This window comes from Pleurodeles waltl, chromosome 4_2, assembly GCF_031143425.1.
Source record: "Pleurodeles waltl isolate 20211129_DDA chromosome 4_2, aPleWal1.hap1.20221129, whole genome shotgun sequence".
Lineage (NCBI taxonomy): Eukaryota > Metazoa > Chordata > Amphibia > Caudata > Salamandridae > Pleurodeles > Pleurodeles waltl.
The window spans coordinates 78,680,403-78,968,760 of NC_090443.1; the positions used below are offsets into that span (position 1 = coordinate 78,680,403).

The 288,358-nt window shown below is 44.8% G+C and overlaps 1 protein-coding gene across 2 annotated transcripts; it reads left to right on the forward strand.

The window, feature by feature from the left end:
• The first annotated feature begins 90,799 nt into the window (after positions 1 to 90,799).
• NAB2 (NGFI-A binding protein 2) lies at positions 90,800 to 225,616 on the forward strand. Of its 2 annotated transcripts, none has more exons than XM_069230776.1 (7): positions 90,800 to 91,204; positions 114,762 to 115,569; positions 168,835 to 168,968; positions 177,533 to 177,590; positions 203,209 to 203,338; positions 220,849 to 221,049; positions 222,722 to 225,616. In XM_069230776.1, the coding sequence occupies exons 1-7, from the start codon at positions 91,131 to 91,133 to the stop codon at positions 222,829 to 222,831; spliced, it is 1,515 nt and encodes a 504-aa protein (XP_069086877.1). In that variant the 5' UTR covers positions 90,800 to 91,130; the 3' UTR covers positions 222,832 to 225,616. The 2 variants fall into 2 exon arrangements, with proteins under 2 accessions (XP_069086877.1, XP_069086876.1); XM_069230775.1 differs by lacking the exon at positions 90,800 to 91,204 and adding an exon at positions 94,048 to 94,169.
• Positions 225,617 to 288,358: the final 62,742 nt, after the last annotated feature.

Consider the following 288,358-nt stretch of genomic DNA (forward strand, 5'->3'; position numbering starts at 1 on the left):
AGGTCCAGCAGATCAACAGCAATCAAATACCATGACAAGCACCCTGGAGGCAATGCAACCACCCAAGGTGTCCCTTTGCTTCTACAGTTTTCTCCTTCCACTGCCTACACCCTTTAAAACACCAAGGCATAATCAGTTCAAATCACCATGAGAAGAGACATTCCGAAGGGTGCCCAGAGAAGGACAAATGCTGCAGAAAGGAGTCCCCCAGGGCTGAGCATCACAGATGGATTAAGTCCAATCACTGCGGACCCCCAATGTATTTGCCTGCAGTTAGGACTGCCTCACACAGTGTCATCCAAAAAGATGAAAATCCACACACTCAAAGATACTTCACAAAAGGTATCCACCCACTATAGAGCCCAAACAATGGGCACCTTTTAATTTGGGAGAGTATTCCTTTAGATTGCAGATTCACTTGTTGTTTAAACTTGTTTTTATTAGTATGTACAGAAACGTAAGAAACAAAAAGATAGCACAGCATTACATAATTGGCAGCCACCCGTTGTTGGGGAGAGTATAGCGCGTTGTGGTTGGATGGAGTATAGCGTGTTGTCCATTAAAAGCCCATAATTATCAGGGGCTGCTCCCCACACCAGCGATTTTTTTTTTTACCTGTTTTCTGGAGCAGGCTCTGCGTTCATAGATTTTTCGGTTAGCATACACCAATGCATGACTGTTCTAATCTTCCACCTTTGACATCTCTTCCCCTCCCCATATCCCGGATATGTTGCTTTGGTCCACCACTAGACCAAGTGCTATCAAAGTCTTTTGTGAGACTTGGTGGACTCCTCGCTTATTATGTTGAATAAGATTAGTTTTGGTGAGTTGTCAATCTGGGTCCCTATTGTTTGTTAGATGCTACCCAGAATGGATTGTTAATACCATTGTATTGCCTGACTTTCCCATGTGATTTGGTAGAAAGATCCGCTCGTTCCACACTTTCTTAGGCGGGTTGTGGCTGGTGTTCTCCCCATCTTGTGTAGAGCAGTCGAGGTTTGTGAGGGTCACAGGGGGCGGGGCGGTGCCCAGGGCAGAGGATGGGGGACATTAAAAACATTTAAAAATTGTTTAAAAAACTTACCTCCGCTCTGCACGCCGCTCCGCTCCGCTCCTCCGTCACCGCAGGTAGGCACAGGCTCCCAGCCTGCCCTGCAGCCAATCCTGAAGCTGCTCAGAGCAGCACCTGGATTGGCTGGGAGTGCCCAGCCAGGGAGCTGCCAGGCAGACTGGGAACCTGTGCAGACTTTCTCCAGGCCGTCAACTGTATTGCCGGGCTGGAGAGAGCCTACTGCGCATGTGTGTTTGGCCAGCCCGAGATGGCCGGCCAAACACACATGCACTCTGAGGGGAGTGCACACTGCACTCCCCTCATACACTCTCCTCACTGCTCGTCACCCCACATGACCCGCCCTTTATCAAGGAAAGGATAATAAATTAGTTTATTAACCTTTCCTTGTTAAAGGATTTGCAGTGGTTGCTGCTGCGGAGGCGCACTCCTCCGCCCTAGCGGGGGAGCCGCCACTGGTGTAGAGTAGTTCTTCCATAGTACGCTCTATGCAGCACATGAAGTTGCACCAGGTGAAACCCTGTCTGTATCCCCACCTCTCTAGGGCCCTGCAATGCCACCTCCCACTCCTCCTCGTCGAATGATTCCACATTTGTCTCCCAGCTCTCTCAGCGGAGGAAGACGTCCCAGGGAGTTATTTGCTATTTTCCAGTACAGGAAGGAGGTAGCTCCCCTGTGGAAGGGCTCCATCAGCACTGCCTCTTCCAGCGATGTGGCATCTGGGATCTCCGTCCTTGTGGTAATATGAGTAAGGAGTGCAAATCTCACTTGGAGGTAATGGTATGTTTCTGTCTTGGACAGGTAATAGATGTCCTGTAGCTTCTCAAGGAGTGGACATTGTTATTTCATCTCCCGAGATTACCAACAGAGTAGATAAGAGCATAAACATCAAAGCTCCTCCACCATCTATGAGACCTGTGTTATGTTTGAGAGCATTAATTCCCAAATGCAAGAAAGCGGTACTGTTGGTATTGGGGGTTGCTTTATGAGCCACTGTACAGTGGCAAGAGAAGAAGTGACATGTACTCTGGATTAGGCAGGTCTCTCATCTCCGACTACTGTGCGTGGCCCCAGGCCCTCACACCCGATTGACGTTGCGCATCTCTCTATCCCCAAATATTTTTCCCATTGTTTTGGATTAGTAACTTGGAAACATACTTTATTCTTTCCACAAGCTAATTCCTACAGTAGCAACAGAGGCACTCTAAATTGCCCGCCGTCAAGGGACACGCACCATGGGCTGGACAGATCATGTGCGTCTGTTTCCTCTGCACGGTCCCTGATTTGCACAGCCGATTGACTGCAGCAAACTCACTGTCCCCACACCTGAACTCGATCTGGTAATCTGCCATACTTTAAAAGCAGACCCTGCCCTGGATAGGTCGGTCACACTACTCTTGCATTGACTATGTGAGTACTACCACTGGGCTATGTAGCTTTTACATATGTTTTGCTATTCTTGATCTCTCCTGATTTGAGTGCAATTATTGTTGTTTCAGTTAGCAGCTGCTCGCTGACCTCTGGGGCATACGTGCTTGTCCTAAAAGGTAAGATCCCACACTCATACCTAAATGTACTCTGGTCATTTGTGACCAACTGTGTGACACCCACATAGATCTGATTGTGTGCTATCTATTACACGCTTGTCCATTTTGTCTGTAATTGTTGTGTATTGTCTCCATCACGTTACCTTTGGCGACTGATTTTGTGCCTTTCCGCAGCATGAATACGTCTACTGTTGGAAACACTACCACACCATTTATTGGAAAAGCAATTCAGCTGATGTAATGAATCAGTGCTTTGTATCTAATGATATAAACATATGTGTTATCTCTCTTACCCATCATTCTTTCTAGGTTGGACAACCATTTTTCTTTACATACATCAGGTATTATCTTTTAGGTGAATACCAGAACTACTTTTGAGCATTTTGGTGTGGGGTAGGGTTGAACCCCCACATTGCTTTTGGTCCTCAAGTAACGCTGTGGATCCTTTTTTTGACCATAAGACACGAAACATGTCGACCCGATCTTAACTACACCTTTTTGTGCTGCTTGAGTACATTAGATCCCCTTAGCAGGCATGCACACCCTTTTCTTTCAATCCTGTCAAGATAGCCATCATAGTAAAAGACTTAAGTGGCATTTCTTAGGCAGTTTTATTTTTCCCTTACTTGTACATACAGTATCACACCACCCCACCCACTTAGGATACCCTTACACTTACATTACTCACCAAACTGCATAAACAACAAAAGAACACCACTAAAGAGACCCTTCAAGGGGCCCGTAGGACATTGAAGTGCCGATTCTATGAGGAGCACGACCTATGATGAAGCATGGCATCCCTATGGAATGTGTGAGGGCGCCATAAAACTGTCCCTGGGATTCCCCCTTCTGGTTTCGTCCTCCATTCTGCTTTCTCTTATGACGGGAACAGTGCCTTCTTTTTGGGTTGATTCAAGGACAAGCTACCCCACTCTAAATAAGGCACGCTAGAGAAGTTTGTACAGGCTGCTAAGAAACTAGCGAACTTCGAGATGGTGGGGGGCTCTGATCACCCGGGGCCTCACACAAATGTAGTCCTAGCGGTTACTGCTCAATCCTGCAATGCTCTGGAGGCAAAAATTTGGGGTAGTAGGTACACTGCTCATGCAAGATCTATACAAGGCTGAAGACAGGTTAGCGGCAGCCAAAGTCCACATCTCAGATGTGGAGAACAGTGTCACTAAAATGTACTGAACAATCACAACACTAGTCTCCACGCCTAAAGAGCTGGCTGTGAGGGTGGAGGAGATGAAAGGAGAGCAAGGAGGAACAATCTCTGTTTTATTTGGGTTTCTTGAGGGCTGTGAGGGGCCCACCCCCAGAAAAGTTCCTAAATCAAAGTCTGAGATCACTTGCTCAGTGCATTCCTTGTTACCTTGCTTCATCATTGAGCGAGAGAGTGCATTGGGCCTTGATTTGATATCCCCCTCCAGGGGTCCCCCCTTATCCAATGACAGCCCAAATAATAAACTATGTAGACCAAGATGTGATCCTACGATATTTTTGTAGAAGTGATGTTATCATGTTTTAGTCCCAGAAAAGATGAATTTTCCCTGATTATGCCAATCTCGTCCAAGACCAGTTGCAAGCTTTTCTTGCTGCCAGAAAATGACTGAGTGACTTGGGGGATTCAATGCATGCTGCTTATCTGGCAATACTAAACGTGATCTATCAAGAAAAGACCAATTTCTTATATACTCTAGAGAAGGTGTTCCAGACGAAAAGGTCACAGACCCTCACACCCTGTCAGCCAGAGATGCAGCCTCGTCGGGCTGGATGGCAAGGTGGTGCCCTCTGTGGCACCCCGACTTAATCAAAAGTTTTAATCATAAGGTAATAAATGACAAAACAGAAAAAAACAGGCATATACAAAAAATATGCGCAAATCATATTGTTGGGTAATGTTCAAAGAAATGACATGAAGGGTACGCAGAAACACAAACAAAACCTTACATACATTAATCTTGTCACTCAAATCATAGATTAATGCATGTGAAGTCCACTTTCCTGATAACTGAGAACTATCCTCAATTTGTATCCAATTGTTTAAGGATCCAGTCTGTAGCAAATGAGAGGTGGAGCAGCGTTGATGTTTTGGTCTCATAAGTCGTAAGTATGCATGACCATCCCCAAGACCATAGATATTAAAAGGGTTTTTGGATGACCCAATGAAATAAAATAATATAGTAGTTATAAACCAATTTAAATCATGATTTTAAAGATAGGCAAAATGAACGCATCAGTTATGGCCTTGTTATGTAAAGCGTCACTTGGGAAATTAGTGATAATGAAAAATCAAGTGTGAGTGTAAGCATCATAAGGGACCGGCTACCTGTTGGCACAGCTGGGCATCTGGGTCTGCAACAGATGCTTGACGGGTTTGAAGTATGGGGAGAGTTTAGGATTGCTGGTTGGTTCCTGTCTTTGTTTTGAGCTGTTGTGGGGCGTGCTGTATGCTTGGGGCAGCTGGGGCTGCTAATTCCTCCCCTGCCTACCTGTGCCCCTTAGATGGCCCTGACTGACGGTGCTTCCGTAGGGCAGGGGAGTCACCTAATTACTGCTGCAGCCCTTCCTTACAGCATTGGGCCTGGCGGCTGCACCATCCAGGAGCACAAGGTTGCAAATTTCACACTGGGGCACACAAAACCTCCTCCCGCATGGACTATATCTTTGTCACTAAGACACACATGACTTCATAGATGCGTAACTTCTTTGTAGATGCCTTGCTGATCACTCACCGTTCTCACTCACACTACAACTTGGCCGACGCCTGACCCCCTTGCACCGGCGCCTTTTGACATGGTCTCTTTGAAACACTGAGCTTATCTCCCACATTGGGGACTCTTTGGGATGTTATCTCGAGGAGAACCAAGGTACAGCGTCCTCTCCGGGCACCCTCTGGGAGGTAACGCTGGCGACCTTTAGAGGTGAGATCAATACTTATCTGATTGCCAAGGAACTCAGGAAACTTCAAGAAATATAGGGGCTCGAAGCGCAGGTCTTTCAACTAGCCAACTAGAGGGATTGTTTGCTGCCAGACCAGGACGCGCCCAAGGGAGAGACATTAACCTAGTGCGGGAGCAACTGCGCAGCATTATGATGGAGGAGGCTAAATTGTGTGGCTTGTGGTGCAGTCGCGCCTGAACCAATGAGGAGACAAAGCTTGCAAACTCCTACACCACCTCTGCTCAGCTGTCACATACTGTGACCCAGTCATATATATTTACGACATACTCAGAAATAAAATTACCAGGGATGCGGTGATCAAGCAACAATTTGTGCAACACTATGCAGTGCTCTATGGGCACAGTGATACCCTGCCAGAACCTCTGATCTCCTAATTTGTTGCTGACCTGCCCTTTCAGGCACTCTCTACAATTGAGAGACAATCGCCGGAAGGAGAGCTGACCGGTCAGGAGTTTACGGCGGCCCTGGCTTGCCTTTGAACCGGTAAAACGGCAGGCCCATGGATTTCCCAAGTGAGTTGTATGAATCCTTCATGCATAAGCTGGATGTCATGGCCAGGTTAAGGAAGCAGCTGACTTTGGCATACTGTCCACTGCCTTTTGATGGGATGAAACAGTTGTGATTCCAAAGGCCGGGAAGGCTCTGGAACATGCTAAATGTGGAGGTGAAGATCCTGGCCAAGACCCTGGTGGATGGTTTGACCGGGGCCATTCCCACCTTGGTACACCCGACACAACATTCACTGGGTTTACAACGCTATAGCCATGGTGGCTTGGCCTGGCTCGACTCACCTGCCCTGCGGCCATACTTTTGGCCAACTAAAAGGTTTTGAGTCTGTTAGCTGGGCCTATCTGTTCGCTCTCTTGCAGCGGCTTAACATTGGCATCAGGTTCATCTCATACGTCGTCTGTCTTCTCTACACTGACTTGACAGGCCATGTCTGAATGGGCGCAGCGGTATCTGAATTGTTCCCTAGCAGACGGAGTACGCAGCAGAGATGTCCTCTGTCACCCTTGCTGTTTGCGATAGTAATAGAGCCTCTGGCTGAATGGCTGCACATTGACACACAGGTGTCGGGATTTGATTGGAGCCCGGAATCAACAGACCAAATTGCTCTTCCGTGGAAGATTTGGCAATCTTTTTCACACACCATGAGACTTAGGGCCCACGAATACTACGCATACTGCAGATCTTCGGGGAGACGTCTGGCCTGGTACTCCACCAGCCCAAATCTACTATTTTTCCCTACCCTGTCACCAGATTTACGCTGAGTGGCCTGGCGAAACTTACATGCACACTAGGCTCTCCCTAACCCGGCACTGTGTTGCCAGGTTAGAGACAGCAGGCAGAGACTCCCACTCTGCTTTGAGTGCCTTGGCAGACGCTCCGACCAATCTGATCAATCCTAGCAGCATGACAGCAGCGTTTAGAGTGGCCACAGGGCAGACTGGGAGCCATTGCCTGCAGCCTGCAACTGCACCGAAGGCAAGAGGAGCGGCGTGGTAGTTGCGGCGGTGACGGCGATTCAGGTATGTTTTATTTTTCTTTCTTAAATTAATTTTTCTCAAACCCCCCCACCACCGCCTAGCACCATGAGCCACTCCTGCATTTCACTAAAGACTTAGAACTGACTGTATGGCATGACTTTTCTTTGGATGAGTCTCACTGCGGCTAAGTGGGATGTTGCATGCCACTGGAAGGCGGAATCTCCGCCATCAGTAGCTGCATGGAAGAAGGGAGTGGAATGGTGCATGGTCAGAGAACAGTTGGTTTATGCGGCTAAGAGATGCCCTCAGAAGCATGGCAAGGTTTGGGTTGAGTGTGGCACAATACAGAGGCATATTATTTGAAGGTGAATGCTCTATCGTTCCTAGCATTGGGAGTGCGATCATGTGATATACGGGGTGGAAGCGCTGATCTATACAGGGTGCACAATTACGCTGCTTCTGTAGGGGGCTGGGGTTGGGAACAGGGTGTTTAGGAACCAGGCACACAGCACTTCTGTTCTTGCAATTTTTTTTCTTCTATGTTATGGCATAATGCAAAATCTAATAAAAGTGTTAAAAAATATACATAAATGAAATACAAAGTATAATAATAAATACAATACAATGAAACACAATTAATCTGCAGAACAGTTAAAAAGCATTCAGACTTGGTAGTGATAAACAGCCCTATTCTTGGCCACAAATCCTATTTCTTAAGCACCAAGCAGAATACAAGAAATTAGACAGCTCAAATACTGTTTGAAAAAAATCCCCAGTGCAGTGTAACATTGTTGGATACCCAAATTGTGACAAATAGAAACAATCCATTTCCTCCTTAGGGGATAGTGTGCAGTACAAAAGAAAAAAAACAGCACCTGGGCCTCAGTTTCTGCAGTAACCTTGCAGGCGGGACATGTACCAAACTTAGGTTTAAGAGAAGAATGGGTAAAATCCCAAGTGTGAATTTAAAATATAAATGTTGAGCTTTCAGAGGCACAATATCATCCAACATGACTAAAAGATTAAACTCAAGAACATTTTCAATCAAGCCCCAACATCTTGGATCACATTGCCAAAGACCAATGTTTGTTTTTCAATAATTTCACAGTTTTTCTAGAAATGCATTTTGGATCATCTCAATCCTAGGTGATGAAACCAAGATTTTATATAATTGCACCAGGGTAGATTATGAACATTGTTCAGGAGAGAATTCCTGAAGGGTTCCAATTTCACACTAGACTAAATGCTCATCCAGTATTAGAGTGGTTTTAAGTTAGCAACATGAGGAGTACTTTTGAAACCTACGTGAAATAGAGGGGGATCATTGAGGCACCTTGTGGTAAATTCAGCAAAGATCTAGTAAATTAATTCTCTGTTCGAGCTAAACAGTTGATGTTGCTATTGCCCCAAAACTCTGCGCCATCCAGTGCAGCACTCAAATCTCTGGGCCGATAAAGTTGTGGGACAGGAAGTACTGGGTGAAACGTGGTTAACTTTGACACGTTGTAGAACTGCATCAGCTCTATGCTGTAAAATTAATTGCTCTTTAAAAATCTGTAGTGTCTAAAATTGCGGATTTGCCAGTCTAATACCAGGTAATCGAAATTCTTGACCAGCTCCAAAACTGTACTGCCCATCTCCAGTTTACCCCGCAAATATCTACGAGGGTCCATTGGCATATATTTGGTCTCAGTGTTTTTTTTTTCCAGACAGTGATAGTTGTAAAAAATGGAAAACTTGTTAAGCAAAGTCTGAAACCCATAGGCGTTTTGGAAATCAGCAATGTATGATCTTCAGATAGCAAGTAGCACATGAATCTTTTAGCTGGCAAGTGTAGAGGAATCATTGATTCAGTCACAGAGACTTTGATTACCTCATTGATGTAAATAATCAACGTGGTGGGGCAAGAACAGAATCCCGATGGGCACTTCTTTCTAAATTAATATAGTTTGTGAGTTCTCCTTTCCTTCCCCATGTAACCTGAGGATATTTATTGGTATACAAGTTCAGTATTAGTGTAATCAGGTTGTCCGGGACTCCCATGTGTTAGCACTTGCCACAACGTGGCTCTAGGGAACGGTTCAAAAGGTGCCACTAAAACTACAACAGCAAAATGCATAGGACAAGGTGAGAGATGCTAGTTGCAGACCAGCTTTTATGGTTGGGGGCAGATAGAGTTGGAATACCTCACTCCTGATCCTCTTGCTCTCTAAGAATACTAGTAAGGCACAAGGGCTTGGAAGTCACATTAAAATCCTCAGCTAATTGGAGAGGACAGTTATCAGTGCAGCACTCTATATATCCCTCCCACAGATGTAAAATAGGTGATTCCTGGTTCTTAAGGGTATTTCCATTGTACAAATTTAATCATTTTACAAAATGATCATTGGAGGAGCTTATAAATAGGCTCAATACATCAGAAGACCTTTTATCTGGCAGCTTGATTCGAAAGCAAAATGAGATCTGTATCCAGACGATAAGACCTAGAGATGGACAAATAGCATCGGAGGAGGTGGCCCCCACACTATAGTTAAGGTAACCTGACCTGAAGACAAGAGATGTTGCCCAGGTTTTTTGGAAGACACATATATGTAATCTATGAACTTCATCCAACCCCCAATTAGAATCACTTAACTTTGCATTTCATCCGGCAACATTCTGCGACAGTAAATAAAGCTTAGGAGGCTCCAAATGATCTTACCTTCTATAACTACTACAATTGTCATTCTGATTTACATTATGGAGGAGTATGACGGGATGAAAAAGCAGAGCAGTTTAATGTATCATCTATCACAGCAATATCACAATCAACTTTATTACACTGGTAGTAGTATGATCAGCCCAACCCCCTAGTAGGTGTATTTTAGATCTGTCAATCAATCTCACTGAGATCTGAGCTGCAAGAGATGAAGAATATAATATCAAAAAGACCGAATCATAGACTCTGATGTCAACCAGATTTTTAACAAATATATCAAAGGGCCATGGGAGGCATCAATAGCGGGTCATAAACCCTAATGAAATAGGCAGCTGCAGCAGCAGTATCAGTCTCAAGACTTGCAGAAGAAACTATGGCCCGTATTTATACTCCGTTTGCGCCGAATTTGCGTCGTTTTTTTCGACGCAAATTCGACGCTAAACTAACGCCAACTAACGCCATATTTATACTATGGCGTTAGACGCTTCGGGCGCCAAAGTGCCCGGAGAGTGCGTCATTTTTTAGCGTGAACCCCTTCCTTGCGTTAATGATATGCAAGGGAGGCGTTCCCGTCTTAAAAAATGACTCCCAGGCCTTTACGTGGTATTTATACTCCCGGGCAAAAATGACGCCCGGGAGTGGGCGTGGCCAAAAACGGCGCTTTTGCGCCGCTTTTTAACGCCTGGGTCAGGCATGGCGTTAAGGGACAAGTGGGCTCAAAATGAGCCCAGAGTGCCCTCCCCTGCCCCCAGGGACCCCCCCTGCCACCCTTGCCCACCCCAGGAGGACACCCAAGGACGGAGGGACCCATCCCATGGACATTAAGGTAAGTTCAGGTAAGTATTTTTTTTTTTTTTTTTTGTGGCATAGGGGGGCCTGATTTGTGCCCCCCTACATGCCACTATGCCCAATGACCATGCCCAGGGGACAGAAGTCCCCTGGGCATGGCCATTGGGCAAGGGGGCATGACTCCTATCTTTACAATGATAGGAGTCATGTTGATGGGGGATGGGCGTCGAAAAAACATGGCGCAAGTCGGGTTACGACGATTTTTTCGACGTAACCTGACTTGCCCCATTTTAAGACGCCCATACGCCCATACGCCATTTTCCCCCTACGCCGGCGCTGTCTGGTGTACGTGGTTTTTTTCCACGCACACCAGGCAGCGCCGGTCCGCTTAGACGGCGCAAAATCTTTTGACGCTAAACTGCGTTAGCGCAGTTTAGCGTCAAAAAGTATAAATATGGGCCTATGTTCCCAGCAGCCAAAAAACAACGTAAAGGAAAGGACAGAGTATACAAAGAAAATGATGTGTTCTCATCATTATGCAGAATGGATGCTAGTTCTGCTGTTCTTCATCTAACATTCCAAAAAAGGTTGTTGTGACCGCCACTCCTGGAATAGAAGTTATGGAAAGTCTAACAGATCATGACAAAAAATATTCAAGTGAGTTTCATAATACCCAAGGAACAAAGGCATCTACACCTATAACTTCATAGGCAAGAGGAAAGGGCCAGCCCAGAAATATTACCCAATCATGGATCTCAAGACTGTAAACAAGGTATTGAAGAAAGAAACGTTCAAAACGTTCAGCTACTCTATATATTTATGCCAGTTCATTAAAGAAAGTGGATATGCACCATCGAATTACAAATTGCTTATTTTCACATTTCAATCGGTGATCGGACAGGATCACATCTATTACAAACACCTTCAATTTAGCATCAAACTGCCCCAATGCCATCCCAAAGTACATGTTAGTGGTATCAGATTTTTTCAATTGGAGTAAAGAGGAAAGAAAGCACTGCAAAGAAATTCTACATTTCCATCCACCCTTACCTGAAAGAATGACCATCTGGTGGCACACAATAGTTCAGGGATTACAGACAGCTTTACACCGCCCCCAGGATTTAGGTTTACAAATCAGCCGAGAGAAGTGAACCCTCCAACCCGTTCAGTTCTTTCATTAGCTAAGCACAGTGTTGGGCACAAGTGTTTCCTTCGGAGAACAACCTGTCTTCTGTGCAGAATAAGAGCCATGATCTTAAGATCATCTGTCTTCGAATAGTCAAGCAAAACTCTCTTCTGGCCTCGGAATGTATAGTTACACATGCACACACTTCAAGAATCAAAGTTCATAGATATGCAAGGGGAATACAATCAATATGTAGTTTGGATAGGGTTAACATTCATTAATTGATTAAGAAGCCATTAAGTACACTTTATTTCCTGGGACCCTCATACCTGCACTACAACTCCCAGCAGCCTCTGCCTCTGAGAGGAGAGCTGCTGACTGGTTCCTTCTGGTTTTTCCCACCCCGCCGGCTTTAAAACCACACGCCAACTCCCGTATCCCGGGACTCCCTGGGACCCTCCTGCCTGCACTAGAACTCCCGGCAGGCTCCCCCTCTGAGAGGAGAGCTGCAGATGGGTTCCTTCTGGTTTTTCCCACCCCACCGGCCTTAAAACCACACGCCGACTCCCGCATCACAGGACGCGCGCGGGTGGTGCTCAGGCCAAGGCCTTCCCATCAGAACCCAGAAGAGGCTGGGCTGGGTCACCCATCTTCCTCCTCAGCCTCCAGGTAAGATGCATCGCCTCCCCCTTTCCTGCACCCGCGCTCAGTTTCTTCCCCTCTGCCACCCCAGCTCTCCTTCCTCCCTGCCGCTCTGCAGTGGAACCCTGACCCACGCCATTTGACCCTCTAGCTGCCTGCCCTCCTCCCGGGCCATCCTCGCCTGCTGCTCCTGCCCTTTCCCTGCTGCCCCCTAGCCCTGCTGCTCCCAGCATCTCCCTCTTTGGACAGCCCAAGCAAGTAGTCATCGCTCTCCTGCATCCTGCTCCTCTCTGCCATGCCAGGTCCCTCCCCGCGGAGGCCCATCGCCTTTCCTCACGCCCGTCTCCCTCCGCCATGGGGATCGAAGCACGAACACTTGGTGGACACACGCATAGGGCATGCCGCACACGTAAAAGAAACAAGAAGGCACACCGGGATCGATCCAACAGACATGATGGTGGCATCGCCATAATCTACAAGGAGAACCTTAATTGCTCCACCACCAATAGTGACTCCACCCCCTTCATGGAACACCTCAACTTTCAACTCCGAACCAACAACAAAACCACCATCAGAGGCACCCTCGCCTACAGACCTCCAGCACCCTGCCTTGCCTTCTGCAACACCACCCCCAACTTCATTGTCCTCTTCGCCATCAACTCAAATCTGTAAATCTTCCTTGGAGACCTCAACTTGCACCTTGAGAACACCGAAGATGCCAACATGGCCGACTTCCTGGAAAGTACGGCCTACTTTGGACTCAAACAATTGGTCACTGACCCCACCCACTCCGCAGGACACACACTCGACCCTATCTTCTCTGCCAGCAACAGAGTGAAATACACCCACCCCGTGGAGCTTACCAGGACAGACCACCACTGCGTCCACTTCATCATTTTTGATCCTCTCAACGTGCCTCCACCGCCAGCCAGACACCACGCAGCTGAGCAAAGATATCAGAACAACGTTGGACCAACACCCTCAACTCCTGACTACCCACTTCCACCAGAGACACAGAAAAAGGGGCGGACAACTTCAAGAACTGGCTCATGGCACGTGGTGACAAAGTCGCACCACAGAAACCCACCAACCCCAAGAAACGAATACGGCACCCGAACTGGTTTACGGAGGAACTCAGAACCCAGACACAGCAATGCAACCTAATGAAAGAAGGTGGCGCACCAGTAAGACCCTGAGGACCAAAAATACTTCAAAGACACCTTCAACAGATACCTACACCTCTAGAAGAACAAGAATACCATCTTAGACACCCGCATCCAGGACAGCTTCAACAACAGCAAGCAAGGAACTCTTCAACTTAGTCAAGGAGTTCACCAACCCCTTGGCAACAGAAAACAACATCACACCCACGTAAGCTCTCTGTGATACCCTCGCAGACAATCTTCACAACAAAATCAACACCATCTATGAAAACTTTGCACCCCAACCCTCTTGCCGAGCACAGCATCAATTGTATCATGCCGAGTGACATACACCCACACCAGCTCACGTTATGGAACTTCCTCTCTGAGAAGGAAACAGCATCCATCATGCCATCAACTCCGGAGCCCCAGCAGACCCCTGCTCACTCCATACTTTCAACCTCGGCAATCACTCCCTCAGCAAAGAACTCTCCAAGGTCCTTAGCTCTTCAGTCACCACTACCCACTTCCCTAGAAATGGAACCATGCTGAAGTGAAGCCACTGCTGAAGAAGCCATCCGCAGACCCACAGGAACCTAAGAACTACCAACCTATCTCCCTGCTCCCTTTCCCACCTCACCAGACAGCTGGAGAAACACAACCTTCTGGACCCCTCCCAATCAGGCTTCAGAGCAAACCATGGCACAGAGACAGCCCTAATCACAGCCATGGATGAAATCAGAATGCTCTTGGACCACAGACAAACGGCAGCCCTCATCCTCCTCGACCTCTCAGCAGCCTTCAACACCATATCCCACCACACACTGCTAAACAGACTCCACCAGATCAGAATCCAAGGAGCAGCCCTCAAGTGGATCACATCCTACCTCACAGGAAGAACACAGAAGGTCATCCTCCTGCCTTGCTCCTCTCTCCATAAGAACATCATCTGCGGTGTACCTCAAGGTTCATCCCTTAGCACAACCCTTTTCAACGTATACATAACACCCCTGGCAAACATCATCAAGAGCCATGGACTCAACATAATCTCCTACGCAGATGACATCCAACTCATCCTTCCCCTGATTAACAACCCAATGACCATCAAGGACAAGTTCCAAAGATGCATGAAAGACCTGCCAGTCTGGATGAACAACAACTGTCTCAAACTGAACACCAACAAGACAGAAGTACTCCTCTTTGGGAAAGGCAAGGACACCCTCTGAAACAACAAATGGTGACCACCTGAGCTGTGCCCAACCTCCAAACCCACTGAACATGCCTGCAGCCTTGGCATCATCCTCGACACACATGGTGGTGGTAGGGGGTGCTAAGGGGTGCAGGGAAAGAGGCGCTGCACTATGTGCAGCATCACTTTCCATAAATCTGCCCCTAAATCAGCAAGGGAAGCTTCTCCCTCACACCCCCACTTTGCTTTTTAATAAGAAAATCATTCTGGTGCCTGCATCAAAAGGATTTGATTTGCTAATGAACTGTATGAAACAACTATGTCCACCCCACTACAAAACTAATGCTTTGGTTGTGAACGATTCGTCCACTGCATTGGAGCGTTTAATCAGTATTACTTTGATGTAACTTATGGTTTGGTTTCATTGTTTGCACTTAGTGAAATGTCAGAAAATGTTGCCTCCTGCATACGTTTTCCATTTTAGTTTATTTTTAAATTCAAATAGAGGTTTCAGAAATATATTCCCAGGAACGCTCAAGTAGGCTAAAATATTGTATTTTTGAGAAATTCAAAAAGAATGCTCTTATTGAGAGCTAGTTTTACAGATGTGTAGTCCTTCCTTACTTGTAATTTTAGTCATTCTATTTATAACGAAGCCACCTTTCATCCTTGCACTGTTGAAGCAGTGGCTGGTGGACGCTTACTGTGCTCCTACTAGAACATTGATAACGGCCACTGATGTATTCTGGGAACTCACTGACCTTCAACTTTAGTGTGTTATAGTGATAGTTACAGTTTTAATTCCACTTTAAACAATAAGGAATCTACCTATGTATATTTTCGTTTGGAAAGTATTTTAAAAGTTGTTCTGGGATCTAGTCCAACCACCTAGACCTTTTTAATGTTTTAAATATGATCAAAATGGGGTACTGGGCTCCAATTGCATGACTTGAGGTAATTCATTTGTGGGATCTTAGGGTCCCTGAACTATGGTCACCCCAAATCTGAAAGACGAGCACAACTCTTCAGCACTTTACTCTCAAGGTAGTGAGGCCCGACTAGTACAAGGCTTTGTCAAGGAGGTGATGTGGGGCGGGAGCTTAGAACTCAGTAACTCACATAATAATTCAATAAATCATTGTCATTTCAGTGCACACAAAGCTAAATACCATATATAAATGTATGTGCACACACATACCTATATCTATATACACACACATATATTTATATATTTATATATGTGTGTGTATATAGATATGCGTACGTGTGTGCACATACATTTATATATGGTATTTAGCTTTGTGTGCACTGAAATGACAATGATTTATTGAATTATTATGTGAATATATATATATATATATATATATATATATATATACATATAAAACCTAGTGGGGGTCGCCATTCGGTAGTTATGGTTAGGACCTAGTTTCCTTAGGAAAAATAGTTTTTTGACTTGCCTATATCTTTGCCACCCATTGATGAACCGTCACAAATTTTTCCCAAAAATTTGACGCTTACTTCAGCTGCTGTCTGGAAAGTTTGGGGGTGATCAGACAAGCCCGGGCCGAGAAGAAGAGGGGTCCCACAATGTGTTTTCCCCATGTCAATTTTCCATAGGGTTTTGAACTCAACTACAGCTTGAACTGCTGGATGGAATTACAAAAAATTTGGCAGAAAGGTAGCTTTTGATCCTTAAAGAGCCCTCTGTGTTATTTGGTGTAAATCTGTTCAGTAGTTTTTAAGATATTAAAAGAAAATCAAATTTGTATATCTAGGGACGCGGATCGTCCGAGGATCCGACAGTCCCCCTGCTGAAGTCTGATTAGCTGCCAACACTTCAACCAAAAAGTGTTGCTAGCAAGGTTCCCCCTAATGTGTTCTCTCTCTGTGCGGCCATGAAGGGTCTCTGTGCACAGCACCATGTCTACATGTGCAAAAGACATGTGACAAGTCCCTATGCAAGATTATGGGGGTCGACGGGAGCACCGCCAACAGGCTGGCAGTGCCTCCCAGCGTATTTGGACCGCAACGGTATCGCCGCGGTCGCACCGCCGGGGCCGGCGGTATACCGCCATTTCAGCCCCGGCGGTGATAATCCACCAGGGCAGCGCTGGAAGCAGCGCTGCCCTGGGGATTATGACTCCCCTACCGCCAGCCTGTTTCTGGCGGTTTGCACCGCCAGGAAGAGGCTGGCGGTAAGGGGACTCAGGGGGCCCCTGGGGGCCCCTGCACTGCCCATGCACTTGGCATGGGCAGTGCAGGGGCCCACAGGCAGAGCCCCGTTGCGCATTTCACTGCCCGAATTTCGGGCAGTGAAATGCACGACGGATGCTACTGCACCCGCTGCACATCAGCATTGCCGCCGGCTCAATTACGAGCCGGCGGCAATGTTGATGTGACTTTTACGCTGGGCCAGCGGAAAAGTCAAAATAGGGAGCCAGCCATACCGCCAGCAATGGCGGTATTCTGGTTGTAATGACCCCCAATGTGATCTATTAAATGCTACAATTAGTGATTCTGATTGATTCCCATTGCCGTATCAGACTTTCATCTATCCTGTATGTGTTGATATAATGAGTTGTTTCAAAAGCGAAAGGCTTTATAATTTTTTCTTAGATGATGCTGGATATTTTTAGCCTTCCTTTCTTGATACCTTGAAATAAGATAGTAGTATCATGTTCCTTGGACTCCAATGGAACACAACAGTATCCACCATTGATACTGCCCAATTGCCCCTTTCTACCCCAGACCCCAAAAATAAACATTCAGTTGTCATGATCCATTTATGCCTTTATTCTCTTTTTTCTGCAAACATTGAGTGCTTCGAAACAGAGTAAATTCACATGGTGAATGTTATAAAAATTAACAACAGGACCCCCCTTAACAAGGTGGGATGTTCACTGGTTTGGGTGGGCACCACTGTTAGATGTGGTCCAGTGGACATATTGCAGCTGTGGAAATGGGAACCTCAGCATCTAAATTTCAACTTTGCCGTTATCCAGGTATGCTAGTAATAAATATTATAACAGAAATGTGGGCATAGCTCCCAACAAAGTAGCATTTACCTGAGAAGGGCGGTATCTTCACCGTGCCATCAGAAACACCCAACATAGGTTGGGATCTAGTGGGCAGGGTGAAAACTGTGGAACCCTTGGAAATGGATTATAATCCAAGCCTCCCCACATGGGCAGATTATGGGGGTCATTATGAACACAGCGGGAATCCCCGCCGTGTTCATGCTGGGGGTCTTATCACAGACCGCCAGCCCCCTTGAGACCCCGCCGGCCAAATTGTGAACATTCTGCTGGGCCGGGACATTGACGACGGTTCCAAATGGAGCCGTCGTCAATGCCGCTATGCGGCGGGTGCAGCAGCACTCGTCGTGCAGATCACTGCCCGTAAATTGGGCAGTGACCTGCGCAACGGGGCACTGCACAGGGGCCCAGGAGCACCCCTTCCGCCAGCCTTTCCCTGGCGGGTGAACCCACCAGGGAATGGCTGGCGGAACAAGGGTTCTTTATCCACATGGCAGCGCTGCTTGCATGAAGAATTCCGCCATCGTCAGGCTGCCTATTGGCGGTAGCCTGGTGGTGGCGGAAGGCCGCCTGTGGCGGTCCCCACTGCCTTCATTATGTGGCAGTCGAGACCACCATGCCGGTGGCAGTAAATTCCGCCGCCACCGGCATGGCGGTCTCGACTGCCAAGTTCATAAGGAGGGCCTATGTGTTCTTTATTAAGCACTTTTTTAACTTGCTCCTCTGCTCTCATGTTTTGCAACAACAGGATAATTTATAATTAGGCAGAAGGCTCCTATAAATCTGAGATTTAAAAACCTGCACTGCAGCCTATTGGCTATAACCCTGTTGGAGACAGCACCCATTCTTGTGGTCTGTTTACCAAATATGCTTAAATGTGAAAGTTTCAGCCGTTGGAGCTAGCACTACAACTTTGCAGTTTCAGTTTGACTAGTTGGCCAAACTATTTGAACCTGAGCAAATATTATTCTCCTTGTGCCTTGTGGACGACCCAAAATTATATAATAATAAAAAAACTTACCTTTCCCACCACGCCGCTCCGATCCGCTCCGGTCTTCAACTACCAGCCCAGGCTCTGAGCCTGCTCTGCGTCCAATCCTAACGCTGTTTTCATGCTGCTGGCAAAGGTGCTCCAAGGCAGAGTGAGAGTCTTTGCCTGCTCACTCCAACCTGGCAACACAGTACCGGGTTGGAGAGAGCCTAGTGCTCATGTATGTTTGGCTGGCCTGAGACAGCCAGCCAAACATAAATGCGCACTGAGGGGGAGTGCTGTGCACTCCTCCTCTGTTCCTGTCATGCTCCGTGGCCCTGTCCCTTTTACAGTAATATCATAATAAACATAGTTTATTATGGTATTACTGTAAAATGTTTGCAGCCATAGCCATAGCGGAGGAGCCACCCCTGGTGCCTGGGTTTCCTAATCTGCCAATATTGGAGAACTGAGCTCCCCTGAAGCTGACTGTGAAGTTTGCTGCATTACCAAGAGTTTCCTGTTGCTCAACTGGTTTACCTACATCTCAGCGTAGAGGCATGCACCAAGAGGCAGACTATCTTTCCATCAGCTTGAAATTAGAAGGCAAGTGGCCATGAAGTGTCTATCATGGTGTGTAGACCAGAGAGCATGCTCCAGGAGAGAGCACCTGAAAAGATCACTAGGAGGAGGAGGGACACCAGAAGGAGAGCACAAACAGAAGGGGTAGCACAGAGCACTGGAGGAGAGCACAATGAGGAGGTGGCAGAGAAGAGCAGTGGAGTAGAACCGTATCAGAAACAGGCAGTATGGAGCACTGGAGGAGAGCACTTCAAAAAGCAGTGGAAGAGAGTGCTAGAAGAGAGCACCAAAACACGCCTCTGGCGAAGAGCACAATGAGAAGACAATAGAAAGCACCAGAGGACAGCATGAAGAGAAGGAGGAGGTGGAGAACACTAGAGGAAAGAACTGGAAAATGGCACTACAGGAGAGCAACGAAGAAGAGCTCTGAAGAAGAGCATGAAGAGGAGGGGGCAGTGGAAAGCAGTGGAGGAGATTACGAAAAGGAGGGTGTGGCGGACAGTACAGGAAGAGAGAAATAAAGAGAAGGGTGTAAAAGAAAGGGCTTCAAAAGAGGGCGAAAAGGAGTCTGCAGCACAGTCCACTGTGTAATGTCGGTGCCTCCCGACATTCATACCAGACCGGCAATAAAAACTCAGCACACACCGTTATTAGGCTTCATCAGCGGTCTTGTCTGGACTGGGTGCAGCGGCGTTGTAACTTTACGGACGCAACCACAGGATCGCCCGAAACCGCCAGCCTTTCTGTCCACGGGCAAGGACCTTTTTATTTTTATGGTCGCCCTGATGACACCAGGGCAAAACCACCACAGAACGTAATGAATGTAGAGGAATAAACACGCGGGGATTGGGAAAGACCTCCACTCGGGTCACCCCCACGGATGGTAGTGTCCCAGTACCAGTTCCGTCACTGGTACGCGACACTACATTCCTCCAAAAAAATCAAATGAAGAAACAATGTAGGTACATATACATAAATCACACATCAACGAAATGGTCTTGCAGCTTAGTAGAAGGAGTCGAGTTGCTGCGCAAATTGTACTTGGTAACATTAGACCTTCCTGGGACAGAGTTTTGGCCGGCGTCTCTGCAGGAGATGTTGTCAGAAACAGGGACCGGCCCTGCAGTTTCCGAAACAGGCACATTGGGTTCACTACTAGGAACTTCACCCTGTATGGACCCATCATCATCATCATCCAGAACTGGGGAGCCTGGACTTTGAGTATCACTGGCCGGAGAACAGAATTTCTTGAACAGGGAAATGTTACGGGTGACAACAACAGATCCACGCTGTGCCACAATAGAGGATCCCTTCCGATGAATGACAGTCCAAGGAACTGTATCAAAAGGCATTCGGAACTTGCTGCCAGATGACGTTTCTTTCAGCAGCACTTTGTCACCAGCTTTGAGGCCAGAACTTACAGCGCGCCTTTTGTGACTGGCATAGATGTTGGTGGCCAACCGTCAGTCAAAAACTTGGTTTTTCGTTTAGAGTTGGTGGGACCCAGGAACGGTGATGTGGGATGGAATCAACTATTGCTCACCCAAAAACTACATGTCCAGGAGCTCGGTTGGTAGTTGAGTGAGGAGTCTGGCAATAGTTGCGTAAAAAGGAATAAATGGCATAGTCACTGGTTTGACCACTCGTATGAGCAATGCGGATGACCTTGTTGAGAGTTCTCATGAAACGTTCGACTTCCCTATTGGCTTGTGGCCAACAGGGCGTGATCCGACTATGTCGAATGCCCATGTTTTTAAAGTATTCAGCCATTTCTCGACTATGAAAAGGCGGGCCATTGTCGGTTTTGATTTCAGCGATGAGACCATGGGTGGTTACAACTTTCTCCATCCGAGAGATCACTACTTCAGCTGTGAGAGAGGGTAATTTCCACCTTGGGGTACTTGGAGAAATCATCAATCACTACCATAGTGTGGCGACAATCTGGGAGACTGCCGAAGTCAAGACTGGCTGACACCCAAGGAGCATCAGGGTTGGGTTCAGTCTCAACTGGAACAGGATGGCTCGACTCTCCAGAGGCTTGACACCATACACATGACCTCACCACTTCCTACACTTGCTCATCAATGAGAGGAAACCAAACTTTAGACCTTAGTCTGCTCTTTGTCTTGACCATGCCTTGGTTTCCATGGTGGGCTAGCTGCACCACCCTGGCAGTGAGCGACGAAGGGACGACTAACCTGCATCCTCGTAGCAGACAACCATCACCATCTATGGTAAGTTCATCTCTAATATTATACAAACTTCCAAGAATACACTGGGAGTCAGCCTCGAGAAATGGCAGTTGTCTCTTCACCACAAACCATTGGTTGGTTCTGATAGCAGAAAGTGCCTTTTGAAAACACTCATCTTTAGCGGTAGCTTAGACTATCCCACTGACTGAAATAGGCAACGGTCTCGATCGTTCTGATACATACTTGACATATTCCTCCGTCTCCTGGACATCCTGCACTTCTTCTTCTGAAGCTGCTCGAGGGTGCCTAGATAAATCTGCTGGATTTTCAGAACCTGGGCGATACACCAACCGACACCGGTAGTCCTGTAATTGGAGCATCCATTTTACTATCCTTGGAGGGGGGTTTGCCGCCGTACCATTGAACAAAGGCAACAGAGGTTTATGATCAGTTGTTACCACGAAAGGAGGCCCATAGACATAAATATGAAAATGCCTGCAACCCGAATGCACAGCAATTGCTTCTTTTTCTATTTGAGAATATCTCTGCTCAGTTTCAGTCAACGATCTGCTGGCTTATGCTACTGGGGACCAAACTCTACTACTTTGTTCCTGAAACAGCACAGCACCTAGTCCTTTTGGACCAGCATCAACTGTGACCTTGGTCTCTTTCTTGGGGTCAAAATATCCCAGGGTGGTATCACTGGACAAGGCATCTTTAATGGTTTTGAATGCCCTCTGTTCAGCCGAACCCGAAGTCCAAGGTTCAGTTAATTTGGTCAGATTCCTGAGCGGCTGGGTGAGATTTGACAAATCCTTGATGAATCTCCAGCAGTAATTTACCATTCCCAGGAAACTTCTGACCTCTGTTATGCATGTGGGAGGAGGTGCATTTTTTATATCACGTACTTTTGCTGGGTCAGGAGTAATGCCATCTGCCGAGAACATGTATCCAAAAAACGGTATTTTGTTTTTTTTAAACTCACACTTCTGACGATGCAATGTCAAACCCGATTCTTGGATCCTCTGCAAAACACTTCTGAGACGGGAATGATGTTCTGCAACAGTAGGCATGTGTATCAGAATGTCATCGCTGACATTGAGGGTCCCAGGAAGATCCATTATCAGTTCATGGATCACATTTTGAAGAACTTCAGCAGCACTGGAGATCCCAAAATGTAAACGTTTGTACCTCCTCAACCCGACATGGGTAGAGAAAGTCGTGATGTACCGGGACTCTTTTGACAAAACCAATTGATGGTACCCTGATCGCAGGTCAAGTTTTGAGAACCAGCATGACCCACTAAGTTCGCCAATGATGTCATCAATTATGGAAGTCAGGTGTTGTTCGCGTTTAATGGCAACGTTAGGGAGCCGCATATCCACACAGATGCAGACTTCGCCAGGCTGCTTGGGTTTGCGGCAACTACAATGGGAGAGACCCATGGTGTGGGCCCTGTCACTTTCTCGATAATGCCCGCCTTCTCCCGGTGATCTAGTTCTTTTTCTACTTGGGGTCATAGATGAAATGCAACGCGTCAATTGCGCAGAGCGACAGGTTGCACAGTCTTGTCAATGTGTATTAGCACCTATTTCGTTTTCAAACAACCTACCCCTTCAAAGATTCCGTGATACTGGCTCAAACGTTCTGTTATCGACTGTTGGTGTATACTGAATGCAAAGGTGACGATTCCCAAGTCTTCAGCAGTTTTGCAAACCAGTAACATACCACGTCCTTCTTCTGCCACATAAACTTTAGCTAGAATTGTCTTGGACTCATGGGTAATGGTTGTGTTAAATACTCCTCTGAGGGCCAGTGGGGTAGTCTGTCCATAGGCAAAGACTTTTACCTTCGCTCTTAACAACATTGGAATTGGGGACATTTTGCAGTGTTCATTTGCAGCCAAAATGTTAATCGAGGCCCCTGTATCAATTACTGCCAGAACCTCATGGGTGCCTAACTGAACTTGGCATTTTGGCAACTTTGTTTTCATATGAGAAGCACTTCCAAGAGAGAATATCGAATGAACTACATGCACTTCCGCTTCATCATCGTCCATGTCGCTACCATGTTCAGACTGGCTTGTCGCCACATTGATGGAAGCGTTCCCGGTTTTGAGTTTTGCTTGACCTACAGACTTTCACAAAGTGATTCAACTTTCCCCACCCAGCACATTTTTTTTCCTCTGGCTGGGCATTCAGACGGTCGATGTGATGGTCTGCCACAATACCCACAGGGTTTAGTTGGAGGCTTGTTAGCACCGAATCTCGTCTTGCTTGCAGCTGGGGCTAATGTGTTTGTAGATTCTTCTTTTGTTGGTCTCTGTAGGGCTGCTTCCATATGGGATGCACGGACTTTGGACAACTCTTTAGTTTGTCCCATCTGGAGAATGTCGGGCAAAGACCTTCCGGACTCCTCCAGGATACGTGCTCTAAATTTCACTGATGAACACCCTTGAATAACTTGCCCTCTTATTTCCTCCACTTCGTCGGCGAATCTGCACGTGCTGGCCAGATCTGTTAGCCTCATGTGGAAAGAGTCTACTGATTCTTCCGCAAGTTGACGGGCTTGCCTAAAAACGAACCGCTCATAGTCTGTATTGGCCATGGGCTGGAAATGTCTCTTTAGAGCAGCAATTAACGTTACGCGTGTTTTTGGGTCATCTTCAACAAGGTTCTTGGATATTTTGTAGATATCTTTTCCTCCTAAATGTAAAATTAGAGAGCGTTTCTGAGCATCTTCGACTTTGGTGGCCTCAAAATATAATAAAACCCTTTCCACCCATTCTTTCTACTTACGGGCTTGGGCAGATGGGGCCCCTTCCACAATGAAATGCTCAATGGGAGGAATTGTTGACATGATGTAAGTAGCAGGTATGCTTAAAATTTGCAGATACAGTCTTGGCCTCACACTACCAAATTGTGTACTCACTGGACCATTGGTGGCATCAAGGACACTGTTGGGACTGAGCAATATGGATGTAAAAATCACTGCCAGCAGGACTCACCATGCGTCTGCAGGCACAAAACGACCAGAAAGGTGAGCAGGACCACCTTCAGACGCACTTTTCCCACAGGAAGAAATACAGTAACTGCAGGAAGACCCAGGCACCTTCACACAGTAGTCAGCAGCAACAAAGGTCCTCCACAAAGGCCAAAACAATCTCAAACAGAAATCCTCTGGCCAGCCCCAGACGACAGCAGAGGAAAAACGAGCTTCACAACAGAACTCAAGGTGGGCGGAGCCTCCTGTTTAAAGTCCACTGGCAGCAGCGTGTAAGAGTCAGAGAGACTCAGAGCAGCCACACAGCAGGAACCAGGAAACAAAGAGCCCCAGGGAACTCCTTCCGAATGAAGAGGGCGTGGCAGGCAGACAACGCGCCCACCCGTGGCACGAGCACCGCAGGACCAAGCGGCCGACACAGAAAGGAGTGGGGATTCGAGAACCACACCCCTCGTCACCAATGTCATGTCGGCACCTCCCGACATTCATACCAGACCGTCAATAAAAACTTGGCACACACCGTTATTAGGCTTCATCAGCGGTCTTGTCCGGGCCGGGTGCAGCGGCGTTGTAACTTTACGGACACGACTACAGGATCGCTCCGAAACCGCCAGTCATTCCGTCCACGGGCAACGCCCTTTTTATTTTTATAGTCACCCTGACGACACCCGGGCAAAACCACCACAGAACGTAATGAACGTAGGGGGATAAACACGTGGGGCTCGGGAAAGACCTCCACTCAGGTCAATCCCACAGATGGTAGTGTCCCAGTATCAGTTCCGTCACTGGTACGCGACACTACACACTGGATGAGGCCCCAAAGAAGAGAGGGCAACAGAGACCACTGGAACAGAGCAGAACAGCATGGAACCCTGAGAATAGGGAGACATGATGAGCACCAGAAGAGTCTAACAGAATAGAGCAGGCAGAGACGGAGCAGCAGACTGCATCAGAGGAGAGCATGATGAGGAGAGGGAAACATCCAGCAGTGGAGAAGAACACTGGTGAAACATTGGAAGCACTGCAAGCAGGGTACTAAGTGGGATGCAAAAAATGGGGGTCTCTAAAACAGGGGGTGGCCTGTGTAATTAAAGGAGTGAATTAAACAATATACGTTTCTGTGATTTTCATAGTGTGCTACTCAACCATTATTTTGGTTCCTCTGTTTGCATTCTGTTGTTGCATCCATTCATATAACATAACAACTGACATACACTTAACACCAACCAGGAATATTGGCTTTGTCAAGAGTTGTTAGCTGTTTAAGGTAAACAAGTAACCACAATGATTTTGCTGTAAATAATTATTATTGAAAATGTTTAAGCTTGGAAGCTGTGAGACTGTTAATTAAATGTTACTGCGGCCTGTGAAAGGGGTAGGGATCTTAAGTGTCTCATTCACACCCATTGTGTTTACACTGTATGCTCCATTTATTGCCAAATCTGCATATTTTACACCTCATCTTTGTTGTCTTTAGCACCCTCTTTTTACTCTCTCCTGAATCCACTTCCTCAAAACACACAACACACTTTCTCACTTGTAGTCAATGCATTTTTTTTGCTTTCACCGTCTCAGTATTTTGACAACTGTGAAACTCTTTCAGACACACATTCACACAAAATCACAATTGTGACTAGAATACAAAGCACTTGTCTGTACACTCTGCAAAGAGGCCAGGGGTTGGGTGATCATGTAACACCTCTAGTCGACTTCATTCAAAGTATGCACAATACAAGAGTAATATTCTACACTAAAATACAAAAACTCAGCATCCTGAAATAGCTAACTTACGCTTAGGAAATGTAAGCTTAAGTAAAAATGTGTGAAGTATGAAAAAGTACTGACTACGGTAATGTTTTTACATTAATTGTTCAGAAATCGATCAGTGTTATTTGCCAGTAAAGGATATAAAGGGCCCACCAGGGAGTCGTTTCAAAGTCCATTTTTTAATTACGTCTGGTTTTCAGACCGGAAGAACCAGTGACATTTAAAGCCCTGACTAGAAGAAAGCACCTGAGAAAAGCACGAAACTGAGGGTGCAGCAGTGAGCACTGTAGCAGAGCACTGAGCAAAGTATAAATAGAGAACAGCAGCAAAAAGCACTGGAGGAGAGCCCCAGAGAACCGCACGAACAACAAGCAACAGCAGAGACCATTAGAGGAATGTTTGAATTGGCGGGAGGAGCAGTTACCTGTCCAAGGCTTGCACTGATGCACCGAGGGAAGGGAAGATCTACAGGTCACACAGCAATGCACCCCATACCTAGTGCAGTTAATGTCAGCACAAGTAGTATAATGAATAGGCTGGGGGCAACAAAATGCTGCAGGGCACTCTTCTGAGCATACAGTATAGAAGCTCCAAGGCTAATTTTGATAGACTTTCTAGACCCAAATTTAAATTACATCCTGGGCACACTCTGCTCCACCATGGACTCAGGTATGCACTTGAGTTAATTGACTTTCAAAGGCAAACCTAATTAGTAATCATTACTTTTAAGTTATGCCTTGTGGGAGACTAAGCTCTCAAGGTGAACCAGCTATTCTTTCGCCCAGTTCAGTGAAATACCTCCTAAAGTGGAAAATCCAGTCGCAGTGGCTCGTGCTTTACAGTAGGAAACTGAGGGGCATATTTACAAGCCCCTAGCGCCTTCCTGTGGCACATTAGCATTGTTTTTTTACGCTAATGTGGCGTTAAGAAGGCTTTTTTTGCTGCACTCTATTTACAAAGTAAATGCGCGCATTGTTCGACTTTGGACCCCTTTTCAGCACATTATGCCTGCGCCAGGCATAATGTATGCAAGGGGGCGTTCCGGCGGTAGAAGGCCCGCGAAAATGGCGAAGTGAAATCTATAAGATTTTACTGTGCCATTTTTTGCGTCATTTTTAACGCCAGCTCAAACCAGGCATTAAAATGACACACCCATAGAAACCTATGGGCCTCCTTGCACTTTGCTGCACTAGCATCAACATTTTTGATGCTAGTGCAGCAAAGCGGCACAATAGTGTCAAAAATGTTGATGCTATTGACCGCCATGGTGCACTGTATTGTAAATACGTGCACCCATGGTGTTGTTAGGTGAGACAGGGGCGAAACAAGAAAAAAGGAGTGAAATACCTCATACAATGTAAAATCCAGTCGCAGTGGCTTGTGCTTCACAGTAGGAAACTGAGGGGCATATTTACAAGCCCCTATGTCCTTCCTACATCAAATTAGTGTCATTTTTTTACCGTAATGTGGTGTTAGGAAGGCTTTTTTGCTGCACCATGTTTACAAAGTGCCACAATGCTCACATTGAGCCACTTTGGACCCCTTTGCAGCACATTATACCTGCGCCAGGCATAATGTATGCAAGGGGGCGTTTCGGAGCTAGGAGGCCCGCAAAAATGGCGAAATGAAATCTACAAGATTTTACTATACCATTTTTGGCATCATTTTTAACGCCTGCTCAAAGCAAGCGTTAAGATGACACAGCCATAGAAACCTATGGGCCTCCTTGCACTTTGCTGCACTAGCATCAACATTTTTGATGCTAGTGCAGCAAAGCGGCACAATAGTGTCAAAAATATTGATAATATTGGCCTAACGACCTCCACGGTGCACTGTATTGTAAATACGGCACGCCCATGGTGTTGTTAGGTGAGGCAGGGACGACACAAGAAAACTGGTGAATCAGCACTGATGCACCAGTTTGTTGTAAATATGCCCCTGAATACCTTCTGTGTCCGTGGCAGGCAGTTTGTTTCAGCTTTGTCATGGAATCGTCACACCTCATAAATAGCTCTTCTCCCACAAATGAAAGCTTTGGAATGAGCCTCTGTGCAGAGAGAAATCACAGTGTGCGCGGGTGCACTGGCGTGCAGCTTAGAAGGAACATAGGTTGCCAGCCATCTTGAGACTCGGCTTCAGCCAAGTCCCTGAAAAAACATTAAAAAAAAGAAAAGGGGGCAAGTTAGAAATACACTGACCCCTTACCTCTGGCGCAGGGGTCCGAGAGGGGCACTGCCATGGCAAAAAAAGCATTTTGAAAACATCTTCACTAAAAATCACGCGGGTCTGTGTCTCCTGTGAAAATTCTAAAAAAGAAAAACAAGCGAGGGCTCCCGCTCTTGTTTTGAAAAAAGCCCCCGAGTGGGCCAGTCCCCCGGGAATTGTTTAAAAAAAGGAGGTTGGCACGTGGGGCACCCCTCATGAGGCTTTTGGAGCCCTGGGGACCATCACCTCTCAGGGGCTTTGTTTATAAAAAAGGAGAGGGGCGCACACGGCCCCCCTCCTGAGGCTCTATAAGCCCCATGGACCATCACTTCCTAGGGGTTAAAGAATCAGTAAGGGGGGGCGCGCGGACCCCTCCGACCCCCAGGGACCACCACCTTTCCTGAGCTAAATACCTTTAAAACAATAGGAGATGGACCGTGCGGCCCTCCTCTCGGGCCACATACAGCCTCAGGGACCACCACCAACCCTCAGCTGGCCCTGAAAAGTAAAGGGGGGGGACACGCGGCCCCACTTAAGGAGCCATGAATGGCCATTGGGACCACCACTCCCCCAGGGCCAGTTCCTACTATGTTCAGGGTGCCCAGCCCCAGGACATAGCTGTTTGCTTTTGCTTGGCGGAATCTGACAGCTCCCACCAAGCAAAAGCAAACACTCCGGTTCCAGCGGGTGGGAGCTGTCATAGTGCTTCTGCTTGCTGGAGGTTGAGGTTTAATTTCTTTCCCTGCCGAAGCAAAGAGATGAAACTATTGCTCTCACACACAGGTAGCTGCATCTCCAGCAGCTCCCTGTGTGCAAGAGCAATGCCGGCTGCCGCAGGAGGTGCAAAGTCTTCTGGGACCGCGGGGGCTTGAGGCTCCCTCCACAGCCCCAATCCTGCAAACTGGGTTTCAAGGGACACCCAGTAGACATGGCCAGGCCCCAGTGGATGGGGTCCCAGAGGCTGAAATCAGCCTGGAGGGGGGGGGGGGGCGTACAGCCCCCATTACATCTCAGCCTGGCCCTGGGGGATGTGGTCCCTGGGGCCGACATCAGCCCAGGGAGCGGACATGCGCGGCCCTCCTCCCCTTTTGAATATATATAACTTAAGGCCAGGCCTCGGGGATGGGGTTAATGTGATGTAAAATTGTATTTCATTAATCCTAGGTTAAAAAGAAATAATTGAAATAATTTGCTGGTGAAATGTACATTACTCTTGCAAAGTGATCCTGTGTCTGGCCCCTTCATGTCCATTTTACAGCTATTTCACAGATCAGTGTAAAACTGAGATCACATGTGGTTTTCCATACTCCAGTGGAGATGAACAAAAACAACTGAATTCATATCGATTTTGGAACTGAAAATAGTCATTGAGCTGTGAAGAGTGGTATGCCTACAGCTATTGTCTCCTGGTTTACAAGGAATCCTGAAGACCTAGTTTTCCTACATCTTTTTGCAGAGAAGAGACCAGAGAGGACTGAAGGACTTGTGACCTGAACTCACTTTACAAGCTTTCTTTGTCCATGCCACTGTGGCAGAAAAGGCAAAACCAAGGACAGAAAATTGAGCAGGAAAGGCAAAACAAAGCAGAAGAGGGCAAAAGAGAGCACAGAAAAATTAGCAGGAAAGGCAAAAGAGAGGCAGAAAAACGAGCAGGAATGGCAAAACAGAGCAGAATAGGATAAAACAGAGAGCACTCACCCACCCACATACCCACTTAGAGAATCATGCACCCACTCACAGACCCACTGAGACACTCACGCACCTACTCACAGACCCACTCAGAGACTCACACACCCCTCATGGACATGCTCAAAGACATGCATCCACTTACAGACCAACTGAGACACTCATACACCCACTCTCAAACCCACTCACACACCCACTCACAGACCCACTCAGGCACTCATGCAACCACTCACAGACCAACTCAGAGACTCAAGCACCCACTCACAGAACCACTCAGACCCCGCACCCTCTCACATACCCACTCAGATACTCACACACCCACTCACAGACTCACTCAGACACTCATGCACCCACTTACAGACCCACTCATACCCTCACGCACCCATTTACAGACACACTCAGACACTCATGCACCCAATCACAGACTCACTCAGACACTCATGCACCCACTCACAGACCCACTCAGACACTCACATACCCACTCACAGACACACTCAGAGACTCACACACTTACTCATGGACTTGCTAAAAGACTCATGCATCCACTCAAAGACCCACTGAAAGAGTCTTGCACTCCATCACAGAGCTGCTCACTCATGCACTCACTCACAGACCCACTCAGAAACTCATGCACCCACTGACAGACCCAATCAGACACTCACACATAGACTCACAGACCCACTTAGACACTCACAAACTCACTCACAGACCCAAGCACCCACTCACAGACCCACTCAGACAATCATGTCCCTAGTCACAGACCCACTCCGTCATGCATCCACTCACAGACCTACTCAGAGTCCTGCATCCATTCACACATCTACTCAGAGACCCATGCACCCACTGACAGACCCGCTGAGGTACTCATGAACACACTCACAGACCCACTTAGAGGTAGGGTTGGGTGGTTATAGGGGGTTGGCCCACGCCCAGCGCAAGGCTGGGCGTGGCCCGGGTTTGGGTAGTTATAGAGGATTGTCTACAAGGTCAGACCCTGCGGTCAACCCCGGCCATGCTCGGTGGTGTTTTGGATTAAAGTATAGTAATTAAAATTACTTTACGTTAAATAAAAACATAGAAATTCACTGAAAAAAAGAAAGGTTACAGGGACGTTATAGTTGGAAAATAGAATTTTAAAAAACATAGAATTTTACTTAAAAAATCAAACGTTATAGGGACGTTATAGTTAGGATCTGAATTTACTCGCACAAAACCATAGAAATTCAACAGTTATAGTTATTGTTAGCTCAAGTAACTATAACTCATGCCCTAACATAGCTATAACTCGCGCACTCGCCATGCACTGCTAATTACCCCACATATTACATCACTCATGATATCTTTGATAATATCATTGATAATATTAATGTAACATTTGCAGTAAAATTATTTAGGCAAAACTGTGCATGATGGGGCGCAAGTTATAGTTACCTTAGGGCACAAGTTATAGTCATATAGTTATAGATCTTGCCGTGAACGCCTTTCACTGTAGCTAACTGCAGACACTCTTATCATACTGTTTTTAGGTTGAGCCTAGGCAGCGAGTATGAGCTGTCTGCAAGACATGCTGTATTCAGTCTATGGGCTTTAACCACGCCCACTATTGCCATTTATTTTTGTTGGTCTTAAATGCCCTCTTTTTATTGGTGCATTTTTCTAAATGTCCCTCCTTTGTGTACTTGATTCCCTCCTAGGAGATTTCACTAAAAGCAGATTTTTGTTGGCCATCACACTACGTTCACGCTTCCTCCTGTTACAGCACATGATGGCCCTTCCTCCCTCCTGTCTGGGCATTGCAGCATTAGGGTTCTTTTTTGGTTGTCCATAGCAATGTGTTCACGCCACACCAGTGAAAACAAACCAAAGGTTTGAGGTTTCTTTTGTGTTGGTGCTTTGTTCTTGGATATCTCTCTCTGTCTCTACCTCTCTCTCTCTCTGTACCTCTCTATACCTCTCTGTCTCTACCTCTAACTCTCTCTCTACCTCTACATATCTCTACCTCTACATCACTACCTCTCTCTCTCTACCTCTACCTCTCTCTACCTCTACCCCTCTCTCTCTACCTCTCTCTCTCGCTCTACCCCTCTCTCTCTTCATCCCTTCTCTCTCGCTCTACCTCTCTCTCTACCTCTCTATCTCTACACCTCTACCTATACCTCTGCATCTCGGCCTCTACCCCTCCCACTCTACCTCTACCCATCTCTCTCTCTACACCTACTTCTACCTCTCTCTCTACCTCTACCTCTCCCTCTGACTCTCTACCACTACACCTCTACCTTTCCACACCTCTACCTCTCTCTACCTCTACCTCTCTCTCTACCCCTCTCTCTACCTCTACCCCCTTTCTACCTCTCTCTCTATACCTCTCTCTCTACCTTTCACTACCTCCCTCTACATCGATATACCTCCACCTCTCTACACCTCTACTTCTCTACACCTCAACCTATACCTCTGCCTCTCTCTCTCTACCTCTCTCTCTACCTCGACCTCCGTCCACCTTTATCTACCTCTACATCTCTACCTCCCTATCTCTACCTCTCTACACCTCTATCTCTCTCTCTCTGCCTCTACCCCGCTCTCTACCTTTCTACGTCTCGTACCACTCTCACAATACCTCTCTCTCTACCTCTATCCCTCTTTCTCTACCTCTCTATCTCTACACCTCTACCTCTCTACACATCTACCTGTCTCTCTATCCCTCTCTCTCTCTTCCTCTGCCCTCTACTTGCTTTGGGACTTCTTGAGGTTCTTCAATCTACCGTCCTGCTGTTCCTCGTGCCACTTCACTTATTGACCGTTCATAGCGCTTGCTCTCTCTCTCGCACTTAAATAACACTTTTTTGACGCTTGGTGAGGATGGTGTGCTCAACATTCTGCCAGAGCTCGTTAGGCAGCATCTGCTGGTTGGGAACAGTGGCTGTGCCATACCCACTCCAATCCAAGCCTGAGCCGACCGCACTATCCCGTTTCGTACTATGAGCCAGATTGACTGATTCTGATGTGCTTGTATGACGTAAGAAGAAACCTTGAAGACTATTCTTTCATGAAACAGAGGCATGTGACACTCTGTTCTGCATATGTTTGTGTTAAGTCACGACTAGAGCTTCCCTGCTTTTAATCCCTCTGATACAGAAATTACTGATACACCTGAGAGTTTTTGGAATTAAATTTGTTCATCCCGTTTACGGCTAGAAAAGCGTGGCTTCGAACTCAAGCACAATTTCAAAGTGAGATGTGGGCAAATGATGGACGCGTTGGAGTTGGGCATGAGAATTTCGGGCACCTTTCGCGATATTGAGCAGGGAAATCTTAAAAGAGATTATTAGAATTTGGGTAAGAAGCAGAACTTAATATTTCTATTTTGTACTGGTACTCTCACCTTCCAGATTGGCTCCCAGTTACAAAGCTTGGGGCCGTGGTATTGATGTCCTTCTCAAACCTGAAATGGTTATTATGTTACAGTTGCAGTATCACCAGAAAGGTACTGTTTATCTGTCTCTGGTCCAAGTTACCTAGGGGGCAGATGCGCCCCCACTCAAATTCCCCTCTGGGACTGGGCACATCCTTAAGTGTTTCTTGGGGTTGGCGTGGCTCCCTCGGTTAGCTCGAATCCAAGTGCTACATACTCTGTGCGAAAATCACATCAATTGGTAAGAGGAAAGATGCTTCTAACTGTTTGATATAGGCCTCGTCCATGCACACTTAAGTCTCTGCATACGGCCCCAAACGGTGCTTTGTATCAAAGCAAATGTGCGTTCCATGTGCAGGTGCGAGACTGCTTGTAGGAATACCGCCTTTTTTGCGTGGTCACCCCGGATATTGCGCCTTTCCTGGACCCCATATTTTTTTATTGCTTTAGAACTCTTGACACTTTACCCTAGCTAATGAGTAGTAAAGTGCTGGTGCACCCCATTTAACCACGGTTGAATTGGCATACTCTTAATTTTTATATTTAACTTAGGTGTAAGTCCCTAGCATACAGTACAAAATGTACACAGGACCTGGCAGTTAAATGCCACGTGTGGACTGCAGCAACTATGTTGGTATCCACAATAGTGACATTGCAAACATGGCTTCAGACCTACTACTACAGTCTCACTCCAAAAGTTGAAAACATGCACTACAGCCTGTCAAAATAAATCGTATTAACATGTAAAAGCTTTCAATGTAAATATCTGTAATTCACCCCTATTTGGGCATTCTAGCCCACAAGATAGAGTGCATTGTATTTAAAAGTGAGGCATGTACAAAATTAATATTACTATGTCCCAACAGTAACAAGGCCCAAAACACTATTTTCACTGTGACAGGACTAGCTGTCCTATGTAGAAAACAAGACTACATGTTAAAATACTAATGCTCTATCTGAGTAATATACCCAGCTAGAAAAATAATGAAACCACTATCTTACTAGTGATTAAAAATCAAAGTCCGAGGTGAAGCCGATTTTAATAAATTTTATGGGAAAGTAACTTTTATAAAGTTACTCATTGCCTGCCTGGACTGTCAGTAGGCTTCCCAGAGGCAAGCAATAGGCTGACCTGCATGGGCAGAGATGACTCCTCTGAATTTCACAGAATATGCAGGGCTAGGGTATGGGTATCTGTTTTGACACTACAGTTCAATTCCTGCTTGACAGGTCTGTTGAGCCACATGTAACACTTGGTGCACACTTCGAAGGGAGAGAACAGGGTGCAAGACAATAACTGTGCATCCACTGTCCGGTACTGGAGGGTCCTGCTTTTGTCCTACCAGACGTGGGTACAGTGCCTGCCTGTAACTGGATTTTAGTGTCACTAGGATTACCATTGTACAGTCCCCACACACAACCACAGCTGTCCGAGCCCAAGTTTAGTGTTGAAGCCTATTGCCATCTTGAAAATGCCCTGACACATAGCATTTTGGGGCCTGTTTGCAGGAGGGCAAACAGGAACTATTGCAAAAGTAGATAGGTCAGGGCCTGGGCAGTTTTATCTCATTGATTTGGGAGAGGACAGGAGTCACCCACACCCACTAGCTAATGCCATGCATAAATGTGGCATTCCCATTCACCCTTTTCACTGCTAGACCTGCTGAAGAACAGAACAGGACTGTACCTGATGCCTTTGACCTGGGAGGAGCCCTAAAGGATTGGACCTGTTCTCCCCTTGTTCCTAGTACTGAGAAGTGGTTAAACCTCCACATCTGACCTTGCACTTTCATATGTTTAATAGAAGATAGCAGACTGTTTAATAGAAGATAGTAGACTTTACCTACATTTCCACCTCAGTCTTTCACCATGAATCTGATGTTGCAAGGCTTTGCTTACTGGCTGGTCGATATGGATGATGAGTCACCACTTCACCGACAAATTGAAAGCATGCTAATTTATGCTTTTTTCCTTAAAATTCCGTGTAACAAAATGTTAGGTTTTTCCTAAAATATTCATCATTTTTTAGGTATCTTTTTCTGAACACCATTAAATGTGTGTTGTAATCCATGTTAAATGTTTACCTAAATCCTTCACACTTTAACAAATTCTTGTAAACAATCTTACAAATACTTTTTGTTAGACATGTGTTACTATCAGGGGCGTCGTGAACCCCTCCGCTTTAACCGCTTGGGCAGGGGTATGGTATTTTATGGGCCTCTTTTATCTGCAACTTGACAGATAAAATCTTACAATTATCGCTGAAAGGAAGAAAGAAAGGCTGATGGAAAAGGGAAAGGAGGATAGGTGAGTGGATGAATGAGTGAGTGAAATGATGGATGAGGGAGTAAAGGGGTGGATGAATGAGTGAAAAGATGGGTCGATGAAAGGATGGATGGATAATTGGGTGAAAGGATGGGTGGATGAACATATAAATGAGTGGGTGAAAGGATAGATAGATGAGAGGAAGAAAAGATGGGTGGTTGAAAGAATGGAAGGAGGAGTAAATTAAAATCTGAGAGGATGGACAAAAGGATGCAGAGTAGGTGAAAAGCAGAGAGAGGGAGTAATGGATGGATGGAAGAATGGCAAAGTAAATGGAGCTCTGAGAGGATGGATGGGTGGGTGAAAGGATGGCAGAGACAATGGAAATCTGAGAGGATGGCTGGGTGGATGAAAGGATGGCAGAGTAATTGATAATTTGAGATGATGGATGGATGGCCTACTAAATGGAAATCTGAGAGGATGGACAGCAAAGTAAATGGAAATCAGAGAAGATGGATGGTGGATGGATGAATACATGGACAAAAGGATCAATTGATGTATGGAAGGTTTTTTTAACGGATGATAAGTCAACTGATGAATGTGTGGGTGGATGGATGTCTAGTTAGATGCTCCCATAGATGATGAATGTTTGTACGGATGGATGATGGAATGGCCAATGGATGGATGGAATAGTGAAAGACTGAATGATGGATGAAAGAACAAGTAGATGAAACAATGTAACGGTGCAGATCAGTGGGTGGTTGGACGAGTGAAAGGATAAATAGATCAATTATTGGATGGAACAGACAAGGGAGCCCTTTTAGAGAGGTACGGGCTCACATGTCTCGTTTGCTTGGTGCTATCAGAGCTTAGGTTCAAAGTGAGGGGTATTTTAATTTTCTGGCTACTCCCCTGATTACTATCCATTGTAAACTGGCATATGCCTCCGTCAATATCACAAAAGTGCACATCAAAAACACAATGTATATTAACATACACCAGTTGTATGACACATTTACATGTGTATGTCAGAGTGGCCACATATTACAATTCTAAATCCATTTTATAGTATGCAACATATATTAAAAATACTTATAAGAAATATATGTTGTAATTTGAAAGCTTTCAAACATTTTCTATTGAAGGCAACTGTTCTTGTTTTCGCCCATTTCTAACCGTTTATTTTTCATTTTGGTAAGTTCTTTTTTTTTTTTTATTCAACATCCTATGAGATTTCAGAGTATGTAAAAGGATACACATGCAATTATCATTTTAACTACGTCAAATTTCTATATATTTTATCTATTACTGTAATAAAACAAAATACATTTTTACATTGTTTATGTGACAAATATAAACTAAACGTGTTTAAAAAAATGTAATTGGATTTAATTGGTGAGATAATTCTCTCACAAACTAAAAAATACCTTTAGTAGTTCTTCAAGTGTAGCATCACTGCTTCATATTCTTGCCTCTTATATCCATGAGCACTACAGAGAATTCCTCCTCCTAAAGGGGTTTGCCTCGCTTCATGGACTGGTGGAACTCAGACACCTCAAATAAGTACTGGTGTGGGGTCTTTTTAAGGGGTTTGGGAGTAGGATTGGGTGTCTATGAGGGTGGAGTATGGCAAGATTGGGTGGGTGAAGTCGACGTTTGGGAGGAAGAGGGTGCTAGGATGGCTGCTGTGTTTACTGAAGGTTGTGTGTGTGTGTGTGTGTGTGTGTGTGTGTTGTGAGGGAATGTGTCTGTTGTAGCTGGATCAGGTGTGGTGGTGGTTTCGGATGTGTGTTTTTATGTGGGTCTGGGTGATGTTTGGGTACGGCTAGGAGTGATGGTGAGGGTGTAGGTTTGGGTGATGGTTTGATGATGGTGTGGGTTTAGATGAATGTGCGTGTTTTGGTGTGGGTGTGGTTTTTGGTGAGGGTGCGGATGTCTTTTATGGTGAGGGTATTGGTGTAGGTATGTGTTGGGGTCTGAGGGTGTCAGTCTGTGTTGCTGGTGTTCTTGAGTATCAGGCTGATGGTAGTGATTACTTGTGGATGCATAGGTGTATGTGTGTCTGGTTGTGTGTTGGGTGGGTCAATGGTGGTGGAGTTTGTGGTGGTTTTATGACTGTCTGTATGTATAGTTTTGTGTTGGTGCTGAATTTTGCTTTTTTGGTGGATGATTCTGAGTCTTTTGTGTTTTTGTGTGTTTATGTGTGGATGTGAGTATATTGCTGAGGTCTGGTGTTGGGGTTGTTTGGTGAGAGGAGGTTAGTGGGGTAATAGTGGTTGCAGGAAGGGCACTGGACAGGACCCAGAGAGGAAGAGGCATGGTGGTGGATGGGGTGCAGTGATGTCTGAGGCAGCTCTGTTCGAGCCCAACCCTCTCAGTATTGCAGAAACTGTACTGTTTATGCCATCCTGAAATGCTAATTACTGGGTAAGTTGATGGCTAGTTCCTTGGATGGCACACAACAGTGCAGCCTGCCCTACTCGGGCTCCTTAACAATTCTAAAGCCTCCTCAGACATCACTACTGTGTGGACAAGGGCACGGGTGGAGGTGCTGGGGGCAAAGGCGATCACAGCCTTTTTAGGGGCTGGGTATTGGCCTACACTGAGGGGGGAGCATGAGGTAGGATGCTGATAGTTCTGGTGGAAGTGAGCAATGTAGTAAGTCCAGGAAATGGTCTGAGATCCACTGATGGGGAGGTCTCGGAATCTGAAGATGTAGTGCCCTCCTCTCCCGCCCCATCACTTCCATGCCGCTGGGTCCTTTGGTTTCTGTTGTGTCATCTTTCAACTCCCAGCAGACGTCCTGTTCTAAAACTTCTTAGCCAATGTTCCCTTTGCTAGCTCATGAGAATGCTTTTTCTTGAAAACTCATTTTATTGAAGGTCTTGCGAAGTGACCACAACAGTCAATCACAAGAACAAGTGCAATAACTTTGACTCACCCCACCCCCATTCTCCCTGAGTCTGTCCACTGTATGTTCCTGTTAGACTTGCTTCAGTCTGGGTACTTATATGTACGGAAGAAAAACTGCAAATGAATGCCTAGCATGGAAGTTGGTGGGAGGGTAAATCAGTGCATCTGCGCAAGCAGGGACGGATCACTCTCGATACTCATCCCTTCTCACTAATCTCCCTTCATTGAGCTCCTAGGGAGTGGGAATCAAAGACTGGCCTGGCGAGGACCCCTGGGATTGTGCCTCTGGTTCCTTTAAGCAGACCACTAGGGCTTCCCAGACTCTTGCCACTTCCAAGGGGCGCAAACCTCTCCTGGTTTCTCTAAGTAACACTTCCCCCTTATATCCAGTCCACCTTTCAAGTTCTCTGAGCCAAGCCCCAATGCTTGGTCCTCTCTGCACCTTCCAGTTTCGGATGCTTTCCCTTTTGGCCAGGACATATGCCAAGTCCTGGAATCGGCTAGTGACCTTGTCTTGGATGTATGGTGGAACCACCCTAGTAAGCAATACCTTGTTACACATGAGCTGTCAATCAGCTACTATTTGTTTCACTTCCTCCCAATACATCCCCAACTGGGGGCAGTCCCATAATGTATGCTTGAGTTGTCACTCTCTGCCTCACACCGCGGGCAGGATGCTCCTGTCCTCTGAAAATCTCTATGATCTGCCCCGGGGTTAGGTAGGCCCTGTGTACGATAAAATAGTTAATTTGTTTAAAAAGTGCATTTTGTGAGGCCTTTGTCATCCTGTCCAGTATTTCTGCCCACTCCTTAACAGAAAAAGGGATATCTAGATCCTCCTCCCATTTCATTCTCAAAGCCTCCAAAGGTTGTGCCATATCATCCCTCATTGCCCTATAGAGGCACATATCTGCCTTAAACGCGCCCGATGACAGGGCTAAGTATTGGCCAATGGGATGCGACTTTGGTTCGACAAAACCTGACTTCCAGTGTTCTCACAACGCTGCAGTGATGGCTCCGTGAAGCACAAAGAGGCCCTGTGGTAGGCCAAACTCCCAAACTCTGCTCGGAAGTCCTCAAGCAGTAGCATTTCACCCGTCCTGAATAAGACACCTACTTTCGTCACTCCTGCTGCCAACCAATCAGCCATTGCCTCCCAGATTTCACCGTGGGGTAATGAATGTAAGACAGTCATGGGAAATTCTGGGGAGTACGGGATGCAAGTCTTCATTTTCTGAAGGCACCTCACCCAGCAGCTGCGCGAGTTCTGCTGTGTCACCCCCGTGTGCCCCGCCCACTCCTCGCTCGTGAGGATGCTTATAAGAGAAAGAGAAAATAGTAAGCTTTTTTTCACCAGTGTTTTCAGAATACTCGCAGTGTACTATTAAAATTCCTAACAGTAGTTCATGCTAGTTTACTACAACACAAATCTTAACTTGACTGTTATCTATATAGTACAAATATTCAAAGCAATACGTTTAAAATAATGCCAGCAACTATATGTTTTTTATGATTGTGCGGCTGGTTTCCTTCATTTCAAACAACATTTCTAGTACCATCATTAACTTTCTTTAAATATAGCTAATACCTATGGTACGCACAGCAACACAGGGGGGCAGGTAGCATGTTGTTACACATTTATGAAAGGACCGTTTATTCTGTAAACTTGTGTAGTATTTTTGAAATTCTACAACCAATGGTCTTAAGTGTAGCAGTCCATCTTGCATACAAAATGATATAAAAACTTCATAAATCGTAATGATGCATGCATGCAGGTTTGGAAAAGCTTGAAGGATGCATTTGGAAATAAATAAAACCTGAATGTAAAATTTGATTTTTGTTTTGTTTTTAATATTTGTAAAACAATATGTAGCTCACCTACCTAACCAATAATTAATGTGCAGCATTAAGTAGCAGGAGCACAGCAATATGCCATTATGGTTGGGGTTGATTTTGGACTTAGCCCATTTGGCTTTCATAAGTCAATGAAAAATGACCACACCAAGTATCTAGGCACCAGGCCTGGCTTCAGGAAGGTTTCAGTGGACATGCAGGACCCGCACCTGGAAAGGAGAAGGCAAATAAGCAAAGACCGTGTCTGTGCCCAAAGGTAATCGTAATACACCCACAGGCTGCCACTATCTATATATACTATATGTTGCGACCATATAAACACCTCAATAGTGGCCCTGTGATGAGCACAGCAAAGACTTCCATGCTCTCACAACATAGATATGAAATATTGGACTTTGATTATACACTCTACTATTCTAGCATGACTGCCAAGGGTCTTCTGAAGTACTTCATGTGTGACCTCCATATACCACTACGTTGTCATATTATTGCAAAAAATAGACAATATTTGCTTTCCGTAGCTCACTTTAACACCTTCAAGGCCGTTTTGCAGTCAGGCCACCTGCTCTGTTTAACTGGTCTACACACCGGACTCTTCGTTAGTATATATCAATAATGTGCTTTATTTTTCCTACACACATTCTGACTAGGTCCTGGACAGTTGCTGGTGTTTTAAGGTCCAATTTTATAAAGATAATATAAAGTGGCAAAACACACGCATGTTTTTGTTATGTTTGACTATTTCAAGCACAGGAGAAATTGTAAAGCAGTACTATCCTTCTTTTAAAGGCTCATTGGAGATGAAATGTAATTCACAATCTCAACAATTAAGCACACATTCTGTTCTTTACAATGTGAAAAAGTGTAAAATACAATCTATGTAATTTAAATTGAGGAAAAGGTCCAGTGCATTACTTATCCAAGTTCAGATGTTACAGCTCCTTACCACATGATGCTGATGTTCACACCTTCTTAACATTTAATTATGCGTTACCTCCATTCGCTTATACATGATCACAATTGTAAAAATGGAATTATTACCACAGAGCATCGATCACATTGCAGATCAAATATTTATAAGGCTTGATTCTACATTTCTATAGTTGTACTGTTTGTAAGGATACTCCTACTTTTTTGGTGGGTCTGAAAAAAAAAGGTTGTTAGTCATACAACACCATACAAACAACATAACACTTCCTTCCTTGTTGCTGCTCTTTGATATTCAGTTCCCTCTCAGGTTGTGGATAGGCCACCACCAACATGCCGGCCATTAAGGGGGTCAGGGTGTACTGCACCTGCTTCCGCTGCCGGGAGGACTTTCCTAGCTGGACCTCTGCTGTAATCTTTGTCCAGATCGCTGGTCCTCCGACCACTTACAGCAATGCAAGCTATGTGCTTATGGAACATCAGGGCTGTAATTTCCTTGCAATGACCCGCCATATGTTTTTCTTATGATGGAGCTGACCTAAACATAGGATAAACAAAAAGCACAGTAAAATATGTGTAAAATGTAAATTACAATGCATTTTATATTGACTTTATTAATAGATACCACATACTCTTATTATGGGTAGAGTTGATAATGATTTTCCATTTCTTCCTTTTGCGTAGTAAGGCTGTGTCCGTGTGTGTGAGCGGGTGTGTGTGTGTGTGTGTGTGTGTCACACAAAACAAGATTATGCCGCACTCCAGGAACCCCAAATAGAACAATTTATTGAAAGCAAAATGTGGCAAACACCCACGTGTTTCAACCATAAAAGTCTTTGTTGTGGTGGGTGCGTCCTTGTTTACTATCATTTATATACTAATAGCTTTTGATGAAGCATTCTGGGTAATGTAGTTTAAAATCTCATTCTGTTACTACAGTTGTACAAAACCAAGTATTTACAGAAAGGCATACAATCCTTTTTTACAAAGTAAGCAGCTATTACATTGTTGCAGCTATTTGGCATCATTTTGTTACTTGTAAATACACATTTGGATATTCATAATTTTCCGGTATATTTTCATAGATAGTGTATACTTGAGTCAGAAATCACACACTATATTGTGTGATTTGTTGTTGTTGAAATATGTCCTATTGAGGGACTAAGTGCCCTGTTTCACAGTATCTGACTCGAAGTACTCTTGTTCTATATACATTTATTGCACTGAATTGCAACTTTCTCATACAAAGGAGCTTTTGATGTATATAATTTGAACATAATAGTTGAAACCACTGTACTGGTGGCTTTAGCATGTTAGCACACTTAGCATAGCTAGCAAGTGCATGTTACAAAGCATTCCTACATATCCTAAATGTTATCATAGAAAGCCATGACGTTAAAATTAATAGAAAATAACACTCGGCTTGTAATGTGCAGTGCAAGGAATTCGGGACAATCATAGAATAAGTTTTAAAATGTTTAATTTTGTCTACTTGTTTGTAAACGTTTGCACACACTCATAGTGTGAATGTTTCTCCTGTTTTTTAAACTAAATATAAATATATTTAATAGGAAAAAGGTACTATAACAAATGCCTTTTTTACCTGTTGCTCTGCAGAGACATGCAGCTGGCTGAACTGAGACGGGACATCGTCTAACATTTCGTATTCTTCTGGTGTGAAGTTTGGGGCTCAGTCTCCAGCACTACACACCATTGTAGCTTGCAGAGTTCAGAGAGCAGCATTGTTGGAGGAGGTCTACACTGTACCAAGGTTCGGAGACTAGTGAGAAATAGAGATACTTGAACACCACTACGATGTATGCATATGTCAACTGACACCTACACCAATGATGGCATTGAGTCAAATCAGTCACACAGAGTTTCTCAATCTATGGGTGTGTACGCTGTTGATGGGCAGAAGTCCTAGTTAAGTCAGGCAAATGCCATTTTAGGTGGACCACATGTACCTTTCTAGAGATTTCTACAGAGCCGCCTAAAATAGAGGTTTAGGTTCATGATGATGTCGTATGTATAGCACATATGTAATGGATGCTTAGCAAATTATATAAGTAGATAATGTTGCATTTGTTAATACCTAAATCTTATGCTGTGCAAAGGAAACCTCTGTTGACAGAAATTCAAAATTGTAATTTAAAAAGAATGGTAATAACTTTGAGCACATATACCCTTCATGTACACATATACATATATTTTCTTAAACAATGTGTTTTAGCTAACATATTTTTATTATATATACTATCATTAATTATTTATATTTTGTTTAGATAAACTTCTACAGCCATCACAAATGGCCCCGGACAGAGTCAGAAGACGCCAGCTAAGAGTCTTCCATCCCTTTCCAGACCTCTCCAATTTGCAAGGGAGACTATAAAGAAATATAGACTTAACTGACAAACAATCTTGGATTTAGCACATCAGCTGGCATCAGAACGTATACTTCAGAATCAAAATCCCTGGGCTATTACACCACTTGTAAAGACAATGACGGTTCTCCATTTCACTGCAACTGGATCCTTTCAGTACACTATTAACCCCTTCGCTGCCAGGCCTTTTCCCCCTCCTATGCCAGGCCTTTTTTTGCCTATTTGGGGCAGTTCGCGCTTAGGCCCTCATAACGTTTTGTCCACATAAGCTAGCCAAGCCAAATTTGTGTCCTTTTTTTCCAACATCCTAGGGATTCTAGAGGTACCCAGACTGTGTGGGTTCCCCTGAAGGAGGCCAAGAAATTAGCTAAAATACAGTGAAAATTTCGGTTTTTTCAAACAAATTGGAAAAAGTGGCTGCAGAAGGAGGCTTGTGGTTTTTTTCCCTGAAAATGGCATCAACAAAGGGTTTGCAGTGCTAAAATCACCAGCTTCCCAGCTTTCAGGAACAGGCAGACTTGAATCAGAAAACCCAATTTTTCAACACAAATTTGGCATTTTACTGGGACATACCCCATTTTTACAATTTTTTGTGCTTTCAGCCTCCTTCCAGTCAGTGACAGAAATGGGCATGAAACCAATGCTGGATCCCAGAAACCTAAACATTTCTGAAAAGTAGACAAAATTCTGAATTCAGCAAGGGGTCATTTGTGTAGATCCTACAAGAGTTTCCTACAGAAAATAACAACTGAAAAAGAAAAATATTGAAATTGAGGTGAAAAAAACAGCAATTTTTCTCTATTTTTTACTCTGTAACTTTTTCCTGCAATGTCAGATTTTCGAAAGCAATATACTGTTACGTCTGCTGGACTCCTCTGGTTGCGGGGATATATAGGGCTTGTAGGTTCATCAAGAACCCAAGGTACCCAGAGCCAATAAATGAGCTGCACCCTGCAGTGCGTTTTCATTCTATACCGGGTATACAGCAATTCCTTTGCTGAAATATAAAGAGTCAAAAATGGCTATCAAGAAAACCTTTGTATTTCTAAAATGGGAACAAGATAAGGTGTTGAGGAGCAGTGGTTATTTGCACATCTCTGAATTCCGGAGTGACCATACTAGCATGTGAATTACAGGGCATTTCTCAAATAGATGTCTTTTTTACACACTCTCTTATATTTGGAAGAAAAAAATGTAGAGAAAGACAAGAGGCAATAACACTTGTTTTGCTAATCTATGTTCCCCCAAGTCTCCCGATAAAAATGATACCTCACTTGTGTGGGTAGGCCTAGCGCCCGCGACAGGAAACGCCCCAAACCGCAACGTGCACACATCACATTTTTTTAAAGAAAACAGAGGTGTTTTTTGCAAAGTGCCTACCTGTAGGTTTTGGCCTCTAGCTCAGCCGGCACCTAGGGAAACCTACCAAACCTATGCATCTTTGAAAACTAGAGACCTAGGGGAATCCAAGATGGGGTGACTTGTGCGGCTCTGACCAGGTTCTGTTACCCAGAATCCTTTGCAAACCTCAAAATGTGGCTAAAAAAACAAATTTTCCTCACATTTTGGTGACAGAAAGTTCTGGAATCAGAGAGGAGCCACAAATTTTCTTCCACCCAGCGTTCCCCCAAGTCTCCTGATAAAAATGATACCTCACTTGTGTGGGTAGGCCTAGTGCCCGCAACAGGAAATGCCCCAAAACGCAACGTGGACACATCACATTTTTTGAAAGAAAACAGAGGTGTTTTTTGCAAAGTGCCTACCTGTAGATTTTGACCTCAAGCTCAGCTCAGCTTTTTTTTTTCCCTGGCGCCTAGAGGCAGAAATGGCCTAAAATAAATTTGCCCCACCAACCCCCCCCCCACCCCGGGAGCGACCCTTGCCTACGGGGTCGCTCCCCCTGCGTGACATTGGCGCCAAAAAAATAATCCCCGGTGCCTAGTGGTTTCTGCCCTCTTGGGGGCAGATTGACCTAAAATCGGCCAATCTGCCCCCAAGTGGGGGGCAGAAATGCTCTAAATACGATTTGCCCCCCAGGGGAGCGACCCTAGCCTAATGGGTCGCTCCCCATCTCTAAAAAAAAAAAAAAAAAAAAAAAAACCCTCCCCCCCCCTCCGAGCGACCCTTGCCTACGGGGTCACTCCCCCTGCGTGACATTGGCGCCAAAAATAAAATCCCCGGCGCCTAGTGGTTTCTGCCCCCCTTGGGGGCAGATTGGCGTAGCAAAAAATGGCCGATCTGCCCCCAAAGGGGGCAGAAATGGCCTAAATACAATTTTCCCCTCCAGGGGAGCGACACTTGTCCAAGGGGTCACTCCCCATCTGTAAAACAAAAAAAAAAAAAAAATCCCCGGTGCCTAGTGGTCTCTACCCTCCTTGGGGGCAGATCGGCCTAATCAAAATAGGCTGATCTACCCCCCCGGGGGGCAGAAATGGCCTAAAATAATTCCCCCCCCAGGGGAGCGACCCTTGCCTAAGGGGTCGCTCCCCTTGCGTGACATTTCCAAAAACAAAAAAAACTCCCTGGTGTCTAGTGGTTTCTGCTCCCCTTGGGCCTAAATATAATTTGCCCCCTAGGGGAGCGACCCTTGCCCAAGGGGTCGCTCCCCACCTAAAAAAAACAAAAAACTAAACAAATAGAAAAATAATAAAAAATGATCCCTGGTGCCCTAGAGGTTTCTCCCCCCCCACCCCCCCGGGGGCAGAAAAGGCCTTCCCAAAAAAATGCCCCCCCCTGGGAGCGACCCTTGCCCAAGGGGTCGCTCCCTTATGTCACTTTCAGAAAAAAAAAAATCCCTCGTGTCTAGTGGGGTTTCAAAAGCCGGATTGCAAGCAATCCGGCTTTTGAAACCCTGGGAGAGACTTCAAAGGGAAGGAAATACATTTCCTTCCCTTTGAAGCCCCTCCGGGCCTCCCCCACGTGAATGAAAGGGAAATGCTGAGCATTTCTCTTTCAATCACGCTGGAAGCAGAGCTTCCAGCGCGATGGGGGAGACCCTGTGACAAATCAGCGCGCGCTCGCGCGCTGACACCACAGGGGGGGGTGGGGGGGTTGGTGGTGGAAGGGGAAGGTCTTCCCCTTCCATCCCTGCCTTGGGGGGGGGGAGGGGGGTGCACAGTGGGGCACGCTAGCGCTCCCCCAAATTCCCGTGCCTTGGACGAGGTGACCTCGTCCAAGGCACACAGGAACTGAAGCCTTGGACGAGGTCACCTCGTCCAAGGCACAGAAGCGGTTAAGAATTGTAACCACATGTCCAGGCAACTTTCTCTAGTGCACATCAGCATTTCCTTTCTGTAATGTTGAGCCACATAAACACTTACATTCAATCCCCTCATTCTATCAAGGCAGAGATTTTTTTTACATTGGGTGGCACACCACATGTGGTTTGTGCCGTTGATGGAACACATATTGCTTTGTTTCCACCACACAACAGAGAGCAAGTGTACCAGAATAGAAAACATTTCCATTTGATCCTTGTGCAGGTTGTCCATATTCCAGATATGTACATCACAAGTGTGTGTTCCTTATTTCCTGGATCACTCATGATTCCTTTGTGCTAAGCAATAGCAGCTTAAAAAAACAGATGGCACTTCTTAAAAATGTGAGGGCCCGGCTGGTTGGTAAGTGCTATGTTCAAAAACATGAAAATCATTACATCAATTAGATACCTAAACATAATAATGTAATTTCAATGCTTATCTATGTTTTTTAAATTATTTCTGGAGATTCTGTGTATCCAAACCGTACATGGTTGTTACCACCTCTGAGAAATCCAACAACACCACAGGAAGCCCTCTTTAATGAGGTGCTTGGTTGAAGTAGGAGGTCTGCGGGCTTTTGGGTTCCTGAAAGAAATATTGACTGATAAGGTTTGTCAAATTACAATTCTGCAGCAGAACATACCTTTCTTCCCAGATGATGACTACAACAAGGGTGATGTTGGAGGTCTGCACAATTTAGATGACAGTGTTGAGGAAGAAGGAAATAACCTTAGTCAATATAAATTAAAAACAACTTGTTACTTTACTAGATATTCTAGTAGGTTTTAGAAACACATTACAGTTGTTGCCTTCTAAGATGTTAAATGAAGGTAGCTGGACACTATGATGTTATTGTGTCTTTGTGTAGCTTGATACATAGAACGCTCTTATAGTTTGTATACGAAGGATGCAGTTTCCAGACTTGTTAAGAGTTAAGGTCAGAAACATAAATGGTACATTTGATTACCAGTGATAAAAGGACCCTGATGTGCAAAAACATAATTAAAATATTAACATTTTATTTATAGGTCAACACACTGTAATCTCCTGTAGCATTAGAGTGATTCTGAATCATTGGATAGTGTACATTGTATAACTTGTCATTGATGTGGAATTCCTATTGCCTGATGCCCAAGACATATTGTTTAAGATCAATGGCAACAAGCTTTCATGTTTATTTTGTCCTTGGGACAAGTGGGCCCAAACCCTTTGACTGGTAGTTTATAGAACAGGGAACTGTCTGCAGTTGAGGTAATGAGTGTCTATATGCTAATGCTATTTGAGCTTGTATTTATGGTTCATTAATGAAAACTCTTGATTATAAGGGTGAGCGCTGTAAATACCCCTTTTAAGGCCACACTGCACTACTGACAATGGCTCAGTTAATAAAAAAAAAATTGTACATCTGTTTTGAAAAGTTAAACAATATGAGGCTAAGTATAATGCTCCCAGAATGCTCTCTGATTAGATGCAAATGTTTGCAGAAGCTTGCAAGCAAGAGTGATGATTCTTTGTTTTCAAAATAAAATGTTCAGAAAAAAATGCAAGTAGTAAAAAACGTTTCGCTACTAAGAAATTTTAGATGCTATTTCTTTGAAGCGTCATTTAGTAAAATGTATTGATGCATACTAGTATTTCAAAAAAATATTCTTAATGGAAAATCAGTGTAGCCATTTTCAACAAGATTATGGGAAGAATGAAAATAAACAAGCACTGGCAAGGCCAACCGATCCAACTTCTTTGTGAGTCTTTTGGTTTCGTCAATGCGTGTCATGGTTTTTGTGGCACTTTATTGTTGTGGGGGCTTCCAGGCCCTCACCATTGAAACAAACACTGGCAAAAAGAAAAAAAAAAGTTGTTGGTCTCAAAAACACACATTGCCAGCAGTGGTGTAACAAAGGCCACGCAGCCCCCCTCAAGGGGGCCTCCTCAGCACAGCACCTGCTCTGAGTGAGTCTGGAGGGGGCCTCCGTGTTCTTTACAGGGGAGCCCCCTCCAGTTTTGTTATGCCACTGATTGCCACAGTAGTTCCTGGCACTGAACAAAACTACTTTGTGTGCCAATATGCTCCGTGTGAAATAGCAGAAATGCGATCACTCACAGTAAAGCCAGCCGAAAGATAGAGAGAGAAATAGAAGTTTAATAAAAAACAAAATGTCTTTATTAACGCCAGACCTAATTAGGGACCCAATTCTTAAATAAAAAGTCACAAAAGTGCACCCATGGTATATGTCTTTGAATTAATGACTTTCATGAATTCACAAGCACTCACTGAAGAAGACCATGAAATCGTACTTCTAGGAAATATTTGTGAACTGTATTTTAGCACAAGCAAATATACATGTGTAGATTTGCTCATGTGGAAATATGTTGAGCATTTACAAGTTCACTTTCCAACCACTTTTTTTCCCAAACCTGGAGGAACTTCTACTTCTACTATTGTCAGGAGTAAATTTCCAACCTTTCTCATTATGGGAAAAGATTAGAGAAGAGCTGGTGAAAATCCTTAAAACATGCAAGCTAGTAGGTTTGGAGACTCAAAGGCATTTGAGCCCTGGAACTATTGCTTACTGCTTCCTCCTGCCTCACTATGTAGATCTGCGAAAAGGTGGCAAAATAAAGAAATTGCTATAGTAGGGATTGAAATTGCAAGTATTCAAGTCTTACTATAGTAGTAGCCCTGGTATAATCAGAGAAGCTATTATCAGAGGTCTTACATAGTTACATTGCTGCCATAATTTGTCGCCGCACTACATGGCACCCACAGGACAAGTAGATTTTATTGCAGGACAAGTAGATTTAAGAAGCAGCCTGTCCCATGTACAAGTAGATATTTTAATGAATTCCACACCCCTGCTTGTGATTTAGTCATTGAGTCATAGGATGTGAAATATTTGTATCTTGATATATCTGATAGCGATTCCTTTTTGCAGATTCCTTACCTTAGAATTTCCCCCGGGCGTCAATCTACACCTGGAGATTTTATTCAAGTAGTACCCCTGCGTGCCGTCAGGTGACGTTGGTGAGCTTTGTGTCCGTCGTTGGCATCGTGCATGCCTGATGTGATGTTGTGGGCCCTGTATAGGTGCCACCCTGGCAAGCAGACGTCACTTCTTTCCTTTCAGCAACAGGCACCGCAGATTCGAAGTACAGCGACCCCTCAGTCACTATTTAACTAATCTTTTTCAACTTTTTGCCAAAGATTTTTGAGTGTCTACACTCCTGGTGCATCAAGGATGTCAGCACACAGGACCAGGTTTAAGCCCTGCAGATCCTGTCATAGGGTGATGTCCGCGACGGATCCGCACTTCGTGTTTGTGGTGTTTGGAGCGCGACCACAACCTGAAGTCGTGCTCTGAGTGTCGAGCCATGAGTCTGAAAGCTTTGAAGGAGTGCTCCCTAAAGCTCATTGCGGCCAGGGACTCCGCTCTATGTCGCTACTGATCTCAGTCGAGAGGAAGGTCCAGAGAACGGTTGTGGAGCACCCATTCTTGGAATGGTCGGGTAAGTCGAGGCACAAAAAGCAAAGAAGAACACATTTTCTTCGACTTCACCCCATCTGTCGGCTGACGCAATGAGGGAAATGGAGTGCCATAGTTCCTCTATCCTCAGAGCCTGCATCTGGGTCGATTACGCACCTCCACGAGTTTCTGGAAGCCAGAGTGACTCCTGCCCAACTCCATGTGTTTTATGAGGCCCGCTCCTTTTACTTAGGCAGTCCCACTCCACTGGAGCACGTTCAGGCCTTGCAGAGTAGGCAGGGGTCCCCTTGGCTTCTGTGCTGGCGGCTTCGGCTCTGGGTGGTACCCATGGATCTGTTCCTGGATCCGATGCGGCGTAGATCATACCACCTCGACCTTTTCTGATGACATTTCCGACGTCCACGCTTCTGACGCTGTCTGTGCCCCTGGTCGGCATTAACCCCATCCGTATTGCCAATTCTGACACAGTGCCGGACAGACGTTGCTCAACGCCGATTCCGACTTTAACAGGGAACTTGCTCCCTAAGTCAGATCCTGACCCTTGTTCACTTGGGTTGGGGTGCGGTGAGGATGGGAGGGATCGCTGGACCCTTTGGAAAACCAGCTGGAAGATCCCATAGACTTGCGGATGGACTTGGTCTGGACACTTCTCCTGACACTGGCAGGCTTTCTCCCCCTAACGTGGCTACGGAAGAGTGAGTGTCCTATTCAGTGGTGGTGGGAAGAGCGGCTGAGGTCCTGGGCCCTGAGATGCCTTCAGTTGTGGTCAGGGCTAACCTCCTGACAGAGGTGCTTCAGCCTAGGGCTTCCACTTCTGAACCCCTTTTGCCCTTTATTCAAGCCCTCACTGATGTCTTGATGGGCACCTGGCCCAAACCCAGCACAGGGGCTCCTGTGAACAGGACTATTGCCCACCGTCAGGCACCCGCTCCAAATGGCCCAGTGTTCCTAACGCAACACCCAAACCCTGAGAGCTTGGTTACCAAGCCTCCATGTCCCTGGGCACATTCCCTTTCACACCCACGGGAATCCAAGAGGTTGGATCAGCTTGGGAAGAAGATGTTTCTTCTTCCAGTCTGGCATGCCGGTCTGTGAACACCACATGCCTTTTGGGACGTTACACACATACTTTATGGGACATGGTTGTGCAGGTGCTGCCACAGGTCCCGAAGAAGGCCCAGGCCATTCTCTCCCATGCTGTACCTGACGGGAGAGATGCAGCGAAGTTCATAATACGATGTGGGCTGGATACGACCAACGCCTAATGCAGATTGGTTGCATCAACGGGGGACTTGAGGCACCACACCTAGTTGAGGACATCTGGCTTTTTGGGGGATGTCCAATCCACTCTTATGCACATACCCTTTGATGGCCCCTGTCTCTTTGGAGACAAAGCGAACTCGGCGCTTGAGTGCTTTAAGGACTCCTGGGCTAGGGTCATGTCCTTGGACCTGGCAGCTGCCCCTCGCCACACTGAGTCTGCTTTTTGCCCATTTTGTGGCTACGGAAGGGGCACCCAGCCACATCTGTTCCCCTCCAGCCACCGTGCCACCCATGCTGCCCAGTCCCATTGTGGCTTGAGATATGGGATCTAGGGCCAGATGTATCAAGCGATTTTGCATTCGCAAACGGTGCGAATCGCAAAAATCGGCCGTTTGCAAGTGCAAAAACGTGGTCTGCGATGCATGAAAGGCATTCGCAGACCAAAAATAAGAAATCGCAAAAATTGCGATTTTTTGTGGTGCGACCTGGTTTTGCAAGTCGCATTTTGCGATTCGGTATTTCCAGTAGGAAATTGCGAGGTGCAAAATGCGAATCGCAAAATCCAAATCGCAAATAGATGCATCAAAAAATCGCAATTAGCGATTTTTCGCAGAATGGCATTTTACACATGCAAAATACCACTAAGTGAAAGCAGGTGGTAACCAGGTGCAACCTATATAAAGAGGCCCAGAATGCCTCAGATTCTTTTACACAATGGCTGCACACTACGTCATGGCGAGGAGGATGAGGATCCTGGCAGGTTTGAGGAGAGGGAGGAGGAGACAGGAGCGCATTTTCAGAGTGCGCATTACACTTTTTGACCTGACAGAGGAGGAAATATTTAAGAGGTATAGGTTAATCTCAGCTATGAAACTTGATCTGATAGCTGAGCTGCAACCCCTACTGCAGCGCAGAACACTAAGGACACATAGTATCCCCACCCATGTGCAGGTATTATGCTCCTTACACCTACTCGCCTCAGGGAGCTACAAAGGGGTCATATCAGCGGCTGGGGGGGTGTCACTTAGCACCCTCTCCAGATTTTTCAATGATGCATTTATCAACGCCATGCTAAGCAAACTCCAACAGTACATCCGATTCCCCCACACCCCACAGGAAATACAGCAGACAAAAATTGAGTTTTATCAGATAGCACAGTTCCCCCACGTCATAGGTGCCATAGATGGCACACATGTGGCAATATGTCCACCATCAGTCACAGAGTATGTGTACCGAAACCGTAAACACCAACATTCCATGAATATACAGGAGATATGCGATGCCTCCTATATCATAACTGATCTCGTGGCCAGGTACCCAGGGAGCACACATGATTCATACATCTTTCGTCACAGCGGCATTCACACAAGACTGGAGTTTGGTGAAGGATATCTACTAGGTAATGTCACTCTGTACACTGGCGCATAGATGACAAACCCATATCAGATGGCTGAGTTACTCATCACACCTTCTGTCCCTTCCAGGAGACAGTGCCTACGCAGTGCACACCTACATGATGACGCCCTACCTCAATCCCACAACACCAGCAGAACGGAGATACAATGCAGCACACAGGGCAACCTGCAACGTGGTTGAGCGCACATTTGGCCTTCTGAAGAGTCGCTTCCGTTGCCTCCACAAGAGTGGAGGGGCACTACAGTACAGTCCAGAAACCACATGTAGAATAGTGGCTACTTGTGCAATCCTGCACAATATAGCTACAACCAGTGGCATACCTATAGAAATCAGTGACACTGAATCAGATGAGGATGACGATCCCATACCGCCTCTACAGCCAGCAGACAGGACCAGTGCAGCAGAGGAAGGCAAAGGCGTGCCGACATCACACACAACCATTTCAGACGTGAGTATGAATGACAAAACTCCACTGACAACTGTACCTGTATGGATAGAAATTTATTACCTTACATCAGGTAATGAATGTTGATAAATGAAGTAAACAGGTGATGGCAAAAACTAAAAATAACAAAAGAACTGAGTCACGCACTATTACGTCATAGTGGGAACACCAGTGTCAATGCGGCAAGAGTCACTTCCTCCTCCCACGTACACCACTCGGGTGCCCAGTTAACTCACTGGCACCCTCAATGTCACCCTCAGTGGCAGTGCTGCGCCTGGCACTGTGCCGTCTGGTGTCTGCTGCAGGTACTGCCACACTACTGAGGCTAGAACTGTCCTCAGTGTCCCCCAAGGCTACCTCACTGGGAGTGGCAGATCTCTGTCCCATGACAAGCTCAATCACATTAGTGATTTGCACAAGGCCCTGGATCACGTCCCTGCTGGTGTGTGCAGCCTCCACTTGTGGCGCCACAACGCGACGGGCGATGAGTGCTGTGGAGTTTGCCATCCTGTTTGAGGACCTGCAGTAGCTTGCAAACATTGTCCTGAAGCGGTGTTCATGTCTGCGCCGGCTGACCCTTTCGTGGCGCAGCTCCTGACAGAGGTCACGCACTGCACTAGTAAGGTCCCTAGTGCCCTCAGAAGCCTGCACCTGTCCCTCACGCAGCTGTGTGATGTTGCTGTTCAGTGTGTCAAGTTGACGATGCAGGCCCATCATGTGTCTATTGTGGACTCTCAGGTTCCGGTCCAAACTCAGTATTCGCTTGTTTTGCAGTCACTGTTGCTGCAACATAGCAGCCTCAAGGTCCCCGAACAAGGATGGACCCTCACCTGCCTTATGAGGTTGCTGCTGGGACACTGTGGGACTCCTGCATTGTGCTGCATGTCCCCTGTCCTCCGGTATCTGGCTGCGCCTGTCTGGTACAGACGGTCTGCTTGGCCCCTCCTGCTGCACATCCGAGTCGCCACTGAGGTCTGGCAGTGGTAGTGCCCTGGGCCTGCGGCGCACAGTGGAGATGTGGAGGGACCCACTGGTGTTGGTGTCAGAGGGCTGCTGGGTGTCCGTCTCCCCTACACAAAGACTGTGTGTGGCTGCTGGGCCAGGCCCACCTGCAGCAACACAATGCAGCATGTCAGTTCTGTATGTTACATTATCTGTCTGAAAATCGCAATAAAGGTACAGGTACTGCTCTACATGGTGTTGTGTGTGTTGTGTTACCTTGGGTGTCACTATGCTTCGTTACATTGTCATGCTACTGTCTGTACTAGTTTGTGGACCGCAACTCCCATAATGCATTGTTGAGCTGCTTCTCAGATGTGGACTGGACTACTTCACACACTACTTCACATTACATGCTAATTCCTAAGGGGCTTTTGTGCATGCACATATTGGGTTCACACAACAACATTGCACTTACCTTGGCTGGTACTCGGTTGACTGGAGGTGTCGATATCTGTGACCCCTGTCACAGCTTCAGGGAGGAGTGTGGATTCCACCAGGTCCTCCGGTGGTGTGGCAGGTGGTTCGGTTGGTGGTCCGCCACCTGTGCCCCTGGCCTCTGCAAGTCTCCTTGCCACCCTCTCCATTGCCCGGGAGCGCAGGTCGTACCACCTTTTCTTAATCTCCTCAATTGAGCACTGTGCCACTCCAATGGTGCAGATTTTTCCCTGGATGTCAAGCCATAGCCTTCTTTTCTCGCTCTCAGGTACCTGGAGTGATGATTTCCCAAACAGGCGGTCATGGCTCCTCACTACCTCTTCAGTCAGTACCTCCAGCTCCTGTTCACTGAACTTGAGTTTGCGCTTCCTCTCCTGTTTCTCCTGTGATGTTCCTTGGGTCTCCATTCTGGCTCAGGTGTTGCTGCTCCTGCTGAGTGCTGCTCTATGTGGCTGGGCTGCTCTCTCTCACCGCATGCTGGTTTGGGTGTGGCACCTGAAACTGCCTGGGATGACTCATTTCCTGATGGTGATGTCATCAGGCTCCTCCAGGTGTGCATTCTCGAACTTTCTCGCATTTTGCGATGTTTTACCGAATAGCAAAAAAATCGCAAATTGCGAGAATGCAAATTGCGATTCGGTAAATGGGCCTCGCAAACCACAAATAGCGATTTTAAAGAAATCTCTAATTCCGAATCGCACTTTTGTTACATAGCCAATTGCGACTCGGAAATAGCGATTTCTTAATAATCGCTATTTGCGATTCGCAGACCCCAGTTTTCATACATATGGCCCTAATGCCCTCCTGGATCAGGCAGCCAGTGGTCTAGCGAGTCCACCACCCATTCCCCCTCAGCCGCAGACTCCCAATCTTCCTAGTCTGACGCGTCCGCACCTGGGACCAGTTGGAGTCAGGATTCGCCATCACCTGCCCCGCTTGTGGCCCATCAAGTCAGATGGTGGGTTTTGCAAATAGTCCGAAGGGGCTACTCCCTCTCCTTCGAGATTACCTCTCCCTCCATGTCACCATCCTAAGATTGGATGACGGAGAATCACCTGGCACTTCTCCACGAGAAGGTTATGGCTCTCTAGGCCCAGGGAGCCATAGAGAGGCTCCTTGTGTCAAAAGTAGGTCGTGGTTGTGACTCCCGCTACTTTCTGGTGCCCAAAAAGGACCAGAGCCTCCACCCTCTCCTAGACCTACAGTCCCTCAATCTCTTCCTCAGGAAGAAGAAGTTCACAATCTTCACTCTGGCTCAGGTTCTATCTGCCCTAGACCCAGGAGACTGGATGGTAGCGTTGAACTTGCAGGAAGCCTATTTCCATATTCCTATCCTGCCTGCCCACAGACGGTACTTGTGGTGTCACTCCTGGGATTGTGTGGCCACATGGGAGAGGCAGAGAACAGGCTTCTGGTCTCTGGCGGAGTCCGGGCTCCGCATGTCTTTTGGAGCTCAGGGTGATCAGACTGGCATTGAAAGCAGTCCTTCCTTCTCTCAAAGGGAAAGTAGTGCAGGTGTTCATGGACAACACCACTGCCATTTGGTACTGCAGCAAGCAGGCGGGTGGGGTCTGGGACCCATTGTCAGGAGGCTCTGCGCTTCTGGACATGGCTGTCACATCAGGGCATTTCCCTGCTGGTTCAACATCTGACTGGCTCTCTGAACACCACAGCAGACAAACTCAGCTGACAATGCCTAGTCGATCATGAATGGCGTCTACATCCGCAGGTGCCACAATGTCTCTTTCATTAGTGGGGAGAGCCTTGGTTAGATCTGTTCGCCTCGGCAGGGAATGCACAATGTCAGGAGTTTTGTGTGTTGGAGTTTCCAAGGTGGTACTCGCTCTGTGACACTTTTCATCTCGAGTGGAGCTCGGGCCTCCTATACGCCTTTCAGCCCATACCACTTCTGCCCAGAGTTCTCAAGAAGATCAAGAATGACCAGGCCCAAGTAATCCTTGTGGCTCCAGACTGGGCACAAAGAGTCTGGTATCTCGAGCTATTGAGCATGGCCATCTGTCCTCTGGTCAGGGTACCCCTTTGGGAGGATCTTCTATCGCAGCAGCAGGGGAGGGTTCTCCACCAGAAACTGTCCAGTCTCCGCCTTTTTGCGTGTAGATTCAGCTGCAGCAGTTGACATCTTTTGACCTTCCACCGAAATCTGTAACTTTATCTTGGCAGCCAGGTGTCCCTCCACCACAATGGTATACGCCTGTCGATGGAACAAATTTGTGGCATTGTGCACAGACAAGTCTGTTGACCCCCTCTCTGCCCCTCTTTCCGATGTCCTCTTGTTTATACTTTGGCCCAGAAAGGCCTCAAAAGTTATTTGTCTGCTATCTCTGCATTTCTGAGATTACCTGACAAACCCTCTTTAAGTCTCCTACAGTCAGAAGGATCTTACTCATATGTTTCCCCCATCACCATTTATCATGCCCCAATGGGATTTAAATTTAGTTCTTACCTTCTTAATGTGCGCTCCTTTTGAGCCACACCATTATTGTCTTCTCAGGCTTCTGACATTAAAAACAGCCTTCCTTGTAGCCATTACATCTGCCCATTGGGTGAGTGAGCTGCAGGTATTGTCATCTAAGCCACCCTACCTTTCTACCTATCCTGAAAAGTGGTGCTTCACACCAGGGCTTCCTTTTTGCCAATAGTGGTCACACCCTTTTATGTTGGTCAATCCCTCACGTTGCCTACCTTTTACACACCCCTCATCCTTCTAAGGAAGAAGAGAGACTCCACTGCCTCGACACAGAAAGAGTGTTGGTGTTCTACCTTGTTCGTACCAAAGAGTTCCGGGTAGATGATCAATTATTTGTTGGGTATGTGCATGCAAAGAAAGGTCAGGCAGCGCAGAAGAGAATGATCTCTAGATGGGTTGTTCTCTGCATTAAAAAGTGCTACGTATTGGCGAAAAAGCAACCCCCGGGGGGTTTGCGTGCTCACTGTGCCAGAGCGAAAGCTGCAACCACTGCTTTAGCACACAGAGTTCCAGTACTGGACATCTGTCAAGCAGCAACATGGGCTTCAAAGTACACATTCACTAAACACTACTGCCTGGACTGTAAGGTCCGAAGGGATGGGCACTTTGCCCGTTCAGTCCTTCAGGACTTCTTAGTATGATCTTGGTTTGCAGACCCACCTCCAGAGATGGTATTGCTTGGGTATCTATTCTAAAGTAAGGAATCTGCAACTAAAAGTCTCTATCAGATGAACAAGTTACTTACCTTCAGTAACACCTTATCTGGTAGAGACATAATCTAGTTGCAGATTCCTTACTGACCAACCCATCCTTCCCGCTCTGCGAACTGATTTCTAGGGACAGGGACTTCCCTTTCAGGGACCTATTTTTGGCACGCAAGTGGTTAGGGTTCTTCATGGCTCTGCATTTCTGCCGTGGAAAGTCATGAAAAGAAACTGATGTCAGCACACCAGGGGGGGATGTGGTGGCTTCTATATAGGTCCCGCAAAATCATATCCAATGCTTACAACACCGATGATGGACACGTAGCCGACCGAAGCAGGGGTACTGCTCGAGAAAAATCTCCAGATCCAGACTGAGACCCTGGGGAAATTCTAAGGTAAGGACTTTGCAACTAGAATATGTCTCTACCAGAAAAAACGTTACCAAAGGTAAGTAACTTGTTCTTTACTGTGAATCTTGTTCTCATAATACTTTCTCAGACTGATGGAAGGATTGCATTGTGTTTTCATTAATGACAACTACTAATATGGGTTTATGTACAAACTTACATTTATTTGCATGGTGTGTTGCAAAATTATTTTAGCTAAGCATATATTGACATACATATTGATCAAAAGACAACTAGAAATAGCCTCAAAGGGAATGTAAATTTCAACACTATAATTATTTATGTTTGTTTGTGTCATGATACAGATAAAAATCATGATAAAAATTGATCTTTTTAAAATCAAAGACCTAAAGATTTTTTATTTAGAAAAGTGAATAGTCAATATATTGAGGAGCACAAATCTGACACACATAACCATTTTTTTGCTGGAACATGTGGGAAGTACTAGGATCAAGGGTAGCAGCACATATTTGAATATAGTCCAGCTTTTATCTGTATTGAAATACCGTGTTTGACATGTTAATATTACTTTATACATTTTGACAAAGTTCAGTCTATAATTCAACATGATAATAACAACACAGAAAATAAACACAAAAGACGCTATTACATGTTTTAGCCAAATTTTGTACTTAATAATATAATCACAAAAATATTTATAATTATTTTGCCTTTCCAGGAGAATAAAATACAATAACAGAATATAATATATTTTCTGTGACAGTACTAGGTTGTATGATAAAATGAAATGGAGAAGGTAAAGTCACAGTTATTTGAAGTCCTGGTCCACAAACAGATGTTTCTCAAAGGGCAAATGTGTTAAAGAAATTGCCCCAAAAGTCTATGATCTAGACTCACAGTCGGAAATAAGTGATTCGGCCTCTTAGTGGTGGTCCTGGTGGAATCCTCTCCACTGATTCAGACAAACAATCTCTTATGAGGGGACTCTGAGGTGATGACAGGTGTTTCAAAGGTTTGCTGGGCCTCCTTTTCTGTGGAGGAGCCTAGTGGGATGTTAGATATTGATGAATGTCCACAGAATGGGGTAGCTGACTCCCTAATAGTCCTACAAATTCCCAAAAACAATCCTGCACCTCCCCAGAAAGGGAGTACATGATAAAACTTTGACCTTCCATAAAGTCATTGTGTTCCCTCTGCAATTGATTTTGCGCCCCCAGTAGGTCATTGTTTATTTTGAGGAGCTCTGTCACCTGTCCTAAGTGGTATATAGGCTGCACTAAAGATGTTCTGGCACGTAGTTTCCGAAAACTATACGGATAAGTGGCCTCAATCAGCTGTGCCAATGCAGGCCTACCCCTAACCTCATTAACAGATGACCCTGGAACATTGCGCACCGTAACAATGGATCCTGGCTCAACTACAGATGTTGTAGGTGTTAGCAGTACAGGAGCCTGGAGAGGTGTGCACACTACAGAGGTGCTGATGGCTGTTTGGTCACAGGAGCAGACAACTTTGGCCTGTTGAGGAGGTGCCTGCACTACCATTGCTATTAATGTTGTACTGATAGGCAGAGTGAGGCTCACTCTTGTAGCCTGGCCAGACAAACTTGACGGACCAGGCTATTCCAGCTCATGATCCAGACAAGCAGGAGATGTGTCCCTATTGAAGGCTTTGGTTGGAGTAAGAGTGATGGTTGGGAGATTCTCAGAGGGTTACTCGACTATACCTCTGTCTGATGGTCCTACAATATAAAATAAAATATGTATTATTATTACATCATAAAATGACTTATTTTTAGAACATTTAGATAAAAGAGGTTCGGTGTAGAATGCTTTCTCCAGACGGTAACCTGATATTCATAGTGAGATCAAGATGCACTGATAGATAACCAGATAGTGAGTTATGTTGAAAAACACATTTTAGGGTGACTGAGATGAGGTATTCTATCACAAAGAATACATGCATGCCATCCAATAAGATGCAGAGGATTGATATGTATTGATACAATGTCCAGAATGAGTTAATGAGAGTATGGTGTCTTCCAAACTCACCATATGGGTCCGTAGTCATGTTGGATACTCAAGTAGTAACTTTATTGGTATAACATAAAATGTTATTGTTAACATAGGTGTAACATAGCAGATGTATATGCAGTTACTATACTATACACACACATTGCCTGGAAAATATTTGTCCTGACTACTAATACTTACCTAACAAGTTGATGTTAGTTGCTAGTTATTTTGAATGTCTATTTAAGCCTCATTAGAGGGTTACTAGACTTGGTGTAAGAGCACAAAAGTGGGTACATCTCTTTGAACAATGTGCTGTGCTGTGTTTCAGCCCATTTACACTGAACCCACAATCACATTTTGCAAAACAATATTGGCGTAGGACCTTAAATTCTAGTGCCTTACTATGTGTATGACTGACCATGATTTAAAAGGCTTAGAGACAACATGAAAATGCAGCAGTAAGTTTAGTAATCTATAGAGACCATGGAGAAGATATTTCGTTTAAATGCTTTAGGGAATGCCAGACAATATGCTATAGTAACATTGTTTTCAATATTAGCAAATTTTCCAAAATGTGTATTTGATTTATTGAAAACAATCACATACGCAGTCTTGTTATCAGTGAAACATGTATCAAGATGAAGTCAGAAAATTCCATAAGGAAACATGGCCTACAATGTTGCAGTATGGGAGACATGGTTATTGACCCTTAACACTCTTCAAAAATGTGGCCCATAAGTAAAAGTCACATGCAATATATAAATAAATGTATATTAAAAAGAAAATATTCGAACAAATGTAAGCACAAAACAAATACCTGGTTTTGGAATAAGACCATACAAAGAAGAGGACAACAGGAGGTAGATCAATATTAATGAAGTTGCAGATTTTAAAAAATTGATATTTATTACCAAGTAGTTAGGTCCCTGTGACTATATTCTGCAGTTGTTGAGCCAATGTTCGTTTTTAACCTTCTTACCACATTCCTGGTGAGCCTACAAAATGAACACTCAGATTACAGCACAAACAAATGAATACAGATACATGGCTGTACTGATTATAGCATGAGCATGGAGAGATGATATCTCCAATTGCACACTTTATTGATAGAAAAGTAAGTTATCATTTATAAATTGGAAAGTACCATTTTATTTAGGTGTAACTAAAGATTGTTTTTTTTTTTATTTAATAAAAAGGAAATGTAACAAGCAAAGTAAGATTCTCTTAAACTAAGGCATGCATGATGATATACAGTGATTTCACTTACCAGTATCCACTCACCAGGGATTCCTTCAAAAACTTTCAGTGTGGAGGATTCCATACACCTTCTGTTCCCATGGAAAACGTTAATGGCCCTTGGAGAACCCCCTCTTGTCTGCTGGGCTTCTAGGTGGGGTTTTTAGGCCAGGGCGTGCACTCTCCCTCGCTGATCATTTCAGCACTTCCTAATTTCCACCTGCAAGCGCCTGGTGTCAGATACTGCATTCACTCTTGTAACAATTCTATCCCTCATTTGCCTTTTCTGGGTCATGGTGATATTCTGAACTAGGGCACCAAACAACTGTGGCTCTACCCTAATAATCTCATCAGTCATGACAGTTATTTCTGTCTCAGGTATCTAGGGTTCCATCTTCCAGACATGGTGAAAAACATAAAATTAAATGAAATGTAATTAGACAAATTAAGGTACAATAACTAGAAAAATGAAGTAACAAAAAGGCAAAAATTTGCCTTTGTCTTGCAGGTTCCAAATGAGAAAGACAAAGGATTGTGGTTCAGAAAGAGGTGTGTTTTTTAGTGTGGTGTGCAGGTGTGATTACTTTGCACATTAAACTCAGGTGAATGACGTACACATACTTCATTAGAACAGATGGATATGCCAAAGGAAAACACCTCCACAATGTAATAACTATGTCAGTACACCTATGCAAGGCCGCTGATATGACACATTTAAATCTGGCGGGCTGTAAACCACTACTCAAATGCCAACAGAGTATTATTTGTCACCGGATTACTGTAACGAAGGATAACGGCAGGTCAGACGGATAAGCCACTGACAAGGTTCCTCCATCACATGTACAAATCGGGTTGGAGACCCTCCACCATCATGACAGATAAATTGAAACCTCCGTCATGGAGGATGGACAACTGGACCGTCAACATATAAATCAGGCCCTAAAGCAGAAGGTAAAATCTTTGACCAGGATAACCTGCTTGTTGTATTCCACCAGCACTCTATTGAGTCCGCCTCAAATCGCACCTATGTCCCCATCTACTGCGACCATTGATTATCATTGGTTCCTTGTGCTCTTTGGTGCTATTTTTATTGTAAAAAGTAAAAATTCATATCTCCAATTACCTATTAGTTTTTTGTGATTTTTGTTTATTCAATTTGACTCTTTTTTTTCTAATTCAGTTTGGGATATTTATTGTTTGGCATTTTTACTTTATTACTATTTTTGCTTGTCTGTACCGTAGTTACCAGGGGGGTGAGCTCAGGTTAGTTAAGTAACTTGGAGGGTTCACCTTGAGAAGGAATGTAATTATTTCTCGAAGCAGACAGTCTCCCACGTCATATAATGATATACTTTCAAAAACTGCCTTGCACTGCGAATGCCGAATTAGTGAAAGACAAACCAATTGTCTGAAGATTCTGGTCCGCCTTTCACTCTGCAGGTGGTAACTGCCCTACATTTTGTGGGAGAAGGGGGGCACAGATCTTCCCATAGATGGGTCCAGCAAGGTATTGCACCCATCTGCAGGAAGATGCCTGAGTGTTCCCTGGACACCCATCACCCACTTCCAAAAGGGTGCTTTTAGTGGGCATGCCAATAGCGGATTATTTTTGTATGGCGCACAGTTAATGTGCCACCTAACTGACTCTTTGCATCTGCTCCCCATCTGCGATTTAAGCATGTTCATTCGAAACCCCGAGACCCGTCCAAATTCCTCTAAAACACCCATTAGCGCTGGTAGTGAGGTCATAGGCTCCGCCAGAGTAAGGATGATGTCGTCCGCGTATAGTGATATGAGATGTTCATCTCCCCCAAACTTCACGCCCGTGATCTGAGGGTTGTCCCGGAGCCTCTGTGCTATAGGCTCCATGTAGAGCGCAAGAAGGAGGGGTGACAGCGGACACCCCTGCCTGGTCCCTCTTTGGACGGCGAACGGCAAAGAAAGTGTCCCATTAACTCGAACCGCCGTCCGAGGCGCTCGATAAATGCAGCAAATCCATGCCATGAAGCCCGATCCCAGTCCGAAGCGTTCAAGCACCTTGAACAGGTATGGCCAGTAAACCCTATCGAACGCCTTTTCAGCGTCGATAGATAGGAAGAGCGCCACCCTACGAGAGCGTTCGGTTTTATCCAAGAGGTGAAGCAGTCGCTTGGTATTATCGCTACACTGTCTATGCGGTATAAATCCTTATTGGTCGGGATCCACAAGCCCCCGCATATAATAGTTGAGACAATGTGCCAAAATGCCAGTGAATAATTTGGCATCAATATTCAAGAGGGAGATCGGCCTATACGAGGCACATTCCTCAGGATCTTTCCCCGGTTTCGGGATAACCACGATGGTAGCGTCTCACATACTAGGCGTAAGAGCGCCCGTTTGACGAAAAGAGTTAAAGAGTCGCACCAGAACGGGAACAAGTTCCACACAGATGGATTTATAAAAAAGCGCTGAGAAACCATCGGGCCAGGTGACTTCCCGGTCTGCAGCCGGGCGATCACTGATATAACCTCCTCTGCCCTTATAGGTAGATCTAACGCGGTTGCCTCTCTCAAAGACAAGGGGGTGATTGCTATGTCCTCTAAGAAGGATTCTGGAGTTAAGGTACCGGGCTCCTCAGCCCCGTATAGATTTCGATAGAATTCTGCAAAAGCCTGCGCTATTTGGTCACTCGTGTGTGCTTCTGTTCCAGAAGGGGAGCGCACCATTTTTATCATTGATGCTGCACGCTGCGCTCTCAACCTATGTGTCAGTAACTTCCTGCACTTGTTGCTTCCTACATAGTACTTGTGTTTGAGGCGGACTACCGCATACTCTGCCCTATCCCAGTCCAACCTCCTCAGCTGCTTTCGCACCTTCTCGAGCTCTCGCCATATTCTAGGAGCACCGGTGTGTTTATGTGAGCGCTCTAAAACCCTCACTCGCTGCTCTAGGTCCCCCCTAAGTCGACTCCTTGCCTTATTGTGCCTAGAAGAAAGGGACATCACCTCACCCCTCAAAACAGCTTTCAGTGCCTCTCACAGTGTTGCAATGCTTATTATCCCATCATCGTTAAAGCTAAGGTAGTCTGTTATTGCCCTTCGGATCGCCTCTACCGTTGCAGCGCTCTGAAGCATCGAGTACCTAAATCGCCATCCCGATGCACTAACCCTCTCCATGTCCATGTGGATCTCAACTGTAATTGGGGCGTGGTCTTACAGGGCCCGCGGCTCAATCGCTGAGTCTCTAACCCTGGGGAGAAGCTCCTGGGATGCCAGAAAAAGGTCCAACCTAGCGTATGTTTTGGTTGCTGATGAGTAAAAGGAGTAGTCCCTCAGCGAGGGGTGCGCACTCCTCCACACATCCACCAGACCACACTCACTCAACCACTGCCGCCCTGCATCCGACAAAGACCCCGTCTGCCCATACCGATGACCTGAGCGATCCAGGTCCCCGTCCATCACCAAATTAAAGTCGCACCCCAGAAATACAGCACCATCAGGGGATTGGAGCAGCAGAGTCAAAGACTGTCTCAGGAAGATTTCTTATTGGGAATTAGGTGCATAAAGGGAAGCGATTGTGAAGGAAAAAAAACCCAGTCTAAGCCTCATAGCCAAAAGCCTCCCTGGGACCTCGTGCAGTTTTGATATCACTTCACCCGGAAATGAACGTGATAGAAGTATTGCCACACCTGCATGCTTTGATGGTAGCAAGGACCAGAACTGCCTGGGGAACCACTTAGAGCGCATACGGTAGGTATCTTTAAAGACAAGGTGCGTCTCCTGCAAGAGACATATAGGACTCCCCGATCTCTCTAAAGCTGATAGGATGGCTAGCCTCTTAGTAGGGTTATTGAGCCCCCTAACATTTAAACTTAAACATTTAATGGTCATAGCCTATACTGAGGGGAGCAAGCAGAGGAGGCGGGGGCACAGCAGAGGACTACCCCCTTCAGTAATATCTAGACCACCTAGAGCAATCAGGCCTGAGGGTATCTCCACAAAAAGCCAGCATTGCAGGGAAACCCAACAACAGTCAACTAATAAGCACAACAGGTGCATAGAACACAGAAGTCCTCGGTCGTCCATACGCGCGAGGTGCAGTTTCCACGGGGCTGTATATCCAACCAAATCAGGTGATCAGGTCCACTGCCCCCGCCACCTCGACCCTCTTCGACGTTCAGCATATTGTTAGCAATGCGGCCAATAGCAATCCCGGGCGCCCCCGGGTGTCCACACTAGGCTGAAGTTCCGGCGGCCAAATTGTTCAAAGCGGCTTCTCTCTCCGACCTCAACTCCGAGGCCGTCGGGCGCTGCAGCTTCCTTTTCTTCTCTTTTCTCCGCCAACAAGGAGGGCCCCCCCGCGGACAGGACCACCCCCTCGCTCGCCTCCCGGCCTATATCCTCCAGACCCAGGATGCGGCTATCCTCCAAGACGGATTTCACCTGCCGGAGCTGCTCCTCCCGGCGGAAGACCAAGCGGAACGAATGGCCCCAGGAATAGGACACATTGTGCGCTCTCAAGTGATCTGTGATCAGCCTGAACTCTCTCTGCCTCTGCAAAGTCCGCACAGATAGGTCGTGGAATAGCTGGAGTTCATGCCCTTGAAAAAGTACACTCTGGGGGTTGCGGGCCCGCTGTAGAATCTTTTCTTTAAGGACAAAATTGTGGAGACAGGCTAAAATGTCAGGGAGGCGGTCTCCAGGACCTCCGGCGCGCCCAACTCGATGTACCCGGTCCAGGACTACCTCCCGTGTCTCGTCTGTGCCAAGCAAGGAGCGAAACAGGTCCACCACGTAGCCCCCAATGTCCTCTTTTTCAGCACCAACCGGGGCCCCTCTAATACGAATATTTTGTCACCTCGAGCAATTTTCAAAGTCTTCAACCGCCATCTGGAGGAGGTCCTGCTGCTCTCGACGGCAGGCTACCTCCTATTGCAGGCCAGCCACCTCTTCACCGCAAGGGATCTCATTGTCCTCCAGCTGCGATACACGTTCAACCAAGGAGGGAACCTCTCCTCGTAACTCCTTCACCTCCTGTGAGATGTCCCTACGCAGCTCTTGGATATCTCCCCGGAGCGACTCAAACAGGGAGGTCAGAAAGCCCTTCGTAACAGGAGAACTCTCCTCTGGATCTGTCTCCACCCGACTCTCCAGGGCCCTCGTCTCAGGTAGGTCCTCCGCCACAGTCCCAGATGTCAGGCGCGTCCCTGCCAGCATGTCCCTCACTGAGCACTCGCACTTGGAATTTGATGTCGCCATGGCGCGACGGCCTGGTCACGCTTTGCCAGTTCACTCCCGCAGGGCCTCCAGAGTTTCCGTCTGGGGCCAGTCAGTATATGCCGCCCTTTCCGGGACCGCGCCCCAGGTCCGACCCCCAGCAGCCACCCCTTGCAACAGTCCGCTCCTGGCACCCTTCCAAAATGTTGCAGGACCACGCTCATCAAAAGTTCAAATGGTGGAGTAAAATAGCCCGGAGGCCGAGCTTCTGGGCCCCTACCTTCTGCTGGGGCCCTGCACTTCAAACGGCCCCACTCCAAGGCGCCAGGGTGAGGAGGCCCTGTTTGTCGCTCCCGGTCCGGTCGAACACGAGGGAGCGCCCCTCTCCCTCAGGGCGCTCAGCCCTCCAGGCGCTGGGGCCCTCGGCACAATCCAGCTGCTGTGGGGCCGAGGGAGAGCCCCCAGGCTCTCAGTCCCACAGTGCCACGCTTGTAAGGACCGCCGGGGAGAGGCCCGTCCTGCGGCCCAGGCCGCCTCCCGCACCGTTCCGCGGCCCCGCCCCGACTCCGGGGCCGAGTCCAGCTCTAATCGCGGGAGCGGCACAACCCGGACCCGGCCGCAGCCGAGCGGGACAAAACTCCCGGGGGAGCCTCACAATGCGGGTGAAGCCTCCAGGCTACCCCCCCACGGACCGCAAGGCACTTTTCAGGATCGAGGCGGCAGAGCGCTAGCAGACACGTCCTAGCGCTCCGCCATCTTGGAAACACCCCAAGAGTGGCTTTTTAAACCATCTGTATTGCCCACAAACTTCTTCACTCAGGTTGTCCAATCCCTTTGAAAAGTAGAATTGCTAGGCATGTTCCTACCGGTCACTTAGATCTTCGACTGCCAACATTCTAACCACACCTAAAATGTTTAAACCCTCATCAGGTGGCAGAAGCTTTACCCATTTCATCTCTCATTTTGAGAGCTCCAGAAGTCATCCAAATTTGAAATTTTTTAGAAAATCGCTGAAAACCTGGCTGTTTAGTCTGCCCTAGTTGCTGTCATCTGAATTATCTAGGTGTTCCATCCCTCACTTCTTTTTCTGAAGATCTCTGGCCTACCTCCTATTCCATTTTCGCTTTCTCTCCTCTACTCAATTTTTCTCTACGAGGCAGCGCGGAGACATAGTTTGGGCATTTGTTTGCACTTTATAAAGAAATAGATAAACCCAAAGTCAAGTGGGAGAGGAGTCTCACGTTGCCCTTCCAACGGTATGGCTTTGAGGCACCCAATCTGGAGCTATGTTATCTCTTTGCACAGGTGCACTTCGCGCACTATTGGTTCCATCCTGCCCCTTAACTCCAACACTTGGAAGTTGAGACAGATGAAACTCACACCATACCACTTAGAAACCCGATTGAACCCCCCATACACTGAATATGACAACCACTGCATGCACTTCCAGAGCGTAGGGTGAACTGGGCAAAGGAGCCGATGTGGAGGCCATTTACTCTCCCTCCCTGCCCCTTGGCCAGCACACACTCATGCCAGTGACGCATGAACCAAAGGCAGTTTCACAGGTGTCTGGTCGGGAGATTTGTAATCGGCGTACATAAATAACCAACATTTATAATTGGACACCTTCAGTAGGAACGAACACACAGGCACCCCTCTCGACATAGTCTCGTATAATAGACTGCAGGTGTTGCTGGTAGTTGTCACTCCTGACTTTCTCAATGAACCCACCAATCGTCATGCATTAGAAAAGCTGCTCCGAGCGATCGCCACCAAACAAATGCTTTCTACGCTGTATACCGTGCAGCTGTAGAGGATTCTCCCATTGCGGGTCACTGGGAAGAACCTGTTGGAAAACGAATTCCTTGTTTTGATGATAGGAAATGAGGGTGAAGAACATATATCTTGCACACCAAACGCACAGAACACACTACCCGAATATCACGCACTTGTCATGTTGAATATCACTTGTGACATCCCCTAGAAGCACCAAACTGTGTATATGCATATACACACGTGCCCGATCTACATGGGATGTGCTATGCCACCACATAGGCCGCATTAACTAACTGCACAACACTACTAGCACAAGAGCAGAAAAAGCAGGAAAACCTTGAAGACAAGCCTTTACAGCTTACCAGTTGCCCATTGACATGAGACGTTCACTCCATGTGTCCTTGCCCTGCTCCGGCTCCACACGCCGCTCCATACTTGCCGTGCTTCGGCATTGGAGGGGCCCGCGGAGAGAGAGACTCGCTCTAGTCTCTTCGCGTGCGCATTTAGGAGGACAGGAAGTGGCGCCGAGGGAAGGGATAGGTTCCAGGTAAGTAGGGGTGGGGTTTAAAAGCAGTGTGAGGGGAGGGATTGGCATCTTTCCGCGCCGACGATCGAGCAGGATGGAATTTGGCCACCCGGCAATTTGGCTAAGTTAGGAGGGGAGCTAGCGGCGCGGGGTACTATGACAAAGGGTTGTGTGGGGGGGCTGCTGAGCATCAGTTAGGGCAGGTGCTGATAAAAGGGTGATACAGTAGATGGGGGAGGGTGGAGAGCCAGATGCGGGCTTGGCCACCCTTCCAAGGGGAAAAACAAGCAGGTGAAGGATCAGAGTGGGGGGGATGCAAGAAGCAAGTAGGGCATGAAAGGAAAAGGGGAGTGTCCAGGGGTAGGGAACCGAAATGCGGGTTTGGAAGTGAGAAAGATGAGCAAGGAAATCTTAAAGGTTGAGGTTCTGTTAAAGTTGGGGTTTATATGTTGAAAGTTAAATGATGTAATCTGGTTAAATCCTGTCCTAAATAAATGACCTTTTACACTAAGGATTGGTGTCACTGTAAGTGTGTCCCGATAGCAAGAAGGTGCGAGGAAAGGTGTGGTGAGAGACTGGCGGACCCTACTAGTCGGTCGGGTCGCAGAAACCCCACTCACGGCAGCTGGGAGGAAGCAATGGGCCAGGAGGTGTTGGAGACGATGCAGAAGGTCTATTGCACTCATATGGATCTCCCCCAAGTAGCAGACGACACAACCGTTGCAATTTCCACATCGGGCATACTCTGTCCCCAAAATTACACAGGGGTTTAGCCTGTGGGAGGATTTAAACTGTGCGGCCAGTATAGGACAGACTTCCCACCCTTAGCATGGCCTGGGGGAGCATGCAGTCATACAGACAGGAAGTGTCTCATGACCCAAGGGTTGTAGTGCTGGGGTGGTTATGATGACATGCACTAGTGGGGCAGGTACATTCCCAATTATTTGCAGGTCTTTGTTTTTCTGAGTCTAGGTCGGACTGTGTTTTGCGGTATTTCTGATGACACTGCCTCTTTTACCCTGCTGGAACAAAAGCCAGCATTGATGAAAATCTGTGAATTTCCGGAAAGCTTGCGAGTTGTATTTCGGACTTTGTATGATTTTCAAAAATATCTCATTTTCAGAAAGAATTTTGAACATGAATCTGTAAATGCACCATCATAGGATATCAATAAAAATAAATTGGGAAAACTGACAGTTAAGAACAGGCGTTATCCTAGTAATATGAGAAAACGGTCTAGTAAGATATACATAGTTTTGTTTAATTTCAAGGTATACCCCCCTGTCTTTTACATTTATTAGGAAACTCAAGTCTGTCGAGTTAGAAGAAGAGGCTATACTAGGAAGAGACCAACCACTACGTTTGTGACACCTCCCCCCAAGGATTCTCAATATAGTGTCCATATTGGATTCAGAAGTGAATTCTGTGGACATCGTGGAAAAGGTCGTCCATGCAACACTGCAGATTATACCATGTATGTGACAGATGGGGAAGCCCAGGGTGACCTTCCGCGTGGGTATTGTGGAAGCAGAAGGACCTTCATGTGCATATTTAGATATAATATTGCAGTAAATGCATAAATAATCGTGTGTCTCAAGAATAGAAAACTTAGTGTTGCAACGATAAGCAGTGGTCCTTGCTTACTTGTTGAATTAAACCCACCAACAAATTTAACATCTGATACTATTACCAAATCCAGTGCCATCTACTAATTGTAGTACGGGTTTAAATGCATAAGCTTCTACTAGTGCCCTAGTCACTCCAATAATTTCTATACCGCTGCCTTTGGCCTCCCCTGAAAGATACACAGCAGCCTCTCAAAAAGAAAATCTTTTTTCAGCTCAGTGTAGTCTCCGTTTTTTATGCACACAAGCGGTCTCTTTTACACCACAATCGAAATTGCTTTATTTTCTCTAATATCTAACTGGATAGGCTGCTGCAAGTTCCCTGCTTTTAGTGGCACAAAATAGTCCTCTCTTAGGTGAATCTGAGGCTTTCAAGACAGGGATGTCTAGAGTACTTGATAGGAGAATTCTAACTCGGTCTGTAGATACTGGACTTTTCAATGTAAGACAAGCAAAGAATAAATTATTAAGTTATAATGCACTATTTAACAGATGGGTATTAGAAGCTGGGAGTGAAAAAGAGAAGAAACGAGCACTATTTTATAGGGGACTGATTGATGATTTAAATGGTTTATTGGCTGAGGTTCCTAAAGACCAACTGATTTTGAAGAGCCACTGGAACTATTAAAGCACTGCCACAATGAAAAAAAGGAAGTTTGATCGTAGAGTTTCTATCATACGGTCGAAGGGATGGAATTGAGCCTCTGGCCCTGAATCTATGCAAATTGGTGCCAGTGAACCCTCTTTAACCAAGGAAGAGAAAGAAAAGAGGGAACGAATTATCAGTGCTTTTATTCTGGGTCACTCAGTCAATATATAAAACACTGTTGAAAGGCAGCATCAAGATATTTGGTGGGAAATGCCCCAGCTCAGTGCAGAAAGGAGTCCCAGCATGGTGTGAGACAAGAGATTCTGAGGAATGTTGATTTAAAAAAATAATTAAGAAAGCAACAAACATTTATTGTCGGCAGTATCCATAAACAATTCAGAGTCTGAAAGTATTTTATTGAGTCAGGTGCTACAGGGGTATTGGTGGATTCAGGGTTGTGAAGAGACTACAATGATCTATCATGGAAGAGACCGAATCCTATGAAGTAAAAGCGATGAGCAGAACTTTCCTCATTTCAGGTCCAATTATGCATAACACTCGCACTTTTCATCAGATGTGTCAAGATAATCATCACACATTAATTAGTTTTGATATAACTAATACCCTGCAATATCAATTAATTTAAGTATACCTTTCGAGGATAACTGGGAAAAGAGGCTTGGTGGTGCACCAATGGAGATCACTCGCTGATGACACTGTTGAGGCATGGCTCACAAACACCACGGGAAGTGCTCTACTTCAGTGGTTCCCAACCTTTTGACTTCTGTGGACCCCCACTTTATCATTACACAAACCCAGGGACCCCCACAGAATCATTATTGGAATCAGGGGACCCCCAACTAAGTCATTACTGAAAGCTGGGGACCTAATTTGTTAATATTATTCAATTTTCTGAGCAGTCGCGGAACCCCTGAGGAGGCTTCATGGACCCCCAGTGGTCCCCAGGACCACAGGTTGGGAACCACTGCTCTAGTTGATTTGACAAGTGCCAGAGCTCTGGCAACGAGCTATCACCAGAGTCTTGAAGAGGCCCCACTTTGCTAGCAACGTTGTTTTGGGGACATTGTTGCCTTTCAGCTGCATAAGTGAATCCATGTTGACAGCTCGAAGTAGGGAGGGGGGTTGAGAGACACTGGGGGACCTCCACCCGGGTGATCAGTTTGTAAGCTTTGTAGAGGCACGTTTGCAATGGGGAATGGATAATTCCTGCAGAATCCCAAGCTGTCAAGCACGCAAGACTTGGAAAGGCTTCCCACACACTGCCCGAAAGATGGACACATTGCACCTCTTGTTGATAGCGGGATCGACAAGACATATGGTGACACACTAATATAAAGAGCTTAAAGCTGATAGAATCAGAGCGGTGCATGGGAGGAGGAGCTTGAGATGCCCCTGTCAGGCGCAGATTGGAGAAAGAGTTGTGAACTAGTGAAAGGTTTTCAAGCAATGCAGGTTTTAACTATGTATGTCGCACATACTTAGCGCCCATTCAGCTTATCTGAATGTATGAGGGTAGCAACATAGCCTGCCCAAGATGCTGGTCTAATGGCCTCTTTCCTACATGTGGCTTGGGGATACCCCAGGGTATGCAGATTCTGGGCAATGATGATTACACAATTCCAAGTGGTGACGGCATATCACTCGAGGAGTTCTCCCAAGGTGTGCCTACTCAGTTTTGTCAAACAACCCACAGTGGGTAAGATGCATTGGTGGTTTCCACAATTGCCTTTGGTGTTGGCAAAAAGGAGAGTGGCCATAGACTGGATGAGCACTAGGTCTCCTTCGCTGCGCATGCGGTATAAAGATGTTACCTAGTGGGGACTGGCAAAAGAGGTTCACATGAAGCTAAATCACTGGGATGTCGCAAGAGGACTTGCAGATTTGAGCGGTACTGCTCGAAAGCATGAACAGGGAAATTGCAGGGGAAAGCAAGCAAGTGTTGCCATCACAAGATGTGGAACATATAGCTACACAGGCGAGAGAGTGGGGAGGTCCGGGGGGGGGGGAGGTGAACTGACTGAGTTGGAACCGAACAGGGAAACAGGTATTTGAGGAGAAACACTCACACTGGTCTGGACTATGGGAACTGATGTAACCATGTTATTGGATTACTGATTACTTCATAATGATGCTGATTATGAGGGAATCTGGAGCTAAGACTAAGTAATGGGGCACGGGGCTGGATCGTCTCTGATAACTGCAACTGAAAAGAATGTGCATCTGCACTTACTGTACCACTGTTTGTTGTTACTCCTTTCATAATATAACATCTACTGTTTTGCAACCCTTTTTCTTCACTTATAACGTTGCATGTAGCCGATACAGATTTCATGCCTACTGTGGCACAGATTAAGAGCTTGTTCATATATAAATGCCAATAAAGAGAATATAAAAAATAGGAATTCCCTGGCTCCAACAAGATGACCCACAAATAAATTGTGGTAAAGGTACAGTTTGATTTACTTCAGTCTTTTTTATTTGCCACAGTAGCAGTACATCTCATCAGATTTATTCCCATTATCATGCTTATATTAATGTATTCAATGACAAGGCAGCAGAAACTGTACCCCCTCATTCAATATGTGATTGTCACATTGATTGGATACATGGGGCATATCTTCCATGCAGTAGAATACATGCTTTAACAGAGAAGGATGCAATTACTTAGTGACCATATTTAGATTAATGTTTTGACTAATGTTGTTATCATCTCTCTTAGTCTCCTGTTTCTTCGGCTCCATTTTTTATTCCTCAGGAACTAAGTGAATTAAGGTAATGTATTGATTATTGAGTATTAAACAATATCACTGTAAAGGATAGATATTCCTTGTCTCTGGTTCCACTTTTATGGGATCATACAATATATTCGAAAATGTTCTCAAAGTTGGATCTGCTAGGTCCCTATCATGTGGTTACAGTGAGACAGTGAGATGAATGGAAGACAATATTTCGTATACAATTTGGTTTAATTTGCATATATGACAATGCATTTGGCTTGTGTAATGCAATTGCAGTGTTTCAGCTTTCCATAAAGGAATCCTCGCTAGATTGTTTAGACCAATTTGCTTTCATTTATTTTGATGATATAAATGTTTTTTTACATACCCATTAGGCATGTTTGTACAGTATTAGAACAATTAGGAGCTAATCAACTATATGCAAAGGCAGAAAAATGTTCCTTCACTAAGAACCTTTATAATTCATAGACATTATTAACTCTTTTAATGGTCTACAAATGGATCCATCAAAATTGAATCAGTTCTTTCCTGGCTATCCCCCCATAATATGAAAGTGCAAAGTTTCTTGCATTTTTCTAAGTTACTATAAACTATTAATTTCAGGATTTTGTGCATTAGTATCCCGTACCTCTTGATTAATGATACAATTTCACTGTACTTTTTCATTGATGATAGGAGGCAGAATCAAACTTTTAAAGATCATCGTTCTACTCCAGCCCCAATCCTTTAACACCCTAAGACAGAATATGTATTAATTGTGGAGGCAAATGTTTTAGGGTCCACAATAGGAGCAATAATATGTAAAAAATGACATCACTTTTAGACCTAGCATCCTTGCCGTGGTTTCCCCTAATTTTTGCTTCCAGGCCTCCTGTTTTTGCTGACTTAATTTCTGTTGGCCTTAGGATTCTGTACATATTACCACAGTTTTTTTTTTTAATTCATTGATTTTGCTGTTGAACAGTAGACAGAACATAAAGCCAGCAATACAATTATAGCAATGAAAAATAGAAAGAAAATCAAATCTGTCTACAAGCATGTTCCACCTGCCCTTCAGCCCAGCAGTTAGTATTTAAGCAGTACATGGACTTGATTATGTTACTCAGTGTCCCACATTCCCTTTCGCAACACTCAGCCCATGAAGGCTCTAATTTCATCATCCAGCAAAGAAACCACTGGGCCGATAGGTTCCAGAACGATGCTTCGATAATCAGCCCACACCTGCCATATCTTGGGGTGCTTTTAAGGGCAACCTCTTGGCTTATATACTGCCACCTCCAACCCATTACAATTGTCCATACCACTCTTTCATACCGCCAAGGAGGGGTGAGGGGGTGGGATTGTAGCTTTCCACTCCTGTGCTATGTCCTGTTTCGCCAAGATGAAACCTAAGTATAAGAGGGATAAGCAATACTTATTCCTGCCCAAATCATTGGAAAGATGTAAGAGGGTGAGCTTAGGATCCATTGGGATTGACCAAGCGAGTACTTCACCCAGACAGGCTATTACCTTGTGTCAATATCACTGTTGAGCCGAGCAGCTCCACACCATATGTATGCATGTTCCGTCTTCTGTGCCATATCAAAGACACATCAGAGATGCCACCAAGCCCATGCACCAGAGCCTATGCTGTGTGAAACAGATTCTGTGTAGATATTTAAGTTGAATTAGCCACAGACAAGCTGCTATTGCAGCCTCACACGGCACCCCCAATGCCTCGGTCCAGTCTTCGTTTTCAAGGACCCCCACATCCATCTCCCATGCAGCCCTGAGAGCCTGAAATGCATTGGGTTGGTTGGATATAAGTATTTGGTATATCTGTGCAACTTTATGGTTGCCCAAGTCTCCCATCAACAGTTTACCCTCTAAGGGATTAAATTCAGGTAGGGCCTCCAAGTCCATTATACGGAGCCAGGGCTTGGTGGAGATGGATATATCTGTGAACCTGACTGCAGTGAAGCTAGTATTCCACTTGTAAATCCTGACAGGACTTTAGGACAGTTCCATTCATCACGTCCCCAAGTATGGAGATCCCTAGGAGATTCCACTGGTGGAAGCCCTCCACGGAGGTCACTTGCAACAATTGACAAGCCCTCCACAAGGGTGGTTCTGTCAGTCTGTTCCACCACCCCATCTGACAGAGGGTCAGAGCAATACGATTCTAAAGAAGTCACACAGAATATTGTCACAGACTGTTGGCCAAAAAATACCAGAACCAATACACGTGAGCGTCATTGACTTGATAATCTTCCCATAGGATTAAGCACAGCCTACACCAGACAAGTGGCCTTATCCTTAACAGTGTGTTTTGTTTGTCTTTTCTTTACAGTTATCCCACAATGTCATACAGTCCTTTGTCCTGTGGAGAACCTTAAATAATAGGGGTTCGAAACACGTCAACAATATATCCCTAGAGAATTGGGTTGATAATTGTGGATATTTAGGGTACTCATTTTAAGAAATATAAAATTTGGGCCCCTAGCATTATGAAATGTGGAACTGACAATCCTGAACCTCTGGCTTCAACATACAGAAGGAGCATGGACTAAATACAAGCTGAAATGATTTAGGACTGTGGCAGTGACCCACAATTTTCAAATAAATGTCTTTTTAATATATAATGAGTTGATGTTATATGTAAATATGTCGAATGAATTGCTTTATTTGTTTATCTTCAAAATAAGCATTGTATTGTGTGTGTTTATATGCTGCCTGTCAAAGATGCAGGCATTCCAATATTAGTACTATATGGCAGTTTTTTCTGTGTTTGTTGACAATTAAAAACATTGATCATGGTTATTGATTTGCATGACCTGTTGTTCGAATGATTTAATAGAAACAATTATGTTAGCACTGGCAATTTTATTTGTTTATACTTTATAGTGGCCTAGCCTTGCTAACTAGAAATTCCCACCCCAACAAGTCAGGATGGGAAGGAGAAGTTGGAAACAGCCTCGCTTACCTCTGAATAGGCTGCGTCCTGCCCACACATAAGGGGCTTCATACCAACCCTGTATTGAGTCTGGAGCCAGGGTGTGAGGGGCACAGCATCTGTGCACTTCAAAGGTGTCTTTTAAAAGACTCCCCACTTCAAAGGCCCCACTGGGTATAAAAACTGGAACTCAGGCACCACAAACTCAGTACACTTCTGGGCATCTGGATACTCTACCAGGGAGAAGGTCAGCTGCACTGCTGAAGGCCTGCCACTCTGTTGGACTGCTATTTGCTGGACTCCTGGTTTGCTGTGTTGAGCTGTGCCTGCTGCCCTCTTGCCTGTGAGTGAGAATGACTGGACCTGAATCTCTCCAACCCAGAACCCAGAGTGACTCCAAGGGCTAGTTGACTGGCCTCCTGATCTGAAGTCTCAGAGACATACAGACTTCCAACCACCCTACTCCTGCACCTGGACTCTGCCATCTGAGAGTCTGTCCTGCCAAGTGGTGCCATCCCACTCCTGGAGCCTTGGAAGTGGGCCTAAGGTGCTTCCTCCAGTGGAACCGACGCATTCTCTGCTGCGGAAGCAGAATCAACACACTGCTGCTGTTGTGGGGAGAAAATCGATGCATCACCTCTACTGCTTGGGTTGGACTTGGCGCAGTCAGACTCATACCACCGCTGTACCTTGCATCTTTAAACCAGAGCATTACCTTCGGAAGCAACACTGCAGCACTTTTCTGGGTGCAAGGTCCTCACATCCCCGTCGACTGCAGCCTTGACGATGACGCAAAAACTTTCCATCACACCCTATGCGCTTATTGGAACCAACGCATCACCTCAACTGCACAGAGCATCCTCAACAACAGCGTTCACATTGCAAGCCCAGGCACCTGGGTCCTCGACATCAACATATCAAGGAACTCGCACTGCAGCCTCACCCCATCCTGGAAATGATGCATCGATGCTGTTACATGGTCGGCAACACATCAGGAACTCGCATGGCAGCCTCACCACATCTCAGAACCGAGGCATCGCCACTGCTGATTTGACGCATCCCCTCTACTGCGTGGTTTAAGGAACTTTGGTTCAGCAGGCCCAACTTAGTCCCTGTAGCCGGCCCATGTCCCATCATGGTTGGCCCTGAACTTTTGACTTTGTCCCAGTCCGGCATAACCCGATATCTTTGGTTGGTGCTTCTTGCTTTTACAGCTTATTCTTTAAAAATGTATAGCTCAAATTTCAATTGTTGAATTTTTGTCGTTTTGAGCTTGTTTTATTTATTAAATGAAGTTCTATTTTTTAACCTGGTGTAGGATCTTTTTTGTCTGGTGTTTTCACTGTTTTACTGTTTGAAGTGCACAAATACTTCACACACTGACTGCTCTGTGCCAAGCTGCCAGAGGATGAGCACAGGTTAATTTGGCGTTTGCTAGTGCCTTACCCTGACATGAACTGTGGTTGTTGCTTGACCAAGGCTCACACCCCAGTTAACCAATAACCCAATTTCTTAAATCAATAACTGTTTTGCACTAAGTGGTGTATTTTTCTAAGATAGATCAAAGATTACTTATACCATGACTTAGACATAGTTGTTGACTGTCTAGTTAGCTTTTCAAGATTGGGGTCATTATTGTATGCATGCAAATTATCCGATCACTGTACACTGATCACAAGAACCTTATACATTTGAAAAACACCTTATGAAATGTGTCTACTGCACAATTAAGGTGATCCCTGTTTTTGTTGAATTAGATATAATTATACCCTGCAACCCATGAAAGTGTAATGGTAAAGCAGATATTTTCTCAATATTTACTAATGCAAAAGAGACTTAGGATACATTCTTTTTTAAAACAACTTTTATTGCTTGCAGTTGATAAACAGTAATACAGAGAAAGAAACAAAGACACTACAGCCATCCCCAAACATCTGACAAGGACAGGGTAGAAGGGAGAAGTTCTGCCTGCAACATCTGTTGCACTTCAGAGGAAAGTCCCACACATCGTCCCACATGACAGCCTTCATCACCTCCCATTCTGTCAAACCGCTCTGTGTGGAGGCCCAATTGACCTAAAAGTAGTCTGTGAGGGCACTCGCCAGTGTGTCTCTGCCCACAGGATGGGTAACACCTCTGGAGGAAACCTGACCCCAAGGGTCTCCACTTCCCACTCCAGCAGACATGTCACTGGGACAGGTGAGTCACTGCTAGCACTCTGGGTTCCATGTATTCTGTCAGTAGGATACGACCAAGCCAGCTAAAGGCACCAGGGGTCGGGGAGTAGCAAGTGAATTCCTGCTTCGTTGGATGAGCCTCCCTCAAATCGGCAAAAATTCCTAATTGCATGGTAACTGCCTTCAGTGGAGGGGGTAGGGCTATCATCAAGTGTGCCGTCCACAATGTAATATAAGTCCCCTGCCCACATCAATCTGGAGTCAATCATCAGGGATACAACATCCTGTAGTGTTAAATAAAAGGTCTCATCATCCGTGTTGGGCCCGTAGGACTTAACAAGGTCCACGTCAACCCCACCCAACCTGCCTTGCAGCAGCAGATACTTTTCCTCCACATCCGCCTCCATGTAAGTCAACACACATGGTGCCCCAGGGGCAAACCAGATGAGTAATTGGCATAGTAGACCTCCCGCCCCTCAATGTCTTTGGCAGTTTCTTAACTTCAGTGTCAGTAAGGTAGGTCTCCTGTAAGCATCCCACGTCAACACTATCCCTCTTGAGGAGCACCCTATATCACTTTTTGTAGGATCCTAGTCCCTGCACATACCAAGTGAGCAGCTTATACTTGCTTGGGGCATTCATCTTCTCTAAATACCAACTGTCTAGTCTGCGCACCCCATCCATGTCTAGATGACATTGAAACCTTAACTATACAACCAACAAACCCTGAAACGCCCACCCTGGACAAGTAGCATAAAATGAAAACCACATACATGTCCAAAGTAAACTATGTGCTAGGACACATAGTTTAATTTGGACATGTATGTGGTTTTCATTTTATGCACCATTGGTTCCCAACTCACACAAACAAGAAACCTCCTCACACAACCAAAGAGGGTAGGCCCCCCCCACCGTTCACCTGTAACAATGAAGAAATGTAAAAGGATGTCATCAAAACAACACTCTCTAAGGCACAATACTACATGAACCATCCCCAGGTTCACACTGCACCCCCTCTTTCTGTTCCCCTAGATGGAGGATGGCCCCACAAACCATTACACCAGAACTACCACGGGGCAAGTGATCAACTACCTCAATCATGCACTCTGCATTTTCGGTACCAATAACCCAGTTGCTCGCAATTGGTGGACCACGGCTTACCAGCCACTACGCTCGCATGCTCCCCCAGTCATACTCACAGCATTGCAATTCCTACAATCAGGCTTCGCATGTAAAGAGAGCTCCAAAGGAGCAGCCCACCCATTAGGTACCCACGTCAGGAACAATGTCACCAGTATGCAATGGATTGTCAGAGTCCACATCGTCCAGGAAGGGTGCTTCCCCTTCTGTCTCCAACCCCCTCTGTGGCTTCAACACCTCCGCATCCATGGTACCATCTTCCCGGATCATCATGCACCCTGTTCCATCCTCCGTAGGCAGCGGCTTCCCCCATCTCAGAGTCAACAGTGCCACCACGGCCTACCACCAGGATACATTCTTAAATCAGATTATTATTCTGACTTGAAGAATTATAGATATTTTGGAAACTGAATAATGTATGGGAAAGGTTTGAGAAGCAGCAACATCTAGTTTAATCCCAGGTTTGGATTGATTCTGACAGAGAATTGGGATGGGTTACCATATATGATAAGAAAAGACCCTAATCATATACTCCATCAGAAAAATTTGGAGGAATTGTAGGATTATTGCCTATCAGGACATTTTGGTATTAAAAAGGTTCTTTAGTTAGTATAAAGACAATATTCGTTCGAAAACATAAAAAGAAATGTATTTCAATATGTCCAAATGTAGGAAGAGCATACAAGAGCAAGACCAAATGCAGATCGATCTTGTTCTCAAGGATTATTATAGTTATTCCTGACACATTTATAGCCATTGGAAACCATCCTTTTGAAACTTACAAATACCTTTTGTATGCCATCCCAAACTGAATGTATGTAAGTTTGATTCTAGTGAAGGACTGGAAATGCATTTATTTATGTTTTTGATAAAAACATTTACTGACGAGAAACATAGGAGTTCTGTTGATATTCTGCATTCTATTTCTGAAAGATCACATGTGCAGAACGTTTTGATAGTTTAAGTTGAAAAGTAATGCCATAAAAATAAACTACAGTCTTCCCAGGTCAAAATGAATGTGTCTCTGTGTAACTAAACTGGTGCTCATGTAAAGTGCTCCAATAACTTTGGGTCCAGTTTGCGCTACATAAAACTGCAAAAAAAAGAAAGAAAAAAGAAAAACTGACTGGCTCAAAGTTGGTTGTGCAACTCATCACACCTCCAGAGCTAGAAAACACGTGCTTGCTAGGGAGAGTTAAGAACTCTGACTTTGAGGACAAAGGCCTGTCTCAGTGGGAAGGAACATTTGCAAGAGCAAACGGTAGCTTTTAGCACTACCACACTTCACTTGGAAACGGTGCAACAGGGAAAATCCTTTTTATTCCTAGGACCCTACTAGATAGCCAGCCTCCAGTCACAAAAGGGGAGATAACAAGTTTGTATCCTGCAATGTGGGAAGAGAGCTCATCCAAATGGAGGAGTGTCTAAAAAGTTGAATACAGGACTTCCTGGTGGCGGAAGTGTTCTGCAATATATTCAGACAAGGGCAATGTTACATTAAAGCATGGAGAAAGTACAGAAAACAGAGGCAGGGGCTGTGAGAAAATAGGATTAGGGGCAACATTTCTATAGTCTCTAGCTAGTGCACAGGATACATCTGGTAGGCAGCCCATAGGGATTGCTAGTTGAGGGGTGGGTAAGAGGTTGGTCCTTTGGAGGTACAAGGCTGGACAGGAGTTGCTACAGTGTCCACAGGTAAAGGGGATTGGGAAGCCACAGGTTACATGTCTGCTAATACTGATAAGCAGAGGCAGTAATCAGTGGCAAGAAGGCAGGGGCTCTGAGAGACTATTGTCAGGTGTCATCTGGTGTCTTCAGAGCAAATCATTCCCAATTTGTACCACCACATGCTGAATACTGACAACCAGGTCATCTGCCATCTTGCTGCAATCATTAATCTATAGTTGGGTAGGGTCTCTGACTCTCTGAAAGTAGCTGGTAGCCTTGCTATACCTGTTGACTGTTTGAAAATTACTTTGGGCATACTATCAAGAAAGAAGTAGAGCACAAGGTTCATGCTGGAATGTGGGAGTGTCTAAGTGGGAGCTACTGACCAAAAGGGCCAGATGAGGCCCGTCAGGGAAATCTGTGTGACCTGGAGCCTGAAAGAGTGGACCAGGTTCCTTCTAGGAAGAGAAGGGACAAGGGGTGCAGGATACCAACCCCAGAGGTTCCCACCATCTGGGTGGAGTCATGCCCTGAGGTTGAGGAACCCAGAGCCTGCAGGGGAAGAGATGTCTACTCTGGGTGACATGTTCAGACATATGTAAGTTGAGGTAAATCAAAACTATGCATATCTCTGTAGAATTATCGTGCACCTTACTAAGATGCTGTCTTTTCTTGAATGTCTGTTTCTCAATTTATATTTGATTCACTATGATCACGCAACTAAAATATGAATGTTCGAAATCCTTTCTGCACATGAGATTTTTATCAAAATGGCCGGATGGCAGGCTGCAGTAGGGCCATCTCAAGCAGAATTTGGCAAGATGCAGAAAAAAAAATGGCTCAGTTTAGAAGGCTTTAAGCAACAGGCTCAGGTCCAGATAAATTCTGATATCTCTAGAGACCACCTGATTCATCTAAGGTGCCTGGGGAGCCAGAGTGCTGGTTGTCCCAAAGTGCTTTTGAGCCTTCCTACTGGAAGTGCCTCATGAGCTACCCTTGGCAGGACACATGCGTCAGGCCAAGACCTATGGAGGGCTAGTTAACCACTTTCACAGGCCCGAGAGGAGAGCAAGGGTTGCTTCTTCTGCCATTCCTGCATGACTTGTTAGGCCAGTGGCAAATCAGGAGGAAACACACAAGGCTCCCCTCCAGACCTTCCTTGTGAGAGGCACACCCTTTGAGAGGACACTATCATGCCCTTGAACCCTAAGACTTCCCTGGGAAAAGAGTTATCCTAATGGTGGTAGGCCATGCCACCTGGTGTCCGGAGGCTATATCTCTGAGGCTGCAACTTTATTTGTGGTGTCCAGGGCCCTACTAGGTATTTTTTACCTGAGGAGGGTTCCTCAAAGAGTTGGTTTCAAACAGGACAAACTTTATGTCTGCATAGATGAAGTCCATGTGGGACGAATGTAGACCAACTACAAGTTTTCCACTCCTTATCTCCCCCAGGCCCATGTGTTTGTGGAGAGGATTCGACAACACCCTAAAGGGCATGATTATAGGTCTAGAATAGCCCTTTAGACTGAGTAAGTGGTACATTTTGGTACCATTCCTGCTATTTGCTTCCACAAAGGTTTCCCATAAGGGAGTGTGTTTCATCCCTTTAAGCTTCTATTTGTGCAAACTATTATCGGACTTTTCAGTCTTGTGAGAGCTGGGAGATACCTCTCAAGAAACCTGCACAAGATGTGCTGTACTATAAGATGAGTCAGTACATGGAGAAAGCAAATCGGAATTTGGTGGCCAATTAGGAAATGATTGAAAGGTGATTGTGGTAGAGTCCCAGCTTTGCTAAAAAAGTTGGGCTCTTAGAACCAGTATAGCCCTGGGCACTCCAAGATAGATATACAAGACCCTATGTGATGAATGAGAAGGAAAGTATTGTGCTATACCTTGTTGCTCTGAAAAAGAACCCTTTGAGAGTTTTTCATCTTAAAAGGGTGATACTCTACTTTGACAGGTCAGAAATGATATGTTCATGGTAACCGATACTGGGGAAGAGGAGGAGAGTGAGCTCCTCCTAGTTCTCCTGTCACACAGTGAGAAGGTTGAGTCAGCAGTGGAGGGAGCTGTACTCTCCCACTCTGACCGAGAAGCATCAGGACCATTGCCAGCTCCTGGGGCAGTGTGGAGCAGTGTGCCTCCCTGTTCTCACTCACACCTGGAGTCACCACTTGACATCCTGCATTACATTGACACTGGTGACAGCATGACTGTCAAGAATAAAATCTACTGGCTGTCAGACAATGTTAAGGGCAGCATTAAAGGAGAAGTAGCCAGGACATGGACTTCGGGGTGATTGACCCCACGAGCCGTTCATGATCTAGCCCAGAGGCTCTGGTATACTGAAAGCCACCCAACATAGTTGCACTGCACAGCTGAAATTTTATCGGGACTACAGGGGGCTCACTGCAGCCATCCTTGACTGATGAACACCCGATAGCTAGGGCAGATGAAGTAATTGACCGGTCAGAGGCTGCCAAGTTTCTGAATACCTTTGATTTGACTTCAGGGTAATGGCAGATTGACCAAAAAAGTGGGTGGAAGGGAAAGGTCAACATTTTGCAGTTGAGAGGGGCACTTTCAGTTCAAAGTGATGTCCTTTGGGTTGAAGTATACCTCGGCTACCTTCCAAAGTTTATCAAATGGGCCCTGACTAGACTGGTGGAATTTGGTGCCACCTACTTGGATGACATTGCTGGGAAGACCACCTGCCTCATCAGAACGAAGTACTTCAGGCCCAGCTAAAGGCAGGCCTGACTTTCAAGGCCAGGAAGTGAAACATAAAGCAGGCCTATGTGTGTACCTTGGCCAAGATCCAGACAATCATGGCCTGGTAACCTCCCAAGACCCAGATGACAGCCTTTTGGGCCTCACTGTTTACTGCAGATTTGTTATAGGATATTTGTTATAGGACATGTGAGCATTGCTGCACCTTTTGCAGAACTGACCTCAAAGAAGCAACCCAAGACATTGATTTGGACAGAATGGCAAAATGTCTTTGACATCCAGAAGCAGGGTCTTTGACACACAGAAGAAAGCACTCTGTGCTGAACCAGTCTTCAAGCATCTAACTTCAGCAAATAATTTTCTGTGCAGACTGACGCTTAAGAGCATGGCACAGGGACAGTGCTTTCCAAAGACAGCACCATCCCATACCTTTTAACAGCAGGTGGATACTACCCTGGGACCATGTGTGGGATGCCAATGAGACATGCTTTTGTGGTGCTCTTGTTCCTGAGAACAAACCTGTGTGGGCCTTATTTCTGAGTTCAGACAGACGTCTTCAATGGCTGCAGATGCAGGTGGAGATCCATAAACTGTTGAGGTTGTACATAATCCTACATGGTATGGATTTTACAGTGGAATAAAAACCTTGGGTTGACCAGGCAAATGATGATGCTCTTTCAAGGTCCTTCTGTCTCAACATGAGAATTTCCAAGAGTCTGGTTAATTCTTCCTGATTTCAACTGTTGTGGTCCCCCCCATTATTTTGTTTCTTATTGCTGCATGTAGAACTCTGTACTTTACCATTGCTAAATAGTAGTAAAAGGTACCAATAGCATGGAAGGTTAACTACTGTGTGTGGACTGTAGGGTGTATTTCCACTACCCTCATATAAGGCCAAATTATAAATATCTGCCAGGAACACTACTGTGCTGGGGCAAGCTTCTGTTTTATTGCACTGCATTGAAACAAGGCAGAGTAAAATGCCTTTAACATGTAGGAAAAGCATATTTTTTTTATATATTCACAAGTGACCTCTAAAGTATGCTTTGGAAGCCCACTGGGATATTATATAAAAATTACAGCACACTACACATTGAAGTTAGTATGCTTTCATGTTGAAATCAAACCTAAAAACTTTTTCACTGGGTAGGGTTTACTAAGCATTTTCCCAAACAGGCCTAGGGTGGTTTAAAGTCCTTAATTCCTATTTCTATCTGGAAAATGCTTGAAAATGCTTGAGACAGTTTTTTGATAACTTAAGTGTAGAAGTAGCTTTTTTAAATTTTACTATAGGGTGCATCAGTCATAAACGGCTTAAAGCCAGTTCTGCCACTCATCATAATTCCAGAGCTGGAAGATACATCCCTGTATGGGAGAGTTAACAACTCTAGCTCAGGATCAATACCCTGCCTCTGGGTCCAGGAAGAGTAGATGGTTGTTAACTATTGACCTCATAGCAGGGAATAGATATTTGGGAGTAGACAAGAATAGCTGGCAGACCAAAGGGTACCTTTGGCAATACCTGTTTCACATGAAGATGCCGGAGAGGGCTTCTGTTTATACCTTGAATATTTGGCAGAACAAAGGGCACCTTTGGCAATACCTCTTTTGACTTGGAGATGGTGGAGATGGCTTCTGTGCATACCCAGAACTCTCCTAGACTGCTAGGTTTCAGGTACAGCAGGGGAGAGAATCAGTTTAGACCTTGTGAGGTGGGAGGAAAGCTCATCTAATTAGGTGAGTTGCTAAAGAGTAGGCAACATGCCTGCCTGTTTCCAGAAGGGTTCTGCTATAGTGAAAAGGGTACTCCTGATTAATTTTACAGTACAGCAAAATGCTGCAAAAAGAAGTGTAGGGACAGGGAAAAAATAGGATAGAGTGGCAGAATGTATTTTCTAAACGGCTAGTGCTCATGTAAATCTGGCATTTTAACCATATCTGCTCAGAACAGATGTGGACTTGAAAAGACTCCACCTGAAGAAGGCCCTGCTGTAAGAAAAAGACTCCCTGCTCCTACTGGAATAGAGGGCTCACTCCTGAATCCTGCTTGTATCCAGGGCCTGGAACTGCTCTCCAAGCTTTAAGTGGTTGGCTTTCTGTTTGCATGCTTCAGAAACACAAAAACAGGCAGACTCCTGACTCCGAGAGAGCCCTGCTGACCACAAAGGACTAGATCCTGCAGGAGACCTGGCAAGAGAGAGACTTAGTGGCCATGGACCCGTCCTGTAGACCTAAGAGCTGCAGGACCTTACAGAAGGAACTTTCCCAGCAACTGGAAACTAAGTATGGAGGTTACATCTTTGACTGGGATGGACCTTGTGGTGTATCCGAACTTGGCTCCATCCTAGTTGTGAAGTTTGTTTTGATGATTTCTTGACTTAAAAATTGAGGTTCTACTTGCACTTAATACACACTTCTCCAGGGATCACCTGCTGCTTGTGCCTAGCTACTAAGGGCTAAATAATGAATCTCTCTGAATGGGGTTTTGACAGAATCAGAATGTATTTAATACGTTTGGAGGGGGTCACCCCTACTACCAAATAATAACCCATTCACATGTTCCAGCGCCCTGTTAGTCTGATTTACAGTTGAGATATGCACTTTTTGATGGAAAAAGAAACACTAACTACAAAATTTGAGAAATAGTCTTATCCCAGATACTACATTTTGCTATGATCGTTTTTTCTTCCTCGGCAGGTTGCAAACATTCTAGTCTGTATTTTTTATGGGTTTCTGATGTTTGCCTTCAGTTAGCAATCTCAAAGAGTATGTAAGAGCTACCTTGATTGTGGTGAGTGAATCAGCGTTCTCTTACAAACTTCATAGAGTGTGCAATCAACCAGTGAGCCCTGATAGTGCATATTAACTTGTAGAGCCCCACTGAGAGTAGCTCATAGCTGTAGCCCCAGTAAGGATACTGCTCCAATCAACTCCAAGTGGTCCAGTGTTGCCATGTCAGAAATAACATGACTCAGTTTTATCAGTTACAAATGCCGAACTGGAAAATCCCTTACTGGAAAAGGAGAAGAGGTCCCAGCAGGGGCACAGCCTTGACATTCCCGTCCCCACCGGCACTATCATCATTGTCACTATCAGACCATCCAGCACCTCACACCACAGCTGGTACAAAGTGTCCAAAAGCCAATAGACAGATGCTTTCAATACATCCCACCCCAACACCTCTACCAACCTTGAACAGGTTGTCAAAAACTTCACCATGGGATCTCCCACAGCGCTGACAGAGTCACCCCCTACATACCCACCAAACTCAACAGATCTCCCAAACAAGCCAGCTAGTAGACCTCAGAACTGAGGATCACAAAACGCAACTGCACACAACTAGAAAGGAAATGGCGCACCACCAAGGAGCCCACCGCCCGGACCACTTTTAAAACATCACTAATCCAGTATCACCGACTCTTGAAAGAAACAAGAAGGAACACAGCACTGAAATCAGCTCCAACCACAGCAAAGTGCTCTTCAAAATTGTCAAGTTCTCCAACCCCTCAGCAATTGAAAACATCACCCCCTCCCAAACATTTTGTGACACCCTGGCGATCTGAGTCTTCAACAAGATCTCCAACACCTAAAGAACTTCAAACCCAAAACCATCGACACCCTCATCCTTCTTGCCACCATTGACCACAGGATCAACGCTTTGAACCACCTCACCATAGAGCACCTCCAACATCATGCACTGGACACTCAGCAGCTCCCACAGACCCCTGTCCACACCACATGTTCAACCTCAGCAACAAGCTCAGAGCAAACCTCAACACATTCATCACCTTGGCCACAAACCCAGACTTATGGAAACACAGCAAAATCAAAACCATCCTCAAAAAAGAGTCTGCTGACTCCAACAAGCTCAAAAACTACAGGCTCATCTCTCTGATCCCCATTCCTGCCAAAGTAGTTCTTGAAAAGGCCATCAACCACAAACCTACCTAATACCGCTAGAGCAGCGATCTTCTGGATGCATCCCAATCCAGATTCCACTCAAATCACAGCCATGAAACAGCCCTGATCGCCGCCACAGATGACATCAGAACCCTCTTAGACATGGGAGCAGCTGCTCCCCTGATCCTCCTCGACCTCTCAGAGGATTTCAACATTATGTCCCATCATACCCGAATCAAGAGGCTCCATCAGATCAGAATACAGAAAGAAGCCCTCAAATGGATTATATCCTTCCTCACTGAAAGAACACAGAGAGGTCGCCTTCCACCATTCACCTCGGAGCCCAGGAACATCATCTTCAGCATCCCTCAAGGTTCATCCCTTAGCCCCACGCTGTTCAACGCCTACATAAATCCAGTGGCCAACCTCTTCAGAAACCACGGACATAAGTGGGTCCCCCACCCCGCGAGCCCTCGTTGCGGAGCAGTAAGGGGTTAATCCAGGCTGGCCCAATGGGGGCTAGGGAATCTTTTGAATATCCCCCCCGGTGCCCTCGGGATGCGGGGGCATAAAAAGATGCTGCCCAGGCCGGAACCCCTCTTTCTCACCTGGGTATTATGTGTGGTATTTTGGGAATGGGCCCCACTGGGGGGTTTTGACATACGCCTACAAAGCCCTGCACAACCAAGGACCAGCATACATCAATCACCGCCTGAGCTTCCACCAACGCTCCGGACTGTCTCGCTCACACACTCCTCATCTGCTGAAGCAACAGTGGAGAATGCTCCTTCTCCTCCCTCGCCATCAAATCCTGGAACAGTCTCCCCATCTACCTCCGGACTTCACCCGTCCTCCAAGAGTTTAGAAGGGGACTCGACCTGGCTTTTCAAATGAAGCCCCCCCCCCGAGCAGCCTGGATTTCAGCACCTTGATACCTTCATGGGTAATTAGTGCGCTATACAAATCCTGACTGATTGACTTGGGGAGTCCCACCAGACAGCCCACAGCCTCCCCAGATGCCCTCTTTGCTCCTCATCCTGCTCAACACCTTCTGATCGGCAAACTTTCCAGATCTGGTGAAAACCTGCAATAAAGGGCCTGGTAGTTCTGGATCAAACAGATTATTTCCCATTCTGGGGAGTTTGATTTATCTTCCCCATTAACTCATGGGGAGAAATCATACAGAATCTTTAATTATGGCGAAGTACCTCTCTGTGGAGTTAAGATGGATATTTGAATGTGACCTTTGCAGGTTCTCCCTTGGTAGTCCTTAGCGCCCCTTCTTCCAGACACATCCCCCTGCCATGAGAGCCATGATAGTTGTAAGACATCGAGAAGAATGGCCCGATGTGTAGGACGCAACCGCATATTTAAAGGGGTGGACACGTGCTCCTTGGGCATTTTTTAGTCTTTGCTTTACAAAAGGTGTCTGGTCACTTGCCTCTGTGCCTGGACATCGCATTAATCTGCAGGAGGGGGCTTAATCATTTCAGTACATCATGTGTTACTAAGATTGTTGATGTGTACTTGAGAGGACTGGTGCTCAAGTAAATGAAACAATTTATCCGACAGACACACGCTAACCATATTGGGGATCCAAATCCCTTATCCGGTTTCTCCGCCGACAACTGAACCAGAGTAGGCATTGCGTTATTCGCTGTCATGAGCAGCAGAGATTTCGCAATTCCGGTTTCGGGCATAGGTTATAGTATATATATATATATATATATATATATATATATATATATATATATATATATATATTATAAAACAAAGTTTCTGACTTTGATTGCGTTTCTGAGTTAGTGTGACTGCGCGTCTCTTCCCACACGCTCTGCTTCGCTCTCTCTCCCTCCCACGGGTCTGCCTCGGTCCGGAGATTACAACTCCCCTCGCTGTCCTCGGAGTAAGCTCCGTTCCTCCCACACCGGTCCTCCTACACAAGCTGCCAGCCAGCGCCGCGATTACGCTGCATGTGTGGGTGGAAGCCGCGCAGCCCAGCCGGAGAGCAGGCGAGAGAGCTCGGGCAGAGAGGGAGAGAACCGGGGGCCGTCAGAGTGCGGCTGCCTGCGCGAGAGAGGCCCGAAAGTGGAGCCCCGTCAGTTGGCTTTTCTTCCCCGGAGTCTTGGAGTTACCCGATACCACATGCAGAAGGCACCGACCCACACCACTGGCAGGGCAGGCGGTACGGAGGATAGCAAGCAGGCGTCAAAATCAAGGCGAGTCCGGGGCCGGGGGGTGGAGGACAGAGGCCTGCTCTGTTGTGGTGACTCTAAGGCTCTGCGGGTTGTTACGAAGCAACAGAGGGCGGCCACAGATTTACGGGGATTTGTGGGGTTGGAGGAAAAGGAATGCACACGTGCCTTTTAGCGACCACCCTCTGTGGAAGCATCATCACCTTCCCACCCAACTAAATGACCCTGACTTCTTTGGAATCACACTAGCAGGGCACATCGTGCCCAAAGTTCCCTTAGATTTACTTCAAGAGGATCGCTGTCCTTCCGCGCCCATTTCAGCTTACACTGTCCCGTGAACCGAGGGCTACGGTAACAAAGGGATGTTTTAGAAGCGTCCGTGAGGGGCGAGGCGTGTCTGAATTGAAATAAATGAGCACGTGGGTGGGTTTGCGTGGGAGGGGCAATTGGGATTTAGGGGTGTGTTTGTACACGTATACAACATGTTGTTAGTCAGTACTTTCCACCTTTCTTGTGCCCTTTCTAACGCGAGTAAATGACAAGTGTCTAACACAATTTAAGGTACTCACTTTACAGCCCTTGGATGGGGAAGGGGAACGTTGATTTGGGTTTGCCCGGAATTTTACTCTTATACTGCAGAACAAGATGCGAACATATAGCATTGTACCAATGCTTTAAATGGAAATATAAAAGTGCAGGTACTCACTGTTTAGGGAACCTGTTTGCTCACGACGAGTGCAGGTACTCTGGCAATAAATGCACTTTAGCAGGGCTAGCAAGTGCAGGTAATCTCCTTATCAAATTAAAGATGTGAAGGAACTCAGTATTTGACAGTGCCTGCTCATTCAAAGCGCTGCATTGAACTGTAGAATCTGTTCACCGCCTCATGCTGCCCACGAAGCACCAAAGCGCCTCTGGCTGTTCGTGCTTTGCTTACCTGAGGGCTGCAGGTGTGTTCAAGCCTGTCATGTATACCACACCACTCTGTACCTTCCCTCTCCAGACCTTTTAACGCCAAAACACGCCACCACGAAGAAAGGTATCCAGGAACACCGAACTCTTAATATTACTTAAAACGTTAAAAATGCAGAAGTCTATATTTAACGTAATCCGTGTAAAAATCGTTTGGGCCTCTAGGAAATGTCCTGCAAATCAAATTAGTGCAAGACAATGGACATGTCATTTTTCACGAATTTTTATTAGCCATTCGGTCGCTTCGTCCTTGGCATGAATAAGTTAAAACGGTCACTTAAATCAATAACGGTACAAGGCGAATGTGACGCTCTTCAAAGATGCTTTGCAGAGTGCAAGTTTTCATTTTTTTAACCTTTACACGTACATGAGAAAAGCTGGTCCCCCAGAGCGCTTGCAAACGCTTTTGAACACTTAGTATCCCCTGGCAGTCAAAGAAAATGTGGGAGAGTGATATCTTCGGTTGACTTTCCAAAAATCAAGTAACTTGGCCTCTTGCAGGCTCCTATGTGCATCATCTGACTCAGACTTTCCCTTGGGCAATATTAATTTTGTTACAAAGTATGTCCCCCTTCAGAGCCCTCACTGCTGACAAATCCCCCTGCCCTGTCTCTCGCATCAGCCCAGGCCACAATACTCCCACTCAGTGCTTAATTTGTAAATAAAAACGTGTCGAAAGCCCTCCTGTTAAACACGCGGCTCCTGCAATTAAATGTGGGAACACGGAATATTGAGGTGGCGTAATCCTGAAGCCATCTCGAGCCTCTTCAATCCATTTACTGCCAGTCACAGCGCCCTCAACTCACACTAGCAGCTTTCTACTTTCTCCCTTTGTGACTTTTTTTCGTTTTTCCCTTCCCCCCTCTTTCCCATATGTGTCTTTTGCTCGCGCCAAATGCCTGAGGCAAAAGAATAAACTCCGGCCCTCACAAATAAATGCCGGTGCTCAGCACCGGAACCAACAAGCACAAATTATGCACTGCTCCCATTCTGACAAGCTCCCTGACTTCCATGGATATTCAGTTTCCCACTACCCCACCGCTACACAAGGTCCCATAGTTCCACCCCAGAGGCTGTTCCCCTGTTCCATCCTCTGTCATACCCTCTCGTTCATGGCTGTTTTCCTGTCGCAGTGTTCCACTCTTCACAAGCGGGACACCTTGTGGAAGCAGAAGAACAGAGGCCCGCAGTGCCTAAATTGTTTCCGGTGCTGGACACTGGCACTTATTTTTGAGGGCCGGCGCTTAGTTTTCTGCATCAGGCATTTACTTCGAGCAAAAGACATAAGAGAAAGGTGGAGGAAGAGAAAAACGAAAAAGCGTACACAGGGAGAGAGCAGAAGGCTGCAAGAGTGAGCTGAAGAGGCAGGGAGTGGCTGTGAACGGATTAAAGAGGCCCGAGAAGGCTTTAGGATTAGGCTGCCTTGATGGTCTGTGTCTTGCACATTTAATTGTAGCAGCTGCGTGTTTCACAGGAGAGCTTTGGGCACCGGCACGTTTTTATTCACAAATTAAGCACTGAGAGGCCCACACCCAAAGGGGTCATAAGAGGCCCGGTAATGTGGACAGCCCCGAAAGGGACGACAAAAGGCAGGAAATGGCACCCCACCCCCAAGAGGCGGAGGGAAGAGGACGAAGAGGGAAACTGCTCCAAACCAGATGAAATAGTGCAAATCCTGCAGGCAATAGGAGGGCGGAGCGGAAGTCAAAATTACCCCTAGGACAAATTAAACACATTTAAGCGTCACACACCGCGGTCCCGCGCTTTCTATCGAGACGGGTGCGACATTAAGAAAACCCACCCACACCTAACCGCAGAACTGTTGCAGCAAACGGAGGTCGGCGGTAATGGAGATAAATGAGAGGAGCTTAAGGAGGGTGTGAAAGGCCACGCAGACCACGCTACTCACCTTGGGATGGCTTACAGCAGAGTAAGGGGATCAGAGATGGGTGGTACACAGAAAACGGCAGGAGCAGCCCATGTCCACCAGGCGGCGGACCACACCGAGTAGGCAAAGGTACGACTTAAACCTAAAAGAAATTGTGGGTTATCCCCCTCACCGAAAGTACTCCAGCTCTGAGACTCCATTGACATCACTAACCGTCAAAAAGCTTTACGGCATGACTTATGACTTTATGAGAAGCCAGCAATATACCTGTCTACTTGATTTATGGCCTGGTGGATGATGACTCGACTAGCCAAAGGGGCGTGATTTATGAAGCCAATTAAGTGACAGTTATTGATTTGTGATGCGTAAACAGTCTGAAACATTTATGTCCCCAAATAAAATTTGGGATGGGGTACGCTTTGCGAATCATGTGATTAACAAAGATGCACCCACATACTTCCAAACTCATATAAATAGTATAGTGCTTCATTTGAAATGGGAGTGGCCACGTGAGAGGCTAGCTTCGTTGCGTTGGGTTGTGGCCGACAGGTCAGAAAATGTCACTCAGTTGTGGTGCTGAACAGCAGCCCAATGGGTACAGTCTGGGTGCAACAAGAGGAGACTGCATGTGGAGGGAGCTGAGGTACTGCTCCCGTCTGTAAGGGGCAGCAAGGTAGTTTTTCGACTTAACTGCAAGCCAATAGAATGGAAAAACTCCAGCAACCATTTCACTTTGAGCTTCAAATCTTTCTCAAGCAAGGCGGACTGGAAACAAAAACCAGCCCCCGTAAAAATGTTCAAACCAGCACCACTGCAGTAGGCCTTGACTAGAATAGGGCCCTGGGGACATAGTTGGGTCATAGCTGCCCCTCCCGCTCTAAACACAGACCCTGAACCTGCAGCCCCCAGGGGAAATCCCGGTGTGGGAGAATTGCTGGTTTGGCCCCGTTCGTAAGGCTCTTCATTGCAGAGGATTAGATAATCATAAATATATGAGTAGCCACATTTACCACACACCAGCCTGGCTTCGATCCCCTGCCATAACACTCCACTTTAGGTTTGTTATGTGCTGGCGCTTGTGCCATTTATAGAGAAAATGTTGCAGCTCCTTCAACCGTTTGCTTCTTTGGCTCAGGAAACTTCAGCCCCTGGCTTGGAACATTGTCAATCACATCTTGGATCTGCCCACAGGAGTATATAGTCTTGACCCTGCTACAATAAAAAGCGCCCAGCCCGGTAACCCCCTGGAAAGGACCACCTGCAACTCCCTGCTTGGGTGTCATCAGTAGTGTGTAGGCTGAGTGCTATGGCACTATGAGCATGAGACCCACGTTAGGGCATATCCTTTGCCCTTAGTGTGTCAGCTGCAACTCATTGGTTGCTTGTGTTCTGGTTTAGAGAGGATCTGACCTGGCAGTTTGGGCTAAGTTGTTCCACATGAAGTAAGGTGAGGACTGATTTGCCTATTGCTGGGTCTAAATCAGTGCCTAGTTTGTAAATAAAGTGCCAGTGCCCAAATCCCTCCTCTTGAACACGCGGCTGCTGCAATTAAATATGCAAACACAGAATACTGAGGAAGAGTAATCCTGAAGCCATCTCAAGACTCTTCAATCCATTTACAGCCACTCCCTGCCCCTTCAGCGCACTTTGCAGCTTTCTGCCTTCTCCCATTGTGACACTTTTTATATTTTCTCTTCCTCCATCTTTCCCATATGTGGCTTTTGCTCGCAGTAAATGCTTGAGGCAGAAAAATAAGTGCTGGCCCTCAAAAATATTTATGATGCTCCGCACTGGAAACAACAAGCACAAATTAAGCACTGATCTAAACGGAGTTGTTTTGGATATTCCAAAAACATAACAATGGACTGGGATGCAGCCAGATTAATTAATAGTGGCGGAGATTAATGCAAGCTTTCCATCCATCACGTTTGTGTATATTTCACCTTCTTTCTATTGGCTCTTTTGTGCTTATCCTTCTGCCGCCATTATATTATCTGTCATCACACATTTCATCCAGTATCTCACCCCTTCATTGTATTCACAAAGCAATCTTTTTTTTAAATCTTTTGTTTTGACTTGCTTTGCACTTCAGCAGGCATTTCGTTTTACTGTTGTCAATGCTTAAGAACAAAAGTGAAAATTATTGGATTTACAAATACTTCTTATGTCTTTGTCCAAATGGTTCTCTTGACAGATGATGCTTCTTTGCCCATGCTGCCTCTGTGTGAAATTAGCTCTCTTAGCCCTTGGGTAAGGAATACAGGGATCTCAAGATTGAAGCACAGAAAACTCTTGCTGCTACTAACACTAGCACACGTTAAGACCCAACTAAATTTCTCTAGGTCTAAGAAGCCAGGATGTTTGTATTGCGCACACAAAAGTTTCTAAAAGTTTCCAAGTGGTCCTACATTTGAGGTCTTCAGTTTCCCATTTCAATTTCCAGTTTTGAATCCCAACCTAATGCAATTCCCTTTGCTGAGCCAGATGGACGATTTGTAGAAACCTACTGCATACTGGTGGGATGTGAGCTTCAGTCATCTAGTTCTTTTAGACATTCAGTTCTCTTCACAGCTAGTAGATATTAGTTCTTATGTTTGTGCCAAAACTTAAAACAAAATAACCCGCCTACACGTGTGGGTTGGGAATAAACCTAAAAAGTCACATAATAATTGTCTGCATTTACACTAACAACACTTCAGGTCCTAGCCTCCCCATATCTAATGCTCTGTGACACCAAGTACCTCTCTCTTGATTTTTGAAGTCCTTTATTAGCATTCATCTCAAGGCAGTACTCTCTTCAGCTCGCCCCCACTCCAGTCTCCCACAACTGTCACCCCTGGAATCCCGAGACCTAAAGATGACACCACTCTCCTAAAGGAACATAACCATTATAGATGGAAAACTACAACACTCTAGTTTCAGCATGCCTCTGTTGTTGCTTTGGACCTTTTCTGGCGGCTCCTCATCAGCAAGGTTTATAATAGACTGACATCACAGTAGGGATGCTATTGAGTTCTCACAGCAAGACACGGTTGCAATCAGCTGTAGCAACTTCAGGGCCATGTTTAGTTGTGAGCATCTTTATAATTGAAGTACTGGTGCATGTGATGAGAAAACCACATCTTAACTCTTCTAATACAAAATCTGGTGTTCAGTCGGTGAATCGGTGTTTGAGTATCTGTTTGACCTTCGAGCAAAAGAAATAGCGCTATTCTTTCACGTCTTCCAGCACATGAAATGCCAGTTTTAATAACTTAACCAATAAGCAATGTTTTACTGGTGCGTGAGGTTTTTTTTCAGTGCTACTACAGATGATCTATAGCGAGTCCAATAACATGGGGTTGTTAAGTTCAGGTTTTGGGATCAGTATCTTCAAGGAATGTGTTATTTTGCACACCTGTGACGAAGGGGAGCTTAATTCCTGAGTCTGGCCATGTCAATATAATGCCTTTGCCTGAGACTCAATACAACAATTACTTTTATCCATCTTTGGTCTATTACAGACGTCCCTTGCTTTCGGCCATTCTGATATGCACTGCTTTCCTTCTTTAGTCATCTGGGAATCTTGGTAACCGTTGTGGCAAACAATTAGGTCACCTCTTGCGTAGAAAATTGGTTTGATTGTTTAGCAAGTAGCAGATGCTGGTACGTTTTGTGTGTAGCAAAGACGGCACTGGATTGGGACTGACTTCTTCGACAAGCGCAGCAAAAATATACCAGACCTTCCCCTCACTAACTGTACCCATTTTGGATAGCACCCAAATAAAATTATGAAGACGAAAGGAAAGGCTAAAATGCTTATGGCACAAGCATGGAGAAAAGGAGGAATTTTCCCAATATCGAGTTCAAAGGATACAGTAATTACATTATCAGTATATCACAAAACCTCCCACTCAAACTGTATTCCTTCGAAGAGAAAACTCATTCAGCTATGATCCATGGCATATAACTCTAAGTGTATCAAAATAACATCTGTTTATTTCTCATACCACATGTAGTTGCACAATTGTATTAAAAACCTCAATATGAATAATACATATTTTCTATTTTTTTCTAAGTGTTTCACTGTCGCAAACCCCATAACCTAATCCCCAGCACCAGTATCTAAAAGTTACACCTCACACACACATATTACGAAAACAAGAAAAGTCCAAAACTCCTCGATTCCCAATCTTTAGGGTACACATGTGCATCACTTCCATATTACTGGGTCCAAGGTCATTGTTGAATGATTTTTATATGTAGAAGGAATACATGTAGAGTGTGAGGTTTTGTGATATATTGATCCTTCTGTTCCTTACCAGCTATTACAGGAAGCAAACAAACTAATAAAGGAAATGCATTTGAGTCTGATACAAAACTCCGGGGTAAAACGCGCATGCATTACTTGTACTCCCTAATCAACAAAGAAGGCCTAAACAAGAATTATGCCCAGCTCTGCATTTTAAAAATAGAAAACAGGTGGGTCAACCTGGTCAAATTCTTAACGTTGGTGCTTCATCTGATATTTCCTCATAAACATCATTGGTGTTCTGCATAGGCTTAAACACATACTCCCTACCCCAGTGTGTTTAAAACATAGAGATGTCTTGAGGTCTGAATTGTGAAGAATCACTAGGAGTACGAGGTCCAACTTTCTGGCTTGAAATCAGCCACTCTAGCACACTTTAAGTGTGTGGCAGTGGTAGCAGCCGTTCTTCGTCATAAGTGGATTTTCATGTACTGTTAGCTGGACGGCTGGTTTCTGAAACAGACTCTCTGCTGAGGTTTCGACAATACTGAAGGGTAAGAAAAGAACTGTATCTAGTGTTTATAACATCAATGTGGACTAATCATCCCTCACTTCAATACAGGACATTTAATAATTTGGAGCAGCACCAGAATCAAGGAAAGCAAGAGTTCCCATTCAAGGGATAGGCTGCTATCTATCGAGAGACATTGTCACAGTTTTCAGATTACTCGTCTTCTAATAATTAGTTCTTCTAACTTCTTGCCACGGTGTTGCTGTACATCTTCTTTGTGCCAAATTCCTTACTGTACATGAGATCTCTCTAAACATGTCTGGAAGGCCAGTGGAACTAGAAGCCATTGGTTTAGGAGGGCAAAATCTCCTTGCAACCCAGTCTTCATTTTTTTTGTCAGAAGAATGTGTTGAAAGAAGTCACATTGCAGCTCTCATCTATAGGACAGACCGAGGCAAATGACTTCTCAGTTAAGGGATGGGGAGCACATATGAACAATCTGGGGTTGTAAGGGAAGGGATCATGCAGGAACATCCATAAAATAACACTAGATGTACTGAGAGCAGTCTATGTAGCCCGCTTATAATTTCTGCAAGTGATCACATTATGTGATTCTTATTCAAATGGATAGCACCATCACTATGTATTAGCTAAACATTAAAGAAGTGAGAGGTTTAAAGTTCCGTCAGAGGAAGCACTGATGATATGGCACTGACTGCCAGTGAAGAACATCTTCAAAAGGGCAGTTTACCTTCTAGTAACTCAGATAGAATGCATGAACTCAGCAGATACTGACTAGAGCAACACAAACATTGCACTCTCTGAATTCTTCTGAAGGTGAGGATTTTTTTCAGAAAGTGATCTATTCACCACGAAATCAAATAAAGCACCAAAAAATGATACCATGATGTTCCCACAGCCTTTATCCAAATGCACAACAAAGGCAACTACACACCTTTCTCTAGTTTCACTGATCCTCAAAGTGATCAGCAAATAGATTCAGCACAAACAGGCCAGACTGTTCTTTTCTCTGGTGGTATCAGGGATAAGAGCTATTCCCCTCCCATTCCTGCTTTCTTTTTCTTTTATACAGACATTGCTTGGTTGGTGTTTTTCCGCTATGTATACTTTATTATGGCTGGTTTGGCTGATCGATGGATGTTTTTGCAAAAATATAAAACAGAAAATATCTGCTTGAGGCATGCTTTCTTTAGTATATTATTTTCACATTTTAAAATATTTATCTTTAAAAAGTGTGGGCATATTCTACCTTTCACGAAATCAGAGAGAGCCCAACTGATGGAAAAGTAAAATTACAAGTAACATTTCATTAGTATTTGGTCATGAAATTCTGCCCTTTAAAAAGTAAATTGATCACATTGTAAATATCCGCACAACTTAGTACCTGCAGTTTGTTTGTGTGGTGAAAAAGATTAATCTTAAACACGAAGATCAGTGCATTTAATAAAAGGTTCTAGCAAGTTTTAGTGGCTTAGATCTCTCCTACAATAGCCTGGCTCAAAGACAAAAGAGAATATAGTATGTCTACATTTACAATTGTAGCTGGTATTGGCTGACAACTTAGGACAGTGGCTTTATGTAAATATTTAATAGAAGGAAGACCATTTAGTAGTCCATTGTTTGATAAGTTGCTGCTAGGTCAAGTAGGATGATAGTTTCAGTTTGACCCATACATAGCAGGATGATGATAAGGTTTTATTTACAATGTCTGTTGTTGTGTAAGCCCTTCTCCCCTGATATATCACGCTTTTCATGTAGAGTTGGCACATTGCCTCTGCCTCCATGTTTTTACTAATAATTAGATGATTTAGAGCAGGAGTTAGGCACTGTACCCCAGTGAAATGAAACTTTCCTAATCCCTCTTATCTAGGTGTAGGACTTCTCATCTCAGGAAAGTCACCAATGCCAGTTACTGTTTCCGAGTGGAATGTTTACTCCGTCCACCCTTTCCTTCTTTTTCCCAACTTTTTATCACAATGAGCCCTTCTTTCCCTGAACTCTTCTCTTTTCAGGGAAAAGTAAGTCCCAGTCCATCAAAGGAAGCTGAAAGCTGCTGTCAGCTTATGCGCCCCAACCTCACCCTTGTATGTTGTGTAGGGAGGCTCACCCTCAGCCCGGCTTCACTTTTTTAGGGTTGATCTTTTGAGTGCATGCGCTAGCACATGTGTCTCGCTTGCAAGACACTATTGTTAACAAAAAGGGCTTGGAGCCCACCTATTGCTTACCATTTGTTGGTTTACATGGCTCTCTTCTTTACAGCCTCATAATTGGTCACTAAAGGCCTTGCATCATTTCCATTGCTTTCTGTGGAGTAAGGACCAAGCACAGATTGATTCAACTTAATGAGTGCCTGTCCACTGCTCCTGCTGTGACCTAGGTACTTCTTTTGACTTCTAGAGCCCTGAAAACAGAAAGTGTGTGACTGGGAAAAACGAGCCTAGCAGGACAAACATAATTACAAAGTTTTATTTTCTATAGTTACATTTATTCTTTTATTTTACCAAGTCTTCTTTTCTCACTTTAAACTCATGTTTTGTTTTTTTTTTTCTCGTGGGCGCTAGCTGTTGTCAAAAGATGACGATTATCTTGTTCTAAATATTGCAAAGCAACATTGTGTCTCTCTTCTGTGTAATTTCCTAAATTATGCTTTAACATATAATCATACAGTACACACCAATCCACCCTACTCCAGTCTAATCTGTCCCACTCCGGTCCACCCACACCCCACATCAATCCACTCCACCCCAGTCCACCCCCACACCAATCCAATTCACCCCACTCAAGTCCAGCCCACAATCCACCCCAGTCCAATCATCCCCATTCCAATTAGCCCCATCCAATCCACCCCACTCAATCCAATCCATCCCAATAACCCCACCCCACATTAATCCACCCCAATCCAATCCAGTCCACCCTACTGTGGTCCAATTCACCAGAACCCAATCCTCCCTACACCAATCCAATCCACCCAACTCCAATCCAAAACTGCGCACCCCGCCCCAAGCCACCCCACTCCAATCCCCACCAATCCAACATACCCCACACAAATCCAATCCACCTCACTCCACCACACTCCAGTCCAATCCAACACACTCCAATCCACCACACACCAATCTAATCCACCGCACCCAACTCCAATCCAAACTGCTCCAATCCAATCCACTGCACTTTAGTCCACCCACTTCAATCCCATCCATTATACTACAATCCATCCATTCAAATCCACTCTACCCCATTCCAATATAATCTATCCCACTCCAATTCAGTCCACCTTAATGCACCCCACTCCAGTCCAGTCCACCCCACTCCACTCCACTCCACTCCAGTGCTTCCCTCTCCACTGTAATCCACCTCACCGCAGTACAGCCACTCCAGTATACCCACTGCAGTCCACCCAACCCACCCAACTCCAGGCCAATCCACCCCATTTACTACACCCCACTCAATCTAATCATCCCACTCCAACTCATTCCACCCACCTAGCAACCCACCCCACTCCAATCCACCCAGCCCCAATCCAATCCACCTCAATCCAATCCATCCCACCCCAATCCAATCCACCCCACTCCAATCCAGTTCATCTAATCCACCTCACCCCAGTCACCCCACCCACTCCAGTCCACCCCAGCCCAATCCACCTCACTCCATTTCTGTCCAGCCTACTCCAATCCAAACCACCCACTCTAATCCACCCCATTCCACTCCTGTCCAATTCACCCCCACTCAATGCCAGTCCATGCACTCTACTCCAGTGCACCCCACTCTACAACAATCCAATTCACTCCACCTAATCTGATCCACCTCACCCAAGTCAATCCATCCTAGTCCAATCCACCTCACTCTAAAACACCAAGGGCCATATGTACGAACACTATTTCCCATAGACACAGAATGGGTAAAAATCTTTGCTACATCTGACCCCAAATTCCAGTCCACTCCATTCCAGTCCACCCCACCCCACTCCAGCCCAATCCACCCCACTACCATCCAATCCACCCCACTTTAATCCAATCCACCCCACTACAGTCCCATCCAATATACTCTAATGCAATCTGATCCACGCCATTCCACCTCACTCCAATTTACTGCACTATAAACCATCCCACTCAAATCCAGCCCACTCCACCCCAATCCAATCTATCCCACCCCAGCACTATCACTCCAATCCAGTCCACTCCAAACCAGTCCACGGTAGAAAACCAAATCACACACTTCTTGTCGGCTAGTAAAACACTAAAGAAACATAGATACAGTCGGGAAAAAACAAAAAGCACAATGATTACAGCGAAGAGCCCAGAAACAGGTCATTGATGTCCTGGAGCTGCGTCCGTGATCAAAGACAAATGATCGAAAGAGCCGTCATAGGTAGACAAGGAAAGCAATGCCAGACCATGTCTGTCAACAGTACCACCTTGGCTGTGTGGAAAACCAGATAAACCTCCTCTTTTATAGCCCTTTATGTGAGGAAACAGAGCTGCACCTATGAGGAACTTGTGTGCGGGATCACTGACCTCACTTAGAGATGAGCACACGATTCACACCGCTGGGGAAGTCCAAGGTTTTTAACAGAAAAAGCAGTCAAGTGCTTGTCAACATGCAACGCTCTCGGGGAACCTGGAATAATACCTGCGGCTCACAAGAGCGTTGGCAAAATGTGTAAACACTTTAAGGGGCCATTCGGTTAATGTTGTCACAAAACGTCTCAAAACCAGAGGAGATTTCATCAGGCAATCACACTAGGGAGCCTATCGACGATTGTAAGAGATGCACCACCCGCAGAGAGAACTGCTTTCCCTTCACTGGATGTCACCTTCAGGTCAAACCCACGCAGCATCGCTGCACTGTTATCCTGAGATGAAGGAAGTGGGGCTTAGATCCCCGACACCTGGACTGAGGAAGGGAGAGGGAGCCCGAAGTCAGGAGGGTGAACAGGGGATTAGACCAAGTGAAGAAACAAGGAACAGTGTAGGATGATAAAAGAGGTGGGAAGAAAGTATGGGGGAGAGAAAAAGCTTGCAGTGTCGAGCTTCCTCGACCCGCTCATCAACCAAACAATTTTTCAGTGTTTCACTTCCCACATAGAAGCTAAAAAAGCACGTGTCTCTTGGGATGAAGCAGCCTACGTGTTGCATGTTGGCCAGCCGGCGTTGCCCTTTCACAGAGCTGTCTCGGCCAACGAGTCAAACTCGTTCCACGTCTAACAGATGGAGAGCTAAGGGGGATCGCCTGACTGTAAGTGCTTCCCTTTACGGTTACGCACTAGTGGCCTTTCTCCACCAGAGCGGGGAGCAGCTGTCAGGAGGCTGTTGGGAGGAATGGGTGTTATGTGGACTCTGGATACCTATTTGTTGCGGCCTGTGGCCATTAAAGGGATTCTTTAGAGCTGTTTTAGTCTTTTAGGGATGGCAAACAAATTCAGCTTGTGAGGACCTTCACACCTGCAATGCAGCTTCTACTTATGTCCCCTCGTGAAAAACACACAAGACTGGTCCTAAACTGCACCCTTTCACTTGCATCTCTTGTTTCCACCTCAGGCACATTTGTGGCCAATCCGCATTGCTGTGTGAGTTTTGGAAGTTTTTTTTTTTTGTTATAGCAGATTTTACCAACTTTTGGTTGTCACTGGTGCGGTGCTCCAAGTGGTCCTGTGCACCAGACTGTGAGAAAACCGAGCTCTGATGGCTCCAAGCTAGCGACGGCGCAAGCGAGCCCAATCCTTACTAGAAGAGCTCCCTTGTCTCTTCCAGCCAAGCATCTAACCATTTATCCTTTTCCCCTTCCATCCACCCAGTAGTGTCCACTATTTCGCCTTTACCTTCTGTCATGCATTTATTCTGTCCATCATTCGATATTCCCTCCTCCATCCATCCATCCCTCCATCTATCATCCCTCCATCTATCATCTGTCCACCCACTAAGACATCCACCCTTTCACTCACTCTGCCATCCATCCATCTGTTCTGCCATCCACCCATCCTCCATCAATTCAATGATACACCCACTCTACCATCCAGTCACTTATCCATCCACTTTGTAATCCACTCACTCATCCTTTCACCCACTCACCCACCCATTACTTTGCCATATTTTCACCCATCCTTACATCTATCCATCCTTTTTTTCTAACATCCTTTCCTCTCCATCCACCTACTATTCACTCATCCCTTCACACAATCATCCATCTACCCACTCATTTATGCACCCACTCATTCTTCCACCCTCGCACCCATCTTTCCTTCCACCCTCCTTTCTGTCTCTTTTCTATTTACCAATCCTGCATTTCTCCTTGCTCCTGCTTGCTCTTCAGCTGACGATCTATTCCTTTAAAGCTCAGCCAGAAGAGGCCCACAAACAACCCCATCCCTGCTGTAGCTGCTAAAACGGGGGTTCACGACGCACCTGTTCAGTTGTTGGCTTGGTGGTCTCTGGCAGAGTGCACTGTACGGACCTGTCCCTCTGCAGCAAGGTCAGGGCATTTTATCAGTGGGGACCAGGACACGAGCCACTGAAAAGGCGTACGCAGGCTCCTTCTGTTTTTGCTTGTTTTTTACGGCAGTTGGGCATGGAGAGGCACTAACCTTCTGGTTCGTAAGAAACAGATCGCCACATTAGTTGTGGCCTCCACGCAGTCAACTGACTCTTAAAACAATATTGCGGGCACATCAAGTGTCCCGCCTGAGTGGTACTTTAAACTGCAAGCTTACACCTACTTGCGTGACACAGAGGCACGTGGCCCATTCCACATCCCAGCGAGTGGTACAGAAGGCCATTCATGGCCGAACCATAACAATAAAAACAGAAAATAGCCTAATCATGCACCGGCTGGTCGGTCTGACGGTCAGCTGCGCTGCATATTTTTCCTGAACAGCCCTCGCTTGCTGATATAATGTACCCGTTCTGTTTGAGAGTGGAGCTTGCAGTGAGATGTACTGTTGACATCCGTGCTGAACTAGCACAGTAGGTGAGATTCTTTCATTGCTGCTGCTTCGCTTTCAGGTAAGCGTGACCTGGGCCTGCTGCTGCAGAAGCTGTACCTGTTCTGTGCTTGAGAGGAAAGCGTGCTTTGCTGCTGTCACTGATGCGTACGGCTTGTAAAAAGGATACATCAGGCTACTGGCAGCTAATGGAGAGGCTGAAATGCAGAACAGATGCGCAGCCAGCTGTTGATATTCGGGATTTTTCTCGCAGCTGCATTCTGGATTCTCTTTAGTTTCTGAATTTCTTGGTCAGAAAGGAGGTTTCTATTCTAGTCTGAAGAGAGCTAGGCAGATGACATCTACCTTCTGGTGGAATCCTCCTAAGTTAGGAAATATTCATTATAGAGATCTCATCAAGAAAATGCTCCCATTGTGACTTGATTCATTTGAGGAATCAGGGAGATGTTCATATACATGATTACACATAAATGCTTAGTTACTCCATTAGAGTCCAGTGTGGTATTGAAGTTGTCCTATGTTGCAAAAAGTTCAGACTCTGTAGTCCTGTGTTGGATGAATCCTGTTTAATTATCAGAGAGAATTCTATTTTCTTCTATGTAAGCTGGTAACTGTGTGTATGTTACAAATTTAGTCAATTTGCTTAGGAAATGAAATGTCCACTACAGGTTGGGTGATAGTTAAATGAAAGCATTGGATGGGCACCCGTTTTTATTAGAATAAGTTTTATATAGAATTGATTTAGTTCTTTGTGAATGGCCTAGCCTCCAATGAGTGGTTGATAATAGCTCAAGGCGCCTATATTCTAGACAGCGATTCTCCGGAGGTCCTGAAGTGCCACAAAGCTGGTGAAATCTTTAGGGCATGGAAGTCTGGAGAAGAGTACATTGTATGGAGTGAGTAGGTGCACCAGCACCCGTCGAACAAATTAACTGTCTGCAAAGCAGACAGTGAACTTTGCGACAGGGCTGGCCAGGGGGGCCCCTGCACTGCCCAAGCCAAGATCATGGGCCTCCATGGGGCACCCTGCATCCGTCTCCGCCAGACTTTACATGCGGGGTTATCGCCATGTAACCGCTGGTGGAAAGGGGGGTTGTAATCCCCAGGGCGGCTCTGCTTGCAAGGCTGCCCTGGTGGATTAGGACTGCCAGCACTGCCCGACCCTCCTGTGGAGGAAAACTGTCTGTGCTGGTGGTCCAATCGCCGTGCTACTGCTGCGGTCGTAATGTGGCGGTCGGACCGCCACATTGGCGCTGGTACAACCGTCACCGCGACCCTGGCGACCTTAAGACCGCCAGGGTCGTAATGAGGGCCCAAATGTTCTTCCTACTGACAGTAAAAGATTGGGTTGGCTTGCAAAGGAGATTGAGTCCTCTGCTCCTTTCCAGTACTTAGTTTAAGGAGGTGGGAGAATACCCAGGACTGCAAGGATTGAGATCACCCTGCTGGTCTGGTAAAATCACATATAAGAATTATGTCTCTGAATTTAGCAGTCAACCATCATATACCATACAAAGTGGTGTCCTTTCTATACTATTATAATAAACACTACCACCTCTTTGAAGAAATAAATTCCTGCTAAGCATTTGCAGTGAACCTCACTGTGGATTCTTGAACATGGGCTCTCTTGCTGCAGATTTCCCCAAATTAATGTTTTTTCTGAACCTTGGTCTTTAATGTTAACCTCCAGTGACTCTCACTCTCCTCTCAGTCATCAATTTTGCTTGTCAAAGTTTTTTTCTTAAATAGTTTCAAGATATGACTTATTGAATCTCTCTCTCTATATATACCAAAATTAGGTCGTACAACAACAGTAAAAACAACAAGTGATGGACGGAATGCTGAACATTGTCAAACACTCACCCCCAGTCACAGATCTGGGTTTAATCCATCGTTCTTTTGCTCACCATGCCACCCCAGTTTGGACCCAGCCATATGCAAATCAGTCTTGGCCCTGTTCCTCATGGGAACAGTCCAGCCCGAACTGCCAAGCCAGGTCCTCACTGGACCGGAAACAAGCATCCTGGGACCGGTTTCGGGGTTTCACCCCTCATCAGCCAGGCTAGCTTGAATCCAGTGGCATGGGAAGCACGGGACCCACGTCTGGGCATACCCTTCCCACTTAGGGCGACAAAGCAAAAACAACAAGTGATGGACGGAATGCTGAACATTGTCAAACACTCACCCCCAGTCACAGATCTGGGTTTAATCCATCGTTCTTTTGCTCACCATGCCACCCCAGTTTGGACCCAGCCATATGCAAATCAGTCTTGACCCTGTTCCTCATGGGAACAGTCCAGCCCGAACTGCCAAGCCAGGTCCTCACTGGACCGGAAACAAGTATCCTGGGACCGGTTTCGGGGTTTCACCCCTCATCAGCCAGGCTAGCTTGAATCCAGTGCCATGGGAAGCACGGGACCCACGTCTGGGCATACCCTTCCCACTTAGGGCGACAAAGCAAAAACAACAAGGGCGACAAAGCAAAAACAACAAGTGATGGACGGAATGCTGAACATTGTCAAACACTCACCCCCAGTCACAGATCTGGGTTTAATCCATCGTTCTTTTGCTCACCATGCCACCCCAGTTTGGACCCAGCCATATGCAAATCAGTCTTGACCCTGTTCCTCATGGGAACAGTCCAGCCCGAACTGCCAAGCCAGGTCCTCACTGGACCGGAAACAAGCATCCTGGGACCGGTTTCGGGGTTTCACCCCTCATCAGCCAGGCTAGCTTGAATCCAGTGGCATGGGAAGCACGGGACCCACGTCTGGGCATACCCTTCCCACTTAGGGTGACAAAGCAAAAACAACAAGTGATGGACGGAATGCTGAACATTGTCAAACACTCACCCCCAGTCACAGATCTGGGTTTAATCCATCGTTCTTTTGCTCACCATGCCACCCCAGTTTGGACCCAGCCATATGCAAATCAGTCTTGACCCTGTTCCTCATGGGAACAGTCCAGCCCGAACTGCCAAGCCAGGTCCTCACTGGACCGGAAACAAGCATCCTGGGACCGGTTTCGGGGTTTCACCCCTCATCAGCCAGGCTAGCTTGAATCCAGTGGCATGGGAAGCACGGGACCCACGTCTGGGCATACCCTTCCCACTTAGGGCGACAAAGCAAAAACAACAAGTGATGGACGGAATGCTGAACATTGTCAAACACTCACCCCCAGTCACAGATCTGGGTTTAATCCATCGTTCTTTTGCTCACCATGCCACCCCAGTTTGGACCCAGCCATATGCAAATCAGTCTTGAACCTGTTCCTCATGGGAGCAGTCCAGCCCGAACTGCCAAGCCAGGTCCTCACTGGACCGGAAACAAGCATCCTGGGACCGGTTTCGGGGTGCGTCTGGGCATACCCTTCCCACTTAGGGCGACAAAGCAAAAACAACAAGTGATGGACGGAATGCTGAACATTGTCAAACACTCACCCCCAGTCACAGATCTGGGTTTAATCCATCGTTCTTTTGCTCACCATGCCACCCCAGTTTGGACCCAGCCATATGCAAATCAGTCTTGACCCTGTTCCTCATGGGAACAGTCCAGCCCGAACTGCCAAGCCAGGTCCTCACTGGACCGGAAACAAGCATCCTGGGACCGGTTTCGGGGTTTCACCCCTCATCAGCCAGGCTAGCTTGAATCCAGTGGCATGGGAAGCACGGGACCCACGTCTGGGCATACCCTTCCCACTTAGGGCGACAAAGCAAAAACAACAAGTGATGGACGGAATGCTGAACATTGTCAAACACTCACCCCCAGTCACAGATCAGGGTTTAATCCATCGTTCTTTTGCTCACCATGCCACCCCAGTTTGGACCCAGCCATATGCAAATCAGTCTTGACCCTGTTCCTCATGGGAACAGTCCAGCCCGAACTGCCAAGCCAGGTCCTCACTGGACCGGAAACAAGCATCCTGGGACCGGTTTCGGGGTTTCACCCCTCATCAGCCAGGCTAGCTTGAATCCAGTGGCATGGGAAGCACGGGACCCATGTCTGGGCATACCCTTCCCACTTAGGGCGACAAAGCAAAAACAACAAGTGATGGACGGAATGCTGAACATTGTCAAACACTCACCCCCAGTCACAGATCTGGGTTTAATCCATCGTTCTTTTGCTCACATGCCACCCCAGTTTGGACCCAGCCATATGCAAATCAGTCTTGACCCTGTTCCTCATGGGAACAGTCCAGCCCGAACTGCCAAGCCAGGTCCTCACTGGACCGGAAACAAGCATCCTGGGACCGGTTTCGGGGTTTCACCCCTCATCAGCCAGGCTAGCTTGAATCCAGTGGCATGGGAAGCACGGGACCCACGTCTGGGCATACCCTTCCCACTTAGGGCGACAAAGCAAAAACAACAAGTGATGGACGGAATGCTGAACATTGTCAAACACTCACCCCCAGTCACAGATCTGGGTTTAATCCATCGTTCTTTTGCTCACCATGCCACCCCAGTTTGGACCCAGCCATATGCAAATCAGTCTTGACCCTGTTCCTCATGGGAACAGTCCAGCCCGAACTGCCAAGCCAGGTCCTCACTGGACCGGAAACAAGCATCCTGGGACCGGTTTCGGGGTTTCACCCCTCATCAGCCAGGCTAGCTTGAATCCAGTGGCATGGGAAGCACGGGACCCACGTCTGGGCATACCCTTCCCACTTAGGGCGACAAAGCAAAAACAACAAGTGATGGACGGAATGCTGAACATTGTCAAACACTCACCCCCAGTCACAGATCTGGGTTTAATCCATCGTTCTTTTGCTCACCATGCCACCCCAGTTTGGACCCAGCCATATGCAAATCAGTCTTGACCGTGTTCCTCATGGGAACAGTCCAGCCCGAACTGCCAAGCCAGGTCCTCACTGGACCGGAAACAAGCATCCTGGGACCGGTTTCGGGGTTTCACCCCTCATCAGCCAGGCTAGCTTGAATCCAGTGGCATGGGAAGCACGGGACCCACGTCTGGCCTAGCAGTTCGGGCTGGACTGTTCCCATGGGGAACAGGGTCAAGACTGATTTGCATATGGCTGGGTCTAAACTGGAATGGCATGGGCAGCAAAAAAACGATGGATTAAACCCAGATCTGTGACTGGGGGTGAATGTTCGACAATGTTCAGCATTCCGTCCATCACTTGTTGTTTTTGCATTTTTCGCCCTAAGTGGGAAGGGTATGCCCAGACGTGGGTCCCGTGCTTCCCATGCCACTGGATTCAAGCTAGCCTGGCTGATGAGGGGTGAAACCCCGAAACCGGTCCCAGGATGCTTGTTTCCAGTCCAGGGATGACCTGGCTTAGCAGTTCGGGCTGGACTGTTCCCATGGGGAACAGGGTCAAGACTGATTTGCATATGGCTGGGTCCAAACTGGAATGGCATGGGCAGCAAAAAAACGATGGATCAAACCCAGATCTGTGACTGGGGGTGAATGTTATCCGTCCATCACTTGTTGTTTTTGCACGTACAACAACAGTGGCCTCTCAGTCTGTGCTTGTCTCTGTATTTGACACAGGTATCTCAAACAGTTGCAAAGTTTACTAATCCATGCAGCAAGTGTTCTTTCCCAATAGTTTCACAGCAAAGAGTCAATAACCTTCTAGAATGGTTTGTAAGCTCATTTGAGACTGGTTTAAGTTATTGCTTCCTTCCTGTATTCTCAAACACTGCCAGGTAGAGTGGGTGTGGCTCCTTTCTATAGCCTTGCCTCACCCAGTCTTGATTTACCTGACACAAAATGAAAATAGGATTCAAGGTGACTGTCTTACTCCAAAAGGAGATATGTTTTCACCAGCCCTTTCCTTGGCTGCCCAAAGTGTTTAAAGCCAAACTGCTTCCTGCGACACATCTTCTATGGGGGAAGGCACTCTTTCTGGGCCACACACACATTGGTTGTGGTTGGGGGAGCTCTGCAGTAAAGCTCTTTGTGATCCAATGTGGCAAAGGTTGCAGACCCATGACTCTCGCTGAACCCATGGAATCTCTAGCCCTGGCATCCAAGCAGCAGCACGACTTTGAGTGGAATTTTGCTTTGGTGTGATGATGATATCAACTGATGTCAGACAATGATAGAAATGTTGAGGTGAGGTTGTTTGCCAGTGACATTTTAATTCAAGCATGTATGTTGACATATTCCAGTTGCTGTTGTGGGTGTTTTGGCGCTTATAGCTTTTCGTTTGGCTGGAGACCGTATACCAACTGAACTCAAGTCAGTGATTCTGTCCTGAACAGCAAGCGTTTAGCTACGGTCCGTCAAGCTTTGTCGAAGTCCCCCATTATGCATAAAATAGGGTGTTTTTGGTGTACATCAAAGACAAAGTAGATCATTAAGACCTCAACTGGCAGCCCTGCAGCTAGACAGTGGCAACAATTCCCGTAGCAGAGAACTCCCATCACTATTATGAGATCCCCGCCTGCTTTGTCGGAGTGTTTGAGATGAAAGTTCATCCAGTGGTGGCATTGGTTTATATTCATTATTGTTTAATGCTGCGTGAGCTGCCAAAATGAGGAGGTTGTTGCTGCAAAGCAAACAAAAAATATGCCCAATGTACAGAAAGTTATCTCCAAGTATGTCAGGGACTTTTGAAAGTTTGCCATCATAAGTCCGCCATGAGGGGCATTTTTCCTTGCCTGGACCGCCACACCTCTGTTGGGGCTATCAGGAACAGTGGCTGTTGCCATGCCCTACCTACGGTGGGGCGACCCCATTTTGACCCTGCTAACCAGATGTGAATGAACCATCGGGCCAGGGGGTTCCTCAGTCAGTGCTGACTGGGACAACACTGATGGAAACGCAACTGTTCTGTCACCTCTAAAGGGGCAGGGGAGCAGCCCAATTTGGCGGGTCATGAGCACTGCCACTTTATGGAGGTGCTTCTTCTCTGCAGAACTGTGAATGACTACCTACATCTTTGAAGTGGTCAGTGAATGTTGCATTGTAAGGATGAGGTCTGTAGTTAAGGATAATCAAGGAAGTGAAGGCGGTAATAGGAATACATTGGATCAGCTGTGTTTCACATTCTAGGGTGTTGAAGTTTACAGTGGATTATAAAGGTACTGAGCTCAATGGCTGATGTCTACTCCACCAGTAGTCTTCTTTGTGGTGCAGTGTTACATAAGCATTATGTGAACAGCAGGCACTGCTTCCAGCAGGACTAACCATGGTCATCACCTAGCTCTACTTAGTAAGGAAGAGCAGGTTAATGTCCTAGTCTGGCGGACTGTATTTGTTAATTTGGTTTTATGCAGAAATCTTGACTTGAGAAAGAGTCTAGAGGGATATTGATTTGAAGTAATGATATCAAGGCAGCTGATGTGGATGGTTGAGCTTGAAGCAGGGTTATATTCATTCTGTTTATTGTGGTATTTATGTTGAGTGGACCTCCCTACGTACATAGCGGAGCACTTCACCGAAACAACAGAAAACACAGAACTGGCTAACAACATATGGAGGTACACTGCATAGGCATAATAACCAGTACATCACATCAACAAGAAGAATTGAACAATTAAATAGATACCACAGTAGCAAGGAAGGGTCCAATAATTATCTGCCTTCAGAAAGAGTTTGAATAGGTGAGTTGGAGGGCCGTCTGGACGGTCTGGAAATTTAGATTGACCACCTCGCTGCAGGACATTATGAACACTGTTTGCAGTTCTGGACCTTCATGTGATAACCTATTGCATCCTGGTTATTGTAGTCTTAGTTTTTTTCCCATTGAACTAATTAGACAAACACAACTGGCAACAGTAATTTTAGGTGAGAGGTTCAGTACAGGAAATAGTGTACATACTGACCAGGAGTGAGGTGGTGGTATTCTGGTGGAATACGTGGCTTCAGCTTCCTGGGGTGGTGGATATGGAAATAGGCAGTTGTTGCCAGATTCGATATGTGGTGTTGCAGAGTTAATTGCTATCGGATATCCCGTCCACCATATTAGGATCCCATAATAGCCTATGGATATTGTAATACGGTGGACAGGATCTCCATCGCATTTGTGACAGAGTAGCCTGTCCGCCAGACTCTAAGTCAGGCCCTAAATGTGTTCAGTTAAAAAATGGCACTTGCTCACACTGAGCGTTCTTATTTTTCTGCATTTCTTAAGCTAGGAGACTGTCTAGTATCCTTTTCCCATTTTATATTTACCTTATTTGGCCAGCTGCTGCCAGGTTCCTCATTCATAAGTCATAAGCGAGAATCTTCCAGATAAAGACAATGCGGGAGAACCGAAAACCGGGGGCTTCTGGGAATGCCAACCCTTAATGTACCTATTCTGAGTGAACCCTTTTTTGTAACATTCATTAAAAAAATCTAAAACAATTTCCTGTTTGAGTCCTGTAGTCCACCTAATTAGCATAAGATGTGATGAGGAAGAGGCAGTTGGCTTTACTGACAATTTTCAGAACAAGCATTTATGAGAGGATAGGACCTCCAAAAGAAACTATGTTCAGTCAAAAAGTGCATGTACCCTTTTTATGAAAAAAACGCAGCACTATGTCCTCTATTCCCCACTTATGTAAAACATTTACTCTTATGCTCATGTTAAGACCCTCATGAATATGCTAATTAGATTGCACGAAACGAGGTATGATGTCACATTTCACCACCCTCCACTCGACACCCATTCTACATCATCCACCTACCCCATGTGCTTATTTTCTCAGCAAAAACTGGTTGACATTCTCCATTCATTGCAAAAATGCATTATAAAAGACTGTGCATCGCCCATTCCACAGCAGAACGATGTTGCTGCACAGGGTAAAAAATAATAATACAAAATCCTGCCTATATTTTCTGTCACTTTTTTATTTGAAACAATAAGAAAAATGAATAATGTTATGAAACCCGACAAATTGTGTAACATGGATTGATACCTAAAAATACCCATCGTCTCCATTCCAGTCAGCAGGATACCACTGTTATTTGAAACAATAAGAAAAATGAATAACGTTATGAAATCCGTCCATATTATGTAACCTGGAATAATACCCGAATATTGACATCAGCTTATATCTTTCAAATTCTACAGGACCAGCCCTGAACAGATGACAATGTCATTACCCCGAACCCTTGGTGAACTCCAGCTCTACCGTGTTCTCCAGAGATCCAACCTCCTTTCCTACTATGAAACCTTCATCCAACAGGGCGGTGATGATGTGCAACAGCTTTGTGAAGCTGGTGAGGAGGAGTTCTTGGAAATAATGTCACTGGTGGGCATGGCCACCAAGCCTCTTCATGTTCGGAGACTACAAAAAGCTCTCAGGGAGTGGGCCACAAATCCCACACTCTTTAACCAACCGGTTGCCTCCATTCCAGTCAGCAGCATACCATTGTTTAAGATCTCAGAGACAGGAGGCAGAAAGTCCATCACCAATGGGCATGCTAAGCCCCTGGAAAATCCGAATAAAGGTTTTGGGATCCCTGGAGTTAGAAGTTTCAGCCCAAAAAGCCCACTCGATCAAGGGGATAAACTTTCCCCCTTTCAAGACATGAGACTCTGGCAAGGTAGGAGTCCCGAATCGGATGGGTGTCCACCTGAGGAGGAAGGGACATCACCATTCCCTCACAATTCCGAAAATGCTGACAAACTGGACCAGGAGATGGTTCAAACCATCTCGGAAAGTGTGAACCGCTTGTTGAAAAGTTTCCCAAGGAGTGACTCAGCGGAGGTCAAGGCACTGCTCAAGCTTAATAAGAAATTGGCGAAGACAGTGGGGCATATCTTTGAAATGGATGAGCAGGACCACCATAGGGAGGATGAGATCAGGAAGCACAGCATCATCTACGGCCGATTTGACTCCAAGAGGAGGGAAGGAAAACATCTCACACTGCATGAGGTCAGTTACTGTTCACGTACCTATGACATTATGTGCACGTTACATTGTACAGGAGGGATATGGGCACCCCTGTTTAGAAGTAGCTTTTGAGGACATCCTTGTTCAGTTGTCAGGCAACAATATTATTATAGTTGAAGGTGCCTGTTCATCGAGGGTTCACATTAGCCACAGAGAGTGAAGCAGTAGCCCCAAGGGAACTTACTCTTTAGGGTGGAAATACCATTCTCAGATGTTCTAACACAACATAATAGGCCACACCCAAGGGCTTTATTGGCAGTTAAACGCTGTTCAAATGTTTCAAGTCCAGGCTCCGGGCAAGAGCACTTTAATGACTTTAGAGCATTCCACTGTTTGACAATAAAATGATTTAATTACAACAAGAAAGACAGAGAAAGAACATTGGAATTTTGATGCAGAAGGCATATACCAGAAGAGGGATCTCCAAACTTTACTGTAATATGGGAGCTACTTTGGTTCAATGAAATAATTCGGCGATACTAATATTATTAATGTTGTAAAGCTGGCCACATCAGACAATATGACATTAGTGGCCACCAGATCAACATTACCAGCAGTGGCCGCCTCAGTGCATCAGGCATGTTTGCAAGCAGTAATGTAAAAAGAGGCTTTATCCATGTGGAATGTCTCTATATTTTAGTACATAGTAGCCATAGCTGGCATGCCCCAGCACAAAGGTAATGTTAATTAGAAGTCCCACCCAATGCCACACGGGTTATCACACAACTATCAGCTTTAAAAATGTTTTGGAAATGCAACTATTGTTCTATAGACATCATCTTATGAGTTCCGAATATACCGCTTTTCATCCTTGAATACAAACTTTTCAATTATAGTGTATATATTTATTAATTCAGCCAAGCAAAAGTTTCTAGGCTGCATACAGGAGAGCTACTTCCAGGTACCTGGAGAGCTACTAGTAGCTCACGAGTAACTTGTTGGAAGAGCCTGTACTGGCGATTAACCACTTGGCTGCTAAGCCTGTCCACCCTGGCGTTAGGCCCTTTTTGTGTATTTGGGGTATTTTGCGCTTAAACCTTCATATCTATTTTTTCACAGAAGGTATGTGTGCCCTTTTGTTCCAAGAATATAATCTTTTAAAGATGTCCATGGTTTGTGGTGGAATACCCGAGAGAGAGCCAAGAAGATAGCCAAAATGTAGCAGATTTTTTGTTTTTTTTCCCATAAAAATGGGGAAAAGTGCTGGGCAAGAAAGTGTTTAAATGGCATCAGCAAACGGTTTGCTGTGCTAGGATCTCCAGCTTTGAGGAACATGCAGATTTGTAAAAAAAGACATTTTACCACAGTTTTTGCATTTTTCTAAGAGCAGTCAATATTTTCTACTTTTTTTATTTTTTTAACTTAATTGCTTTTGCGGGAGAGTCAGGGGTGTAGGCCAGGGGTGATTTCAGGGAGCTATACAATTCTGAAAAGTAGACAACATTCTGAATTCAGCAAGGGGCCGTTTGTGTAGATGCCACAAGTTTTTCCAAAAGTAACTTATTGTTGAAATAAAAATAATGAAAATGAGTAGGGGAAAAGCTACTGGTGACAATGTTTTCAAATGTATTTTTTGTCATAATGTCATTTTACAAACAATATACTGTTACTTCCGATAGACCCTTCTAGTTGTGAGGATACATGGAGCTTGTAGTTTCTGCAGAAACACACAATACCCAGACTCAACAACTCAGCTGAAACAACTTTGAATGATTTTTCATTCTGTTTCAGCCATGCAGCAGTTCATATTGTAAAATATAATAAATGGAAAATGCGTATGAAAGAAGCCTGTGTATTTATGAAATGTGCAAAAAAGGGTATTTGTATACCTCTGAATATGGGGTTACCCATATTATCATTTGAGTCAAAAGATATTTTATAAAACGTCTTCTTTTTTGCACACTGGTTTGCATTTAGAATCCAAAAATGCACAGAAAGTCAGTTGTTAAAAACAAATGTTCTACTATTCTGTGTTCCCACACGTCTCCTGGTAAAAAAAACGTGCACTTGGTTTGTGGTTGGGGCGTAGCTGTCAAGACACAACACATTCTAAAACAGGACCTGGAGATATCACAGTTCATCCAGCACAATCAGTGCTTTTTTACATGGACAGCTGTGGAATTTGGGCCCTAGTTTTGCAGGTACATAGGGAAGCATAACAAACCCAGACATTTCTGAAAATAGACATCTAGAGGAGTTCACAATGGTGTGACTTACATGGATCCCAAAATTTGTTTACCTCAAAGCCCTTGCAAACCTCAAACTTTGGCTACAAATGTTCATTTTCCTCAGAGTTCTGTGAGAGAAAGTTCCAGAATCTCCAGGGATCCACACATTTCGTCCAAATCAGTATTTCAACATCTCCTGAAAAAAAAGTATCCTACTTGTCTGGGTGGACAAGCATCTGCGATACAAAAGCCCCCCAAAATGCATCATAGACAGATCAAATTTTTTCACTCAAAATTATTATTTTTTATTTTGCAGTGTGGGTCGTTGTAGATTTTGGGCCTAGGCTTTACTGCCACCCAGGGAAACCTACCAAAACTAGGCATTTCTGAAGACTAGGCACTCAGAAGAGTGCAAGGGTAGTGTGACTTGTGTGGCTCCCACAACGTTTTCTTACCCAGAGCCCCATGCAAACCTCAAACTTAGGCTGAAAACACATATTTCCTCACTTTTCTGTGAGGGAAAGTTTCAACATCTGTGAGAATTCATGCAATTCCTACCACCCAGAGTTCCTACACATCTCTCCATAAAGAAGCTAACCAACTTGTGTGGATGGGCCACTCAAATCAACACTTTCTTGTGCAGTACAGGTAGCTGTGGATTTTGGGCCTGGGAAACCTACCAAACACACACATTTCTGAAAACTAGACACCGAGGGGAGTCCAGGGTGGTGTGAGTTTTGTAGCTCTTTTGCAAATTTCAAACCTAGGTTCTAAACACACATTGGGGGTGATTCTGACCCCGGCGGTCACGGACCGCCGGGGCCAGGGTTGGCGGGAGCACCGCCAACAGGCTGGCGGTGCCCCGCAGGGCATTCTGACCGCGGCGGTTTGGCCGCGGTCAGATGCGGAAAACCGGCGGTCTCCCGCCGGTTTTCCGCTGCCCTTAAGAATCCTCCATGGCGGCGCAGCTCGCTGCGCCGCCATGGGGATTCTGACAGCCCATACCGCCATCCTGTTCCTGGCGGTTCTCCCGCCAGGAACAGGATGGCGGTATGGGTTGTCGTGGGGCCCCTGGGGGCCCCTGCAGTGCCCATGCCAATGGCATGGGCACTGCAGGGGCCCCCGTAAGAGGGCCCCACTTTGTATTTCAGTGTCTGCATTGCAGACACTGAAATACGCGACGGGTGCCACTGCACCCGTCGCACCTTCCCACTCCGCCGGCTCAATTCTGAGCCGGCGTCCTCGTGGGAAGGGTCTTTTGCACTGGGCTGGCGGGCGGCCTTTTGGCGGTCGCCCGCCAGCCCAGTGCAAAAGCCAAAATACCCTCAGCGGTCTTTCGACCGCGGAGCGGTATTTTGGAGGGGGGAAGTCTGGCGGGCGGCCTCTGCCGCCCGCCAGACTCAGAATGACCCCCATTGTCCTCTCATTTCCGTGAAAGAACGATCTGGAATCTGCAGGGATCCACCCACTTCCCATTACCCAGTGATTTCACACATCTCCCGATAAAAATGGTACCAAACTTGTATGGGTGGGCCCAGCGTCAGCAATAGGAAGGTCCCTGAATGCAACAAGGACCAATCACTTTTTTCCTCTCAAAGTCGCAGCCTTTTTGCAATGTCAGTTGCTAGTGATTTTGCACCTGGGATCAGTTGGCACCTGGGTAAATCTGCCAAATTCAGACATTTCTGAAAATTGGATACCCCAGTAGTGTAGGGTGATGTCCCTTGCTTGGATCCTACAGACGTTTTTTTACCCATAATGTCCTGCAAACCTCAAACATTGCCTATAGCTATTCATTCGTCTCACACTTCTGTGGCAGAAACTTGCAGAATCTGCAGGGATCCACACAATTCCTACCAACAAGCATTCCCACACTCTTCTCAATAAAAACGGTACCCCACTTGTGTGGCTGGTTACCTGTGAGAGGAAGTGATCATACGAGGAACAATGAGAGTTCTCGATGGAAATGCAGCTTGCGCTGTAGAAAGAAAAAAGGATCTCTACTTATGACAGCAGAGTAAATGGCATGCACCACACTGTTTTCCGGACCGGTAAGAGGACACAGTTGGCTTGTAAATAATGGCTGGAGAGTAAGACCTCAAACTTTATAAATTTTTCAACTCTGAGTCCACTAGTGCAGTGTTTTTCAACCACTGTTCCGCGGCACACTAGTGTGCCGCGAGATGTTGCCTGGTGTGCCGTGGGAAAAATTGAAAAATTCGAAAGATTAAAAAAAAAAAAAAATGTCACATTTTCGCCCACTAGGTGGGCGCCGGACTGTGTCCTGGGTATGGGGGGGGTGGGGTTTTTGACCCCACCCTCGGCCAGCAGGGGCGCCGATTGGCGCTCCTCAGGGGGACACCCTCCACTTTTCTGATGTCCGGGCTGTGATTGGTCCAGACTCCAGCCTGGACCTATCACAGTAGGACATTGTGAACGGGTCGTTACGACCACGTCCACGCCAGCGCCAACCAGCTTCTCGCCAGGAAAGCCCGATGAGTCAGTTCCGCGTTCCCATGTCTCCATGGGAACGCTCCGGGCGTCGATGACGCGTTTCCCTGTTTCCAGGGAAACGCTTGAGGACTTCTGGGGCAGCAACGGTGAAAAGGGGCCGGAGCCGAAAGACGCGGAGAGGGAGAGCGCGACGAGGTCAGGACGAGACGAAGGAGTGAAGGAGGTCAAGTCAGGAAGAACTGGAGTCGAGGAGCGGGACGAGGAGGACGAGAGAGCGGCAGTAACGAGAGACAAGGAGAAGGAGGTCTACCACGGAGAAGAGCCGGAGCAGAACAGCCGAGGAGCCAGCCACGACCCAGGAGGGTCGTGGCTTGCAAAGGTAAGGTCCCTCCTGGGGACGCGGGAACCTAGAGGGAAAAGGGCACTGGGGAAGGAAATAGGGGAGCTGGGAGAGGAGAAAGGGTAGGGGCACAATAACAGCAACCGAGGACAGTCTTGTTTTCCTGTCCACTTGGGAGCACGATGCACTAAATTAGAGACCCCTCACCATTACCCGTTCAGCCAAACAGGCCCAGGTTGCGCACTGAATAAAGTATTTTATAATTTTTCATATTTCTGTTTACTTACTATTTCATAATAAAGTAATTATAAAATACTTTCTTTGCGTTTATTTGATTCCTATTCAAGAGAATTACTTTATATATAGTCAATATAAGCACAGAGTTAAATTTTGTAACATTTTCTAATGGTGGTGTGCCTCGTGATTTTTTTTCATGAAACAAGTGTGCCTTTGCCCAAAAAAGGTTGAAAAACACTGCACTAGTGCATGCATGAACAGGGCTGAAGTCCGTCCCTTGCTGCATCAAATATTGTTTGCATAGAGGTTTGTTTGAACAACCGACTTTCAGAGAAATCCGTCATCTACAAAGAAGTTAAAGTAATTAATAGGAGTGAAGTTGTCTATGTCCACAAACACCTCCGGTTAAAAGGCGTTGAAAAGATTGCACTTCATTTGAACAACCCACATCAGCTCCTTTTCTGCCATTGCTCCAGCAGGCCCAAGTATAGGAGACTATGCGTAAGCTTGAGATGCTGTTACCCTTGGAGCTTCCACTTCCTGCTCAGCAGTCAGTTAGCTTGACTGGGCGACAACACGAGTCGCCATCAGGAGAGAAATCAAATTCCTGCAGAAATACCTCTCTGACAGAGAAATCACTGCCAGAGTCCTCTCCACCATCATTATTGATGCATTGGCTCCACTTCTAAACAGGATTTCAGAATCAGCTTCAATGCTCCAGCAGTGGGCATCCTGTGAGAAGCCATATCTACAAATTTGAAAGCAAACAAATTAAAAAGGGAAAATCCCAAATAAAAGCACACTGCACAGCTACTGAAGTGAAACACTGATATTGTTTGAACCAAAAAAATCAGAATTATCTAACAGTAGAAAAAAAAATGGAAATCATGCTGCCCAACGAAAAGCACACAATACAAGTAATATACATAAGGAGTGAAACAAAGTTATAATTTACAAAATGTACCAGTTTAACATTTTACCAACAACACAACCTCAAAAAAGGTAAAAAAACAAACAACGGACTCTATTGAAACCCACACAATACTTATTGATCCATACAAAACTTACCTCGAAAATCCAATTACAAAATCAACTTACCCCCACCAAAATTCACAATATAATTTCCTTTAAAATGTGCTTGTTAGACTTGCAAACATAATAACAACGTTGACAGTAGGAATGTCAATAGCATGAGCAACATTCTAGACATTAAAGTTAAGCTACAGTAGCTTTTCAAAAGCTGTGCCTAACTTCACACACTTTCCTACAAAATGGTAACACAATTGGCACATATGCGACCTTTGCTCAGTGTGCTCTGCAGAGATGGCAACATTGGATAAGTATGTAGTCTAGAAACATTTATGACACAGTGAAAAACATGTGCTGCGTTAAGCCTCAACTCCAACTCAAATTGTCACCCATCATGACCACCTGGCACATAGTTCACAGTATCCACAATACATGGGTCTTGGGTGACATGAACCAGAACTGAACACGCCTTTCGGAAAAAGACAACACGTTATGGAATACAGGATGATGTACAGCATGCAGTGGTGAGCACCATCATGAGCTCCCACTAACAATGTGACCATTGCAGACAAGTAATTTCACTGTATCCACTATGGACCACATGTGGCACACTCCCATGACATGTAACATACAACTATTTATGCACATCACTGATTATTGAGCCCTTCTACGTATGTTTGGAGTGGGCTCCCAATGTTTCTTAATCAAGTTGCCAGCAGGAGCAATAGTAAATCCATTGGGCATCTGTAAGTGGATGCCCCAGCTCCTGACCCCATTTGTCTCTGATATGAGGTTGAACCATCCTCCCACCCTTCCTTATGCTGTTGCATGTTGTGGTGATTAGTGGGGTACAGCTAGGGTTTGAAATGAGTAAAGTGAGCAGTTTTCGTTCATTTAGATCTTTGGCAAAGTGTGAGATGCCCCACAATTGTCTGCAATATTCTCTGATATGTCATTATGTCTAGGAGCGTGCCTTGAGTTCCGTCTAGGTACAGAGCCTTGAATTTAGATTTGATGTAAAGATCCCCTGTGTACTTAGGTGGCTTTGTTTAAGTTGCTTTATCACCCTTGCAACCTTGGTTACTTCCAAGTCTGGGTTGTTGATCAGGGGAAACACTAGAAATGCCATCTCCCCTGCAGCCATTACTGTTGCCAGTCTCGACCGTGCCTAGGTACTGCATGGTACAGTGTAAATAACTCTACCAGGTCTAGTCGGCTTCAGCATCAGACCTGTATCGAGGAGGATTGGAGCAGTGAGTCCCATTTCAAGGTCACGTTTTGGGGACTGTTTGGTGTTGTGGAACCACTGATGCACAAATTGAGCTTGGGCTACTAAATATTCGATTTCAAACCTTTGAGTTGTGAACCCCTCTCGATGTAGGACAACTGCATTTTATAACACGCTATTTCAAGCTGCCGGTTTCCCCATACTAGCCTAATCATCAGGGATTTGAGCTGCTCAAACAAGGTCTTGGGTAGCAAAATATGGGTATTCTGGAATAAGTTGAGGAAGCACTACAATGTTCACTAACACCACCTTGCCGGCCTCTGTCCATGGTAATGTAATCCATTTATCTATTTGAGATGATGTATTTGTGATGTACTTGCCCTAGGTTTTCCTAATTATCTTAATCAGATTTTCCACTTCCCATTTGCATCGAATTCCCGAGTAGTGACCTTGTACAGTTTGACACCCTACTAGAACTCATGGGTGGGTGGCGAAGTGCTTTCTGTTAGAGGGAGCATTACTGACTTTATTCATAATCCATACCATCTACCAGAGGAGAGTATTGACTAGGGCACTTATCATCACCATGATGTCTCACTCATACATATTTACCTGAAAATGTGCCCTCTCTGTCCATTGCTTCCTTACAATTGGCCAGTTTTGCTTTATTTGTAATAGATTCTCGTGGTCATTTTCACAGACATTCTCTCATTCTAATATTTTAATGTCTTTCTCTAGTTGATAAAGCCTATTTTGAAAGGACCTAGAAATCCCTTATACTTTTCAAATGCATTTACACTGTATAACTCTTTTGAATGCCTCTTATAGTACGTCATTAGTGACATTGAACCCTGCTTAAGTTTGTAGTATGAGATTTCTTTTGTGAAAAGCAGGTCTCATATTCACAGCCAAATCGAGCCCCAAACCATCCATGAATTTGCCCTTATCTATGCCTGTCCCCTTACTATAGTGCTATGAGGGCACCAGGTGGATCTTGCTCCATATTCCAACAAACACTTAGCTAATTCCTGGGGGTTGCTGTAGCATTATTTAAGTATAGGTACGGTTCATTCAAAGTTAATCATGTACTCCTGGAGGTCCGTACGCAAACTTTACATGTGCCTGTTTGAAATCTAACACAGACCTTTAAACATTGCACTGTGAAACAGGGTAATCATCATAGTACAGTTTACATTGAGATGTTAAGGCACATAAAAGAGCAGCTACAAATGTCCTGGCTTTGGCTTTCATCATGTCACAACAGAGACAGACTAAGGTATGTGGCCCCCATCTCCTCCACAGAAGTGGGGGCACCCATCGGGCCCCATCAGTGGGATCATCTCTCCAGTCACTGAGATTCTGGTTGAGTGGTGCACATGTCGCTTTGTTTTTTCCAATTTCTTGGAGCTGGCTCTGTTCAGGAAGGTGAACATTTCTCTTAGGTTAGGAAAACGTAGACTTTGCCATTCAGTGTGAATCTCAGTTTGGCAGGGTATAGTATTGCTTACAGTATTGCCAAATGTTGCAGCTTCTTCTTGGTTTGGATAAAAGTCTGCCATCCTGTACGTTCTGAGTGAAGTAAGCGAAAAACACAACAGAGAACCCATCATGCTGGATCCCATCCCTGTCTTCGACCATTTGTAGGATTTTATTCTGATCTTTGTAATTCAGTGGTTTGGCTATGATACGGCATGTCACTGTGGTCGAAATCAACTTGAAGCCAGGGCGCAATCTGTCCCCTTCACCACAAAGACCTGGGGCAGATTGTCTCTGCCAAACATGCTAATGAGCATGTGTTCTTCATAGTCCTTTGTGTGCCCCATGGCTGTGGTTCCAGGATTCTGATTATCCATAGATTGTGTATTCAAGGTTGTGCCTCCAAATCTTCATTCTAGTCTTGATCTTTGCCATTTCTGCTGATATTTCTTTTCACAGTTTGGTTTGGGTCGCAGTGTTGTCTACTATATCTGAAATCCTCCATTCAGACATACCAATCTGCGTGTGTTGTCTGTCTAGCCAAAGTTTCAGGTCATATATATGGCAAGTGAGGGAGTCAATGTTTGTGTCTGGAGAGGACAGACTAGTTTATATCTGAAGTATGGGTTCATTTACTTCTCCTGGATCTCTGTTGCTATGTTCTGGGCTTTCAGCTGACCTCGAAGTTGTGTCCTGTGTCTGTTGCAGAAAGCGGGCTCTTTTCTTGCTCTCAAAGGACAGCCTGCCTTGTTTGGTGTCTGACTTGCTCTTGTTGCGGTGCTGTATTTGATGTACTCTCTGGTACCAAGAACTCTGTATTTTGTACTGTATTGTGGATTCTCCCGAGCCACGTTATGCCCCATTCTACAGGGGGTTAAAATCCACTTGGTGTGCCTCAGGGGTACCATGCCCCGAATTTGAGTCAGTGCTCAGGGGGTCTCCTCCACCAGTCTACTCCTATCTCATGCCGCAGTACAGCCCCGCAACTCCCTCACTCATGTTTCTTCAGTGGTTGCTGCAGGTCTGCTACCTGTGTGCCTATTCCTCTGCAGCGCTTGTCTCAGTGAATGGTGGGCACCAGCTGTAGTGGGCCACACATGTGATATCCTTCACAGTGGGATAAGTGTGGTTCCTTTATGCTGCCTGGACTTGTCTTCTGCATGCGGCCGCCCAACTCTTTTCGGTCGGTGTGTGTAACCATGGAGAAAGGAGGTCTAACACCAACCGTCTCCTCCTCTGCCATCTTGCATTAAACCGAAGCAATGGAGAGGTCCACCAGGGGTTCTGTAGCTTCGGTCCAAGGCCAAGTTCAGGAGCTGGGACCTGCTCAGCATGCCAGTGCACAAGACTGAGGTGGCAGGTCTTCTTCTGGCCCTCACTCAGCATCCCTTCGGCTTGCAAAGGTTGTTTTGGTTTCCCCCCATCGCCACTGTCTTCCAGGATCCTCTATGGGATCTGCCTGGGATAGTTTTCAAGGATTTAAGCCCCAGGGCTCCCGGAGTGGTCTCTATTGGCAACCATTTTGTTTTCACACTCTAGCGCCACCCCCACCCCTCTACTCTTTACAATTTTAATATTGGTTTGGGCCAGGTCATGTTTTAAGTTGATTTCCCCCTTCATCTGATCATAGGCAGAACCCCCGGTGTCCAGTGTAAGCGTCAGGTGGTCGCATCCCATTGCTGATGCCTGTCACTGTGCAGCCCATGAGAGGTATTGTTGGAAAGTTGAGTTTCTCAGTTCCTAAATGCAGCTAGTTAATAATGTAGTTATTTAGTTTAAATAATGACAACTGCCAGCAGATAACGTCCTTACCGGTAAAGCACACAATGGTGCTGGAATAGGTGTGCAGCCCAGCGACATAAATTCGTAACATAGGGTTGTGAATCATTGTCTCCTATATCTGAAATCATTCATAAGGTACATAAGTAGCAATGTACTTAATGAGGGGTTCACTTTTAATGCAATGGAGTAGTGCAAAGTCTAGTGCATTTTGGAGCACATGTTAAAAATATATGGTTAAATGTGCAGTGTAGGTTACTGCCCTTAAATATGCTCTTGGATCAGGAATTCAACTCGTGTGAAAATACTGCACTTTTTCCCTGCATAAACATTGTCAGGTAAAACATGCCAGAATGAGTATCAAGGAATGACTCCATCTGCTTAGTTTTGCAGCTCATAGCAGAGGAAAACGTGTTATAACAAAGTTATCCTTCATTCTGAGGTGTAGAAATTGGAATGGTTAAGTAATACCACAACTAGTTGTATTTCTTGCGTGCCCAATTACCTCCTCACATACAATGGGCCTCTTAATGTGTCATGCCCTGTTTCAGTGTTGCTGCTGTTTTGACGTCACTGAAAAGTTTTATTTGTAAGCCTATCAGTTTATTTTAATTATATGTGTGAGATTAAACATTGACATACATCAGCTTTCTTCTTTCACCCACCTATTTCCAACCAAGAGCGTTACTAAGGTCAAGTTACCAAAAAGTTGTCGGACGCTGGTGAGAAGAAACCCTCTGAAAGTCTGTTTTTGAAAAAAGCATCAACTGCTGAGAGACAAAAATGCAAAGGACATTTTATTGTTAATTCTCTAAGTGGAGTTCTTCAGATTTATCTGGTGGTGGTTCAGCCTGTCACGCACTCCTTGTTCCTGTGCCACTAAATGCACCTACAGTTAAAGTAGGGCAGGGGCAGGGACTGTGAGACATATGTGCCTAAACTAGTGAAGGGACAAGAAGGGGTTATCTTACATTTAATAAATCCCAATATGATAATGAAAAGGGTAATGAGCAAAGTTAACCATCAAAAAAGTATTATAACCAGGCTAAAGGCAGAGGATGTTTACAACTCACAAAACCGAAAATACCAGTACACCATTCAGGAAGGTAAGGGGGGAAAATCAAGACAAAGTGACCTAAAAGTAAACCTTCTAGCAAGCCCAGGATTTACCATCATGTAAGGAAGCACTCCTTTGCTGTGTTTTCTTTTCAGAGACCCTCTTCTACCTCCCTCTGGCAGCACAGCTTGCGCTTGAGAGAGTTTCCTGACAATGTCCAGTGGAACTAGTTGTGTTGATAGTGGACATCTTTTGAAATCAGCCCATTGTATGCCATCCCTCCGACCTGCCTGGCTTGCATGCAAAGAAAGAGTGCTTCTATCCCAAAGGCGAGTACAGGGCCTTGGCCAAGGGCAGGCTCAAGCACCTTTTCTGTTGTTGAGGTAAGGAAGCACCTTACCTGCATCCTTTCTCATACTTTTTGGAGGTCTCTCTCTCTGACCACCAATGTAAAAGTGCTAGGGCGTATAACCATCATTTGCTGGTGACATAGAACTGGTTTTAGTCGTAACAAATTTTTATGGGCTGGGGGTGGGGGAGCTAGGCACCCAGGAGTCGTGGCTTTATGGTAAAAAAAACATTTATTGTTTCAAAGACTACCACCAAGCTTGAGCAACAGGTGTTCCAGGCGCCTTTACCACGCAGGATTGAGTATGCTCTTTTATGGTTTTCCTGGATGTGGTGCTACAATTTCATTGTATCAGAATATCAAGCTAGTCTCTCCCTCTTCAGACATGTTAGGGAATCAAGCCTGTTTGCATTGAGTTTCACTGTCTCATGGTGGGCACCATCTGTTGTAGTTCTGATATGACCAGGCACAGAGTATGTCTCAGCCCCTCCCCCCCTTCCAGCAATAACTTCAAAACCTCTTTAGTGCACCCTTAATGGCACGGCACACAACCACTCTGTAGGAGGCAGGATGCGCCACCTCACCGCAGGGGTGGCAGAGCATCACAAACAAACAAGTGGGTTCTTCAAATTATCCAATAGGGCTACGTCCTGACATTTCTTTTTGACCCTTCATCAGGACAGCTTTCGGAGGAACATCTTTCTGTTTTGCACCAGAAGGTGAAGGCTTTTTTGGCCATAGGAGTCATAGAGTGAGTACCGGCCTGGGAAGTAGAGACTGGATGTTATTCCCGCTTCTTCAGTGTACTGAAGGACACAGGCCTTCTTTCCATTTTGGATCTTCACTTTCTCAACGCATTCCTGACATAGGACAAATGAAAATGCTGGATTAAGTTCTATCTGCCCTTGATCCAGATTGCATGGTGGTTTTGGACCTACAGGATGCCTGTTTCCATATCCTTGTCCTGCAGGCCCAAGCACAACCTGTGGTTCATGGTGGGACACACACATTTTCAGTTTGCTGTGCTCCACTTCGGCATCACCAGTGCCCCTTAGGGTGTTCTCAAAGGTGATGGCTGTGGTCCTTGCCCATCTTTAGAGGTTGAGGGTACCAGTCTTCCCCTGCTCCGACAACTGACTCACCATTGTCACTTGCAGACCACTGCAAGACAACGATGAACCTCTTTACTTTGCTGGGGTTCTCAGTTTACCTGCCAAAGTCACAACCGACTCCTCTACAGAGGCTGTGTTTCATTCACGCCATCCTGAATTGGGTGTGCTTCTGGGCGTTTCCTCTGGATCAACTAGTCCAGAGCATTTGGGCTATGACCCTGATGTTTCAGCCTCTGTCCTGTGTCTCAATGAGGATGGCTCCAAGGCTTCTTAGTTTACAGCCTGCTTGCCAACCTTGCCAGATGGCCCATGCAAGTTCTGCAGTGAGATCTGAAGTAATAGTGGGCAGAGAACCAGGGGAACCTGATAGATTCCATCCACGTTTTGGAGGAGATTGTGAAACGATCTGCAGTGGTGGCCGTTCGACCACAGTTGGACCAGCAGCAGACCCCTTTCTCTACACCATCCAGAGTTGACAGGGTGACAGACATGGCACTACTGTGTTGAGAAGGTTATCTGGGAGAGAAGGAGATCAGAGGATTCTCGCCTCTGGCGGAGACTGGCTTACCCCTACATTTGATGAAGTTGCAGACAATGCACTTTGTGTTGAAGACATTCCTGCCAACCATCAAAGAGAGGCTGGTGCAGGTTCTCACAGACAACACCACTGCCATGTGGTACTGCAAAAAGAAGGGTGGGGTGAAGGCCTCAGTCCTGAGGCAGGAGGCTCTGTGCCTCTGGAACTGGCTGGGTCTTCGGGGCATCTCCCTGGTCATAAACCATCTGGTGGGAACTTTGAATGCCAGGGTGGACAAACTTAGCTGAATTTGCCTCGCAGATCATGAATGGCTGCTACATCCGGAGGTGGCACAGTTAATCTTCCAGCAGTGGGGATAACCCTGGCCCGATATGTTCGCCAACACAGTGACAACACTTTTGCATGTTGGAGTTCCCAAGAAAGCTGTCTCTCGGAGATGCATTCAAACCAGAGTGGGTCACTGGACTCCTCTGTGCTTTCCTAACTCCACCTCTCTTGCTCCAAGATCTGAAGAAGATCAGGAATGAACAGGACCTTGTGATGTTAGTGACTCTAGAATGGGTCAGGAGAGTGTGATATCTGCAAATTCTGCCCTTCGATCAGGCTGCTGCTCCTGGAGAACATTCTGTCGCAGCAGCAGGACAGAGTCTTCCACCTAGGTCTGTGGAACCTGCAACTCCATGCATGTGGATTGAGTGGTGACAGTTGAGCTCCTTTGATCTCTCTTTCAAAGTCGCAGATGTGATTTTGGCAGCTAGGCACCCTGCCATGAAATCAGTGTTTGCCACAAACTTGGATAACTTTGTGGCTTGGTGCATCACCTGCCATGTGGACCTGTTGCAAGCAAAACTGTTGCGTGTCTGGTTTGTTTTTTCTTTGGCCCAGCAAGGATTTGCAGTGCGTCCTGTTAAAGCTTACTTGTCAGCCCTCTCGGGTTTGTTCAAATAATTTGTTGCGATATGATTTCTTAAATGGTTGCAGCATAGTTTTCTGCCAAAACCCTTTGTAATGCCACAGTGGCATATACATTTGGTACTCCCTTTTCTTATTATGTACCCTTTCAAGCCAATACACAATCGTCCATTATGCCTGTTGACCTTGAAAATGATCTTTCTGGTTGCAATAACATTGGTGCATCGCATGAGTGTGATTCACGTCCTCTCTGTCCAGCTGCCTTATGCCCCAATTTTTCCAGACAAACTGCTGTTAAGAACTCGGGCTACATTCCTGCAGAAGATGGTGCCACCTTTCATGTCAGACAAGCTATTACTCTATTAAACGTTTTTACTTTGTCTTAGGAGGAGGAAAGGCTCCATAACTTTGACCCCAAAAGAGCACTGAGCTTTTACATCGATAATACCAAAGACCATTGGGTGAACAATCAGCTCTTGTGGAGTTCTCTGGAGTAAAGAAAGGCAAGGCATTACAGAGGCGGACCATATCACTATGGATAAACATCTGTATTAAGACATGCTGCATATAAGCTAAGGAGCAGCCTCCAGAAAGTCTAAAGGAGGGATCTTCAAACTGGGGGGCACCAGGCTCTGGCCAAGAGAAGTATTATGCTGATAACATGGCTTTGATTTAAGCTGAAAAAAATAGCAGCAGTAAACCGCTCTGTATTGGGCCATCACTAATATGTTTTCTCATTTATTTCCAAGCTGGGAGTATGTGTCAAAAGGGAAGGGACACCAAATACTTTTCAAAACCCCCACTTCACCTCACCCCCACTTCTAATAATCACACTGTGGATACTTTTACATGTTAGTATGGCCTGCCTGACCAGAATAGTATGTTTGGCATCACATATTTGATTGCATTTTCACAACACTAGCAGAACTTAACTGCAATGCTTAAATAAGTCTAGACATATTTAAACACAGACAATTTAATAGAATAATTGTGAAAAATTCAGGGGGGCACAATGATTTTTTTTTGTGGGGGGGGGGTCAGCATTAAAAGGTTTGAAGACCACTGTTCTAAGGGCTCATTCCACATGAGCCAAAGGAACTATCACTGCATTGAAAACATGGCTAGCCTGGCTTATAGTTGGTACCTGATGGTATTACACCTTGTGCCAGGTCCAGTTATCCCTTATTAGTAGATTAGTAGTGTTCTGGCAGCTTAGGCTGATAGAGATAGCTATAGCAGAGCAGCTTAGGCTGAACTAGGAGACATGCAAAGCTCCTACCATACCACTTATATCATATAGCACTATATAATAAGAATCACAATACTCAGAGTTACTAAAAATAAAGGTACTTTATTTTAGTGACAATGTGCCAAAAATATCTCAGAGGATATACTTCCTTAGGAGGTAAATAAAATACACAAAATATACACACAAATCAAAATCAGGTAAGTAAACAGTTAGAAAAGTAGTGCAAACACTGTAGAATACAATAGGATGCAATAGGCCTAGGGGCAACACAAACCATATACTAAGAAAGTGGAATGTGAACCACTTAGGGACCCCAGGCCTAGTGTAGTGTGTAGAAGGTCGCTGGGAGTTTAAGAAAACACTAAGGGTGTCCAATATACCCCACCCCAAGGCCTTGAGAAGTAGGAGTAAAGTGACACACTAAACTCTTGATAGGAGATTCTGCAAAGACTACAACTGACTGCAAAGCACTGAAGACGGATTCCTGGACCTGAGGACCTGTAAAGGAAGGGGACCAAGTCCAAGAGTCACGAAAGTGTCCTTAGGGGGCAGGAGCCCACTAAACCCCGGATGAAGGTGCAAAATGGCTGCCTCCGGGTGGAAGAAGCTGAAGATTCTGCAACAACGGAAGATGCCAGGAACTTGTCCTTTGCACAGAAGATGTCCCACGGAATGCTGGAGAACGCAGAGTTGTTTCTTTGAAGAAAGACCGCAAACAAGACTTGTTAGCTGCAAAGGTCGCGGTTGAAGAAAAAGGGTGCTGCCTGGGCCCAGGGAGGACCAGGAGGTCGCCACTTGGAAGAGGAGACAGAGGGGGCCCTCAGCAACACAGAGAGTCCACGCACAAGAAGGCAGCACCTGCAGAAGTACTTGAACATGGGTTCAAGAAAACTGAGCACGGCGGTCGTCTCAACACTACAAAAGAGGATCCCACGAAGCCGGTGGTCAACTCAGCGAGTTGAGCAATGCAGGACGGAGTGCTGGGGACCTGGGCTGTGCTGTGCACGAAGGATTCCTTGCAAAAGAGCACAGAAGCACTAGCAGCAGCAGTTCACGCAGTACACAGGATTACTGTCTGGCAAGGGGAAGCAAGGACTTACCGCCGCCAAATTTGGACAGATGGACCACTGGACTGTCGGGGTCACTTTGATCCACCCCTTGTGTTCCAGGGACCACGCTTGTCACGATGAGAGGGGACCCAGAGGACCGGTGAAGCTGAAGTTTGGTGCCTGCGTTAGCAGGGGGAAGATTCCGTCGACCCACGGCAGAATTCTTCTTGGCTTCCAGTGCAGGGTGAAGGCAGACAGCCCCCAGAGCATGCACCACCAGGAAACAGTTGAGAAAGCCAGCAGGATTAGGCGCTACAATGTCACTGGTAGTCTTCTTGCTACTTTGTTGCAGTTTAGTCCTGGAGCAGTCAGCGGTCGATTCTTGGCAGATGTCGAAGAGGGAGATGCAGAGGAACTCTGGTGAATTCTTGCAATTCGTTATCTGAGGAAAAGCCCACAGAAGAGACCCTAAATAGCCCTCAGAGGACGATTGGCAACCTAGTGAGGTAAGCACCTATCAGGAGGGGTCTCTGAAGTCACCTCCTGGCACTAGCACTGGCCACTCAGAGGCCTCCATTGTGCCCTCACACCTCTGGATTCAAGATGGCAGAGGTCTGGGACACACTGGAGGAGCTCTGGGCACCACCCCAGGGGTGGTGATGGACAGGGGATGGGTCACTCCCCTTTCCTTTGTCTAGTTTCGCACCAGAGCAGGGGCTGGGGGTTCCCTGAACCGATGTAGACTGGCTTATGCAAGGAGGGCGCCATCTGTGCCCTTCAAAGCATTTCCAGAGGCCTGGAGAGGCTACTCCTCTCAGGCCCTTAACACCTATTTCCAAAGGGAGAGGATGTAACACCCTCTCTCAGAGGAAATCCTTTGTTCTGCCTTTACTGGGACTGGGCCGCCCAGACTCCAGGAGGGCAGAAGCCTGTCTGTGGGTTGGCAGCAGCGGTAGCTGCAGTGAAAACCCCAGAGAGCTGGTTTGGCAGTACCCGGGATCCATGCTGGAGCCCCGGGGATGCATGAGATTGGAACCCCAATACCAGATTTGGCATGGGGGGACAATTCCATGATCTTAGACATGTTACATGGCCATATTCGGAGCTACCATTGTGAAGCTACATATAGGTATTGACCTATATGTAGTGGACGCATGTAATGGTGTCCCCGCACTTAAAAGTCCGGGGAAATTGCCCTGAACTATGTGGGGGCACCTTGGCTAGTGCCAGGGTGCCCTCACACTTAGTAACTTTGCACCTAACCTTCACTAAGTGAGGGTTAGATATATAGGTGACTTATAAGTTACTTAAGTGCAGTGTAAAATGGCTGTGAAATAACGTGGACGTTATTTCACTCAGGCTGCAGTGGCGGTCCTGTGTAAGATTTGTCTGAGCTCCCTATGGGTGGCAAAAGAAATGCTGCAGCCCATAGGGATCTCCTGGAACCCCAATACCCCGGGTACCTAGGTACCATATACTAGGGAATTATAAGGGTGTTCCAGTGTGCCAATTAGAATTGGTGAAAATGGTCACTAGCCTATAGTGACAATTTTAAAAGTAGAGAGAGCATAAGCACTGAGGTTGTGATTAGCAGAGCCTCAGTGACACAGTTAGTCACCACACAGGGATACACATACAGGCCACAACCTATGAGCACTTGGGATCTGGCTAGCAGGGTCCCAGTGAGACATATAAAACTCACTGACAAATATGGTTTTCACTATGAGCACTGGGGTCCTGGCTAGCAGGATCCCAGTGAGACAGTAAAAAAACCCTGACATATACTCACAAACAGGCCAAAAGTTGGGGTAACAATGCTAGAAAGAGGCTACCTTCCTACAGTGCCTGTTACCGATATCTGTCTGACTGCTATTTAGAAGTCAGTTCACACTTGTTCAAGAAGCACTATTGCCTTGACAGATCCATCTTGATGGGCATTTTGCCTTTTCATCCCTGCAGGACTTTTTGATCTGAGCTATTGCACAGCCCCACCACCTTGGGAAGTACTGCTTTGGAACCTTGTCACAAGGCGAGGAATCTGCAGTTGGTAATACTGTTTCTGGTGTATACTCTAACTGCAGATTCCTCACCACCCTCCCACCTTCCCCGTTCTGTGAAGTGGCCGACTTTTCCATCCATAACTATCCCAATTTAGGAATCTGCACACTAGTATTTCCAATTTGCTGATGGGCTCCACGTCTGAGGGCTGGGAGAAACTCAGGAAAGAAACTAGATGAATGGCTGGCACTTGTATGTGGTTCCGTTAGTCACTCCAGGAGTGGAACGAAGTCAGCACTGAGCAGAACACCACCAACTGCTGGTGCACACAAAGGCTACCTTGTGAGTTTCTGATACAGTCTGGTGCGTGGAGATATTTGCAAGGTGAGGAATCTGTGGTTAGATAGAGTAAATTGTTCATTACTTCTAGCCTGTAGTTTCCTGCTTTCATCGCCCTCTTGCTGACCCCTCAGTCATTGGTGCAAATCACACACCATTTAACTCTTTTTTTTAAAAAAAAGCAAGCTTAGAAGGACGATTTATTATTAAAGAGAAGTGGAAGTACCACATTTGACATATTCACACAAACCTCTGTTTGTGACAGGTGCCACATCTGACGTGTACCCTGTAACCTCTGTTTCCTGCGGATACATCTTCCTACAGATTCCATACCTGAAGAAAATCCTTCTAGATGTCATACTCATCCCGAAAAAAACTTTTCCCAGTACCAGAGCTGACACTGGCATAATAGAAACCACTGGTTGTGTCACTGTTGATAATTATCCCATCAACTATAGCACAGTCATAGGTGCATCTGTCTATGACAGCATCGTTAAACAGTTCCATCAACACCAGATTTTGGAGAAGAAAAGCAAGCAGTTACCCTAATCTCTGACAATAGTACACTAACAGTGTGCCCCTCCCCAAAGAATGTTCCCCCACAGCCACTTTCTAACCTCCTGGAGACAGAGCCCAGGAAGAATTGTCTCTGAAGGGTCCATTTAGACCCGCTTATAGTGCAGGTCAACTTACAGTCAAATGCCAAGGCCCACCCTAATTACCCACACATCAGAAATGATGAGTGGCCAGAAGACTGGTCTGATTATGGCCACCACTATGATGCTTCTGAGGCAGAACCACATGAATATCATGAGCCACCAATGCTCCAAGTACCAATCGCTGTCATCAGAACCCTTCAGCAAATTATGGCTTATTACTCAAGGTTTCCCAATGAGCACCCTTCTGAGCCATTTCACTGCCTCTTCTACCAACTCCTCAGGGTATTCCACTATCAGCCTACATGTACCCCAGCCTAAGCCTGTACAAGAGTTACCACAAGTGGTTCTACCTTTGCCTCCAACAGGACCACGACCACTGCAACATTCTCTTCTAGTGGGGCCTCTGTTTCGATGGGCACAAGCAGATACTTAGGACAGTGACCAAGACAATGATGATGCTGAAGAATGTGAACTACAGAATGGTCTTCATTTTCACAGAAGTGAATGGAACAATTACATAGCACCTGTTACAGAGCCAACCACACCTCTCCTGGCAGACATGTCTCCCGATGATATTGCCAAGTTCCATGCTCTAGTAGAAGGAGGAACAAAGAGGTTTGAGCTTCTCATAGCCGGCAAGGAAACAGACCATTTTATGTGCAACTTCCTAGGGCCCTCTAGGAAGTCTGTTAGGGCTATCATAAATAATGCTCTTGCAAGCGATCCTGGTCCTTAGTAAGTAAACTTACAAGGGGACACGTATAGGTCGATGCACCTTTTGGATCGCATGGAGTATCCTAGTCATGTAGTGACTACCGAAATCAATAATCAGCATAGACAACCATTCATTTTCTACTGACAATACCTATAACATCTATTCATGAATAACCACAACTCGGTGAAGAGTTAAACAGTTTTATTTCCCTATTGATTACAATACTAAATCATCTGTTAGATCAAACTTTATTCAATCAGCTCAATTATTAACTCGTTAATGGAAAACATCACACCATAACTGAAAGAAACATATGCGTGAATGCACCTATATACACCAAAAGAATACCAACATTAATATCAGAGTTCAGCAAATAGCTTGTCAGTCATTTGTCACTGTCAACGTCACCCCTAACAGCCTACCTAGCCAAGATTAGCATCAGCATGTGGGGCTTCATGCAAAACAATTTAGAAAAAAACATTAGTTTGGAAAAGATCTATCTAAGTGAGAATTCTATAATCAGCGCAGTGGGTACTGAGAAGAAAAGGCACAATTTGTCAGCCACATTTTCATAGCTAACTGTCCTCAGGATAGATCAGTAACAAAGTCAGTCTTCGTCTTCAGGTCATCAATTGTCAGCCACGCATCAGGCTCACAGATTATGAGCCCAACGACAGAACCTCGGACAGCGTCTCCTGACGTCATCAATTCTCCCCTCGCATCTGCCGTTTTAGCCCCTGTCATGACTTTTTATTAGGGTCTCTCAGTCCATCCCCCTAATTTCTAATTGGTCAGTCAGTCAGCAGATATGACTTTAACCTATAGTATTTGTTTACCAAATCTACCAATTTTAATATTAGTACTTTCACAAGATGCGGATTGGTCCGCTATACGATGTCCTCATCATCCGGCTCTTCAGGTATCAAAATTGTTGCATGTTCCTCTTCAGTCAGTGACTCCATCGTTCAAGTCCTGGGAAAGTACATGTAGCCTACTCTACACATAATTGTATCAAATTGTCTTCATCATCTCCTGTCTACCGGTACATTGCAGAAAATTCTAGCTAAGCAACTTTAACATCGGGCAGTTCAGGGTCATGTTATACAACCAGCTTCTTGCAAACGTGCTTATTATTACTGCTCTCTGTGTGCGAGGCCTAGAAAGACTAGGCCATGATTTCAGCTAAGTTAGCACTACAAGTTAAGGTAAAACATAGGCTTTACATTTCAATATGACATATTACTACATTATTCTTGTATATTGTTCATCATTTCATACAGTTTCAGTTATATTGCTAGAATCTCGTATAAGTGGCTGTCATGCCCCGAGGGCACATTTTCAAACGTGCACATTATTTTCTCTGCAATTAATTTCTCTACAAGCTTTTTATTGTTTGAACACATAAACATTATTAATAATTTTCTAATTAGCATATCTGCTTCAGCACTCTCAAACATATAAAGTTGCTTATCGATGTAGCCCAAACCATAGGGATGTGGCAACACCAATTCTTACAGCCTTATAGAGGCACCATGAGAAGGAGCCAGATACTTTATAGCAGTTGCTACTAGGCTTTCCACTACCAACCATATCAGCTACCACAGCCACAGTCCTACCATCGGAATTAAAATGGGTCACAACAGCAGGCTTACACAGCACCACTGGCAGCGTCATACACCCAACCGCATGAAGGAGTGAGCCAGAATCCCAATATAACTGGAATGAACTCTGACAGTAACTTCTCTTTGGCACGTACCACAACTGATTCTCACCTGCTGGGCCCTCTGTCTGTAGGAGGAAAGGTGTTGTGCTTTCTGGCAGGGTCTGAAGTTGATCCATTCTGACTCATTCTTAAGTTTGTTTAATTTGTTCAGCGTCCCCACAGATATCACCACCCAGTCTCAATCATGATCATATTCACTTGGTGAAGCTGAAATCCGTGTCATGTCAGGGAAAGGGGCTATCGAACATAGGGACAAATGTACTAACAGTTGCAAACACTCTAGTTCCGCCTTTGTAACCGTTAAAATGCCTTTTCTTATATACTAATCATATTTTAGGAGCCAGAAAGCTTTTTCCGACTCCTAAAATGGAATTCCGAATATGTACCGTTTCAGGCTTCCTTTCGAAAAACCAAATCAGTATTTTATGTATCAATATTTTGCGACTGCAATCCAGTCACATTACATTGATGCTTTACATACATCTCACAAGATGTAGTAATGCATTCACAAAGAGGAAGGGGTCCATATATGATCCCTTCCCCTTTGTAAATATTTAAAGAAAGTTTGTTGAATGATAGTCAGTGGCATGGGGACCATTGCTACCCCTTAAGCAAACAACAAAAGCAAACATTTCTTTTTGCATGTGGCCCCTTTTCCTGAAAAGAAAATGGGCTACATTAAAAAAAATGTTTACTTTATTAAAAGTCAATCGCAGACATGATAGTCTGCTAGCTTAAGAAGGCCACCATCCCTGTGATGGCCTCTAAGCATTGTGAGTTCTAATTTGAGACCTAGCTCCCTAATATTCATGATGTGATTTGAATTGCAACCCATTGCGACTTGGATTTTTAAGAACCGACTAACATAGGTTGGTTCATAAAAATCTTTACTGGTTGCAAAAATACCGTTGCAATTTCCGAACAGTATTTTGCCATTAGATATTCTTACATCTGGACCCAAATATAGATAATGAAATTAGTGTACATTTCTATTCCACAACATTTCCAATGAAGAAGAAATGAACCAGTGAATGGAGGGCCATCCCAGATCCATGCCTTCCCATGGAAACATTTGTTACCCATGATGACCCTCTAAGACATACTTACTTATGGAAGGGGAGCCATGGCATCTCTATATTTCCAAGATGTCTATTGCCTTATTCCCATTGATCCAAAGCATCGCAGAGATTTGCAGTTTAAGGTGGCAGGTTGCTATTACCAGTTCCAAGTTCCCCACTTCCACTACAAGTTGGTGCCAGTGATCTTCACAAAATATTTTGCACAAGAAGCTGAATCCCTACGAATTGTAGGCCACCAGGAATTCTCAACCCTTGAGGATTGTCTAGTCAAAGATAATTATCTCCAGACCAAGAAACACTCAACTTCTGCTTATATTTCCTGTTCAACGTACTAGCCTCACCTTCAAAGTAGGAAGATCAACACCTTGTCCATTATGCACTAGTCAGTTCGTGGGTGAAATCCTAGACATGTAAGGGAGAGCGTACCCTCCACAGAGAAAGCAAGCACGCCTTCCTTTATTAAAAAACAATTCAAAGGCAGGTAACAGTCACAATAAATTTTGTTGAAATGACTGCTAGGAATGGTGATCATTTACACCTGTTGTTCCCTTCTGCCATCACAGAATGCGGTCAATACAGGAGAAATTGAGCAGGTACTTTCAGTGACTAAGTCCAAGTCACACGGAAATGAAGAAAGCACAGCCCTTGGTGACGCCTAGAAGCCATACAGGAATGGGTTTTTCCTTCTATCACCCTCAAGCCAACTTCATAATGACAGTGAATGCATCTATGGAAGGTTTGGGTGCACACCTCCAATACGTAACTGCAGGAGGTTTGTGTCCAGGCAATAGTCATCCCTTCACATTACTGTACAGTAGCTGATGACCATCAAGCGAACCCTTCAGTGATATCTGTCCATACACATAGCTCATTCTTGTTGGACATTGCAATGTCCATGTTCTACATAAACAAATTTGGAGGCACGAGGTCCAAAACACTGACAATGAAAAGCCTAGCTTTTATGGCACAGGGCTATGTGCCACTGCATCACCCAATGAACCAACAACCTTCTGGGAACCAGCAGAGACCAAGTGGACTAGCTCAGTTGTACAGCACAAGACAGTAATGAATGGGAGCTCAACAACAATCTGCTTCATAAATTGTTAATGTGCAGACTTAACTCATTTCCTGATGACTTTTCTATGTTATACACATTTTTTATGAGATCCCCCACCCAGCCTGCTAGCATCCGACTATCATGTCTGGTGCTGTTCAAGAAATGGCTCTGCCATTCCACTCCTTCATGTGAACCAGCCGTCATTTAATCTCGATCCTGGCTTCCTCCTCCAATTTCACTTCTTCATGTATGCAAGACCCCTCCTCAACTGCTTGATCTTATACAAGGCCCAGTAATGGAGCAGGCCTGAACAAAGCAACTGATTGGAGGAGGGTAGGAGACCCACAGTCCTGTCCAGGAGGTTCAGAGACACTCTCTTGGCGTAAGAACACTATGCAATTCTTTCTTGAAGGATCCAACTAGGTGCCTGAAAGGAAGAGGGTTGCTGAAACCAAGTCCCCCAGAAAGCCAAAACCTCCATGTTCCTACTGGTTATTAAGTTATATGTTTTCAAATAACTGGAAAGCACAGTCTTTCCAAAAGCTACACTGCTCAGTCCACCTGCCCACTTAACACCTCCTGTTCCTAGCCTACAAAAATCATATTGTCCCAACAAGCAATCCTTCTGATACCTAGGGCTATCAGCCCAACAGCAACCAGTTTGTGGAACAGTCACAAATGTCTGGGGGCAGATGAATGACTGCATGCCAGAACCTTACACTTCCAAATCTGCCCCTTCCAGGAGAACTGGAGAAACCACCAGTGGCATTTGTTAAAAAGGGACCATTGAGTATAGTGTACCGTAAATCCAACCTGGCCACCTAGTCATTCTCCAATCAGGTATCGCTCAGTAGATGTATTCCTCTCCCTCTCTCCTTGAAGTGGCTGTAGACCAGTCAGGCATTGCACTTTAATAGAGTTATCACAAGGTGCTTCACTTTTCTTTCTTACTGAAAGAATGTTGCGTGACGAACCAGGGAAAGTGGGGAAAGTATCATTGAATGTTTCCATTGGTCTCATGCTGGTATTACTAGTCTTTCAATACCAGTCTTGTCTAAGAAAACTGTTTGGTTATTGGTTGTACCGAACAGCAGGGTGACTTAAGGAGATAAAGCCAGGAGAGTGTGAGCACAGCAGGGATGTTACTGATATTTCCTTTTCTTGATATCGGTTCTTAAGACAGTTTCTTGCCACTTTCTATTGAGCCAATCATGGGGTAGTGAGACTTTCTGGAAGCAGGCACAACTGAAAAGAGGGATTTCAGAATCTTGAACACTCAATGTGGTGTTGGCGGTTGCTGCTGTAAACCCAAGACTGAAAACTTCAGAGGGAGGAGTTAAGTGCACTTTACGTTATTACATATCTTAGCAAACTTAAAAAGCAAAGAATGTCAAAAGATCGTGCAAATGAGCAATTAAGTAAAGGAGAAATTACACAATTAGTGCCTAGTAACCAGTTACTATTGTGAAAGCTGAATTAATTGCTAATGATTTTGGTTATTAATAAGTAAGAATTTGCATATGTGTAACTTTAGAAAATGTGCTCACTTGAGTGGTCGCCATCAAATAAGTAAATGTTTTTAGTGAATGCATATTATTAATTATAGTGCACATGTAGAGAAAAATTTACTAGTATATCACATTAATGGATTTATGTTATGTATTTGATTGATTAACTTTAGGCCATAGGTTGGTGATGTTTGGGCCTAGTTTGCAAACCCTCATGTTAAGCTGCAGTGTTTAATAAATGAAGGGAGAAGTATTACCACACTAGAAAATTAATGCTTCATTGTTCACGCTGTGCTGACCAAACAAATTGCAGATGCCTTTAACTTTATCATAAGAACTGCTTGTAGAACTATGCTATACTAGAAAGGATACACATGTTAACTTGATGCATGAGAATGAGATGTTCCCAGGGATCAACAATGGAGGCACTGACTAGAGTATGGATTGCAACAAAGAAGATACCTGAAGAGCCTGACGATGGGAACAGGAGAAGAGGTTTAGTTATGTCTTAGATTTGGGTTTTAGTTTTCATTGAATCGACTGTAAATGTACGATTTCCTGACCAATGATGATGTAGGAAGATTCTTTAGGAAATTCTAACTTAGCCTGACTGCAGAGAGAGTTCAGTGTCATTTGTGATTTTTTTCGCCATTCTTCTTTTGCACACTGTCTTATTCTGTTTGAAGTTCCTGATGACTTTATTTTCTAACTTTGACTTTATTGCTTAAATTTCTAATGGTGAATGCTGATCCCTTAGAAATTGCTTCTTAAATGGTTCAGATAGCTTAAAGCCAACTGTGTCTGAACCATTCCCTTTTCATTGCACCGTTGCTGAAGCTGACCAGACGGACTTCCAACTGACAAAGTGAATCGCAGCTTGATGATCCATTTGAGTAGAGGTAAAATGAAATGCTATTGTTTGCTGTAGAGATTTGTTCTTTTGTTTTCTAGGTACCAACCGCTGATTTGATAGAGCCATTGCTAGATGTTTTCCAAATTAATTTTGACTAAATTGTTTTTGCATGAAGTCCAAACATGCCATTCTAATTCAAGAGTTAGTGAGAAATTCTAATGCTGATTAGTGTTATTAATTGAGAATTTATCTTGTTCACCTGCTGAAACCAAATGTATGTCATTTCTGTTGTCCAACTTTTATTATTATTGATTTGTACTGTAACTCTTGAATGCCTAATTGTGAATGATGTAGTCACATTGAGATTATTTAATAGATTTCGTCAGCCAGTGTTATTCTTCTATGTTTATCATTTGATATTGAGACTAATATACTTATCATTCGTATTGTTATTATAGGGAATACACTTTTTAACTTTTACTAAAGGTGTGGTTATTCATGGCCACATGGGTCATGGTGCGTGATGCTAACTGACTCAAGTATTGACAAATCGATTGTTTATATGCTGTGGGCCCTGGATTGTTTGATCAGAAGTAATTAAGGGTAAAGATGGTGAGATTCCTCTAAGCATAGTCAAAAGGACTATCGAACCTCTAACGCATCCCCTTATAAATAAATTATAAAGGACCAAATAAGGTCAGACGAGCTCACAGTTTTTGGTAGCAGAGGATGGTTTGTATCCTTAAGAGGACACCATCAGTATTCTCTCGGTTTGTCAGTTGACCAGTTTTTAGTCGGACAGTCGAATGGTTCATTTCCTCAAGAGGATTAGTATTTCCCAGTTTTGACAAAAGGGACAGATGGTTTGTCCCAGTGGTATGAGAAATTAGGATTATGTCTCCGTAAAAGCCTAAAATGATTTTCCCGAAACCTTGGAATATGCCAGTGCTTGTTTGAAGATGTTCTCGGTATTCTAGTGAGAGAGTGAATGAAATAGGTTTGACAACTACACAGCTTAAGTAAATTGTAGATAAATTGGGATGTTTGTGAGTGGATACATGGTTTGCGTACTCCGAATGAAGTTGTTTAGGGGGTGTGCACACTCCAAAAGTGTGTGAGTAGGGAAGTTTTTGAACTTCATATGTATGTGGGGCTTTTTGCTCAAAAATTGCCCATGTGGTTGTTGGTATAGGACCCCGCGTGGTTTCAAATTCCGGAGTATTGTTAAAGTGTATGAGACACTTGGTTTATGTTGTATTTTTGTCTGTTTAATAGGTCAGTCGGCATGGTTGACAAACTCAGAGTGCATGTTAAAGTGAGTGACAGGTTTTCGACTGAGATTTGGTGAGGTCTAGACATATTTAAACATTGCCATCTTTATAAAATAAGTGTGAAAAATTCTGAAGGGGAGCGCAATGATTTTTATTTTTCAACTGGGGGCGCAGCATTAAAAAGTTTGGAGACTACTGCTATAAGGTGATTGAATTTTTTAAAATGAGAATTTCGCCAAAGAATATTGTTGGGCAGAGAGTAGACAGAACAGCCCAGGAAGGGAAAGAGTCGATATATGTGTACTATGAGCGATTGTTGCAGGCATTCAAACATTACAGTGGGACAGAAACAATTGAGCCAAAAGATATGATTCATTTTGTGTTCAGGTTTGTTCAAGGGTTAGGACCTGAAATTAGCCAGATTAAGAGTCATTTGATTTATTGGCATGCCAACCTGATTGATGTGTTGCAATATGCACAGTACTGTAGTGACGAGATTGAGTTGAAGCAGAGAAAGTTGAAAGAAAAGGCAATGGTGATGCAGATTAAAGCGGCACAATCAGGAATCCATAGAAGTTCTCCGCAACAGGGAAATGCATAGTTACAAAACCAGATAAAAGGTAGAGGTTGTGGTGGAATTGAAAATGTAAACCGTAGTCCTGGTTTGAATACCATGGTTGTTCAGAATGATGTGCAAGGGATGAAAAGGATATTAACTTGTCACGCTTGTGGAGGCCTCGGACATTGGAAGCAGGAGTGTCCGATGGTGTGTCAGGAGGGTGTTGTTCAGCAGACAAGCAAGATCAATTCTTTCCCAAACATGAGAGGACCAAGAATGAGAGGTCAGACTTAAAATTTCCAAAGTAATGTGAACCCGATGCAAGGTTTCCAGCCTATGTAGCAGATGCAAATGCCACGTTTGCAGATATCCCAGTGAAAACAAGTGCAACCCCAAGTACAAATGGTACCTAGGCAACAAATTTAGATACCTCAATCCCCAATGGAGCAGCAGCAGGCAATGCTTCCTCAGCAGGTCACAGGTCAAAGTTTTAACCAGCGTGATTACACTATACTCCAATACCCACTACACAGTGAGGATGAAATGAATGATGACTGTGTGAGTGAGGGTTCTGATGAGGAGGAATGTGTGTTAGCCGCTTCATTAAAAGTGGATCAGAAGGGTCCCTATGTGAAGGGAAACGTAATGGGTCACAAAATCTCATTTTTAGTTGACAGAGGAGCTACACGCTCTACAGTGAGGACTGCAGAAGTTCCAAACTTACCACTTTCAGGGAAAACAGTACAGATTGTGGGAGTTGTAAATCAGTATTTGACAAATCCAATTACAGAACCAGTCCAGGTTAAGATTGGAAACTTTAAAGGCTTACACAAATTTGTAGTTTGTGATTCAAGTCCAGTGTCCTTACTAGGGAGAGACATGTTATGCAAAACAAGATGCTTGATTACTTGCTTGAACGATGGCATTGCCATCCAGACAAATAGTGATGATGAAGATGACTTGCCTGCCGAAACAGGTTGTGATACAGTGAATGAGGAGTACCCTTTGGTCAGATTTTTTCCAGTCTTTACAATACAAGATCTACCCTCTGAACTACAGGGAATAGTTACAATGAAAGTGTGGGATTTTACAGGAAAGGAGATTGGTCTAATCAAAGGTGTTGAGCCAGTGAATGTCCCAGTCAGGCCAAATGAGATTTTCCCCCCAAATACCTCAATACCACATGACATTGGATGCAATTGAATGGACTGCACCTGTAATTGCAGAATTCGTAAACCAAGCTGTTTCAAAAGAAGTACTGAGTAGCCCATGTAACTCACCGATAATGGGTTTGCGAAAACCCTATGGGAAATTTCAGATTGTTCAAGATTTGAGGAAAGTAAACAACATTGTTATTAAATGTTGTCCCGTGGTGCCAAATCCAGCAGTGACATTGTTTCACATCCCATGTGACGCTGGATGGTTCACCGTATTGGACCTGTCACAAGCATTCCTTTCTGTACCCCTTCATGAGGATAGCCAGTTTCTCTTTTGCTTTAAATTTCTGGACAGAGTCTACTCTTGATGCAGAATTCCGCAGGGGTTTTCTGAGTCACCATCCATTTTCAACAAGATACTAAAGAAGAATCTAGAGTCATTGGAATTGCCTTTCCAATCAACGTTGGTACAGTACATTGATGATCTGTTGATTGCTTAAAAAACAAGAGAGGCATGCAAGTCCGATTCTATTGCTTTGGTAAATCATTTGGGAGTGACTGGACATAAAGTGTCCCCGGCAAAATTGCAGTACTGTCAGAAAGAAGTAAAGTATTTGGGAAACCAAATTGAGAAAGGAGCTAGGAAGATTTCTAGGGAGGGGGTTACAACTATCTTACAGATGAATCCCCTGTCACACAGAGAGATGTCAGAAGGTTTCTCGGAATGGTGAGCCATTGTCGCCAGTGAATTCCCGATTTTTCAGTCATTTCAAAGCCATTGCAGAAGCTGACTCACAAAGAAGTTACTGATCCCTTAGTGTTAGACCAAGCCTGCATGAAAACCTTTACTGAATTGAGCGAGAGTCTGTGCAATGCTCCGGCTTTGGGAAATGCCTGACTACACCAAACATTTTATGTTGTTTAGTCATGAGCATGATGCATGTTCTTTGTCTGTTTTGACACAAGCCCATGGTGTGTAAACAGCCCAGTAGCATATTTTTCAGCTACTTTGGACCCTGTCGCAGCAGCAAGACCTGGCTGTTTGCGCACAGTAGCAGCGGTTGGACTGAGCCTCACTCAGAGTGAGAACATTGTGATGGGACATCCTTTAACTGTCATGGTCCCTCACTCCATTGAAGTTTTGCTTACTCGAACCAAGACTTAACATTTAACCGATGCCAGACTGACTCGATACAAGACCATAATCCCAAGGTCTCTGAATGTAACATTGAAAAGGTGTACAGTGCTTGCCCAGCAACTTTGCTTCCAAATGAAAATGTTGAAATTGATAAATTGAAGGAAGTTGGACATGATTGTCTGGAGGTAACTGATATGTGCACAAAACCGATACCTGACATTAAAGTTATTCAATTGGAAGAAAATGGCCAAATTATTTTTGTTTATGGTCCCTGTTTAAGGAATAACATGGGAACATAGAGAGCAGGAAATGCTGTGTGCACAATTTCTGGTATACTTGAAGCATCCTGGCTTCGAGGAGTGTATTCAGGTGGCTGAATTAGTGGCTCTTACTAGAGCATGCCATGTTTCTGCACAACTTAAAGTTACCATTTACACTGATTGCCAGCATGGGTTTAGAATAGTCCATTACTTTGGCCAGCTATGGTCACAGAGAGATTTTCTGACCTCTTCCGGTTCACCAGTTAGAAATGGAGAAAGAAACATGATTTGCTTCAAATTTTGCAACTTCCTGAAAAGACTGCTGTGATGAAATGCAGTGCACACCTGAAATCACAAGATTTTGTGTCAATGGGAAATGGATACGCGGGTCTTGTTGGAAGGTTTTGGGCCCTGAATTGAATATCCTTTAAAGACAAATGGGAATTTTTGCCAAAGGAAGAACCATGTGCAAATGTTGTCTTGAATGTAATTGACACTTGGGAAGAGTTGAAAGAGCTTCAGGATAATGTTGACAAAGACGAGAAAAGAACTTGGGTAAAATTGAAATGTGTGCAGCGAGAAGACGACGTATGGGTGTCAGGAGACGAACAAGTGGTTTTACCGAATAATATGTTGGCTCAAATGGCTAGATATTATCATGGTCATGCACATGGTGGAAGGGATGCCATGATTCATACATTTAAACAGATTTGGTTCAACTCAAAATTTAGACAGGTTGCCGAAGCAGTTTGCCACCGTTGCATCATCTGTCAACAGATGAACGTGGGAAAGAGAACAGTGGGCAATTTGAGCCACATTGGAAAAGCGGGAGGTCCATTTAGCAGGATGCATCTGGATTTTATTGAGATGCCAGTGTTTGGAGGATTGAGATTTGTGCTGGTGATAGTGTGCATTTTTAGTTACTGGATTGAGGCATACCCCACCTGAAGGAGTGATAGTCTTACTACTGCTTAGGGAACTGATACCTTGTTTTGGGTTACTGGTCTCTTTAGAATTAGATAGAGGAAGACACTTCAACAATGAAGTAATTAAATTGCTATGTTCAGCTTTAAATATTGAGCAGAAGTTGCATTGTTGCTACTGCCCTGAAACATCAGGATTTGTTGAGCAAATGATTGGTACCTTGAAGTCAAGACATGCCAAAATGTGTGCATGCACGTATCTGAAATGGCCAGACGCACTACTGCTAGTACTGATGAGTATGAAAAACACACCAACAGGAAGACTGGACTGTTGCTGCATGAAATCGTCATGGACAAAGCAATAATGTTGCCGGCGGTTCCTGCGAATGCGCTTGTGAATATAACAGATGATATGGTGTTGGACTACTGCAAGGGTTTGGCTGATGTGGTTCGCTCTTTCTCTCATCAGGTGGGAGCCACCACTCTGCAATCATCGCAAGATCAAAGCCACAACCTCAGAGCGGGAGATTTGGTTGTGATCTGAAAACACGTGAGGAAGACTTGCTTGGAGCCTCGGTGGAAAGGCCCGTACCAAGTGGTACTGGTTACTACTACAGCTGTGAAGTGTGCAGGAGTCCTGAATTGGATTCATGCAAGTCTCACTCTGAAAGTACCCTGTCCTCTGGACAATGAAGATTAGTTGTTAAGAGTACCAACAACTTGTGGACATACTCCAGAAAAGGATCAGAAAACGGGAGACTCAGGGACTTTAAATTTAGACCATTCACAAGAAGAGCTTTCTTTTAACGTCTTCTATTGCTTATTAAATGAGTATGTTGCGACAATGAATGCGAGGGAGTGTTATGTATGTATGCAAATTCCTTCATCAGTAGAGGGAGGGTTAGTTATCATAGTCTGCCATTAATTTACAAGATTACCTGCAGTTTTTTATTTACAAGACTCTATAACCAGGAGTATATTCAATATTTCTTTTCGAACCATGTTGTAGTGTTTTCGTTTGTTTCTATAATTAAGTATTGCAGCAGAATAGCAAAGGAAAATAATATAGAACTAGTGAGAGGGTTCATTGAGCCTACATTAACATTCGGGACAGATTACACCCACCGCAACAATTTGAAATGCTTGCTAACACCAGTAGAAAAGAGATTCTTAAATCAGACTGATGACAGGAGAAAGGCACTAAAGGAGGAGTTAGAAAAGGACTTCCAGAAAAGGACATTTAAAAATGACTATACATTTAGTGAAATCAAGAAACAAGGGAAATTAGCTTTAGATGCTCAACATGTAGGGAAGCTTCGAGTATATAGGCCTAAATCTAGAACTGACACATTGTTTGTGGGAATGAGTAAATGTAGACATGTGCTTCTTTTCCAGAGTAAATGGACGCTCATTTTAAATGGGCAAAATCCAGCAATTCCAGGAGTTTATTACATCTGTGGACCAAATGCACATTACCGTCTTCCAAGAGGATGGTATGGCACACATTACTTGGGGATAGTTTTCCCAAAGATTTATCAACTAGAGAACCTGAAAGAGTTATATCATGCTAGACCAAAGAGAGAATATTATTCTGGCACAGTTGGAGATATATTTGAAGCAATGATTCCCTCATTGGGAGCTATTTTGAATTCAGTGAAAATTCGAAAGTTGTCTACTATTGTGGATAACATGTTGTTTTTCAGGAGCCATGATCCTAATGGATACAGAAATGGCTGCGGTAAGATCTGTGACCCTTCAGAACTGCCTTGTGCCAGACATCCTTTTAGCAAAGGAGGGCGGAGTTTGCAAATTGGTGAAAGAACAACATTTTTGCACTTTCATTCCAGATAATAGTAAGAAAGTTAGAAGCCTTGTTGACAACTTAACTAACATCAGCTCTGATTTAACAGAATTGAAAGAGCCTGGAGTTTAGGAAAAGGTTGGCAAAGGTTTTGCTTCTGTGGGAAATTGGCTGGGCAACCTAGGGAAAGGTATAATTTTGAAAATAATACAGATAACATTAATTATTGTGATTTGCATATTTGGAGCATGGGAAATTTACAGATTGTATCGTGATTAAAATTAAGAAGTTGGAAAATGATCAGAGGAGGGAAGAAATTAAAATGGAGAAATATTTTTGAGAAAAATTGAAAAGGAGACGAAGAATTGAGATTTATAAAATTTTGTATAGAGTGATGTAAAGTGTGATGACATATTTAATCATCAGAGGAGGGATTGTGAAACCTGAATTAATTGCTAATGATTTTGTTTATTGATAAGTAAGAATTTGCATGGAACGGGGCTAACGTAGAACAAATAATGTGTGACCACTTAAGTGGCCACCATCAAATACTTGAAAGTTTTTAGTGAATGCATATTATTATTGATTATATTGCACGCATAGAGAAAAATGTACTGGTATATCACATTAATGGATTTATGTTATGTATTTGATTCATTAACTTTAGGCCATAAGTTGGTGAAGTTTGGAACTAGTTTGCAAACCCTCATGTTAAGCTGCAGTGTTTAATAAATAATGGGAAAAGTATTACCACACTAGAAAATTAATGCTTCATTGTTCACGCTGTGCTGACCAAACAAATTGCAGATGCCTTTAAATTCTCATGAGAACTGCTTGTAGAATTATGTTGTACTAGAAAGGATACAAATGTTAACTTGATGCATGAGAGTGAGATGTTCCCAGGAATCAACAATGGATGCACTGACTAGAGTATGGATTGCAACAAAGAAGATACCTGAAGAGCCTGACAATGGCAACACGAGAAAAGAGGAGCCAATCATCGATGTGTGAAAGACAGTTTAGTTATATCTTAGATTTGGGTTTTAATTTTCATTGGATTGACTGTAAATGTATGATGTCCTGACCACTCATGATGTGGGAAGATTCTTTAGGAAATTCTAACTTAGCCTGACTGCAGAGAGACTTCTGTGTCATTTGCCATTTTTGCGCCATTCTTCTTTTGTGCACTGTCTTATTCTGTTTGAAGAGCTGAACAGCTCCAGATGACTTTGTTTTCTAACTTAATTGCTTAAATTGCTAACGGTGAATGCTGATCCCTTAGAAATTGCTTCTTAAATGGTTCAGATAGCTTAGAGCCCACTGTGTCTGAGCCATTTCCTTTTCATGGTCCCGTTGCTGAAGCTGACCAGACGGATGTCCAACTGACAAAGAGAATCACAGCTTGCTGAAACGTTTGAGGCGAGGTATAACAAAATGCTATTGTTTTTTGTAGAGATTTGTTCTTTTGTTTTCTAGGTACCAACTGCTAATTTGATAGAACCATAGCTAGGTGTTTTCCAAATTAATTTTGACTAAATTGTTTTTGCATGAAGTCGAAACATGCTATTCTAAATTGAGGGTTAGTGAGAAATCCTAATGCTGATGAGTGTTCTTAATTGAGAATTTATCTTGTTTACCTGCTGAAACCAGATGTATGTCATTTGTATTGCACAGCTTTTGTTATTATTGATTTATACTGTAACTCTTGAATGCCTACTTGTGAATGCTGTAGTTACATTGAGATTCTTTAGAAGATTTGGTCAGCCAGTGTTATTCATCTATGTTTATCATTTGGTATTTAGACTAATATACATGCCATTACCATTGTTAATATAGGGAAATAAACTTTTTAACTTTTACTAAAGGTGTGGTTATTCATGGCCACATTGGTCATGGTGTGTGATGCTTACTGACTCAAGTATTGAGAAATCGATTGTTTATATGCTGTGGGCCCTGAATTGTTTGATCAAAAGTAATTAAGGGTAAAGATTCCTCTAAGCGTAGTCAAAAGGTTTATCGAACCTCTAACGCGTCCCCTTATAAATGAATTATAAAAGACCAACTAAGGTCAGACGCGCTCACACTATGTATCAGAAACTAAGTAAATATATAATTAAACAGGTAAAGTTTGAAGCAGAGACCAATCCACAATAGAACATCATAGTAGCATATGATCAGAAGAGCAGGCGTCACAAAGTAAAAAAAAAACACACTCAAATGTCCGACCAGGAACCAATCTTGCAACCTTTGTGTTTAAGCCGACAAAAAATCGTAAAATGAAAGACAATGTAAAACCTCAAATTGCACACAGAGCAAAATAATAAAAGTCACAAAATCAAAGCAATGTATAACACCCTCTAGAAGATATAAATCAGTTCTCTCAATAAGATGAGAAGCTCAATGTATAGCCTATAGCCACCTTTATAAACATTACACAAAGGCTAACATTATTCCACAATCTACTTTTGTTCCACAGCCCCTGACAAACCCCATACCCCACTATCCAGGACTCAATTACCTATAATAGAGACCGTTGCTCTTGTCTGTCGCAGTGCCAGAGACATTGAGGATTTATCCGTTAATAAGATATCTCAATTATCTCATCTTTGAAAGGAGTAAGAACAAGAACCATAAATACAAAATAGTTGTAATAATTTTGGCAGTTTTGTACTGAATAATTACGACATTGAACAATCGGACGGCCTGGGTGACTTGTTGCCAAATAATTTAATGCTAAGCCCAGGCACTCTAACTGGTCCACTAAACACAAACGCAAGGACCATTTGTTTTATCAGTTCCTCACTAGCCACTGCCTTAAAGACACTGAATTGACAATCTTGCAAACTAGAATTACAATTTGACCTTCTACAGTCTCTTGCCAATTGCATATCCAACTTGGATAGTAAACTCAACAATCTATAATGAAGACAAGACTCAGTCTCAATAAGCCTTTCAACGAGAATTAACACCTGCGCTTGCACCCCTGACAAGCTATGCACTCTTTCAGAAATATTAAAATCATTCATCAATAGCATAAAACCAATAAATGTTTTAAATGCAAAAATCTCAGCAAGTACAGTTGAGACTTCAGTAGAAGAGCTCAGAAGCATTGAGACAAATCTGAAAAAGACCTGCAAAACATCTATTTGTAATGCCTCAATACAAACTCTCAGCCCAAGCCATACGAACATTATGAACAGTGAATCCGCTTTATGAAACAAACCATTAAGTAGAAAGAGAAAAAGAAAAGGAAAAAAAAGTCCAATAGGCGCACAAACGTCAACAATTCAGTAACTATGAGGATTATCATAAACAGTGAAAATAAAATGTAACCAATTTTAGCTCAATCTTCCAAAGAGTCTCAAAGCCTGTTACACGCCATAGACCACAGTACTCTATCACATCAAATTACTGTAAGTAAACCAAACCAGCTGTCTTCGTGTAGTTCAATAGTGAGTACAACCTGTATCTCAAAAGAAACCTTTATAGTACACAGTCCCAACCTGATAAAGCAGTGCTTTGATTACTTCAAAGGAAAGTCAGAAAGGACAGACGCATCACTGGCATCAGCACTCCATGCAGTATACAATGAGCAGAGCCAGGCACTGAAGCACACATCGTTACATACAACACTCCTTGAATTACAAGGAGGCCTTGTTTTCAGTGCACTTGACTAGCAAAAACACTGGAGCCTAACAGTGACCACCAGCAAAATAATCCTTACATAAATAATCAAACATCCATAGATTGCTTGGCAATTTCTATAAACACCATGCCAATTTCTAAAGAACACCGAACACAAACATCCGTGAATACCGAGCCTGCACTCCCCTCGGAATTCATCCCTATAGAAATATGAAACACATTTACAACCAAAAGAGGAACAGACACAGAGCAAGGGAATGCTGTATTATCGACACAAGGCCTAAAGGTAAACAACATCTTTGGCAAAGCAGAAGATGCCTGCCCTGACCAGGTTGCAAGTGGACATCTCAAGCAAAGTAGCATACTTTGTCTTCTATCCCATGTACAAGCTTTAGGAACATTAAAATCACAAAATAACAGAAGTAATCAATTTCTACCCACCCCTCCTACACTAAATCAGAGGCACCCCAAGTTATTTGGAGATCGGCTGAAACTGCAGATCTGGTATATAGCTTTAAAGAAAAAATTGCCATCTAGGGAATTAGAGTGTGCAAAAAGCAAATAGAAAAGTACCCCGAAAAACTGGCTTCTTCATGGCAGGAGAAGTCATCAGGCAGGAAGCAACAATCCATTTTAAAAGGGTCACAATGAGCAACATCCTCTCTTTGGACCTCTAAAGATGCAATTCAAATTACATTAGGGGGTGGGCATCACCAATACCGCTGTCGTACACCTATTGCAGTGTCTGAACACAAGTCATATTGGAGTAGAATCCCATCAATCCTAGGGGGCAGGGCTAATGAGCACCCTTTAAACACTTCACGAGTCTCAATGAAAGGGCCTTCTCCACCAAATAATCCGCTAGCCATCTTACATTTGAATGCAGCAGGACTTAACAGGCTATTGCAAAAAGAGGAGCCTGCTGTATTCCATCAAAAATGGGACATTATTTGCCTCCAAGAGACCTTGTTTAGAAGCTCACTAAATTTGAACTATTATCAACGATACCCTATCCTACCAATATCGCATAGCAGCTATGGCAGACCCTCAGGTGGTATGTCAGTATATGTTTCCATAGCAATAAAAGTCAATTTATTAAAAGCAAACCTCTCAAATAACATTCTGCATGCAGTGATATTAAACCTGAAAGTGGTAACAAGTAACAGAGTATTTTTCTGATTAATGTATATTTGAATATACATAACCGAGATTGACAAATTGTGGTTAAAGACTTTCTGGAACAATTGGAGTTCTTAGTCCACATGTATCCAGCTCATGAAGTGATAATTACATGGGACCTTTAATCTTCTTGTATTTAACAATACACAAAGCTCTTTCCAAAAGACCACGTCTAATTCCAAAGTGAAAATGGAAGCACAAGATCTTACATATGTAAAACAAGACTTAAAAAGCAAAAATATGTGAGTTTCTCAGTAACTTTTCTCTAATCCCTGTAACATACTGGGGAAAGTTTCGGACAGCCAGGGGCGGCTCCTCCATAAGGGCGGAGGAGGGTTGCCCCCCTGCCAGCAGCAGCAGCTGCAAACCTATTCCCCAAAAACAAAAATAAACTTTGTTTATAATCATTTTTGGGGGAACGGGCGGGCCACAGGGGTGATGAGCAAGGAGCGCATGTGTGTATGGCCAGCCGTCTCGGGCCGGCCAAACCCACATGCGCACAGGGCTCTCTCCAGCCCAGCAACAAAGTTGCTGGACTGGAGAGGGCCTGCACAGGCTCCCAGTCTGCCTGGGAGTGCCCTGGCTGGGCGCTCCCAGCCAATCCTGACGCTGCTCTGAGCAGCGTCAGGATTGGCACAGGGAAGGCTGGAGCCTGTGCCTTCAGAGGAGCGGATGGAGTGGCGTGCGGCGGATTATTATTTTTAATTTAACCCCCCTCCCTCTCCCTGTTAGTCCCCCTTCCCTCCCCTTGCGCACCACCCCACCCCTTCTGCATCACGTGAGCACTCACCTCTCTTATGGTAGAAGAGCTATACTAGATTACACATATCTGTCAAGATTCCTTCTCCCACAATGCAGAGACTTTTTAGTTAGTGGTAGGCTTGCAATTAATCACAATCGCACAGTAACATCTTTGGATATGTCTGTTAAGCCTGCAGAATGATTAATAATTACTGTGAATGAGGTGGCCTATCTTAATGAAGGAGAATTAGATGGATTAAAACAATAGAAAACATATCAAGAAAGCCAGAGATCTATGGAAACACCTCTTACCAACACCACCGAATTATGCATTTTAACACTGGCCAGACGTGATCAGTGGGTTGCAAAATGCCATGACTTAGAAGAACTCCTATTTCAAGTCACTTTGGATCCGACATAAAGCAGGGTTCACGTTAAAATTTAAATGTTTAAAAGCTGAGATAAAAAAAAATGTAAGTGCACACAACAAACGAATAACATCTGGCTTTAAAGAGAAGTTAGCCGAACTAGAAATGAAATGTAGGAAAAGGCTGTGGGGAGAAAAAAAAGCACAATGAGACCCATTGTCAAATTGTTTACAAAATTAAGAGATAAAAGTAAATAATTCTGGAGGTACATAATCAGACTAGATAGCACTAATCGTGTCTCAGAAAATGTGGTTAGCACATCCCAATGGGAGAAACACATCCACCAAATTTATACCTACAGTTATTGTGAACAGGCGAGGACACTGGCTCAGGAACAGTAGACAATCAGCCAAATATTTCAACCAGTGATGAGAACCTCAAGAGTATCGAATCATGCTGCACAATCAGTGTATGAGACACCAAGCTAGCCTTACAATGGTGCAGATCACATAGTGCCCCAAGGCCAAATTCAATCCTGCTTGCCTATTTAGAGCAGGTATCGACTATTGGGAGACCCTTATACAGAACATCCTTCCAGCTATCACATTACTGAAACGCTTATGCCAGGATCCAATGAAAGGAATTAGACGCTTGGTCAGTAAACAAGCAAATAATCCCCTTCTTTCAAACAGGCTTCAGACCCAACTGTAGTACCATCAATAATATTGTCACAATGTTAGTATTGGTGCAACACACAATCTCGGAGTGACCCACTGTTTGCATGCTTCATTGACTATACATCTGCCTTCAGTAGTGTGGATCGTACCATCCCCTGAAAAGTATTGGCTTAGGGTGTCCTGAACCTCTGATCTAAGACAGACATCTCATTATACTCCCAAACCTGGGTAATAATATAATTTGGCAGAGGAAATTACTTTTAAAAGCAATTATACAACAACAGGGAGCACAAACAAGGATGCGTATTGACCGTCTTGCCGTTTAACCTGATTACACTACTCTGATACTCGCCCCATTAGATACCTTAAATTATACCACCACCCTCAATTAAGTGTGTTGGTTGCTACTTTAATGGCATCCTCTGCCCCTGCTTTCCCACTTTTTATGACGGGAAGAAAGCATTCACCAACTTGAAAACATTACAGCTCCGCACATGAAAATGTATCACTAAGCAGCCTTCTTTGATTGGCTTATCCGTGCTGCAACAGCGAATAATCATTTGGACTGTTTTTTATCTTTAGCAAATGCTGAATGAGGCTGACATTCGGCTCCCTGTCTTTTAAAAAGAACCCAAACTACCTAAGCGTACTAGATACAAATTAATTCACATTTTGGCTTTTAGATATGCAAATTTAGGATATGAATTCCAAATTCCCCAGTTCCATCCCTCCTTGAACTGAAGAGTTTGCCTTTGGCTAGGAGTACAATTAGAGACTGCAGTCATCAGGAGCTGGGAAGTGCAGGATTTCACAAGCTCTGTAATGTTTTACTGACCGGTGTAGTAAAGTCCTGGAAACAGTTGATTTCCAATAATCCCGCTTTCCTCTCCAAACTGGCATTCACCTACTTACAAATCAGCCATTTCTTGCAGAGTAATAGACAGGCACTTAACGCGCTTGCTGGGTACATTAGGCAAGCCTGTTTCGTGTCCTGTCTCACAGGAATTGGTAACGGGTATCACCAATTATACCCGAAGCTATGGGAGGTCATGGTTCCCCCTTTTTGAACAAAGTAGTGGCCTCCACAGAATATAGAATTGATCCGCACTTGTGGGCCTGGTATAATTAAATGGCCCATAGAGCCATTTATAGAAGAATGGCTTTTTACTACAGATGGATGCTGTTCTCTGCTCCTTATCGACTACAGAAGATGTACTCGAGTAACTCAGCAGTATGTTCTGGATGTGTCCACGGCAAGGGCGACTGGTTACACATTTCTTTTACATGTCCTACTCAGTGCCACTTTTGGCAAAAAACCTTTCAATCTAATAGCGATAAGCTGCAGGCCCTTATCAGTTCTGACCCCTTTGGGGCCTTGTTTGATGTGTGTGCTCCACATAGACAAATTAACCTTCGACAGCAGCAATTTCTCTTTATTGATTGCTAAATCTTTAATTCTACGAAATTGGCAAACCACTGTGATTCCCACTCTGGGTGGCTATCTAAAATGAAGCGGGTCAAACAGCTTGAAGAGTTGTGTGCAAAAAGAAATGGTGCTTGCAAAAAGTTCAAGGAAATTTGGTACACTATGTAAGAGGGAGCCAGAACACAAGACAATTACCACCCTCCCCCCATGAAAGCTAAATGTTACCAGTCCCTTGGGCAATTTCGACTGGGAAGGTCCTCATTTCCCTTTCAGTTGTATGGGTATATATATCTTTCCTTGTAAGTTTGATGATTAACTCCCCAAGAGTTGTTAATTTGCTTCCATGTGTATATTTGTGTTGCAGATATGGAACATCTGTTTTATATTTGAATATGTAAAGATTACACACCATTATGATGGATATTTGTAATTAACTTTTTCTACCTGAATATTAAAAAATGTTTTAAAAAAGAACTCATTTTGGTAATTAACATTTCCTAGCTTTCGTAAAGTTTCAGTTCTATTAAGGACATGGAGGCGAGGATAATGCTTTCTTTCTTTGTCTTTATTCAAATAGGCATGTCAGAACAATATAAACTACAGCTCTGATGTACATCTGGTAAAAGTTCTTCAAACAAACAACCAATCAGAGGGAGCTACAGATCATTATATGCCGCCTTCAATACACTCTCTTCCTCCTTCGAACAACGAGCAGCTGGAAGTCAACCGATATTCCTGTTTACCCATATCATTACCTATAAAGAGAAGGAAAACTGTAAGAAAAAAAACACCTCAAGAACTTAAACAGCCTGAATAGTAAAGGCAAAGTCAAGAGTTAGACTGAGTTAACCAGAAAAAAACAATATTACAACTTTTGCAAGCTAGACCTACGCCCGTAAACATGTACTTACTTAAGATGCGAAGCATCCTGGCCTGGGCGGGGGAGCACAGTTGAACTACGACCCCAGGTGGGATAATCCTCGCCTCCATATCCTTAATAGAATTGAAACTTTCTGTTATGAAAGCTAGGAAATTTTATATTTTATATCAGGACCATAGGCGAGAATTATGCTAGTTCAAAGCTCATCCACCATCAAAGATACCATAGAATGAAGCGGCTTAAAGTAAAAACTCTTAAAGACAGAGTCTGAAGACCAAGCTGCAGTATTCCTGATATCTTCCAATCGAGATCCCAAGGAAGAAGCTTTTGAGACCATAGCTCCTCTAGTAGAATGAGCCCCAAAAGCCCTAGTATCAGTGCCAGCCTCCTGCATGGCCCACTTCACCAACTTGCTATGGTAGGGGAAGAGACCGCTTTGTAAGTTTTTGTAAGGGCAATAAGTAGCTGACGTTCCCCTGGGGGACGGAACTCCCCTGTAAGAGACTCGTAGGCCTTCAAACACCTTACCACACATATCTTCAGAGAGTCTGGACAGGTCGCATATGAAATTATTTTGGAATCTATTTTGGTCCCCCTGAAGCTATAAAAAGTTACCCCTTCCAGAGTAAACACTCGGCCAGTATTGTCCAATGATCTGACATCAGAGACTCTGTGACAAGATGACAAGCACTAAAAGAGATGCTGACTTGGCTGATAACTGTTTCCCCGAAAGATGTCTATTGCTCGGCCAGGAAATGAAAAGGTTAAGCAAAACGTTCACATCCCAAAGGTTGGAGTAGCAGGAAGTCAGAGGAGTCTATAGACGAACATCCCTAAGGAGTTTCCGGGTCAAGGGATGTTCTCCCACCGGGTGACTGTCGATCGGGGCATGACCCACTGATAATGCCAAACTAAATGAATTAACTGTTCTGTAAGCCATACCTTCGGTGGCTGGGGTGGCCAGAAAATGTAGAATTTGGACAATGGAAGCCCCCACAGGATTTAAATTTTGTTGATGACATCAACCCATCCATCTGACCCAGCTGAGCGATATCGTTTAACTGTGCTACTTGCCCATGCCTTGGAGAGCAGAGCCGCAGCTTGGATCGAAAGGCCCGGGACATGCCACCAATCCCGGTAATCCTCCATGCAATGAGGCTCAAGGAACCCTCCTAGAGTAGGTGATGGGCATTGTCGGATGGATCCCGAAGGAGGTGCGGAAATAGGGGTAGATGGATTGGAGAATCACAGGAAAGTTCCATCAGACCTGGAAACCATACTTGAGATCTCAAAAGAGGTGTGGCCACCACCATTTCCGCCTGCTAGCAATGCACCTGCGTTGATAGCCTCTTGATCATTGCAATGGGGGGAGCTCAGTGCCCCGAAAACCAACGGGCCCAGTTTCCACAAACTGAGGTCCCTCAGATACCTGGACTGCCTGTTCCCCACTAGACTGTCCGAACCTGGAAGGTGTTCCGCGGTGATTGGGACTCAGTCCAGGCAGTACTCCCAAAAACCCCTGGCTTTGTCCCCCAGGGTCTTGGAACACATTTTCCCTTGGTGACTGATGTAGCGAACTTCTGCGACATTGTCCAGCTTGAGGAGAACAGAGCATTGGACCCGGTCCTTCGTCCAACATTTGACTGCAAATGAGCCAGCCAGCAATACCAGGCAATTGTTATGTAGAGAACTCTCTTGCTCTGACCATCTTCCGCCTATGGACCAGTCCCCACAGTGAGAGCCCCAGCCCACTCAGTTGGCACCTTACTCTATAACCAGGTCTGGTTGAGACCCGAAAATGGCCCAACCATTCCAGGTCTGCTAGCCACCAGCAAATTTCTGCCCATGCCTCTTCTGAAAGAGGGAAGCATTGAGAATACGCGGGCCCTACCTCAGGTGGGATATCTTGAGATTTTAAATCCAGCACATGAGCCAGTAGTTGGGCAGGAGCAGGTGAATGCCCTCCATTTTGAAATGGTGGTAAACCACCCAGTTGTTGAAGTGCTCGAGATTGATAACCAGGTGCTTTCTGCCATCCTGTTTGTCCACTAAGAACAGGTTGCTGAGGAACCCACAGGCGGAAGGGTTGATTGGACAAAGACCCCGTTCAACAGCAGCTCCCGAACCTCGCATTCAACTAAGGAGGATTGCTCTTCAGAAAATCAAAGCAGAGGAGGGGCCATGTACTGGACCGGGCAGCCGTTAAACTCTATCTGATACCCCCGCACTGTCTGCAAAACCCAGGCGTCTGACGTTAGTGACTGCCAGTTGTGGAAGAACTGCACCAGTCTGCCCCCTCAGCTGGACCGAGGTAACTGGGAATACCCTCACCGTGAGAGAGTCCTTGCTGATGTCCACTTCTGGAACCGTCTCTGGAGCCCGGTTTCCGGGATAGCTGTGGGCTGGGTAAAAAAAACAATGTCCACTGGTCCTAGAATTTCTCTGAGCTAAGTCCCTTGAGGAGGTCTGCTGTTGCCCAGGGCCGGCCCCGGCAAAAATACCGGGGGGAAAATCTTTTTTAATTGAGGACTGGCTTTGTCCAAAGATGTAAAAGTGGCCACAAACCTGCTCAGTCCTTTTATAAACAGGTCACCAAAAAGGCCCCCCTGTGCCACTGGGCTCACCTCTGACATGGCCAAGTCCCCCAGTTTAGGGTCACTTTGGATTAGGAGGACCGCCTCCGCTCTGTGTAGATGGTGCATTTGGCATTGTCAGGAAAAATTATAGCCTCTGCTCCCATTCCAAGAGGATCTCAGGTGAAATTAAGAAACCGGAGGCCCTGGCGTCCTTCGATATATATCCAGAATATTGGTCAACGGACCTACCAAATCCGTCAATTTGTCCTGGCAGGAACACCAGGAGCGGTTGATTCCTTTTTTTAGTGTTACGGGTGTACTTTGCAAGGAAAGTGGCCATACGAGGATTGATGTTCAGGGTAAGGGCAACTTTATCAGCCAACGAAGGTCGAGAGCACTCCGCTCTGAGACGGGTACAAACCTCCTTCTCAAAAGATTTTCTCAAGCCTTCAGCCTAGTAGGCGGCCACCTTGTCAGCAGGAACCCAATCGGACCAGAGTGCATGAAGGAGCTGAGCGGGATCCAACATGTCCGACTCAGGCGATGCCATGGGTGTTGCACCATCAGAGGGGAGGGGTCTCTACACGGAAGCCACGGCCAATCCAGCTCAAACCCATTATTGGAGGTTGGGGAATCGTCCGCCCCATATGACTGGGGAGGATGGGAGGCAGACTCTAGGCAGGCAGAGGGCAATTGGGTGGGCCTGCGGGTTCAAAAGAAACCTGATCCCAAAAATTTGTTTAACATTGGGCAAAGGCGTTGAGATCGACGCCTGTGCTCTTCCTGAAAGACTGAGGTGTCTCGGGTATGACAGAAGGCTGAAGGAAGGTAGCCCCTTGGGGTCTGCCCTCGGGTCGAGGGGTTTAAGGCACTGCGCTGCAAGATTCATGAGTTCGCATTCCAGCGCAGACATAGCTTCCAAGACAGCCTTGTGGGTGGAAGCATCCATTATGCCACAGAAATGTTCATCATTGGGGAGGTAAGTAATGGCCTCCTCCTGAGAGTAGGAGTCGTGAATCTCTTGCATGGTTGGGGTTGTATGACAGCAAAGCCACAATATTAGGGGGGGCAGGTGGCACCAAGATTATGGGGTAACACTGTGGTCCTCAACTCACAGCCCTTAAGCACAGACGGAAAGGTGGGAAAGCTGAACCTTAAACAATGGCTGGATAGTCTGTATTATTATGTGTTAATGATATTTGGCCTGGGTGAAATTCCCCCAACACAGCTCTAACACGCAGACACAACGAGGGCCAAGACCCTAGATACCGGCCCCGGTTGGGCATGAGGCAATTGAGATCACTGACCTCTAACAAAGACCTGAGCGGGGCATCCAAGCGCGCACCTGTGCGAGATATCAGGCAACCAAAGGGGCACCAAGCTTGCTGTACAGACCCTCACGGGGCGTCGCACTCCAGGCCAGTGGGGCAGGAACCGCACAGCGCAGGCGTCTCTCTTCGCACTGATTGGAACGTTACAAAATTCAGGGATCGCTAGGACAGGCGGCAGCCATAGACACCATGACCAAAAAACCTTGCAGAGATGTGCGGGCACCACCAAGCCATTGAAAGATCTCATTGCACAACCCCTCCATCACAAGAGACCAACGCCGAGTAGAAGCGAGGGTGCTTCCACAGGTGAAAACGACACACCTGAGAGGGAAATGCACAATACAGCGATACCAGTGCCCAGCAAAATAAGCAATGCAAACATACAGCTACAGCATAACAGAATGGGAGAGCACTTATCTGACAGCTGCATGGAGCAGCGAAGAAAGAGGAAAAGAGTGTTTTGAAGTTGACATATAATGGGCTGTGGTTATCTCTGATTGGATGTTTGATGAACTTTTCCCAGATGTTCATGGGAGCTGTAGTTTATATTGTTCCGACATGTCTGCTATTTGAATATAGGCAAAGAAAGAAAGCATAATCCTCGCCTCCGGTCCTGACATAGAATCAATCATTCACCAACTTAAGATACTGACTTTGTGATTACAAAAAAACGCAGTACATCACATACTGTCCTGCTTCTTAGAGGTTAAACAAGAACAAATAAATATAGATTAAAATTATTTTTCTTGCCAACAGAGTACTCGGATGCACTAAAATACCGTTTAAACACTGGGAATAATACAGAAATATCTGTTGCTGCTAAATGTTTTCATCCCGTTTTAAAATCTTTTATAACTTTGCAAATCAAGTGAAAGACTTTTGTAATATTTATCTTTGCGTATGTTTAAATATCAGTTTTATTAGTGAGGAATTTTTCTTAGAGTTTTTTTCTCGAATTGTAATGGCTTTAATTATTTAAATTCAATTAAGTTTACTTATTAGTTGTACCTTTAATATCGGGGACCTATAAAACTCTCTTCTGAATCCCTGGATCCAGATATCACTTGTGAAGCGCCTTTCATTCACAGACAAAAAGCGTATGTTTTTCCAACATTTGCCTAGAAAAAAAACAAGAAAAGAAGGGGAAGGGCTCACGTATAAAGGATCCTTCATAGTAATCAGCACCTTTATCAAAATGTACTCAACCGGACCTGCCACTTGTTTGGGAAAAAAGGGTTTTGAAGTTCCTCTAGTCACAGCACACACGATCTCTTCTCCACAGTGCGCTGTTTTGGGACCTCGATCCTGATCACAGCTAAAGGAGAGTCCCACATTGAGGTTTGCAGCCTGTTAAGTGTGATGAATGCCTTGAAGAACCTGTGAGTTCCTTGACAAAAGTCCCATTGAGGAGGAGGGATCCAGAACCACCCTCCGAAGATCACTCTTGTGCCATCCAGGGACAGCCTGTATCAGAATGGAGCACCTGCTTTCTGCAGAAATGGAACAGTTTAAATTTCCCGACAGACACATGGCTCTTTGCACCTTCCCTGACACTAGCCAGAAGAAGCAAACTAAAGAGCAAAGGGAGACATAGCTCTTGAGAAATGTAGCTGCGCTGAGATTTGTAGAGAGACTGCCTGAAAAGCAGGTCAGTCATTTGCAAAACATTATTTCCTACATGAAGAGTCCATGAGTGACACTGTGCTAAGCAAGGCACCTGTGTGCAGCGTTTTAAACTTGTTCATCACCAAAATGTTTTCTGTATGATTTTGGGTAACTTTCCTCCTGCTTATCATAAGCTTTTTATTCTACTCCTACGTGTATGCATATCAAGGAAGATCCCATAACGAAGAAACAAAAGTTACTAACTCATAATCCTAATTACACATGAAGGATATCTTATTTGAATACATAAACAACCCTTGTGCCTGAGAAATTTAATATGAAAATGAGTGATTTATATTTTTGCAGTCAAAATGAATTTCCATAACTGATACTGTTCCTGGATATTGGATCTCCATGGAATTCTAAATTTGTAGTGTCTAAAGTTTCTTTGTTCTACTGCCTTCATTAGTTTTAAAGAGTAAATTAAATAGTTAAATGTTTTTTAGAGTCCAGGATTTGTCCCTAAATGGATATCAATAAAAAAAATCAAAATGCTGTATGGAGATATGTCTATTCTTTGTTAGATTATCTAATTCCTAAAATAAAATAAAAAACATTTTAAATATGTTTCAGCATCCCTCACAAAGGCAGACATAATAGCGTTTTCCATAAATCTAAAATCGTGATGAAAAACTAGGATTAAGGCTCCTATAAAAGATCAGGCAGAAAGAGCTGGAGCACTTCATTTTAATATGTCCCTCCTACTAATCTCTTACTAAGCTCCAATAGAGCTTTGTCTCAACAGCTTTCTGTGAGACTCAGGAGTCAAGATTAATCAAGAACTTATGTTTAACTTCCGAGGGAGGGGGAACTGGAAAGCACAGGATGAGTTGTCACTTTCCAGAGGGTAGTAAGGAATTTTTAAAACGTCAGAAGGTGGGCAGGGGAATGACATGGTAAAACCAAAAGAGAGCTATCTCTCTGCCCCCACCGCCACCCTCTATCCCACTGAAACACACAAATATAGAGAACGAGTGAACTGTTTGGGTGATCTTGCATCCCAAATGTGTATCACCCCTCTGGGGTGATTTGGTGCTAAATAGCAAATGCTTATTGTTACTCATTTTATTGACCTTTAAAGGACGAAAGGTTGAGTGGACCCGCTGGGATTTGAACGTCTACCCATATGGTTAAGCACAGAATACTGTATCAAATGCATTAATCCACATGTAATCTCACTCTGTTATAGTGTTAGTGTATTTCTCTTTAATTCTGTCCGTTAGCATGATTACTTCATCCGAATTATGTATGATAGGAGAACGTCTGTGCTTATAAAATAACATCACTGGTTTATCTTTCAAATCAAGCAGAAAGGGCAATTCCTTCACTCCCCTCAATTTAGTGAAAAAAACTGTGGAAAGCATTGCTTTATGGCATCTCCTGCGCCCAAGTTGAAAGAATGGGCCACAGAAGCTATATGTAGATGTTGTCATCTTACTCACTTATCTATTTACCAAAGATATTTTGAAGGACTTTGTATATCTAATGGGGTCATAGATAATGATGAAGAACGTTCCTTGGCCTTCTCCTTGCCTAAATTATCCTTATAGTGAAGTGTGGCACCTCCTTCCCACATCAATAATATTTGCAATTAGCCTTTCTTATCCTACCTTAATAAAGACGCTTTTGATTCTAACATATTTGGGTATTTAAACGTATTTATATAGAACAAACCTAGCTGGAAAGTAAGGGAGCACTGAACAGTGGGCTACACCCAAAGGTATAGTTCATGATTGCTACAGAGAGGTAGGTAACTGGTGGTTTTCTCATTGTGAGGATAGTTAATGTTCCTTGAGATGAGTTTTCACCTGTTTTTCTGAGGAGACGTTCTGATGCAGTAGGTATGTTGTCTGTTTTTATTTCTTGCACATTTTCATTTGTTATATTGCATTTTCCTGGTATGGAACTATCCACTTCAGGTGGCTAGTTTTTTTTTGGCTAGGTTTGTGAGGGTGCCGTTTCTGAGGGATTTAAAGGTGATGCTGCTAGCTTTAAAGATGATGTTAGCATAGAAGACGGGCCAGTATTCTAGTGACAAGGTTGAATTTCTTCTTCAAGCACTTGATGAAATGTGCTGTGGCCTGTAGGCTGCCTTTGAATGGTGCCACTGCGGTTTAGGATGTACCACTGAACACAATGTATCCAGATATAAGAGCACCAAGGTGTGCATTTTAGCACTGACGTCATTTTCATGGAGGAAATCTTTTATTTTTTTCTGTAGAGAGACCCAGTGCCATGCTTTTATGGTTTTCCTTGGTGAATCCAAGTGATTTTGCATTGTCCGTCAAAGACTTTTACAATAATATACTACTGAATTTACAAATCTTAATGATCTTAACTTAAAACAGTCGACTGCAGGATTGAATATGTTTTTAAAGAATATTAAAGTATATTAATCATCTTCTGATTCTTTAAAGCAAAAGGCTGATGTTTGAAAGCGTTTTTGGATTGAGACCTGCGATTACAAGTCATCCAAGGTTCCTTCTTGTTGAATTTATTTTAACTTTCTGAAATTATGTACTTTTTTAAGTATTTGTTTTTAGAAGTCCCTTAACTTACTAGACTATTTTAAGGAAACATAAACGTTCTCAAGAGAGCTTAGGCAGGTTTTAAAGTTGTCAGATTATTTTATGGAAATGCGTAAACTGTTGGATGGTTTCAAGCTGGTTTGAAAGCTGTTGGCTGATTTTAAGAATGCATGAACGTATACTGTCATTAAGGTATTAAAACAACAGAGTATTTTAAGGAGTGAAAGGTCAGAATTGGTTTTAAGGGGGTTAAACAACTGTCAAAATGGGCAATTCTGTATTTATCTTCCAGTTCAGTGCAGAAACATGCCAAGTGTTGTTTTGCTATTATTGTGAACCCACCATGTTGTACCTGCATTGGTTTTATTTTTTAATTAATTATGACGTCACTACAATGCAATTTCAATCAAGTTTTCGGGCTGCATGATTTTACCACTGTGCCCCCACCTTAGAACTTGCAGGGCTCTTGAGTGTTCTCTGTAGCTGGTTCCTTTTTCCTCTCTAATTGGTTCAGTGGTTTTTGTTGTCCTCTGCTCAGAATCTCACTGGCCTGCAGGACAATGAGGCAGTGCCTGAAAGGCTGGTTTGACAGGTCAGTGTGTAAGTTTTGGCTGTTTGTGGGTATGTTTTGTGGTCTGCTGGGCCGTTTTCAGGCCTTGCGTTCATGCACTATTGCTGCAAGCTGTATTGAATATAGTAAACGACTTGGAGCTCGCCCATCACATACCATTTGCTGGCTTAATTTTCAATCTTTTTAGCTGCCTCCTGAATGATCACTATATGCCTCACATAACTTCTTTTTATGTTGCCGTAGCAGGGACCAAGTACTCACGCTGTGATACAGGTTTTTTGTTGTTTCTATAACTAATTTTCCTCACCGGCATTTTTTTTCTACTGTTGACTTTGCTCTGCATGACTTGTTTTCGTTTGATGCTTTCTTTTACCTACAAGCTTTGGTTTACCTAATTTCTTTTGCAAGTCGACACTGCCTTTTACAGGAATAAATAAACGGCGCAGACTATTGAAGCAGTCTGTGTGACTGCGTGTGTCACAGACTCTTAAAGCCGCTACCCACTCCAATCTACCCCACTCCAACCTATTCTACCTCACTTCTCTCCAGTCTACCCCAGTCTACAATACTCCACCCCAACCTACCCCACTCCAGTCTACTCCAGTTCAATCTACCCCACTCCACTCCAACCCACCCCACTCTACCTTGGTGGGCCCCACTCTAATCCGATCTACCCTATTCCAACCTACTCGATTCCAATCCAATCTACCCCACTTAAATGTACCCCATTCTCCCCTTTCTACCCCACTTCGATCTACCTCAGTCGACCTTACTTCAATCTACCCATTCCACTCTACCCCAGAAAACCCCACTCCATTCTACCCCAATCCACTCTACCCTTATCACCTCCACTGTGCCCCATTCTACCCCAATCTACCCCATCCCAATCCACCCCACTCCATCACAATCTACGTGTCTCCACCCACACCTCTCCACCCCACTCCAGGCTAGTAACTTTTAGTCATGCTGAACAACAGCCAAACTTCTGTACAACATGTCTAAAACACATTGCCAAAGCCAATAGCTCTCACATAGGCAATGCATATTGGCTTTGCCAGTGCTTGTTTATTGTTGATTTCCCTGATATTAAAACAAATATTGTCTGCGGCTAGCTCAAATCTATGTAGTCCTCCATACCTTGCAAAACACACAGCATATCTTTACAACTTCAAAACTGCTCCAATTTACAAACACTCGACTCTTGTTTTTAACTATCAAATTAACTAATGGGGGCAACTTTTATGTTGGTGCCTGGACTTATTTTCTGTCTCAGTCTGACCATTGCTCTGCCCCGTTCCTGTGACATTAATGCCTGGGTGTGTTCTTATGGCAGCTACTAAAGAAGAAGAATGAGACAGAGTGAGGCATGCATGGCAGGAGTTGACTGCAGGGAGAAACACCAACAGCTTCTCTGTGCTTGGCAGAAAATATCTAAGTGAATCGGAGGGGCCTCGCAGAGATCACACAATGTGTAGTTGTCTGCTATAGTTTGTTTGCACCCAGTGTCACATATCTACAGTGTAATTTGTTTCTGTTGTAACAAACAAATGTGGTCAGTTGGCAAAGACCAATTTCCATTGGATGGCCAGTTATTGATACAGTGCTCTTCTTCCTCCCACCCTTCCTTGCCCCTTACCAACCAGCTGACCATCAATGAAGCTGCTGCCCAGTTCTGTATGAGGGACCACTCCCTGCTTCTGCGTCGTGTGGAGCTCTTCTCGCTGTCCAGGCAAGTAGCTCGGGAGAGCACCTACCTTGCCTCAATCAAGAGTTCCAGGTAAGATCTAACTTTTTAATAATCTTTGCATTGCATTCTTTAAGCATCTACTTTTGAAATAAGTTTGATCAGCGCATACAGCCAACAGCTCAGATATCTACCAAATGGGTCTGTCATTAATAGTACTCAGGTGTGATCAGCTCTAGAAATAAGGGGAGAGAAGTATGCATTTGTGTCTTTATAGAGTCGTGCGTGCAAGCGCTCTGGCGTGTTGTAATCTCTCTGGGCTTTTAACCACGCCCACTCTTGCTATTCATTCTTTGTTGTGCTTGTCTTAAGTGCTTCATTTTTATTGGTGCATTTTTGTGAAATGTTCCTTCTTTGTGTGCTGAGTTCCCTCCCAGGCGACTTCACTAAGTGAACATTTTTGTTGGCCATCACACAACATCACGCTTCCTCCTGTTACAGCGTGTGATCGCCCCTCCTCCGGTTTCGGTTTGCCTTTCATTCCAGATGCAATCCTTTCTAGACATTCATGCAGGGGAACAGCCTTAACAACGCGGCTCAAGTCACATTGTGCCTTTACAACGTGGCCTGAACCACGAATGCGTCTTTACAATTCATTCCTTTACCACTCAAGTCATTACAACGACTTGCCTTAGGGAAAGTGTTGTTGGACTGATGCTGGACTTTAAGTCCAACCTTTCCCTACTGTGGTGCTGACTGGAGTTGGAATAGTAAACTATACTATTCCAAAGTCCAGGGCTTTCCCCAAGGCAAGTTGTTGTAATGACTTGCGTGGTAAAAGAATGTGTTGCAGAGACGCATTTGTGGTTTGGGCCACATTCTTAAGGCAGGCGTGCTAAAGACCTGCGTTGTTCTGACACACAACCATTCATGCAGGGAGCCAATACACAAGGTCAGACCGTTTTTAAAACACGGGGAGATTAAGTGATTTACCAGAATCACAGGATGTTGAGCCGCCGCTGGGACTCGAACTTGGCTCCGCAGTTCCAAAGTCGGCAGCTGTGGCCGTAACCACATCCTCTCCTCACATTTGGAAATAGTGGACCTGATTACACCAGAACTGGTTTTCTGATCAAAACAAGTCAGCTCTGTAGAGCTCCCGGGGATTGAAGCCCATCAGCTTGCGCCCGCCGTCCCCCTTTGTGATGGTAGGAAGACTGAAGCCTCTTAGTCCTTCTGCACATCCCTGAAAGAGTCTGACGTTAGTTACAAACCTACGCACGGTTCGTGTCTCCGAAGAGCGCGTGAGCCAAGGCCCCCTTCTTCTCTGTTGTGCACTTATCGAGGGTGGTTAAAGAAGGCCGACTCTATCGCGTGCACCCTGAAAGTAGATACTGTTGCATTAGGTGCAAGCATAATAAAGATGCCTTCCTTATGTAGTCTTTGGCCTCAGTGGAGGAAAGACGTCTTTCAGTAAGATCAGAGTTCAGTGCACATGGTTATGTATATCTAAGTATAACTGTTTCATGGGTCTCCCCAACAATGGGCAATTCATATTCTGTGACTTCGATGCCTGTATGGTTCACGAGGGAAGATAACGTTTGATGTTGCCGGTCATTCATTTCCTGGCCTCTTTGCAGAGAAATGACTTCTTCAATCTAGGGGTGAAAGCAAATTCTATTCCACTTTTTCGTTCAAGCTTTGGTATCTGTGGAGTCCTCTAACTAATCCTTATCCCACAACCAGTTAGATCTCATCTTGACTGGTCTCACTTGCTTCTGGTGAATTCGCTGTGCGCGATCAGTGGTGCCAGACATTAGGGACAGGGGGTAGAACATTAATCTAATGCACTCCGCTCTGAGATCTCACTTGTGGATGTGGCATCTTTGGCACGGTTTGGCAAACTGACCAAAATCATTCCAGATGACACGCCCTGTGTATCATGGCTCACTCAGCCGAGGGATTTCTATTGTCACAGGAGGACTGCTTCTGTAGTATGTTTAGATTTATCGGCATAGCAGTGCCTTTACCGGAATTGACAGAATCCCAACGAGGGTTCCAAAGAAACATAATTCTCTAGACATTATCATGATCAGGTATAGGTGCTGTACATTTTTGCCTGGCTTTATGCAAAACCTTTAATTATTTTAGCACTGGGGTTGCCATCCTATTACTATTTTAATAGTATTTTTGTCATTCCTTCTTGGACATGGCCTGCTGCTATATTCAGTGTTTATGAATACCAGTTGAGCCTCTATGATGAGGAAGAAAAGGTGACTTACCAGCAATGTAGGACTCCACAGTACTTAATTTGTAAAATAATGAATGCCGGTGTGCACGATGGCCGGCAGTATTAAATGTTGCACCCCCAATACCAAGGCTGCATAGTCCAGAATCCACCTCAGACGTTTTTAATCTAGTTCCAGATATTCCCTGCCCCTTAATCTCACTGCCGCAGGTTCCTGTTTTCTCCCTTTGTGACAGTTTTTCTGTTTTTCTTTTCCTCCTTTTTTCCCGTTTGTGTGTGTTCCCTTATCTTGCTCCGGGGAAATGTTTGATGAGGATAAAAAGTGCTGGTCAGCAAAAATGAGAGCCGGTGGCCACAGCTGGCAGTCACAGGCGAAAAATGAAAAAAGGACCTTACTGTTCCCTCACAATGAATAGAACAACTGCTAGTAACAAGAACGATAAAATCTTTACGTTACACTGTCAAATTTGGTCTTGAAGTGGACTCCCTTTCTTTCTTCATTTACTTCACTTTATTTGCTTTTGGGTGTTAAGAAAGATTTAGAGAAACCAATTTCTTATGGATACTTCGACCTTCAGGTTCCTCACTTCTTGAATCCCCCACTAGGTACCACACTGAATCCAGAAAAGTTGATATAGCTCTCATGTGCCAGTATGGTGACATGGCTCAAACTTGACCTTTGCCACTCTGTTGACATGACATCACAAAACCATATAGCGCACCACCTGGTGCTCTAAAGCCAGTTCCCTTTTAACTACACCCTTCAGTGCAGATCTGGAGTTTGCTCTCCTTGGATTTCTACTTAAACAAGCATTTGCAATGCAATGGGTCTCACGTTTGCTCGAGTTAGAGCTATTAGCATTGTAAACTAACCAGACTTTTCTTGCCACATAAATTGAAAATGAGAAGTAAAACAGTTTCACATAACTAACCAGACTTTTCTTGCCACATAAACTGAGAAGTAAGAGTTTCACATAAGCGAGCAGACGGCCGCCATCAGCACAGCAGCGCAGCAGTGCAACGTATGTAACCCGCAAAAGTGCAATTATGTATGTTACCGGCAAAAGTGCAAATATCCATGTAACAGGGTTGATGTCATGCAAAATGCTCGACTACTGCCCAGCGAGATTGCGCTGCGAAATAAAGAGAAAAAGTAGTCCAGAAAGCATACGGAAAACATCAACTCGTATGTTTTCAGTAGTTGGTCAGTGCGCTCGAGGAGGGATAAACACCGGAAAAGTCATGATGTATGCATGCCTTTTACTAATGAAATAAAGTGAATTTTAAATGGCAAGCCCATGAACCAACCAAACTGACGGGAGTGACATGGGTGTGGTTACAAGCCCATAGAGAGATTACATCAGGGACAGAGTGCTCGACCCTATAAATTATGGGCCAGATTTACTGCAGCGCCACTTTTCTTGCACCCCTCAGCGCCCCCTCTAACGCCACCATGTGTGCGCCATACTTAAGTTATGGTGCACTATGGCGGTAGTTAGGAAACTAGCATCAGAATTTTTGATGCTAGTTCAGAACTTTACAGGATTAGCGTCAAAAATGTTGACGCTAATCCTGAAAAGCCCATTGAGGCCTATTGTAAACAATGGTGTGCCTCCTTTTAACACCTGCTCTGAGCAGGCATTAAATGTGCAGAAAAAAAATGATGCAAAGAAATCTCTTAGATTTCTTTGTGCCATTTTTTTGCCCCCCCAATGGGGGAACGCCCCCTTTGCATACATTATGCTTGGCGCAGGCATAATGTGGCACAAAGGATTACAAAGTAGCGCAATGCATGCATTGTGCCACTTTGTAAATTTGGCACATCCATTTTGGCCTCGTTGGGCCACATTAGCATAAAAGAAAATGACGCTAATGTGGCATAAGGAGGCGCTAGAGGCTCTTAAATCTGCCCCTATATTTGCAGTGATTTAGGGATAATGTCACTCATAAAAGTGTCAGGCTTTAAAAGATGTCACTCTTGTTTTAAAGCAGATGTCGATTTCAGACTCCCACAGCATCTATTTCTAGTGCCTGGGCATAAGCAGGATTTCAAGGCCTGAGAGAAATGCAGCCTCACGCAGTCCAGTGCCATCAAGGAGTGAGAAGTGAACTTCTTTAGTTCTTGGGTCTGAAGCGAATGGCACTGTTGTCAATGCTCTGGGTGTCACTGCAGGTTTCCATTCCTACACAGGTATGTCCTTTGAGTGGGCTCCCTCGAAAGTGAAGTCCACCCATTAAAAGTTTAATAATCATTGTAAGAGAGATTCTTCCTCCTGTCAGCATCATTCCATTTTACAGGCGTCTTTGTGTAGTCAATGGTGCCAATCTCCGACTCTGGCCTTGTCTTAACATCCTGCCTTCATTTTTGAGGATATGCACCTGGCAGGCCTGATCCAGGTTTTATTCCTGCTGGGACTGACTTCTGCTAAGCAGTATCTTTAACAAAGGCTTTAACCATGTTTAGCTCTCCTCCAACACTCTCTGGTGAGCTTTAGGGCCCCAAGATGCCTGCTGAACTTTCTTAACTGTGCCTCTGCTTACAGACCACTTACAGACCCTTCTCTGGCACTGACAGGCCTGAATTCACTTCCAAAGGCAAAGACATTGCTTCTGATGCTGGAGTTTGTGCTGCCTTCAGATCCGCTGACCCCGACTTTACACCCAGTCTCAGAACTATCAAAAATCCCCAAAACCAAGCATCATTGTAGTCAAGGCTAAATATATGTTTCAGGCCTGCTTCAATAATGAGACTATTTGCAAGCCTCTAGAGAGCTCTATGCTTTGCACACTTGGATGAGAATTCAATATTACTTTATACAAATGTGAAATATGGCCAGCCATAAGGACAACTGTAGTGAAGCAAGTTTTCGACATCAAATGAAGATGGTGATCAGCTTCATAATAAGAAATCAGGATGGTTTTGCATTTTATTTCTTATTTACTCGCAATTCACCTGAGATTCTGTTAGTTCAGACTACCTAATTCTTTCCCTTCTTCTTCTGCAGACAGGTAGTGAACACAAATAGAAGCAATGATCAAGAAACTTTTTCACTTTGGAAATCAAGTTCCTCTAAGCCCCTGTGCTTTCTGACCTGCTACTTCCAAACTCATTAGAAGATGGTCCCACTTGTAATACAAAATCGCATGGACCATTTTCATGACCACTTTGCTAAGGTGATGCATGATTGGAAAGATGACTGATTCCAAGCAGGTTCTTTGCGTGGACCTTGACACTGTGGATTCAGTGGCCAGGGCTAATATAATTTCAGTGGCTAAACACTAGCATGTCGGAATGTGTTCCACTTGGTTCCCCAGTGGCACTCAGACTATTCAAATGGCTTTGCTCCCTTCAAATGTTCTAAATTCTTTCATGTAAAAACCTACTCTGCCTGGAGGAATTCATGCTGGGCCTTATCATGGCTCATTCACTGGGGTTGGCTCCCCTAGCCTCCCAATTTCACCAACAGTGCATGGAGTTTAGGAATTATTCTTAGGGACAGCCTTATCTGTAATGCCAAGCCTCTCATCTTTTCAAATAGTCAGACCATTTTTTCATAGCTACGGAGGGTGTGGCCTCGCCAAAGGATGCAAAAACACCAGCAGCAATCATCTTCTTTATCCTCCCCATCTCTTCCCACCAAATTGCTTTAACTTGCCCTCGAGGGGTACGTGCGTTCTATTTGGGGGTTGATGGATGAGCCAGGTGTCCTCTTTGTAGACATGCTGGCAGTTCATGACTTCAGACAATTAAGTCCTTGGTTCATCAAGAATAGATACTCTTCCATTTTTTAGGAGTTGCCTTCTTCAACCCTCCTGTTTCCTCTGCACCTTCTTAAGACAAAGCCCGTATTTACCAGCAGTAGTTTCTTCCATTCTGAACAAATTACATATACAAAAAACAGATGGCTGGGATGCCTTAACAACTCTCAGCCACTAGTAATTACTCTGGTCCGCATCCCATGCCACTTCAGTTTGGACTCAGTTGTATGCAGATCAGTGTTGGCCCTGCTTCAATAAGAACATTCTAGCCCGATCTGCCATGCCAGGTCCTCCCTGAACTGGAACACAAGCAACACAACCAACCCGGTTTCACCCTGATTGGGGCTCATTAGTCAGGTGCAGCTTGATTCCAATGGCAATGTGAGCATGAGACCACATATGGGTATACTATCGTACCTAGGGTGTCGCCACTGAAGTATACAAAAAAGTGTGGGCTCATCCCCTGTGGGAAGCTTTAGGGCTATGGCATTTGGTCCAGCCTCATGGCGTTTTTGTAATGGTTAGTCATCTGGCTGGATCACTGAATGTGTGGGTAGATGACTTCAGTTGGCTTTACCTTGTTGATCATCAGTGGCATCTTTATCTGGAGGTGGTCTGAACCATCTTCACCTCTGGAGCGCTCCTTCCATGGACCTCTTCAACACACAAAAACTCTTACTGCCTGCTGTTCTACTCCATCTATTTTCATCTGCAAGGGGCTCTGGGTGATTGCAGTGGGCTTCCAGCTTCATTATGTATTTACTTCCAATTTCTTCGACTCCTCATTGTTTGAGGAAGCTACACCAGAAGTAGGTGCAGATGAACTTCATAGTGCCATACTGGCGAAGGAGGTGAACTGCCACAACTGTCTCCTTCTGCTTCCATTATGGACAGAACCCCTGTCTCAGTGAAAGGGATAAATTCTTCATCCAAATCACCAGAGCCTCCTCCTTCATGTCTGGAATTTCAATAGGATAATTGGATTTCTGTTGACTTGCCTTCAGAGAAGATGGACATTGTCTTAGAGGCCCAGCTCCTGCCACCAAATTTGTATATTGTGGTTGGTGATCGTTTTTTTGTGTCTTATTATGCAGGGGAAGAGGTGGACTTGTCAAAGCACGTTTATTCTATGTGTTGCACATTGTGCTTTCTTTGGCATGACAAGACTGCTTTAGCAGTCTCAAAGGATATTTGTCTGCCATTTACATTTTTGCTGGATTAGCCATCTTTATTCAAGTCACATTTGATGGGTTTCATGAAAAGGGTTGTTTTACATGTTTCCTGGTTCACCTTTTGTTATGCCTGAATCTGGTGCTCACCTGAATCTGGTGCTCACTGATCTCATGGGATCACCTTTCGAACCTCTGCACAGTTGGTCCTTAAAACATCTCACACTTCAAGGAGGAAGAGAGGCTATGCAGTCTGTATCCTTGCAGAGCTCTAAATTGCTACATCAATAGCACTCAAGAACATTGCCTCAATGATCTGCTCTTCTTTGGCTATGCTGGTTCCAAGAAGGGGAAGGGAATTCTGAAGTAAACAATGTCCTGCTATAATGTCTTGTGATTTAGGAACGGCTTCACCCTTCCCAGGAAGTATCCTCTAGAAAGCAACACAGCTCACTCTTGCAGTATTAAGGCTTCTTTGGCATAGTTCAAACAGGCATCGGTTCTGTACAACTCAGTGCTGCACGTGTTGGGCTGCAACATCAGTCCACACTGTCACCTGGCTGTACAATCTTGACTCTGAAGTCCATACGGATGGCCATTTTGCCAGATACATGTAGGAGCAATTCTTGGTTTGATCATGTCTTCAGACCCAACTCCTTGTTGGGTACTACTTGATTAATGATCTAAGAAGTGAGGAATCTGCATGTAGAAGTATCCATGAAAAGAACAAGTTACTTGTGGTAATAATATTTCTGAAGGATACTCTAACTACCTGCAGATTCATCAACTGTCCACTCACTTTCCTTTTCTAACAGGTATTCCCCCTTTGTTTGGTAATCGGGTTCCAAGTTAGTTTCTGCAAAGCATTCCTACCAGTTTCAGTAGTCTCCTTTCCATCTCTTGGAGTTTGGCAAAAAGGCCAGGCAGTACAGCAGGTGGCTCCATATGTGGGTCTGTGACGTCATATCTGGAAATTGGCAGGAGTCAAGTCAGAACCATTGCACCCCTTTACTTGCGCAGGAAAGCTATTTCAAATTTCCCAAAACCAGTCGAATTACTGAAAGAGATTCAAAAGGTGAGGAGTTTGCAGATAGAGGGAGTATCCTTCAGGAAAAAACTAATTTAGTGTGTGTTTGTCTTTGTGTTTCAGTTTTCTGTATTGACTAAATAGAGAGTGTTTGTGTTAGACTACTGCAACTTTTCTTATATTTATGCACAGTGATTCAAAGCTCTCTGGGGAAAAAATGACATATTGGCACTACTTATATAATTACATATTGTTGCAAAGTATTACCTAATTAACCTTCTTTGTCTGTGCTTTGTGGTGCAATGTAACTAAATAAGCCTGGTCTATCTGTGAATGTTTCCATTACAATTGCAAAGTGTTATGTATCTGAGCAGGGTGACACTTAATTGCTATTGTATATCTCTCTGTTATTTCAAGAAAGCCCTAACATATTTACATTTTCTTTCATTTCTAGACTGCATAGTGAGGACAGTAGTGTGATGCCACCTTTGGCAAAAAAGATTAAACAAGAGGTAAAGAAATCTTCAATAGCTACAATACCTCCAAAACTGGTTTTAGTAATACTGATTGAACCCTTCTTTCCAAAAACAAATCCTGGATTCAATTGATGGAATAGGGGGAAACCATCAGCTCAATAGGTTGAAGGCACCATGTACACATGAATGATTGGAGTCCCACTCAAAAGATGAGGTTCCTCTTTGTTGTCAGTGTTCATAAAAGTCAAGCTACGTAAGCTGTTTCCACTTAAGATGAGACATGGTTGATCTGAAGCATAAGTATTATTATCTGACTACCCTCACATTTATCTTTGTTGTTTAATTAACTTCGATCTTCCTTTTCAGCTCACGCCATCCCATAGAAGACTGCCTTGATGGTTTCTATGAAGTATAATTTTGTGTTACGTTTTTGACAGCTCGTTCAAATTATTTTAGTTGGACTGTTGAGTATCCATGATAACATTTTCTCTTATATTCATATACAGTAGAATTTACCCCCTTGTCAGTCTTTCTCGACCAAGTTTTTCCATACATGATATGAGTCCGTACCTCAGGCAAATAACCCTCCATTCCATAACAGGGAAGAATGCTGCTTTCCGGTGTCCTTGAGAATTTAAGATTCTTTGTTTTCTAAGTACCATATTCCTGCTCTCTTACTCGTAAGACCCTGTGGCCTGAAAGCCTCACCCATTCTTACTGTCTCCATCTGGAGGCGGTGAGCTCTCCTGGAACTTAGCGGTGGCTTTTTGCACAGCAAGGGCCTGGAGTCTGCTCCAACCACTTGCTGTAGCTGGAAGGGCAGATTCTGCTGCGGGTCTGCATGCGCTGTAGTGACTTCACTCTAGGGAGCTTAATCTGTCTCCTGCCAGGGGTTTCCACGTTACCACTGATGGATGAAATGGCAGACACTTCATGCCAGGAATAAGCATGTTGGCATCTTGCATCCCCGACAGACATGTTCGGTTGGCTAGTTATGTGTATCGGTAAGGACCAATACTTGCAGGTCAGAGATGTGTGTTTTGTACTTCCTGGCTCGATCTGTGCCCAGTGGAGCGTGCTTCAAGGGGATTTTGTGGCAGCCTCCCTCCGTTTCCTGTAAATAGAGAGCACAATCACTGATTACAAGGAGGTTGTTCTTTTGGCTGCAGACCTGTTTGGATGGTGCCTTCCTGCGGAGGTGGACACTGCTGTTGGAGCAGGGTCTTCACGTTGCTTGGCTTTGCAGTTCACGCTCTGTCTTGCTGATGGGTACACACTTGCTTCTGGCTACGGTCCATCCACCTGATGATGCCTCATTGGGGGCTGGTGCACATATTACTGTATGCTGCTACATGCGACTCCCATCAGTGTTGCCTTTGGATTTGATCCATCCAGGTCCCCTGTAGGCATGCTGCTCCTGTGATGATGGGTCGCTCCCCTACTGGTGTTGCCCCTCTTCAAGGAGAGTACAGTACTGCAAGGGCAGAGAGAGGTAGGAAATGGTCCAGCATATACAGGTCTAGTAATTTGACAATCTCTGATTTTCTCTTGCCACACTTCACTCATCGTCTGGGTTTTCCACCTCTTTTCTAATTGCTATGGGTTATAATATCAGGATCAGTGTATTATTGCATCGGCTCTTGCATTGCTGTGAGGTGGCAGTCGTGAAATAGAAAGCGTTACCTAAATTAGGTTTATTCTTCTGTTACGTAATGTAGTCTATGACAGGGAATCACTATTAGCCTACTGGTTGATTGATATATCTACTGAGGTTGGTAGATTTATTACAAAAAGGGGTTTCAGAGACTCCTGGTTTTCTTTGTTTACTTTCAATATGGACTGCAACTGGTGTGACTGTTTTTTCACCCAGCATAACTCTCACTAATGCTGCAGGTGCAGTGGCACCGGGGTCGGTGTGCCTCTACATCCCAATTATAATTGTAAGCTACTTTTAGGAGCTTGAGATGCAGACATAGTGGTCTCTTTACAGACGCGGATTGGGTGAGAAATTGCATGCAAGTTCACGAGGTTGCAGGTAATGAGAAATTCAAATTGGCACACAAACTATTTCCACCTCACATACCTTGCACCCACTAGACTAAAGAACATATACCCAATAGAATTTCGACCTGCCTGAATTGTGACGAGCAAGACGCAACATTTCTGCATATGACATGGACGTGTGGGCTATTCTTGTCATACTGGTAAGCTCTGGAATCACGACTTAAACAAGTGGCATGCAATAGACTTGAAACATTATTACAGCACTACCCACTGAGCATTATACCTAAACCCGATCAAGGAAAAATGCAACACAGATTTGCTGGGTCTATTTTTGGCCAAGCACCGCAAGGCAATGAATTGGTTAATCAACAGAGGCCCCACAGTGTAAATATAGGGTTAAGATATAATGGAGAAGAAACACATTTTAAAGCCATCAGGACGGATGATAAGGCTGAGGAGGACATGAGTGAGAGGGCGTATATTATACATGAAGCGATAGACCATCAGGAGAATGACGATAAGTGAGGTTTGCATAGCCAAGTACCATAATTAGATACATTGGTGAGCTACAGCAGGATGCATTAAATTCATTCCGTTGCTAAAACTTGAACTCTGGTTCTCAGCTCTGGGGTTACTGCCAAGTGTACTTTGTAGCACTGCTTGCTGGTCGGTTATCCCATTTGATGTGTCTCTCTTCGCAGACTGCAGGGACCTTGCTCTACTCTTCCCATGATCTTGTATCTGTTTGAAGACCTCATGTTTTTGCAATTTGTCTGAGGTTTCCATTTCTCAGTTATGCAGATTTTGAAGGTTCTTTTTAACTCTGAACCAGTTTGATTGTACTTCGAGATATGTTTTGTGGCAATTCCAATCCCTTTATGAGTTGGATCGGATCTTCTGTTGCTCTGGTCCTCTAACTGCGTCTGTCCTTTCCATTTCAGTGGTATTGGCTTCAGCCTTAGCCCGGCGGCTGTCACAACCATCTTCGGATGTCCCACTGTTTGGTACAGTCTCTTCTGCCTTTCAGATTAGTCTGTCATGGGTGTGTGGTTCATTTGATCTCTTCTGCCTTGGTGATCCACTGTCTCTCCCTTCCAAGGTCACTAGTTAATTTGACCTGTTATGGCTTGAGTTCTGGGCCTCCAGTCCCTCCTTCCATGTACACACGTTCTCATGTCTGATCTCTGAAATTGAACAGGGCTTGGTTGGGCCTGGGGCATTGCATGTTTTCTTATGTGGGTTTGGTGTCAGTTGCGCTGAGAGCTTGTCACTCTTGCATTTCTGGCTCTCTGCTTGGTGCAGCTCTATGGGACGTATGTTATGTTATGTTAATTGAATTTGTAGAGCGCCAAAACTACCCGGAGGCCTTGTGGCGCTAATCTGGACCTCCAACCCAAGAAACAAGCAAGTCGACACAGGATCATAAGGAATTAGAAAAGCCAGGTTTTAATAGCTTTCAGAAATTTGAGTTCTTGACTGATGGATCTAATGTTATGTGGAAGAGAGTTCCAAAGTTTAGCTCCCTGATATTTCAGCATATTGCCACCCCATCTAGCTTTGCTGACTTTGGGGAGCACCACTAAGGCTTTGGCGGACGATCTAAGGGCTCTAACAGGTTCATAGAAAGATGCAAGAGTTTTCAGCTGGTGTGGGCCCCTATTATGTAGGGCTCTGTGAATAATACATAGAGATTTAAATTTAATTCTCTGTTCGACCGGGAGCCAGTGAAGTGAGGTCAGTGCTCGCTTGGCAGAAGTATACCTTCGGATGTTGAATAGCAGCCGGGCTGCCGCATTCTGTACTGTATGTAGTTTATTAATCACATATCTTGGTGAACCCAAGAAAAGACTATTGTCATAGTCAAGTCTGGATAAGACAAGTGCTTGTACCGTGATCCTTCTAGCCAGAGGGGGGAGTAGGCCAATTACCTTTTGTAGTAATCTTAATAAGCCAGAACAGGATGCCGAGACCATCCTAGCTTGGTACTCTAGGGTTAGTTTAGTATCTAGCCAGATTCCTAAGGTTTTAATATGATCCTTCGGGGTGGAAAATGCTCCAGGGAAAGAACCGGCAAGATATTATTAGCAGGATTGGAGAGCTTTCCCAAGATCATTATTTCTGTCTTTTCTCCATTGAGTTGTAACCTACTATTGGTCATCCAACTCGATACGGCCTGCAAACATGCCGGCAATCCCGAGCTGTCTGCACCCTCCATCGTGTAGAAGGAAACCACCAGCTGCATATCATCGGCATACGATATCAGGGACAGACCAAAAGGCTCCACTAGGTCTGCCAACGGGGCCATATAAATATTAAAAAGAGTGGGACTCAGGGATGATCCCTGGGGGACCCCACAGGGTAGTTTATACTTTTCCGAGAGAAAGGAACGATCCAAAACCTGAAAGGTTCTGCCTTGAAGAAATGAGTTCACCCATCTAAGAGCCAGGCCTTTAATTCCTGCCATCTTCATTCTTTGGATCAAGAGACCATGGTTAACAGTATCGAAAGCGGCACTCAGTTCCAACATTATGATAGCTGTTGGCAGCCCCTGGTCCATACGTTTTCTGGCCTCTTCTGTGACTGCTAGCATTGCCAATTCTGTGCTGTGAGCCGGTCTAAAGCCCATCTGCGTAGGATGCAGTATGTTATTTTCTTCCAAAAAACTGGAAATTTGGGAATTTACATGTTTGACAATTATTTTAGTCATAACCAGAAGTAGGGATATGGGCCTATAGTTCTTAAATTCACTCCCATCCAGGTTAGGTTTTTTCAACAGAGGTTTAACTACTGCATGCTTCCATTGTTCTGGAACACAGCCACTATGTAAGGAGGAGTTTAAAAGCTCCACTATAACCAGTGTCGTAACAGGAGCACCGAGGGCTAGAACGTATGGCGGAGCTGGGTCTAGCGGGGATCCTGATTTAAGTTTACAAAGAAGAGAGGCAGTGTCTTCCTGCGAGATAGGGGAGAATCGGTGTAAGGCGGCAGTGCTCTTACTAAGATGTCTGGTCAGATCGTGGGATCTATCCTCTTCCCCTGGGAAGTTTAAATAGATGGATTAAATCTTCTGTAGGAAGAACCTAGCCAGATTATTGCTATGTTCCTCCGATGCTTCCACTACATCCGGGGCTGTGGGTGAGTGGAGAATTTCCTTCAACACCGAAAGATTTCCTTAGGAGATCCCGAAGCCTGTTCAATCCTATCCCCATAATAAGAGGATTGGGCTAGCCTTATTTCGGCGTGATAGTGTCTGATCGATTGTCTATAATCTTCCCTCGCCTCAGGTTTTAAGGATTTCCTCCATTTTCTCTCTAAACCCCTGCACTTCCTCTTCCAAGTTGCCAGATGAGGAGTGTACCACTGGGCTTTGGATCTTCTCCGGTGCCCTGATAAGGTCTTATAGGGGAGTAGGATGTTAAGACAGTTAGTAATCCACTTATTAAAAAGAGTAGTGTCTCCATGATTATCTTTCAGAAAGCACTCCTTACGGCTATCTAAAAGTTTAGTCCACTCCTCAGGATTGAGATTGTGCCACTTTCTAACATTCTGGACCGTAGTCTGCTGGGGGCCAGTCTCCTGGGGTGTTTCCAGTTTTAGTGGGATTAAGAAATGATCGGACCATGCTAGGGGGGACGGGGGCATGGCACATAGCGAGGAAAGATTGCTAAAAACTAAATCAATAGTATGGCCCCTCTCATTTGTAGGACCTAGGACTAAGGGGGTCATTCTGACCCTGGCGGTAAAATCCGCCAGGGCCAACGACCGCGGGAGCACCGCCAACAGGCTGGCAGTGCTCCCATGGGCATTCTGACCGCGGCGGTACAGCCGCGGTCAGAAACAGAAAACCGGCGGTGTACCGCCGGTTTCCCGCTGCCCTGGGGAATCCTCCCCGCCAGGAACAGGATGGCGGTATGGGGCCCCTGCAGTGCCCATGCCAATGGCATGGGCACTGCAGGGGCCCCCGTAACAGGGCCCCACAAAGATTTTCAGTGTCTGCCATGCAGACACTGAAAATCGCGACAGGTGCAACTGCACCCGTCGCACCTGCATCCTCATGGAAGGGTGTTTCCCGCTGGGCTGGCGGGCGGCCTTCTGGCGGTCGCCCGCCAGCCCAGCGGGAAACCCAGAATACCCGCGGCGGTCTTTTGACTGCGCAGCGGTATTCTGGCGGTTCCAGCCAGGCCGGCAGCTTCCGCTGCCGGCCGGGGTCAGAATGACCCCCTAACTGTTTTAGACCCAGCGCTTTGAAATCAGTCAGCAGGCGTTTAGATGCAACATGATCTGAATTACCCATTTGCATATTAAAATCGCCTAACACTGTTAAGTTAGGTTTTTTGCAAATTATATCTGCTACCTGATCTGGAAAGGTATTAAGAAAGTCATCATAGGGCCCTGGTAGTCGATACACTAGCACTCCAGTAAATGTAAAGGTGAGATTAAGAGTTAACGAAAAACACATACCTTCACAACCCGCCAACTGCAGCGGACATGAGCTAAACATAAATTCCTGCTTATAAATCACCGCGATTCCTCCTCCCTTTGCTGTACCTCTATCTAACCTTGAAATAACATACCCTGCGGGTAGGGCTAGGGCAATATCCGGACCTGACCCCTCATGGAGCCATGTCTCCGTGAGGAAGAGAGCGGCAGGAGCTGTGTCACCTAATAAAAGATTTATGTCCAGCTTGTGTGCAGGTAAAGAGCTGCAGTTTAACAGCAGAAAAGCTAAATGAGGCCTCGGATGTGTAGGGTCAAGGCCTCCTGAATCTAGGGGAACCCACTTACAAGCGGGGCAAGACCAGACATTGTCCTCTAAATCTTGACCTACCTGGCAGGTCTCCCCCCGGCCTATTCTAAGGTCCTTCAAATCCTGCGCGGAATACATATCACCCATCTTCCTTACCAGATTAAGGGGAATGGCCCCTGGGCCTGGCCTGGCACGGACAGGCTTGCCTTAGGCACGCCCGCTGCTCGCGTCCGCTCCGCGACCGCCACATCCGGATATTTAAGAGTCCCGGTAAGGATCAACTATACCCGCAACCTCCCCAAAATGGCAGCAGGGAATGAGCCCCCCTTCATGAGTAAAAATGGATGACCCGCTCGCCTAATAAAGGCACTAGAGAGGACCCCCCCCCTCCCTAGAAGTCCAAGACAGCCGGGGAGGCCCCCGGAGTGTGCAGAAAAAGTGTCTGTTAAATCTGGCTGGCCATTGAACACAGGCACAGACCAGTAAAATATTTAAAAAGAAAACCGATTAAAATTTTAAAAAACAATTAAAACCCTATATAATATCCTTCATCTCTCCCCCCTACAATCTTGATTCAAATTCCTTCCTTTATTGCCTTCTTACTTATTTCCGGCAGTCTGCTGCGCGACCTCCACATCTGGATATTTTAGAGTCCTGGTAAGGATCAACTATACCTGCAACCTCCCCAAAATGGCAGCGGGGAATGAGCCCCCCTTCACGAGTAAATATGGGTGACCCGCTCACCTAATAAAGGCACTAGAGAGGACCCCCCCTCTTCCTAGAAGTCCAAGCCAGCCGGGGAGGCCCCCGAGTGTGCAGAAAAAATGTATGTTAAGTCTGGCTGGCCATTGAACACAGGCACAGACCAGTAAAATATTTAAAAAGAAAAACGATTAAAATGTTAAAAAACAATTAAAACCCTATATAATATCCTTCATCTCTCCCCCCTACAATCTTGATTCAAATTCCTTCCTTTATTGCCTTCTTACTTATTTCCGGCATTTTGTGTCTTTCACTTCCCTGCAAAGCAATGTTTTTTTATGACTCCTGTGCATTGTGTTCTGAACTAGGACATATCCATTTTTGTTTCTGGTGGCTGCTCTTGGTGTGTCTTTCCCAAGTCTGCAGTGACTATTTGGGTATCTTTGGAGACTTCTCTTGATTTGCTTCTGTGGTACTTCATGGGAACTCCCATGATGTCACAGCGCTTCCTGTCCTGCTGATGAGTTAAAACTCCTGCTAGTGATATTTCTGTCAATTTGTGGCACAGTGACTGGGTTGTGCCATGGTTTGGTTCAAGTTTTCCTTGTGAACGTATATTCTTCTAGCTCTCCATACTTGGCTTTGATGGTGCTGGTATGTCGTTTTTCCTGGTCCCATACCTGTTTTTTTCTAATCCCTATTCTAGCTCTTCCCCGTCTTCTTTTGAGTTGTGGGAAGAGGTTGTCTGTCTCCTGGCCTCTCTAAGCTTGTTTTCTTACAATATAAATCACTCCTCTTTGTTAACCACCGTTTTGACTAGTTTATTAGCATTCTGTGCTGCTGGTTGGTGCTCCACTGGGGTGCCACAATATTAGTACCTTCTTTGACAATCTTTTTGTTATCAGACTTCTTACCTCCAGTCAATTGGGCTACCTTTTAATTGATATCAACCCAATCACTCTTTATTATTTGGTTACCAACGGGAGCTTTGGCTTGTGCCTCGCATTCTTTCTTCTGGCTTGGTAGTTTTTTGGTAGCCAACCATGGGCCCGAGGATCCATTAGTGTATTTTGGCTCAATCTTGCTTCCTTCCTGTCCAGTGGGGGTCCGTGGGCACTCGTGGAGATCTTCCATTTACCAATGTTTTGAGGCGCTTTTCCGCCTGTGTCCACTCCACCCCTTCCTCAAGTGCACAGTGGGAGATGATGTGGTGTTCCCTGGTCATCCTATGGGTCCCCTTTTCTTCAGCTAGACTGGCCGTGAGCCATCTTTTGCATCTCTGCGCACCATTTGGGTTCTGGTGTCATGTAGACTGTGCTCTGGCTTTTCTGACCTGTTCTGTTGGTTTGATGTCTGCTTCAGCTTCTTATGTCATGTCTTTTTCATTTCCCTATTGCTGGTTCAAAGGACTCTTACCAGGAAGACAATATGCTGTTAGGGGCTCAGTGATTTACTGCTAATCTTTATTACAGGGTACTCTAATCTTCCTCGTCACCATCTTGGTTCCTCTCCATTTTACTTTTGTGGGCCACCTCTGCTGGGTTCTGCTGCTGTGGCTTATGACTGTGAGTGGTTAGAGAGAGTACCTAATATCTGACACTTGGTCCCTTTGGGCTCGTCTTAGGAGCAAGGTAGATGGGTTACGAAACTAGAAAGGAAAGAAAGCTAAATCCACACAGGAAAATTGCCTTCTTCCTATTTATGGAATAGAGGGTGAGAATTCGCTTAAGGTATGTAAGGACTGTGACGAGGAAGACTAGAACTTAGAGTTATGAAGATAATTGGTAAGTAATTCAGCTATTTGTGCACATATGGGAAATCTTGGAACCTCTAATTTCAATTCGAGAGTAAATTAAGAAAAGCATGCTTCTATGCAGCAACATTATGCTCTCTTTTTTCTTTCTTTTTCTGGTAAATCATCCATTTAAACCAAATCAATCACAATTCAGCCAAATAGACTGTAAAACACCACATCAACAAAAAGCAGAACACTGCAGTCTTCATGCGGCTTTCATTTGGGTGATCTACTTTCTTAGCAAGGTTTTTTGTATTCACTGGAATACAAGGGAATTATTTTTTCATTCTTTTTTTATCTCTCTTCTGTTGAAGTGTTTCTCTCCTCATCTTCATCCTCTGGCCAATGTGCTGGCTTTTCTTTGACTGGTATCCTTTCTGTGGTGGTATAAAATTCGGTAAGTACAATTGTGACGTCATGACGTCTGTTTCATTTGTCTTCCAGATTTTCACACTTTTGAGAATTGCTTCATCTCTTAAGCAATATTTTACAAGAGACTGTGGAAACAAGAATAGAGTCTTCCTCGTTGCTTTGTTAATTAAATAAGTAGGAGCAGGCAAAATAAACTCCTGTTGGGCCCATCTCGTCTGACAGGATATGGGAATGTAACTCCTCCTCTTCAATCCCTGGTGTGGCCAGGTTTGCCCTGCCCATAAACCCTACCCCCTCTTCTAGGGTCACCTAGCCAACCTTGGTGTCACTGCCACTTCCGCTCACAATCAACTTTGAATTGCTTTTTCAGATCTGCTTTTCATTCTAGTTAATCCTTACTAATAGTAACATATGTGTAATCTATGATAGAGAAGCAGTTGTTATTTCTGCATCACAGGATCTTCATTGATAATCATCAACATTAGAATTATTCCCCGTTATTCAGGGTGTCAAAATCCATATAAAATGGAGCACCTATTATAAGCAACGTTTTAAACAAAAACAATGTAGGAGGCACAAGGGCGAGAGAGAGAGGAACACAAGCGGGTGGAGGAGAGAAGCACACGGGGGACAGAGTGCAATGTGGAGCATAAGGTGAGAGAAGCACACAGGTGAAAGACAGCAATATGGAGCATGGGAGGGAAGCATATATTGGAGACAGCTGGAAACACGTGCACTCACCTGGAGTTCTCAACCTAAAAGAAAACAATAGCTTACTAAAAGTCAGCACTGGAAGGATGAAGGATAAACGCCAGCTTTTCAGACAGATGGTCAAAAGACTTTGCTCCAGGAGAGGAGCAAATACAAGATTGACAAGCAGCAACACAGAAGGCCATTGAATAAAAAGCAAGCAGATGAGAGTGAAAACGAACCCAACAAGTGGTAAGCAATTGTGGACTATTAGCCACTGTAGATTCTTGGTAAGCCCACAGTAGGTCTTTTGCAACCTATTAAAAAGCACAAGCTGGAGTTGGTCAGATCCTCCTCTTTGGAGACTCTCTTGACCTGAACCCTTTGATCTTGTCTTTAAGACTCTGAACCTTGGTGTATGTAGTAAGCCTTTAGAAAAGGTTAGAAACTGAAAGCCCTTATGTATTTTGCCATCATTTCCTCAGTCTTGCACTTACAAGATTCCCAAGCTTCGACAAAGTCCTTATTGGCAACTGCAGACAAGTCTTTGTCCTCAAAGAACACTCCCTGTCCTCGCCCTCCTAGAGCCTCTTATGCTTCAAGTTCCATCAGCCCTTCTAGAATCCTTGAAGTACATCATAGAATACTTTGCACAACCTTCAGATCCACACCGTTCACCACCTTGGTCAGCTTCACTGGCAGTGCCTTTTTGACAGAGCTCTTCACATCACAAGTAGTTTCTGCTGGCACCCTTCTTCCCACCTGACAGTGTTCCGCAATACGTATCTGCACATCAATCACTTGTTTAGCATGGAGCTAAACGTTCTCGCCTAGATCAGGAAGAAATGGAAGATCAACATCACAAATACTCTGTAGTTTTAGACCATGGTCCAGTTGACGATGGTGAGGAAGACAATATTGGTGGCCAGGACAGCAGCACCTGAACTGTGGTATGAGTGTCGAACCTCTGCCCTTCACAGTCTTTTAGACAGGGAATCTTTATTTTTAAAGACAAGGAAAGGAAATCAATTACTGCTATCTCCTTAGTCGATCACTTGTGAAACGAAGGACTGATGTGCTGTTAAAATTCTGCAACAGGGAGTTCATCCATGGCCCGACGACAAAAAAGTACAAACATATAGATTCTGTCCCAGCTTTCCAATGTATTAAATCTGCCTTTCTTTGGCCTATAGCTTTTTGGAAAGCACAACAATGATACACTGCAAGCCATAAAAGTGGATATGGATAGAACTTGTTTTTCTGGCTCACTGCAGCAGAAACAATGTCATCCAACTTAGGAGACACATTTACAAAGGCAACATGCATACTCATATGCTTGTAATTTCTGATCCTATCGACAGTGGAGGTAATATAACCAACTTCCATCCACCTCCTCCCAGTGTGGTAATTAGCAGCAGTCAGGTGGATGCTCCCCAAGAAAGAGAAAAGGTATTCCTTCTCTTTGTTGAGCAAATGAAAGGGTCATGTGAAACAAGCTTGGCTTCTTAGGTTGCCCAGTCCACCTGACATCCCGGCTTGTAGAGGGGAGGTACAAGCTTACTTTCCAACCAGGTACCTTTAAATGTCAGACTGCTGGGCTTTACTATTCAGCATGCTCACACCATAAACCTCAAGTCCAAGCCACCTCTAACCCTAACAAAAGAGCACTGTCTGTTAAATATGAAAGCCCTGCAGGCAAATATAACAAAAGGTCTTCAGAAATGGCAGTTTGAGCCTGTGCCCAAGTCCTAATACAATCAGGGATTCAATTGAAGGTTCTTCCTAGTGCTGAGAAAATCAGAATGATGTCTTATTATGGATCTGAGAGCACCTACCAAATTCATACAAAAACATTCTTTCAGAATGGTCTCCTGAGTGAAGTTATACCTGCAGTGGCAAGGAGCAAGGGTAATTCCCTACCTAAATGACTAGATCATCGAAAATGCATCACCTTAACTCACAAGCCAGGCAGTAAAGTCCACTATTTGTCTGATAAGGAATCTTGCTTTTGCTTAGAACTTGAAAACGTTGATGCTAACACAGAATCAACAAATCATATTTTTGAGATGGCACATCTGCATGACTGCTCTCAAAACATATCCATCATAGGTAAGGGGCAGCAAACCCTTTGATTTAACATCTCTACAAACAGACATGACTTCCAGTGTGCAAATTCAAACCATGCTAGGGATAACATCATCCTGTGTCCAACTTCTTTTTCAGTACACATATGAGAGCAAATTACATTACATTGGTGTGACATATTTTTGTTTATGTCCAAAGCCAAGCAGGTCCTGGCCTGGTGCACTGTCCCGCACAATACCTTTGCGGCTCATGACTCATACTTGGAAAATGTTCCGTTCCATCTTACTACTGATGCATCCCTGTGTGCTTATCTTCAAGTCAATGTCTTGGAGTTAAAGCTCGTGAGATTAACTATGCAAGTCTTTCTACCCCAGATTTCCAATCAGTGAGTACTCATAAGAACAGAAAATGTGAGAACCCTTTCGTATATAAAAATAGCACTGGAACAAGATCACAAGCTCTTTATCTTAAGAAGGTCAATCAACTCTCTGGCACTGATGTTCTCCACAACATTGAGCTGTAGAACAGCTACAATTAGTCATCAACAAGTAGAGGTCCCTTTTGCAACATGTTCACCAATTAAGACAATGCCAAATGCTACTTTACACCGAGGTGGTGGTATTCAGATACTCAGGGGCAAGCTGTTTTGATTCTTTGGAGAATATGCAAATTCTTTTCTTCCAGTCTCACTCTGAAAGGCCCACAAAACTAAAGAGAGAGTTGTGCAAATTGATCCCATTCGCTCCCACTTTAGCTAGGCAGGTTTGGCTTACAGATTTGTGTGGACCTGTTGAGTCAATATCCCAATTTGATTCAGAATGGACCTTTACTTACTAACCAAAGCTCATGTTCACGTTCTGCATGACTATCTTGATTGATGCACCTGGCTGCTACAGACTTGGATCCCTCAAGATAGCATCTGACTACTCAGCTGACCTAACAGCAGAAAGAACAACTTCAACAACCAAGATATACTGCTGGAAATTGAAATGGCTCCGTATGTGGATTGTGGACCAGTTTTCTTAACCTTTAATGACGCTTCTACACCAATTTATGCCTTCTTTACTGCACTTGGCACATACTTCCCCATTCATGTTCACTAGGCAGCAGCCTTAGTACATCTCAGGATTCCATCATCACTACCCCTATTCTACCCCAGAGTGATTAAGGAGATAATGAGGGATTTGTTTCAAATCTTCCCTCTGATAACCAATTTCCTGCCAGGGAATTACATATTCTTCTATGGGTGCTGGTGAAGAGTCCCTTTCAGCCTTCACATATCCACTATGCAGATGTTATCAGGGTCAATGAATACTTTATTTCCATTCACATTGACAGGAAAAGAGGAAATTCAAGCTATTTATTCAGCGAATGTATCTCAAATTTGTGAGGTCCAGAGTTACCCTCACAACAAACCCCCATTTCATGACAAAATACCATACTTTTCCCATTTGAACAAGAAAACTCATCTTACAGGTTTCTTCTCACAGCTAAACATTTCAGCTGAGAGGACCCTACAGTCATTGGTCTTAAAAACTGTTAAAAAATCTGCATTGAGAGGACAAAGGTTTCAGAAAATCAGATCAACTCTTTGTGTCATATGACAAAGCTAACAAAGCATCAGCCTTTTCTGAGCACAGCATATTCCTCAGAATTGTAGCATGTTTCGCTTTCTGCCATAGAATTGTGCCTGAGATCCCAGAAGCAGTATAGAGGCACACTCTTTGGTAACGGTTGCAGGCATCTATAAAGCAACAACTTGGTGTCAATGCTCACAACTTTATGAAACACTTGTGTCTGAAGCCCAGAAGACATCAAAGATAGGCAAGACGATGCAGCATATGCCTTTACCATGCAGATGCCTTTACCACGCATGCCTTTACCACATTAAGTATAATAAGGTAAGTAAAGCCCCTCTCCGAATATTCGTTTTTGAAGGGGGCACCATTGTTTAACTTACTCCTAATATGCATTTACCACTACCAAGCCTTTAACTCTAAAATTACCTGTATCTCCCTTTACCACTACCCAACCCTAAGCTTAATATTTAATTTCATTATTTTCTTTTTTTGGAGGAAACCCCACTATCCCCCTTTTTTATTTAATCCTAACCTTCATTTACCACTAACCACTTCTAAAATTATCTTTACCTCTCTGTACCTCCACCCACCCCTAAACCCTAAAAGTACCACTACCCACACCTAAACTCTAAAATTACCCTTACCACCTCTACCACCACCCACTCCAAAACCCTAATATTACCCTTATTACGGTTTACACAGCTAAACCCTAAAATTTCCCACCACTTTTTCAACTACCTAACTACAAACTACAAAAACACATAACGAATGAAAAAAATAAATTCTTCCACAATGCACTAGATAGAGCCAAAAACCACCCAAAGGAGCTTTTTAACATCATCAAACAACAAACTTCCAAACCACCCCAAAGCCACCCACTAACAGCCAAAGAACATTGTGGCAAGTTTGCTAACATCGTCAACGACAAAATCACTAAGATTGACCTCTCCCTGGAACCTGACATTCTGCCAGCTACGGAGATTATATCTCCCAGAAAAGACAGCAATAAATACCGCTCACTTTCCACGAACTCACCACCTTCTATCCCTCCAAAAATAAACAACGGGTATCATCCTACCCAAAAAACAACAACAACTCCCCGAAACTGGAAGACCTTCAACTCACTCTTGGAGGCAGATATCTCCAAACTACTGACCACATCCAAACCATTCTCTCACCTGGCAGACCGCCTCCCAGCCTCCCTGGCAAAAAAGCTCAACCAGACTCTTACCCACATCTGGACCAAGATCATCAACAGCTCCCTGCAAACCGGTGTGATATCAGACTGCCTCAGGCTGTGCCAAGTCACGCCAATGCTAAAGAAGCCGGGAGCAGACCCGAACGATCTCAACAACTTCAGACCAGTCTCCAATCTACCCTTCCTTGCCAAAGCTCTGGAGAGATGCGTTCTCTCTCAGCTAAACCAACACATAGACAACAACAACCTTCTTAACCCTCTCCAATCTGGATTTAGAAAAGGATGCAGCACAGAAACAGCTATTCTAAACATAGTAGATTACCTTTGCAGTTCCCTTGATTCAGACCGATGCTGCCTGCTGATTCTCCTAGATCTATCGGCGGCCTTCGACACGGTTGACCACAAGCTGCTACTGGTCTCCCTCCAAAAAAGAATTGGCATGGAAGGAGCGGTCCTACGCTGGTTCTCATCCTTTCTACAGAAACACTCTCAACAAGTAAAAATAAATAACATGACTTCTATCACAACTACAATCACCAGAGGGGTTCTCCAAGGATCTGTCCTCTCGCTCACACTCTTCAACATCTATATGGACCCCCTTACCGCCATTATCAACTGAGCTTACATCCCCTTCCACCTATACGCTGACGACACCCAACTTTACATGGAAATATCCTCAATAGAGGACTTACACCAACTAAATGCCACCCTTAAAGAAGTACAACTTTGGCTATCCTACAACCACCTGAAACTCAACCATGATAAAACTGAAATTCTTCTCATATCAAAAATGAAACAGCTACCCCGGATGCAAGAATGGCTAAAATCCATAGACGCTCTCAAATGCAATTTTACCCCAACAAACTTTGTCAAGTCACTAGGAATCACTCTGGACACCAACTTGACTATGCAGGACCACATAAAGAATAATGCGAAAAATGCTTTCCACAGCCTGAAACTGCTGAACAAAATCAAACCATTCATACCACCAGATGACCTAAAAAATGCCACACAAGCACTGGTGCTTTCCAGATTAGATTACGGGATCTCCATCCTCACCGGCACGGCTAAAACCCAGCTTGCACCCATGAGATCCACTCTCCACGCAGCGGCAAGAATGGTTACAGGAATTATAAAATATGACCACACCTTCCCTGCCCTGAAAGGACTAAAATGGCTCCCAATCGAAGCCCGCTGCAACTTCAGAACTGCCTGTCTCACAAAGCCCTGCACACTGGGAAACCAGAATACCTTGCCACTAAACTCATTAAGGCAGGACAGACAAGAACACTAAGAAGCTCAAACACCTTTCTCCTCATCCCGCCCAAAATTCATAAAGAAAAAACCCAGTCATGCTCCTTTACAAGCAATGCCCCCCAAATCTGGAACTCCATCCCAGTTCACATAAGATCAAACCCCTCCCTCCAGATCTTCAAGAAGCAACTAGGGGAATTCCTCCTCAACCAACCAACATCTCAGCCAAAGAGTCACTCACTGTTCACTCTAATTCCCATCCCCCTCCACCCCACCACTTCCCTCACTACAACTTACATGCCCATGTGAAACCATACCTGTATAAAATGAATATGTTTGATTACTTGTACTGCTGTAAAGCGCTCTGATACCCTCAGGTCTTGCCAGCACTATAGAAAACTTTCTAAATAAATAAATAAAATACCCCAAAACCCTAAATTTAGCTTTACCATTATTTGTTTATTTGTTTTACATATATATCTATATATATTATTTTCACTGAAAAAAACAAAGGTTAGGTGACATTTTCAGTGACAATGTAACATTTTAAACGTACAAAACCACTTAAATTCACCAGTAATAGTTATCTCATACGTATCTTATTACCATTTGTAAAGCCAGCCCACTGCACACATGACCTTTGGCCATGTATAGTGTGGCGTTGGCCACAAGCAGCCGTCCCACCCTTCAGAGGTATTTGGCCATGCATAGCATGGGGTTCCCCGCAGGCCCTGGCCTGTGACCAGGCCCTGCACCCAATCCCTTGCACAGCCCTCTTCCCTAATCACCTTCGGATCACGGGGACTTCATCCCCCAGGGGCTGCTTGTTTTTTTAAGGGGAGGGTGGCGCATGGCCTGCTTCCCCAGAGGCACAAAGGGCTCCGGGGACCCCATCCCTTGGGGCCTTTAAGAGAAGGCGGAATGCGGCCCCCCTCCCTAACCAATTGTGACCCTGAGGAACACATCTCTTGGGACTAAAACTTATATTTTAAAGGGGCAGGGTGAATGCCTCCCCTTCACAAGCCACTGTGGACCATTGGGACCCAATCCCCTGAGGCTTTTTTTCAAAATTAGGGAAGGGTGAAGCGTGCCCCACCCTGAGTCTAGGGTGGCCCCAGGGACCCCAGGCTCCAGGGCCTGAGGTTCTTCTAGGTGGGTGTCCCCGTGCCCAGCTGGGGCACCCACCAAACACTATCTTGGGCCCCAGTAATGTGAGTTTCCCTGCCCCCAAGAGTGTGGGAAAGAAACCATAGTCTGTTCCCACTCAGCAGAAGCATTTTTAAAGCTCCCTCAGGGTGGGAGCAAATATGCCTTCTCTGCCTCTGTTCCTGCTTTAAAGATGCTCCCTCTAGGTGGGAGCAGACATATGTTTCCCTGCCCGCGCTGTTGCGGCAGGGAAACTACTGTGTCCCTGGGGTGGGACGACTAACCAGTGACTCCAATCAATGAAGGATTTATAGAGTGCACTACTCACCCGTTAGGGTCTCAAGGCGCTTGGGGGGGGGGATAGCTACTGGTCGAAAAGCCATGTCTTGAGGCATTTCCTGAATGATAGGAGGTCTTGGGTCTGGCGGAGGTGGAGCGGTAGGGAGTTCCAGGTCTTGGCGGCTAGGTGAGAGAAGGATCTTCCTCCGGTTGTGGTGCGACGGATGCGGGGGACATAGGCGAGGGCGAGGTTGGCGGAGCGAAGGTTGCGGGTGGGGGTGTGAAAGGTGAGTCTGTCCTTGAGGTAGGCAGGACCTGTGTTGTGGAGGGCTTTGTGTGCGTGGATGAGGACTTTGAAGGTGATCCTCTTTGATACTGGTAGCCAGGTCTCTGAGGTGGGGTGAGATGTGGTAGTGGCGTGGGACGTCTAGAATGAGGCGGGCGGACGAGTTCTGGATTCTTTGCAGCTTTGTTTGTAGTTTATTTGTTATTCCCGCATATAGGGCGTTTCCGTAGTTCAGTCGGCTGCTGACCAAGGCATGGGTGACGATTTTCCTGGTTTCGACGGGAATCCACTTGAAGATTTTGCGGAGCAAGCAGAGGGTGTTGTAGCAGGAAGAGGAGATGGCATTGACCTGCTGAGTCATGCTGAGTGTGGAATCCAAGATGAAGCCCATGTTGCGTGCGTGGGTGGTGGGTGAGGGTGCGGATCCTAGGGAGGTGGGCCACCAGGAGTCGTTCCAAGCTGAGGGCTTCGTGCCAAAGATGAGTATTTCTGTCTTGTCTGTGTTTAACTTAAGGTGGCTTGATTCCATCCAGCCGGCGATGGCGTGAATTCCAGTGTCGTCTGCGCAGGAGACTATGTTGATGTGGTAGGTTCGTGCGATGTTGGCGAGGGGGGCCATGTAAACGTTGAAGAGTGTGGGGCTGAGCGAGGATCCTTGGGGGACGCCACAGGTGATTCCGGAGGCTTCTGACAGGAATGGTGGGAGGCGGACTCTCTGGGTTCTGCCCGTGAGAAATTACGAGATCCAATCCAGTGCCTTGTTGCGGATTCCAGCGTTGTGGAGGCATGTGCGGAGAGTGTGATGACATACCGTGTCGAAAGCTGCAGAGAGGTCCAGGAGGATGAGTGCTGCTGTTTCTCCTTCGTCGAGCATGGTCCTGATATTGTCTGTGGCAGCAGTGAGTGCTGTCTCGGTGCTGTGGTTTTTGCGGAATCCGGATTGGGAGGTGTCGAGTGCCTTGCTGTCTTCCAAGAACCGGGATAGTTGACTGTCCACGATCTTTTCGAAGACCTTGGCTGGGAAGGGGAGGAGGGAGATCGGTCGGTAGTTCTTGGGGTCGTCAGGGTCTGCTTTTGGTTTCTTCAGCAGTGCGTTGATTTCTGCATGCTTCCATCTCTCTGGGAAGGTGGCTGACTCGAAGGAGCTGTTGATGGTGTTGCAGAGATGGGGAGCGATGATGGTGTTAGCTTTGTTAAAGATATGGTGTGGACAGGGGTCCGATGGTGATCCGAAGTGGATGGAGGCCATGGCGTTGACGGTGTCTTCTATGTTGACGGGGGTCCAGGTGTGGAGGAAGTGGGCGTTGCTTGGACCATTGGGTTCGTAGGTGTTTGTAGTTAGCTGGTGGGTCTGGGGGTTGAAGCTGTTGTGGATTTCTTCTATCTTTCGATGGAAGTGGGTTGCAAGTGAGTTGCAGAACTCCTGTGATGGCGGGGGTTCGTGGGAGCAGGTCCTGGGGGAGGAGAGCTCTTTGATGATGCCGAAGAGCTCTTTGCTGTTGTGAGCGTTGGTGTCAATGCGGTTTTTAAAGTGGGTCCTTTTGGTGGTGCGGATCAGTTGGTGATGTTTGCGTAGGGCATCCTTGAAGGCAATGTGGTTGGAGTTGGTAGGGTCAAGGTGCCAGGTTTTTTCCATTTTGCGACATAGCCGTTTAGATTCCTGTAGGTCTGGGGTGAACCAGCTGGCCTTGATTCTGTGGGGGGTGTTTGGGTGTTTTTTGAGAGGTGCAAGGATGTTGGCGCAGTCTTCTATCCAGCGATGCAGGATGGTGGCGGCTGTGTTGGGGTCTTGGGTCCAGGGGAAGGGGGCCCCGGGCGAGGGTGGAGATCAGTTGATCCGTTGATATTTTTCTCCAGTTGCGTCGGGGAGGTTGTGTGCGGTGGTGGTGAGTGACTGGTTTCTGGTAGGAGAAGTGGATGCATCGGTGGTCTGTCCAGTTGAGTTTGGTGGTGTGGCTGAAGGAGACGTGGTTGCTGGCTGAGAAGATGGGATCGAGTGTGTGGCCTGCAGAGTGGGTGGGTGAAGTGACGAGTTGCTTGAGGCCGAGGTTGTCGAGGTTGTCAATCTGGTTGGTGGTGTTGGTATCGTTGTTATTTTCCAGGTGGAAGTTCAGGTCGCCGAGGAGGATGTAGTCCGTTGAGGCGAGGGCTTGGGAGCTGATGGTGTCGGCGATTTCGTTGCAAACTGCGGTCTAGGACCAGGGGGTCTGTAGACCAGTGTGTTGTTGGTGTTGATGTGGATTTTGAAGTGGAGGTGCTCGGCGGATTTGATGGTGTCATCGGAGTTGGTGGAGACTCTTTTGGTGTTTTTGTGGACTATGGCGATTCCTCCTCCTGGTTTGTTGCTGCGGCACTCCAGGGGCTGTGCATTAAACTGGTAAATCAAAAGGGGGAGTAAAACACCATCATAACATCAATCCCCTGCTGTACTGTTTGGAGGGACACTTGAAGAACAAAGAGAGCAAATCAGTCAAAATAATGGACATGCTGGATTAACAGAATCTAGATAAAGAGGATAATGATCCATTAGTGTAACATGGTGGAGGTGCAGTGGAAGAGGCCTTGATTGCTGTTGACTTGTCGGGTCCATCCTGTGAAAGGGGCTACAGGCTTATGATGTAGAAGTTCAAGAACATGCTCTCCATAAAGACTTTAGTTGGTTGCTCTCAGAATTGGATCACTCCTTGCAAAGATTTGAGAGTCGAGTGGGCTCGATGGAACGTTTGTCAGTGGAGCAGGCACACAAACAAGACAAAAATAGCAACAGCAGTCCATTGTTGAGAAAACTAAAAATGGTTAGGACGGATGCTATAGAAACAAATAGGAATTTTGAAGTACCACTGCAGATGTTTAGAGCTCGAGGTATATGTTCAGAATCTAAATCAATTTAAACAGAAGCAGCAAGATGTCTTTGGAATTAACTTGCATTACACACACAGGGTCTCATTAAAAAGAAAGTTCCACCTTGCACGCTAACCTTTGTACGTTTTTTCAATAATTTAAGAAGAGATTCTTGCAGCACTCTGCAGACTAAAGCAACTCCAATTGTGATTCCGATTTCAATTTGGTGGCAAGACCAGCAGCACATTCCAGAGCATTTCATCAGCGTATCTTGGAAAAGTGGAGGGAAGTTAAATGTGCTTGAGCGTTTTTTGGGAAAGGAAAATAACCACCAGATGGGACTTCAGTTTTTTAGTTTTTTTAAACAATCTGTTTATTACATTTTCCTGCATTAAAACAACAGCCACATTTTCTGCAGCTTGTCAGCATATTAACTTTAAACACAGCATGACAAATGCCAGTTTATTGTGTATACATGGTCTATGTCTACATCTTGGTGACTGCACTTAGCATCCTCCCGTCCTTTAAAAGTTTGGATTTCGAACCGGTCCGTACTTAGCCGTAAAAGATACCAGGACTCCTAGCCCCCGTCCCTTCAGTGTCATCCCTTAGTGTCCCACATTTTAAAATTTTTGTGGCAGCCTCTGGCCTTGTATATTGTGGCCTCAGCCTGCATGCACCAATCCATGTTATGGGACCATGTTATCAGAGCGGGTGTTTTTGTTGTTAGCCATGACTGTTCTATGTTGCAATGGGCCATAATGAGGGCCAGGTTACAGAACAGCAGTGTGCACTTAGGCAGGGTTACCTCTCTCCATATACCCAGTGTCATCAGTGTGGGTGTAAGGGTAATTTGTTCTCCTAATACTGAGGAAACACGTCGCTCAGTCTGGTTCCAGAAAGGTTGGAAGTGAGCCACAGTGTGTACAGTGTTTCTGGAGCTATGCAAACAGTACCAATTGTCCTTTTCACCAGATATCCCCTAGCTTAGAGATCCCTAGGAGAGTCCAATGGTGGCAACATTGTAGTCTTTTTATCATACTGAATGACAATGGTGTTTCTAGTGTAGGTTTGTCTGCCCAGCCCAGTTTCCTATTTGCCCTCTTCCATATTTTGAGAATGACTAGCATCTGTTGATGTGCGGTGGTTATTCTACCTTTGGAGCAAAGCCTGCTGACATAATGTCTCTTGCCCATCGCTTGACTGTCCATCATTAAGATGGGTTCGGTCTGGGAGGTGAAAACCCACTAGTTGATCACCAACAGCTGAGAGGCCCAGTAGCAGAGTTGTAGATGAGGCAGAGAGATCCCCCTGTCAAGTTGGCCCCATCTCAATGTCTGAAGTGCAACCCTGGGTGCACCCCATCCCACAGCAGTGATCTTTTTGTACCCTCCTTAGCCCAGAAGAAAGCTTTGGGGATTTCATATGGTGTATTCTGTAAAATATAAAGAAATTTGAGGAGTGTGATCATTTTATAGAGGGCGGCCCTACTCATGACTGTCAGAGGCAACTTTCTCCAGTGAGTTACACGTCATAAATTCCTCATATAAAATTCCTGCGGTCTGTCGTGACACATATCCCAAGGTAAGTGAACCCCTTGGGTGAGACCCTCAAGTGTACTTCCCAGGCTGCTGGCAGCAGCCATAGGGTAATAGGATATAATACAGATGTATGCCAGGTGGTTTTGGGACTGGAGACACTCCTGAAGATCTGTAGGATTTCTAGTATTCTTCAAAGGGATTGGTCGGGCACTGATAAGTATGGAAGCCTACCCTTATCTTAGAGGAAGATCACATCCTCCCAGGCGGGAGCCCAACAGACACCCCTCATCATTCATCCTTCCTCACCCATTTTTCCAGTAGCTGTAGTGCAACTGCAAAAAAAGCCCCTGAGACAGCAGACAACCCTTGTGTGTCCCCTGCCCCAGTGAGAAGTCAGTGGAGAACCTTCTATTGACCCTAACATATCCATTGTAGGAACTTAGGTGCGAATCCCACCCTACGCAAAATGGCATACAGGTACATCCATTTTAGGGAATCAAAGGCCTTTTTGGCATATAAAGCCAGGATTATGGTCGACCTGTCAATCTCCTGATGCTAAAGTTATTAACAAAACAAAAATTACTCGGCTAATGGAAACTGTGACTCGTGTAAATATATAAATCAATTATGAGAAAATAAAATTATACAAAATAATTATTAATTTGTTAAAACTACAAATAAAGCATACATTGCCAAAACTACAATCTGTCAAAGAAAGCAGAAAAACAAATGTGTTTAAAATTAAAATATATATTAATAAAATACATATATACTTTAACATTAAATTGTAAAAATATCTTAAAATATTTACAGTTGTAACTCCATTCTAAGAAACATTAGAATACATATACAAAAACACATCATTATGATTCCACTCATGGAAAATTTTAAATAACACCTAGATGAAAGAGGTTTAAATTTACTATTCACCATTCAATCCTGAGCAGCCGTAGGGAAAGTGTTGGACGTTGGAGATGTCAGAATTACTATTTGTACTCCAACCTGAGGAACAGCAGGGATAATAATGTACATTGAAGGGATCAGGGTTAATATTCACACTCTAACCTTGGTAACAGTAGGGAAAGTGTTGGACTTTGAAGGAGTCACATTTACTATTCCCATTCCAACCTGAGCAACAGGAGGGATATTTTTGGGAGTTTGGTGAGGTCAAATCAACTATCCTCACTCCAACCCAAGAAACAGTATGAAGAGTGTGGGATTTTGATGGAAGAGAAGTGTTGAACTTTGGAGTGGTCAGATTTACTATTCCCTGTCCAATCTGAGCAACAAGAGAGAAACTGTTGTGAGTTTTTAGAGATCAAGTTGACTATCACCGCTCCAAACTGAGCAACAGTATGGAAAGGGTTGGACTTTGAAGCATTCAGAATTACTATTTCATTCCTATCCAAGCAACAGTAGGGAAACTGTGAACTTTGCAGTGGTCAGACTTACTATTCCCACTCCACACTGAGCAACAGTAAGGGCAATGTTGAACTTTGTGAGGATGATACTTAATATTCCCATTCCAACCTGACTAGCAAAAGAAAAAATGTACCACTTTAGAAAAATTGAATTTACTTTTCTCAAACCCAAGCAATAGAAACAAAATAAAATTACAGAAAACCCAAGTACATAAATATAAACAAATATAAAAATAAAAATATCTCGTATCTAAGATCATATACAGCAAAGTATATTAATTAAAAAATAATTTAATTAATCTGAATAATACAATAATTAGTAATCCAAATATAAATGTAAAAATAAAAATCGAATAACCTAAAAAATAAATAGCAATGAAAAATATTCTACAGTATAAATATTCACACAAAATATAAAAATATTCATTAAGGTTAAAAATACTACTTAATTAAAAAGTATAAATAAATTAAAATACATCAAAAACTGAAACCAAACAAAAATATATGAATTCAGTATAAAATATTAGAACACATAATTCACAATAAAATAAATGAATTCAACAATTAATAATTAATGAATACATTTGAAAAGAATATATTTATAAACCTACTAATCCTACTTCTGTACACACACAACACTCCAAAATATTAATTATTGTATATTTTAAAGAAATACTAAACACCAACATAATGAAAATAAAATCTAAAATCAATAATAGAGTATTTTCTACATTTTTGCACATCCATCCACATATTCATAAATATTTTGTAATTCATTTTAATAATTTACATATTTAATAATCAAAATAACCAATTTGAAATAAAGTAAGCAATAAAATCATTTTGAAAATGCATACCTAAAACATTTAGCCATACTCCCCTACAAACCTAACAAACCTTGATGAATTAACAGAATACATGAATTTATTATACATAAAATAAAATTGAATACTAAAAATGTAAATAAAAAATAATGAAATTAACACATGTATGAAAAAAGTTAACATCAATAATTAGCCCATTAAATTTAAATCATAAGTAACAGTTCATTAATTATGATACATATATTGTAAAACACTTCTATTTTACTCTCAATAAATCCAACAACCTGCCAACTAAAAACATCATATTAAATAAAATGCAATTTTTAAATATATTCCCAAACCAAAAAAATAAAGTATACTAAAAATTACAAATAATTAACAATAAAAATATCAAATTATACTACTCAGATTAAAAAACATTATTAAATACTTCTATATTATTGATAAAAACATTTTTTTTAAATCAATATTGTTACCTGCAACATAATGTTCCATGATATTCTTCACATCACAATATGTTTGCTGAGATATTAAAGATCAGCTAAATGTTAGAAACAATATTAAGGATTAATATCCTTCGAGACCTATGTAAAACGAACTTTGAAAGTGGGACGGCATCAACTGCCACCAATACTGTTAACAATTTCAAAAGTTTATAATGTGAAATTACCTTTAGCTCCTTGATGTTAGTTAAACAACTGAATTGATTGAGTATGAACACCACTTCCCTCAGTGTTAAGTGCAATCATGTTTTTTTTCTGTTCTCTGTATGAAATATTATTATCTCATGCCATTTTGAAATCTTACATTAAAGTTTGTTTCATAACAGAAAATTAATCCACACAATAGAAAAAGAGGATTTATCTTGCTTTTGCCTATGGTACGCTAGGTGGTGGATCCCGAGCGTCAAGAGATATTGCAGCAGGTCGGCTCAGATCCTTATTGCTCTACATATCGTCACAGCCCAGAAGATGACAGTGGCAGCCTCTCGGGTGAAAGTTTTGATGGTCAGCTCCATGGTAAGCATTTGTGATCTAGTAGTGTCCCAGTGAATAAATTAATCTTCTATCAAGATTATTACTTGTTTTCTCTTACGGTATATGGTCTTCCTTACCTGGAACTCATAGCAACAGCCTTTCCCAATAACAGGAATCATTCTCCAGCCTCAGGGTATCATGATTGTGTGCACTTCTATGAGCCTCACCTGTTTAGGATTGTGGGGCATTCATTCTCTCTACTTAGCCCTTCTGCAAGAAACCACATTGCTGAGACCCTTGAGATCACCATTATGGCGATCCAGTCATTTGTTTTGTGGCTGTCTTTTTCTAAGGTTGCTTTGAAAATGTTGCCTTTGTATTGCATAGGCATGTTAAGAGTGCAGTAATTAATTACGCCTTTCTCACAAAGCTACACACTAAAAAGTAAGTTTCCATTTAAAAAAAACATAATGTACTGCATAAATATAATGATGTTGATTGTATTTGTTGAGTTGCTCCCAGACGTCTTGGGTTTGGTAACATAAAGGTTTACAATGAGATAAAATGATGATGCATGTTCATGAATAGTAAAATTTGTTTCTATGAAAAATCCGAGGTTATTTCAAAAATAGTCTTATTCTGAAGGTTTGTAGAAAGTGACTGCCTTTTTGGAGGTGCTGTTCCCATTTCAGATTTGTCAAGCCAATGCCTATCCAGCACACCTTCCTTCTTTTCTGTTTTTCCTTTTTTGTGGATCTACAGAGTAAGGCTATCCCTAGGAGGCCCTGTTTAAGCCTTGTGGCCTCTGTGATTAAAAAAACTCTCTACTGAGGATCTCAACAAAGTGTGTATTTATTGCCTGCATACCTCCCATAAGGTAAGGGAGCAAGATCTGCCAAAAGTTCTCAACTAAAACTCCAAAAGAGCATGCAAGCTGAATACTAATTTGACTCTAGATGAAAGCCAAGTCTCAGAAACACCTTTCCTATGGGATGAATCTGTGCATAGTACTCCTCCTGCTTCATCAAAAAGCCACAGTACAGACACCACATGTCATGCACAATAAGGTACCCACAAGCTGTCCCATCAGAAGACTTGCCTATATTGACTTCTTTTTCCCTATGAATCCCCTTAAGGTGTCTGACAAGAAGTCAGATAGGCATTTAAACATCCTGAGAGGCATCTGGTCAAGTCTCCTTCAAAATAGACATTGTTACTAATGACTGCTCTCTTGTCAGACACAAAGATGAAACACATTCGCACCTTGCTGTACACTGACAAAGTTACTACCCCACCATCAACTTTGCACCTCAGTTGGCCTTATCAACATTATCTCTCTCTCTCTCGCTCAGAACCCCAGTAAACCTCTTTGGGCAAACAACCAGATCTTTTGCCCAGTAATTAACAGCAGCTACTTCACCACAACCCAGTATCTTAAAATGTATCAGCCTGGCTGATGAGAATTTGCCAGCTTACATTTTCCTCTGGACTGCAGTCAGACCCTGGCACTGACCAGAGCAGCCTCACAACCAAAATCAGGCTTAAAGGAACAAAAAAGTGTCTGGTGTAGGTAGAAATATTTGCATCTGGTATGCACAATGGCTCACCAGTCTGCCCTATCTTCTGCAACAGGCGAAATCAGGCACATTTGCATTAAGGTACACAAGTCAGCAGTTGCGGCTTGCGGGGGCTACGAAGGGTGGGGTGACGCGCGCGGGAGTGAAGTATAAAAATATATTTTTTTAAACATACCTGTGTGCCATCCCGCAGCTCCTCCGTCCTCTTAGCAAGCAAATGCTCCCAGCCTGCCCTGCGGCAAGTCCTGACGCCGCTCAGAGTGCTCCCAGGCAGACTAGGAGCATGTGCCTTTTCTGTGTTGCTGGGCTGGAGAGAGCACAGTGTGCATATGTGTTTGGCCAGCCAGAGACACATAGTGCAATCCACTCGTCCCGTCATCCCCCATGGCCCGCCCCTTTAACAACGAAAGGATAATAAACACAGTTTATTATCCTTTCGTTGTTAAAGGTTTGCAGTTGATGCTGCTGGCGGGGGGGGCGATGCTCCTTCGCTATAGCGGTGGAGCCGCCGCTGCCTGTCAGCCATATGTGATTGGTACTGGTCGGTTACTACTGATTGCTTCATGAGAGCAATGAATGGATTTGATCCACAGGTTTATCTGTAGATGTGCAGGAATCCCATGCAAATGGATATGCCTTTTGATGGATACTGCCTATTTGGCACAATGGCTGATTCTGCCCTACAGTGACTCAAGAACAGCTGGGCCATGGCATGTTTCTTGGGCATTTAGACTCTTGCCGAATAGGTCCCTCATCAGCTTTGGCTCTTCCGTGAACAGGTTTGTCTTATTGTTAATTCCGGCACTCCCACCCTTGCTGCAATCACCCTGGTCCTTTTATCGCCAAGGACAGAGATGAGACAGGCAACACCTAGGTCTCCAGGGACACCGATTCCCAGCCCCCTCCACTGTAGCATCAACCTCGAAGCTGCAACATTTTGTCACAGGGTGGCAGTCCATCACATCGGAGACGAGGGTCCCGCAGGTAGTCCAGAAGGACTGTGCCTTTCCGTATCTTTCTAACCCACCACTGCATCCTCTCACATCATTTCAGCTTTCAGAGGAGCATCTATCCAATTTTCAGCAAGAGATGTGAGCTTTATTGAGAAGAAGGAACAATTGAGAGGGTTCTGGACACAAAAACATGGATATGTTGTTACTCCCGCTATTTCCTCGAGCCAAAGATGGATGGAGACCTTCATACTATTTTAGACCTTCAGCCTCTAATTACCTTACAGTGGAAGGATAATTTAAAATGCTCACACTGGCCCAGGATATGTCTGCCCTGGATCCAGGTGACCAGATAGTAGCCATGGACCTTCAGGATGCATACTTTCTTCTGCCTTTCCTGCAGATCAAGTTTGGTCAAGGCCATTTTCAGTTTTCTCTACTCCTCTTCGGCATTACCAGCGCCTCTCAGATATTCACAAAAGTGATGGCAGTGGTCACCGCCCATCTGCGGAGGTTGGGGAAACCAGTTTTCCCCTATCTCGAAGGCTGGTTGTTGAGGGGGGGTTGTCACAGTCAGTGTTAGACCACTTTCAGACAGCGGCAAACCTCCTGACATTGTTGGGAGTTCGCAATTAACAATCAACGAGTCGAAGTCAAACCTGACTCTTTCCTTATATGGGAGCTGTGTTAGCTACAGAGTAGTTCAGAACCTTTTCCCCTTCTCAATGAATCCAGGACATTTGGACTATGATCCAGATGTTTCAGCCTTGGTTTGCAACCTGACTAGCTGCAGAATCCTCTCTCTTCCCCACTCAGCATTGATTGTGGTGACAGATGCATTAATGTTGGGCTAGGGGAGTCATCTGGGAGACGTGGAAATCAGAGGACTCTCGTCTCTGGTAGAAAACAACCTTCATATCAATCTGTTTGAGTTGTGGGCATTGATTGTGGTGACAGATGCATTAATGTTGGGCTAGGGGAGTCATCTGGGAGACGTGGAAATCAGAGGACTCTCGTCTCTGGTAGAAAACAACCTTCATATCAATCTGTTTGAGTTGTGGGCCCTTTCCTTGGCATTAAAGGTCTACCTACAGTCCAAGGGAGGGTTTTATAGATACTCACGGACAACTCCACCATGCAGTACTGAAACAAGCACAGTGAAGTAGGATCCTGGGTCCTAGGAGGTCCCAGGAGGCTCCTCACCTCTGAAGGTTGTTGGAGTATCAGTGCATCTCCCTGACTGTGAACCACATGATGGGATCACAGAACATCAAGGTGGATCAGCTCAGCCACAGTTTTCTGGCAGATCAGGAATGGCAGTTGCATTCCAATGTGGCACATGATGTCTTCTATAAATGGGAAGAAGACTGGATAGACCTTTTCACCACTGCTGAGAATGTGCAGTGTCCAAACTTTTGGACATAGGAGTTCCCAATAAGGTCTTCCCTAGGAGATGACTTTTGCACGGGGCTCATGAATGCCTTCCTCCCTCTGCTTCTTTTACTCAAGTTTGGAAGAAAATGAGTAACTACAGGCCCAAGTCATACTAGTGGCCCTGGATTGGGCTATAGAGTGTGGAACCCTGAACTTCTGAGCATGTGCCTCTTTTCTCCGATTAGGCTACCACTTTGAGAGGATCTTCTCTTGTTGCAGCAGGCAGGGTTTTCCTCCTTAACCAGTGCAATATACATCTCAATATATGAAGACTGAGCTGCAGCAATTGACTGCGTTTGGTTTTCCAACCAAAGTTGTATGTCATCCTAACTGGTAGGTGTCATTGTACGAAGTCTATTTATGGCGGGTGGTTGAAGAAATTTGTGACCTGGTATGGGGTCTACAGATCAAACCTTTTCCAAGCCAAGCTGTTGTATATTTTATTACTTGTTTTGTCTGTGGCCCAGCAAGAGCTTGTGCAGGGCACTACTAATGGTTATTTAGCAGCCTTTTCGGTCACTGGCTGGACCAAACATCCTTGTTTAAATTACCTGTTGTTCTTCGGATTCTTAACAGTTGAACATACTTTCCTCATAAACCGTTTTGGATGCCACAGAGGGACCTTAATTTGGTCCTAATGTTTGTCATGTATAGTCCCTTCATGCCTATAAACAGCTGCTCTTTTCGTCTTCAAACACTAGAGTGTCGCAGTGGGGCCATTTAAGACATGTTATCTGTGAGCACTTTTCATCTCTCACATAGGGTAACCAGGCATACCGAATTTGCCAGACAGTGCCGGTGTTTCATCAGCTGTCCCAGCAGTTTTAGGCAAATTTGGCTCGTGTCCCGGTTTCTGGAGAGAGTCGGCTGAAAACAGAGTGAGGCATATTTTTGTGTGTTAAATAGCAGGGCTAGTTAGCAACTATTACAAGAATGTAATTTAATTAAAATATATACTGCGTTTTCTTAGTGCCTCGTGCGTGATTCCAGGTTGAGGAGGGCAATCATTCTGTGCCGCTCAGTTGATATAAAACTGTAGTCATTCTTTTGTTTTTGCGGAATCACCCAGGTTTTGGAATTCAAAGTCTGGTCACCCTCCACTCACAGAGAGTATTAGCCACAGGAGAGAACGTGGATCTCTGCCACAAGTACTGCTCCACGACTCTCTGGTCATTATAGATATCAGTAATTGTGGGGGTTAGTACCAGGGCTGAATCCATAGGCCAGACAGCACATATATTCTCTGCAGATGAACCTAGGATAGCACCGGAACAGTTGCTCGACAGCTCTCCATACATTCCTGAGGTGTTGGATGTGTCCCTTAATTTGTTGTTTAGATGCCTCGTGCATCTTCAAGGGCCATATATCTCAGTCACAGGAGACTCTTGGGGTTTTAGTCAGGGAGCTCACTGTAATAACCATAACCCAAGCACCTAATAATATTGTTCAGAAAAATCCATTCGCCTAAGAACATTGGAACTGAAGAAAGTCTTTCTAGCTTTAAAGACATTCCTTCAGTCGTCAGGTCAAAGGCTAGAATGATACATTCTGAAAATATCACATCCTTCCTAGATCAATTAAAACATATTCCTGTGCTGTACCTATGCCCTTCTGGCAACGAAATAATGAGAACGGCCCATTTTGCAAAACACCTTCATCTTCATTTCCCACATACACCTTTGTGTTTTCTCTGATGGCTGGCAGCTTGAGCACAGTGCTTACCTTCACCATATGACTGGTGTTCAGTCAGTTAACTAGTCCTAGAAGCTTATGGTTAACCCGACAGAAATAAATTATCCATACTTTTCAGACCTAAACGTTGCATCCTCCTCTTGTACATGATTGGTTCTTCATGCCCTGGGTGAAGATCTCATGCTGTACCAGTCAAGGAGGTTTTAGTATGCCTCCTTCACCAATGTTTACCAACAACCCTTGTTCCAGGGTTTCTTCAAAAGATCACTGACTGGCCCAGATAATGGATTCAACTGGTTGCTCCAGCCTTGGCCTCACCAGTTCTCAGAAAGCCTGCATCTTCTGCAGGTTGCCCTTTCAACAATGCCCTGAGCCAAATACGGTTCAGTTACATTCTCAAGACTTGTACTTGTCCGAAGGTTATGCAGGGTGACTTTGGGAGCTACCCAACATGCATTTAGCATGGACTATGCTCTTGATGCTTCTTCAACAGGCAAGGTGAGAGTATTAAGGCCTTTATTTATACTTTTTGGTGCAAAACTGCACTAAAGCAGTTTTGCACCAAAAAGTTTAGCACTGGCTTGCACCATTTCTGTGCACCAGCGGGCACTATATTTATGGAATGGTGCAAGCCGGTGCAAAGAGTAGGCTAGAGTAAAAAAAATGACTTTAGTCGGGTGGGGCTGGCGGTATCGAAGAAGGGGGTTTAGCACCAAAAATGACTTTAGGCAGGTTAGAGTTAAAAAAATGACTCTAACCAGATTAACGTCATTTTAATAGAGCTAACCCTACCATGCCACATGTCTCCTGCCTTAGAAAAGGCAGGAGTCATGTCCACCACCCCAATGGCCAGCACCGGGGACAAGGGTCCCCTGAGAATGCCATTGCACCCTGTGCCATGTATGGGGACCCATTACAGGGCCCCCTATGGCACTTAGAAAAATTAAATGCAATCCTTACCTGTACTTATCTGTACTTACCTGGGATGGGGTGCCCATCCTCCGCAGTTTCTCTGGTGTGGGTGGGGGCTCCCCTGGGGCCTGGGGAGGACACCTGCGGGCTTATTCCATGGTGTTTCACCATGGAAATAGGCCCACAGGTCCCCTAATGCCTGCCCTGACCCTGGAGTTTAAAAACGGGGCAAAGCAAGCTTTGCACCATTTTTTTACTCCTCCTCTCTCCCCTGCACCATTTTTGCACGGGAGTATAAATATGGCGTTAAGGCCATAGAGTCATTTTTTGCATGGGAATGCATACCTTGCATCTCAAAAAGGCAAGGTAGGTTTCCACTTCCAAAAAATGGCTTTAACTCCATAAATGTGGTGCTAGACGGGTCAAGCACCAAAGTATAAATATGGAGTTAGTTTTGCACCGAATTAGAGTAAAAAAATGGCGCTAATTCGGTGCAAACAGAAATAAAAATGCCCCTAAGTGTTTTAGCTTTAGTTATTGGTTGCCTGGTACTACCTGTCACCTGCTCTGTTTATCCTTTCTCTTACCATAGTAGACCCACAGGTGAGGAATAAAGAGACAAAGGGCAGAGGACTACAATAAAGTTACATTTATGATGGCTCCATTACCCTCTTCTTTGACTAGTACCCTCATGCTTACCCCTATGCCAGTGTTTCCAACCACTGTGCCAACATAATCTTCAAAAAAGTGAGACCTTCCTGCTTTCACATGCATTTATAGTACCAGCCGCTCAAGACTTTAAGTGCGACAATATTGAGGAGTTTCCTAGCAATATTTATGACAGGGCATGGTTTGCACTTCATTTAGGTGCAGGGGTGTGGCCATGCTATCGCCAGAACCCAGCACAATGGTTTTTCTTGTTTATTTTGTCAACTGGACAAGTAGGCCCAATCCACTGCAGCACAAACCGTTTGAATTTTGTTTTAAAAAAACAAAGGCACCTAAATGCGCCAAATGGTATATGTCCATGGATGAGTGCAGATTTACTGCTTTCAGGAATTCACAATAGTTTATAGAAGTTGGCCAGGAAGAGGTACTCCTAGAACACTTTTGTGATATACGTTTCTCCTGAGCAGGTATGCACATGCATATTTTCCCATGCGAAAATCTGCTGAGCAATTGCGCATTCACTTCCTCTTCACACCCTTTTTCCCACCATGAAAAATGTTTTACTCATGGCTTTGTCAGGAGTAAATTTCCAACCTTTTCCAATGTGCAGAGAGAATGAAGAGGTGTTTGTGAGCACACCTGAACATGTAAGTTTGTGGGTGTGCACAGACTGACAGGTCATTCCAATCACCGAACTACCACGTCCTGTCTAATTCCAGCTCCTGTGTTGCCCCTATTAAGAGCTCAAAGTACAGGAGAGTTGTAAATCCACACCCCTAAAATCCGGTACGTTTAGGCAGTACTTCATATTACCATGCAATTACGAGCTTTCAGCGTGGAATATCAACATGAAATCACCGTACACACCTATTTTTCCAGGCAGTTGCACACATGGTGTCCCTTTTTCTCTGGATATTATCACTCACATTTACCATGTGCTCTAGGTAGGTCTAAACATGAGGAAGGGGCTACTGTTGGGCAGGGAAAAGCAAGGAGGATGGTGGGAAGGGCATTGCAATTCATTGGAGGGTGTAGCCTGGGTGCGGGAGCATTACATGCTCACCATGTGCAATGGCTATTGGCTGGGCAGGCGTTGGAAAACAGGCTCAGGCAGCCAATGCCCAAAGCAATTTTCTGGCCATAAAATATGGCCCATTGTTCATGCATCACGTAAATCTGGGTTCCGAATCAACAAACCACTCATGAGTGAGCAGAGGGAATTTCTGCTCTTTTCAACTCCTATTCCGGATCATTAAAGATTTGCCAAGAGAGGTAGCAAAATCAGAATCTTGCTAGAATCGAACCCCTAATATTACATGAACCCAGACATAATCAAACAAACTATTACCAGAGTTTCTATGTAAAGCGAATGCTGCCATATTTTGTCATTCTGTGCACAGCACCACAAAGAAGAAGTGGATCATTTTACAGGACAAGTAGATATAGAGGGTAAAATTCCACACCCCTTAGTTGTAAGCATGACTAAGCATTTTCTTACCATTTTGGAATAGAAAATAGTGAGTGAGTTGAAATAGAGAAGAATCTGATGAGAGAGGAGAAGCAGTGATAGAGAACATCGACTTAGGTACAGGCTGAGAGATAGTGAAAACAAGTAAGGTGATGAGAGGTAAGGCAGAGCAGGCGGTGGTGCAGAGAGAAAGAGGGGAGATGAAGGGCGAAGTACTGAATGAAAGGTTGGGTAAATTGAGAGGTCAAGTATTGAGAGAGGTGGGTAGAAGCATGAGGTAGAGACACGGAAATGAAGTAGCGAGGTGAAGAGATGTGAAGCGATGAAGTAAGGGGTTCTGAGCTCATTAGAGGACAGAGAAGGGTAGAGAGATAGTGAGTGATAGGTAAGCTAAAGAAAGATGCGGCCGAGAGCTGTGATGTAGATGAAGAAGAGAAATGGAAATGAGACGGAAACAGTGAAATAAGTTAGAGTGGGGAGATGGAGGCAAGGACGAATGATGTAGATAGAGGTGAGGTATAGAGAACTGAAAAGAGGAAGAGACAGAGAGAGCTGAGGTAGAAGGAGGAAACTGAGTTAGAAATGTGGAGTCTGGCACAGTGATAACTAGAGATGTGAAGGGTCATGACTTGTGAGAGAGGTGTGGGAATGAGAAGTGTATTGAAAGGGGTGATGTAGCCAGTTGCGGTGCAGGGTTGAGCTAATATGGGGCAGGTACACAGAGACGTAGAGAGAGAGGCGTAATGAGAGAGGTGTGGGGTAGAAGATGTGAGCTGAAGTTTGGAGGGAGACATGAAATGAAAGACGATTTTTTGATTTATTAACCATGAATTGTCTGAGGGCGCGAAGGTTAAGGTACCCAGGCCTACCCAGCTGTCCAATTAAAAAAAAAAAAAGTAACCGTTTTATGCACAATATTCATTCACATTTTTGGCAAACTCTACTTCAATACAAAAGACTGTCATCCAGGCAAGTGAGTCTGGCTCTCGCACTGAGTGGTCCACCGTGAGGCAACAAAGAGCTGCCAACAGCTGTTAATATCCGTCTGAAAGGTGACAGGTAACACCCAGAAACAGTTGCTTTCTCAAATACCTCGCCGAGTGCTTTGTCCAGCGGTGCAAACAAAAGCAGAGGTTATAATGGATCGGTCTCCCTTCTATTGTTTGGTTGACAAAATCAGATGGCATTTCCAGGCAGGCGTAAGCATAAACCCCTCCAGTCGGCCCATTCCCATAATATAAGTAGTACATGACTCTGTTATTGTTTTGGAAAATATTGGCCGCAGTTTATTTACAATTGATTTACAACTTGTCTGCCCTGCTTTTATAAGGGCCATGAATCATTCCGTCATTTCAGGTGTATGTCCAACATGGGGGTAATGCGATGTCATAAATAATCATATTCTTACGTTGTTAAGGTTTGTCATTACACACTTTGCATCTTAATAGCCCCCATAAATTGTAATATCTGCATGTCATCTGTCCATCAATATTTTGCCACCAATCACTCTCGCTTTTAGTACTTTGTGTATCTTGCCCCTTGGCGTTGGTGTTATTCCTTTTCTATATATAGGAGGGTATCCTTTTCTTTTTAGGCTTAACTCGCTACCTTGTTTAGTCCTTGTATCCTGCTCTCCGGCGGACCCGGGCTGCGAGTGCCGTGTTTCGAGTACCTCCCTTGACTGACTAACCCTGCCGTGAGGCGTCCCAAGGTAAGTAGCCCTGCCACCCCACTGTGTTGGGTGTGGCCTTCGTTGTTCTTTCGCTGACCTTCTCCGCCATGCCGCCAATGGGTTACCGCCCAAATAGGCGGCTCCCCCGTCATGATCCCTCTATTCGCAGCCTGCGAGTTGCAGTGCTGCCCACAAATTTTTCCAAAAAACCTCCGTCTCCAGGGGAGACAGGTGTGCCCCGTCTTCTGCAAAGTATTCTGGTCTCTGCAGGTTGATTAGCCCGTGTCTGATGCTTTCCCATCCTTTTTGTATGCAAAAATGTTTCACTGATACGTTTAACTTTTTGCTTGATTTGTCCAGAGCCCCTGTGGAATTTGCCCCCCTCCACTTCTGCCTGGGGATGATTTCTGACCAGATCAACATTGATTTGAGTAGGCACCTTGCGACCATCGTGAGGTTCCTCCTTATGCTCTCTAATAAGCCCTTCCTCCCTAGTTGTGCTAGGTCGTTGCCCCCCAGGTGTATTATTACCACATCGGGCCCTTCGCACTGCAAGGCTATGATCTCTTCTAGCTTGCCTTGCAGGTGTTCCCATTTCATGCCTGGGAAACCGAACCATATTACCCTTGTATGTTTCGGGCGTTGTTGAACTCTTGAAAGCCACCAATCATGTGCCCTCTTTACGAAGGAGTGACCGATGACCCATGCTGTTTTGTGTTCTGTACCTGTGTGAGGAAGGGGACAGTGGAGAGGGTTGCTATTCTTGCTTGTTTGGTTGTTGTTTCCTTATGTAGCCTTTGTAGGCGTTAGAGCTCCACCTGCCAATTGCTTTTATGCCTGTTGCTGACATGCCGTGTTGAGCTGCTGCCGCCCCTATCTGGAATGAGTGCGTGCCAAAATCGCTTGCCGTGAGTCCTGCCCTGGATAGAGCCCCCCTGAGCACGGCTTTGAATTGGAATGTGCTCAAGCATTCCCCATTCTCGTGTTTCAAGAGTGCCCCATACCCTTCCGGCCTTAGCTCTAGGAAATCCTGCACGCTGCACACTGGGCACACTTCGCGGTCATCCAAGCATCTCAGCTCAATGTTTGCCCCTTTTCCGAATTGGTCAGTTTTTTATTTTCTTAGGAGTATTTGCATGCGGCTCTGGCTTATCTGTACGTCCTGCCATTGTATGCATGTGGTGGAGTTCCCTGCTTTGGAGGGGCAACTAGCTCGCTTATCCTAAAATCCCAAAAAAATGCCAACGAGAAAGCCGCTTTGAAAAGGGTGCACTCGAAATTATTCCTGCACAGACCTTTGAGCACTCCCACGAGTTGCTTGAGTGTGCTGAAATCTATTGGGCGCCGCTGGTCCTTCGTGTGCCCTTCTAGTCTGCGCCACCCCTTCATTGCTGCTCTTATGTTGTGTGAGTTGGTGGGATCTCTGCCTGTTGTTACGTTGCTAATGTGAGCCATGGCGGACAGGTACGCCTGTGCCCATGCTTTTGATTTTTTCTTTGCGAAAGCCCAATGTATGAATTTTTTCACTGCTGTTTGTGCTTCGTCGTGGCACGTAAAATCCCTCAGGCCTGTGACCTCTTGCACTCACGCCACATATGTTGCGTACCTTTTCACTGTCTTAGGTGCTAGGGCCTGACCTACTAGCACTGATAGGTCCCCTCCACCAGCCCTTGCAGGCTGGTGGGTAAAGGTGTCGTCTCCCGTTCCGTTCCGGGGGCTAGGCTCCTGAATCACCCCATCTGGAATCGAGAGAGTGCATCTGCTTTATTGTTAACAATGCCTTGCACGTGCCTCGCTCTGATTTCAAGGTTTCCTGCCAGTTGTAGTTTTACCATGTACCTCAGTAATTTTAACACCAGCGTGCGTTGAGATTCCCCTTTATTAATCGCGTGTACGACTGCTTGGTTGTCTGACCACAGTGTGAGCTTCATGTCTTTCATCTGTTTTTTCCAAATTGTTAGAGCCACCATGATGGGGAATAATTCTAAGAGCTGATATTCCTTGTGATACCTAACGGTGCCCATGTCTGCGGCCATTTTTTGGTGCACCATTTGACTTTTAGTATGGCCCCAAAGCCTGTGCTGCCTGCTGCGTCTGTGTAAAGCTCCATCTGCTTCGCAGACACCCAGCCCTCTCTCCATATTAGCGTGCCATTAAAGCTCACCAAAAACTCAAGCCAGATTGCCAGGTCCTGTTTCACCCCTTCGTTCATTCTGACGTGGTGGTGTTTTTTCTCCAGCCCCCTCGTTAGGTGGGAGATTTGCCTGGCGAAAACCCTTCCCACTGGGATGACCCTTGCTGCAAAATTTAGTTTTCCAATTAGCTCTTGTAGCTCACCCAGTGTCGCCTTCTGCTTGCTCAGGAGACCCTTAATGTCCTTTGCTAGGTCCTCTACCTTGTCTTGGGGGATGCGGGATGTGCCTGTTACTGAGTCCAGCTCGATGCCCAGGAAAACTAGCTTGGTGGTGGGACCTGTGGTTTTGTCTTCGGACAGCGGGACACCTAGCTTAGCTGTTAGTTTTTGGAAAGCCTCTAGTAATGTCTGGCATTCCGGTCCTCTGGGCTGCCCCACAAATAGAAAATCATCTAGGTAGTGGAGTTTCCCCCCACCTGGGTGTTGTTTGTGCAGTGCCCATTGAATGAGCGTGCTGAATTTTTCAAAGTATGCGCAGGATATTGAGCATCCCATGGGCAGCGCCTTGTCAAAATATGTTTTTCCCTCAAACTTGAAACCCAAGAGGTGGTAACTCTCCGGGTGGACGGGGAGTAATCTGAAAGCTGACTCTATGTCCGCTTTTGCCATTAGGGTGCCCCGACCCTTAGCGCACACTATGTCAACTGCGTCCTCCACTGATGCGTACCCCACCACGCAGTCGCCTGGGTCAATGCCATCGTTCACTGAATAACCTTCGGGGTAGGACAGGTGGTGGATTAACCTAAATTTACTTTGTTCTTTTTTTGGTACCACCCCTAGAGGAGAGATGATTAAGCCGGGTGTCGGGGGGCCTGTTAGCGGGCCTTCTACCCTTCCTAGCTCTATCTCCTTATCAATCTTATCTTTTACTATTGTGGGATGGTCCCCCGCTGAGCGCAGGTTTTTGGCCTCTGTCTTGTGGCTTCTACATTTGGAGGGGATTCTAAAGCCTTGTTCAAAACCTTCACATAGTAATGTTGCGTCTTTTTTGTTGTTGTACTCGTTGGCTATCTGCCTCAAAATGCCTGTGTTTATGGGGGATCTAGCCAATTCTACTGTTCTCCCCAACCAGGCTACCATGTCGCCCTGCCTATTTCTTCTTTGCTTTCTCCTTCTTCTGGCTGTTACCTCCCCCTCTTCTGCATTCTGTTGCGGGGTGTACTCCTCCGCTTGTGGAGCATACGTGTCTGAATTTGCATGCTGCCCCCCATGTGCAGTCGTCTTTGTCGTATTTATAGCATATTGATGTTGATCCCTTCCCGGCCTGTGTCCCCTTCCATTGTGGGTAGTGTGATTTTTTTGTAGAAGGGTTTCGCTTTCTCTTGCCTACCCTTGTGGAAACTCCCACGAAAGGGCTGGTCGCCCTTGTTGGCCCAGCTCCTAGCCTCCCTCGCTATCATCATTTTGTACATGTAGCCTGCTACGTCCTCTTCGTTCCATTCCATATCCGGATGGGCCTGCATTTTTAGCCTAAAGCCTTTGTCGTAATCTAGCCAGGCATCCCCCCGTGAACTGCCTTTGCGCCTCGTGAATCTTTGACTCGTAGAGCCATAAGTCTTTTGCACAGTGTGGGAATCTTTCAACTATGATGCAAGCCATAATTCTGAAAGCGTCTAGCCAGTTGTCGAAATTCTTTTCCTTCCTTACCCTATTTCTTTCCCTTCTTTCATCCTCCTTCTTGTCTATCGTAGTTAAGTCTAAACCCTCGACCTGAATTTCTAGGAGTGAAAATATGTTGATGAACTCTCTGCGCCAAATACGCTCTTTTACTGCCAGAGGAATCATGCTTGCCAGGCCAGGTGCTCTTGCTACCATGTAAGGTCTCCCAAGGCGCCCCCTTTTATATGCCTCTGGTGTCAACCCCTCTGTTGCTGGGCTGCGTTGCCTGCCCCCCTCATTGTCTCTGCTCCAGGCTTGGGTTGGGGATGCCTTGTTACCTGAGGGTGTCGCCTCTCCCTCCCCCCTGTTAGGTGATGGGCATTGTTCATGTGGCGTAGCTGCTTTAGCTGTTGGGGCCCCTTTTTCCCTGGTGTCGCTGGAGTGTGTGTCCCCCTTGGGTTCTGTTCCCCAGACCCTTCCATGTCACGCACCCCCGCTGGCTTCGCAAATAGCAATGGTGCCATTGATTTTAAGCATTCTTGTACAATTGCGCTAATTTGCTCACCCGTATTCGCTTTCCCTCATTTGCTTGGTCCTGAGGGCCCTGCTTCTGGATGCTCGCTTGTTTCCTTCTTGTCTCCTTTCTTGGCCCCTCTGCTTGCGTTCCTCTGTCGCTTTTTTGCCTTGTTCTGTGGTTCCTCCTCGTCTCTGGTTGAGACACTCGCTCTGTTGTCGCTGGGCCCTTCCTGTGCTGGCACCTCACTTGCTCCATTTCCCCTGATCTGTTTCAGGATCCAGTGTTTGCTGTGTGTTGCCGCCACTTCCCTTGCTGCCTTTATGATTTCTTCTGTATTGAGCTCTTGGTTTTCTCTGTGGATCTCCATGATGAGCTGTGCTGATGCTGGTCTTTGGGTTGCCAGTAACAGGGTCGCGTCGCCCTGGATGGGCTGTCCCCTGCTAATGCTTCGTCGCTCTATACGGGTCACGTCGCCCCCTGGGCTGCCCCGGTTGTGTTTGTGCCTTTGGTTGAAGCCTGGTAGAGTCGTCCTGTAGGTTGCCCCAAGGCTGGTGGCTCAATCCAGTTGCCCTCTGAGTTTATTTCTGTTTTGTGCGTGTGGCTAGATCGCGTCGCCCCACTGGGCTGTCCCTGGCCGCTGTTCTGTGTCTCTTTTCTTGACCGCACTCAATTAGTTTATGTCTGTGACTGCGGGCAGGTAACGTCGCCCTTCCGGGCTGTCCCTGGCCGCTAAGTTACTTTGTTGCTGCTCAACTAGGTCGCGTTGCCTTCAGGCTTTCCCTGGTTGTTCCTTTCTGTTTTTTTGTGGATTTTTTTTGGCAGTCTTTGTTGGACTCTAATATGGCAGAAAATGCAATGCTTTCTTCCCTTCCTCGTGCGTGGGCGTGGCTTTGCCCTCTTGAAAGTAACAAAACTTTGCTTACTTTTGATAGCGCCTGTCTCCAGCTGCAGAAATATGCCCCAGATGCTAAATCCAGGAGTGGCTGACTGCTCACGTATGGGGCCCTCGTTTAGGTGCCTCGGGTGTGCTGACTCTCCTTCCCTTTATGAACGCCCAAGGCCCGCACCATGTGTCTCTTAGGGCCGAGGCTGCATGATGCAAGGAAAATTGGTCCGGGTTCCTAATAACTGTTAGCGGCGCGGTACCTTCGCTTCAGGGAAAATTTCGCTTGGTCCGGATTTCCCTAGCAACCGATTGTGTTGCCGGAGCTTCAACCCGGGGTTTACTGGGTTAAATTGGTGCTCTGCCCCCACGAATGTGCACTCTCCGACCTGCGCGCTGCCCTGCAGGCGGCTCAGGAAACTTGTGCTGCTGAATTGCCCTCGGGGCTCAGGGATGCCTCCACTACTGACCCAGTTCCCCGGTACCTGTGCGACTGCAGTCTCACTGTCCTGCCGGGACCTGGCACGAGACGTCGTCCTTCCTATGGGCTCCTGCCGGTGGCTCCACCACGATCTCCTTGCTCTCCCCGTCTGTTGGGATCCTGAAGGTGGGTCCCCACCGCTCTCCTCGTTCGTCGCTCCACACGCTGCTGATTCCACAGTCCTGCGCTGACTCTCTCCTTGCTCGCTGCTCCTGCCGGATCATATAAACGAGACGTCGTCCTTCCTTTGAGCTCCCACCGACGGCTCCCGGACGCTCTCCTCGCTCGCCGCTGTCTTTGGTCCTTCGCTGTCCGGCCACCCCAAAGAAGAAGAGGGGTTCCGGTCCGGGCAGCCTTTTTTAAAGCCTTAGCCTGGCCCCAGGCGCAAAGGGGGAATTTCAAACCCCGCAGCAGCCCCCCATTGGACCACCAAGTTTATGGCCCCCTTCCTCCTTCCGCTTCCGTCCTGGAGCGAAGTGGGGGCGCTCCGAGGGGGAGACCACTTCCGGTCCCCCACCATTGTTTTCGCGTCGCGTTTTCGGCGCAATATATTACTCGAGAGCCTCGGCGGGGTTTCGCTCCGGCCCCTCGAGCGCCCTTCGGTTGCAGACCTTCGTTTTATTTATTTACACATGAAGCATTATCTCGTTTCCGCTTGTGCAATGCTCTTTTTTTAGCACTACGGCAGTGATCCATGGAGATGCTACTGGATAAAGATGTGTTTTACCTAAATGCAATATATTGAACAGGTCTGCAGTTATATGACTGTCAATTTTTAAGCACCCTTTGAAGTCTGAAATGACATGTTAAATTAAAGAGCTTTTCAGTATCCCTGCATCGAACACCACCAGAATCTGAAGCTGTACGAAACAAAAAAATCTATAAATCAAATGGGGAATGGGAGAAAACATAAGGGCATGTCTTCCTATAAATTGTATTCACATAGCTACCCAGAAAAAGGAAGGGGAAACACCTATTTAGTGCTGCACTTTTAAGAATCCTGCCTGACGAGCTGACCTAAAGGACGGAAGCCCTCACCCACCCTGTGGTGGCATGCTTCATCTTCAGGCCCATACAACAAAAACACACTGGGTGGAGTGAGATCATATGGGGCCATTGCATATATCCCCTTCTCTAGATATATACCACCATATCTGGGCATAGGTTTGAAGAGCTCCCTGCCAATAAAGTTCAGTGCACGTAGGTTTCCTGATCATCCCAGGCAGAGATGCTGCTTTTAAGACTCCCCTCAATGGTAAACGCTACACATCCCCTCACCTCCAGAGCCTTGAGACTCTTGCGGGTGAGTAGCTGCGCTTTATAAACATTGATTGATTGACTGAGCTGCTAAAGCTTGAGTCCAGCTTTAAGGCCCATGGCCGATTCTTTTCCTGTACTTGATAAATTAAACTACATCTTGCTTGACAATCTATCTTTTGTTCCCAGTAAAATACTATTTCTGTTTCTTTCCAATAACATCCTTTGGTGGTCTTTGTTCCTTCAGTTCCTGGGTCAGGCCTGCGCCTCAGCCCCTCCCCTGTGGCCCCCAGCGAGACACCCATCAGCCTTCCACCTCATGGGCCCTGGAGCCAGCACGTCATGCAGCAGACCCTGATGGACGAGGGCCTACGGTTAGCCAGGCTGGTGTCACATGACCGAAAGGGGCGTCTGAGCCCACGCCTGCAGGGCAAGCCACAGATTTCAGGTAAGCTGTTTTGATGGGATGTTTGTAATGGTCAGAAAAAGGGCAGGAGGAGCCTTCCGAGCATTCCGTACCATCACTTCAGCCTAGTGTTGTACTGCCGTGAAGTTCGTTAGATTGCAGTAGCTCAAGGAGGGCCGGTATCATGTCCAGGGCTTCAGCTGCTGCTCCCACTGCTAGTACTGAAAGGCGCCTGCCCGATACTGCCTTCCGGTATCCTTGCTGGGAACGTCCTAGATACCAGGGACTGAACATATGAGGAAAACACAATTCACTCTCTCCCCCACACAGGAGATCGGAACACCTCCCACAACAACGATGCATGTGTGTAAAACTAACGTGTCCTACGTCTCAGACAAAAATCATTCAAGAAATATACTTTCACTTCAGTTTTTTGAAACTTTAGCCTCAGACGTAGCAAGCACAGATACTCCACAGATTGTTTTTAGTACCACAAAGCCTTAGTTGTTCATTTCTGGAAACTTCTGAATTCATAACATGCATTATGTGTTACTTTTTGAACGCTATTTAAGAAATTGCTTGGCTTAGCTCTCTTGTTGAACTGCTCAAAAATAAAGTTGTTTTTAGGAAGGCATATATATATATAATGACCTCTTTTGCAGAAGAATATGACCAGCAGCCACATGGAAAACAAATTGGTCGATTTATGATTGCATGGTTGTCACAAATGTGGTATTAAATAATTCCCATTCCAGATGTGCAGAATGACCATTAGAGGGCGAGGAATCACTTTTGTGTTTGAAACATCCACGAACTTGAGAGCTTTAGGGTGTTCTCAAACTTTTTTTCTGGTGGCTTTCCACCCTGCAAATGGTCAGGATTTACTACTTCCAAAAGCATGAGTAAATCCCCTCACAATATTTGGGGGGAGACTGGGGGAAGAAGTTTCTCTCTGAACACTTTTTTCACTTGGAGAATATTTTTTAAAGTGTACCATTGCACACAGATTATCTACAATTGCTCACTTCCGCATGTATAATTGTAGAACAGTTCCAGTTACCTATGTGGGAATGCATCTACACTGATGAAAAAAGGAATTCATAAAATATTTCCAGGGGTACGTCAGGAAATCTGCAACTGTTGCAGCTGATGTAATAAACCTGCAGGTGCCAATTTATGTCTTTCTGTTGGACCCAAGGAAATTGGATAGTACCGTCTGTACCTGTACCAGTTTAGAGGATAAGTAATAATATAAATGATAAAATGACACAAACCTGATAAATGACATAACGATGGCCTTCATAAATTCAGATTTTATACTGCTGTTCATCACACTAGTTCCGTCCCTTAGAAGTTTGACCATTTCAAGCTAGCCCGTGTGCAGCTGCCTTCCTCCCATTCTTTACCAGCATCCTCACAGGGCTTCTCATATTTTCCTGTCTGCAGTTTATGTAAGTCGCTATAGGAAAGCTAAAGTGACCAGACAGGAAAGTAATTATTGAACCATACACAAAATGTCCCATTGTCAAATATATTGTATTAAAAAATACACTTTTGGAATTTAAGAAGAATATCTGAGTACTGTTTACTAGAGACTTTAATTCGCTTTTTTCCACTGTAATACTGCAAATTAAATGGAGGGGTGATGTATGACTGTCACATGTCAGTTTTTGATCAGATGTTGACCATTTTCTCTATTGCGCGCCTCCCTTAGAGTTTGAAGACAGTTTGATGGGTGGATGTCCAGCTGCTGCGGTGCAGAGTGGAGTGCTGGAAATGCGGCGGAACAGCTCCAAAGGGGAAGAAGAGACCAGTCGCCAGTGATAGCCACCAATGGACTATAAGATAGCAAAGCCATGTATTTGGACTGATGATCACATCCCCCATGGGTGCCTAGTATGAATGCCGCATTTTCTGTTTGGAGTGTAGTTTGGAGACATGAGGGCTTTAAGAGAAGAGCATATACAGAGTCTGATGAATGGCTCCTAAAGAATACACCGTAACGCTTACTGCAGTCAGGCCTGCACCGCCTTCCGATAAGATTCTTTGGCTGTAAGAAAGACATGAAAGTGCTAAGTGGCCTGTTACAAATCATTCATAACTTACTAATTCAAGGATCCACAAAGACAATTATAAAGATATAAAGAAAACAGTTATATATGACTACTTTTCCGTACTGCAATGAGTTAGTGTGTTTAAAATGGATAGTTTGATCAACTCCAAAGACCAAAGCTTAAATTACTTAACTTCCCCGTGTGTTTCTTCTAAACCCTAAAAGACCTGCACCTTTTAAATATTATGTGCAGTGCACCATTGACTTGTATTTAGTTTCTGATATATATGTCACATACATACATACTTCTTGGTGAGAACACACTGCTTATTGGATACCGTGTGCTTGATAAATATCGTCACTTACATGTTCACTTACAAACCGAAGACCAGAAGGATTTTAAAGTACCAGTCAAACCCTCAATTAAGGAAATACTTCTGAAGGGATTAACAGTAAAAAATCATATGAGTAGTGGAGTCCCCAAGTAAGCAGCTGCTGGAATAGAGAGAGGGAGAAATTGCTTCTTTGGTGCGATGTCCTGCTAGATGTACATGTTGACTAGAATAATGATAGAGTTGTTTCCTATCAGAATCAAGAACCAAGAAAAGGCATCAAAGACTCTCCAGCTCAAGAATAGCGTTTATGCTGAGACCAAGGGGGACCCTAGGGCTCCCACGAAAATCCCTTGAGAGCAGTTTGATTAACTAGAAGATTAAATAAAGTCAGCAACAGTGTTTATATACATTGAGATGGAGTATCCGGACTGACTGCCCCCAGCAAATATTTGATCCATATGAAGAGTGCATGAATTCATGAGCCAGCAGCTCAGAAATCATATAGGCGAGGATTAGTTTTGAACACCAGGTAGGAGCTGTGCTTTGTGGAAGGTATGCCATCCATCATTCCTCCAAGGTGGAGGAGTGACTGAAATGAGCTCAATAGTGTGGGAGGACAGAATGTTGAGCGTGATACTTTCTCTTCTGAAGTTCCTGTGTAACGAAATATACAGGCAATCAGGCGCTTCAAAACCTTCATGGAACAACTTTTTAACTGAGTACCCCAATAGTGTTAAAAAGTAAATTACATTCATGACAAACATGCAATAAGAAGGTCTCATCTCAGTTTGTACGCCGGCTCTAATTTCACAGAACATCCTTACGGCCACAACAGTATGGATTGGGAGCATTCAAGGTTGGAGGAAGACACTATGGAGCGGAGGGAGGATTTTGTAGGAAAAATTACATAATAATTAGCAATAATTTTGTCTGTGTAATGTGTTATCACTTGTTGTAGAAAAGGGGAAGTAGCTCCCCTTTTAATCCTTTTAATCTTCTACTGAAGAATTTTATTTTCTTATATTAATGGGTTTACGGGTTTCTGCTTAAGACATTGTGTTGTCCCATAGAAGCGTTAGAATATTATTGTTGCAGACATGGTTTAATGAAAAGTGAGCTGACAGGACGTCTGGGAAAGCCACCCCCCTTACAAAATAAATGAGTGTGAGCAACGTTTACTTATCTGAATTCCTTGTTAGATACTTGTCCCGTTGTTCGTTTTATTTAATTTTTTTCACACACTCTTGCCTCTCTGTGACATTTAAGAGGGCATTCACTTTGGAGCACTTTTACAAAATGCTAAGCAGGTGTGAAATAGTGGGTACATCAGATTTTGTATTGTTTTCAATGTTATCAACGGCCGGCATAATAGCGATGCTGAAACCAGTTAACGAAGGTGGCCGTGCCTGCTAGATCATATCGTGGTTAGCATTCTACTTCTGAGCAGTTTATGTCCAGTAGAAGTTCCCAGTCTATTACAAGCCAGCTCTGTTAGTGTGAAATGGCGGTCGACAGTGTCTGATTTACTGCAGGTGTAGACCACCTTTTCCAGTGAATAACGGAAGGAACTCATGGTAATACCGACATATAACCAAAGTCGTTTTCAATTTGATTGATAAACTGCTCTCATAACTCCCAACAAGCACAAATCCACTTCAATGCCACATTCACCGTCCGTGTTATGTCTGGCATGTACAATGCATAGCAAATAGCCCTAGCTTGTGCTAGCACAGAGTTACCCAGACTGATGGATCAATAACACCTTTATCTATATGGTCTACATTATGAAGGGTATGACAGCTGATGATGATCTGTTGTATTGTTTTACATAAAAAAATTGAAAATAAAGAATAATAATACATTATTGATGTCAGCCGGGACCTTTACAAGGAACACGCAAATTGAACTGGGATTTCTCACGACTAAAAGAATCAGTTGTTGAAAAAGTTTTTATTAGATATATTTGTAAGATTCCGTCTCTGGAAGTGGCAGTGGAAGCAATGAATAGTCAAATGGGACAAGATAGATCACTGACTGCACCACTGATGGGCAACTTAATACCCCAAACAGTACCTCTATCTTATACCCTTGACATTTCCCCAGTCCTTGTAGGATATTGTGCTGTTTTTAAAGTGTAGAGTAGTCGCAATTTATTTCTTTACAAATGTGTAAATTAGATTATTTATTTTGTTATTTTTAAATAAAACTTTATTTTACAGTTTATATTCTCTTGATTGCTGTCATTATGTTAGCCTATATTTCACTCTGTCTTGTTCCCTTGATCATACTCTCGAGCTATTGTTAGCCATGTTTTTCTCTCTTTCGTTTACTGTATTTTGCAGTTCACTTTGTTCATTATCCCTCCGAACTATTGCATTGTTTCCACCATCATGCTGAATGTACAACTACGCAATTATATCTGAGGCACTCAGATAAGTCTTCACCACATTGTTGGATTTGCTTTCTCCAAAACATAATGAAAAAAACGAAACCTATGAAACCCTCGAGAGCCAGATGTTGAAAACCATACTGTGATACTCAAGGCACTAAAAAAGAATTTCGCAGTCAGAGCTAACCCCATCTTTGTAGGTATCATAATTGCCAAGGCTGAATTCCAAGAATCCTTATGCAAGGTACTCAGATCTGCATCAAATGAGCGAGTTCATGACCAAAACAAAGTGTATTTTTATATAAGAAATGCATTCTTTATCCTTGATGTGACATCTCATGACATTTACCTTCAGCAGCAGCACAATGACAATCAAGACATTCAGAATAATGGAATCTTGTTTTGTAAAGACCGTATGTTGCTCATCTTTATACATTTTTCATTCGTTTTCATTTTTAAGATCTGTGTCTCTTCTTTCTTCCGTACCAGTTTCTTCAGTCTGTCTTTTATGGTTTTGATTCACTATGTCAAGAACTGTCAATTTCATGTTTTATTATTTTGAAGCGCGTGTTAGTAATGTCATGCAAAGGGACTACCAGCATTCTGCATCATAATTTGCTATATTTAGGTTTATCCTTTTTTGTAACATTTTAGTTAGTTTTTTCAATGTAAAAAAAGTGTTTACCACTTTTCTGTAGAACCGTTTTTTTAATGAAAACATTTATTGAAAGGACATCCTAAAGGATACATTGGCTATTATTCTTTTTATTTTATTTAAAGAAATAGCCAATTAAAAAATGCATAATGTGGCTAGATATGATAAAACCTTTATGGGCTGGACAAGCTACACTACTCCATTAAGGATGCCCACTCCACCAGTATTCCCCATGCCCTGGCAGTGGCCGTTGTTCCAGCTCTTTTTTCTGGCTCATCTAGTCCGTATCCTCTGGCACCTAGATTAGTATTACTTGTGCTGTTTCCTTCAAACCCTTCACGAACCTAAGAAAATCCTTTTCAATTGATATCTTTTACAGACCTAGGGCCTGATTACGAGTATGGTGGTCTTAAGACCGTCATACCCGTGATGGCGGTCCAACGGCTGCATCCTTGGCAGTCGGACCACAAGACCACCAACAGGATCTGGAGTCCCGATGCATTGGCGGTGGGGAAACCGTGGTCAAGTACGGCGGTGTTGATGTTGGCACAGCCATGCTGATCACGACTTGCGTTTCCGCCAGCCTTTTCATGGGGGGGGGGACATCGCCATGACAAGGCCAGCAGAAAAGCAGAGATGGAGCACAAGGGGGCCCCTGCATCACCCATGCCCATGGTATGGGAAGTGCAGAGGCCCCCTTGTCAACACAGTCGGAATACGCACTGCCTGCAGTGGCAACAGTGCGCATTTCGACTGTGCTGGTGGCGCAGACAGTGCAGCGGCATTGGCCTCGGCTCTCCCTTAGAACCGAAGCCAATGCTGCCACACTGTCTCAGCCATCCAGCCTGGCCGGAACATCATAATACAGCGGTGGGGAGGCTGCCGGCTTAATGGCAACCTCCCCACCGCCGTATTGGCGGTCCGGTAGTCAGACCACCAAAGCAGTTATGCATTGTATGCCTTTGAGAAACACATTGCCCTGAGGATTGTGCATTGTATGTAAAACTGTCCAGGAGAGCCATCTAGAAGGCCTTCCTGCCTCCCCACCGGCTTAACTACATCCTCCCCACCGCCGTATTGGCGGTCCGGTAGTCAGACCACCAAAGCAGTTATGCATTGTATGCCTTAAATTGCCCTGAGGATTGTGCATTTTATGTAAAACTGTCCAGGAGGACCATCTAGAAGGCCTTCCTGTCTTCTTAAAAGACTCTAAGACCATCTCTGGCAGATCCCATGAGTATGAAAGAAGGGCCCTTTTTTTATTCGGCCTTCTTCCTTTGTCTTTGCAGTTCCCAAAGCGGAAGATCCAGGAAGGAGCAAAATCTTCAGAGAATAGCTACTGTTGCCATGACGATGTAAGGATAGTTTTATTATCACACCTCTTAATGTTAAAGATAGATAGACACTCAACCTTCTCTTTTATTACCGGACAACCCAACTGCTTGTACTCAACAAATGGTTATTTGATACCAAGAGGGACCCGGTCTACAGAACTGAGCTCTGGGCATTGGGGGTTACACACCAACTGTACTTTATATATGGAGTACCTATTCCGAGGGACATTCCCTTGGCAACTAAAATAGCCTTAGAAACATTGTCCAACACTGTGAAACATATTTTGGTAGGGACGGCTCACTAAAGAAACCCAACTGTGGTAAGGAACACTACTCTCTGAGGGGCAGTACTGCATGATTTGAGGGATAGGTTAGGTATATCCGCTTTGGGAGTAGTTCTTACTCATGCCACACTTAAGTCTTTCACAAAATTACACGAAGACTTCAGTCTTCTTCACAGACAATACTACAAATGCTTAAAATTCCAGCATGACTTGCTGCCCTAACTACAACATTTTGATTAAATTCACCACCTCCATCCACTGGAGGCCAAGATCACGATTGAAGATCTAGTAAACAAACACAAAATCTCCCACATATATAAATATATAGTAATTAATACACCAACACAGTTGACAAGCTCAGAGAGGTCTGGGATCGGATGTTGATCCTTTGGGGGACGCGGAGTGGCATGAAGTACTGGTTGCACATTTTGAAATTGTGATTATCACCAGATTGCCAGCGCTATTGCACTAAATTAACAGCAAGTTCTGCTGGGGTCTACAGGCCTGAAATCAGGCTTACCTGCACTGGCAGGCGTGAAACATTTGGAGTTTCTGAGTGTGCCCCATTTGCAGGTGTTCACAGCGGCTGCAGCCAAGTTCAGGTAAGTCGGCCGCAAGTGGTCCAGAATGGCTGCATTCAGTGGGTACAGAGTCTGTCACTCGCGGTCCCGCTCCTGAAGTGACTGTAGGCTTTCTCTGACTCCTTGTGCAGGTAAGTGTTCGTGCGTCTCCAGATAGGGGGTGGCTACGATGATGCTGTCTTGGGTACCTCACCTAGGTGATAGTGCTCAGGTGTTCTTGCTTTTCTGTTAGAGACAGAACAAGTTGCAGTCCTTGGTGCTCCCGGTGACCACCTCTGACATATGAGATCACTGCAACTCACTGTCCATAGGCTCTGACAAGATCACTAAGGTGAAATTCTCTTTGGCAGCTCCTCTTAGCATGTGGGGTCACCACCTCGCTACCTCACAGGGCTACAGCCCATACTGCATGGCAGCCTTTTCGATGGCGGCGACTCCTGGAACACACTGTTGCAGCCTTCCTACTAATCATGTGCTCCGGCGCATCAAGACACATGGCTAAATTCACAGCGGCCCTCTCCTGGCATTATGGAGTTGCACATGGGCAACAACCCGAAAGGTGCAGCAGCCTTTTCCTCTCTCTTCTCACAGGGAGTGCAATTGACATGGCTCCCCACTAGACCTCGCTCCCTCCAACGCTCCCCTAACCCAGCAGGGAGTCTAGCAGGCCTTGACCCTGAGTCCTGGTCACAGACAGAAGTTGTGCAGGTCTTTCCCTCTTCACATAGCCCGTGTGGGTGCTTGACAGATAACTGTTTTTGGTGTCTCAAGCTCCCCTTCTTATAGCCCACATCCATACACCAAATATGATTTAGGGCCTAAGGGGCATATTTATACTTTGTTTGCGCTGAATTAGCATCATTTTATTTGATGCAAATTCAGCGCAAACTTAACTCCATATTTATATTTTGCCGCTAGACCTGTTTAGCTCCAAAATATAGGAGTTAGCGTCACTTTTTGGTTGCGCCAAAACACTTTGCGTCCGATTGCGACAATGATATGCAAGGTAGGCGTTCCCATCCAAAAGATGACGCTAACCCCCTAGCACCATATTTAACCCGACGCAAAAACGATGCAGAACTTAGAAGCAGAGTGAAAAAATGACATAAACCCCGATTAGCATCAAATTTTAACGCCTGGGTCAAACCAGGCGTTAAAATGAGGCCCACACACCACTACTTAAGGCAAACTCACAGAAGCAACATTTGCAACCCACAGGACAAGATGGAAGTGTTACTGCTGCAGCTTGGGACACGATGCAGAGGACAGCAACCACAGCAGAACCCTCTACCACCATCATGGCACCCATGAAAGCAATGCAGAATGCAGGAGAGGATATTCCGTAACAGGACAACCCTCCTTGGCCTCAGGGAACATGACTCATCAGGACTTACCTCTCAATCAGCAAGCCATGCTACGCCTTCTGCGCCACATTGAGCCACAGATCACAGTCAGGCTGCAGACACCACATAATATACCACCTGTCACAAAGCTACTAGCTGGCCTGCATATGCTGGCAAGTGGCTCATTCCAGACAACGGCTGCACTGGTTGCTGGTGTGTTACAGCCGGCTTTCTCGGTCTTCCTGACGAAGGTATTAGATGCAATCATCTCCCTGACGCCACACCACATCTGCTTCCCCAACACCCAGCAAATGCAGCAGGAGTTAAAACAAGGCTTTTACCAAACTGCTGGGTTTCCGCGTGTGCTGGGTGCAATGGACTGCACCCATGTCCAACTTGTCCCACCTGCAGCAACAGAACACTTCTACAGGAACCGGAAACATACACATTCCATAAATGTGCAGGCCATAGTGGATTATTGTGGGCTATTTACGAACATTTTAGCCAAGTATTCTGGTAGTGTCCATGATGCCTACATACTCAGGCACAGCAGGATCAATGAACACTTCTTGTGGGTAAGTCAACAAACCTAGCAATATACACACAACACACCAACCCTTGAACCCACATAAGACATACACCACTCCAAAAACACATGGCCAGGGTAACACAGATGTGCATGTAATAATACATATGCACCATGCTGTAGTAAGCACAATCAGTGCACAGCACAAATTCATACTCCCACATGTACGTAACACACCCACAACTTGACAGGCACACCACGTGAAGTACAGGTGGAGCTATGTACCCTTTGTTAACAGAAGATGTCCACAAACCACTACAAGTGCCCAAAGGTTGGCTATTAAATACACGTCATACACACATATTACACCAAACAAAGAATAGCACAGCAATGTCAACGGCATACACCATGGTCATGTCAAGAAAGTCACACGTAGGCACAGCCACACTTAAATCATGCTGTGCAAGGCTCTGGCAGAACATACATCAAATGCCGGACAACTGGTGTCAATACCAACTATATCTCATCTAGACATACCTGACTTACCTGTAGTATGCATATACATCTACCTGATACATTGGGTCACACACATAGGAATACCAAATTAACAGCCATTACATACCATGTGATAGATTTGTGAGAAGTGGCACCACACGTACTGAAGTGCCACCTCACATGCACCACTTACTGACTCCCAACACCATCATGTCTGTACTGTAGACAATAAATGGCCCACCATGGGGCAGAGTCACTGTCAAACAGTGCCTTTCATGGATTCCATAGTGGGACCCTGTAGGAGTATAGAGTACCTTACATGCTCTGTGCTGCACTGTTCTAAGGGACACATTTGTAAAGTAGCTGTGCCCCATCCCATACCCTGCACTGTGCATGTGTTGTCAGTAAAAGTGCTGAATCATGTACTGGAAGATAGGAGAAACACCAGTAGTAATGTTGATCATCCTGAAACAATGGGATACACACCCTTGTACACCTGCTGGCTGGCATGAACATCAGCTGCCACTCAAGATCACTAAGGGCCGCATGTAAGAACCCCTAGTGCCATTGTCATGCCCTGCAAAGTATGCACAAGTTTACAGATGTCCAATCTTTTGTGACTTGATGCCACCTTGTAAATAGGGCCCACTCCCACACAGCACTTTGTGTGGAAGGGGCTTGCAGTGTGTGTTGCCGTAGGTGTGTCATGGCAAGACACATAGCATGATGATGCTGCTCCAGATGTAGGTGTTTCCTAAAACCTGAGGCAGTGCCAACATCAAACACCACCCCAGGGGTGGCGTTTGCAGGTTGTTATAAGGATATATTCTGTGACTTGACCTCATATAAATGTGCCACCTATGCGTGCTGCATACTGCTGCACACATAGAAAGAGCATATTGCCCATGAAGATAGTATATGTACAGGAAGGTGTCCCTTCCTGCACAGATTTATCCTCCCCAAAGGGCAGCCATCCAAGCACCCTGGTGCGAGGTTGGCGGCGTTGGTGCACGGCTGCATATTTGGTGCCGGCGCAGGGCAAAAACAAAGGGTTGCCTTGCAACATATTACACACGGTGCATTCCTGCAAAGTTAAAATTATGCAGCACGGCACTGCCAATTTAGGAACTGTGTTTCGCTCTGTCATTTACTCTTAAAAAGGGGCCTAACTGTTGCACTGCATCTACAACACTACATGTCAAAATGGCTGGGATGTCCAGGCTTTGTAGGGCTACAATGTTGTCTCTACATCTGACCCCACTGTGCAAGGATGTGTCATATCCCCTCTAGTAATAGCACACTGCTACAAAGATGCACTACACAACACATGGTACATACATACTGAGCATCAATTAGGAATCCTAATCATATGTCCCAGGTCCTTGAGCAAATACACAAGATTGTCATGTCCAGCAACACAGTGCTAGTAAAACTTAGCACAAGGCCAGGAACTCACACCATATCACAACTAACGCCAAGTAACAACTGCCATGCTATATACAAAACCCGTTGCAAGCTTTAACAACAACTTTCATCTCTTATCTTTGCAGCGCATCAGGGTCATGGCATACAGCGGTGGGTGATGACCCCATTTGCAAATCCTAACACAGCAGCAGAGCGTGCCTACAATGAGGGACACTGTCAGACACGCAATGGGGTGGAAAGGACATTTGGCATCATCAAATCCAGATTCAGGTGCCTGGAGCTGACAGGAGGCAGCCTCCTTTATGCCCCAGCCACTGTGTGTAAAATAATCTTTACATGTGCCATCCTGCACAACATATGTGTACAAATGAACGTGCCATTGTACGACCAGGTTGCTAACCTGCTTGAGGAGGAGGAGGAGGATGGTGCTGACAATTTGGAGGGGGAACAGCACAACACAGCTGCTGGGGTATGCCAGAGACAACATATTGTTGACAACTTTTATACATAAGAACCACAGAACTCACCATGTAAAATTTGTAAATAAACAGTTCTCATTTTCCGCCAATCCCGCCTTGGTATATTCAATCTTCATTACAGATACCATAGGAATATGACTCTAATCTCAGGGAGCATGTAACAAATGCTAAACTGACAATTATTGTAGCAACACCATATGTGATGTAATAGATCATACTGGCATCATCACACATCTCACTTACAGCCTTAGCACTGATATGTGACAACTGAAGGACACAATCCATGGACCACTACATATTTTCTACAGTCACATTGCCAACTTGCTATTCAATAGCCCATCACACCCAGCTACATCATGGCGTAATGGGATGTATGCAAGGGGCCCACACATAAGGTATGGGATGTCAAAAAATTGAACTTAAGTAATGTTGAAACTGAACACTGTCACAACTCAGTGTGATAGTTGCAATGGCTGCATAGAACATGTGTGACGCGGAGGGACTTCATCGGTAACTATGGTCATCATGATTTGCCCAGGGATAGCAACCAATGGAAAAAGTCAAGCATGCACAGTCTATCCATGGGATACTGTCCTGCCACTGCCATGGGGCACAACCTTGACACAGGATAAACTTGACCTCACTTATTGCACACACGTCTGTGGAATGCACATTGGTTTGGATGAGAATTTATGCAGTTAGAGCTGCAGGTGCACTATACAAATACAAGTTTTGGCAAAAGCAATGAGTTAATTCCAAAACGTGTGATCAAATCATATTCTGGGTAGAATGTAGGCAGTGTTACACACACTATGTACTAAAGATGTACACTTGTCAGACAAATATGCTGTCTTCACACGTCACCAGAAAATACATATCTAAATACCGAGACAGATGTGTGGTTGTATTTCCTAGGTAGCAACAGTTAGCCCATCATCAATAATGCCTGACCTGTGTATGCATCTTTAACTAGTATGCTCTGTATGAAAACATCACACATCACATACCAAAATACAATACACAATCCCACTCACAATACAGAACAATTGCATGGTACTAACTGTTAAAATGTATCCCATGCATATTTTGGACTCCAAATACACAATCTGGAGTGGGTGTGCTAATGTGTGTTGCAATGTCCAATACAATCAGATATCCAACATCACATTGAGTCGGAGTACACCTAGCCATGTAGGTAGGTTGTTCCAAGAGATGAATACAAACCTGAAATGATTTCTAACCGTTACATCATTCAGTCATGGTAAGAGTCAGCTAGGTTGTTGGATGCTGGAAGAATTGCATGACCATGTTCCATGGAGGGTGTGGATGGACAGCTCAGAGATACCCACTGTTCCAAATAGTACACACCATGTCACCTGGAGACTACATAAGTGCTGTGCCATTAGTTATGATATGTGTGCGTGGCACTCATTACATCTCACAAATACCACTAATGGTACAGGAACCAACAAGTTGCTAGTAGTAGGAAGAGGCAAGATCCCAACATCACCCAAGTTATATGTTAGATTCTGTCTCCACATCACCACACAATGTAGTTGTAGAAGATAAGTACAATGCAGTAGTTGCCAAATATCTGTGATTGATGGAGGACATAATACATAACTTACCAGTAAAGCCAGAAAAAATAGGGAAATGAATAGAGATACTCCAAAATAGACAGTGCAACACATCAATGATCGCAGGTCTATTCTTCAGATATGTATTTTGAGGCTGGCCAGGTACGTACATGACCCAGACATCTTTGGCAATACCATAACATGATAATTTGACTTAACCTGTCACCATGACATGAGCCTCTTATGTACAACACCATCTGTACCATGCCATTAGTTGATCGTTGAGACCACTACACACATACAACCCCTACACATGCTACACATGGAAACAGAAAATGAGTCCTATGAATGAGACATGTCCTACATGTGCAAGCATCCAAGCACTGTACCTGAGAGGGGAAGGCCTTACATCAAGTGCTGCATAGCAAAGCAGCACATCCTTGTCTGTATGAACACGTTTGTGCTTGGGTAGAACCAGTGGGGAGTCAGCATAGGATGCTGAGTTCCAATCATTAATGGCTGAGATCCCAGCTTTGTTAAGCCACAGACCACTGTCCTGACGACATCAACATATAACATAGTCAGGTGCCTGATGTATCTGCACATGGGCAAGAACAAAGTGGAGCACCAGAAACCTGTGGCTTCCAAAACAAACGTGTGTTTCTGTTGCCATTAATACCCACATAGTGATGATAGAGAGTAGCTCTGCAATCAATGCCACACTGCAACACTGGTACCCCGTGGTACAGCAGAGTATGTGACAGTAATGACAAACATGAATGAGACAAATCTGATAGTCCATTTGGAGGCTAGAACACATATACAAGATATCTCAGCTCACTTTCAACCATAATGGCCCTGGCATAGTAACATGTCAGGATTCTGGACAGAAAACAACCTAGCAGTACAATAATGGCATAGGTAGCAAAACACCGGTGACATTCATATATCATCTCCACATGTGTGTCCCCACATACGAATTGTATAGGAGCCAGTGATGTGACAGCATATGCAAAAGTCAAATTCCAAAATCCTGCCCCTGCTGCAAGATTGTAATGTGACCTTGAACATCCCATTCAGACACCAATCTCGTAATGTTATCAAAATGCACTTACACTTGTTTCTACACACACATGGCATATAACATTTTTCAGTAACACAGGTGTACATGACATCACCAACAACTGAGATGCATGGGTAACCACATGGCACACATGTACCTGAGCAACAAGACGGAACATCCAACTACAAACCACAGTCAACACATAATGCAGCGTAACTTTTCAGTGGAAATGTGATATTAAAGCAGTTCAAGTACACTGCATACTCTAAGTCCAACTTGTTATGGGTGGCACATGCCTGAGCATGTGTTGGATCAGGACATCTCATATACTCAGTTATGGGTATATCTAAACACTATTGTCACAGAGTTCACTATGTGGTACACCCACACATTCAGATACCTATACATATCTACACATAGAGCACACATGTGCCAAATATATGTGGACCTACTGTAGGTACACATGCATATATATGCACGAAATGAGAGTTATTGCATCCTGTCGACTCTAGAACACACTTATTGGTGGAAGTGACAAATCTTACCCTTACCACATTGCTGCATGGACTTCCACATGTGGCCATACCCCATATGCCACATTGCATCACAGCCCATGTCACATGTTTGGTGAGTCAGGGTGCACTAAAGGACAATGCAAAAAAACACGCAAACAAGAAATGAGGCAAAAAATATGACGAAAATGCATCTAAAACATCCACCAAAGTGACTAAAATGACACATGGGCCCTTAGTGGGAATTCAACGCTCACACTCCTCTTAATGCAGCCTTGAGTGAAGTTGAAGCATAACTCTCATGCGTTGTTATTTTTCACACATATGTGTGTACAATACAAGTCCTATCACCAGAATGACGCCTAGCCCCAGAAACTCAATCAGACTTCCACAGGCTTTTTGACGCCTGAACCAGATGGAAGCATTGCATTACCATCTTGCGTCAGTGTAAACAACTTACATGTGTCATGCATCCAGTAAACAACGCATAAGCCTAATGCATCAAATAAATACACGCATAACTGAAAAATGTGACGCACACACCCAACAAGTGATGTAACAGGAAATCCTGTCTACAAGCATGGTACAGTGGTTGTAATTTTACTTTCTCTTTACAGTCTGTTCCTTTGTGACTGTGTGTGGTTGTGTATTGGAGCTGGTGGTTAATTGATGAGTGTGTTTGCAAGTTTGTGGTGTCCCTTACGCCGTGTCCTCTGTATTTTGTATGGGTTTAGTCATAGAAGTTGTAGTTTTGCATAGTTATTATCCAGTTTTGTAATTGTACTGTGGGGTGTATGTCTGGGGTAGTTGTTGGGATAGTTGAGTTAAGTTAGTGGGGTTATCATCATATTTTTTTGGTGTGAACTCCATTTACCTGTCAACATGCCTGGCAAAGGGAGGATGACCAGATGAGCTGGGAGGTTTTATATGGCTTGACGCACACTACCTGCCAATGATGCTGCACATGGATGGCCGGGTGATCTTCGGCTACCGGACAGAGGCCAGGCAGCTGCGGTGGGGCAAGGTGCTCCACCACCTGAGGTGCATCTACAATACAGGCCGGAATGACTACCAGCTCAAGTATTGCTGGGCACATCTAGTGGCCAGGGAGCAGAATCTGCTGGATCACCTGGGGATCGAGATTGGTGGAACTGTTGGTAAGTCTCCCATTGGCATACTATTGACTGTTAATTGCTTTTAAATGACAGTAGCAGATAAGTTGGAGTGTTGCATGCAAAGCTTGTGAACAGGCTGTATGCAACTGGTATGAAGATTCACTGTGCCAGTTCAGGCCTGGAGTTCACATGTACAACAATGAAACCAATGCAGCTCAGGTGTCTGATGAGTCCTGCACAACCATCACAAAGGCATTAATTTCACAGCCCATAGTGCCACCGGCGTTGTGTCATGTATGAAACTCTAAGGCACCGCCACCCTATCATTTTTCACAGGATTGTGTTAACAAAGTGGTGCAGTGCATACATAGTGCAACTTTGTCAACATTTCACACACATGAGCCCTGCCCCAGCCATTATGTTTGCAAGGGGGGGTTTACCCACTCTAGGGGGGCTATGAATATGGCATATTTGATTCAATGAGAGAACTTTGGCATATCAGTCACTAAATATTCAACGCTTGATCACTGCAGACATTGAAAAGAGCCGCACTTTAATTACATAGCGCCTCTTGGTGCCTTGCAGGACTGACTTAAGTATTTGAAATGTAAGTCTTGCAAAGCACCAGGGTAGTGTCAGATATATTCACCACATCTCCCCCTTACACCATGTTGCGCCGTTTGTTTAGACGGCCCACACATGGTGGTGTCAGAAGTGTGCTAAGGGGCACACTTCATGTGCCGCAGCACTAGGCTCCTTATTCTTGAAAGATTAGCGCCACTGTTGCATCATTGTGTGATGCATAAGCAGCACCAAATTAACATAAAACTTATGATTTGTAATTTTGCGTTGCTTTTACATCTGAAAATGACACAAAGGTGGCACTCACTTTTCATTAATCAAGTCCTAGGTGCTGCACCAGTGTTGTCTATTTGCCCCTTTGTATCATTAGGCAAGGCCATGTAAGTGAGATTGAACATGAATTGAGAAGAGACTACTGGCAATTCCAAGTTCCTGTTTATGATCTATCACAGACAGCCTCTACCGCCCCCTTACCACACACATGTGTAGAGTCTGTTCCACTGGCCTACAAATTCTCACTGACAGTATGAGGCTGCAATGCATCAGCTCCATCTCTGCCACATCACTCGCTGACCTGCAACACCAGATGCATCCTATGACAACAGAGCAAGTGTGTCTGTGTTGAGCGCTATTGCTATGCCCATGTACTTCTCCCTCACTGGATTAACAATAGTATACAATGGCAACAATGGCAGGCCACCCACTATTTGCAATACATACATGTCACAATTCAGTCATTGTGCAGGTAGGTAAACCAACTGCACAAGTCCACAGCCATAGCAATCCCTTAAGGATGTCTGCCTTGTGATGGCACTAACATTTATCTTTGTTCATTGCAGGGTGTATAATGAAAATCACCAACACCTTGCAATGCCCACACAATCCCAAGGTAGTAGCATTTCTGTGAACTATGATGATGACACAGATGTTTCCTACATCTGTTGCAGGCAGAAATGCCATGAGTCTGACAGTGGTCCTGCCACTGTTACAACCATAGCATGGCCCTCAGATGGAAAATACATGATCAAACAGTCCCATTTGGTAATGGAGGTGTCATGCCCACAGACAGTTGCATGACAATGTCATGTATAAATGTTTCAGGGTGTAATACCACAGGAGTCTCTGGCCCTGTGCTAGTGTTCAGATGTGTGGCTCTACCTCATCTGAGCGTATGTGTCAATGAGTGATCGTAGTGGTTTGTCTGTTGCACTGATCTTCCACTAGGATTACTAGCTCACTCCTCTTAACTAGTTTGCACTGAAATTTGTTGTCCACTTGCAATGACTTTGAATTGACACTAAGCATGGTTTACTATTCATGTCTTACAGGTAGACCAGCCCCCTACATAATTGGTGAAGTGGCGCAGTTTGAATACTCCGATGAATCCAGTATGTGTGAGATTGTGTCTTGTGAAGTAATCCATGGTTTGGTGTGAATGAGTCATGTGTGTGAAATACAATGCCTGAGGTATCAAACTGTCCAATGATCAGATATCATAGTAGGCTGGATGGTGATTTTATAGCCCATTTTAAGGAGCCCCAAGCACCACCAGAGGGTAACGTCTTGCGAGACTCATTGTGCGCAATGGCCAGCATTGTGTGTACAAAGTGGTGACGAGCCACACTTAGGGCCACATATAACTAAGAATGAATGAGTGCAACAGTGTGGGAAAATTGGCAGTGGCGCACTCTGTCCTTTTCACAAAACAGGGATGCGCTGTATTTAATCGTATAAAGTGCACTCCTGTGTTGTCCCCTGCGCTGTTGCTAAATTTGCAGCAAAACCCCAACGCAGCCACTCTTGTGACCTGGGGCACGGATGGCTGCATTGAGAGGGGGGATAGTTGTTGTGCAGGAGGGACACCCTCATGCACAAAAACTATCACCATATTCGATTTGCTCTTACTGTGCATGTTGCAGAGTGCAGCATGCATAAAAAGAACAACGAACAAGGGGATATGCCAACATTTCTCCTCATTGCACCCTGCTAACGCCAACCCTGGCATGGGGGTTAGCCAAATTTGTTCTGACTCAGATGTAAGTAGACTCTAATATCTGGGCAGCGTGATAAACTGCAATGGGTGTTGCTATGGCACACCTACAGCAACACCCATTGCATTTGGATGCAGTCCTAGATTTGCTCACACCAGAGGCAGTGCCACATTCAGCACACACCCCAAGGGGGGGCCTTAGCAATGTGCAATAAGGATGAATACTCTTATGTGTCCTCCGTTTGGGATCTTTCAATGGCTGATGCATTAGGCAGCACTCATCTAAATTGTATCTACTCTTTGTCGGTTACTCAATTGTGTTGGAAGGTGTCCCTTCAGGCACATAACCAAACTCCCCCTCAACGCAGCCAGCTATGCACCCTGGGGCAAGGCTCCCTGGATTGATGTATGTAAGCAATATGTGCCCAGGCATAGGTGACAACACAGTGGTGCACCATATTGGATTTAAATTGGTGCATCCCTGTGTTGTCATCAAGGTCGAGGACTGGGCTGACAATTTTCCCCCAGCATGGCGCTCCGTCTTTTGCACTCCATGTAAGTTCCACTTTTGTGGAATGTCACTGGCTTGCTTGCAGGTCAAGGCCCAGCGTGTGATGGCATGGAACTGTGTGTGAAAGGAATGGCTATGGCATGTCACATATGATGGGTGTCTACACCTGGACACATGAATGAAGATGTGATTGACCTTTGGATAACAGCTTCCTAGTTGGCAGCCCTCCTATCGTATGGTCCACTCCTTGACTCCATGAATAAGTGGTCAGGCCTTGGTGGATGACCAGGAATGTTGAGATGATTGATAGCATGGCCATTCCCCCTTGGGCTCGGGGGGAGAGGAATACCAAATTTTTAGCAAGACGTGATGCTCACAGTGTAGGTTGCAAAAACAAAAACTGGTGAACAGGTTGGGACGAATTCAGACACTACTTTGAAAGATCAGTCTTGAATACTGTCTTCATGGGTCAATTCCTTTCCCTTATTTATTTCAATTACTTTTATACAAGGTCAGCAGTAGCTCATCGGTGAGTAATATACAGTACAAAAATCTACATGACATCACAGTTACCAACTTACATGTACACAAACAATAACATCACAATTACCTATTTACACTTGTCACAAAAACACATCTTAACGTTGGAAAAATGCCAAAGGAGGGTTATGCCCAGCAACATTTCTTTGCATTGTGGTAACTGTTACAAGTTTGTGATTGTAATCCACTTGATTGCGATGATTGGAGGGTCAGATGCAACCAAATACCTATTTATTTTTTAAGGGTATTTTGTAGTGCATATTGAATTTCTTATCTGCGTCAATTAACTTGAAGACCATAACCTCGCAAAAGATTGTGTCAACGCGTTTCGGCCTCTTCAGTCAGGGCCTCATCAGGACTATCAGAGGGCAGGGACACCTCTTTTCCTGTTGGAGTTAGTGCTACTTGGTAGTCACCACGTATATAGCAATGTTGAAACTTTGTAATTCATGAAAGCGCAGAGCCTCAGTATCGGTACCTCAGTAGGGGGGCGGCTGAAACTTATTGCTGCACCAACGGGGTTGTAGCGAAATGTAATGGCTTTTCCGGAAGACAAATTCCGTCTTTTGCGAGCCACTGCCGGCTCCTCGCGTCTACACTGCACCGGAATCCGGTCACAGTGTAGGTGACAGTTATGTTGATCAGGCTTACATGTGTACCTATCAGCTCTGACTCCTTATGGTTACCAACAGTACCTCCTCCTCCCACTGACATGTACAAGATACTGGTGATGTATGTTTGGAAATAGACACAGATGAGGATGAACTTGGGCCTGATTTATGCACAGTTAGCTCCGCATTTGCATTATATTTTAATGCAAAAGCGGCTCAAACTTCCGAAATATATATATATTGTAAGTTTTTGCTGCTTTTGCGTAAGAAAATGATGCAAAGGCAGCAGGCCCTTTGTCTTTTCTGGAATCTGTGTTGGAGTGCATGTGTTATTAGATGTAGCAGTGTAAAGTAGTAATCTGTACAGACTCCACCCAATGCTGACACTGATGGTTGCTTTTCTTCATATTACAGATGCCAAATGAGGAGAGGGGGGACTTCTAGAAGATTGCAGTACGGTACCGCCACATCCTGGAAGTGGAGTCAGGGTACCAACGCATGGGTCGCCGCTTCCGGGCAGAGAAGGCTACAGGGGGCTCCCAAACAGCCTAAAAAGGTCCACCAAGCTTCTTGCTCCTCTGCAGTGCGGGGGGGATAGCTGGCACCACCCCAACCACATCAGATGCAGTAGTCACCACACCAGTACAACTGCTCACACCACCTGCTGCCAGCTCAACGCAGTTGCTGCAGGATCTGCAGAGGGACGTGTCCGTCATTCTAACTCGTTCAGACATATTGGCAGCACAAAAACGCGGACAACAAAAAGATGTTGTAATACATGAAGAAGAAGGCCAAATTGTGACTTTCCTTGTGATTTGCAACCTCCCAGTTCAGTCCCCTCCCTTTTGAAGTTGTCTGATATTTTATTGTGGCTTTTAGAGGGTTAGTGTTAGCTTAGTGTAGGTATGTAGATTAGTTAGGATAAGTGTAGTTGAGGGTGGTGTTTTTATTTCCTTCTTAAAATGTATTTATTTGTGGATGGCTGGGTGTGGGTCATGTTGGGGTATCTATATGTTTTATAAAATAAAAAATAAAAAATAAAAAAAAAAAATATATATATATATATATATATACACACACATATATATATATATATATATATGTTTAGAATTAGTTAGTAAATGTGTAGGTTTAGGATTTGTTGTCCTGCTTCTGTCTTGTAACTTAAAGGGTTAGGGGGCCAATGTTTAGCGTGTGGTATTCAATGTGTAAGTTAAGTTTAGCATAAGGTAGATAGCTTTAGTTTTTGGATAAGTATAGTTAGTATAGGTTAGTTTAAGATAGGGTAGTTTTTATTTTTTAGGTTACTTGATTTTATAATAAATAGTTTTGCATGCTCCCATACAATTTGTGTAATATGCTTGAGCCTCAGGGTCTTCCCATGAGTGAACAGGGCAAATTGGGGGTTGGCCTACGGAATCTGTTCTGCCTTCAATTCCCTCTCTTAACATGTTCATCACCTATTGACTACACAGCTGTCACACTGGCTGCAACATCACATCTACTAGTCCATGCATCTGCCATGCAGCGTAGCCACCATTCATTATGTCTATGTCTGCTTTCTCTTGGACTGGTAAGTCTGGTCCTTCAGGTGCCATTGCTGGGGTCCTGTTTGGACAATGTTGGGAATTGTGACAGATCTGACATCAGGCCCAAATTGTACTCTATCCTTCAACATAGAGCGGTGATCATCACTGATGAGGTTAGCTACCTCTGTACCACACCAATGAGTTTTTCTGGTACTCCCAGCTGGCTACATTGCCTTTTACTTGGTTTTTTGCCTTACCTGCCGTATATCTTGACCAAAGTCTATATGTATCCATCAGTTTATGAGAAGTCTACATCATACACCATTGTCATGTTTGGATCCTTGTGTGTAGCTTTGTGGCCCCACAGTTCAGCACTCATGTTCTGATCTTCTGAAGTCATTGACATGGTTTCACACAATACTATTATTTGGCTGAGTGGATGGATCACAGAAAACATGGACATGGAAAATGTGTACAAAGTGTTTATTTACAGGTGAAAATGTCTACGTGATATGTCAACAATGTCCAGGTGTGAAACCTCATTTCTGAATAACAGTTCTTGGACACAATCAGAGTCCAGGGTTGAGGGACATGTCCCGAGACATGCTTCAGAGTAGTGTTGATCAGTGTGGATAAACAAAAATTGCCAATTGGTAAGTTAGAGACAATGACCATCCATAGCAGACAGGTCAACAGTGTGTGGGTGAAGGGTGCACGTATCCTACTGTGAAAACACAGGCATGATCTTTAGCACAGAACTAAGGAGAACACTGCCCATGTGGCATAGACTGGTGCTACCCGGTACTCTTCTGAGTAAAGGCGATCTGTTCCACATCTTCTTCCTCCGATGTGTGTGGTGTCTCCTGTGCCATTGGTGGTGGTTGTGAGGTAGAGGGGGGCACACACACTTCAGTGGGTGAAAATGTGGCGTCCCAATTCCCACTAGCTTCCGTTTGTGGTATTACTTATAGCATCACTGCAGCAAAGGGGAACTGCTGATTTTTCAGGATAGCAGCAACACCCCGGTGATAGGCAGCCGTTTGTGGCCTGAGGGAGGCCACTTCACGCTGAATGGAGTCCAGCTTGTTCTCTATCATGCTGCTTTCAGTTTGGGAGGACAGTTGTTGTAGCATCTCCCTCATGGCTATGTCCTTCAGATCCTGGTGGACTCCACACAGTGGGAAGTGTACGCCTTGGTTGGCAGCTGTGTGTTCATTAGCCATCACAAGGCACGTTCTCATTCCCTCTAGGCTGGCTGCCACAATCTCCATCCCTACCCGCACCTGCTTGGCCAGCTCCTGCTGGACCCCTACCACTGTCCTCTGGAAGCTTGTCCCTGGGTCCTTGGAGTCCTGAGCTGTGTCTGTGCTGGCAGGTTGTAAGATTTGGGTGTTGGGTGGGTCATCTGGGATGGCTGCTACAGTGGGTGTCCACCCTGCAACTCGAGGTGGTGCCTGGGGGGTAACAGGACATCCTGAGGGATAAAATCGGTCTTTCTATGTTGTGGCAGTTGACATGTCACGTCATTAATTTGCTATTGGAGGCTCACTAACAACTTACACCCCAGACATTGTTCTTGTACATTATGGGTGGAATTTATCAGACCTTTGCCCCACCTGAGTGTCACGTTAAGGGATGCTCAGGTGGTGCAATAGGCTGCGTCATATTTACAAGGTGTGATGTATTTCCTTTTGTTGATTTGACCCCAGCTTGTTATATTGGCCCCTCCATATGCATCAATTTGCATGGTACGGACTTGCAATGGGTGTTGATGTGGAGGTATTGTCCAAGTGTAGACAATTTGTCCCATTCCTCCTTTGAGGGGCCCGAAGGGCCAGCACCATCATTTCCCAAAATGGAAGGAGTCTGAAGAATAGCAGAAACTATGTCGTCGTCGAAACTCAGTCCTTGGAAATTATCCATCTTAAGGTGTTAGACGACAGGAAAACAGAGAGAAATCCCACAGCTAAGCTGCTGTACTAATACGTCAAAAAAATAGAAGGGATGGGGAGGTATTGTGGTCCAGTGTATATCCTCCCAAGGAATACGTCAAAAACATATAATACACTGTTCCAAATAAGAGATAGGAGACTGAGGGCTACCGTAGAGGGGGTCCTAAATTTTAGGAGCAAGGCACCTCACACATCCCGAGGGATGTCATGCTTCATCATCGGAGCAGCTCCTCGTCAGACTGGCGCTGCAATGTCTGACGGGCTCCACCCCGTAAAGGGGGGGCTCTTTGCCGGAGATCTTTTATAGAGATGAAGCCGTAACCCCAAAAGTGGGAGAAAGTGAAGGAGGAGATCAAAAGATGTGGTTAAAATTGGCTCTCTGAATCAGCACCGGGTAACTTCTTTATTAACCCAAATGCAAAGAAAAAGGGGCCACGGTTAAAAAAAAAGGTCACAAGAGTAGGACTGCAATATGTTCAGTCACCCTGTATCAAAGTGTCAAGTCAAGCCACACCAACACACATTGCAATTTGCTTGCTTCTATCCCAGTTTTGCATGTTTTCATACACCAGGGTGGCACCAAAACCTTACACTAACCCAGGGATGGCATTACCAAGGCGCAATATTGTAGTTTCTTTTGATAGCTCCTCATGTTGATGTATGTGTACGTGTGCTGCATTCCACAGCACACATGGACCTGTCAGACTGCCATTTCAGTTTCTGGTTGTGCTGGAAGGTGTTCCTCCTACATTATTAGGCTTAAACCTGAAGCGCCCAGGTCGAAGTCAATTGGTGACGCTTCCCCTCGTCACCAAGGGGAAGGGCCTTGAGGCACCTTTTCTGAGCTGAGGATGTCACGCCCATAGGAGCTGTGACCTCTTCAGCCCAGCAAAGTTCAGCTCAGGCAGCCAGGGTCTGCGCAAACCGCGCATGTCTCGCTCTTAGCTGCCTTACCTGAACATGAAGAGTGTCTGTCAGGCTGACCTTTGCTCGGCCTGACAGACACTCTTCATGAGGGGCAAAAGGTGGGGGTGTGTGGCCCGTCCACCCTAAAGGACAGGCCGTGGCTGCTCGGAATCCACATAGACATCATTCTCTGTACTATTCCAGACATTTCTGAAGAAGATATCCTTCTTCTCCAAAGGAGGTTCCCACAAGGAGTGGCACCCCTAGAAGACTGCATATTTCTACTCCCACAGTTTACCATACTCCTTTTACTACTAAGTTTTCATATTCCCCTTCAAATTAAAGATAGTTATCAACTTTGATAAATTCCCTACCAACAAGGGATTTTGTACAGCACACGTACACAGTAGGAAAAGTTTTTAAACTTGTCTGGTCATAGTATTTTGCACTGAAAGGGTAGTACAAAACCTATGCTAGACTCACACATACTCCCTTGCACTGTGGAGCAAAGGTGTGTGTGGCAGTCAGCAGCACAATTCTGCATCAGCGCTAAGGAGAGGGGAGAATGCCATATCTCTGTAGATATGGTGCTCTCCTGCTCTCTCCCTGTCATGCACCACAGCATCTTTGGGGGTTGCGCTGTGTTGCCTGACATCTTTTTAAATCTGGCCCTAAATCTTATGTCAACACCAACAGATTCTACGTGTGTTCTATTTGCATGGCAAGAACTTAAATTGCTACGCTTTTTAGGTGCACATGCAGATGAAGAAGTACACCACATGAAGTCAGGAATTGAAACTGTTTGAGTGGTTCATCACGAGACGAGAAAAGAATAGAAGCAGCATCTTTGGAGAACTGGTGAACACCTTTTCTACAATAGAGGGCTCAAACCCCTCAGTGGCCTCAGCAACAATACCATCAAAGGCAACCATGACAACAACGAAGACTAGAGATAGTCCAAAGGGGGGCCACTGAATACACCTGCAAGGTACCAATGACCTATCCCTTTTTTGCATCACTCTAAATATTGTGGAAAGTGGCTATTGTCTCAGGATCAGTACCCCTGCACTACTCTTTTTTAAGGCAATACCCTCAAAAACATATTTGCAATTCCTGTAATGGGAATTCCAAAGAGAAGCCAACTTTCTACTTTGAAAAACAAGCAGTGGAGAAGGTCCTTAAACATAAAAAAAAGGATTTATTCCTTTTACATTCTGTTTAAAAAAAGAATCCAAAAGTAAGACTCAGCCTCAAATTTAGAGAGCAAATAGATCACTAAAGAAAAGTTCAGAATGTTAGCTCTTCACCAAATTGTTAATTCCATCTAGAAGACTCACTGTGTGAAATAGACTTCCAGGAAACATACTTCCAAACACCAAACCAAGCTGCTGAGGCTCCTTTTGGGCACTGATCACTATCAGTCTGCCATTCAGATTGATATTGGCCCCATGTACTTTTTCAAAGTGCTTTGTAGGGGGTTGCAGCACATTTGAGTAGGAGAATAATAATTATATAATATGATAGATACTTCTTCCCACAGATTTTCTCAACTTATGAGTATCGTCCTGATTCAGGACGGGATCTGGAAAACTTTACCATACCATATGCTACAATAGCTTTCCAGCACAACCATGTAGCACAACACCAACCCTAACACACTTCCTTCTGCTCCTCTAGACCAAACAACTTGACTCCATTGACCAAAAAGTATTTGCTTCAGGTAGCCTGATATAGTGCACTGTCATATGTGCTTTTGGGCTGCATGTCCATCTCGTGTGGGAACTGGGGAAGATGACTGACCACATGAAGAAACCCTTGTGAATTTGGTAGTAACGGTTTGAATGCTTCCAGATAAGTTGCAAAATGTGGTGGCCCCTTCTGAATAGTTCTCTTGTGAATGCTTTCTGGCTTAGCTGGGAGCAGGGCCTTCTCTAAGCATTGTATCTGATCCCTCTGCTTTCAAAAGTCCTGCAAAAGGATCCAGCTCAACTTATTATTATCGTCCCATACTGGGAAAGGAAGAGTTGGTATGCCGATCTGTTGAACCTCGGACCCCAGCCCCCTCATTCCTTCACACAAAAGTAGACCTGCTTTTACAGCTGAATGATAGGGTCCTCTAACCCAGTACTCAGACGCTTCGTCTTCAGACGTAGAGAGTAAGCTATGCCAGCTGAATGCCTCCTGTCTTCGATCAGAGGTAGTAGATGACATCTTAGCTACATAATGACTGGACCTGTAGAGTCAGGGCCTGCAGGGCCTGATTTAAGATCTGGCGAAAGGAGTAAATTGAGACAGGGTGGCGGAGGACTTCCACCCTGCTTTTATTCCGCTCTCCAAATTGAGGGATGCCCCTCCGCCCCATGAACATCTCTAAACATTGGCAAGCGCCAACATCACCAAAAGGTTTGATGGATGGCACTGTCTAATATGACTGCCAGACGTCAGACTTTTCAAAGGTTTTACATTTTTCAAAAACAAGCTACCAAAGCAGAAGTTTGTTTTGAAAAATGTAAAGCTAATGGCCCCCACAACATGGGACTTTTCTCCAATGGTGTGTCGGTTATAGTTTTTATTTTTACTTTCCCTCATCACCAGATTTTACCTGGTGGTAACGAACAGCGAAAAAAAGTCATCCGAGTGCCCACTATGATTTGGGCCCATAGTTGAAAGATGTACCTCTGCTAGCCTGTAATCTATCGGATGAGTCTTTCAGCAGCAGAGCTGGAGTAGGATATCTGGTCAAAATATTACTGGTCCGCCCAGCCCTAAATTGGTACCCTCTCTACAAAACAATAAATCAAGCCCTAAATTGGTTTCTTAGTGTGAGTATGCAGGCATAAATCTATTTGAGGCCCAATGTAGCAACTGCTGCCATTAAGGGATATTAGTCTGTTCTCTATGTTTTTCGCTATCTCTCTTATCAATTATCCTTACTCATGTCATCCATAGTGGCATGATTCTTGAAACTGCTCTTCTGCTTTTCTCCTCCCATGCCTCTCTTGTTCCACAGTGCGGCGACTATAGCTTGGTGTTAACCTTTTTCATGGCATTGATATTTGATCTGATGTGCAGTTGGTCAGATCACCTACTTGTTCTTAAAATTAAGTGGCATATTTAAGAGTGCACTACACCGTATTTATGGTGTGGCGTTAAGACACTTTTTGTGGCTTAACGCCACCTTGTAAATACGGCTCCTTCACACGCAGTACTTTGCGTGGAAGGGGGGTGCAATGGGTGTTGCTGTGGGCATGCCACAGCAAAACCTATTGCATTTTAATGCTGCCCCAGATTTACAAGTTTATGTAAACCTGAGGCAGAGCCAAAATCTAGCATCACCCCAGGGGTGGCGTTAGAGTGGCACAATGAGAAGACATGCTTTTATTTCTCATCACTGTTCTGCTCTTCCTATGTGTGCTGCAGAATGGTGTTCCTTCCTGCATAAAAACAATCTTCCCCTCAAGACAGCCATTCCTGCACAATGGTGCAAGGGTTGCTGTATTGGCGCATGGCTGCAAATACAGCGCAGGGGGGAAAAACAGGGGTGCGCCGTATTCTTTTAAATACAGCACATCCCTGCGTTTTGAAAAATGACAGTGCGTGACGCTGCCAAAGTAGGCGCAGTGCCACGCACCATCATTTTTTCTTAAATCTGGCCCTAAAAAGTTTGTGGCTAGTGCTTCTGACTTTGGGGTCAGTGAGTTACCGCCCTTGTTGATCCATTCCGTGTTTCCTACACATACAACCTAGTTCTCCATACTTTCCCATCCTTTCTGCCAAAAGTTAAGTCTACCTTTTAAATGGGCGAGTGTTAAACTTTTCTATCCTTCTTCCCCCTCCTCACCCTCCCAAGGAATAGAAGAGGTTACAAAGACTGGACTGTAGATATGCTCCCAACTACTGTATTGATCATACTAGACAGGACAGTAAATGATGACAGAGGAGTTTAACCCTGATTGATAAGAAATGTGGCACTGAAGGAAGGGTAAAAAGCTAAACAGAAAATTATTTGATTATTATCTGTGTAAATATGAAACGAGAACTGAAAGGAGATAAAGTGGGAATTGGTGAAGAGAGAGATAGGGCCAAGTACCAAACCTTGAGCACTGGAGGTGAGGTGGGTGTTGATGTTTTGAAGTTTAAGGAAAATGAGAAAGAGCAGTTGGAGAGTGTGTGCTAGTTCTTTGATGCCACATGAGTTAAGTAAGGATAGTAGAATATAATATGGTCTAAAGATTGGTCGGCCTAAAAGTAGGAGCCTGGAGGAAAGTTGTGCAGTGGTGGTTAAGTCTGATACATGCAAAGTTCAGAGACTGAGTAAAAGGAATAGAAACCAGTCTGGATGAGTTTAATTACATTAAGTAAGTTGTCTGCAGCAGCTGTCTTAACCTCCGAAACTGTCTGTTTATGACAAATTAATAAAGGCAAGCTGAAAGGGGTAGGTATGAACTATCCATGCTAATATGGGCAAGGTTGCACAGCTGAAATGCTAATATACTCACCCCCATAATATGAGGAGGTCGGAAAGGCCTATGTGTATACAGATGTTACCAAATAGAACATGTATACCCACAGTCTTTTTGTAAAGTTGTTCTCGTACTGACAGGAAGACAATCGAGGGGCTTTCCCTATACAACTAAATTATATATTTGATTTTGAAATGGATTCCTTTCCACTTTGTGAAGAGAAACGTGAGAGGGTGACTAAAGATGGCATCTCCTAGCACAAACCCACTCTCTGGAGTCACAGTTTGGGTTGAGGAGGTGCTGGGGGAGTGGACAGCATTCCTTCAGGTGACCTAGGAAATGCCTACATTAAGGAGATACCATGCCCTTAGTTTAAGAGAATTATTTATCTTTATTGGTGTCCTACAACGTCAGGGTGCCGCCATATACCTGGGAGGTATGAGCCAAGCCTCCAAGAAAGACAGGCCTGCATGCATTAGTTCACTAAGTCTGATAGTAACCTATTGTTAAAATAAAAAAGATCTATGTATGCGGTCTCAACATCTTTTTGCGCGTCAAGAGATGAGAAGCTGTGCGGGCGCCCACAAATGCACTTTAGAGGGAACATAGCTACCAGGCCTCCTTCAGATGTAAGAGCATACATTGTACTCTTATAAAGTCTAGTATTCCTACCTCTCCATAGGAAATTGTTGATTGAGTTGTATGTCTTTTAGAACCTCCTTTGGTGGCCTCAAGAGAAGTGATTAGGCCAGGTAGAGAAATTTATGGATGGCTGACATTTTGATAGCAGCAGAGGCCCGATTGTGTTATTTCTAAAGCTCTTGTTTAACCAAGCCATATCCTCCAGGGAAGGAAAAATCTTAACTCCCGGGTATGGGATGTATTTTGGGGCCCAAGTCAGGGTATGTTGTGTGCGTTTAATGTCCACCTGCTGCGGCAGGAGTGGCAAAGTCAGGAGCTGTGATTTCTGAAGAATAACTTTGCCTGTCCATATTTAGGCATCTCCTCGAGGCTGGGGAGAATGTTCTGGTTCAGTCAGTGTTAGTGAGACATCATCTGCATATAGGCAGATTTTATGTTCTTCTTTGCCTGTAGTCGCTCCCTTGATGTCTTGTTTTGCTTCAATTACATTCTTTATCAGCTCTTTGTTTAGAGCAAAGAGGATGTGGGGTGGGGGAGCTCTGTCTGGCCCACCTTCCAATCTGAAAAGGGTCAGAGGCTTTCCCATTGATCGTGAATCTAGTTACTGAGTTTGCATAGATGCTTGCTATCTAAATCCTAAATATAGGCCCAAACCTATGTTCTCCAAGAATGTATTATAGCAATGGCCAGTGTGCCCTGTCAAATGCCTTTTTAGTGTTATCGTTCAAAAAATACATGATTGTGAGACCTCTCGAGTATATTGATAAAATGTTAAGTATGTTTTATATTGTCTGCTATACTGCTTCTCGGAATAAACCTTGCCTGCTCAAGATTGATTATTTCCTGCATGAGTGGAGCCTGGTGATTTGTCAAAATTCCAGATTCCCTGGCATCTATAATCACCAAGGAGATTGGCTGAAATGATTAGCATAAGGTTTGGTCTTTCCCATGTTTAGGGATAATTACAATGGGGGACTCTTGCATAGTGTCTGTAATCGGGGAGGTTGCGACAAACAAATTATATAAGTGGATTAATACAGGGGCTTACATGGAGCAGAAAGTTTTGTAAAACTGACTTGTAAAGCTGTCTTGGCCTGGGGCTTTTTGTAATTTTAACTTTGCTATTGCTGAGATGGCCAGTGCTATATCGGGCTGTCTAGGGCATGTGTCTGAGGTTCTGCAGTACTAGTGAACTTAGAATCTCTAAAAAAAAAACACATGTCCACTTCCCAACCCTGCTTTGCTGTATATAGTGCTTTGTAGAACTCCTAAAATTCCTTATGTATTTCTGAGTCCTCCTTTAGGAGATTCCTTGGCTGGGAGATCTGTTCCTTATGTATTTCTGAGTCCTCATTCGGGAGATTCCCTTGCTGGGAGGATATCTGTTCCTTGTGCAGTTTTAGCTTCCCAGCTTTGTTGCTTCCACTGTAGTATGTTTGTATAACCAGAATGAATGAGTATTCGGGTCTATCAGCGTTCAGTAACTCTAACTAAGCATGAGCTTTCTCCCTCTGGCACAAGGAGTGTCTAGCTCCCGTTCATTTATGTAGGTTCTCAAGATCCTTGACTTGCCCTTCCAACTAAGCTCTCTTCTCCTTTCTATCCTTGTTGGTTTTTGACGCCATTAATATGAAGTGGTCCTGAATGCAGGCCTTTAGAGTTTCTTACAATGTGTGGATTCCTGTCTCCCTCCTGTCATTCTCTTTGAGGAATCTTTTTAGGGTCTCTGCAGTGTGTTCCATGTTGTGTTTATTTCACAGTGGGGTTTTACATAGTTTCCATCTCCCTCCTATTTCCCCAAAATTGGATAGCTCAAGGCAGAGATGGATGGGAACACGAACTGGTAGCGACCCACTAACTATTGTGGCTTCTTTCACCCACTGTGCAATTTGAAGGGTAAACAAAAAATAATCTAACCTAGCATAGGTGTGTTGTTGGGTGTACATTTCTCCAGATATTGCTAAAGCCTACATCTGCCAGCTACCACTCAGAGTCAACATGTGAATTGCATTGTGCGTTAGTATATTAAGATCACCACCTATTAAACCTTTGTCTGGCAAATGTAATACCAGGGGGGTAGTGGCTCTGAGAAAGCATTCATGCTTACTATTGTGTGTGTATTTGGAAACCAACATGGCATTCCTCAGTGTCAGTCTGAAAGCAAGCGCCCTACCATTGAAGTCTACCACCTTGAGTCCCACCATCCCTGTAAATGAGGCTGAGGGTAATATGGCTACACCTCCTTTATAGGAGTGGTCAGATGAGTAGTGTTGACATGAGAACCATTTAGACCGCATACATGATCATTCACTCCTTACTAGGTGCGTCTCTTGTAGGAGACAGACCTGTGCCTCTAAGTCTCTCAACAGTGACAGGGTCACTTGTATTTTTGCAGGGGGCATTGAGGCCTCTCACACTGAGGCTCAAGATTGTAATTGAGTGTGTCACCTCAATAACATCTTATACTGAAACCGCCATTTGGGCAGCATGGCAAGTGCTGTGAGGGAGCGTAGTTTGACTATGTTCTCAGGACAAATGACTTCCCAGTGGGTTCCACATGAGGCATGCAAAAGTCATTCACCAGGATCACTTCCAATAGAAAACCCCAAACTATGAAATCAAATATTGAACAAACATTATAAAGCAACTTACCCCATCCCCCCAACTTTGTGATTGGGGTCTAGACAATTCATTGTGTCAAGTGCATCTTGGTAATTTTCTGCAGAGAGAGGGAGACTGAAGAAGTGTCCATCTTATCTCAGCCCCTTGACCAGGGATCAGGTTCTTGCCTGTGTTGGGCTCCGGCCACCGCACACTGACATCCTTGTGAAGGGCACCTAATAGTCTCCACCCTGTAGTGGAGAATTCACAAAAACCCCAGTTTGTCCCTCAGTAAAGGTATTGTAAAGCTAGTTGATGATAACACTTGGGTGGCTTGCAATGACTGATCTGCTGCTTGTGCCACTTCCCTGGAACTTTGGGTGCTGTGTGTCAAGCCATGGGTGAGTCGCAACACCTCTCCCGTAGGAACCTGTGCCCTCAAGGGCAGAGACAACTAACCCGTGAAGTGTTGCCCCTGCGAGGTCCAAGGCAGGCAGTGTCCGGGCCTTGGTTCAGCTAGTCAGCGAGAAACGCGCACACACACCCAATCCCAGGCCCCTCTCAAGCACTTCGGGGCTTATTTACAAGCCCCCATGTGCCACCAGAGCATCACTTTTGTGATGTTCCTGTGGCGCACACTACAGAGTCATATTTACAAGGCCACATAAAGCGTGGCTATTCATGCCTTGTCGATATGGAGTGAGGCAACGCAGCTCAAGTCACAAAGTTGCCTTGCACTGCGTCGGGGAGGTGTGCCCTGGGCATTGCTGTGGGTGTTCCCACTCATCACTAATGGTTTTTGACACTGCCCCAGATTTACAACATAGCGTACATCTGCGACAGTAACAAAAACCTACGCCTCCACAGAGCAGGTATAACGAGGAGAAATCTTTACATTTCTCCTTGATTTTGCCTATTTCTGCAGCACACATGGAATGAGGAAAATGCCTCTTGTGATTGTTTTTGTGCAGGAAGGTACCCCTTCCTGAAAAAAAACAGTTGCACCAACAACACAGACACCCTTGCACTATGGTGCAAGGGTGTCTGCGTTTTTGCTCGGCTGCAATTTCTGTACCGGCGCTGGCTGAAAGGACAGGAATGCACGGTATCTCGTAAATACAGTGTATTCTTCCCCTTTCCATTCAGCGTAAGGCAACGCAGCTAAAAGGCTTGGGACGCTGCCATACGCCAAATGTTTGTAATAAAGCCCTTAGTTCTTTGTGCATCCTGCTCTGAGGTTCTGTTCCCGTATAGTATGGTAGGCTGATTCCTCATTGCATGTCCTGGGGTCATCCTTGCAATTAATTTTTATGAGCAGCTCTGCAGCTCTATTCCCAAGCTATTTTCCTTTGTTTTTTATTGTGATGGGTGCCCTAGTCCCACCGGGCAACTACATTTGCTGGGGTAGGTGAGGACCACTGGAGAGCCCCAAGGCCCCGCAACCCAAGACAACTCCCAGCATGAGAGCCGGCATCCTCAGAGAAGTGCACAGTGTTCCTCCCACCTCGTTGACCTAGGGCGAGAAGATCAGAGCAGGGTGTGTCTATAGACAGAGGCACAAGGGGCAGGTGAGCACCCCACAGGCCCTCTTCCTCCTTCTGGGGTCGCAGGGCATGTTCTCCACTCACCAGCCCTCTGGAGATAGGGCCCTTGATGTAAAACTAGGCTTAAGAAGGGAGACTCCACTCGAACTCTTTTCACCAAGAATGATTGAAACAATGACGTGCCAACAGTGGGCCATGAGCCAACCTGGGGTGATTTTAGAAAGAGTCATGCAGAGCACTAAGCATTACATTTCGTGTTACTCTTCTTTTAAACAGGCCAATTTTTCAAGCAGCTATCTCTGGCCCTGCTGGGTTGAATCTCCTTATCTTTGGCTTGTTTTGTTCCGGGGTGGCCTACCCAAGCCACGAGGACCATTCTTGTCAGGCTGGATCTGGATATTCTGCTTCCTAAACCAGACCTATCCCCTACATGCATTCCTGAGGCTCTCTTCTGTATTGGGGCATCCTCCACAGCCTCTCCACAGTCAGCAAGCAGAACACACTCTCTGTTGCACCCCCCCTAGCCTCCTGGCCAGTGCTTAATTTGTAAATAAAGACGTGCCGGTCCTCAAAGCCCTCCTCTTAAACATGCAGCTGCTGCAATTAAATGTGCAAACTCGGAATACTGAGGCAGCATAATCCTGAGGCCATCTCAGGCCTCTTCAATCCATTTAAAGCCACTCCCCGCTCTTCAGCTCACTCTTTCTGCTTTCGCCCATTGTGAAGGTTTTTCGTTTTCTCCTTCTCCGTCTTTCCCATATGTGTCTTTTGCTTGCGGTAAATACTTGAGGCAGAAAAATAAGCACCGGCCCTCATAAATAAGTCCCAGTGCTCAGCACCGGTAACAACAAGTACAAATTAAGCACTGCTCCTGGCCATCATGCAGAACACCTGTATGTCAACAGCAGAGTCAAGGCCTTGGGAGGGAGCACAAAGGGGCCAGCACTATTGGCCCAGGAGAGGCCGATCCTAGTCCTGGTGCTCAGCTGGAATTAATGTCCTTAGCTCACCCTTAGAGAGTATCAGGTGGATTTTCCTTCCAACTGGGCATCCTTTTGCTGTCATTGTTCTTTTGTATGGGAGGCCCTTTGCTAGGAAGCAGAATAATGACTTTGGCCCAGTAGAAGGGACAAAGGCATGTAATCTGATTGAAAGCAAAGCGTGAAAACTATAATAAACCCTGAAGTTCCGCAAAATGTGAATGTGGGTCATTTGGGACTGCAAACTTGGTGTGCATGTTTTACCTCAGTTTGGGCTCTTGCTGGACCCTGTAGGTCTATGTGGAGCAAAACTGTGCTCTAGATTTTGCTTACTGGTACTCCAGTGAAAACACCACAGATTTGTCCATAAGCATTACAGACCTACACTATGATTGCTCACATATTATAAGGCCTACCCCAAGTCAGAAGCAATCTTTGCAGACTCCCTTCTGCAAAATGCTACCTGTGTGCAGATACCAGGCTGCATACAACAGTAGACTTACATGCAGAACCCACATACGTTCATGTGAGACCAACCCAGTGCCACTTAGCCTTATTTGTGCAGTAGCAACCTTATCTTAAAAGGTGAACACCGGTGGTTAGCATGCTCTGTGCAACTATCAGTCCAACTACTGTGTATTTATTGTGAGTGAGAAGCAAGTAGTGAGACTCACTCACTGTAAAAGTAAGACAAGCATCTGCAATGCAACGGTTCTCGCATTTCGTCGAGTTAGAACTATTAACGTTGTTAACTCCTAACCAAACTTTTTTTACCACATTAAATTGAGAAAAAAAACGATTGCGCTGCATAAGCGCTGTGAAATAAAGAGAAAAAGTAGTCCAGAATCCATACGGAAAACATAGAGCCTCGTATGTTTCCAGTAGTTGGTGGGTGCGCTCGAGGAGGGTTAAGCACCAGAAAAGGCATGACGTATGCATGCCTTACACTAATGAAAGCAAGCAGATTTTAAAAGGCAAGCACACGAACCAATGTAAGAGAATGACGTGACATGGGCATGCTTCAAAGCGCAAAGAGAGATTACATCAGGCGACGGAGCACTTTGCGCTCGCCCCTAAAAAAAAGCAGGTAGTCAAAAGCAAAAGATCCTGGTGGACTAAATGCGCAAAAACATTTTGCTACAGTGAGGTACGGTAGAAAGCCAACATAACTAAATCTTTGGTTTCTTGCTTGTCTATGCCAACTAAAAAACAAGACTATGCTTACTTTAACAGTTTGGCTAAATTACCTATGTGCAACATTGAAATACAAAATGCCGTACCCTTTAAAAGGAGTATTAATGTGCATTAACACTATGTTCTGGAGTAGTGTGCAAAAGATCAGCCTGGAGAGACGACGCAGACTTGACCAGTTATCAACGTTTGTTTTAACCTACAAAAATATTTACATCTAGGTACGTGTGCTAATAGGATATCAGTTATAAGGCACATTAAATTCCAGTTCCCTGCGTTCCAGATGTATCCATTTTAACGGTGTACGCGTGTAAAGTCGCTAGTCCACGACTTGATTTGTAATCGCTTCGTTAGAGTTATGCAATTAATTAAAATAAGGGGCAATGGCTCGATTGGAAAAGGCCTTTCCCCGTTCAAGGCGATATTTAAAACCCAGAAGAAAAGAAATGTGAGAAAGGTGACTGGATACCTAGCAGCCAGAGGTGTCTGACGTCACAGGCTCACTGTATACCCCTCCTCCCCACCTAAGCGTCTGGAGAATGGCAACCTGCCATGAGTCACCGCCACGAAATGGCCTTTGATATTTACTGATAGCGCAAAACTGCCGGCGGCCCCTGAGTCAGCGACGTGGGCTGCCTGCGCACAGGACCAGGTGGCGGTGGCGGTGCTGGCGTCAGCACGCTTCAGGAGAGTCAAGTGGGAGCGATCAATCACGCATGGAGCCAGTATGGAAGGGTAGGCCGAAAAAGCTGCAAATAGGAAATCCCGGGCGGGAGTGGGGGATGTTAGTGTAGCAGTAAAGGAGAAAAACAGACAATAGAAGCAGGTATATGTGAGATAATTACTTTACACATGGAGGTAAATCTCTGCTAATGTTCATGAGGTTTCTTCAATGTGATTCCACCTTAATACACAAATTTAACCCCCTGAATAATCGTTCTGGTTAAATACTTTCTGTTAAAACGAATACACACAGAAATGCCACGACATAACCCACATATACAGATGTACGACATGCTATTTAGTACAATTGTTGAGAGTGGGGTGGGACATAATGACCCACTCGAGGTTTCCTCTCTTGTGAGCATGGCCACTCCTTCCTGCATATCTCTCTCTCTCTCTCTCTATATATATATATATATATATATTTATGCTATAGCAGTGAAAATAAAAGTGGCCCGCTAAAATGTTATTTAGAGCAACTGCACTAAAGCATGTACATATTTGGTTCTGCCTTACAGAGGTCAAACCCGACGGGCTCTGTTGATGTTACCCTGCTGCACAAACTTAAACCTTTGAATCCTGGTTTTGAATGCCATGATAGACACTATAAATATGCAGATGTACAGAGTATAAAATGCTTATTAATGAATATATTACTTACCTGTAATCTTCATTACCTGAAATCATAGTACTCCCATGTCCCCTTTGGCCAAAATGGGAGCACCAAAATTACAGTCACCTTCTCCTCCCAAATCTTTCGAAGCACCCTGTGTAAAAGGGGAATGGGAGGAAATGTGTTTAGCAGCACCTTCGGTTGAAGGTAGAATAGGGCATCCACACCCCAAGCTGGAGGATTCCTGGACTTTGTGCGGCACTTCTTCAGAACAGCATTAGTTGGTGAAGCAAACAGGTCCAACCATGGTTGACCAGATGCTTCCACCACCTGACTGAATGCTTCTTGCCCAAGCTGGAGGTCCACTGATGAGGGCAGATTCCTGCTTAGCAAATCTGCCTGGAAATTGTCTTTGTCGGGAACACTCTTGCTTTGATAGTACTGAAGTTGCTTCCTACAATACACTTTCTTGAGGTGGAATCAGTTGTGTTTTCCTATCATTTAGGAGAAATCCCAGGGCTTGAAAATACTTGACCACTTTACTGACATCTGTCAAAGCCTTAGAATAAGGAGAAAAAAGTAGTCAGTCATCTACATATGGCATTGTTTGAATACCTTCCAAATGTACATTGGATGGTATTGGTGCCAGTATCTTGGTAAAAATTCTTTGAGAACATGTCAATCTGTAAGGAAAAGCTTGAAATTGGAAATGCTTCCCTGCCACTGCTATCCTAAGTAGGGGCTTACTGGGTGGATGAGTTGAAACGTGGAAGTAGGCATCTTGGAGATCCAAGGTCATCATGTAATCCCTCTTCAATACCAGAGAAATTACTTCTTGTAACATTGTCATTCTGAGTGGAGCCTTGCGTTCAAAATAATTCACCCAATTCAGATCAAGAACTGAGCGATATGTTCCATCTGCTTTGGGAAGCAAAAAAAGAAAGGAGTAGACTCCTTGCTTTCATTCTAGAATTGCAACCTGTATTATTTATCCTTTTGATTGCAAACGTTCTATGCATTTTAGAAGGAGCTTCTTTTCACAGGATCCTTCAGAACCAGGCTTGCTTGAAAATGAGGGCCTGGGATTTATTGAAGGTTTATAAGATAAGTATTTTCTACTACAGAAAGAACCCACTGGTCTCTGACTGCTGTTTCCATTTTTTGTGGAAGCTGAAAAGTCTTGCTCCTACCAATGCACAATGATAGTGAGGATTTTCAGTTTGTGACTGAGGAGCTTGTGGTCATATTTTGTCTGCCCTCACAGGTCTCCCAACCAGGGGCCTGGCCCTGAAAGGGACGTTAAGCCTTCTGTGCAGCTTCATTAAATTTTTTGGGGAAAAAAAAGACTTAGGGCCTGATTACAACTTTGGAGGAGGTGTTAATCCGTCCCAAATGTGACGGATATACCACCAGCCGTATTACGAGTTCCATAGGATATAATGGACTCGTAATACAGCTGGTGGTATATCCGTTACTTTACCGTCACTTTTGGGACGGATTAACACCTCCTCCAAAGTTGTAATCAGGCCCTTAATCTCTGAAAATGCTTCATAGAGTTCTTCTTGCTGCCCCTGATTACCGGTGCAGTACTCAAGAGAGATTGTGAGCAAAGCCAACCCCCTGTGCTTTGAAGGAGAATGGACAGTGTCCACTGGTCACCCCGGCATGTGAACCTCTGCGTCCCAGCCATGCACATAGATGCTGAGATTAAGGAAACCAAACACACTCTGAATAATCAAAATAACAGATAACATTGTGAGAAAATAATCAACAAAATAGAAGGGCAAGATGTGCTCTTACCTTGTGCGATGTGGAGCACAGAACTGAAAACCCCCCACATATTCTAGGGAGAAACATGTTTTAAGAGGTGAAGGTGTTCTGCTTTCCCTCTTATCTCATAACCGAGCTTACAGAACCTCTCTGGAATGCATTTCTGAGTTTAAAGAAGACATTTATTGTTATTAATTCTCCACCACGAGGTTCCTGAGAGACGAAATTAGTAGATTGGAAGCACACGTTCAAAAGTAGTCTCAGCAATGAAAGCAAAATATATCAAAGTACTTCTCAGTTGCAATGTACACAGCAAATAGATGTGATTATATTATAGCATAACTTCAAAGCAAAGCATAAAAGTCAAAATTCATCACCGTATGGGCAAGGCTATAGGGCCTATATTCAGCATCATCTTTCTGGGGTCTGCAAGTTGATGACTCCGGTCAACTGCGAGAAAGAGATTTTATAACCAAACGGGAGACAGGCAACTGATGTCTACGTTCCTGTCTGAAGTCAAACAGATTCAATCTACCCCTGCTGTAGCCCAGAGTCATTCTTAAAAGCAAACTCAGTGTGAGAACCGAAGAACCCTGGAGACTGGCCAATTCTCCTGAGCTCCCCCGCTCTCAGACTGGATTGCGAGGTAAACACAAAATCTACGTGCTCTTATCAGCTAAAGTCTGGTGTGAAGAAAACAGCTTGGTTCATCTTGTGGAAAAACACAGCTTGGAAAAAACACAGCTCATCTGCAATGTCTCAGCTGCAATGTCTAACCCCACGTTAAAGCCAATAGGCAGCTAACCTAAATATCAAATGTAATGTCTATTGTCATGTCAAAGCCAATAGGCAGCTAAACTGAATACAAAATGTAATGGCTAATGCCATGTCAAAGCCAATAGGCAGCTAAACTGAATACAGAATGTAATGGCTAATGCCATGTCAAAGCCAATAGGCAGCTAAACTGAATACAGAATGTAATGGCTAATGCCATGTCAAAGCCAATAGGCAGCTAAACTGAACAAAACACATAGGGCCATATTTATACTCCGTTTGCGCCGGATTAGCGTCGTTTTTATTGACGCAAATTCGACGCAAAACGAACTCCATATTTATACTCTGGCGTTAGACGCGTCTAGCGCCAAAGTCCATGGAGTTTGCGTCATTTTTTAGCGTGGACACCTACTTTGCGTTAATGATATGCAAGGTAGACGTTCCCGTCTAAAAAATTGACTCTGAGGCATGTGCGCCGTATTTACACTCCCGGGCAAAAATGATGCCCGGGAGTGGGCGGGTAAAAAAAAATGACGTCCAGCTGTTTTAGCGTCGTTTTTTAGCGCCTGGTCAGGGCAGGCGTTAAGGGACCTGTGGGCTCCGAAGGAGCCCAGAGCTGCCCTCCCATGCCCCCAGGGACCCCCCCTGTCACCCTTGCCCACCCCAGGAGGACGCCTAAGGATGGAGGGACCCATCCCAGGGAACTTAAGGTAAGTTCAGGTAAGTAATTTTTTTTTTTTTGTTGTGGCATAGGGGGGCCTGATTTGTGCCCCCCTAAATGCCACTATGCCCAATGACCATGCCCAGGGGACAGAAGTTCCCTGGGCATGGCCATTCGGCAAGGGGGCATGACTCCTGTCTTTGCTAAGAAAGGAGTCATTTCAATGGGGGTTGGGAGTAAAAAAAAATGGCGCAAATCGGGTTGAGGCGAAAATTTTGCCTCAGCCTGACTTGCCCCATTTTTTGGCGCCCAAGCTCCATATTCCCCTACGCCGGCGCTGCCTGGTGTACGTCATTGTTTTTCACGCACACCAGGCAGCTCTGCCGGCTAACGCCGGCTGACGCCGGCTAACGTCATTGAATAAATACGGCGCCCGCATGGCGCTTCAGAATGGCGTTAGCCGGCGTTAGATTTTTTTGACGCACAACTGCGTTGGCGCAGTTGTGCGTCGAAAAGTATAAATATGGCCCATAATGTGCTACCATAATGTGCTACTGGTGAACATTGAGCAACTAATATGCGCAATGGTGAAACACAAAGTCATTGGTCAAACACAATTAATAGCATCACATTCCACCCTATGACCAATGAATTTTTGTTTCATACATCTTATTTCAAACAAAAACAAAAACATCAACAACAACAAAAACATTATAAGCAAATCAGATTTGACTGATAAAAGCAATCACTGTAAAGCAATGGAAGTGGATTAACATATTGATCTCATAACCTTTCACATCAGATACATCTACACAGAAAAGACGAAAACTCATATACTCTGATTGGGATTATAGTGTCTCTAAAATAGCAATTTTATGTAGTATGAGTTCTACTCATGTAAAGGTGCACGGTCCACCTGAAAGGTTTGTTGGAATGTAAGCGAAAGTCAGAGTTCCATACGAAAAAACACAGACAGTTAACTGGTAAGGTTGCTTAGTTCCAGTGGAAGAATGTAATCAAACAAGTTGAACTTGAACTGAAGGCGCCAGTTGCGCAAAATGGATCCATGGTGTTTGTACTTTAATCAGTCAGGTTCAGGTTGGGGGTTCGGTCCCTTCCCCGACCCCACATGCACACACCGAAGGGAGACCACACAGCACACTCATGGTCAGTGGCGAGTTGTGGTAGGATCTGCAAAAGAAAAAAGTATGACTTTTCTTGCAAATAACATTTGTCATCTGAAATGTGCCCTTCCTCTTCCTTTCCCTGTTTTATAATCAGCAGGACGTTTTTGGGGCCCTCTGTTATGACTTCTGCAGGTTCTGGAGGGTCATTTGGGGATTCAACCCAAACCTTAGCACTGAGGTTTTTATCTGCTGCACCGCAGCTTCCCTTTCCTTGCACTGGCAGAAGGGCTGGGGCAGACTCCTTCTTTACCAAACCTCCATTCACTGCATTTTTGACAAGTTGGGCCATTCTGTCTCCAATTTGTATGAATGAATCAGATTATTTTCCACTTATCAGCATCATTTTGATTTCTCCTTGGTAATCTGCAGCAATCATTCCCCCTAAAACCTGATCAATATGCCATATCTGTAACTTCCCTCTCTCCAATTGATCTTTGAATGTTTGTGGGACAGATTGCTGTTGTGCATGCTGACAAATAGGCACAATCACAGTATTTATCAAATCTAGGGGAATGTGGATCTCTCTAATCCCTGCCCACCTGTAAGTGGCTTTTTCTCCCAGAAGTCCACATTTCTGGTGCACCCACTTGGCCATCCCCACTAAGTCAGAATTCTGGGTGGACACTTCAGACTCTGAATTTTTCTCTTTAACATCTGCAAGGGAATTGAACCAGTTATGTACGAGCCATGTGGAAAACCAAACAGCTAAACCATTGTCATTGAACCAAGAATCAGTGTAAAAATGACACATCTCAAGCAGCTCTTGCTTTAAAATCTGACACACATTGTACAACGCTGTTCCTTCTCCTGTGCTAGAAAACAACTCTTCAGTAACTGGATTGTAATCATTAGTCAAACACACATGCTTTTTATCCTCAGGGGACACAAATTCAAATGGTGCACTCAATTTCACGGGTGACTCTTTTACCTGTGGTACTCCCAGCACCCTCTCCACATCCTGAAAAGGGGCTTGTGACACCTGTTCATGTAGGGCTGCAGTGACTCTAGCCCTGTCTTGCATGTGCCAGATCCAGTGTATGATACTAGCTTCCTGTGCCTGTCATAAACTGTGAGATTTAGGTGAATTCATCACCCACTGCATGCTTGATATTTCAGGTTTCATACTCCAAAGTTCCAGGGGCACTCTTGTCTTCCCCTGTTCTTGATTTACATGTAAATCAGTGTTTCCCTCTTGCACTGCGCAGAAACCTAAAGTCTGAATTATTTCATTTGACAAATTAAAAGCGCGCAGCTGCTTATATTTTTTCCTAGATACTTTATACCAAAGTGTTAAGATTTCACCCAGATGAGGGCTATACTGTTTCCAAAAATCAAACAAGCTAATGAAACTCTGTGTCTTTTGCTTAGTGCAAATAGTAAGAAACTCTAAAATCTTTTGTTTTACTTGTGCCAGTAACTGCACATTTTGCGATGGTACTTCTGCCATGTAATTAACTTTTCTTTGCAGAAGCGGTCTGTAAATAACATTCTGAGCTCTGTTCTCAGTGTTATCAGTTAAGGAATGCTGGGTGTTTTGCTCTATGCTCTGCTCACACAGAGGCTCAGACTGGCTCACAGCTGTCTTAACCCCCTCATTACTGGAATGGGAAAAGCCAGATTCTTCTAAAACAGCAGTTTTATAGATTTCAGCAGTATCTTGCAATAATGTGTTCTGGCTAATTTGCTCACGTAAATTCTTATTTTCATGTTCTAACTGCCTACATCTCTCCTGCATTTTTCTGTAAGCAGATAAAAGTATCCAAACCCTTCTGTCAAGAACAAAAGGAACATCATTTCTTTCAAAAGGCACATTTTCTAAATATGCTTTATCACAGCACTCTTTAAAGACTCATACAGTCCTGATAAACAAGAAAACATGTTTCTCACAGCACCATAAGGCAGTTTAACTTCACATGCATTTTCAAACATGGTCTGCCGTGCTTCTGTAATTCTCTAAACAACAAAAAAAAATTACACTTTTAAATAGTGCACTTCGAAACTCCAATTTCCGGCTCTGAAAACTGACGACTAAGCCAAAATGTTCTGCTTTCCCTCTTATCTCATAACCGAGCTTACAGAACCTCTCTGGAATGCACTTCTGAGTTTAAAGAAGACATTTATTGTTATTAATTCTCCACCACGAGGTTCCTGAGAGACGAAATTAGTAGATTGGAAGCACACGTTCAAAAGTAGTCTCAGCAATGAAAGCAAAATATATCAAAGTACTTCTCAGTTGCAATGTACACAGCAAATAGATGTGATTATATTATAGCATAACTTCAAAGCAAAGCATAAAAGTCAAAATTCATCACCGTATGGGCAAGGCTATAGGGCCTATATTCAGCATCATCTTTCTGGGGTCTGCAAGTTGATGACTCCGGTCAACTGCGAGAAAGAGATTTTATAACCAAACGGGAGACAGGCAACTGATGTCTACGTTCCTGTCTGAAGTCAAACAGATTCAATCTACCCCTGCTGTAGCCCAGAGTCATTCTTAAAAGCAAACTCAGTGTGAGAACCGAAGAACCCTGGAGACTGGCCAATTCTCCTGAGCTCCCCCGCTCTCAGACTGGATTGCGAGGTAAACACAAAATCTACGTGCTCTTATCAGCTAAAGTCTGGTGTGAAGAAAACAGCTTGGTTCATCTTGTGGAAAAACACAGCTTGGAAAAAACACAGCTCATCTGCAATGTCTCAGCTGCAATGTCTAACCCCACGTTAAAGCCAATAGGCAGCTAACCTAAATATCAAATGTAATGTCAAATGTCATGTCAAAGCCAATAGGCAGCTAAACTGAATACAAAATGTAATGGCTAATGCCATGTCAAAGCCAATAGGCAGCTAAACTGAATACAGAATGTAATGGCTAATGCCATGTCAAAGCCAATAGGCAGCTAAACTGAACAAAACATATAGGGGGTTATTACAACTTTGGAGGAGGTGTTAATCCGTCCCAAAAGTGACAGTAAAGTGACAGATATACCACCAGGCGTATTACGAGTTCCATAGGATATAATGGACTCGTAATACGACTGGTGGTATGTCCGTCACTTTACCGTCACTTTTGGGACGGATTAACACCTCCTCCAAAGTTGTAATAACCCCCATAATGTGCTACTGGTGAACATTGAGCAACTAAAATGCACAATGGTGAAACACAAAGTCATTGGTCAAACACAATTAATAGCATCACAGTAGGGAAGACCCTTCTGTAATGGAAATAGATACATGACCTTGTTTACAAGTGAACCTGTGGAGGAAGCAGACCTTCTTCAAACGGTAAGGACTGGTATGAGGCAGACAAGTTTATATTAGCATTGTTGAGCAAGGGGTCAATTCATCACTACATAGCAGACCTATTGGCTTTGTCAAAAAGTCACCAATAACTATAATCAAATATATATTTTATGAATTTGCACATTAAATATTTTAATAATAGTGATTGTCAAAAAATATTTTCAATAAAGCATAACAAAAAAAATAAACATGTCCTTAAGTCTTTTTTTAAACATTTTTCATGCCACAATGTGCTCTCCAGTTGAATAGCATACAGCTCAGCTCGGAATGCTTACAGAAAATATGGTAAGCTCATAGAGTCATGGATTCAATGACCTTGGAGACATACTGCATTTTTTCCATATTGCTGGGAGGCTGCTGTATTCCCTGCAGCCCACCACAACTTAAAAAAATGTGTGGTGTTGCCCCTGCCCACTCTAGGGACAACACCAAGATCCAGAAATATAAATAAAAGCCCATACAGGGCAGAATGGGATAGTCCTTGCTTGGAGATATGAATCATAATTGAGCGGCTCCTGCCATTGACTTATTATTTGTACATCTATTTTTATGGGTGTCTCAGACCCACCCCCAAGCTCCCATGACCCTTGCTAGCTCCCCAGCAGGAGCTGGCTCCATTGCTTTGTTGTGTCTCCTTGATGGGAGAGAGCGGGTAAGGAATTACATTTGTAATCCCTGCCTGCACAGTCTCGGGTGGGGAACAGCAGTGTTCTAGGGGTTGGGGTCCCCGTGGCTGATCTACAGCTCAGGTGGGGTCCAAAATTCCCCCTCCTGTTCAATATTCTGGACATGGGGGATAGGGTCCCTGGAGTCTTACAGATGCTGACGGGAGGTCCGCTTGCCGCTCTCCTCTTAAGATATTGATTAGCCTGGGGGATGGGATCCCCAGGGCCTTACAGATGCTCAGGAAGGGGTGGTGTGATCAGACCCAGGTGATGGGGTCCTCAGGGTCTCTTAAAGACTCTTGGAGGAGGGTCATCCTCCCCCACCAACAAAACACACACATTGGTGAATCCCTAGACCCTGGTACATCCTGGGAGGTTTATTTTTTAAAAGTCAGAAGTCTGCCTTTTTTTAAGCACTGTAGATCAATAGATCTTCTGCGGATCTGTGATAACACTAAAAAAACAAGCATTTACAATGCAATAGGTCTCACATTTGTGGCGTTGAAAATGGCATTTTTAAACTTATTGTTTTTTATGCAGTGAAGTGATGATATTTGCATAGCGCAATTGTCAGTCGTATGAACTTGCGGTGCTGGAGAAACAAAAAATGGGAAGTAGGTTATAAGGGAAGGGAGACAAATAGTAATATGCTGGCTATGAAAAAAATTAAGTTACAACATCCTGGAAAAAGCAAACACTCATGGAAAATGCAAGATTAAATAAAGTATGTGAAATGTAAGAAGGAACAATATTATTATGTTAACGCTTTTACACTTCTAATATGCTGGCTGAAAAAACCTTCAACATTTAGGGGCATATTTATACTCTGTTCGCGCCAAATGTGCGTCAAAATTTTTGATGCACAATCGGCGCAAACCCTGCCCCATATTTATACTTTGACGTCCGACCCCGCGGGCGTCAAAGTTCCACCATGTGCGTCATTTTTTGGAAGGGGGAACCAGCCTTGCGTTAATTATATGCAAGGTAGGCGTTCCCTTCCAAAAAATGACTTTAAGGCCTGTGCCCCATATTTATACTGTGACGTCATTGGGCGCCGTTTTTTAACGCGTGGGTCAGGGCAGGCGTTAAGGGACCTGTGGGCTCAGAAGGAGCCCAGAGGTGCCCTCCCATGCCCCCAGGGACACCCCCTGCCACCCTTGCCCACCCCAGGAGGACACCCAAGGATGGAGGGACCCATCCCAGGGAAGTAGAGGTAAGTTGGGGTAAGTATTTTTTTTCGTATTTTTTTTGTGGCATAGGGGGGCCTGATTTGGGCCCCCCTACATGCCACTATGCCCAATGACCATGCCCAGGGGACATAAGTCCCCTGGGCATGGCCATTGGGCAAGGGGGCATGACTCCTGTCTTTGCTAAGACAGGAGTCATTTCAATGGGGGTTGGGTGTAAAAAAAAATGGCGCAAATCGGGTTGAGGCCTGAATTTTGCCTCAGACCTGACTTGCCTCATTTTTTGACGCCCAACCTCCATTTTCCCCTACGCCGGCTAACGTCATTCAATAAATAAGGCGCCCGCACCGTGCTGAAAAATGAAGTGTGGCACCCGTTTTGAGAAAAGTGTTACACTGTGCATTCAGGTTAGGGAAGTGGGAGACAAAACTAATATTCTGGATGAAAAAAGCCTGCAACATTTACTGTTGTAATATGCACAAAGCAGGGAAAGGGTGCATTACACAGGCTGTCACTAGGTGTCTCTTGTGACCTTTTCTGGCCACATAAGGTACTGCACCCTGCAATGTTGAATTCAACACATCCCCAATGACTTTTAGGTGCTGTGCTGAAAAATGAAGTGCGGTGCCCGTTCTGAGAAAAGTTTTACGCTGTGCATTCAGGTTATGAGGAAGTTGAGGGAGGGGAGACAAGAGTAATATGATGTTTGGGAAAAAAATAATTATGAGGTTGTTTTATATGAAACTTCAGGTAGTCATGTAAAGAGCTCTTCTGATCATTTTCGCACTACATGAAACGTCACGTCCTCATGTAAAAAATAAAAAAATAACGGTACCAACATCCTGGAAAAAGCAAACACTCATTGAGAATGCGAGATTAAGTTAAGCGTGTAAAATGTAAGCAGGAGCAACATGGTTACGTTAACGCTTTTACACTTCTAATATGCTGGCTGAAACAAGCCTGCAACATTTACTGTTGTAATGTGCACAAAGCAGGAAAACAGTGCAGTACCACAGGCTGCCCCAAGGTGTCCCTTGGGACATCTTTTGCCACATGAGGTACTGCACACTGCAATGTTGAATTCAACACATCCTCAAAGAGTTTCCGGTGCTGTGCTGAAAAATGAAGCATGGCACCCGTTTTGAGAAACATGTTACGCTGTGCATTCAGGCTACGAGGGAGGTGGGACAAGAGTAAAATGCTGTTTTAAAAAAAAACAATTAGTGCGAGATCGCGCTATATGAAACTTCATGTAGTCATGTAAAGTGCTCTTCCGATCGACTTTGCGCTATATGAAACTTCATATCCTCACGCAAAGTGCTCAGACACCACAAAGAAACAGCGGCATGCCCAAAACAAGGAAGAAACAACATACAGCCACGCAGCGCCAAGCGGCGGCGCAAAAAAAAAATAGTGATCCCCACAAAGCTATATGGCTGATCATGCAACAATCCATGTAATAGTTTCAGTCTACAAGGCGGTAACAAAGCAGCCTCAAGGCGGGACACATTGAAGTATTTACCAACTAAATCAAGGGAATTTTGAAAGGCAGGCCAAGGAACAAATGAAAGTGATGGGTGTGAGATAGGCGTGGTTAAAGCCACAGATGTAGATCACAACATGTCGAGAGACAGCGCTTACACGCTGCCTAGGCTCAACTTAACAAGGACGTTTTTGGCCCCAAGGTGGGTCCGATCCACCAGACCTAGAACGTCACAGTATCCTTAGGTGTTTGAAAAGTTTCAGCATTTCGTCCATCATTCTTTTATGTTGCTAAAGTCACCCTAAATGGCCAGGGCATGGCCAGAAGTGGGCCCTTTGTTCACTGTGCCACTAGATTCAAGATAACCTGGCTGGTGAGGGGCAGTACTCCAAAGCCAGTCCCAGGGTGCTAGTTTCCGGTCCAGAGAGGACCTGACCTGGCAGTTCAGGCTGAACTGTTCTCATTAAGAGCAGGGTCATGACTGATCTACATACAGCTGGGTCCAAACTGGGGTGGCGTGATGGGCAAAAAAACAATGGACTAAACCCAGATCTTTGTGACTGGGGTGAATGTTTGCATTGTTCAGCATTCTGTCCATCATCTGTTCTTTTTGCTTTTGTTGTCCTAAGTGGAAAGGGTATGCCTAGACGTGGGTCCCGTGCTCACTGTGCCACTGGATTCAAGCTAGTCTAGCTGATGAAGGTTGATACCCCGAAACTGGTCCCAGGATGCTTGTTTCTAGTCCAGGGAGGACCTGGCCTGGCAGTTCAGTTTGGACTGTTCCAATGGGGAGCAGGGTTGTGACTGATTTTAATATGCCTGGATCCAAACTGGGATGGCACGTTGAACAAAAGAATATTGGGTTTAGCCCAGATCTGTGACTGGGGGTGAGCGTTTGAAAAGTTTCAGCACTCCATCATCCTTTTGTGTGTTAAAGTCACCCCAAGTGGCCAGGGAATGCACCGACATGGGTCCCTTGCTCACTGTGCCACTGGATTCAAGCTAGCCTGGCTGATGAGGGGTTATACCTTGAAACCAGCTCCAGGATGCTTGTTTACGGTCCAGGAAAGACCTGGCCTGGCAGTTTGGGATGGACTGTTCCCATGGGGAGCAGGGTCATGACTGCTTTGCATACGGCTGGGTCCAAACTGGGGTGGGATGGTGAGCAAAAGAACAATGGATTTAACCCAGATCTGTGACTGGGATGAGTATTTGAAAAGTTTCAGCGCTCTATCTACCATCCTTTTGAAAAGTTTCAGCACTCCAACCATCATCCTTTTGTGTTGCTAAAGTATCTCTACACTGCTCACATATATGTTTTTAAAAACTTTTTAGCAGGAAAGGAGACTGAGTCCCCAAGTCCTAAATTGGCTGCTGCCACATCTTTGTTGATGTTGTGGCAGGCAATTAGACCATATCTGTAGATCTGTCAGATCCACAGATCCTTTGGGACTATATATATATATACTTACATTTTGAAACTGAATTTCTCAAAAACAACAGAATGGGTTTACACCAAATCCAAAAAAGCACGCTTTCTGGACCAAGATCTAGCTTTCTGTCAAATTTGGTGTTACTCTGTTTAGCCAATTTGCCTGTAACTATGTCTAATTATCATATGGAATAATGTGTGGGGAAAACATGCATTGAAACCCTCCCCCTTATTCTCAGCCACTGCTTGCCAGATTACCCCAGAAATGTTACAAAGTTGCTGAGGTTGCTAACATTTATTTTTGTAAAGTCTTTTGAAGATTCATCAAATGATACCATAGTTATTAGCAAACAAAAATATTCTGTGGCAACATGTTCTAACTATAACTACCCAGAGGTGTCGTTTTTAGTTAAAAAAAAAAAAAACAAAGGTTATAGTGACGCTGTAGTTAGATTTTTAAATAGTGTAAAAAGTAAAGTTTAAAGTAATAATGTGTGCCTCATGACATGTTAAATGATGTCATTTATGACATCTCAAAGGAGATCATTGAATGCATAACTGGTGACATCATACAAACATTGTGACACTATCCTATCGGGTCTGTGAACTTGAAGTAATTCAACAGGCTACACACTTGACAATTACCAATTCTACATAATGGAATTACCCTCTTAAAGACTTCATATGATCCTCAATTTTAAGTCAAGAGTTTGCCAGGTATCCACCTTCTATCAGGTCCTGTGGACAACGCTCTGTAGTGTAGTAAATTACAATATACATATTTCAAAAAATGGGCATAATAGCATACAACCTTGCAGCCATTCAACTGGCCTAAGATAAATCACCTTTAAGTGGGGCACCCCTACATTCTACATTATTCAATAATCTGCAGTACTTAAAAATCTTTAATGGAGGTATAGAAATAGACATGTGCAGCTTCTAGAATATGTTTATATTGCTGTATTACAACTATTTAACATGGGCATGTGCTTCAGGCAATAACTACTGGTGGATAATATGTTGCCAACAGATGCTTTGGCTCTTCTTAAAGATATTTTAAAACAGGCTCTGGCTTTAAGTACACCCTACCATCAGCCTTTGTCTTGTTTAATATGAAGATCTTTTTCCACCGAAGGTTTAGTAATTTGTAAACAGTGCTCCAGGAACTATGCTAGTTTCATGTTATGGAACCTCCATGTGTAGACTCAGTTACTCTATGCTGTACATGACTATAGTGTTATCACTAATATCACCAATGATGGCATCAATGATGTCATTTGAGATATAATCAATAAAGAACCTTTTAACATATTATGAGTGATATAATATGTGAGGTCATTTGCAGTGCATGGTGGCAGCTCAAATTATAGAGCTCATTAAACTATAGCTGGCAAATTTCAGAGTTTTTATCTTTTTTACAAATTCGTTTTTACCTTATTTCAGTACCTAACTTTAACCCTTTTTCAGTGAAGTTCTAGTTCTCTTTTTTTAAGTAAGGTAAAATCTTATTAGCATACCTCACTATAATGTCAGTTTATCCTTTGTTTATTTCACAATAGAGATATTTGTGTCTACCAAAATTTTACTGTTTTAAAATAAGGGAGCAGTTAAGTGACTGAGAAGATGGGTAGGTTGAGTAAACAAATGTGGAAAGTGGGTGTCTGTACTTATTCAGAAGACTCTCTCTATAACTATGTTTAGCCCCTTTCAAGAGAAGGAATGCCTAAAAGTACTAAAAGTCCCACTTTCCTCACATGCCTGGTTTCATGCCTGCATTGTAACATAACAATACTCATTTACCTCAGCCTGCTCTTCAGGAAAGGGTTTAAATTCAACAGTCCCTATTCCAACAAAATGACATTCAGAGGTCCCTCCCTTTTGTATTGAATGCACAATAAATCACTTCATTTTCTCATTTACTGCAGTACCCTCTGTATAAAATGCTTTCAATCTTACAGCTTTGATTCCATCAAGATGGGGTTCGGGTGTGGCACATTTTTGACATACAAGCAGATTGTTATCATTCTAGTTTAATCATTAGAACTAGAATGGCAAAGCTGCAGTTGATTACTAGGAAGTAAAGTGACAATGCTCATAGATGTGTCCTCATTTTAGCTTTCTAGAGCACTAACCATATCTATGACAAAAGAAACAGTTTAATTTTTTCATTGGACAAAATCACTATATAACACACCATAATTCCTAAATTTAGTTTGGTACCAACAGCAAACGATTTATATTGCAACTAAAATCTTTTATCACACTTTAAATGTTGCCAGTAGGCTGTGCCGGGTGGTGGCTGGGCTGGTCCATGAAGACCAGTGTGGCTTAATTCCTGGGTGAGGTACTCAGATGGACTTGAGAATCCTCAGTCACGTACTACATAAGACTGCAGGTTTAGAGTTGGAGGGAGCATTGGTTGCCTTGGATATAGAAAAGTAATTTGACACTTTAGACTAGTAGTATATGACAGCAGTTCTGGATAGAATGGGTATTGGATTCAAGTTTCAAAACCAAATTAAATTGTTGTATACTAACCCCGCTGCTAGGGTTTTATCTGGGGGTATAGTGTTGAAAAGTTGGATGGTGGAGAGGGGAACGAGGCAGGTGTGCCCATTTAGCAGAAGAGTCGCTGGAAATATGTCTGCGTGGGTCTTTGGGACCTTAGGGTATTACACTAGAAATTACAATCCAGCCAATGTAGTTTCATTGTAGGTGGATGGTAATTTGATATATTTAATACAGCCTGTTTGGAGGTGTGTTGGGTCGCTGTGTTAACCGGGACAAGTAGTTTCTGTTCCCCTTGGCTTTGCTGATGGCTTCTCCACTGGAGGAACTGCCAAACCTGAGTCTGAGGTAGGACAAAGACAGATTTCAGTACCTGGGTATCCAGGTTGCTCACACTACACAGAAGCAACACACCTATAATATGGGTGGATTGTTGAGGGGCAGAGAAATTCAATTTGATTTTACAATGCACAACAGGTCTCAGTAATAGGAAGAGTGGCATTGGCGATTATAATATTCCTTCGACAATATTTATATACGGTGGCACTTTTAAGAAGCTGGATGGATTTTTATGGATGGGAAAAAACAGTGGGATACAGTTGGCAGTATTAAATTGGCAGCATTAAAAAAAGATCAAGAGCAGTAGGACTTGGTATTGCCGGATTTAAACCTTTCCATCTTGCAGCACAACTCTAGTATGCAGTGATGTGATGTGGCAACGCAAACAATTGGGAAATATTACTCATCAGAGGAATACAGGTGGTACCAACAATATTGGTGTGCTTAATGAGGGGATTGAGCCAATCCGATGAGATCTCACAGGTTATACCACAGGTGTCAATGACTTGGAAGATGCCAGTTAGGTGGGTGTTGACAATAGACCCCTATTCCAGGGCCCTCCCTTTAAGTATGTTGCAGTTCTTCAGAAAAATTAGTCAAAATATGTCTATGCTATGTTGGGAGGAAGGAGGGTACAATATTCTGGGGGACTTATACAATGCCAAACGTTTCATCACATTTGAGGGAATATGCCCGACTTTTAATATGGGCAGGGGACAATTTCTGCTGTTTGCTAAGCTAGCTAACTCTGACAGAGCAATAAGGATAGGTTTGATACCCAGATTCATCCCCGACTTGTATAAGATGCGCTGAGAACAATCCTACATTTAAACATATTGTATGGGCATGTGGTCCCATGTTGGTCTATTGGGAAGAAGTAGTGACAAATTTGAGATGGATATCCTCATTAAAATCAAGACCACAATGAGATATTGCCTTCTGGGTTTTATACCGAAATCAAGTACAGGAAAAATTCATTATAAATTAGCTTCCCCGGGTCTCCTGCTTGATAAACACAAACTACTGATACAGAGGATGTTGTCCAGGCCCCCACCTATGCTGCTTGGCTGAGAGATATGCAAGAGTGGGCCTTGGCAGAGGAAAGATATATAAAAGATGTGCATACAGATGAAAAATTGCAGAGGACGTAACTCTGAGGGAAGAAATGCTTAATATGCTCTCTGACTTGGATGATGAGAACAGGCACATGGATGGTTAGCAGCAGAGGCATCCCGATGGGGTATTGTAGATTGGGATGAGCGGGAAGAGTGTATAATATGTCTGGGGAATGAGAGAGGGTCTGAGATGTTACAGATTGTGAAGAGGATTATAGTGGACTATTAAAAGTACTATTGATATGTACAATCTTTGGGGTGGAAGGTTACCACAATAAGTTAAATCTGCTGATTGTGTGCTGCCATATTGTACCTTGGGGACAGGGATGGGGAGGGGGAGCCTTATGTTTTCAATTTTGTTGATACTGGGATTTATTTATCTCAATCTGATGTCCTGTTTGTGATACTGGGCATTCACTATATTTCATGGGGATCCTGTGCTCAAATCATGTAATGGCTGCCAAAACATGTTGTGGCCCTCCAATCAAAAGAGAGCCCATTTATTATCCCCCCACATGATGCCCATTAGGATCAGGATGTACTCACTTTGCCCTTTATTTTTTTTTTAATTAATTGCCTAATCGGCGTGTAAGTCGGCTTGCGGGCAACGTGGGTACTGGTGTTGTGCCAGCAGCCTGGGCAGGCAGGCGGGGCTGCACTGGTGCTCTGCTCCGCTGTGCGGCCTGGGCAGGTCGTGCCTAGCTTCCTCTGTGGGGGGCGTGCGTTGGTGCTCTGAAGACGTGCGTGTGTCCTCGCGCTGGGGGGTCATGGTTGGATGGTAGCCCCCCTGACTTCTGAGGCGCGATCTGGTGGTCCAGTTTGGTGCCTTGGTTGTGGGCTTTCTGCTGCGGCCTCTTGGTTGTGAAGATCGAGCCCTGCAGCACGTGGCCTCAGCAGCGGTGACTTCAGTGGGGGCCAGAAATCGACGCTTGACATTGGAGCGAACGGGAGCTGCAGGCTGGGGCCCATTTACTTTTGGCAGGGCATGCGGATTCTGCCTGGAGGCTGCAGGTGAGGGAGCTTGGCCCTTGGTCGAGTTGGGAGGTAGGCGGCGTCCCCGTTCTCCCTCTGGTCTGGGTGGTTGCCCGCGTTGGCGAGTTCCACGGCATATACCTGTGTGGCGTGGTGAGAGCTGTCTGTGATGGGGAAGGCGGATCAGAAGCAACCCAAACTTACATTTGAGGGCAAAAAGAAAAGTAACCAGGCTGGCTGGTCATCCGACGACCTACCTCATGAGGAGGACACGCAGTCGACCTCTGTGAAAGCTATGTTTGCAGACCTTAAACATAGCCTGGCTAGCATAGATGGGAAATTGGAGCATCTGACTGAACAAATGGATCGCCTAAAGGAGAGAGTGGATCGCCATGCCACCTGTCAGATTTAGAAGATAGCCGCTGCGATGATGGAGAGAAACTACTGTGGATGGAACGCGTGTTAGAGCTCATCTGTAATAAGAACGAGGATCTCGAGGCCCAGTCCCGCCGCAATAATGTTGGCATTTTGGGTCTGCCACGGTCGATGGCCATGGGACGTATGGAGGATTATGTGGAGACTATGCTTACTATAACATTACACTAAGGGAGAGTAAATGGGACTGACTATAAGGGGACGCTCCCTCTCCAGGATACCAGAGGCCACTAGCCTCGAGTGTTAGGGTAAGAAATTGTCTTCCCCTGCCTATTGTCCGCCTTGCATAGTTAGCAATGTTGCGACTGTTATTCATAAATTGCAACCAGTACTCCTGCGTCTTGCATGAACTATGTCACGTGTGCTGTGGATTGCTGTGTATTACCTTTTCACTATCATTTTTTGGTCTGTTTTTATCCTATTTACTATAGGTCCTCCCCAGGTATTCCCTTGGTTAAGGTAGGCCCTTCCTCCACCCCTTTTGTATTGTGATTATTTGTGCAGCGCTTAAGAAGCATATGCAACAGGGATCCAACGCCCTGAAGAATGCCCAGAGACCCTCCATAGCTCAATTACAAGAAACATGTCGGCTACTTCTTTTAGATAGGTGACCTTGTGAGTCATTGCTCTCACATTGGTTCCCCATTCCTTTTTAATCACACCACACAGAACCCTCTATTAAAATTCACCCGGGTATCTGAGTAGGTGTTTTTATTTCCCTAGCATAGCTAGATCCCCTTTTCCAGAAATTAAATTAATTTACGCACTCCCTCCTGTTCTTTTAACAGTGAGGTCGAGTCCGCCCAGGTGGCACTGTCCTACCTGGGTGGGGCTAGGTGGTCATATGATGAAGCATGACACTATGGGGGTCATTCTGACCCTGGCGGCTGGTGGCCGCCAGGGCCACCGACCACGGGAGCACCGCCAACAGGCTGGCGGTGCTCCCACGAGCATTCTGACCGCGGCGGTTCAGCCGCGGTCAGAAGCGGAAAGTCGGCGGTCTCCCGCCGACTTCCCGCTGCTCGGGGGAATCCTCCATGGCGGCGGAGCGCGCTCTGCCGCCATGAGGATTCAGACACCCCCTACCGCCATCCTGTTCATGGCGGGAAACCCGCCATGAACAGGATGGCGGTAGGGGGTGCCGCGGGGCCCCTGGGGGCCCTTGCAGTGCCCATGCCAATGGCATGGGCACTGCAGGGGCCCCCGTAAGAGGGCCCCAAAAAGTATTTCAGTGTCTGCTTTGCAGACACTGAAATACGCGACGGGTGCAACTGCACCCGTCGCACCCCTGCAACTACGCCGGCTCAATTCTGAGCCGGCGTCCTCGTTGCAGGGGCATTTCCTTTGGGCCGGCGGGCGCTCTGTTGGAGAGCGCCCGCCGGCCCAGAGGAAATGTGTGAATGGCCGCCGCGGTCTTTTGACCGCGGTGCGGTCATTTGGCAGCGGGACTATGGCGGACGGCGGAGGCCGTCCGCCATAGTCAGAATCAGGCCCTATATAGTGTGTGAGACCACCTAGTCCGTAAAGGAAATCCCCCTCACAGACCACACACCACTTTACAGCTCACCTACATTACACCTCTAGTCGAGGTATACGAGTGGTCTAGTGTCACAATTGATACACTACCGACCTACTTACGTTATAAGAACCCCGTACTCTCATTTGTGATTGAGTCTATGCTTACATCACTTTTCCCTGGCGAGCTCTCTCAGTTGCTGGTGGTGGAGTGGGCCCACTGGTCGCTGGCCCCCGGTCCCCGCCGGGAGCGCCGGCGCGGGCAATCATAGTGCACTTATTGAATTACCGGGACACAATACTTCGGCTGGCTCGGTAGCATCGCCCAGTGATATATAACAACAACAAGCTCAGCATTTTTCCAGACTATACTCCTGGGGTGCAGGCTACCCGCAGGGCATTTCTTCCGGTCAAGCGCACCTTGAGTCAGACTGAGGCCAAGTTCTCTTTCATCTATACTGTAGGAGGCTGGACTGGCTTGTAGTGAGTACCTAGGGGTACTTGCACCTTGCACCAGGCCCAGTTATCCCTTATTAGTGTATAGGGTGTCTAGCAGCTTAGGCTGATAGATAATGGTAGCTTAGCAGAGCAGCTTAGGCTGAACTAGGAGACGTGTGAAGCTACTACAGTACCACTTAGTGTCATATGCACAATATCATAAGAAAACACAATACACAGTTATACTAAAAATAAAGGTACTTTATTTTTATGACAATATGCCAAAGTATCTTAGAGTGTACCCTCAGTGAGAGGATAGGAAATATACACAAGATATATGTACACAATACCAAATATATGCAGTATAGTCTTAGAAAACAGTGCAAACAATGTATAGTTACAATAGGATGCAATGGGGACACATAGGGATAGGGGCAACACAAACCATATACTCCAAAAGTGGAATGCGAACCACGAATGGACCCCAAACCTATGTGACTTTGTAGAGGGTCGCTGGGACTATTAGAAAATAGTGAGGGTTAGAAAAATAGCCCACCCCAAGACCCTGAAAAGTGAGTGCAAAGTGCACTAAAGTTCCCCTAAGGACAAAGAAGTCGTGATAGAGGAATAATGCAGGAAAGACACAAACCAACAATGCAACAACAATGGATTTCCAGTCGAGGGTACCTGTGGAACAAGGGGACCAAGTCCAAAAGTCACAAGCAAATCGGAGATGGGCAGATGCCCAGGAAATGCCAGCTTTGGGTGCAAAGAAGCTTCTACTGGACAGAAGAAGCTGAGGTTTCTGCAGGAACGAAAAGGGCTAGAGACTTCCCCTTTGGTGGACGGATCCCTCTCGCCGTGGAGAGTCGTGCAGAAGTATTTTCCCGCCGAAAAAACGCCAACAAGCCTTGCTAGCTGCAAATCGTGCGGTTAGCGTTTTTGGACGCTGCTGTGGCTCAGGAAGAAACAGGATGTCGCAAATTGCGCCAGAAGGTAGAGGGGACGTCGAGCAAGACAAGGAGCCCTCTCAGCAGCAGGTAGCTCCCGGAGAAGTGCCAGAAACAGGCACTACAAGGATGCGTGAAACGGTGCTCACCCGAAGTTACACAAAGGAGTCCCACGTCGCCGGAGACCAACTTAGAAAGTCGTGCAATGCAGGTTAGAGTGCCGTGGACCCAGGCTTGGCTGTGCACAAAGGATTTCCGCCGGAAGTGCACAGGGGCCGGAGTAGCTGCAAAAGTCGCGGTTCCCAGCAATGCAGTCTAGCGAGGTGAGGCAAGGACTTACCTCCACCAAACTTGGAGTGAAGAGTCACTGGACTGTGGGGGTCACTTGGACAGAGTTGCTGGATTCGAGGGACCTCGCTCGTCGTGCTGAGAGGAGACCCAAGGGACCAGTAATACAGCTTTTTGGTGCCTGCGGTTGCAGGGGGAAGATTCCGTCGACCCACGGGAGATTTCTTCGGAGCTTCTAGTGCAGAGAGGAGGCAGACTACCCCCACAGCATGCACCACCAGGAAAACAGTCGAGAAGGCGGCAGGATCAGCGTTACAGAGTTGCAGTAGTTGTCTTTGCTACTATGTTGCAGGTTTGCAGGCTTCCAGCGCGGTCAGCAGTCGATTCCTTGGCAGAAGGTGAAGAGAGAGATGCAGAGGAACTCGGTTGAGCTCTTGCATTCGTTATCTAAAGTTTCCCCAGAGACAGAGACCCTAAATAGCCAGAAAAGAGGGTTTGGCTACCTAGGAGAGAGGATAGGCTATTAACACCTGAAGGAGCCTATCAGAAGGAGTCTCTGACGTCACCTGGTGGCACTGGCCACTCAGAGCAGTCCAGTGTGCCAGCAGCACCTCTGTTTCCAAGATGGCAGAGGTCTGGAGCACACTGGAGGAGCTCTGTCACGTCCCAGGGGAGGTGCAGGTCAGGGGAGTGGTCACTCCCCTTTCCTTTGTCCAGTTTCGCGCCAGAGCAGGGCTAAGGGGTCCCTGAACCGGTGTAGACTGGCTTATGCAGAATTGGGCACATCTGTGCCCAAGAAAGCATTTCCAGAGGCTGGGGGAGGCTACTCCTCCCCTGCCTTCACACCATTTTCCAAAGGGAGAGGGTGTAACACCCTCTCTCAGAGGAAGTCCTTTGTTCTGCCATCCTGGGACAAGCCTGGCTTGACCCCAGGGGGGCAGAAACCTGTCTGAGGGGTTGGCAGCAGCAGCAGCTGCAGTGAAACCCCAGAAAAGGCAGTTTGGCAGTACCAGGGCCTGTGCTACAGACCACTGGGATCATGGGATTGTGCCAACTATGCCAGGATGGCATAGAGGGGGCAATTCCATGATCATAGACATGTTACATGGCCATATTCGGAGTTACCATTGTGAAGCTACATATAGGTAGTGACCTATATGTAGTGCACGCGTGTAATGGTGTCCCCACACTCACAAAGTCCGGGGAATTGGCCCTGAACAATGTGGGGGCACCTTGGCTAGTGCCAGGGTGCCCTCACACTAAGTAACTTTGCACCTAACCTTTACCAGGTAAAGGTTAGACATATAGGTGACTTATAAGTTACTTAAGTGCAGTGTAAAATGGCTGTGAAATAACGTGGACGTTATTTCACTCAGGCTGCAGTGGCAGGCCTGTGTAAGAATTGTCAGAGCTCCCTATGGGTGGCAAAAGAAATGCTGCAGCCCATAGGGATCTCCTGGAACCCCAATACCCTGGGTACCTCAGTACCATATACTAGGGAATTATAAGGGTGTTCCAGTAAGCCAATGTAAATTGGTAAAATTGGTCACTAGCCTGTTAGTGACAATTTGAAAGAAATGAGAGAGCATAACCACTGAGGTTCTGATTAGCAGAGCCTCAGTGAGACAGTTAGGCAGCACACAGGGAACACATACATATAGGCCACAAACTTATGAGCACTGGGGTCCTGACTAGCAGGGTCCCAGTGACACATAACAAACATACTGAAAACATAGGGGGTGATTCTGACCCCCGGCGGACTCAGTCGGCGGGAGCACCGCCGACAGGCCGGCGGTGCCCCGCAGGGCATTCTGACCGCGGCGGTTCGGCCGCGGTCAGATGCGGAAAACCGGTGGTCTCCCGTCGGTTTTCCGCTGCCCATGTGAATCCTCCATGGCGGCGGAGCGCGCTCCGCCGCCATGGGGATTCTGACACCCCCTACCGCCAGGAACAGGATGGCGGTAGGGGGTGCCGCGGGGCCCCTGGGGGCCCCTGCAGTGCCCATGACAATGGCATGGGCACTGCAGGGGCCCCCGTAAGAGGGCCCCACTTTGTATTTCATTGTCTGCTATGCAGACACTGAAATACGCGACGGGTGCCACTGCACCCGTCGCACCTTCCCACTCCGCCGGCTCAATTCTGAGCGGCGTCCTCGTGGGAAGGATGATTTGCCCTGGGCTGGCGGGCGGCCTTTTGGCGGTCGCCCGCCAGCCCAGGGCAAATCCCAAAATACCCTCAGCGGTCTTTCGACCGCGGAGCGGTATTTTGGTGGGTGAAGTCTGGCGGGCGGCCTCCGCCGCCCGCCAGACTTAGAATGAGCCCCATAGTGTTTTCACTATGAGCACTGGGCCCTGGCTAGCAGGATCCCAGTGAGACAGTGAAAACATCCTGACATACACTCACAAACAGGCCAAAAGTGTGGGTAACAAGGCTAGAAAGAGGCTACTTTCTCACATATACTGCCAAGCTGCGTGTACTACACAAGGACAAGCTGCCCAGACCTACATGATTCTATTTCCATACTTTCTGAAGACTGGTTTACCACTGGAGAGGAAGTGCATCTTCCCTCATTTCAACACTGGGACTCCTAGAACCGTGGAATTCCTTTTTGGCCTGGTGGTTACTGTCTTGGTATGTAGTGCCTAAAGCCAAGAGGTCTAGATTATTTGTTGTGCATTTTTTTCTATAGTGATCATTTTACTGGCTGACCTCATTTCCTGCTTTAACTTTCTCTGATGGCTGTGCATTAATGTATTAACTGAGGTGGGTCATACTGTGCTGCAAGATGAAGTTTGAACAAGAGACTGTGTTGTGATTTCTGAGGTGTCTGAAAATATTGAGGAGATAAATATTGTATCACAAAAATACTGTTGCAAAAATATCGAGGATAAAAATATCGACATGGTAAGTTCAAATAGGTAACTACCTTGAAGATATGTATATTGTTAAGGTACGTAAATGTTGAGTTAAGTATAGTAAAACCTTGCTTACCCATTGAAATTTACCTAAACAATGACTGGCGCTGAGTTTTGGGCTCTTACTTTGATCATTTCTTCTTCTTTGTGTACCCTGAAGTTTTAATTTCGTTAGATGGTGATCCCAGAATCCTCAATCTGTATACGCAATCTAACATCTTTGGTTCCTAAGTTCTTGTTCAGCGGTTTACATGGAGGTGTCATTCACTTGCCAGATGCAAAGGAACATGAGTCTTGCTTTGGATAGAGGCAAAAGGGGCACCTCTGTCTTCTAATGGCAGTTCAGTTAAAGTTGATGACAGAAACAGCACAGTGGAAATGCAGACGTAGCAGTAGCAATAGTAACAAATGTTTTTCCCAGTTATGTAGGACCATTTCCAGGATGCCCAGTCCAGTTACACATACTCTCACTAAGATCAATGTAAGTTCTTCTAGTTTTCCAGTTAGGCAGTCAACAAAGCAATTCCCAATAGGCAGCACAATCCTCTATTTCCAGTACTGCACAGTTTTCAGTATCTTCTAGTTCCTGTGGGCAGTTAAAACGAGCTGACCAGGAAATCTATTGTGCCTGGGAGCTGGTCACAGGGCTATCTTCAGCAGCCCTGGTATCACGTCCTTTCAGGCAGAGGTAAGGACACTGTTCCTTGTTCTCACTGCAGCAGCACAATGTAAGGTGGTGCGCCTCTGCAGAGAACTCTTACTCAGGTTTCAAAATGTTCCACATCTGCCAGGGCCCACCAGTTACCGGAAACACCTGTGGCCCATGAAACCAGTGTTTCAAGCCAATGGACAAAGACAAACACTGATTTACTTCCTCCCAGTTAGTGTCCAGAAACACGCAATCTAACTCTCCAATTCAGCAGAAAGCTGTTTGAAGCTATGAAAGCATGTAGATGCAAAGAGTCATTTGCAGTAGCTTATGAGTTTTTCTTTCCAGCCCATATGCTAGCGGTTAAAAGTTCAAAATCTTAACCGCCTCTAAGGTTTTTTTTTCAAAAATAGATACATTTTCATTTCACATTTAGGAGTCATAGCCTCAAATCTATAAACACCCTGAATGCCCTCTTAAAAGTTGTCACTTCCAGAATTCAAGATTTACTGTATATGTATTTCAGGATAGGCCTAGCTGGTGGTGCAAAGATTCTAGATACTGATTAAAATTTGCCAACAACGGTTACGGTTGTACAGAAATGCATTTTTGTCTGAGGGCTGATTAAAGGGCCCAAGAGAATGGCAGATGTAACAATAGTTCAGCCCAAAATAACACTTTAGAGTTACAGTTCTGGTGTGCAATTGAGACCCAGTACCATTCACTTTGTGAGACTTCTCATTTTTATAGGAATATTGGAATGTTGAACTGTTGAGAGCTCCATTGAAGGCAATGGAGCAGGAGTGGCCCTTTATAATCTAGTATAAGCCTGCTGACCTCAACATTGCAATGTCCTAAAACAAAGCCGCTGCCTCACCCTTTCCCCGCCTCACCAAAATACATGGATTAGGCAGGGGAAAGTGAAAAGAAGAGGCTGTGCAGCAGGACATGCAGAGGCTTCACCCTTCCCTCCTCCTGTAGCTCAGTGTCACTGGGGCTTCAGAAGGAGGGAAGGGTGAATGATGCTCAGCTACTGGGTCTCCCTTGCTTCGCTGAACTACACCATGCATTTTAGCAGCACTGTGCAGAAACACAGGCTGATTTCTGACAGCCGCTTTCATGGCCCTTCACGCGGCTGTTAAGAGTTTAACATTCATAGCAAGAGTTGTGCAACAAAGGTTTCAGAGATGCAGCGGATTTCAACACCCACCCACGCCCACCACTCCCCCCACCCCCAGTCTCTGATGTCTTTTTTTCTCACTTAGGATGTTCCTCCATCATGAGGAGGAATTTTCTAATAGCTTTATAGCCTGCTGTTGCTCGGCTATACAAGCCATTAAAGACCTGCTTCCTTGTTAAAGAATGCTGAAGTGAGCCTTTAATGGCTGGTATAACCTGCTACAGCGGGTTACAAAGCTATATTAGATCATTGGAATGTTTGGAGCTCCATTGAAAAGAATGGAGTGCTCTGTGCTTCTAATGGCCGTTAGAAGCCCAGAGCTCCAACATTCCAAAGTTTTGGTTCACAGCTATTGATGTGAACAAAGGCCTCACATACCCGAAGGGATTTCAATCCCCTAGAGCTCTGTGAGGCCTTTGTTTTATTTATTAGAACGTTCTGCCCTCTAGTGGCAGAATGTTCTAATAGCCTTATAGCCCTTTGTAGCTGGGCTACACTGGCAATAAAGTCTTGCTCCCTTGTTAAAGTAGCTTGCCTTTGGCTCCAACCTTTAACGCTGGAGTGGGCTTTTATTGGCCGGTATATCCCGTTACAGCAGGCTATAAGGCTATATTAGAACACTGGAATGTTGCGAGCTCAACTGAAGACAATGACATTTTTCAGGGCCAATGATGGCTGCTATAGACCATCTGTTTCAACATTATAAATGCTTGTCTTTCATTTCTCCTTATTTATACTAGAATATTCTTCTTATCAATGGGTTCATGTTCTTATATATATTCTTCCTTGTGTACACCGATTATTAGAGCCCTTTCCCTCACATTGTATGAGATACAGTAGCACCTGTTATACAATACACGGATATTGCTAGTCACAGAGGAGTTCCAGGACCTTATAGAGGCCAGGTTTCATTTTCATTTTATAAATAGCTGCTTCAATGATGCTCTGCAACCTTACCAGCCTTTCGCTTTGGCTGTTGGCTCTAGCAGCAGCTATTGTGACATCAGAACTCAATTGTAATAAATTATTACAGTTGAATTCTGACTTTATTTCTTTATAATAGACGACTTGGTGCATTGCAAGTAATATATTGTAAAGAAATTAATGACATGTTTTTATACAGGGAATGCAGAACTCCATGTAAGTTATTACAGTTGAGTTCTAACTTAATTTCTTTATAATAGGAGACTGGGTGTGTCACAAATCATCTATTATAAAAAAATTATAAGGATTGCTGAATCCCATGCATTATAGGCCTATAACTCATCTTTGGGGCCCTTAACAACTATTATGGTCTTCAGCAAAGGCTATAGTGCCTTCCAAATGCTGTTGCCTTTCCTTTTACTAACATCTACCTCAGTCTGTCACATTTCAGAGTCCCTTCGACTGGGTTTTCAATGCTGTTTCCTTCACGTCCACCAGACTGCATTTTAGGACTGACATCACTTGTCAGGATGAATAAATGTATGGATCTTTCATCTACGATAAAAATGAACTTCCCTTTGTTTACCAAGGTATTGCCTACATCTTTTTTCCTACAGTTCAGTACTCGCAGTGGATATGGTATGTCAGGTGCCGATTAATTTGGCTAGCGTTGGGCACCTCATTGCCTTTGTTGAAACCACATTATCGCCCTGTTCCTTTACAAGGAATGAAACTTTGACGGTTGGGTGGTTGAGGTATATTTCTTTGGATACTGGTTTTTCAGCAGTAAATATGAGTTTTCCTCCTGGCTTTTGAAGATGATGGACAGCAGAATGTCTGTTAAAAATGAAAGCACGCCTTTTCGAAGCCCAATTTGATCTTGCTTCATCTTCTAGTTTGCCACTTTAGCCTATCAAACTAATAATGTTTGCGGCTCAGTGCAATCCAAATATTAGTTCAACCAGTAGATTCTCACACACTACTTTAATGCCCGTTTTGGGATGCTAAACAGTGCTCCCAGAAGTAAGTTACAATTTACATGTATTTTCCAGGGTTTTAAGGAGGGAGGTGGCTCTTTCTTGCATCTACTCATTTAACGAGTTGAGGGCCACTGTACATTCCACTAAAGTTCATGTCACGCTTCAGTCCTATCCTTGATACTGGTTATCCCATCGTTACAAAGAAAAGATTTCCTGAAACATACATGCAAGGAAGTGTATTGTCAAAGTGCCATTGAGACCCATGGGACAGGAATGAGTCAGACCTGTAAGAGCAGACTGCAGCTGACCAGTTCCCCATTTTGTGCTACACTGTGGTGCTGAGAATAGCCGTGTGCGATGATGCAGAAGCAGGATCGGACTGGCCTTTTACCCCACCAGGCATTTCCAGATGGACTGAAACCTTTGGAGGCTCGTTTGGAAAGTCCAGGGCCACTCCTTGTGCCTCTGTCACTTTACCCAGCTCCATCGGGTTAACTGCAGCAGGCATGGGAGGTTTCCAGCAGGGGGTTGAGAGTGGGAAGCAACAGTGGGGATGGGTGTGAGCTTCAGATGTTCCAGCTATCCCACTGGTTGAAATACATTAGTTGAGAAGCAGGGCATGTAAGGGGTTTAAGGCGCAGTACAAAGGGAGTTGTGTGTGTTGTTAGGGTAACAAAAAATCATTATTTTCTAAAATAAACCATTTTAAGACATTTAAAACAGATTTGTTTTGTCTGTGTGTGCATGTAACAATGCCAGGTGAAATCTGTCCATCACTTTGAAGTACCCGAGGTAAATCACTTGTATCCAACTGTTGGAGTGTGACCTTTAAAATCAATATTAACATGAAAAGCTTGCAATTTAATGTATAATGAAACTGCATAGAAAATCTGTTAACGTAGAAAATAATACACACGTTTGAAATGTGCCCACGGGGAGTGGTCACCAATGTATACGAAGACTAATGAAACTTATTAATGATAAATTAATAATGTACTAACGTATGAATTTGTATTAGCATATTATGATTAAAGTCATGTATTGGGGTTTTGCTAAATAAATCACTAGGCCTTAGTTAGTGAGGGTCTGAGCCTAGCTGCCTGGTCTCATATTAAACTGTGTTTTTCTAAGGTGCAATGTGCTGCTTTTCTGAAGGACACAAAGCTGTACTTTTCCAGAAGCTAGAGATGTGTGTGTGTAGCCGTAGTAAATTCTTTCTCATGAGACCCGACTTGCCCAAGGAGACATTCTTGCCAAATGCAACAGTGTGATTTGTAACTGGTACAAGGCTGTCTGGAGTAGGAGAAGACAATGGGACTACTAACTGGAGCGTAAAGTGTAACTTTTCTTACCTGACATTCCAACTGATGAAGACGTCAATTACAGGAGCCAATCAACTGCATGAGAACTGTGTTTTGTGGAGAATTCTAGTAAGGTGCGTGGAGAATTATTGGACAGAGATAATGATGCACCAAATATTATCCAATGGGGAATTAAGGGCTAGTTCGACTGTTTTGATATAACCGCATGAACCGAGGAGAAATCTGCCATTATTGGGACACTTTTACCATTATTCTGACATTCTGCCTGCCATACTTTGCCATTTTGAGACTTTGTCTAATACTTTAAACCATCCTCTGTTCGTTCTTACCTGGTACTTACTTCTCCTCCTTATGAGGGAAGAGTCTTACTCTTAGATATGCCATACTGAGACTTGCCCTGTCCTATCCTTGCTGATGGTGAATCGACTGATGTCCTGAGGACGAAGACTGACGCTGTTTGCTGATTCGTTGGAGGGGTAACTATCTGATGAAAATTGTAATTTTCTGTTTGCCTTTTCTTTGTAAGTACCAACTGCTCTTTTGATAAGAGGCCATAGTTAGAGGTTTTCCAAATTTGTGTTTGCTAAATTGTGTTGCATGAAGCCTAACATGCCGATGCTATTTCGAGGTTAGTTAAGGTGCTCACTAAAATCTGACGCAAATAGACAAATGACTGAATTTTTGCTTGGTTGAATCGCGTATCATTGCAACTTGCTAAACTGTTTTTCACTACTGACATGTTAATGCTGGACGTTTATGCTCTATACTTTGATTAATTGTGTTCTAATTACAAGTTTGAAAATTACTAATGAGATTGATTG

Excerpts from the sequence above, each read along its gene's own strand:
- NAB2 (XM_069230776.1), top strand. The coding sequence starts at position 91,131 with ATGCAGAAGGCACCGACCCACACCACTGGCAGGGCAGGCGGTACGGAG. Across the intron at positions 168,969-177,532 it reads GCCTCAATCAAGAGTTCCAG|ACTGCATAGTGAGGACAGTA; the intron begins GTAAGATCTAAC and ends TTTCATTTCTAG. Across the intron at positions 221,050-222,721 it reads GGGCAAGCCACAGATTTCAG|AGTTTGAAGACAGTTTGATG; the intron begins GTAAGCTGTTTT and ends CGCCTCCCTTAG.